The sequence below is a fragment of the Oryctolagus cuniculus genome, chromosome 2 (assembly GCF_964237555.1).
Source record: "Oryctolagus cuniculus chromosome 2, mOryCun1.1, whole genome shotgun sequence".
NCBI classification, from domain to species: Eukaryota; Metazoa; Chordata; class Mammalia; order Lagomorpha; family Leporidae; genus Oryctolagus; species Oryctolagus cuniculus.
The window spans coordinates 158,889,285-159,124,803 of record NC_091433.1 but is presented as its reverse complement, the minus strand read 5'-3'; the positions used below and the strand labels follow the sequence as shown (position 1 = coordinate 159,124,803).

The 235,519-nt window shown below is 43.8% G+C and overlaps 4 protein-coding genes across 6 annotated transcripts; 3 read left to right on the top strand and 1 right to left on the bottom strand.

The window, feature by feature from the left end:
* The first annotated feature begins 22,776 nt into the window (after window positions 1-22,776).
* On the top strand, window positions 22,777-133,974 carry PLEKHH2 (pleckstrin homology, MyTH4 and FERM domain containing H2). Its single transcript, XM_002709902.5, has 30 exons — window positions 22,777-23,715; window positions 30,340-30,469; window positions 41,525-41,587; window positions 55,522-55,671; window positions 57,079-57,162; window positions 57,758-57,839; window positions 58,929-59,114; window positions 62,002-62,963; window positions 65,688-65,763; window positions 67,435-67,529; window positions 68,086-68,230; window positions 72,426-72,562; window positions 72,667-72,777; window positions 72,937-73,023; window positions 76,157-76,315; window positions 85,793-85,873; window positions 93,041-93,220; window positions 97,262-97,370; window positions 99,046-99,158; window positions 102,995-103,174; window positions 105,421-105,518; window positions 107,216-107,393; window positions 108,629-108,784; window positions 110,220-110,317; window positions 115,651-115,792; window positions 121,014-121,159; window positions 122,764-122,893; window positions 126,329-126,415; window positions 130,751-130,888; window positions 131,894-133,974. Exons 2-30 carry the CDS (start codon window positions 30,347-30,349, stop codon window positions 132,077-132,079), a joined length of 4,482 nt encoding a protein of 1,493 aa, XP_002709948.1. The 5' UTR covers window positions 22,777-23,715; window positions 30,340-30,346; the 3' UTR covers window positions 132,080-133,974.
* Window positions 133,975-140,276: 6,302 nt separating this feature from the next.
* On the top strand, window positions 140,277-182,107 carry DYNC2LI1 (dynein cytoplasmic 2 light intermediate chain 1). The gene is made up of 13 exons (XM_002709901.5): window positions 140,277-140,612; window positions 142,829-142,946; window positions 151,607-151,641; window positions 154,774-154,843; window positions 157,708-157,796; window positions 162,081-162,267; window positions 163,501-163,569; window positions 164,172-164,249; window positions 168,644-168,720; window positions 169,217-169,287; window positions 173,162-173,259; window positions 174,314-174,406; window positions 181,922-182,107. The coding sequence occupies exons 1-13, from the start codon at window positions 140,404-140,406 to the stop codon at window positions 181,982-181,984; spliced, it is 1,257 nt and encodes a 418-aa protein (XP_002709947.4). The 5' UTR covers window positions 140,277-140,403; the 3' UTR covers window positions 181,985-182,107.
* A 2,701-nt stretch (window positions 182,108-184,808) lies between these two features.
* On the bottom strand, window positions 184,809-208,473 carry ABCG5 (ATP binding cassette subfamily G member 5). The gene is made up of 13 exons (XM_051842960.2): window positions 208,132-208,473; window positions 207,451-207,572; window positions 205,765-205,901; window positions 205,591-205,689; window positions 201,898-202,030; window positions 200,305-200,444; window positions 199,026-199,155; window positions 198,512-198,725; window positions 198,209-198,414; window positions 197,185-197,323; window positions 191,237-191,422; window positions 186,152-186,264; window positions 184,809-185,351 (listed from the first exon to the last, which is right to left on the bottom strand). Exons 1-13 carry the CDS (start codon window positions 208,416-208,418, stop codon window positions 185,158-185,160), a joined length of 2,100 nt encoding a protein of 699 aa, XP_051698920.2. The 5' UTR covers window positions 208,419-208,473; the 3' UTR covers window positions 184,809-185,157.
* On the top strand, window positions 207,777-229,174 carry ABCG8 (ATP binding cassette subfamily G member 8). 3 transcript variants are annotated; one of them, XM_070069192.1, is made up of 14 exons: window positions 207,777-208,103; window positions 208,500-208,692; window positions 213,312-213,413; window positions 214,501-214,657; window positions 218,222-218,460; window positions 218,971-219,103; window positions 219,197-219,466; window positions 222,574-222,736; window positions 222,820-222,903; window positions 225,187-225,386; window positions 226,488-226,564; window positions 227,044-227,311; window positions 227,815-227,942; window positions 228,029-229,174. In XM_070069192.1, the coding sequence occupies exons 2-14, from the start codon at window positions 208,612-208,614 to the stop codon at window positions 228,164-228,166; spliced, it is 2,040 nt and encodes a 679-aa protein (XP_069925293.1). In that variant the 5' UTR covers window positions 207,777-208,103; window positions 208,500-208,611; the 3' UTR covers window positions 228,167-229,174. The 3 variants fall into 3 exon arrangements, with proteins under 3 accessions (XP_069925293.1, XP_069925292.1, XP_017196292.2); XM_070069191.1 differs by having other exon boundaries at window positions 207,778-208,103; window positions 213,309-213,413; XM_017340803.3 differs by lacking the exon at window positions 207,777-208,103 and having other exon boundaries at window positions 208,456-208,692; window positions 213,309-213,413.
* The last annotated feature ends 6,345 nt before the right edge of the window (window positions 229,175-235,519 follow it).

Genomic DNA, 235,519 nt, shown 5'->3' with positions numbered 1-235,519 from the left:
TCAAGTCCCAGCTCCTCTACTCAGATCGCCTTTCCTACTGCTGCACACCCAGGAGGCAGGAGTGATGGTTTGAGTGCTTAGATCCCTGCTGCCTGTGCTGGAGACCAAATCAAATTCCCAGCTGCAGGCTGTGATGGACATTTGGGAGTGAACCAGTGAGTTCTCTCTTTCTCTCTATGCCCCTCTGCCTTTCAAATTAAAAAAAAAAAAAAATGAAAAGATAGACAAGAAAGAAAAGAATGACCGGTGAGAAGGCAATTGCTGTGCACTGGGCAGGTGCTGCTGGCTTAGACAAGGAGCATAGCAGTGGAGGGTGAGAAGTGCACAGATTGTAGATATTCGGTAATTTGGAAGTAAAACTAGTAGGATTTTAGGAAGGATAAGAAATAAGGGAAAGAAGTCAAAAATATGATTCTGAGGTGTCTAGCCTGAGCAGCTGAAAGGATGAAGTTGCCATTCATGGAGTGGTGGGGAGAAGAGAAGTTTACATGAAACCGATTTGAATGGGTTTTAAAGAGACTCTAGAGAGAAACTGTCAAGATCAAGTAAAGTACTCTAGTACTCTAGTACTCCTACTCTAGTACTCCAGGACTGGATACTTGGAGTGGTTGCTCCTGGGGGAAGTAGAGACAAGAGAAAGTTTGCTTGTAAAGGCTGAGCAGTAGCACAATTGAATAAGATATCCTTTTGGTTTTGTTAGCTACCTGGCAGCATTTCTAACTTGAGACTGCTTCAACTTTTCTGCTTCAGTTTTTTTTTTTCTTTTAAGACAGTAGCACTGCGTTGAACCAAAAACTTTTTAAAAGTAACTGTATAATTTATTCATAAAAATGATCCCATGGGCAAGAGTTAGTCATCCTGACTCTATAAAAGTATTAATGAAAACACAGTTAAATGACATGGTAAAAGTAAACTAAATAAAATCATGAAAAGTAATCCCTCAGGGCAGGCACTGTGGCACAGGGGGTAAAGCCATGACCTGCAGTGCCAGCATCCCATATGGGCGCCAGTTCAGGTCCTGGCTGTTCCGCTTCTAATCCAGCTCTGCTATGGCCTGGAAAAGCAGTAGAAGATGGCCCAAGTCCTTGGGCCCCTGCACCTGCGTGGGGGACCCAGAAGAAGCTGCTGGCTCCTGGCTACAGATTGGCGCAGCTCAGGCTGTTGCAGCCAATTGGGGAGTCAACCAGCAAATGGAGGACCTCTCTCTCTCTCTCGCTCTCTCTTTCTCCATTTCTTCTCTCTCTTTATAACTCTGACTTTCAAATAAATAAATAAATCTTTGAAAAAAAAAAAAGTAATCCCTGTACATATATTTTGTGCAATGTAGTATTGCATTTGTCGCAGGTTCTCGCCAAGGGTCTGTATGCCACAGCCACCCATCCCACCCTGTGGCTGCCTGATCACAGGGCCAGGCCATTTGGAGCCTTCGCCTTTCTTGGCTTCCAAGGCTACAAGCAAAACTTTGTGGCCTCTTCGTCAAGATCATCAACAGGATTGCCGGAGTTCCCCAGATCCCTCCAAGATATTTACTTGAAGCCGGGATCTCTGAATCTACACCCCCACTCATCTCCTAAAATCCCAGTTAGTTCTGGAGGTGACTGATGTCTTAACGAGATTTCTGAGTCCAAGCAAGGGAGCAAGAGAGATCCAAGGACACATAGACCACCAAGCTCCACTGCCCCTGAGGCTTTCGTGGACACTGGCTGATGGCCCATGATACATTACCTCGCTTCTTCAGTTCTGCCTCTCCCCTCTGCCAAGATCATCTTGATTTTTGTTGCCTTCATTGTTGGAGATTACTTCCTTTGCACTGAGCCCCAGAGCCTCAGGGTTTGTGGTTTCAGTTGGATTTCTGTTCACTTCTAATTGTCATTCGCTTAGAAATAGAAATGCTTCTTTGGGCTACTAACTTTTGTATCAGGGAACTGTCTTAAATAGTAACAAAGTTGTGGAGCTGGTACCATGACACAGCTTATAAAGCCACCGTCTGCAGTTCCAGCATCCCACATAGGCACAGGTTTGGGACCCGGCTGCTCCACTTCCAATCCAGCTCTCTGCTGTGGCCTGGGAAAGCAGTGGAAGATGGCCCAAGTCCTTAGGCCACTGGAGACCTGGAAGAAGCTCATGGCTTTGGATCAGCCCAGCTCTGACTGTTGTGGCCATTCAAGAAGTGACCCACCAGATAAATCTTTTTTAAGAATACTGGAATAATACCTACTGTGCCACCTTGATGTGAGAATTCAATGAGCTATCACATGTAAGGAGTCAGTCACCGTTTCTGGCACACAATGTGCTTGACAGGTGGCCTTCTGTTGTATTTTTCTCATTCACCTTTGATCCCAGACCTCAGACCCTCTGGGTAAACTGAGCTAAATCTCCCCAGACACGTCCACGTGGCCAGCCTGAGAGCTGTAAATGTATTACCTTCCTTGGGAAAAAGGACTTTGCAGGTGAGATTAACATGCATTTTTAAAAGATTATGTTTTTGAAAGGCAGAGTTAGAATTGGGGTGGGGGGGAGAGAGATCTTCCATCTGCTTGTTTACTCCCCCAAAATGGCCACAATGACTGGAGCTGGGCCAGACCTTAGCCAGGAGCCAGGAGCTTCTTCCAGGTCTCCCACGTGGGTAGCAGGGGCCCAGGGACTTGGGCCATCTTCTGTTGCTTTCCCAGGAGCATTAGCAGGGAGTTGGCTCAGAAGTGGAGCAGCCAGGACTCGAACTGGTGCCCATATGGAATGTCAGCACTACAGATTGTAGCTTAATCTTACTGTGCTATATCGCCGGCCCCTATATCACACATTTGAAAATGAGGTTATTCTGGGTCAGACAGATGGGCCCGATATAATCACAAGGAGCCCTTACAAAAGGGAGGCAGGAGGATCAGAGGTGGAGAAAGGAGATGTGATGACGACATAAGCAGGGATTGAGAGATGTGCTCAGAAGGAAGAGGTCACCAGCCAAAGAATGCAAGCAGCCCCTAAACTGGGAAAGGCACTAAAATCTCCCCTGGAGTCTCCCGAGGAAACATAGCCCAGCTGACACCCTCACTTTAACCTTGGGAGACCCATTTTGGGGCTGCAGGATAATAAATGTATGTGTTAAATTACTAAACGTGTGGGATGACACCACCAATAGGATGTTGACCCGCTCCCCAAGTGGAAAAAAGGGGGGAGGGTAGACACTGAGACTCCTCACTCCCCGATCTCAGTCTGGTGGTCTGCCTCCGGCCCACCAGCTGAGTGCCTCAGGGCTGATGGAAGCAAACCTGTGCCAGACTCCGTGGGGTACCCCTGTGCTCCCTCGGGCAGGGAGGAATGCAGGCGGGGAGGGTGAGGACCCTCTAGCTTCAGCATGAAAAACTCCCTGACAGCCAGTGGTGATCTCATTGCACGCCGTGCAGCAATGGCACAGACTGTGTCCTCTTGGAAGAAAGCAACAATACTGCCTGCCCACATCCCAGCAGGCAGAAACCTCTGTGCTGTTCTGAAAGGGGGAACACACTTCAGAGGGCCTGGCAAGGGAGGGGTATTGCCAGGCCCACGAGGCTGGCATAGGCTGGCACGCAGGTGTCAGGAGCCAGGGCTGCCTTCGAGAACATTCCCTAACCCAGCACCCAGCTCTAGGAGCTGGGAAAGAGGCCTAAGGACCACAGGGACCTGACCCCACCCTCCATATCCAAGCTCACCTGGGCTGGAGAGGACTCCAGCAAGCCCTCCCCTCTACCCCAGTCATCTTCATCTATTTCTCACAACAGACCTGGAATTCTTATTTATTATTTACTTATTTTTTAACTGATAAAGCAGCTTGTTCAAAAAGCGGCAGTGGCTGTACAGTTTCCATTATATTCCAAACTCTCCTTTTAATATGCAAACAAGGCCAATGTGGCAGTGACACTTCCCTACAAAATGAAACAATGCCATGATTACAAGGGCTTGGGAATTAATGGTACGAAATGGGTAATTTGGGTTTAGTGTTAAATCTTGGGAGTGGATGACCCAGGGTCAACAAGGGAGGTTTTCCAAGTATCACCTCTGCCATCTGGTGGTCAAATGGCAGCACAACCACAACAACTGGACATTGATACTATCATCACCAAGAAGTCCGGCATGACCCCGGGGCTGGGTAAACTTTCAGGACTTGAGATGACAAAATAAAATGTTAAATGTACAAATAAAGGTCAGAGGTTTTTCACAACATCTCTGCTTGTGAGTGAGGATCCACATAGTTTACAGTGGAAAAGCTCATGCATCATTTACTGAACAAATATTTGTTGAACACTGTCTTAGACTGATTCCCCAGGAAACCGAGTGGAGGCAGAGATTTGCATGGGAGAGGGTTACTGGGGAGTCCTGAGGACCACCCTTGTAAGGAACAGGAGGACACAGCCGGTCAGAAAGAGTTGAATTGGATTGAATGTGCAGCTGAGGCCGCAGCCGGTTCTACCGGGAGCTCTGCAGTTTGCACGCAAGGGGACTGAGCCACTGTACTTCTGCACCCACTGGTTATTGGGCATGCTGTGGGCTGCAGCAAGTGACATCAGTCAGCCACAGTCAGGAAAAGAGTGCCTTGGTCTGTGCCTCTTCTCCCTAGACTATTATTTATAGCATGACATTGAACTCCACACTCTGAGTTCTTCAGGACTTAAATGTTTAAAATGAACAAAGCCATGTCTCCATTGTGAGTTTCAGAACAATCATGTGGGTCTTGAAAAGCCAAAAAATAGCCTTGCTTGTCTCCTGGTTTAGCTATGACATCCATTCTCCCAGGCAAGGGGGTGGAATTGTCCAGGGTTCTTGACAGGGGATGGAGGGCCATGATGGCAGTACTTATTGACAATTCTAATATTTCTATGTTCAAAATTTCAGGTGCTTGCCTTCAAATAAGCATCTCCACTTGGATATCCTACTTCAACTTTTTACCTCTGCCTCAGTTCTACCTAACTCGCTCCTCCTCCTGAATTTTCTATGCTAATTTGTTCCCCAAGCAAGCAAAACTTCTGGGAATCTTTCTTTCTGTCAAAAAGCCTCGGTCTGGGGCCAGCACAATGGCATAGCGGGTAAAGCCGCCACCTGCAATGCCAGAATTCCATGTGGGCATCAGTTCAAGTCCTGGTTGCTCCACTTCCAAACCAGCTCTCTGCTGTGGCCTGGGAAAGCAGGGGAAGATGGCCCAAGTGCTTGGGTCCCTGCACCCATGTGGGAGATCTGGAAGAAGCTCCCCGCTCCTGGCTTCAGATCGGCCCAGCTCCAGCCATTGCGGCCGCTTGGGGAGTGAACCAGCGGATGGAAGACCTCTCTCTCTCTCTCTCTCTCTCTCTCTCTCTCTTTCTCTCCTTCTCTCTCTGTGTAACTCTGACTTTCAAATAAATAAATCTTTTTTAAAAAATCCACTGTCTCCCAGTTGATTAATCATCAAGTTCTTTGTAGCTCCATATTTTCTAATATTGTCCAAATTCCAGACGTTGTTAAAAACCTCCTCATCAGCACTATTGACATTTTGAACCAAACAGTTCGCTGTCATGGGGCTGGACTTTCCATGTAGGACATTTAGCAGCATCTCTGGCACTACCCCCTAGAAGCCAGTAACATCCCCCAGCCATGACAATCAAAAAATGTTTCCAGACCTGAACTGTGCTAAACAAAAGGAGAAACATGTGTGCCCTAACATACTTGCCAAAATGTGCTCTCGTATTTTGAACCCAATGGAAAAAGTTAATTAAAGTGCTACAATGACAAAAACAACAAAAGACTGAATTCACTCTATGCTAATGTAACATTTGCAAGGAAAAAAAAGAGACATCCAGAAGTAATTTTAGAGAAACTTTGAGGGTCCAGTGTAAAATGAAAATGCAGAGCCCCTTCTTAAAAATTAGTATAATTTCAAAACAGAACAGAGCATTAAGCCAAGTCTGGCACCTTTCTGAGCTTGGGGCTCTTTGGAATATGGGTCTCACAAGTTAGTCCTGAACCCCAACTTACTCAATCTGCTCACTTAGCCTTTGTCATACTCGTGAATCTGCCTGATGTAAAATGTGAAAGCCATGTAGACCTGGGGAATCCCAAGCTGATTGGAAAGAGCTGTCCCATTGCACAAGCACACAGGGGCCTGAAACCACCACCCACCTGTCTTTATTCAAAATTTTGTTCATCATGGATTTTGCGTTAATATGATTTTTAGAAAATACTACTTACCTTAATTACTGAGGATTGCGGTACCCTAATACACCATAGTGCCAGCCCCCCCCTCCCCAGTACTGTTTTTAATGTTGAAACCAACATGAATTCCTTGCTTACTTTCCCCTAATCCAAGCTCAGGCCCCAGGCATTGCCGAATGTTCCCTGCTGGTTCAGAGCAGAGTCCGCTGGGAGGCGTGCTGAAACACTGACTGCCTGGCCCGGCTCCCAGAACTTCAGAGCTAACGGGTCCGCAGTGGGGCCGGAGAATGTTCATTTCTGACAAGTTCCCAAGTGCTGCTGACTCTGCCTGTCCAGGGCACACTGAGAACCACGACTCCGCTGGTCCTGTGGAAATGATTTTTCCAAAATACAGGGCTCTCTCTGCTTGAAAGTCTTACGTGGGTCCTTCTGGCCCTCAGAAGACAGCAGATGTGGCTTGTCAAGATCTAGGATACCTCCATGGGGTGCCTTTTCAGCTCCCCTTTGTGGCCTGCACATATTAACAAGAGGGCTTCAAAAAGTTCACGGGAAATAGAATTAAAAGATAGGTTTATTTGGGTGCCCAAAATGAAAATGTGTGCGTAGCTCTTGCAGAATACATAATTGAAGACCTCTTGCACTGCAGTAATATGAGACTGGCTGACTCTTACACACCTCCTAAGAGGCTGCCATTGCCTGGAGAGCCCTGGAGAGCAGGCTGATGTCCTGTTGTTTGTCCTCCCATAGCTCTTTTTTTTTTCTTTTTAAGATTTATCTATTTACTTGAAAGTAAGAGTTACACACACACACACAGAAACAGAGAGAGGTCTTTCATCCTCTGGTTTACTCCCTAACCGACCACAACAGCCAGAGCTGCTCCGATACGAAGCCAGGAGCTTCTTCTGGGTCTCCCACATGAGTGCAGGGGCCCAAGGATTTGGGTCATGCTCTGTGGCTTTCCCAGGCACATTGGTAAGGAGCTGGATTGAAAGTGGAGCAGCCAGGACTCGAACCCATGCCTGTATGGGATTCTGACACTGCAGGCAGTGGCTTTACCCGCAATGTCACAGAGCCGGCCCCCTCCCATAGCTCTTTGGGCCTAATTGCTATGTTCCATGTGCGATTTCCTACTGAAATGTTCTACGTGAATTTGTACCCCATCAGATGCCAGAATCCCAAAGGGTTGATACTACCCTTACTCCTCTAGTCCTTGTTATAGAAGCTGGCCAAGACGTGCTCCAATAACATTTAGCAAACTATGCTGTCCTAACCTGGATGCTGTTATAATCTAACAAAAATACAAAGAAAAAGGACACAACATCAAGTGACAACTGGAGATATAAGTGCCTAGAACCATAAGCCAAAAGTTGAGACTTAAGAGCCTAGCAGACTATTTGTCTACTGTTTATAAGTGTTTTATGCAGAAGTAACCCTTAGGGTGTTCTGGGTGACCTCTAGACCCTGCTGATAACAATATCCATGTCAACTGTGAAAGAAAAGAGCCAAGAAAGAAAAACTTTAAATAATGTAGCCAGAAAGAAAAAAGCAATGGTGGAATAGAATGATCCAGAAGAAACAGAGAACAAAAATCTTGGTTTTTTGTTTTTTTGTTTTGTTTTTACAAAATAAAAGATAAAAATAAAATTCTCAGTGAAATCTATTAGAAAAATTTCAAGAAATCAATTGGGCTCATTGTTTTAACATTGTTTTCAAGAATCGTTTTGTAACATAAAGGATAACATTAAAGAATAAGACCACCATCTGAATCCATTTAAGTAAAATTTGGATAGTCGGCTCCTGATGTCATGGAAAAGTGATGGAAAAAATGAAATTCATAGGAGAGAGAGATCTGCAATCTGCCATGGAAAATATTAGATAGCTTATGGGATTAAAAAGAACCCCAAAGCTCTGGCATAAAAGCCTTGCCCATCAAACTTAAGGAAAGTGCATATCAGTAGCTTCATATTCCAATAATATCTCCGGGAAAAGTGCACTTGCAGTGTTTTTCCAATGTGCTGATTTCCAGCAGGCCTCGTTGAAGTTTTCCATATATTTTTAAATATGCACACTCTGGTTAGAGAAATGTGAACAGAGCCTACTCTAATTGAAAGGAGATTGTGTGACTATGGAAAATACTGCCATGGAGCCAGAGATCCTGCTTCCAAGAAGGACTTGTTGCCCTAGCTTCTGGGGGTGCTGTGGCCATGCCTGAACACACACTTTTCCTGGGAGGCCTACATCCAACCACTGGTGTGCCAATGGACCTGGCTATTTCCCATCATTGTGGGGCTTATGTGTGCTTGAGGACTTCAAGACAGTGGCTGAAGCTTTTGGGGAGCCTGTGTATTGGCATCCTCACCAATTCTACATCTTCCCACCCCTGCACCAGAGGCAATCCCCCAGTATCCTGTGTGTAAGGCCCCATCTCAGCTTCAGAACTAACAGGAGACAAGAATTAACACATTCATAGAGGAAGGCTCATTTGTGGTTCCTTTCCTCCTTGACTAGTCAGGCAAGAGCTAGAACAAGGATGGATTGACATAGATACACCTACATCCACAGCTATACCCCTATCTGCTTATATCCAGATCCATGTTAGTTTTGACTATTCAGATGCATAGCATGGTCACCCTTGTCTCGATGCAAGAAAGCCCTGGGATTTTCCAGTTTTCTCCAAACAAAAGAACCAGGGGAAAAAAAAAAAAAAGAACCAGGAAATGACATTCAGAAGCAGAATTAATAATTCACTCGTTCATTCTGCATTTAGAGAGTGTCCACTTCTATATCAGCCCCTTTGGGGTCCTAAGGACACAAAGGATAGAAGTCCTACCTTCTGTTCTTTAAGGAATTCCATCCAATGTTGAATAAAGCCATTGCTAAGGCTATCATAGAAGAAAACACTGATCATAATGAGGATCAAAGAAGGAAGTGATTCCTTTGGCTCTTGTGAGTTAGGAAAATCTACTTAGCAAAGAGTTTTTCAATATGTAGGAATTAGTGGCCAGATGACCAAGTGGTCAACAGAGTGGCATTCCAGCCATTCTCAGTAGAAGGAGCCACCCGCGCAGACCTGGCAGGCAATGGATGTTTGGGGAGAGACAGGTCTTTGGGTCTGGCCGCATCCTCTCACCACTTGGTCTTTCCGTAGGTGGTTCTCTTTGTGTGAACACTCCTCACACTCTCCTAATTCTTCCCCTGGAGTAACTCCTTGTCCCTCGTGGCTTTGGGAGGATTCCACCTCGATTCCTTCAAGGTGCAGCTGGATGAGCCTGCTGTCTGGTTCTGCAGAGCGGCATTTGTGCTTTCATCACTAAGTTCCTCTCCAGTGTTTCCCTTGACCAAACCCATAACCTCCTTAAAGACAGGGGTTAAGCCACTGCTGATCATCACATGTCAACGGTATGTTTGAAAGGTAAAAGACACTGTTTACTTAATGAATAATGAATGCTTCCAAGTGCAATGGAGTTAGGAAAGCATATCCTATTTATCTAATAAGTGTTTATTCCATACTATTGTGTGCTAGACATTTCAAGGCACGGAAAATAACAAAGAACCACTGGAGAAAGACAGATGATAGATGAACTGGAAAAAAAAAAAAAAAAAGCAGGAGAGGAGAGGAGGGGAGAAGCTTCTTGTTTTATGTAGGGTGGGCAGGGGAGAGCGCATTATAAAGTCCTATCTGAACAAAGACCTGGAGGAAATGAGAGACCAAGCTGCAAATATCTGGCGAGTAGGATATATTTGGAAATATGATCAGCAATCCTTAAGAATGCCCCATCAGTGTTGATTCCATATCACGGCTAATTTCTCTTTGCTCTTGGGGGAAGTTGTCATGAAGGGTTTTGTTGCTGTTAAACTCTCACTTTTATTTCTATCTCTCTAGATAGCAGAAAAGCATCTCGAGGTCCTTTCACCCGCTGTTCATCTTTGAAGGGTTCATGTGCTAGTCAGGAGAGCTCTTTGTCCTTAAGTATTTTGAAATCATCAACTAACCCAAATAACACCTATCAGTATAAGTCTTTTTTTTTAAAAAAAAAAGATTTATTTATTTCTGGAAAGGCAGAGTTACAGAGAGAGAGAGAGAGAGAGAGAGAGAGAGATCTTCCATACACTAGTTCACTTCCCAAACGGCCGTAATGGACAGGGTTGGGCCAGATCAAAGACAGGAAACAGGAGCTTCTTCCAGGTTTATCATGTGAGTACAAGGATCCAAGCACTTGGGCCACCTTCCACTGCTTTCCCAGGCGCATTAGCTGGAAGCTGGATCAGAAGTGGTACAGCTGGGACCCGAATTGGTGCCCGTGTGGGATGCTGGTATTGCAGGCAGCAGATTTACCTGCTATACCACAGCATAAGCCCTGTCTTTTATCTATTGTTAGCCTGCAGGCCTTGGCAAGAGGAAGTAAGACAGCCATCTGAAATGATTTAATTTCTGTTAAGAAGCTTAAATTTCAAGAATAAATTCAAGTCTGTGATAGTCTAGCCTGCTTGACAATACTTATTTCTTTTTAAGTATGAATCATCATAAAATTAAATCAAGGGTAATCAAGGGAGTCTTTTTATGTTTATTTTAAAAATTTAGTTATTTGTTTTGAAAGTCAGAGTTACAGAGAGGGTGGGGTGGGAGAGATGTTCCATCTGTTGGTTCACTCCCCAGATGGCTGCAACAGCCAGGGCTGGGCCAGGCTGAAGCCAGGGGCCTGGAACTGGGTCTCGCACATGGATGTCAGGGGCCCAAGCACTTGGGCTGACTTCCGCTGCTTTCCAGGTACATTAGCAGAAGTGGAGCAGCCGGGATTCAAGGTGGTACGCATATAGGATGTTGACATTGCAGGCAGTGGTGGCTTAACCCATTACACCACAATGCTAGCCCATGACATTTCTACAAATGTAAACAATTATTTATTTGAGTGGCAAACAGAAAGAGAGAGAGAGACAGAGAGACCTCCCGACTGCTGGTTCCCTGCCCAAATGCCTGCAACACCTGGCCTGGCCCAGGCTGAAGCCAGGACCTGGGATGTCAATCCAGGCCTCCTCCATGGCTGGCAGAACACAGCTACTGGAGCCATCACCACTGCCTCACAGGGTGTGCATTAACAGGAGGCTGGAGTCAGGAGCTGGAGCCAGGAATTGAACCCAGGCACTCAGATATGGCATGCAGGTGTCCTAGCTGCTAGGCCAAATGCCCTCCCCATTATGATTTTGTTGCTGCTGTTGTTTTAGTTTTAGACAAAGTAGCTGCTTATAGAAATTCTAAAATCAACAATAGGACTCTGAAGATGGCTATATACATGAGCCACTTCCACCAATGTTTCCTGAGACTTGTCAGGAACAAAAAGGGAAATATAGATTGCAAAGGTAGAATCCTGGAAAAAATATTTTGGGAGACTGTTGATACATTTGTTTTTGTGTTTGCATGTGAGAATGTCTTTTTTTGTTTGTTTGTTTGTTTTTAATTTTTTGACAGGCAGAGTGGACAGTGAGAGAGACAGAGAGAAAGGTCTTCCTTTTGCCATTGGTTCACCCTCCAATGGCCGCCGCGGCCAGCGCGCTGCAGCCGGTGCACCACGCTGATCCGATGGCAGGAGCCAGGTACTTATCCTGGTCTCCCATGGGGTGCAGGGCCCAAGGACTTGGGCCATCCTCCACTGCACTCCCTGGCCACAGCAGAGAGCTGGCCTGGAAGAGGGGCAACCGGGACAGAATCCGGTGCCCCAACCGGGACTAGAACCCGGTGTGCCGGCGCCGCAAGGTGGAGGATTAGCCTAGTGAGCCGCGGCGCCGGCGAGAATGTCTTTTTTAAACTTAGAAAGTATACCATTATAGGGAGATATTTGTATTAACTTGTTTCACTTAAGTATAGCTTGAGTAAGGAGATAATTTTTTTTTTACTGTCTGGTTTTTTTGTTTTTGTTTTTTAACCCTAAGTTTGGTAAACAAAAGAATTTTCAGGCTGGCACCATGGCTCACTTGGTTAATCCTCTGCCTGTGGCGCTGGCATCCCATATATCTCAGTTCTAGTCCCGGTTGCTCCTCTTCCAGTCCAGCTCTCTGCTGTGGCCCGGGAAGGCAGTGGAAGATGGCCCAAGTGCTTGGGCCCCTGCACCCACATGGGAGACCTGGAGGAAGCACCTGGCTCCTGGCTTTAGCTTGGCGCAGCTCCAGCCGTTGTGGCCATTTGGGGAGTGAACCAACAGATGGAAGACCTCTCTCTCTCTCAAAAAAAAAAAAACAAAAAAAAGTATGTATATGTTAAATTTACTACCTGAATAAACTATAACTTTCTTAGTAAACAAACAAAAAATCATATCTGGGGCCAAAGTACAAAAACAAAGGAGGGGTTGTTTCCCAGGTTAACAGGATTTTCTTTCTTTTAAGAAATTTCTGTGGAGCCGCATAGCAGATAAAACTGCCCCCTGCAGCGCCGGCATCCCATGTGGGCATCAGTTCAAGTCCCTTCTGCTGCATTTCCAATCCAGTTCTCTGCTGAGGCCTGGGAAAGCAGTAGAAGATGGCCCAAGTCCTTGGACCCCTGCACCTATGTGGGAGACCTGGAGGAAGCTCCAGGCTTCAGATCACCCCAGCTCCGGCCGTTGCAACCATTTAGAGAGTGAACCAGCAGGTGAAAGATCTCTCTCGCTCGCCCGCTCTCTCTCACTGCCTCTGCCTCTGCCTCTCTATAACTCTGCCTTTCAAATAAATAATAAATCTTTAAAAAATAATGAAGAAATCTCTGTGTGAGGATTTCTGCATGCTTTTGTACTCAGATTCATCTCAAATGAACAAACTTGCTCGTGTCACAATTCCCCCCAAACTGCCTACTGCATTTCGAGTTTTCCGTGGTAAAACTGTGCCAGGTTAGGAAATTCAGCATCTGTGTTATCAAAGATAAAACAAGAAGGAGGCAGGTGCTGGGCTAGAAGCGGCACAGTTTTATATTCAGAAAAGCCCAGAGAACAGAACGGTCTATAAGGATGGTGCTTGCCTTTGTGTCTCTTGGGCTTGGCTGCAGCCCATGTGTTACTGATTCAGAGCTGGACGGAATCTTGATGAAATTGAATGGAGAAACAAAGGCAGAGACTGAGGGAGACGTCCTTATAAGGTTCGTAAAGGTGTCCCCAGGGAAACTCTCCAAGCTCGTCTGTGGAGATGGTTGAGCTCTTAGCACCAAGGCGGACTTGTCGCTCCTCCGCGGGCTCGCGGGAGAACGACACCGGACCAGATGCTGTTGTTTAAGCGAATGACTCTGTGTTGTGCGCTCAAATTTGCTCCTTTGCTAACCGCATTCTAACCGCATTCCACTTGGTGTGTCCGCATTCTTGTGAGATGTCTGCTGCGCATAAGCGAATTCCCCCGCGCCCCGCTTCTATCTCGCTTTTATAGTCCACTCCCACCAATCCGTGCTCTGCTGCCCACATGCTGAGCACGCTGTTCTCCTCCAATCACAGGTTGAGTCAGGAATCAGCTAATTGACGAAGCAGCTGTGTAAGATTTGTTTGCTCCCTCTCAGCACCATATGGTGGGAGATCAGGCGCATAGAGTTAGTCTCAATAGTATCAGTAGTCTAGTCTAGTCTCGATAGTCTCAGTACTTATTTCGCCATGTTGCTCTCCACAGGGCCCTGCTCCCCACAGGACTCAAAGACAAACTTACTAGGTTGATGCCGTCTCCTCTCTGTGGTTTTCCTCCTGTAGGCAAAAAAAAAAAAACAAAAAATGGGGGTTGAGCAAAAGCAGCCATTAGACAGCTCAAAATCAGTACTGCCAAAACGCTATACGAATCTGGTCAGCTTTTTTTTTTTTTTTCCTCCTAAATCCCAAAGGACCTTATTCCTATGAAAATGAAATAAACCCAACACTGAAAGGCTCCAGTGATTTATTGGAGCTTGATTTCACAAGCACGGATAGAGACACGAAGGGTCCCTGATGTGCACACCACTGTTGAGTTGAGGATCCTGCTCAGAGGCCACACAGGGTGCAGCTGAACCTTATTGGAACACCCATGCAGGGTCTTCAGAAAGTTCTGGGGAGATGCCTATTATTAAAAATTTATGCAAGTCTTTCAAAATTTTGAGACCTAAATAATATATTTTCATTTGATTTACCATGAACTTTCAGAATGCCTTTGGGTTTCTGTTAATTCCCTCCAGCCAAAGACCACCTGAAACACACTTGTGGTTGAACAAGCTGAGGTTTTTACTCATTGAATTACAACTAAGAGAAGCACACACTGTGAGGAACCATCCTCTCAATAAGAGGATGTAAAAGGGACTGATTAGAGGATGGAGGCTTTAACAAAGCAAATGAGGCACAATGAAACATAGGCAGTCTACACAGGTTTTCTATATACTATTCTTATACATGCAAATTTTCTTTAAGTTTGGACCTACTTCCAAAATAAACATGTGGAGATGGGCCTTTGGCCTAATGTTTAAGATGCCTTCGTACCATGTCAGAGTTCCTGGGATCGACTCCCAGCTCTGGCTCCTGATTCTAGCCTCCAGCTAATGCACACTCTGGGAGGCAGTAGTTGGGTTCCTGCCACCCAACTGGGAGGCCTGGATTGAGTTCCCAGCTCTTAACTTTGGCTAGCCAAGTCCTGGCGGCGGTGAACGTATGGGAAGTGGCCCAGCAGAAGGGAGTGCCTTCTGTCTCTCTCTCTCTCTCTCTGCTTCTTGAGTTAAAAAAAAAAAGTCATTTAAAAAATATGAAAAAACACATACTCCAAAAGTTAACTTTATCCCGATTTGCAGTGGAAAAGAGTTCAAGGAAGTGGACTTTTTCTTGAACTGGATCTGAGTATTGTAAGGATGGAAGCCTAAGTGAGAATAAAGCAACTAAGTGGTAAAGAGGCGGCTGTCACTGATAATAGCCTGGGGCAGGAGGTGCTCTGGGCATTGTTTGTGGTTCCATCATGGTGACCTTGCTCTTGTCAGTGCTTAGTCAACGTTGTGAAGTGCTGTTTTCTCGCTACGTTTCATCCTGGTGACAGAGCGACTGTTCTGATGTTGGTGTTCTGTGAAACTGTTGAAGCCCAGTGGGACGCCGTGGCTGACCTGTGGCACTCACTGCCTCTCCTCATCCTGAGGCTGAGCTGCTACGCCAGCTGGTGCTCAGATTTTAAGGGTGCTTTTCCTTTCCTCAGTTAGGAATGGCCAGCCGTAGCGAAGGCCGCTGCTCCGTCAGCATCTGTAAGAACCCAGGATCAGCCGCTGCAATTCAACAACGTGGCAGTCACATTAGATGGGATTCTCTCCTCCTAAAGTAAGAGGAAGCTTGCTTTTCTTTTTTAATTTTTAAAAATTCCTTTATTTGAGAGACAGGGAGAGCTCATACTTTCTGGTTCCTCCCTCACATGTCCACAAGAGCTGGGACTGGGAACTCAGCGCAGCTGTTCCATTTTCCTGGCAGGAACCCACAGTGTGAGTCATCACCGGCTGCCTCTCGGGGTCCTCAGTTAGCAAGAGGCTGGAGCCAGGTTGTTGTTGTTGTTGTGTGTGTGTGTGTGTGTGTGTTTAAGGTTTATTTATTGCCGGCACTGCGGCTCACTAGGCTAATCCTCCGCCTTGCAGCGGCACACCGGTTTCTAGTCCCGGTCAGGGCACTGGATTCTGTCCCAGTTGCCCCTCTTCCAGGCCAGCTCTCTGCTGTGGCCCGGGAGTGCAGTGGAGGATGGCCCAAGTCCTTGGGCCCTGCACCCCATGGGAGACCAGGAGAAGCACCTGGCTCCTGCCTTCGGTTCAGCGCGGTGCGGCGGCCATTGGAGAGTGAACCAACGGCAAAGGAAGACCTTTCTCTCTGTCTCTCTCTCTCTCTCTCTCACTCTACCTGTCAAAAAATAAAAAATAAAAAATAAATTTTTATTTATTAATTTGAAAAACAGAGTTATAGAGAGGCAGAGGCAAAGAGAGAGAGAGAGAGAAAGTCTTCCATCAGTTGGTTCACTTCCCAAGTGGGGAGTCATCTTCCACTGCTTTCCCAGGCCGTAACAGAGAGCTGGATCGGAAGTGGAGCAGCTGGGACCCGAACCAGCGCCCATATGGGATGCTGGCACTGCAGGTGGTGGCTTTACCTGCTACGCCACAGCACTGGCTCCTGCTGTTGTGTTTTAAAAGGTGAGAAGAGGACAGTATTTTTAATGCCATCGATCTAAAAGAAATTCCCGGTTAAAGGTGTTTTAAGGGACATAAAAAATAAACATATTATCTAATTTTATTTTGGATTGGATTGACCTGGGGATGAGGGTGACGGGATTGCTATGAGACATTATTGAATCAATTAAGAAAACTGGAATATGTACTTTGGGATGACTCTGTAACCAGATGAAGCCAATAATATATTAGAGGTACCAACTGTGAGAAAGTATGTGAAAAAGCAATTCAAATCAATTGGTAATTTATAAACAGAAGTTAAATTTTTAAAAAAAATTATTAAAACTGCTATATTGGTCTAGTATGTTATGTTATATGTGCATACATACTGTATGTCTACATGGGAAAATTACTAAAAATTTTATTTTAATTGGCTTATAGATAAGATTGTCCATAAATTTAAACAGCTAAAATAATTCAAAGATATACTTTAATTCATGTGACCTGAATCTCTGTATCATATGTTTTAAACTTGTTAATAAAAACTGAAAACATTTAAAAAAAAAAAAACTGGAATATGAGTGATAGGTTAAATAAAAGTGTTGGATGAATGCAAATTTTATCAAAGTTGACAACCCTTATGTGCAGGTGAGAGAATGTGCGGGTGTTTAGGGATAAAACGCTTTGGTGCATGCAGCTTACTAGCAAATGGGCCAGGGAAAATATAAATAAGAAGAGAGTAAGAGGTAAGCCAATGAGGCAAAGTGAATGCAGTCTGTACAGGCACTCCATGTACTATTCTTAATTTCACAACTTTTATTTACATTTGCAACTATTTTTCTAATAACCAAGTAAAGAAAATAATGTTCATTCTAATTAGGCTTCAATCACACTTACCCTGGAAGTGAAATGTAATAGACATCAAGGGGCCTCCTCAGCCCCTTGAGATCTAGGTTAGTTTGGCACAGTCTTATCTCCCCGTGGCCCAGCCCCCTCCTCCACCCAATTCCTTAACAGTGGAAGAACTAAGGCACCCTAGAGTCTTCCGTGATTTCTTGAAGCTAATGTCCTTACGGTCACCTCTGCCTCTGGGTTGTTGTTTTTCTGTTTTGTTTCTGCCCTAAGTGCTAACTCAGAGAGGAAATCTGATCCCCTTCTCTTGCACAACGCATTTATGAAGGCTGCAGATTTTACAGAAGACCTGGGGGTCACCCAGGAGTCACATCAGGCACCGTAGAGCAAATAACCTAAGGTCACACTTTAGATTTCCTGCTCTTAAAAGCCTTTTGGCCAGATCACCTCTTGGGGCTTCTCATTACTGCTCACCCTGTGCCATGCTAGCTCTGTGCCAGCTTGCTGGATCCCTCTGCCTTCTGCGTCCCTCTGCTCTCCTCTCTCTCAGAAGCAAAACCAAATTCCTCTCATTTTCCTTGGCTTGGCAACTTAGTCATTCTTTTATCCCTTGGGCTCCTGCTAACACCAACAGCATCTCTCAAATGAATTTTTTAAAGATTTACTTATTTATTTGCATTTTGTTTGAGAAAGAGAGAGGGAGACTTTTCATTTCCAAATGCAGCAGCCAGGGCTGGACTAGGTGGCAGCCAGGAGCCTGGAACCCAATCCAGGTCTCCCATGTGGCTGGCAGGGACCTGAGTCCTTGAGCTGACACTTGCTGCCTCCCAGGGTGCACCTTAGCTGGAAGCAGATGACCCTGGACTCGAACCAGACTTGAATATGGGATGCAGGTGTCCCAAGCTGCCATTTAACTGCCGCCCCAAAAAACAGTCCCCCTTAAGTCTAAGATAATACAAATTCCACCTTGTTACATAAACAGAGGAAGAGTTGGCATAGTGGAGCTGAAGATGTGCCCCCGAGACTGCCCTCCACAGAAGGGCAGGTGCTCAGCTGAGAGGAGATGGCCAGGAGGCAGCCTTCAGGTGCCACTTCCTCCAGAGGCTGCTCCAGTCGCAGAGAAGCCCCTGCTCAAGGTCAAGTCGAGTCCTCTGCCGAAGGCTACAGTAGGAGCATAAGGCCAGCCACTTGGACTTGCTGTGAGTCCACTCCAGTGGGCAGGATTTGCTCGGGTACTTCCTGCCGGCTTGACTGAGTTTTGTCAAGTTCATTGCAGTTCCACTTTCCCTCTGCTCAATTTCCTTTCTGTTACAGGTGTGGATTTCTCAATGACAATGTGCACTCCAGATTTTATCTTAGCATTTTCTTCTGGGGAATCTGTCCTGTGACAAGCAACAATGAAATTAAGCCATTCAAAGGATTTTGTGTGTGTGAGAAAAGTCGAGATGTATAACAAGAACCCAAGAAACTCAGGGTTATATTACTCAACACTCTTCATTATTAAAAAAGTCTTTTTTCTTTGTTTTGATGATTGATTTTTTATTTATTAATATACAGAGAACAGATTTCATGAACTTCATAGATCTAATTCCAAGAATACAACAATGCTTTCCTCCCTTCCTCCATTCCTTCCTTTCTTACCTTTTTCTTTCAATTTTTTGCAATAACAAACTTTTTTTAAGATTTATTTTTATTTATTTGAAAGAGTTACAGAGAGAGAGAGAGAGAGAGAGAGAGAGAGAGAGAGAGAGATCTTCCATCCACTGGTTCACTCCTGAAATGGCCACAACTGCCGGAGCTGAGCCCATCTGAAGTCAGGAGTCAGGAGCTTCTTCTGGGTCTCCCACGTGGGTGCAGGGGCCCAAGCACTTGGACCATCTTCTAGTGCTTTCCCAGGCCATAGCAGAGAGCTGGATCAGAAAAAGAGCAGCTGGGACTTGAACCGGTGCCTGTATGGGATGCTGGCACTGAAGGCAGTGGCTTTACCCTCTACCCCACAGCACCTGCCTCACAAGAACATACTTTCTTTTTTTTTTATTTATAAAGATTTTTTATTTATTTGAAAGTCAGAGCTACACAGAGAGAAAAGGAGAGGCAGAGAGAGAAAGAGGTCTTCCATCTTCTGGTTCACTCCCCAATTGGCCACACTGGCCAGAGCTGCGCCAATCTGAAACCAGGAACCAGGAGCCAGGAGCTTCATCCAGGTCTACCCACATGGGTACAGGGGCCCAAGGCCTTGAGCCATCTTCTACTGCTTTCCCAGGGCATAGGAGAGAGCTGGATTGGAAATGGAGCAGCCGGGACTTGAACCGGTGGCCATATGGGATGGCAGCACTGCAAGCGGTGGTTTTTACCACTACACTGCAGCTCTGGCCATTGCAGCCAATTGGGGAGTGAACCAGGGGAAGGAAGACCTCTTTCTTGCGCGTGCTTTCTCTCTCTCTCTGCCTCTCCTTCTCTCTCCATGTAACTCTGACTTTCAAATAAATAAATAAATCTTTAAAAGAAAATACCATATCTGATAAGGAACTCATATCTAGAATCTAAAAGAACCCTTATCACTCAACAGTGAAAAAAAAAAAAACTACAACAACAAAAAAGCACAAACTCAAATGAAAATGAGCAAAAGACTGGAATAGGTTTTCTCCAAGGAAGATATAGAAGTGACCAAGAAGCACATGAAAAGATGCTTAACATTGCTAGTCATTAGGGAAATGCAGATGAAAAAGACAAGGAGATAATCCTTCACAACTCTCAGGCTGGCTGTAATAAAAAGAAAGACATATAATTACAGGTTTTGGTGAGGATGTAATGAATGTGGACTCTGGTCCACTGGTGATGGGATTGTGAAGTAGTGCAGTCCCTTTGAAAAATAGTCTGGCAACTGTTTAAAATGCTAAGAATAAAGTTGCCATATGGCCTAGTAGTACCATTCCTAGGATACAACCAATAAAACGTTATGTCTTCATGAAAATTTGTACACAAATATTCACAGGAGCATTATCCATCATAACTATACACTGGAAAGAACTCAAATGTCCTTTATCGAGGAATGAATAAATCAATGGTGTTATATCTACAACGTGGAATATTATTTAGCCATAAAAGGAATGAATTACTGATAAATGCTCAATATGGATATACTTTAAAAACATTATCCTAAATGAAAAAGCCAGTCACAAAAGACACATATTGTATGGTGCCATTTATATGAAATACCCAGAACTGGCAAATCTATTGGAGCGACAAGTGAAGTAGTGGTTGCCCAGTGGTGAGGGGGATAGGAGATCTGGAAAGTGAGGAGTACAGTGTCAAGTTTTTTGTTTTTTGCTTTTTTTTTGTTGTTGTTAGCAGGGGACAGGGAGTGGTTGGTAAAAATATTCTGGAATTGATTGTGGTGATGGTTGTACAACTCTGTTAATACACTAAAAACCATTGCTTTAAATAGGCAAAACATAAAGAATCTGATTTATATTCCAATAAAGCTGTTATAAAAATACCATCTAAAACGCTATTATATTAGGAAAATATAAAACTATTGAAAAAGCTGTGTTTATACTAGTGAAAAATTAAAAATAACCTATATAATAAGATAATGATTAAACAAATTGGGCTAGAACTCTATGGTAGAATATTAACCAGCCATTAAAAATACTTTAAATAAAACTTAATGATGAAGAAAATGCTCATAATAACATGTTAGCTGTAAAAGCAAGATAAAAAAATAAATTCAGCATAATCCTATGTATTAAGGGAAAACAGTATACATATAGAAAAAAAGACTGAATGACAACAAAATGTCAAAGTGTTTAGGAATGATGAGTTGTGGATGATTTTAGCTTTTCTCTTTGTTCTATCTTTAAATATTTTCCAATGAAAATAGGTTTTGATTGCTTCTATATGTAGGAAACAAAATATCATAAAACTTAAGTAGCTATGGGCACTTTTTTTTTTTTAGAAAAAATATTTATTTACTTATTTTGAAAGTCACAGTTATAGAGGGAAAGAAAGAGAGAGAGAGTTCTTCCAACTGCTGGGTCCCTCCCCAGTTGGCTGTAATGGGCAGGGCTGGGCCAGGCTGAAGCTGGGAGCCAGGCACCCCATCCAAGCCTCCCACATGGGTGGCAGAGGCCCAAGTTTTTACGCCATCTTTTGCTGCCTTCCCAGGTGCAATAGCAAGAAGCTAGATCAGAAGCTTTGAATTGAACTGGCATTCGGATGTGGGATGCTTGCGTTAGAAACGTCAGCTTAATCTGCTGTGTGACAAAGCCAGCCCCTGGCAGAAATGTCAGTTTTGTTGATCTTTGTATTCCTTGTAACACAGTGTGGTGCCTGTCTATTTATCTATCATAAACACTGATAACATGTATCCCTTGCCACCTTTGTTCATTCATTCATTCAATAAATATTTATTGTGCATCTACTCTGTGCCAAGTATGTGCTGGGTGCTGCACAAACATTAAAGAGCAAAATGAGACAGCATCTCAGCCTAGTGAAGGGAAACAGATGATCACATCTCCACAGATGAACACAGTATCCCAAAGGAGGTAAGTATGAAACACAGGTCCGTGTTGCTATGAACACTGATGAAGGCAGGTCAGAGATATTTTCTGTCTGCTGCTACCTAATATAAAAACATAAATTTTAATATAAACGTTTCCCTTAAACAGCTTTGCACTATAATTCACGCAGCGTACAATCCATCCATTTAAATTGTTCTTGGTCATAGCTTTTAGTACATTCACAGGGTTATACAACCATCGCTACAAATTTTAGAAAGTTTTCATGACCCCAGAGAGAAACCTCACCCCTCTTGAGCGTCACCCCCATTCTTGCCAGGCCCGAGCAGCTTGATCATCCATTTTCTTTCTCTGCACATTTGCTGGTCCTGCACATTTCAAGTGAGTGGGAACACGCAGCCTGCTCTTGCCACTGGCTTCTTCCATTCAGCATGGTGTTTTCAGTGCCTGTCCATGTTGTAGCCTGTGTCATTACCTCGTTTCTTTTTATTGCCAAATAATATTCCATTGTAACATGTATTTTTCTTAGTGCAGCCGGAGACAGGATGTTGTTCCTCTGGATTCTCCACAGCCAAACAAATTCAGTTTGCCCTATTTCCAGAAAAGGGTGACAGTGAGTAAATGTTGGCGGAGCTTCGGAGGGCGGCGGCGGGCTCAGAAAGCCGCCTTTCATGAGTGACTGTGTTCACTGAGCGCTCTTAGGCTGTATTTCTGACTCACAGACGGAAGTGATTCTATTTTGGCATTCTTTCTCTCTTTCTCCTGCTTGGTCTCTACCGACTTGCCGTGTTAAATTATGCAAGTGACTTAAACTCTGTTTATGTAACTCCTGCATCTCTGTAAAATAAACCCCGTCCAGCTTGCTTGTTTGCCAGGGCTGTTTGGAGACAATTTTTCATATGCTATGCATCATCAGCTCCCACAGAAGGCAAAAGGAATTTGATGTGTGGGGGTAGTCTGGGATCCAGTCCAAAATTAGTGCTCATCTGGAAGAAATATGGACGCCTGATACTTACTTGCTGGTCTTTTAGTGGTATCCACAGATGGCCTTTCCTAAAAGGGGCTTTGTAAATCTTTATCTCTTGTGCTTTTTTCTATAGAAGATAAACTTAAACACACACACACATACACACACACTCCTGCAGTGAGAAAGTCTTCTGATACTCTTTATTTACTGTGAATCCAAGAAAGCAATCGGACCTAGTTCTGTGACCTGGGGAAGGAGTCCCTATGCCATCAGGATTCTCTTTCCCGTTTCAACCCAAGACTGGCCTCTCAGACCTCAGCTCGGGCTGTGAATTCCAGTCGGACTGAAACGGCTCCCCAGCTCCTCACGCAGTTGGCTCTGTGCGGGGCGCTTAGGAGGAGGCACAAAGAAAGGACGCGGATCCTTGCTCTCCCAGCGGTCCAGCAGGAGTCGGGGCCCGAGGGGAAAACGGGACCGGGTTTCTGCCGGGCAGGAGACAAGCGTCGTCACGTGCCGAAGACGACTTGGAACTCTGTCTCAGAGGACAGTGAGGGCTTTCGCAGGTGGGGCTGGGAAACAGCCGGGAGACCCCCGCAAGGCGACTTGCTCTCGGCCGGGAGCTGAACAGCTGCAGCCGCAGCGTGGGACGCGGGCGGCTGTGAGAACTGGACCTGAGACGGTGGGCTGCGGAAGGCCACCCACTGGAGGTCTTGGGCGGAGCGAACATCAAAACTTTTCTGCAGGACAGTTAGCCTGGCAGGAGGATGAAAGATGCACGGGGAATTGGCGTCCAGGCAGCGAGACACAGCAGGAGGGCGCTCCCGCACTCCGCGCCTGCACCGAGCCAGAGCAAACGCAGCCGGCGAAGGCCACGGGGGAGACCCCTTGCAGGACAGAACCCCGTCTCCGGTAGAGACTGACTGGGTAGAGCCAAAGTTATAGCCACGCCCTCCAGTGACGCCAAGTGCCCGGCCTCGACTTCCTATTGGCTACTCTGGCAGCCAGTCCTTGGAGGAGGCGGTGCCCTGCTCCCGCCGGCTCCGGGCCCCGAGTGAGCGGGCGCAGGCTGAAATCCCAGGAGCTCCACGATCCAGGACGTCGTGCGCTGCCGTCGGGGGTCCGCTGCAGAGGTAGGCAGGTGGAGAGGGCTTCGAGCCCACGGGAGAGCCCAGCGCCTCCGCCACTCCGGGGGGGGGGTCCCTGCCCCTTGAGGGCGCGCCGTCCCGGCGGGCTCGCTGAGCAGAGGGGGCTGCGGGCCGAGCTGGCCCGCCGGGACGAAGGGGGCGGGACGGGCTGGCGCTGGACTCGGCCCGGCTGGGCCCCCGGGCTGCTGTGACATCTGGCTTGAAACCCGGGGGCCCGGCCTGGGGGCGCGGCCGGCGCCGTTAGGGATGCTGAGGCTCGGCTTCGGCCCTGCGGGAGCCCCGCGGTACTCTCCGGGCCACCCCTCTCCGAACCTGAAGGGACCGCTTTCCACAAACCCGAGTTGCCGGGGCGTCGAAACCGCGCCGTCCCTGAAGTTGTGGACCACCTGGAAAAGACGAAGCTGTGCAGCGCGCCGCGCCGCGCCGCGCCGCGCGGAGGGAGGCAGATCCCGAGCGCGGGGCTACCTGCGTGCGGGTCTCGGCTGTGGCCGTGGAAGTGCGGGCTGCCAGCCAGCGCGGACCCCGGCTGCGTGCGGCCGGAGCGCGGCCAGGGTGCTGGCGCTGGCCAGGTGGGGCTCGGTGAGCACCGACGTCGTGGGTGCTGACCAACCCTGAGCCTCCTCAGGGCGAGCCTGAGAGGATGGATTCTTTCATTTCTTTTTCTTTCCTTTTTGGGATTCGTTCAGAGAAACAGGAAGTGAGAGATTCAGAGAGGAGAGTCTTCACTTCATTGTAAACAGTTTATTTTGTGTCAGTAAATGTTTCCAAAAGGCACGGGATTTGGAAAATCGGTGCTTTTTGCAGGGAAGACATAACACTTTCAACGTGACAATCTACCTAGATATTTATTTAGTAATTGGCTACAGCGCCTGAGGCTGTGCCGTTCTGTAACGCCAGTGGGAGCGGACGGGGTGGTGAATAGTGTTCAGAATTAGAATTCGCAACTATTCGGGATGGGAGTCTGTCACAACAGTTGTTTTATACTTGTTCACGCACTAGGATTACAGAGCGAAACGAGCACCTCAGGTGTCTGGTCCTCAGCGCAGACCGTTAGCCAAGCGATCTTCGGTCTTGGATTTTGTAAATTATGACTCAATTAGTAAGGAATGCAGATGTTAAATGCCAATTTAACAATACTCCTGAGGCATTGCTACTTCACTATAACATAAATAATTTGGGCAACTAAAGAAATGAATAGGTATGTTTAACTTTGGGTTTATTTATTGTCTTTTTTGTAACAGTACTCTAGGTAAGGTATATGTGTGATAATTCTCATATTTGAGGTTAACAGTTATCTCTCGATTGAGTTAATGATGAAATTCTTGGCAGGGATAACCACAAATAATGGATCATTAAATTGTAATTGTGGTCCTAGCATACACCCTTTTAAACTGCCACTTTTTCCTTGTTCATTGTACATATCTGCGCTTTTTACTGAGGTGTAATTCACAAGCCATAAGACGTACCCTTTTAGGGTGTAGACTTCCGTGGTTGCTATGGTTTGAACATGATTTGACTCCTGAACCAAGAGTCAAAATACATCTCTTAAGTAACTTGCCTCAGGTGTTTCCTTGTAGTCACAAAGTGCTGGCTAGTGCAGTGGTGTATAGTATATTTACAGGGTTGTGTAATTCTAATTCTAGAGCATGTTCACACCCAGAAAAGAAACCCCCTACCTATCTACGGCCAGTCCCCATCGCTGTTTCCTCGCAGACCTTGGCTGCCACTGACCCACTTTCTGTCTCTTTGGATTTCCCTATTCTGGATATATCGTGTAAATAGAATCATATAATATGTGGCCTCTTGTGTCTGGTTGCTTTCACTTAACATGTTTTCAAAGTTTGTGCATTGTTATAGTATGTTAGAACTGCATTCCTTTTATTATGGCTCGATATTATTCCATTGTATAGATACATTGCATTTTATTTACCTAGCTGATGGTTGATATTTGCACTGTTTCCACTTTTTTTGGCTACTATGGGTAATGATAACTGTGAACATTTGGGTACAAGTTTTGTTGTGGACATATGTATTCAGTTCCCTTGGGTATATACTGAGCATTGGTATTGCTGGGTCATGTGGTAACTTTATGTTTGCACTTTTAAGGAACTGGTAAATTATTTACAAAGCAGCTCTACCATTTTTACATTCCCACCAGCAATGCTAAGAATCCCGACTTTCCCACAGCATCACCAACACTTGTTCTTATATTGCATATTGTTTTCATTTCACTATAGCCATCCTTTCCAGTGTGAAATGGAATGTCATGACTTTGATTTGTATTTTTCCTTATGACTAATGACGCAAGCATCTTTTCATGTGCTTATTGGATATTTGTGTCTTCTTTGGAGAACTGTCTATTTGGATACTTTGTCCACTTTTCAGTTGGGTGATCTTTTTATTGTCGACTTATAAGAGACCCTTTAGTATTCTGGACACATTCCTTATCAGACATCTGATTTGCCATTTTTTCCCCCATGCTGTGGGTTTTTTTTTCCACTTTCTTGATAATGTTCTTTAAAGTTCTTTGTGCTTTAGCAAAGAAACTATTGCCCCATGCAAAATCAAAGAATTTTAGAGCATTGGTTCTTATTAATCCATTGTGTATTAATGTTATGAAATATGAGTCTAAATTCATTTTTCTGCATGTGAATGTCCTAGTGCCCCAGAAGCATTTGTTGAATACTATTCTTTCCTCATTGAAAGGTCTCGGTACCTTTGCCAAAAATCAGTTGACTCTATGACATAATTGTTTATCTCTGGACTCAACTTTATTCCGTTGATCTATACTTGAATGTCTGTCTTTTTCCAAGTACCACACAGCCTTGATTCCTATGGCTTTGTAATAAGTTTTAAATTGGAACATTTGAATTTGCCTTCTTTTCAAGATTATTTTGGCTACTCTGGGTCCTTCGATTTCCAGGTGTATTTTAGGATCAACTTGTCAATTTCTGCAAAAAATGCTGTGGAATTTTGATAAGGATTGTATTGAATGTGCATATCCATTTGCAAATATTGTCTTCTTCACAATACTAAGTCTTTCAGTTCGTGAGCTTGCAATTTCTCTCATTTATTTAAGTCTTCTTTAAAGTGTTTCAATGATGCTTCATAGTTGTCAGAGTACAGATTTTCTGATTCTTTTGTTAAAGTCTTGTTCATTTCAATGCTATTGTAAATGGACTATTAATTTCATTTTTGAATTGTTCGTTGCTGGTGTATAGAAAGACATATTTTTTTGGAATATTTATCTAATTTCCTGAGACATTGCCAAATCCAATAGTTATAATAGTTTTTATGTGGATTCCTTAGAATTTTCTGTATACATGATGTGTATCATCTGCAAATAAATATGGTTTTATTTCTAACTTATTTTATTTTCGTATGCTAGAATCTCTAGTAATGTTGGATATACGTGGTGAGAGCAGACATCCTTGTCTTGTTCTTGATTTTTTAAAAAATATTTACTTATCTATTTTTTGAGAGGCCCAGTGTGTGTGTGTGTCTGTGTGTGTGTGGGTGGGAAGACTTGGGGGAAGAGAGAAATTGCTTCTATTGGCTGGTTCACTCTTCAATAGCCGGGGCTGGTCCTGGCCAAAACCAGGAGCCAAGAACTTCATTTGAGTCTCCCACTTGGATAGCAGGATCTCAAGTACTTGGACCATCATCCGCTGCCTCCCAGGCACATAAGCGGGAAACTAGATTGGAATTGAAGTAGCCTGGATTCAAACCAGGCACTCCAGTATGAGATGTGATGTCCCAAGTGTTAGCTTAACCTGCTGTGCCACAGTGCTCACGACATTGTTCTTGACTTTAAGGGGAAAAGTTTCAGTTACTTATCAATAAATATGATGCTAGTTGTTAGCTTTTTGTAAATATCCTTTATTAGGTTGAGGAAGTTCCCTTCTGTTGCTAATTTGTTGAATGATTTTATCATGAAGGGGTGTTGGATTTTGTTGAAGGGTTTTTGTGTCTTTTGAAATCATCATGTGGATTTTGCCCTTTATTTTACTCATTCATTTCACTACATTGATTGATTTTCATTTGTTTAAAAATATGTACTCTTATTTTTAACACTGTAGACATTTTATAGAATATAAGCAAGTTTTCTTGTTTACTTTTGTTTACTTAAAAGACAGAGAAACATACATACACACACTCACACTATATATATATATATATAGAGAGAGAGAGAGAGAGAGAGAGAGAGAGAGAGAGCGCTAAATCCTCTACCTACTGGTTCACACCAAAAATGCCTACAACAGTTGGGGCTAGGCCAGGCTGAAGCCAGGAACCTGGAACTTCATCCAGGTTTCCCATATTGAGTTTCCCACATCAGCCCAAGCACTTGGGCCATCATCTGCTGCCTCCCCAGGTGTGCGTTAACAGGAAACTGGGTGGGAAACTTAATAGCCAGGAACCAGTTTCTCTAGTATGGGATGCAGACATCCCAAGCAGCAACCTAACCTGCTGTGTCACAATGCTTGCCCTTTAAGTTATTTTAAATGTAAACCAAAAATTAACCAACAAGAAATAGATTCCTTTTGTTCCTTACAGTAGAATAGTGTCCCTACATTTCTATGCAAGGATATGAACAGTTCAAGACTTAAGGATGTCCATTTAGTCCTTTTCATTTTTATTCTTTCATTCATATATTATTTCCCTGTCCACTCTAAAGCTAGTAAGGTGAGAAATGAAGTGGCAGTAGAATTGAGAAAAAGTTAGTGATTGACAGACTGTGTTATCTACTCCTGAATCACGGATGGTAAAGGCTAACATGGTTAAAGAAAACAAAGATAGTACCAACAAGGCTAACAGACTTGGAGAAAGACTCAGAAACAATGAGCTGAGGATTCATAAAACAAGGAAAGGAGAAGAGAATGATTTCCAGTTCTACAGTGATCAATTTCTCTTAAGTAACGGCTAGAATTTGAGGTCTCTGGAGCTGGAGACAGTTGGGGTACTTTTAATACAAGTTGTAGATTTCGCTTAAATTCTGGTTATAATTCTTATTAAATTATTGAGTGATAATATCATTGTTAATGTGAAACTAGCATAAACACAAAACAGTAATTATGCTAGGAAAATAACATTTTAATGGGTTTTTAACAGTGCGAAGTTTTGAAATATTGGTGTAAACTTAGGGATGGGGTTATATGACACCAAACACTGGGAAAATAAATGTGCTTATATTTTTATAAAACGAAAGAATAATACACTTAAACTGAAGCACCGTCCTGGGGCTCTCAGAGTTTTGCTGTCACATGTTCTCCATAACTGAGGCATGGCTCTTACAGGAGTTTAACTCCGTGTGCAGATTTGATCAGTTCTTAGTGAGGGCAATTCAGACACACATATTAGACCATTGGTTACAATAGCCTGATGAGGGGCCAGTGCTGTGGCGCAGCAAGTTAAAGCCCCGCCTGCAGTGCCAGCATCCCATATGGGCTCTGGTTTGGTACCGGCTGCTCCGCTTCCAATCCAGTTGCCGGCTAATGTGCCTGGGAAAGCAACAGAGAATGGCCCAACTCCCTGGGCCCCTGCATCCACATGAGAGATCTGGAAGAAGCGCCTAGCTTCTGGCTTCGGAACAGCTCAGCTCTGGCCATTTCGGCCATTTAGGGAGTGAACCAGTGGATGGAAGATTTCTCTCTCTCTGTCTCTACCTCTCTCTGTAACTCTTTCAAATAAATAAATCTTTTTAAAAAATGTCCTGATGAAACATTAACAGTCACTAAAACCACTTGTATGAATCCCAGAGCCAGAATTAATTATGCTCCCCACGTAGAGTAACCCTTGAGAATTTCAAAGCCAGTTTTCTTGCCTCTTCTTCCTTACAGTGTTTCTCTCTAGAATTAGTTTCTTCTAAAAGGAAAGTAAATACTACAGAAATCACTGATTCCAGAATTACTTAATGGTGGTGATCTCAAATTTCATATTTATGTTTTTTCTCTTCTGACACCAAATAAAAATTATAGAAACTTGTCAGATCATAATAACTCACCAGTTATAAATGCCAGAGGACTTGAGGGACTTAGCCTGCACCTGGACCAATGTAGATTGGCAGTGATACTTACACAAATCTAAACCATAGTTGCAGTACTGCTAATGTAGTTTCTTTAGGTTATTTTGTCATGCTACCAACTGAATCAAACTGTGATATTTCTGTAAATTTAAGAGTATGATAAAATTGTGAGTGAGTAGGTTTTCAAACTTTTCTGTTGGGAGAGCTAAAATAATAAGAGTACTGTGTGTGCTATTGTCTGAAATTCTGTTGAAGATGGCAATGTTTCATCTGATCCTCACCACATACCCATGTGGAAGAATGATCACCATGCAGAATTTTTCTAGACCGAGTAAACTGAGGCATGAGCAGGTTAAGTGGCAGTTGGGCCTCCAAACCTGCCCTTCTGTCTGTCACCAAATTTGTCCCATTAACTCTAACCAGTTCTAGAACTTACCTTAGAATTAGCACTTGTATCTGGATACCAGTAGATGCTGACTAGAATGCGTTCATTGGGTGATTTAATGAGTTATCTTCATGCTAATTCTGTTGTCCTGTTTGAATGCTTCCTTTTTTTCTTTCTTTCTTTCTTTTTTTTTTTTTTTTAGGACAAATATGGCCGAGCTTTCTGAACCAGAAGCACCAGTAGATTGGAAAGAGCGATGCGTGGCTCTGGAGTCCCAGCTCATGAAATTTAGAGTTCAAGCAAGCAAGATCCGAGAGCTCCTAGCAGAGAAGGTCAGCTGTTTTCCTAAACCTTTGTTATTCAGTGTCAGCTGCTTGGGGCCTCTTTCATTTATATTAGATAATCTCAGTACTATTGGGGTTAAGCATTTTTATAATAATGAATGTGATTTAACCTTTACCAAATGTTTGGAGCTATATTTGGCATATTCTTTTGCTAGTATTAGGAAGGGTTAGACATGAAGACAAAACACATTTATTTGTAAATGCTAGTAGAATATGTGGGAATTGTATATGTTTGATGAATGTGGAGTTTATTCATTCCAAAGAGAAAAGCTATAATTTATTTGATTTACTAGAGAAATGTGACAACATTTTGATCTACTAAATGTTTATGAAAACCGTGTTAAAATGACTAAAGAAGAAAATGTCCTGTTGACAGTAAAATGTGTTTATATTGTACTTGAACATATGCACCTGCTAAAGAATTTGTATTGACTATTTATTATTAAACTATCATTTGGCTAGCGTTAAGCTTAATATAATTATATGCTTCTTTCAATAGTGCTAATCATGTAATTAGAATTTCATTTATGTCTTAAGAATTCTGTTTTGGCAAATACGTGTAAAAAATGAGTAGATCCATTCATTCATTCATTCACTCAACAAATATCCATTGAGGAATAATTACCTGCCAGACAGGGTTACCACAGCTACATACATGAGCAAGACAACCCATGTTCCTGTTTCCAGAAACCTGGATTTTAGATCTGTGTTGTTCAGTATGATAGCTACTAGCCACATGGGCTATTGAACATACCAAATGATGCTAGTTCAAAACCAGATGTAATGCAAATGTAAAACACACCAAATCTGAAAAATTTAGTATGAAAGAAAAAAGTATGTTAGAAAAAGTGTTTACATTAATTATATGTGAAATATTTTGGGTATTGGATTAAGTAAACAATATTAAATTAATTTTACCTGTTTTATTTTAGTTTTAATATGCATTTTAGAAGATTTAAAATTATACATGTGGCACCTAGTGTATTTCTGTTGAACAGCACTAGATGGATGAATGATTGGTATTAATAGTCATTCAGAACTGACTGGAAGAATTTATGGGTGGTTTTTAAAACCCTAGTCTGCATAATTCTTTTGGAATAGAAACTGGTTTAGGTATCACATTCCCAAAGAAAGTCTCAAATCTTCCTTTTATTGCTAGCCAAGAATCTGTTTAGCACTGAAGTATTCTAATAAGATCCAATGAAATAGCTCAGTTTAAATCATCATGTAGATCATCTTAAATTTTTGTGGCCTCACATCTTTTAAGAGGAAAGACTAAAGTTATCCCACTCACTCTGGGTCAAGGATGACCTAGTAATTGGTTTGCAGAATAAATTCCCAACATCAGTGTGCTTTATTTGTTGATATTACAATGAAATTATAACTTTAAAAAATCCCAGTTTAAATATTTTCACATTGGGGAAGCTAATTCTAGCTCAAAATGAATGATTCAACATTTGTCTTTTGCTCTTCTGTCTATAAAAATAATTTCCTATATTTAACTGTGATTTATCTAATGTCTTCCACAACCCTGACCATGCCATACATTGACCTTATTTTCTGGTGGTTGTATCTGTGGACACTTCCCAGCTCTGAAGCAGCATCTCAGCAGCTGACACTGCTAACCACAATCTCTTCACAGATTTCTGACTTCCACACTCTGTTTTCATAATTATGGACAAGATCAACGTTAGCGTATTTGGGTTCCAATTAGATGATCTTTAAATTCTCAATTTTATGGCAACATTGGTTCTGTTGTTCAGAAAGCATGTTGCAGCATGGTTTTATTATTTGCATGCCTGTTTATAAATCTTACAGAGCTTTCTCTGTAAGTAAAATTGTAAATAACCTTTTGATCATTAATCTGTATGCTGTTAGATTTCATGTTTTCTATGTCAGCAATGAGTATTGAGAGGCATATTATTTCAAAATTGCTGTTTTGGTTGTGGTTCCTTCCTTCTTTCCTTCTTTGCTTCTTTCCTTCCTCCCCTCCCCTCCCCTCCCCTCCCCTTCCCTCTCCTCCCCTCCCCTCCCCTCCCCTCCTCTCCTCTCCTCTCCTCTCCTCTCCTCTCCTCTCCTTTCTTTGGCCTGTATTTTATATCTGTAACTTAAATCTTTGGACAGATCTAAAAGATAGAATGACTCAGATGTGTTTTGTGCATTGGAAAATGGATAAGCATGCCAAGTCACTCATGGTTGCCCAGTAAATGTATTCAACACCAAAATGGGAATAAGGATTTTCACATTTTCTGTTATGGTCTATTATGAAATATTTTTTCAGGTTTGAAAGTTCTTTTTGTGGCCGGCACCACGGCTCACTAGGCTAATCCTCCACCTGCGGCACTGGCACCCAGGGTTCTAGTCCTGGTTGGGCGCCGGATTCTGTCCCGGTTGCTCTTCTTCCAGTCCAGCTCTCTGCTGTGGCCCGGGAAGGCAGTGGAGGATGGCCCAAATGCTTGGGCCCTGCACCTGCATGGGAGACCAGGAAGAAGCACCTGGCTCCTGGCTTCAGATCGGCACAGCACACGGGCCGTAGCAGCCATTTGGGGGGTGAACCAATGGAAGGAAGACTTTTCTCTCTGTCTCGCTCTCTCACTGTCTAACTCTGCCTGTCAAAAAAAAAAAAAAAAAAAAGAACTTTTTGTTACTAACCCATGTTTTCATGAACATATCTAATATTTATTGATTTATAATCTGTTAAACACTTTTTAGGTATACTTTATTTAATCTTGTAATGACCTGTGAAACAACAAATTTTATTGTTTTCACTTTATATATTAGGAAACTGATGTTTACTCTGCACCAGAAGCTCTTCTAAGTGCTTTACAAATATATATGTATATATATATTATATGTATATACATATATAGTATATATATAAACTTCATAACCCTTACAATAATCTTGTAAGGTAGGAGCTAATATTATCCATATTTACACAAGAGGAAATTTAAGCACAGAGAAGTTATTCAACTTGTCTGAGTTTGCACCAGAAACTAAGTGATGGAGTCAAGATTGGAACTCAGACATTCTGTCTTTCAAGCCTCGGTGCTTAGCTGTCACCCTAAATGGCCTTGCTGATCGAGTTTTATTACCACCTCCTTGCTTTCTCTGACTTACCACCCACTCATCTGTTCTGTCTTCTCTTCACCAGTGAAACATGTAAATCCATCTCTGCTTGGGCTCAGTTCCCTGTATAACTCTGTGTATGTGTGTAGTAATAATAATTTACATAACATTACATATTTTTGAAAGCAAACCCTATGGCATTGCTTCTGAGTGCCAATTCAAGTCAAATGTTGCATTCCAGAAGCTAGTCTGGTCTCATCTACAATCTTTGATTTTGTGTTAGGACCAGTCTTCCCCAGGGCTTCTCCCTAATAATCCTTCATACCTTCCCCCAGATGGAAGCAGGCCCAAGGTTGAAGATTCTTGAGAGAATACGAACTTGGTTCCTCAGCTCTTTGCCAGGAATTTTGGCCAGCTTCTCTTTCCTTGTTCCTAGTTCCGTTTTATTGGATCTGGTTATCGGCAGCTAATGCTGGGTGCCAGCTATGGTTGAATGCCTTTACAATCATTAGCTAGCTTAAATTCCATAATAACCCTAATATGTAATCATTATCTCCAATCTAAAGATATTAATATTAAGGCTGAGAGTAATAGAGTAGTATGCTCAATATCACACAGCTAACAAGTAGCAGAGCTGTCAACATACCTTACATCATTCAGATTTGTTGTGATATAGACACTAGAGTTCCCAGTGCATACAAGTAACTCATCATCATTTTTCCTGTATCTTTCTTTTTTTTTAAGATTTATTTTATTTACTTGAAAGTCAGAGTTACACAGAGAGAGGAGGAAAGGCAGAGAGAGAGAGAGAGAGGTCTTCCATCCTCTAGTTCACTCCCCAACTGGCTGCAATGGCTGGAGCTGTGCCAATCTGAAGCCAGAAGCCAGGAACTTATTCCTGGTCTCCCACGAGGGTGCAAGGGGCCCAAGGACTTGGGCCATCATCTACTGCTTTCCCAGGCCATAGCTGAGGGCTGGATCGGAAGTGGAGCAGCCAGGTCCCGAACCGGTGCCCATATGGGATGCTGGCACAGCAGGCAGCAGCCCTACCTGCTATACCACAGTGCCAGCCCCTCCTGTATCTTTCTGATACGGGACACATTGTGTATGCCCACAAGGAGATGAGTTAAATCTAATTACACATAGATAGAAGGTATATTTTTAAATATTTTAGGAAAAATGTGTGAGATGATTGTGGAATGTTTTCATAAATAAAAATGGATTTCAGTTACTTATACCTTATGTTTTCTGGATATAGAGTCAGAGAATACACAAATGTTTTTAAAAAACTGTTTTTGCACTTTTTTTTTTTTTTTTTTTTTTTTTTGCCATCTACTTTCCAAGCAACTTAGAGTACTGAAGCTTGTGAAGAAAAGGGCCTTATTGAAGTCCTGGGCAAGTGCTGCTGCAAGTGGGAGAGGTCTTTAGAGGAATTTAAGGAATGGTGTTGGAAATATCCTTAGCATGCCAAATATAAACTCTTCAGGGAAGCCGAGATTTAAGTAGTTTTTCTGCTTTACAGTATTGCTAGGCTAGTTTCTGAGTCAGGAAGGAAGAAGGGAAAGTTTCTTTTTAAGTTTAACTGAAATGTTATTTCCTATGGGTTAGATTTTTCAGTGAGGAGGAAAATATGAAAACTTTTCCCTTTGGGCAGCAGCATGTCCCCCATCACCTAATGCTGCCTTTACCTGGTGCAGCGTTGCTGTCTGGGGTTTCCTGCTACTTGGCCTTTCTTTCATGCATATGATTCTCTTGAGGCAGTGCAGGATTGACTTACAGGACTCAGGAGTCCCTGGACAGCATAGCCTGAGCTGCTCTCACACATTAGGCCAGTATTAGCCTCATTAAATTTTACATCCACTCCCCAAGTTACTCTGTTGGTAATAGGTATTTCACAGTGCTTAATGGGAATGCTACATATACTAACAGATTTTCCAGGCTAACTTAAATGTCATTTTTTGGGTTATTGGTTTGATACATTTTTTAAATTTTATTTATTTATTTATTTATTTATTTTGACAGACAGAGTGGACAGTGAGAGAGAGAGACAGAGAGAAAGGTCTTCCTTTGCTGTTGGTTCACCCTCCAATGGCTGCCGCGGCCGGCGCGCTGCGGACAGCGCAATGCGCTGATCCAAAGCCAAGAGCCAGGTACTTCTCCTGGTCTCCCATGGTGGGCAGGGCCCAAGCACTTGGGCCATCCTCCTCTGCACTTTTGGGCCACAGCAGAGAGCTGGCCTGGAAGAGGGGCAACCAGGACAGAATCCGGCGCCCCGACCAGGACTAGAACCCAGTGTGCCGGCGCCGCAAGGCAGAGGATTAGGCTATTGAACTGCAGCGCTGGCTGGTTTAATATATTATTTATTGTAACAAAATTTTAAAAAATGCCTGTTGGTAGAATCTTTCATGGGATTTATAGAAGAGATTGCTGAGTGTGAAGGCTGTAAGTATTCTAAGTTAACAAATCAGTTAAACAAGGATACGATGCCTATAATAATGAGAAAAATCACTGGGTATTATGGACATTGGTATTATAATCCGGGTCATTGGCATTTGGCACTGCTATTTACAGAGCACACTTTGCAGTATAAGTAAAGCATTAAATGAGGGTTTGCTGCTTCATTTTGGTACTGTGTAAGTGGCCATGGGGCAGTTGAACATTATAAGTTTCATTTTCGTATGGATTGATTATGGAATTGACTCAAAATTTACATAATAGTTCACACTGTAAAAGTAAAAACTTACACGAATATGTCCTGCATTGCTTTTCTGAGTATTTTATATAATGATTTTCCAGCTTAAATGCCTATAAAAATAATCATTTAAGATCATTGTACTACTTTCAGACTATTCTTATGTTTAAGCTGGCTTTAAAGTATTCTGAGACTTTATTGGGTATGCTAATGTGTATTTTTATCAATGTGAAGTGGTCTGTATTTATGATCTGTTATATACATTGTGCAAATGTAGTGTGGTTTCTCTTTAGTTTATCCTTACTTTAAAATAATTTTTGGGAAAGAGTTAAAGCCTTGATTTATTCATTTTGCTCTTTCATTCATTTGTTCAAATGCATTTATTGAATTTCTGTTACATAGTATTCATTATGCCTGCTTCAATCATTTTTGTGTGAGCAAATAATACACCTAACACCTGGAGAGTGAGTACATACCTTCTTCCTATCCGGTGGGAGAATTTTGTTAGAATTTAGCCTTGTCTGGTTATCTCTCCATCTCTCTGTTTCTTTCTGTGATAGGTTTACTGAAAACATGCAACTTAAAATTCTTCCTATAAGGAATGTCAATATGATTTTTCAGTTAACAGTAAGATTCCTAGGCTGAAAGAATAGCAGACTGAAGACAGAAATAAAGACAAATGCTTTCCAGCTAAGAATTCTGTGGTTCTGTATTTTGGGACTGATTTTTATATGGTTCTGTGTAACTATAACTGTATGTGTAGTTTATAATAGTAGAGCAGCTATGGTTCAATGAAAAGAGTACTAGAGAATTTGAATCTGAAGACCGACTTCCCAGTTGTGCCACTGTCTAGGAGCACAAATCTGCACCAGGCATACTCATTCTTAATGTTAATTTCCTAATCTTTAGGTTGGGAATAACAATTTCTGTCTCATGGTAGGACTGTGAAATAATGTATTTGAAAGTTCCTGGTTCCTAAACATTAGTTTGAATTTTTTTCAAAGTTTCCTTCTGTTCCCTGAATTATCTTTTTTTCCTTTGTGATTATTTTTCCATTTTAATTAATTATTGCAGGTCCTGAGCTTTTCTCAAATGTCTGATGATCTTTGGTGGTCTATTTGTGCTCGTGTTTAAGAATGGGACATCTATAAAGTTGACTGGCAATTGTGTATAATTAGCCAGGGCTGGTCAACTGTTCACTTTTGCTTCAGGGTGAGCGGGTGGGAGACTGTCGTTTAGGTGGTGAGCTCATAAAACCCACAGTTGTTAAAGTAGTCCAAAAATGTATTCCATTTGGAAAGTGAAGAGTTTTTCGATTTTATAGCAGAAAGTAAACACTTTGCTGCTAGACAGTTGGCATGGGATAAAAAAGGTTTCAGGGAATTGGTTCACAGTAAGAGCTACATATTTTCCATTAATACCCACTATTTTCAGCTCAATACATTACTCTCCACTAGGTCTTTAATTTTATTTATTTATTTATTTGCTGTTATAATTTTATTTACTTACTATTTTCTTACTTATTGAGAGGCAGAGACAGACGGATAGATGGACAAACAGAGCTCTTTCATCCATTGGTTCACTTTCCTAATACCACTATAATCCAAACTTTATAGAAGGACAAATCAGATATTTGGAGAGTCCTCTTAAGAAAACCATTTTGTGGGGCTGGCAATGTGGTACAGAGAGTTAAAGCCCCAGCCTGCAGTGCCAGCATCCAATATGGGCACTTTTTTGAGTACCGCCTGCTTTACTTCTGTTCCAACTCCCTGCTGATGCTCCTGGGAAAGCAGAGGAAAATGGCCCAAGTGCCTGGACCCCTGCACCCATGTGCGAGACCCAGAAGAAACTTCTGGATCCTGGCTCTGGCTGGCCCAGTCCCGGCCATTTTGGCCATTTGAGGAGTGAACCAGCAGATGAAAGATCTCTCTCTTTCTCTCTGCCTCTCCCTCTCTCTGTAACTTTGCCTTTCAAATAAATAAAAATAAATTAAAACAAAATTGAAGGGGGGCCGGAGCCATGGCTCACTTGGTTAATCTTCCACCTGTGGTGTCGGCATCCCATATGGGCACTGGTTCTAGTTCTGGTTGCTCCTCTTCCAGTCCAGCTCTCTGCTGTGGCTTGGAGGGCAGTGAAGGATGGCCCAGGTGCTCGGGCCCCTGTACCGGCATAGGAGACCAGGAAAAAGCACTTGGATCCTCGCTTAGGATGAGCGCAGCGCTGGCCATGGCGGCCGTTTGGGGAATGAACCAATGGAAGGAAGACTTTTCTCTCTGTCTCTCCCTCTCACTGTCTATAACTCTACCTGTCAAATAAAAAAAAAAAAAAAATTGAAGAGGCTGGTGATGTGGCATAGCGGGTAAAGCCGTCAACTGTAGTGCTGGCATCCCATATGGGTGCCGGTTCGAGTCCTGGCTGCCCCACTTCTGATCCAGATCTCTGCTATGGCCTGGGAAAGCAGTGGAAGGTGGCCCAATTCCTTGGCCCCCTTCACCCACGTGGGAGACCCAGAAGAAGCTCCTGGCTCCTGGCGTCAGATCAGCGCAGCTCTGGCCATTGCGGCCAACTGGAGAGTGAACCAGCGGATGGAAGACCTCTCTGTCTCTCTCTGCCTCTCCTCTCTCTGTGTAACTCTGACTTTCAAATAAATAAATAAATATTTAAAAAAATTGAAAGCTGACAGCAAAAAAGATGAATAAAAAGCTATTTTTTCAGTGACAATTTTTTTTAAGCAAAATTGTTTCTCCTGGCAATCTCAATAATATGCAAAAGGGTAGGGCTCCAGAAGTGCAAAAATTCCCCTGAAAATAGAATCTAGTTATGTTACAGGGGTGACAGCTGTCAGGGTATTGCCAGCAGTGGAAGAATGTGATATTACCACATGTCTGCCAGCTGGCTTTTGGGTTTAAGAAATATCCTAGAGACACCCAAGAGACATAATACTTGTCCAGTTGCTTCTATATGGTGACATAGTCTAAACACGAACTCAACAAAATGCTTTCCAATAACAATTACCTGCTCATTTAAACATTTGAAGTATTTTTCACAAAAATTAAAGATGATATAAAGTTCAGAGAATGCACTTGAGAAACAGCTATTTACATATCCGAGCTTGTGAGCCCTCTTCTAGATCCTAGATTCCTGCAATAAATGATATTTGTAGAAATGCTCTCCTGCGCTGGCGTTGTGGCATAGCAGGTGAAGTCAACGTCTGTGATGCAGCATCCCATATGGGTGCCGGTTCATGTCCCAGCTGCTCCATTTCCAGCCCCCTACTACTGGCCTGGGAAAGCAGTAGCAGATGGCCCAAGAGCTTGGGCTCCTGCCTCCATATGGGAGACCCAGATGAAGCTCTGGCTTTTGGCTTCTGCTTGGCCCAGCCAGCCCTGGCTGTTGCAGCCATCTGGGGAGTGAATCAGTGGATGGGAGATCTCTCTGTCTCTTCCTCTCTCTGTGTAACTCTTTCAAATAAATTAATAAATCTTTTAAAAAAAATGCTTTTCTGTGGACAGGCAGTTGAATTGCCATAGGTGGTAACAGTGGATGTTCTGTGCTTTTATCCAATATAAATATGTGAGCCACATATATAATTAAAATTTTCTAATAGACATGTTCATAAAATGAGTAAGAAGTAGGTGAAACTAATTTTTAATAATATAGTTAAGGCAACTTTTTTTCATTATCATTTCAAGTGTCAATATGAAAAGTTACAGAGATTTTTGTGTTTTTGTACTGTTTTATGATAATATCTGTATTGAGCGACGTGTGACTTTTACACTAGCTTGATTTGCACTAGCTGCATTCCAAGTGCCCTTTGACAGCCCAATTCTAGTATTTGTCAACCCCCAGGCCGTTTCTGAATCACCTGGAGGTGAGAAAACCATGTATCAGTGAAACGATGTGCAAAATCTGTTAGCCAGCACAGGCCATTCTTCAAAGCTTCCATCTTTTTGGGGAGTTAGTCCTTTAAAATTCTTATAACCATATCTGCACAGCAGCCTTTTACTACTTGCCAAGGGTTACTAGGCATTGCTTCCTGAATAAGCTATATGATTGGCTTTGTATTACTGAGATCTCTTTCCTTCTTAATCCTCTGCATTTTCTGCAAAAATGCATGTGTATTTCAGACAGTTTGAGGGTAACTTCAGGATCACACTCTGATCTGCAGCATAGTATTTAGAGCCATGGAGAAGTCTGTTAAGGCTTCTCATCCCCTCCATACTTAAGACAATTCCTCCCTGCACAGCCACATATTTCAGGTCTCCGGATGTAACAGTGTGGCCCTGGAGAAAAGTGCATGAAAATTTCAGTGGCCCCAAGTGTAGTAGGAAGTGCAAGGAAGAACCCGTCTTTTCAAAGAGGTAGCCATAAACTTTCCTCATCTGTCATTTCCTCACTTGTCATTTCTTTCCTTATCCAACAGCCTTCAGTACTGGAGAGCCGTGCTTGGTCCCAGTGTCTGGTCCAAGTCTCTTTCAGTGCAATCCCACAGCGTTCAGGTTCTGTTTCCCCGAGGATGATATGGGCAACAGGAGCCCTTTTCCTGAGCTCCATGCTTGCCTCTTCTGGAATGTGAGCTGGGCCAAGGGGCTGGTGCTTGTGGTCTTGAGTTTGAGCTCTGTGTCCTCTGTCAATCTGGCCAAACACGGCTGTCAAAACCCAGGACATAACCCCAGGCAAAACTGAGTTGCACCTCATGGATTGTGTATCCAACACCTGTATACATCCTTTATGTTAAAGCATTGGCTGCATTTTAGAGCTCACACGTTTTACTTATATTATTCATTTTAATGTTTGTGTGTGTGTTTAATCAAAGCCTCTTTTGTACTCTTTCCATCCATAAGAATATAAAGTGGCCCAGTTTTGATTTAAACATACTTGTGGAATTTATGAGAATACCCGATTTCTCTGATACCTTTGTGGCTTTTTTATCGATATGTCAAATATGACCCTTGAATTTTACAATTCTCTTAGATTTAATTTATTGTTGTTAATATGGGTTGATCAGTAATTGCTAGCTTCCAATCCAATGAAGACAAAACCTATGGATGAATATTCCTCTGTAATATATGATTACATTGTATTAAAATATCACAACTTTGGTGTTCTGCTTGATCAATTTTTATATATGCAAAGAGTCTTTAATGTGATGATTGCATGTTACTTGTATCTGACAGACTGCTTTAGGTATTCTTAAAGAAATAGATGACATTGTGAGATTTAAGTTTTGTCCAAAAGAGAAATATGAATTTTTACACTTTTTATGTTTCCTAACTTTACAGATGCAACAGCTTGAGAGACAAGTTATTGATGCTGAACGTCAAGCAGAAAAAGCTTTTCAACAGGTAGAGTATATTTTTATTTCTGCCTCTATCCATTTAAAGATTATTTTGTCCAAAATAGTCATCAGTCCAACTCTACATCATTTTGGTTGTTCTTGAACTTCATCCACAGAGAAGATGGAGAGTCTCACTTTTCTTTGCCCATCAGCAAATTTTCAAGGAGAAAAGGAGGCTTCCAGTTAGGAAGTTTTATCTTCTGAGGAAATCGAATGATTTATGATAATCCTAATCATAATTGATATATGTAAAACTATGTTCATAGCAGCTTTATTTATAGTAATAAAGAGTTGGAAAAAATATGAATGCCATTTTATAGTGGAATGAATAAAGAAAATATATCAACTCCGTGAAATATCAAACAACCATTAAAGGTCTTTTTTCCAAGGATATATAATTAATATGCAAAAATTCTTAGTTATGTTAGAAAAAATATGTAAAGTTTTATACTTCATATGTTAACAGTTATGGGTGAGAAAAATTGAACATTAAAAAGTTAAAAAACAATGGGGCTGGTGCTGTGACGCAGCAGGTTAAAGCCCCAGCCTGCAGCACAGGCATCCCATTATAGATGCTGGTTTGAGTCCCAGCTGTTCCACTTCCAATCCAGCTCTCTGCTATGGCCTGCGAAAGCAGTGGAAGATGGCCCAAGTGCTTGGGACCCTGCACCCACATGGGAGACCCAGAAGCTCCTCACTCCTGGCTCCAGATCAGCTCAGCTCTGGCCGTTGCAGTGATTTGGGGAGTGAACCAGTGGATGGAAGACCTTTCTCTCTTTCTGGCTGTATCTCTATCTGTAACTCTGCCTTTCAAATAAATAAAATAAATCTTAAAAAAAAAAGAAGTTAAAAAACAAAAGATAAAGCTGAGAGAAAACACCCCCAAATTGTAATTCAAATTTGTTTGAATTGTAGAATAAGGAATCTTTTTATCCTCTGTCTTTTTTTCATACTGTCTGGGTTTTTAAAAGTATGTATTTAGCCGGCGCCGTGGCTCAATAGGCTAATCCTCCACCTTGCGGCGCCGGCACACCGGGTTCTAGTCCCGGTTGGGGCGCCGGATTCTGTCCCGGTTGCCCCTCTTCCAGGCCAGCTCTCTGCTATGGCCAGGGAGTGCAGTGGAGGATGGCCCAGGTGCTTGGGCCCTGCACCCCATGGGAGACCAGGAAAAGCACCTGGATCCTGGCTCCTGCCAGGATCAGCGCGGTGCGCCGGCTGCAGCGGCGGCCATTGGAGGGTGAACCAGCGGCAAAAAGGAAGACCTTTCTCTCTCTGTCTCTCTCTCTGTCCACTCTGCCTGTCAAAAAAAAAAAAAAAAAAAAAAAAAAAGTATGTATTTATTTATATTTGAAAGGCAGAGCGACAGAGAGAGCTGCCATCCACTGGTTCAGTCCCCAAAGCCTGCAACAGCCTGGACTGTTTGAAGCCGTGAGGATGGAACTCAGTCCTAGTTTCCCTTGTGTGTGGCAGGGACCCAATTACTCAGGCCATCACCTGCTGCCTCCCAAGGTGGGCATTAGCAGGAAGTTAGAAGTTAGAAGTGGAGCTGAGAGTGAGACCCAGGCACTCCTACGTGGGATGCAGTTGTCACAAGTAGCATCGTAACTGCTATACCAAACATCTGCTTTTATTTTTATTTTAATTTTTAAAGATTTATTTATTTGAAAGGCAGAGTTACAGAGAGAGAGGGATGTCCATCTGCTGGTTCATTCTTCAAATGGCTACCATGGCCAAGGCCGAGCCAGGCTGAAGCAAGGAGCCTGGAACTCCATCCTGGTCTCCTATGTGGGTGCAAGGGCTCAACCACTTGGGCCATCTTCCACTGCTTTCCCAGGTGCATTAGCAAGGAGTGGGATTGGAAGTAGAACAGCCAGGACTTGACGTGTGGCTCATATGAGATACCAGTGTCACAGGTGGCAGCTTAACCCATTATCCCAAAACACCAGCCTGGTTTGTTTATAAATGATATTTTGGTAAATCACTTAACCCTTGCTGAGTCTTTTCAGCAGTAAACTTAATTCTTTAGATGGGTCCACCCAGCCTTGGAGTAATGATCCAAAAATCCATAGCTTCTCCTTTTGTAAAAAGATCTGTCATGGGGCCGGTGCTGTGGCATAGTGAGTGAGGCTGCCTCCTGCAGTGCTGGCATCCCAGATGAATACCGGTTTCAGTCCTGGCTGCTCCACTTCCAATCCAGCTCTCTGCTATGGCCTGGGAAGGCAGTGGAAAATGGCCCATGTCCTTGGGCCCCTGCACCTGTGTGAGAGACCCAGAAGAAGCTCCTGGCTCCTGGCTTCAGATCGGTGCAGCTGTGGCCATTGTAGCCATCTGGGGAGTGAACCAGCCTCTGCCTCTCTGTAATCCTGCCTTTCAATAAATAGGTAAATCTTAAAAAAAAAAAAAAAAAAAAGATATGTCACATTCAGTTGAATCAAGAATTCCAAAAGCCTTACATAAAAAATTATTTCTTCCAAGAAGTGTGTATTAAATTTCTCCTACTTCCTCTAAATTTGTCATGTTTCTTCCTTTAAACTGAGTACTAGCATGGAATTTGGCTTAGCAGTTAAGCTGCCAGTTGGGACACCCTCACCCCGTATTAGAGTTCCTGTGTTAGAGTCTTCGCTCCACCTGTGATTCCAGCTTCCGCTAATGCACACTCTGGAGGCAGCAGGTAATGACTCAAGAAGCTGGGTCCCTGCCAACCACGTGGGAGACCTGGACTGGATTTCTAGCTCCTGACTTCAGTCTGGTCCAGCCCCAGTTGTTTCAGGCATTTGGGAAGTGAATCAACAGATGGGAAATCTCTGTCTGCCTCCTTCTTGCTGCCTCTCAAACAAATAAAAATAAACATTGACTTGAGTACTACCAAATCTTTTTTCTTCCCTGAAAGATTTTACAGTAGATTGTTTGGATGGCTAAATAATTTGAGATAAGCCCAGTGTAGCATAATTCTTGATTTTCATAATTATAATTGAAAAAGAAATATTAAATCTTATTATGCAAAACTTCAACTACCTATGAGTAGAAAAAATAGTACACATGGACCTCCATCACCAACCTCAGCAATTAGTCAAGTTAGGTCATAGTCAAGGTCTTATTCAACATGTCTATACCTCCACCCACTTTTTCTCCCCAGTACTCCTCACACTAAATTATTTTGAAACAAATCCAGACATATAATTTTGCTCATGAATGAAATTGATGAATGAAATTACAGCAAGAAGTCTAAACATAAACTCTTTAAAAATCATAACAGCAACATCATCACACGAAAAATTACTAAAAATTCTTCAATATATCAAAAATCTAGCCAAACTTCCCCAAATAGCTCATAATTGCCTCCGGTTTTTGTTTTTTACTTGAAGTGAAATTCACATGAGATGAAATTAACCATTTTAGAGTGAACAGCTCGCAGTGCTGTGCAGTCGCCACCTCTGTCTAGTTCTAGAGTTTCCATCAGCTCCGTAAGGAAACCGTAACTCTATTTAAGCATTTAGTTCCCTTCCTCCCCGCAGCCCCGGGCAACCACTAATCTACTTTTTGTCCCTGTGGATTTGCCTGTTCTGGGCATTTCATACAAATGGCTTCATACAATGTATGATCTTTTTGTGTCTGAATTATTTCATTTATCAGAAAGTTTTTAAAGTTCACCCATGGTGTAGTGTGTATACCCACAGTATGTTTATCCATTCATCTATTGATGGGCGTTTGAATTGCTTCTGCTTTTGGGCTGTTGTGACTAGTGCTTCTATGAACATGCATGTACATGTATTTGAGTGCCTGTATTAAATTTTTATTTTTATGTATAATTATGTATTTATAATACAAATATACTCATATTTATTTATATATGGATTTGTATCAGTATATTTTATATAATGTATGTTTATATTATGATACATTTATATTTGTGTTTAAGTTAGGATCCAAACTAAATCAACATACTTCATTTGATTCTTAAACTTTTTTAATATTATATGGTCCCTTTCCATTTTTTTTTTCAATTTATTTATAGAACAAGTTGTGGTAACTTGTGCTCTAAAGCTGTCCATGTTCTGGATTTGTTGATTGCACCCCTATGGTTATTTAACATATTTGTCTGCCTATATATTTCCTGTGCAATATAGTTAGAGCCTGAAATTTGGCATTTTCCCCTTTTCTCTCACTGTTTCTCTTTCTCTTTTGTTTTTTAAGGTGACTTCTTATATGGTATTGTGCAGTTCCGTCAGGTGGCATACAACATCTGGATACCTCTTTTGTTGTGTTGTTAGTAGTCATTCATGATCCTGCTTAGACCAGTTATTTCACCAGGGAATTCATTCCTTTTGTTAAAAAACAGACTTTTGGGGCTGTCATTGTGGTGTGTTGGATGAAGCTTCCACCTGCAATGCTGGCGACCCATATGGGCACCTGTTTATGTCCCACCTGCTCTATTTCTGATCTAGTTCCCTGCTAATGGCCTGGAAAAAGCAGTGGAAGATGACCCAAGTGTTTGGGTCCCTGCCACTCACATGGGAGACCTAGATGAAGCTCCTGGCTCCTGGCTTTGGCAAAATTGTACAGAAAGTGCAGGGTTCTCATATACCTTATCTCACCACGCACACACTTAGACCTTCTCCGCTGTCAACATTCCACAGCAGGGTGGTGCATTTATTACAACTGGTGAGCCAAGATGGATGCATCAGATTACGTTGTTGTTCGCTCTTGGTGTTTTGTATTCTGTGGGTTTTGAAAAATGTATAATGACATAATAGTGATTACTACAGTATCATATAAAGTAGTTTTACTACTAAACATCTCTCTGGGGATCGGCGATGTGACACTGTAGGTTAATCCTCTGTCTGCAGTGCCAGCAACGTATATGGGCACTGGTTCTAGTCCTGGCTGTTCCTCTTCCGATCCAGCTTTCTGCTATGGCCTGGGAAAGCAGTGGAGGATGGCCCAAGTGGTTGGACCCCTGCACCTGTGTGGGAGACCTAGAGGAGGCTCTTGGCTCCTGGCTTTGGATTGGCCCAGCTCCAGCCATTGTGGTCATCTGGGGAGTAAACCAGCAGATGGAAGACCTTTTCCTGTCTCTCCCTCTCACTATCTGCACCTCTACCTGTCAAATAAATAAATTTTTAAAAAATTTAAGAAATAAAAGTCTCTCTCACCCAAAGTCCCTAGGAACAATTGATATTTTTACTGTCTCCATAGCTTTACCTTTTTCTGAATACCATATTGTTAGAATCATACAGTTTGTAGCCTTTTCAGATTGACTTTTTCTCTTCCTAGTAATATGCATTAAGATTCCTCTAAGATTTTTCATGGCTTGATAGTTCATTTTTCAGTACTGAGCAAAACTTCATTGTATAAATGTACCATAGTATGTTTAAGGTTAATACTTTTGAAAAAAGACTTATTTATTTATTTATTTAAAGAGTTATAAAGACAGAGAGGGAGACATAGAGAGAGAAAGATCTTCTATCTGCTGGTTTACTCCCCAAATGGCCGCAATAGCCAGCACTGGGCCAAGCCAAAGCCAGGAGCCAGAAGCTTCTTCCAGGTCTCCCACATGGGTGGCAGCGGCCCAAGCACTTGGGCCATCGTCCACTGCTTTCCAGTAGCAGGAAGCTAGATCAGAAGTGGAGCAGCTGGAACTCAAACTGGCACCTGTATGGGATGCTGGTGTTATAGGCAGTGGCTTTACCCACTATGCCACAATGCTGGCTTCTACCTTTTAAAAATCAAGATATAATGTAAATAATAGTAAAGTGTAGTGAACTTAGAAATCTTAGTATAAGTGTTTATAACTGACCCTGGAGTGAGATATAGAGAGCCATTTCATCCCCCTGAAGATTCCCCAATTCTTCCCTATTCCTCAGTACCTCTGTCTTTGCCAATAGGAACCAGTATCCTCACATCTTCTTGATGCATGAAGGTACTTCAACAGGTTTGTGGGAAATTAAATTAAAAGATAAGTTTATTTTGGTGAAAAAAATTGAAATCTGTGCATAGTTTTTTCTTTTTTCTTTTTTTTTTTTTAAAGATTTATTTATTTATTTGAAAGGCAGAGTTACACAGAGGGAGAGGTCTTCCATCCTATAGTTCACTCCCCGGTTGACCACAACAGCTTTAGCTGTGCCGATCCGAAGCTAGGAGCCAGGAGCTTCTTCTGGGTCTCCCACACAGGCGCAGGGGTCCAAGGTCTTGCGCCACCTTCTACTGTGTTCCCAGGCTATAGCAGAGAGCTGGATTGGAAGCAGAGCAGCCGAGACTAGAACCGTCGGCCATATGGGAAGCCGGCACTGCAGGCGACGGCTTTACCCGCTACGCTACAGCGCTGGCCCCAGTTTTTTCATAGCTACATTTTCATTAGCTTCTTGGAGACCCCATGTATGAGGTTTCTCTGTATTCTGGCTCTTTTTTTCAATATCAGATCTATGAAATTCATCCATGTTATGTGTATGTATCACTAGTTGGTTCCTTTCTATTGCTGAGTAGTTTTTTTTTTTTTTTCTTTTTTTTTGACAGGCAGAGTGGACAGTGAGAGAGAGAGACAGAGAGAAAGGTCTTCTTTTTGCCGTTGGTTCACTCTCCAATGGCCGCCGTGGCTGGCGCGCTGCGGCCGGCCCACTGCACTGATCCAATGGCAGGAGCCAGGTGCTTCTCCTGGTCTCCCATGGGGTGCATGGCCCAAGTACTTGGGCCATCCTCCACTGCACTCCTGGGCCACAGCAGAGAGCTGGCCTGGAAGAGGGGCAACCGGGACAGAATCTGGCGCCCCGACCGGGACTAGAACCCGGTGTGCCGGCGCCGCAAGGCAGAGGATTAGCCTAGTGAGCTGCGGCGCCGGCCCTGCTGAGTAGTATTTAATTAAGAATATAATATGATTTTTATCCATTTACCTGTTGATGGATACATGATTAAATTTCAATTGTAGGCTTTTAGGAATAAATTGCTACAAACATCCATGTAGTTATAGTTTGGTACCTATGTATTCTTATTTTTCTCAGGTATACACCAAAGAGTGGAATTATTGAGTCACAGGTTGGAAAATGTGTAATTTAGCAGATGTCGTCAAGAGATTTTCCAGAGTAAATGTACTGAGTTGCATTACTACTGGCAGTCTGTGAGAATTCTAGTTGCTCCTGTACTTCGCCAATGCTTGGTATTATTCTTTTTCATTTTTCATTCTGGCTAAGTTAATGTGGAAAAGAACACTAATCTAAATTCTCATAATTGGCTTAATGGAGAAGTGTACACAAAACATACCATTTCTAGTTCGAATTTATCTTAGTAAGAGCTTCTTTTGACATTTTTCAGTGATCCCTGCCTATAAAAAATAAGCAAGTTTATTATTATTATTATTATTATTATTGTAAAATGTTACCAATGGGTCTACTAAGACAGGAGAAGATGCATGTAGGGTATAACATAAGAGAAGGCCAATCCAAGATAATTGTGGAAGTTGTACAGAAAACTGTGGACAAGGCAGATATCAAGGTGAATTCTAACCTGCCTCTTCTCCAGGGCTCCTAGAGTGTAGTTATTCCAATTAGCGTTACCAGTGTTCTCAACATAGAATTATAATCCAGAATTTAAGATGAACTGTTCATTTTCCTTCAATTCCCACTCTTTCTCCTCCTTTTTTCCCTTCTCCCTCTTCCTTTATTCTTTGAGGAGGAGGAGGAGTAGAGATAAGAGAGTTATGGGACCAAAGGTTGTTAAGATAAGTACTTTGTATACTGAAAGAGAAATAAAAATGAATTTCTCTGCTTAAAATTTTAACCAGATTTAAATTCAAAGTCTACCACTTATTTAACTGGAAAAGTTTCTTAACCTGAGACTCGATTTTGTTGTTTATGAGAAATCTTAATATTTGCAGAGCTGATTGCCTCTGTGTTATGTAGAGGCTTGTGACACAGGAATTAAGAACAGGCCAAAAGGCCCAGTTCAAAGAAAATCTGCCTCCATCTCTTAGCACGTCTTTGACTTGGTCCTCAGCTCTCTATCTGTAAAATATAGTACGAGCTAATGCCTATCTCGTAGGATTTTCAGCATATTAATAGGTTACTTTGAGGGAAGTGCTTGGACTGCTTGTATTCCCTGGCACATACACGTGCTCTGTAAGTGTTAGCTGCTAGGAGGATTGACTCCAGCGCAGGCCAAGTGCCTGGCGTACAGGCAGCCTCACTAAGTTGTGGTGGTGGAGAACTACCATTAGGAATTGTAAGATCTATGCCTGTTTTTTAATATTCTTTGGCTGAAAGTACCAGGTAGTGCTATCCCAACTTAAAGCCGTGACAGGGCAGTCATTACCAGTAAATCATGAACAGACTGGTATGCTTGTGTTGCTCTCTGTCATTCTATGCCAAGCGCCTCTCTTTCTGTCGTGATATAAAGAGCTGTCTGCATGCTCCGCACTGTGCAGCACGCGTTTTGTTGTCTGCAAGTTTTAGAAGCAACCCAGTCTACTTGTGATGGCTCTTGTGAGGCAGAAAAACAGCAAATAGTGCCTTTAAGAAATGCTGACCTGCAAGTGTCTGAGTAGGTGACTACCACAATTTATTGTACTTAATCTATACTAACTGAAGAGGGAGCGGTAATTTCCATTGTGGAAGGGTATATTTTCTTTCTGACCTGCAGGGCTTGTTCACTTGCCTATGTTTGATTTGGACATGGTTGGAGCTGAATTTAAAGTCCCCTCTGGGGGCCGGTTCTATGGCACAGTGGGTTAAAGCCCTGGCCTGCATTGCCAGCATCCCATATGGGCGCTGGTTCGAGTCCCGGCTGCTCCACTTCCAAATCCAGTTCCCTGCCAATGCACCTGGGAAAGCAGTGGAGGCTGGTCCAAGTCCTTGGGTCCTTGCACCCATGTAAGAGACCTGGAAGAAACTCCTGGCTCCTGGCTTTGGATCAGCTCAGCTCTGGCCATTGTGGCCATTTGGGGAGTAAACCAGTGGATGGAAGACCCCACCACCACCACCACCATCTCTACCTCTCTCTGTAACTCTGTCTTTCGAATAAATAAAATAAATCTTTAAAAAAAAATAAAGTTCTCTCTGCCCATACTAATATGTGGACTAGTCTTCCTTTCTGTATTTCTGTAAAGTTGGTTGTTAGTATTGAAGTCAGTTTTGATTCCTAATAAATTGTTACTGCTCATCATCCTAATTCCAGGCTTTGTAATGATTTTCTATATGAAGCCTGCCTTCATTACATGGAAAGCAAATTTACTTAGAGATTTTATATTTTTGCCTTCACCAAGAAGGATCCTACTTCATACACAAAATATTTGTGTTAAAATGTGATTAGAGTGATTAACTGATTTGCAATAAATTTCAAGTAACTGGAAAGTAGTTTGGGATTCAAAATATTCCTAATTATTCATTTCTTCATTTTAGTTGGGAGCAATCAGGAATCTTAGTCATGCCATTGCAACTTATATAGAAAAACAGAAACTTTCAACCCTCACTCAAAAATAAGCGTGTCTTGGTTACTTCTAGTAACCAAGGGAGGGAGGGATGAGGTTAGAAGTGGGAGGAAGGAAATAGCAATATGGATAATTACCATGGCAGTAATATTTGCAGTTCCTGCTTTCTCCAGTTTGGGCAGGATCATGAAAAATAGCACTGGAAGCGGTGTCTGGAGCCTGGAGACCATGACTTGCTGAAAGGACTCACAGGCCATAGAAAAGCTTCTATCTTCTTGGTTGTGGTTGATTACAGTGAAAAGGCACATTAACATCAGCAAAGGCAAGAGGTACATAGGACAGTATCCAGGAGAAATCAGGAAGGAGCCTCCAGTTGTCTTCTTGCAGAAGAGTTGTAGGAGGCTCTGCTTACTCCTCCCATCAATGATGTGTGACAACACGTAGGACGTATTGCCAAGCATGGATGCGCACCTGGGCCCTGGGATCCAGGATTTTTATTGGGGGCCAGAAATATAGGCCTGGAGTACCCACAAGGCTGACCTTAGTTACTCAGTCCCCAGACCCCCAGCAGTCAAACTGATCCAGCATGGCCCAGGGCCTCAGGTGAACAGAAACAAGCGTTCACCGTAATCACTTTGTCAGTGTTAACTTTCTGCGTGACTCAACACCTCAGGTGTCCATCTGATATTCTGGTGGCTCAGTGGCGGTCTCTCAGGAGCAGTTCAAGATCCAGTCCTTTCTTTGGAAATGTGCAGGATGCAAGCACCTCAAGACTGCTGAGTTAACCTTTTGCTGAATAGGATCTTGGGAACCTCTGGATCAAAAAGGTTTTTGGGAAATGGCTGAGGAGTTTGCTGAGTGTGCAGGTGTAACGAGAAGGGCTCTCCCAGAAGTAAAGGGGAAAAGGAGGTGCAAAACATGAAGCTTCCTCCCTGGAGGGGATCCGTGTATAGATAATTGCAAAAGTTTATTTAAGTCAATTTGAATTCACAGATGTTTGTTATTGGCCCATCTCTCAGGAGTTAAAATTCTTACATGGCGCAGGTTAAATGAATGGAAAAGGAACTGGGCTATTTTCCAAGTGGTTGTGGTGAGATATTTAAAAGGCTACTGGCTTTTCTGTAGGCCTCCCAGCTTTTCTGTAGACCTCTTATTCTTGCTAATTACCAAGGAAAACTGGTGAATCCTGTGGAACTTGGTCCTACCAGGAACAGTTAGTAAGTAGGTTGCCTGTGGCTACTTTCCCTAAGAGATTTTGTCACTTTCCCCAAATAGTTTGGGATTCAAAATATTCTTTTTTAAAAGATTTATTAATTTATTTGAAAGTTGGAGTTACATAGAGAGAGGAGAGAGAGGTCTTCCATCTGCTGGTTCACTCCCCAAATGGCTGCAATGGCCGGAGCTGCGCCGATCCGAAGCCAGGAGTCAGGAGCTTCTTCCAGGTCTCCCACGTCGGTGCAGGGGCCCAAGGACTTGGATCATCCTCCACTGCTTTCCCAGGCCATAGCGGAGAGCTGGATCCGAAGTGGAGCAGCCAGGTCTCGAACCGTCACCTGTAACGTGCTTCAGGCCAGGGCGTTATTGCACTGTGCCACAGCGCCTGCCCCAAAATATTCTTAACTCCTTTCTTCCTTTCAGTTGGGGACAATCAGGAATCTTTGTCATGCTATTGTAACTTATTTTTAGAAATAGAAACCTTTAACCGGCACTCAAAACACAGAGTCCCATCTGGATTACCTGCAGTGGGGAGGGAGGGATGAGGTTAGAAATATTTTTCTTGCCTGGGAAATTCGTTTGTGCAAAAGTCATGGTCAAATGGAAAAAGGGTCAGATGGTAAAAATGCATTCAAAGAGCTCTATAGCATTCATTCAGAGAGGGAGAACAACTTTCCAATTAAACACGTTTTTCAGGGAAAAAAGAATAGTTCCAAATCATAGTTTTCTAGGATTATAGGCCTTTCCCAAAAAGTAACAGGACAGTTTTATATGGTAACCCAGTAGGGTGGCTTGCGGTGACTTCATAACAGGAGACTGCAGGTGTAGGTCTGGTAATATTTATTTCTGCTCTTATTCAGCTACATCTGTTTTCCTGAGGTTTATGTTCTGTTACTGTGTCCCCAAAGGAGAATGACTAAGTGGGACTTGGGCTTTGTTCTCTGCTAGCTTCCCCAGCTTCAGATGCCCTGTGTGCATCAGCTGACTCCAACTTCAGACGGCCTTTGCTACTTGTTCTCCAGCTGTCTGTCCTGCTTGGGTTGTTTTCCATGACAGTATCTTTGATGCAGATCTATGTCCATGAGCTAATGCAAAATGGATAGTGGAATACATTTGTCCTTTTTTTGGGGGGGAGGGGGAATTTGCTTTTATTTTAGTAGTTTCCAGCTGTGTGAGTGGTATTTAAATAGAACCAATTTGGCTTCTGAGTTGAATTTGCATTTGTACAGTGAACCCACAGATGAAACCTGGTATTCATGGTAAAAAAAAAGAAGTATAACCAAACTCACCTTTACAGCTTCCTTCTGAAAGCCCCCTCATTAGTCAAATATTTTGAACTATAAGGGATTATTTGAATTTTTCAGAGGTATTTTTAATAGTTTAAATTTTTTTCATCTTTAATTTCTCAAATGCTTTCATATTTTTTTCTTTGCCCCATAACCTAAACCATTACTAAAATTATATTCTTCCTATTTAGAGTATTTGGAATAAAAGTCTCACTTTTTTTTTTTTTTAAGATTTGTTTATTTATTTGAAAGTCAGTGTTGCAGAGAGAGAGAGACCTTCCATCCACTGGTTCACTCCCCAGGTAGTTGCAATGGCAAGGCTGGGCCAGGCCAAAGCCAGAAGCTTCATCTGGGTCTCTCATGTGGATGGCAGGGGCCCAGACACTTGGGCCATCTTTTTCTGCTTTTCCCAGGCTGTTAGCAAGGAATTGGTTTGGAAGTGCAGCAGCTAGGACTGAACCAGCACCCGTATGGGATGCTGGTGTTGCAGGCAGCAGCTTTACCTGCCATGCCACAGTGCTGGCCCCAAAGCCTAGTAGTACACAGACTCCATATTTTCTTACTGACATCGACATCTCATGCCTTCCTAATTTGGTTCTTCTCATGAAGTCTCTGCTGAGGCTTCCAGTCCACTAGACCAATTATAACCAAGGATCAGGTTTGCGATTTGAAGAAAGGTGAGAGAAAAATGAGAACTGAAAAATGGTAACAATATAATCTAAATTTCACTATGAATTGAGTGGACTTATAAGTCCACTTATAAGAAGTCCCTTCCAAGATTTTATATGCTCCAATGTGCTTTGCAGAAGCTCCAAGCAGAGCTGCTCCATCCTGGATATTAAAATTGAGACATCCCTCCACCTCCAGCCACACACCTGAGCTCTTTTACCCTGCTCTACTTTTTCCCATTACTCTCTCTCTTTTTTTTTTTTTTTTTTTTTTTTTTTTTTTTTTTTTTTTTTTTTTTTTTGACAGGCAGAGTGGACAGTGAGAGAGAGACAGAGAGAAAGGTCTTCCTTTGCTCCAATGGCCGCCGCGGTCGGCACACTGTGGCTGGCGCACCGCGCTGATCTGATGGCAGGAGCCAGGTACTTATCCTGGTCTCCCATGGGGTGCAGGGCCCAAGCACTTGGGCCATCCTCCACTGCACCCCCTGGCCACAGCAGAGAGCTGGCCTGGAAGAGGGGCAACCGGGACAGAATCTGGCGCCCCGACCGGGACTAGAACCCGGTGTGCCGGCGCTGCAAGGCGGAGGATTAGCCTAGTGAGCTGCGGCGCCGGCCCTCATTACTCTTATCACCTGTGTAATGTCCTGTAGCATTTTTACATGTTTATTATATTTGTAATCTCTTTCACACGCTGGAATGTAATTTCTATGTGAGCAGAGATTATTGGGTTTGTTATTCATTGGTGCCTCCTTAAGGCCTGGAATTGGGCTGGCAATTGGCAAGTAGTCAGTGAATATTTGTTAATTGAATGAATCAATGAGGGCTCATAGCACACACTGTCTTACTGCATCTAGACTCTCATTCTTCTTATTTTTTTATGAGTCTTATCCTTTGGGGCTTTCAGGTTCTTTTGTTTTCTTTTTCCTTTCCATTGGGTATGTGATTCTCTTCATTCCCTCCTGAAATGTGTTATTGTACCAGGTCATCTATTATAAGTCTTATGTCATCACCCATCTTCTCTACTTTATATTCCTACTTTGTTTAAAATATGAAAAAAATAAAGACCTAAAGATTTCTGTTTCTATACTTGTAGAAACATCTTGCATATTATTGTTGCTCTAATAAACATGTCCATTACTTTATATGATGCCAATTTTCTGAGAACCTCTTATGTACCCCATATGTTGCAAAGGTAAGACCATTTGGAGAAACAATCTTATTTGATCATTCTTAAATGCATTTTGCATCTTGTTGTACTTTCCTTCTATTTTGATACCTTTTAGGAATCTGTATAAAGTTAAAGTAAAATTCTAAATTTAATTCTATGATGTTAAATACTTTTATCCTCTGAACTTAGGTACAAGTTATGGAAGAGAAATTAAAAGCAGCTAATATTCAAACCAGTGAATCAGAGACAAGGTTATATAAAAAGTGTCAAGATCTGGAGTCTGTAATACAGGAAAAAGATGACATCATTCAAAACTTGGAACTGCAACTCGATGAGCAGGTTGGGAAGAATTTGATCATGAAAGAGTTCTGTGTGTACTCCTTTGTGCATAAACACAAAGATTAAAAAGAGAGAGCATAAATTTCTAAATTTATAGGAGAAATTCTTACTTATTTGGTCAACCCGTAGAATTGTATCATGCTAGTAAAATGGCATTTACTTGAAGTCTGGGGTGATTCCAAGGTAAAATGTGACAGTGCTCCTTAACATTCAAATTAGGTTTATGTTAGAAACTTCTGGTTATCAGCAAGCGTCTATGTCCATAAAATGTTTATGGCTGAATTTGCTTTAGATTGTGAGGGTGTTGGAGATGTTTATAGAACATTGTATTTTCAATATTTATGTTTGATGCTAATTCTTTTGCTGAGAAATGTGTACTCAGTTTTTAAGCTATTTGGGATCAAGTGTAGAATTTAGTTTATTTTACAGTTTAATTTGGAAGAAGTTGCATTGGGGTTATTAACGTAAATAGTTAACATAATTTAATTATGACCACTATAAAATTGATTTGTTAAATAAGTTAAATAGTTTATTTTCAACGATTTTTTTTTTTTCATTTTCCTGGAAGGGGAATGTCAGTGTTTCTTTAGGTCAGTGTATTTCAGTTCTCTACCACCTCCAGTACTTCCTGCATTGTGATGTATATGGTAGTCACAATCTTAGTAGTTTTATGCTTATAACCAGATTTTAAGATGGTTAAATGTGAGCTAGTTTTTCATTTTTATTTTTGTCTGTATCTTTTTTAAAAAATTTATTTATTTGAAAGAGTAACAGAGAGAGAGAGAAAGAGGGAGAGATAGAGACAGAGAGATCTTCTGTCCACTGGCTCAATCCCAAAATGGTTGCAACAGCCAGATAAGGGCCATGCAGAAGCCAGGAGCCAGTTCCCATGCACATTAGCAGGAAGCTGGATTAGAATAGAGCAGCTAAAACTCAAACCAGCACTGCCATATAGGATGTTGGTGTCTCAGATGGCAACTTGACCTGCTGTGCTACAACATTGGCCCCTCCTGGATGTTTAAAGACCAGTATTTAAGGGGTCAAAAGTCATGCTCCTGAGGCGATTCTCAGTCTCCTCTCCCTAACCTGGCTACCCCTATTCAACTGTTCTGAACCCTAGACCATTTCTAGAAATGGTTTATTTTCTTGGTAAATTCAGTAGATTGATTTCAATGTCTGACCTTTAAGAGAAGGAGAATAGTAGTTGTTAAAACTAGCAATTCTTGCATATGCCTGTATTATTTATACTGTATCTGCTGGATAATTTTTTCTCTCTTTAAAATCCATTTGGTGGATTAAATCTATTAACTCGGGAACATTATAAGTGGATTTGCCTTATATACTTTTGATTTAACATTTCCAGACCACTGAATTTCTGTTTGAATTAAATTGCTAATGTTATTTCAGAAACAAATAAGAATACAAGAAGCTAAAATAATAGAAGAGAAAGCAGCTAAGATCAAAGAATGGGTAACAGTTAAGTTAAATGAGGTATTTATTGCTATCTTTTTCTTTACCTTTCATTTCTTTTGTGAAATCATCAGACTATGTGGTAGTTCTGACTGAAACACAAAATTCTGATTTGTTAGTGGTTCTGCTATCATTTTGTATACTTGGGATAGATAGCTTTCCTTTTAACACCTAGTGCATTTGAAAAATTAAAAATCCTGGTATACTCATGATGATCAGTATAAATAGCCTTTCTCAAATTACTTTTAGTACTAATTAGTTTTAAGTGATTACAGACTATATGTATAGTTCTTAATTAATTTATCTGATATCTGAGGAGCTATTTTACTATTAATTTTTATTAAATATAAACATTATATAGTAGATTAATTATTGGGATAGTTTGTTTAAATGTAATTTTAAAATGAGAAAGGCATTTGGAACTCTTAGTTATAAAAAATTAAATATTGATGTCAGTTATCTAAGTTGATCACCTATGCTGATAAGTTCATCTGATATTTGCATATCATTTTATTTTTGTTTTGCTTATGTATAGAAGAATTAGGATGGACATTATAATGTATTACATTTTAGAAATTCTGTCCCTGTGTAAAAGAATACCATTATGTTCTTTTAGCTGGAATTAGAGAATCAGAATCTTCGTTTGATCAACCAAAACCAAACTGAAGAGATAAGAACAATGCAGTTAAAACTACAAGGTACGAATATTTTGACTAAAATAGCTTGGGTTTATTTGGCTATATGAGATTTTACTATTTATTTTTGGTATCTTCAAGATACAATTATGGATATATTACTATATTATTGTTATCTTCCAGCTGCTGGTTCACTTCCCAAATGGTTGCAATGGCCTAGGCAGAGCCAGGAAATCCATCTGTGTCTCCCATGTGGGTGGCAGGGGCCTAACTACTTGGGCCATCTCTGCTGCTTTCCCAGGTGCATTTATAAGGAGTGGATCAGAAGCAGAGCAGCTGGGACTTTTACCAGAGTTCCAGAATGGAATACTGGCATTGCAGGCAATGACTTAACCCCCTGCACCACTATGCTGGCCCCCATGCTTTTGATTTTATAAGAAGCAATGTTGAAAGTCTTAGAAATAAATTAAACCATTCATTAGGTGCTGTTCTAATTACTCCACTAGAAATCTAATTTCTGTATCTGCACGTTTTTCCCTCTAAAGAAGTAACTAAAGTGGTCTACATTGTGGTCACCATAGACTGATCCCCTTCATGGGCCTTTTCACTACTGAAAACCAGTATAGACAAAAGTCATCACAGCGATCGTATGATATTGGCCCCAATGACAATCTAAATTTCCTCGGGTTGTTTTGGTAATCTAGACCTCAGTCCCATGTTTCTCACAGTTAGCGATATTACTGCATACATCTTATCAGTCTCCATGGATACTTACCAATATATGACTTTTCAAAAAACTAACTCTAGCTATTTACAAACTGTTTTTGTATTTTTTGTTTTCATTTGAGAGCTAATTACTGTTAAAGGGATTCAATATTTTTCTCTCTTCAGTTAAAAATATTTTGAACACTAAAACTATATGAAATATTTTAAATGTAGACATATGATGCTTGACATTGAAGGGGCCCTATTACTTTACATAAATAGACATGATCTTTAGGCTTTTTTCTGGCATAATGAGTGATATGATTTTACCATCAGTTTTTGTTTGCTTTGGTTCTGTGTTTAAAAGACTGCTTTTTGTCAAATACATAAAAAAAGACTGCTTTTATGAGTTGAAAGAAATATTAATTTTGAGTAATGGCCTTGCAGAAATTCAAGGGAAGAAGTCATCCACTGCCTCCACAACAAAACTTTCGGAAGGCCAACGCCTGAGCAGTTTGACCTTTGGGTGCTTTTCGTCCCGAGCAAGGAGTCCTCCTCAAGTCGTAAAATCTGAGGAAATGAGCAAGATATCATCTAAAGAACCTGAGTTCATTGACGGAAAGGAGGTAGAAGGTACTTGTGGACTATAGGAATGTTTTGAAATGTAGCATGCTTTTAAAAAGGAAAAAATCATTTGCTATGGTTAAACCAAATATAGCTTAAATTTCCTTTTTCCCAACAATGTGATGTTCTATGAGAATATTTTCTGAACAGTAATATAGCATTTAACTTTGTCTGCTACCTTTGTGTTTTCTGAGAGTCTTTGCCACTGATGCATAGGAGAAACTGATTTTTCTCGTCTTCATATGTTTTCCTGCAATAGGTGAAAGTGGTATTTTTTTAAAGATTTATTTATTTATTTATTTGAAAGTCAGACTCACACAGAGAGAGAAGGAGAGGCAGAGAGAGAGAGAGAGAGCGAGAGAGAGAGAGATCGTCCATCTGCTGGTTCATTCCCCAGATGCTGCGACGGCCAGAGCTGAGCCAATCTGAAGCCAGGAGCCAGGAGCTTTTTCCAGGTCTCCCATGTGGGTTCAGGCACCCAAGGAGTTGGGCCATCTTCCACTGCTTTCCTAGGCCATAGCAGAGAGCTGGATCAGAAGTGGAGCAGCCAGGACTCAAAACGGTGCCCTATGGGATGCCGGCACTGCAGGCAGTGGCTTTACCAGCTACGCCACAGTGCCGGCCCTGAAAGTGATATTTTAAATTAAAATGTTTATGGTTCTACCTACAAGATACATGCCATAGCTGAGTTTCAGAACAAAACTGTGAATCATCTATCTATTATTTATTTAGAATATAAAAGTTTACCTAATATTAAACATAAAATTGAATATGGCATAGAAACTTTTTGCTTAGTCATGTAAGCTCTGGTCCTGTGTGCATATTTCTATTCTTTTAGTTTCAAATGCTGTTTTTACCTTCCTTCTTTTAGTCTTAACTGGCTCTAAATTTTGATTTGTGGTGTAGCTCTGACTTTACCACCTCCAATGCAATCTCTTTTGTTGACTTTTCCCAAATGTTTTAGAGGCTCTTGAGTTTTCCTTTTCTCTATTTTCAGTTCCAGCTTCCTTCCTCCCAAGGAGAAAAATTATAGCCCTCAAAGCTTGCTTTCTGTTATGTAGTTTTCTGAAAACGACATAACATTTCTCCAGTCAGAAGATTCCTTTGCTATTTGCTTTCATGCTATTCTTGCTTTTTCTTTTCTTTTTTGAGAAGCCATTTTCATTGCCTTCACACTTTCTTTTTTTTTTTAAACTTTTATTTAGTAAATATAAATTTCCAAAGTACAGTTTATGGATTACAATGGCTTCCCCCCCCCCATATTTCCCTCCCACCCGCACCCCTCCCATCTCCCACTCCCTCTCCCATTCCATTCACATCAAGATTCATTTTCAAATATCTTTATATACAGAAGATCAATTTAGTATATATTAAGTAAAGATTTCATCAGTTTGCACCCACACAGAACATAAATTGTAAAATACTGTTTCAGTACTAGTTATAGCATTACTTCACATTGGACAACACACTAAGGACAGAGATCCCACATGAGGAGTAAGTACACAGTGACTCCTGTTGCTGACTTAACAATTTGACTCTCTTGTTTATGGCGTCAGAAATCTCCCTAGGCTCTAGTCATGAGTTTCCAAGGCTATGGAAGCCTTTTGAGTTCGCCAACTTCAATCTTATTTAGACAAGGCCATAGTCAAAGTGGAAGTTCTCTCTTCCCTTCAGAGAAAGGTACCTCCTTCTTTGATGGCCCATTCTTTCTACTGGGATCTCACTTGCAGAGATCTTTCATTTAGGTCCTCTTTTTTTTTTTTTTTTTCCAGAGTGTCTTGGCTTTCCGTGGCTAAAATACTCTCATGCTTCACACTTTCTGATAAGCAGTTGAGTGCAGCTAAAGTTGCCTGAACTGAAGCGTTTGCTCACTTGCATGTATTTGGTTTTCTTAACTATGAAAATAATATCTATGTTTTCATAGTTTCTTTACTTTTTTTTTTTAAAGTTTTCTTGATTTATTCAAAAGGCAGAGAGAAAAAGAGGGAGAGAGAGGGAGAGAGAGAGATCTTCCATCCTCTGGTTCACTTCTCAGATGGCTGCAATGACCAGAATGGGGCCAGGCAGAAGCCAGGAGCCCGGAGCTTCATCTGAGTCTCCCATGTGGGTGGCAAGGGCCCAGGTGCTTGATGCGTTTTCTGCTGCCTTCCTGGGCACATTAGCAGGGAACTGTATTGGAAGTGAAGTGGCCGGGACACAAAGTGGTTTAACTTGCTATGCCACAATGCCAGCCCCTCACAGTTTCTTTTCTACTTTTTCAGTCTAAAGTTTTAAATAGTTGTTTATGAAGCCATTCTATTAATTATTTTAAAAACAAGCTATATCTAAAGATAATGTTATTCTTATTTTGAAACACATTTTGTAGCTGTGATTAAACCAAAAGTACAGCAAAAAAAAAGCTTTTCTCTGTTTTCTTCATGAATTTGCAAGATTCATATATTGAAGTTTGGGAAATTTGTTTCTTAAATTTTAGCTTTGTATTTATTGTGCTTCAATTTACTTTATGAATGTCATTTTCTTTGCTTCTAAAATAGAATTAGTGGTTTGTTGTTGTTGTTGTTGTTGTTGGCTGCTTTCTCCAACAGTCAAAGTTGTCCTGTTTCACATTTTGCTTTCATTTTATCTGATTATATTGTCAGGTTTTTTACCGTTTCTTTTTTGTAAAAAGCAATTGAATTTTGATACTATTCTTATATTGAAGTGCTAAAGCACTGTGTTTTTCATAAAGCTTATTGTATTCTGTCTTAAAAAGACTTAAAACTTAGAAAGGGTAATGTGAAGTTGAGTTTATTTCTATGAAGTTGTCAGTTTCTACAACACAGTTATCTAACGCTGAATGTACAGAAAAATTATATGATGAAAGACAACAAGCTGAAATGATATATCCTTTTCCTAGAAATGGAAATCCCAGAAAAGCCTATTGATAATCAAGTTCCAGAAAGCAACAGAGGCCAGAGAACACTGCATCAAACCCCGTGTGGTTCAGAGCAGAATCGGAAAACAAGGACAAGCTTTGCTGCTGATGGTGGCCTGTCCCAGAATTCGGGGCCTCACGTGAGCGACTGGAGTTCTGATGAGGAAGACGGAAGCAAGGGGAGGTCCAAGTCCAGGTGCGCGTCGACCCTGTCCAGTCACACGTCAGAGGAAGGGGCCCAGTGCAGCAGGATGGGGAGTGAGACGTACCTGACAGCGTCTGACGAGAGCAGTTCCATATTTGAAGAGGAGACTTTCGGCATCAAGAGGCCAGAACACAGGAAGCTGTATTCTTGGCAACAGGAGGCCCAGTGGAAAGCTCAGAATAGTCATCTGGGAAAGAGAAATTCTGAATCAAGTAAAAGGGAGCAAGACAGCTCCTCAGATGAACTGAATAAAAAATTTCAATCTCAGAGACTGGATTATTCATCTTCGTCCAGTGAGGCCAACACCCCAAGCCCTATTTTGACTCCAGCTTTAACTCCAAAGCATCCTAACTCACTCCCTGGAAAAGGAACACAGTTGGTACCTTCATCCCACCTGCCACCCCCGCGGTTAAGGCTTCCTAATGTTTTCAGTATAAGTGTAGCGCTAGCCAAAAGGCACTTAAGCCAGCCTCAGTTAAGTTCCGACAGGATGTTTGGTACCAACAGAAATGCTATAAGCATGATACGTCCGCTGAAACCTCAGGAAACTGATCTCGATCTAGTTGATGGTGACAGCACAGAAGTTTTAGAGCAAATGGATACCAGTTGTGATGATGGGTTATTTTCCAACGACTCTCTGGAATCTCCGTGTTCAGATGATCAGGAAACTTGTGACTCAACCAAGAAAGCTGCAGGCAGCAAACCTCCGACTCCTCCCCTGCACCGCTTCCCCTCCTGGGTAATTATGTCATTGTGGGTAACACATGCACAGGAGTCTTCCCCCAGAACTATTCATTTTCACGTTTCATCCTATTTTTCCCGTTTCTTTCCAAATCTAGCTTTGTTCTGACGATTTCCAGTTTTCAAATACAATCTCCTTATCCCACTGAGTTCTGAATCAATAGAAAAACACATGGATGGGAGATCACAATATTACCTTATTTACTGCTAACTCATTTTAGAGAATTGGTGGACAGATGAGCTTTCCAGCACTGAACTTCGGAATTAGCTAGATTTGTTCATGCAGGCCCAGGCAGCACTGGACTACCCGTGGCCTCTTCCAGGGAGGTGGGGCCCCTCTAAGACTTAACTACTTGGAGAAATAGAACAGGTGCTTGTTGAAGGCAGACACCTCTCAAGAAAGAGAGAGGAAGGTACGGGGCTCTGCATACCCAGATCCACCTGCTAAACTTACCAGTCACAGTTTGCTACTGTCTTGGAGAGGAACAAGTGAATGGGTGGAGAAAAACTGGAGTGTTCAGTTACTGGAGCTCCCTTTATTTGGAAAGAAACATCAGGGGTGGAGAAGAAGATCCGTTGCCTTAACAAAAGTTTTTTCCTATGGATCTAGCATAAATTGAACCTTCTTCCATGGAAACACTGACCATTATGACAGTAATTAATCTATCAGTTGTGTGATTCTTAGGAATATTTGCATCACTGGAATGAAAAGATTCTTCCTATATTGGACAAAGTAGAATGAACTGTTTTATAAATCAATTTTCCTTTTCCTAGTGGCATAATTTAACCTTTGGCCTCCAGAGAAACATCTGGATTACTGGACTTTTTAGTTTGTAGATTCATGTTCTTTTTTACTAATTTTTTTTTAATTTAGTGACCAAAGAAATTTTAAATTAATTAGGGCAGCTATATTTTCCTAATATAAATTCAGGCCCTAGAGATTTATCTGCACTTAATTGCTTTCAAGAAAACATTTTATTTCTGTATCCACATGAAACTACCTATAGTATATTGCTAAATTCTTGGATGGCACAAAAAAATGGAAGTTAACGACATGTGAAGTCTCTGAAATCCCAAACATGTTACCCTTTAGGCAGTGGGATGTTGAAATTTTGCTTCTTCTATTATGCTGGCATTTCTCAGAGCTTTAGGTTAGGCTTTCAAGTTCATTTTATTTGTTAAACCATTTTCCTACATTTTTTTCCTCCTTTCTCACATCTCTCTTGAAGCTATTCAGTCCTGAAAAAGCAGAACAAGGATTGCTTTTCAAAATCCTTCCAGGATTAACCAAGTTTGAGGTCTTATTTCTGTGTGTGTTAGGTCATTTCTGCTTTCAAGGAAGAGATATGTTCTAGTTACTTTAATGAATTATTTTAAGAATTTTTTTTAAGTTTTTTTTCTATTGATTTGAAAGGCAGAGTGACAGAGATAAAGAGAGAGATCTTCCATCTCTGGTTCACTCACCAAATAGCCATATTCAATAGGCTGAGCCAGACCAAAGCCAGGAGCCATGAACTCCATCCAGGTCTCCTATGTGGATGTCAGGGGCCCAAGTACTCAGGAAATATTCTATTGCTTTCCCAGGTGCATTAGTAGGGAGCTGGATAGGAAGCAGAGCAGCTGGGACTCAAACCTGCACTCTGACATAGGGTGCCAGTCTGGCTTAACTCGCTATTCCACAATGCCAATTCCCTATTTTAAGGATTATTAAGAGTTTAAAGCATTACCTATCCTTATTGAACTGGAATATCATTCAAAATATTGTAGTTACTCGTATGGGACAGCAATGATGATTCAGCGGCACCTCTGATAGTCAACTCCTTAGAAACAAGTGACACCCACCGCCCATGCTCCAGGGCTCTGCTTGTCATCTGTCAGTGGTTCTCTGTCTACTACTCCCACCATGAACTACCATCCCCCACCTTCTCATGGCTTCTCACTGCCTCACATCACCTGCTGACTGCCTTATTTGAGTATATCTTTCTGTTCTGCCCACTCTGCTGTTTTTCTGTGTGTATGTGTGTGTGTGTATCTCACAATCATATGCTCAAAGAAACTGCATCTAATCCATGAAGTCAGCCACTCCTCAATCTATAGATTTTGTGCCAGTTACCTCTCAGGCCATTGGCTAGCCTGAACAGCACAGCCTCAGTTGTCCCCTATGCGCTGTACCATCACCTGAGCCCATGTTCCACCCATTACAAAATTCAAGACAGAATGATCATGCATCCAGGGGCCTTGGGGACAGGGCTAACAGCCTTTCTGGTACCTTGATTTAGAAGAGAATAGGAAACAAAACAATCTACATTTGGAACAAGAATAATATTATAAATTCCAGTATAATTCTCAAATTCATTTATTATTTGGCATTGAATAATACTCCTTCTATGATTGCTGACTTCAGATATTTTTTCTTGAACCAAATTCTAAAATGGTAGAATATTAGAGTGATGTTTAAGTATAGTCCGTGATTGTGAATAAGCTTCCTTTTACTTTTTGCCTGTCTCTCCAAAATAATGTAAAACACCAAGCAAAAAATTTGTGAACAAAGATAAATAACAGAATATGGCTCTGCAGTACCTTTTAGTTGGCGCTGATGACAGTTTTATTATAATGCTATCCTCTAGTGAATAGTAAATGAAGAACAAATGGAAAACATGTGTATGGAAACTAATCATGTCTTTCCTTTAAATACCCTGTTCAACTCTCTCTTTTACATTAGGAAAGCAGAATTTATGCTGTAGCTAAATCAGGCATTCGAATGTCAGAGGCCTTCAACATGGAGAACGTTAATAAAAGTAAGTGCTTTTGCATTTTGTAACATAGATGAAACGACATAATGCTGGGTGATAACATAATACAAATACGTGATATGGTCACGAAGACAAATTCTATATGTTTCCATTTAAACAAGGTATCTGAAGTGGTCAGATTCATAGGAACAGAAAGGAGCACGGGGCCTGGGGGAAGGCTGAGAAGAGAATTTGTTATTTGATGGGCTTTAGAGTTTCAGATTTGCAAACTGAAAATGTTCTAGAGTCTGCTTGCAGCAGTGTGAATATAGCAGACACTACTGAACTGACAATTACAAATGGTGAAAATGCTAAATTTGACTTTATATGTTCTTTAACCACAATAAAAAAATTCTAAAAACAGTAAATGATTTTGTATTGCTATTTTGCTACCCAAGAACTTACTAAATGTTAAAAGTCATTGGTAATTATTTTTACATTGCTTCAATTTTAACATTTAATTTCATCTTACTTAGTATAGGGGCACAAATACATTCAGAGTAGAGTACTTCATGATTTTTTTTACTGTAAATAAGATTAAGTAGAAAAACTGTGGTGTTTTAGCTAGTTGAAATAATATAAATATTGAGATTTATGTCTTTTTTCCCCAGAGTTTAGAGCATATTTCCCTTTCTTCCAAAAAAATCATTATAGAAGCAATGTGTATCTGTAATTTTTTTTTTTTTTTTTGACAGGCAGAGTAGACAGTGAGAGAGAGAGACAGAGAGAAAGGTCTTCCTTTTGCCGTTGGTTCACCCTCCAACGGCCGCCGCAGCCGGCGCACTGCGGGCCTGCACATCGCACTGATCCGAAGCCAGGAGCCAGGTGCTTCTCCTGGTCTCCCATGTGGGTGCAGGGCCCAAGGACTTGGGCCATCCTCCACTGCACTCCCGGGCCATAGCAGAGAGCTGGACTGGAAGAGGGGCAACCGGGACAGAATCCGGTGCCCCGACCGGGACTAGAACCCGGTGTGCCGGCACCACAAGGCAGAGGATTAGCCTTTTGAGCCACGGCGCCAACCAGTGTATCTGTAATTAAAAAGAAAAAAAAAACTATCTGGAATAAAAAGATAAATTTTTCATTTCTTTCACTAGCCCTCTCCCTGTTCAATTTATTCATATCTTAGAGGTAGCCATTGATGTTCTATTCCTTTCCAATGTTCTGCTATTCTTATGACTCAGACAGTCATATTCTAACCATTTAAGCTCAGATGTCAAATCATTAATACAGCCAAGAATAGAGAACATGAGGGAGCTTCAGGAAGTTAATGAAAAATTCACATTATCTTTTCACTCCATTTCCATGAACGTTTTGAAGCCCCTCCTGTCATCTTCCATCATTACTGCTCATTGAATCTGGTGGTAATGATTGTTTTAGCCTTAGTTCTGCCCAGTCTGAGCAAGTGTGCATGGAGATATCAAACAAGTAAGAGCTCTGATTTGTGCTCTCAGAGAGCTTACAGTCTAGTTGAGGAACTAGCACCCAAGAGGAAATAATGAACCATGAAAAAAAGTACGTAAATAGGGCTCTAAGTGCCATAACTCATAGACTTTATATCTAGCAACCCCATGTGTTGACCCAGTTTCCCTGTAATTGGAAATTTCCCCCATTCATATTTATAAGAAGTAGACCAAAGTACTAGTTTGATGACTTTTCTAAAAATTTTTTCTGTTTCAGATTCTGTTGCAGTGCCTTCCTATACCATATCGGGACTTTATACATCTCTGATATACAAGAATATGACAACCCCAGTGTACACAACTTTGAAGGGGGTAACTCACCATTGTTACTGCTAAACATGTGGTTCTCTTTATCATAGATCAAAAAGCCTGTTTATTCCAATGCCAGATTCCGTTCTGGATGCTTTACACAAGAGTCTCCCTTTGCAGAGAGTTTTAGAAGCTCACATAAATACATCATAAAAAAGAAGGAATGGAAAGATCTGGAGAAGATACATATTCCTATCAGAGTATTCGCAGTCTGGGTCTGTTTTTGTTGTGTCTCATGCTCTCACGGCTGTTAATTGTTTAAAGGAAGCATGTTGCTAATGGTGGAATGAGAGCGTCTAAGTTAGCAAGATCTTTGTATTGGTGTCAGGCTTCCTTGGATTGTCAAATGTTAACTATCTTATGTCTTCAGGAATCTCTGATAATTGACAAATGCCCTAATTAGAACTGGGAGTTTAGCCACATGACTTTGATAAGGGCAAATTATTATGTTGTTGTATTCCTTTGAAAACGTCAAATGCCGTAACTTAAAACATTCTGCATCCAAAGAGAGAGGTAACTATAGAGATGGATACAGAGCTGTTGTTCTGTCTTTCTTTAGAAGGCGACCCAAATCAGTAGCAGTCCTTTCCTGGATGACTCCTCTGGCTCAGAGGAAGAAGACAGCTCCAGATCCAGCTCCCGGACATCGGAGTCCGACACACGCAGTAGGTGTGGGCCGGGAAGCCCCAGAGCCATGAAACGAGGTGAGGGAAAATCACAGGCAAGCGAGACGACTCCTTAACATTCGGAATATGATTTATTTATTTATTTATTTATTTGACAGGCAGAGTGGACAGTGAGAGAGAGAGACAGAGAGAAAGGTCTTCCTTTGCCGTTGGTTCACCCTCCAATGGCCACCGCGGCCAGCGCTGCGGCTGGCGCACCACGCTGATCCGATGGCAGGAGCCAGGTACTTTTCTTGGTCTCCCATGGGGTGCGGGGCCCAAGCACTTGGGCCATCCTCCACTACACTCGCTGGCCACAGCAGAGAGCTGGCCTGGAAGAGGGGCAACCGGGACAGAATCCGGCACCCCGACCAGGACTAGAACCCGGTGTGCCGGCGCCGCAAGGCGGAGGATTAGCCTAGTGAGCCGCGGCGCCAGCTGACCATTCAGAATATGTACTGGGAATTTCGTCCCGGTGATAGCTTTTAGTATTGTCATCGAAGAGGAAAGAACACCAGTGTCTCTGCTACCCATATGGGAGACCAGGATTGAGTTCTAGTTCCTGGCTTCCCCTAGTTCAACTCTGGCTGTTGCACACTTAGGGAGTGAACCAGTGAATGGAAGATCTCTCTCTCTCTCTCTCTCTCTCTCTCTGATATAAGATGAAAATAAATAAATAAATAAAAATATTGGAACAACATGTTTTTTTTAAAAAAGGACAAGCACTTTCCTAGGATTGAGATGTTTATATTTCAGTCCTAATTCTCTTCTTAATTCTCTGTGATTCCTGATAAACCACATACTCTTTTTTTTTTTTTAAGACTTATCTGTCAGAGAGAGATCACTTTGTTGTGGGAATGTAGTGAAATAATTGACTAAGGTGAGGAGTTTTCTTTTATAGCTTCTTTGTGGCATTTTGAATTATTTATGGGATAGAGTGACTTATCCAACAAAGTCATGGAAATTATGTCTTACAGAAAGTTATGCATGGATTTTAAAATATTTTTACACCAAAATGTAGTTATCTTTTATTTTTCCATGACCCATTTGAAATAGCATATTTAAACTAAATTTGTTATACTGTAAAATGGCAGAAAATACACCTATAAATATGTTGGTTAATATGAGAGTAAAGTGAAAAGTGACCCAAACTTTACTTTGGGCATTCCTATGAGTTTAAGTGTATTTTGAAGGAATTCTGTGCATAGATAGAGGTTACAGAGAAATCTAATCCCAATAAGTCTATGGTTTATAAAAGCTTTTGTTACAGCAAAAGTATATCTGGTATATCTGTTGATTTTCAAACTATGTTCCACAGAACACTTAGGTACTTCCAAACCCCTCCGCTTAAACTGTACTATTCCGCTTTCATTAATTTTACATTGTTGACTTCCACTGGTCCCCTTACTCTCCCCTTGCCCACCTACAATCAGAATCAGGTCATGTCACTTCTCTCGACACACTGCAGTGGCTCCTCACAGACGCCATAAGGAGCTTCATGGTTTTTTGGTCTTTGACTTCACCACCTCCTTCCTCTTCCTTTACTCGGCTCTGACTCATTGGATCCTTGCTGTTCCTCAAACTTGCCAGGCATTCTTTTTCTTTAAGATTGTGCTTTTGCTTCCTTTACTTGGTTATCTTCCCCTGGGTATCTGTACTACTCCTAGAGTACTTTGTTCCAACAATGCTTTCTCTAAAGATCCACCAAGACTACATCATTCAAATGGAAGTCCTTGGCCCTTCTGTTGTCGGTTCTTTTTATCCCCTTTCTGTTTTATCTTTCCCTAGAACTTACTGCCTGTGTCAACCATATCCCTCCATTAAAATCTATGTTCTAAGAGGGCTGAGATTTTTATGCTGTTGACTCTATGCCTAGTACCTAAGAGTGAGTGATACACTGGCCCTGGGGCTGGGAGCCCAGGGTTTGCACTCCAACATTGTGCTTTCCTGACTATTTGTATTAGGATAGATCTTTTCATCGCTAGGCCTTAGTCACCCTGGAGAATGAGAACATTAGTGAGGATGATCTCTAAGGTCCCTTGGAAATCTAAACTTGTGTTATTCTATGAAGAATAAAGATATTATCACAATCACTACTTATCTGAGTCAACTAAAAAATAGGATGACAAGAGTGCGATTGCCCTAGTAGGTACTCTAAATATTAAAAAACACTTTTTAAAAATCGCTGGGGCTCACTAGGCTAATTCTCCGCCTTGCAGCGCCGGCACACGGGGGTCTAGTCCCGGTCGGGGCGCTGGATTCTGTCCGGGTTGCCCCTCTTCCAGGCCAGCTCTCTGCTGTGGCCCGGGAGTGCAGTGGAGGATGGCCCAAGTGCTTGGGCCCTGCACCCCATGGGAGACCAGGATAAGTACCTGGCTCCTGCCAACAGATCAGTGTGGTGCGCCGGAGGGTGAACCAACGGCAAAGGAAGACCTTTCTCTCTGTCTCTCTCTCTCTCACTGTCCACTCTGCCTGTCAAAAAAAAAAAAAAAAAAAAATCGCTGGAAGGCCCGGCACTGTGGTGTCGCAGATAAAGCCAGCCAGCACTTGCAGTTCTAGCATCCTTTATGGGTGCCAGTTCTAGTCCGGGATGCTCTGCTTCTGATCCAGCTCTCTGCTATGGCCTGAGAAAGCAGTAGAAGATGGCCCAAGTCCTTGGGCCCCTGCATGCCTGTGGGAGACCTGGAAGAAGCTCCAGGCTCCTGGCATTGGATTGGCTCAGCTGCTGCTGTTGTGGCAGCCATTTGGGGAGTGAGCCAGAGGATGGAAGACCTCTCTCTCTCTCTCTCTCTCTCTGCCTCTGCCTCTCTGTAACTCTGCCTTTCAAATAAATAAATATTTTTTTAAAAATTGCTGGATACTGTAATGAATAATGGCCTAAGTCCTTAATTTTATTGAGTATCTTCAAATATATTAAATAATGCTCCAAAAGTGGCTTGCAACTTGTAAGTAGTTTTCTGTAAAGGTGAGTGCATTATTGAGAGCAATCCACTGAATCTTACTTTATAGTTACTGGCAAACGAAATAGGTTGTTTATCTCTTGAAATCTTGTTACTGCCCCTCCTTTTTTAAAAGATTATATTTATTTATTTGAGAGGCAGAGTTGCAGAGAGAGAGAGAGAGGGAGAGACAGAGAGAAAAGTCCCCCATCTGCTGGATCGCTCCCCAAATGGCTGCAACAGCCGGAGCTGAGCCTATCTGAAGCTAGAAGCCAGGAGCTGCCTCTGGGTCTCCCATGTGGGTGCAGGGGCCCAAGCACTCAGGCTATCTTCTACTGCCTTCCCAGGTCGTAACAGAGCTGGATCGGGAGAGGAGCGTCAGGGACATGAACCAGTGCCCATATGGGATGCCAGTGCCACAGGTGGAGGCCCACTACACCACAGAGCTGGCCTCTTATTGCTTGCTTTTATGAGAGATTTTTACCATCTATAAACCATTTAGTAGTATATTGGATGTACATGAAAAATACTGAAATCATGTGAAGTTTTTTGGTGAGGTTACTTTAGAAGTGATTAATGGCGTGCATTCGCTATAACAGTTAAGACGCCATTGGGACACCCACATCCCAGCTCAGAGTGCCTGAGTTTGAGTTCTGGTGCTGCTTCCCATTCCAGTTCCCTGCTAATATGCACCCTGTAGCAGATGATTGCCCAAGTACTTCAGTCCCTGCTGCCCACGTGGGAGACCCAGATTGAGTTCCAGTTTAGCCTGGCCTCACCCAGGCTGTTGTGGGCATTTGGGTAGTGAGTCAGCACATGAAAGATTTCTGTCTCTGTGTCTGTCTCTCTGCCTTTTAAATAACATAAAAAATAATTTAGAAAATTTTAAGTGATTATAAAAATTAAGCTATTTAAAATGTGATTGTGAAAATCTTGATAAATTACCATTCAACATTTGTTTTTCCTGTATATCAGCATGTAAAAACACATTTTTAATTCTTTACAAAAGATATAGTGGTAGACTATTACATGTATTTTATATGTGTAAAAATAGCTGAGGTTGCAATCACACCAAAATACTTTTTTGTGTTCCTTTGACTTCCTTGGAGAGTTGCTTCTTCTGCTTAGTTTTTCTTTCTACTTTAAAAGTTCTTCAAGGCCAAGGGAATGTGATAAAGTCTGGTCTAAGGAGGCTTGTGCTCTAGGAGTAGCTGGGTTTCCTAGGAGAACTCAGAGCCGGCGTGTGGACCAGCCCTGGGCAAAACGCTGACTTGACGTGTTCTCTGTTCCTGTAGGTGTGTCTCTGTCCTCTGTGGCTTCAGAAAGCGATTACGCTATTCCTCCTGACGCTTACTCCCCCGACACGGAGTGCTCACAGCCTGAGCAGAAGCTCCCCAAAACCTGCTCAGCCTCCAGTGATAATGGGAAAAATGTAAACACTGAATCGGGTTTTTAAAAAGTTAATGAATTCATTAGTTTGAGCCTCCAAAAGGCAACATAAGATATATTTTTTTAATCATCTTTTCTTTCCCTTAGGAACCACTGGAAAAATCTGGCTATTTATTAAAAATGAGTGGTAAAGTCAAGACTTGGAAGCGGAGATGGTTTGTTCTTAAAGGCGGTGAATTACTTTACTACAAATCTCCGGTGAGCAGAAAGTGCTTGCAATTTAGCACTGAATTACTGAAGCTAAATCAATCTCCTGATTGCTTTTCTTCCCTGTAATGCAGTTAATGATACAAAACATTTCTTAGTATTGCTGTTACACTAAGTCACTATTCTCTTGGTTGTCTTCTTTTCATACAGAGTGATGTAATAAGAAAACCGCAGGGCCATATTGAACTTAGTGCATCCTGCAGTATTTTAAGAGGAGATAACAAACAAACAGTTCAGGTACTTATTTTTTTCTTAATTTTCTTTGTATCATGCAAAACTATTCTTATTAGCCAACCTAATGGGAATGAGATCAGTGATTCGAATTTCTTTATTCACTTTGGGATCAAGTTCATGTCTCAAAAGTATGTAAGACTTTTTAGTTAAAACTATAATATAAACTAAATTTGTTTTGGGTAACTCCCACTACATTTTCTTTACCTTTCCCCATTTATTCTCATCTTTCAGAATATTTAACCTCCCAGGTATTTTCAGCTTTCAGACTGTCAAGCTATTTTAGGGAAGGGTTAGCTGATAAATGGATCCCCAATAAAATGCTAGTGATATAATGTACCACTGAATTCAAGAGTGTTTATATGTTAATGTGGAATCAGAAAAAGCCAGTTCTTACATGAGCTTCAGATGCTATAACACCTAAATGGAAACAACACTGGTGAGCACAGGAGCTGATCTGCCAAGTCACACCATAGGGCACTTGCTGCCAGTTTCACCTACACATAAAGCCAGTTTCCATTACATCTAAAAAGTAGGTTGTGGGGCCAGTGCTATGGCACAGCGAATTAAGCCATGGCCTGCAGTGCCAACATCCCATATGGGTGCCTATTCAAGTCCTGGCTGCTTCACTTCCAATCCAGCCCCCTGCTAATGTGCCTGGGAAAGCAGCAGATGATGGCCAAGTCCCTGGGTCCCTGCACCTATGTCAGAGACCCAGAAAAAGCTCCTGACTTCTGGCTTTGGCCTGGCCCAGATCCAGCTGATGTGACCATCTGGGGCAGTGAATCAGCAAATGTCTCTCTGTAACTCTGCTTTTTGAATAAAATAAATAAATCTTTTTTTTTCTTAAAAAAAAAAAAAAAAAAGGCTGTTGCCTTTGGGCCAGAGCCACCATCTTCTAGTATTTCATCAACATGGTAACACAAAGGGAAAGAGGAGAGGTGCCCTGGGCATGTGCTCCAAGCCTTCCAGAAACATGGAGTTTGTCCTTTGGCCACATACAAGTCCACCTACAAAAAGGTACTATTGTAGACAGCAAGGCAAGGGGTACTGTTCAAAAAGGAATGCCCCGGCTGGCGCCGCGGCTCACTAGGCTAATCCTCCGCCTAGTGGCGCCGGCACACTGGGTTCTAGTCCGGGTCGGGGCGCCGGATTCTGTCCCGGTTGCCCCTCTTCCAGGCCAGCTCTCTGCTGTGGCCAGGGAGTGCAGTGGAGGATGGCCCAGGTGCTTGGGCCCTGCACCCCATGGGAGACCAGGAAAAGCACCTGGCTCCTGGCTCCTGCCATTGGATCAGCGCGGTGCGCCGGCCGCAGCGCGCCAGCCATGCCGGCCATTGGAGGGTGAACCAACGGCAAAGGAAGACCTTTCTCTCTGTCTCTCTCTCTCACTGTCCACTCTGCCTGTCAAAAAACAAACAAACAAACAAACAAACAAAAAAAAACAAAAAGGAATGCCCCATAGATGTTACCCAGCATGCTGTTGGCATTGTTGTAAATAAATAAGGGCGATTCTTGCCAAGAGAATTAATGTGCATGATAAGCATATTAAGTGCTCTAAGACCCAGGATAGCTTCCTGAAATATGTGAAGGAAAATGATAAAACAGGAAGGAAACCAAAAACAAGGTCCCCGAGTTCCTACTGAAGTGCTAGCCTGATCCACCAGAGAAGCCCGTCTTGTCAGGATGCTGGAAAGGAGCCCGAGCTGCTGGAACCCATGCCCTGTGACGTCATGGCTCAATAAGTGTAATAAAAACTAAAAGGCCTCGGGACTGTAATATTAAAAAAAAAAAGAAGTGGCATATTGAGACAGTCTGATGTATGTAATTAAATTCAGACGCTATTTATGAAATGTTTTCAATAACCGTTGTTTTCTTATCTTGCGCCTTTGGAAGCTGGAAGACAACTTTTGCCAGAAAGGTACATTATCAGTGTTCCCAACGGATTGTATCTGGGGCACCTCGGAAACGTAGAAAGGACAATCAGGGAACGCTTTCCTCGGAGCACGGCAGTTGAAAACCATTTATAAGCTTCTGAAATATTTGGGGAACTTGCAGTGTGGTTGATTTGAGACTGGAAAATTGCAAATTCATTATATACAATGCCATGTTCTTTTCAAGAATTTCTCTTCTTACACAAGGATACTTCAAAAGGTTCATGGAAAGTAAAATTTCAAAATAAGTTTATTTTGGTGCAGAACAATGTTGAATTCTATATATATAAGAGATCTTCCAAAGGTTCTTGAGAAATGGCATATTATGAAAGAGTTCTGGGGCCAGCGCTGTGGCATAGTGGGTAAAGCTGCCACCTGCAGTGCTGGCATCCCACATGGATGCCGGTTTGAGTCATGGCTGCTCCACTTCCGATCCAGCTCTCTGCTATGGCCTGGGAAAGCAGTGGAAGATGGCCCAAGTCCTTGGGCCCCTGCACCTGCTTGGGAGACCTGGAAGAAACTCCTGGCTCCTGGCATCAGAGTGGCCCTTTGCAGCCATTTGGGGAGTGAACCAGCAAATGGAAGACACCTCTCTCTCTCTCTGCTTCTCCTTCTCTCTCTGTGTAACTCTGACTTTCAAATAAATAAATAAAATTTTAAAAAAAAGAAAAGAAAAAGTTCTACATGGATTTCAAAAAATTTTGCACCAAGTAAACTGATCTTTTAATTTCACTTTTATACAAACTTTTTGAAGTACCTTCATATGTAAGATCTTCTCATTTATAGTAGAGTTCTTCATTACTAAATTTAAAAAACTCTTCTTTTTAATTGCTAAAAGTATGTTCTTTATTATAGTCTCCAGTTATTCTGCTTCTCATTTCAAAAATCTGGAGCCTATAACACATTTAAGAAAGAAAAGGGAAATTTGACAAGTAAATAAAATATAAAATATAAACTACCAAGTTTAATGCTATGAAAAGTTTTAAAGTAAAACTTTATTTATCTTAACTGAAGCTTAGTTATTGAAATTCTCAAGAAATGGTTAAAATACTCTCAATTATTATGGAATCATTTATTCAGAACCCAGATTCAAGCTTTATCCTGTTTGTTTCCATGTTAAGTAATGATGTCTAAAGAATGGACAGGAAATGATGATAATCCTAAATCTTTATAATTTCCATTCCTATTCCTTTCTAACCCTATTCCAGTTGACCACTGAAAAGCACACATACTATCTGACTGCCGATTCTCCCAATATATTGGAGGAATGGATTAAAGTGTTACAGAATGTTCTTCGAGTACAAGCTGCCAACCCACTTTTCCTGCAGCCTGAAGGCAAACCAACTATGAAGGGACTGCTCACTAAGGTAGGAAGCTGTGTGTGTAGCAGCGTCCGAGGCAACTATGAGAAGTAGCCCCAGTGATCATGAAAGTGGGTGTCAGAAAGTATGCATGTTGAATAGTTATGTCATCTTCGGGTAGGGAAGGATGTTTTAAAGTACAGTGCCTAAAATAAAACCCATGAAGATAAAAAATAACTTTGACCACAAAACATAATAATGTGAATGTTCTGTCAAAAATTCTATCAGCAGACTTTTAAAAAGACAAATGAAAAAACTTTGAAAAGATATTTGCATTGTGTGTAAATTGGTTAGTATCTTTAATATTTAATAAGTTTTTCTAATAACTAAATAGAGGATGAATAAAAAATGGGGAGAAAAGGAAGTGAGGACATGATGGGAGAGAAGTCGAGAGAAGAAACACAAGTGATCAATAAGCATGTGGGAAAATATTTTACCACCACTAATAATTTTAGGGATCATTTGTAAAACTCTGATTAAAGGGAATACATTTTTGAGATTTTTGAAACCCAGTATTCACACAGATTAAGGAATTGCTGGTGAGAGTATTACCCTGGAAGGCAGTTACCAAAGTACTAGTGAATATTTTTGAATGAACAAGTGAATGAATAACTAGCATATTCCATATATACATATCTTTGATCCAGCGGTCTTACTTCAAAAAGTTTATTCTTAGAAATGGTCTTAGGAGCCAGTGCTGTGGCACAATAGGTTAATCCTCCGCTTGGGGCACCAGCATCCCATATGGGCGCTGGTTCTAGTCCTGGCTGCCTCTCTTCTGATCCAGCTCTCTGCTATGCCCTGGGAAAGCAGAGAAGATGGCCCAAGTTCTTGGGCCTCTGCACCCACATGGGAGACCAGGAAGAAGCACCTGGCTCCTGGCTTCGGGTTGGCACAGCTCTGGCCGTTGTGGCCATCTGGAGAGTGAACCAACGGAAGGAAGACCTTTCTTTCTGTCTCTCCCTCTCACTGTTTGTAACTCTGCCTCTCAAATAAATAAATAAAATATTTAAAAAGAAAAAAAGGAATGGTTTTAATTTGCAGAAGCCTTTTTTTTTAAGATTTATTTGTTTAGGGGCCAGTGCTGTGGCATTGCAGGTAAAGCCGTCACCTGCAGTGCCAGCATCCCATAGAGGTGCCAGTTCAAGTTCTGGCTGCTCCACTTCCAATCTAGCTCTCTGCTATGGCTTGGGAAAGCAGTAGAAGATGGCCCAAGCTCTTGGGCCCCTGCTCCTGCATGGAAGACCTGGAGGAAGCTCCTGGCTCCTGGCTTCGGATCGGCCCAGCTCTGGCCGTTGTGGCCATCTGGGAAGTGAACCAGGGGATGGAAGACTTCTCTCTCTGCCTCTCCTCCTCTCTGTAACTCTGACTTTCAAGCAAAATAAATAAATCTTTTTTTTAATTATTTTTTTATTTTTTTGACAGGCAGAGTGGACAGTGAGAGAGAGAGACAGAGAGAAAGGTCCTCCCTTGCCGCCGGTTCACCCTCCAATGGCTGCCGCGACCGGCGCACTGCGGCCGGCGCACCGCACTGATCCGATGGCAGGAGCCAGGTACTTATCCTGGTCTCCCATGGGGTGCAGGGCCCAAGCACTTGGGCCATCCTCCACTGCACTCCCTGGCCACAGCAGAGAGCTGGCCTGGAAGAGGGGCAACCGGGACAGAATCCAGTGCCCCGACCGGGACTAGAACCTGGTGTGCCGGTGCCGCAAGGCAGAGGATTAGCCTAGTGAGCCGCGGCGCCAGCCAATAAATCTTTTTTAAGAAAGATTTTTAAAAGATTTTTTTAAAAAAGATGTATTTATTTGAAAGGCAGAGATACAGAGAAGGAGAGAGAGAGAGATCTTCCATCTGCTGATTCACTCCCCAAGTGGCCTCAGCAGTGGCTGACAGGTCTTCCTTCTTCCAGGTCTCCCATGTGGGTACAGGGGCCTAAACACTTGGGCCACCTTATGCTGCTTGCCCAGGTACATCAACAGGGAGCTGGATCAGAAGTGGAGCAGCCAGGTTTCAAATCAGTGCCTATATGAAATGCTGGCACTTTAGGTGGAGTTTTAACCTTCTACAATGCAGTTCTGGCCCCAATTTGTAGAGGATCTAAGAATAAGGATGTCTGGCAGCTGGTGCTGTGATGCAGCATGTTAGGTCACCATCTGCAGCACCAGCATCCCATATGGGCTCTGGTTCATGTCCTGGCTGCTCCTCTTCCAATCCAGCTCCCTGCTCATGTTCCTAGGAGGGCAGTGGAGGATGGCCCAAGTGCCAGGGTCCCTGCCACCCACATGAGAGACCCAGATGAAGGTCTTGGCTCCTGGTTTCAGCCTGGCCCAGCCACTTCGGGAATGAACCAGCAGATGGAAGATCCTCTCCCCTCCCCTCCTCTCCCCTCCCCTCCCCTCCTCTCCTCTCCCCTCCTCTCCCCTCCCCTTCCCTCCCCTCCCCTCCTCTCCCCTCCCCTCCCCTCCCCTCCTCTCCCCTCCCCTCCTCTCCCCTCCCCTTCCCTCCCCTCCCCTCTCCTCTCCTCTCTCTCTCTCTCTCCCTCTCTTGCTGTAGCTCTAATTTTCAAATAAATAAATAAATCTTTAAAAAAAAGAATGAGAATTTCTAGCACATCCTGCTTTGTTTTTCCCTATTTTACAAAATGAAGTATAATTAACATATTCTGCCATATGCAGATCTTCCTTATAGAATTTGATGAATTTTGAAATAATTAGTGTCATTCTATTAAGATATAGAAAATTTCCATTACCTCAGGAAGATTCTTTGCAGAGCATGTTTATTATAAAGAAAATTTGGACTCAATTTAGATTTAAAATAGGGAACAGTTTAAATAAATGTTTGTACAATCATATCATGTGCAGCCTTTAAAATATTGTGAAAGAATAATACTATAGAAATATGTTTTATATATATATTGCTAGGTGAAAGAGTACATGGTTACATTTTTATTCCATTGTTATTATATATAGTCATAAAAATGTCAGAATAGAAAATACCAAGGTATATTAGTTATTTCTATTTTATTTTATTTTTGCCTAATTTTGTTTTCTGCCATTTTTTAGAATAAGTATTGATTTATACTTAATATTATTTTTAAAATTTAAAAAGTTCCCTTGATTGCTTTTAGAAGAATGCAATAAAATGTTTACACATACACACTCATCACTCATGTGCCCTGGCAATAGAAGAGGTGACTATTTAGAAGTAAAGGAGCTAGGCTACCCTGTAATTTGTACTTCATGACTGTGTGGGAATGGAAGTGAGTGCTATTCAAATGGGTTTACAAAGACTGACCAACCGCAGTGAAAGGAAGAAAGAATTCACCAGTGTATTCAATAAAGAGAAGTAGTGTGTTTTTTCCAAAATATTACATTCCTGTGAAATGTTTTCTCAGTCACTGGTGGGTTAGAAGACTCACTGGTATTGTGCAACTGTATTTTTTTTCAGTGAACACAGTGCTACATGAAATCACAGTCTTACTGTGATTCATAATGAATTTTCCTCTTCTTTCAAGGACCATGTGTATCAAACCTTAAGAATTTAAAATAATCACGTCTAAGGGTTTGTTACTCCCCCACATTTAGTTTGGTTTTTTATTTGTTTTCATCTTTTTTACTTTATCAACATAGCACTGTCAGTTTCTGCTCATATTCCATTTCTGCAAGTCTCTGCTTGCCATTTCACACTTAGATTGTAAATGAGCTGGTGTGGTTATGAGATGACTAATCCATTAGGGTTGGTAGGATGCTTGCTAGGTTTTCTTCCTACTGTTTCTGAAGGCTTATCCCTCCATATTTTCATCATCAGAATTTATAAGAGAAAACTTCCCTTGGTTATTCTGTGTGTCTTATTTCAAGCTTGCATATAGGCTAAAATTTGAGATAAAGTAGAAGGTGGATTTTTTTCAAGTTGTTGTATTATTAGGTACAGAAATAGATAGGTATATGTTAAGAACTTGACTAATTTGTCTCTGGATACTCACTCTTGCAGTTTTTATGTTAATACTTAAGAAGAAGTTTTTTTTTAACATAAGAATTCATTTCTTTAAAAAAGTTTATTGGAGTTGGTGTGGCTCAGTGGGTTAAGCCACTTGAAATGCACACATCCCATAACAGAAAGCCTGGGGTCAAGTCCCATTTTTACTTCCAATCAAGCTTCCTGCTAATGTACCTGGGAAACAGCAGATGTTGGCCCAAGTACTTGGGTCTTTGCCACCGATGTGGGAGAAGCAGATGGAGTTCCTGGCTCCTGGCTTCAGCCTGGCCCAGCCCCAGTTGTGGGCATTTGGGGAATGAAGGGAATGAGCCAATGGAAGATTGATCTCTCTCTCTCTCTCTCTCTCTCCCTCCCTCATTCCCTCTCCTCACCCTCTTTCCTCCCCCTCCTGCTTCCTCACCCTCTCTCCCTCTTTTTGTCCTGTGTCTTTGTGCCTCTCCCCCATCTCTCTGTCACTGTATTTCAAATAAATAAAAGTAAACATTTAAAAATCTATTCAAAATGTATTGAGCAGTTACCAAGTGTGACACATCGGCTGGAGATATTAAGATGGATTGACCACTCTCTCATTCCTCAGAGAGCCTCCAAATCCATTGTGAGAGAGAGACATCAGCTTGTTTATAATAATATGTGAAAAATGCAGTAATTGAGATATAGCATTAGGTCCAAGAGAAGCCATTTTAGCTGTGGGATCAGAAACCATGTCTCAGAGAAGCTTCCTTGTGCCAAGTCTTCAAGAAAGAGTAGGAGTTAGGTTTCTAAATGGGAAGAGGCAGAGAAGGTGCCCCAGACTAGGAACCAGTATGAATACAGGCATGGAGTCTTGAGACAGTGCCACCTACACTGGGAACAAGTCTTGGGAGAAAAATCTGGAAGAATGTGATCATGGAGAACTAATTTTGTATTCCTCAGGACTTTGGTTTTCATTGTGGCAGATACAGGACCCCTTTAGGCCCACAAAGGTGGGGAATATGTGACCCAGGAAATAAATCATTTGGTGTGGCTCTGCCAGGGCAACTGCAGGTGTGCCTTGAAATTCAATACATCTATAACAGGCTGATTTTTAAGTTGACAGCTTTGTATGGCCCACAAATAATGTTATAAATACCCAAATGGTCCTTGGCAGAAAAAAGGTTCTGCCCAGGTTTATAACAGGAGCATGGACATGCTTATTTTGTTTATTGCTTTCTCTGCTGAGGGGAAGATGAAGTTGTTCAGGGCAAGGTAAAGGTTCATGTGAAGAGCATGAGCCTGGGGTGGGGAAGTAGAAGAAGTAGATTTCCCGAGTGAAGAATGATGCCAGATAAGGGAGAGCTTAGAAGAGTTTAGGATGATTAACATTATTGTCAAATATGTCTTTTTTGTTTTTTTTTGAGCTTCCTAGGGCATCTTCATCAAAAGAAGTCCAGCATCAGAGGGGCTGGGCTGTGGAGAAGCAAATGGTAATTGTCAGCATAGACATCTCAGTTAAAACCAAGCAATTGAGAGAAATCACCCAGAAAATGTGTTAGGTGGGAATAGCAGGGGACCATTAATGGAACACTTGGGTTTCCAAAACTGGAGGGAACATAAAGGGGTGTGTGAAGATCCCCTAGGGTGATGCCATGGGAGGGGAATGTTCCTTCTGGAGGGGTGATCTCAGTGTTATATTATTTCCTAAAAACCCCCATAACTGTCTCTGTATTTCCATATTCTGTACTGGATTATTTTAAAGCAACTAATGAGATTGTGTTGAGTGGGTTTGTTAAGTAGTGTAGTAATGTAAGGGTCTTGGAGCAAGAGTTGTTTTCTGATCAAACATGAGTTTTCAGGCAATTGGAGAAGGACCAGAAGCTAGGAGGGAACTGATACACTAATAAAATGGGAGGATCAGGGACTTAATGTTTTGAATGAAGTCAAAGAATATCACTGGTGTGAGTAAGAGAGAGGGAGCTGGAAGGAGCCTGTGATCTGAGAATACACTGTAAAGTGAAAAAGTGGAGCAGTTCTCAGTGAAGAAGAGTTAAGTGTGACCCTAAGACAGGTGGCAAAATGGAGGGATCTGGGCTGGCATTGTGCTACAGCAGGTTAAGTCCATGCTTGTGATGCTGGCATCCCATATCAGAGGGCCAGTTTGAGCCAATCTGGCTTCCTGCCAATGCATCGTGGAAGGCAGCAGAAGATGGCCCAACTACCTGGGCCCCTGCCACCCATATGGGAGACGAGGATGAAGCTCCTGGCTCCTGTCTTCAGCCTGGCCCAGACATTTCTGTTGTGGCCATTTGGGGAATGAACCAGCAGATGGAAAATCTCACTCTGTCTCTCTCTTTTTCGGTGTCACTCTGCCTTTCAAACAAACAGAAAAAATAAATGTGGTTTTTTTTTTTTAAATGGAGGAATGACAAGGGTTATTGGACATGAAGTGAATGAGAATGTAGAGAGCGTTTGGCAGAGAAGCTAGGACAGGGGCTTGGGAGCCAGAATGCCTGGGCACAAGTCCTGTCACTACCCCTCACCACAGGCTCTGTGCCCTGGTCAAAGGGAGATAATAACAGTGCCAATCTCACAGAGCGTTGGCAGGATTGAACAAATTATTTAAGCATGTAAAGTGCATTAGAACAGTGCCCAACACATAATAAATACTCAAAACCAGCAGCTACTAGTATCATGAGAGTTTTTCTTAGATACTCAAGTCAGCAAGGTTGGTGGCAGGACTTGTAGAGAATGCTACAAGGATGAGAATGCAGGCAAGGTGGGGAATTGTGGGAGCTGATGTTTCATGTGGCCTCAAAGGCTGACTGGGGTATCACACACTATTTGTTTCCAAGGTTTCCAGCAGGCTGATGTGATACACCTTTGCTGTGGGTGTAAGGTTAAAAAAAACTCTTTCAACTATTTAGTTTGCCAAAAACTTGTGATTGCCTTTAAATCCTCATAAGAATTCTTCTAGCATAATTCGTGTTGTTACAATGTTTTTAGAGTAAGTCGGCATTTTAAGAAATCCTAATATAATAAGATTTACATACAAAGATAGACTATTTTTAAAACACAGCTTTCACAGTGAGTTGGCAAAATTCTTCATTAATTTGCAGTTCTTCAAAGGTAACCATGGTTGTTTCTCACAGATAAATAGTTTCAAAAGTACACGGTCTGTAGCCAGATGCATTATAATGCAGTTTTGATGAGACTTGTTTTTGGAGTTTGTTCAAAGAAGAAGAATTAAAAAAAAAAAATCCTGCATAACTCTATTTAAAACTGCCAGGATATTTGCCTATAAATATAAGTTTCCAAATTTAATTAAACTGAAACATGTCTTGCCAAATGAAACATTTTTTGTTTTTTTGTTTTCTCCAGCAGCATTCTAAATCCATCAAACTGCTGATGGTGGAGTTACTTGTTTGCTTAAACTACAGCTTGAAAGCCCAAAGTCTGGCTGGGTTTGTGGGTTTAAAAGAAAACATGTGTTTTACTTCTTATTATTCATAGTGAGGAAGGCAGCATTTATTGTGTAACTACTATTGTCCTTTACTTACACTTTCACAATTGGCCATCACAACAGCCCCGTGGGGTGTACAGCAATGTTACTGATGAGGGGACAAAGGCTCAGTCAGTTGCCTCGGGACATCTTCTATGGAATTCAAGCCTTCGTCCATGAGACCTCAAAGTCCAGACCGTTTCTTCTTTAGTGACTTGCCTACTGTAAAGTCCATTGTGACAATAATTTGTAGTCTTCTCAATGTGTTACTGTCAGAATAGTCCATTTAAATGTAAGTCATAGGGCGGGCATTGTGGTGTAGTGGATTAAGCTACCACTTAGGGTGCCTATATCCCATAAGAGTCTGGTTTGATTCCTGGCAACTCTCTGCATCAAACCCAAGGCCCTGCTAGTGCACACTCTAGGAGGCCGCTGAGGATGACCTGAGTACTTGGCTTCTTGCCAGCCACCCATGTGGGAAACTCAGATGGAATTTCTGGCTCCTGGCTCAGCTCTGGCTGTAGTGGGCATTTGGGGAGTGAACCAGCAGACAGAAGGTCCACCTCTGTGTGTGTGTGTGTGTGCTCATCTTTTTTTGTCATTCTGCTCTTCAAAAAAATAAGTAAACCTTTTTGAAACATAAATAAATATGAGTTATTACAAGGGCCTGGAATATCCTCTGTCCAATCTGCATCCCTCTCCACCCTCTCCCTATCTACCCTCTCCCTCTCCACCCTCTCCCTAACCACCCTCTCCCTATCCTTTCCCCCATCTCCTCTCCCCTCGCTTGCTGAGCCTCAGAAACTCAGGCTTCCTGCTGTTCCTCAGACTCTGTCTGCCCGTGGCTCAGTAGATGCACCTGCTCTTCCCCCAGATGACCACACAGCTTCTGCACCTCCTTCAGGGCCTCACTTGATGTCAGCAAGGCCTTCCTGACCAGCTCCCCCTTCTCCAAGCACTTCTTTTCTACTCCTCCTTCATTTTTCTCTTCATAGCAACTGAATCTGGGGCTGTGGCTAGACTTGGTTGCCAGGCGGTAGAGCCTCAAGGCTAAAGATGGCAGGGTGGCTGCCAGGTGAATGGGAACAAATAGGGCAAGCTCATCTTGGCATACCACGTTCTAAGTTTGGGGTCATAGGACTTGTTTTCAACCTCACCCACTGGTAGGGATGCTTTTCTTTGTGTTTCCCAAGGCTTGAGGATGTTGAGGGGTTGTCTGGTGAAGATCTTCAGAGCCTCTACCTGGGCAAGACTGGCACAGGGAGAATCTCATGAAGCACCAATTGATAATAAATCTACAATACCCAATAAATATTTTGGTAAAATGTCTTCCACAAGAATGCATACCAATGTAAGCTCTTGTGTTCTTGATGTAGTTATGTAGCACACTACTAATTTGGTCGTCTGTCTACAAGGCTGTGAACTCCTTGCAGAAGGAAACTGTATCTGGTTCAAATCTGTTGCCCCAGGACCTTGGCCAGTCTCTAACTGTTCAAAGTCAAGAGCTAGATTCAAATTCTCTCCCAGTCACTTAACATAGGGCCTGACATAGAGGTACTTGATATATAGTACTAGATTTTAATCACTATTTTGTTATTTTGTATGATTACTTCTGGAGGTGGCATCAAACACTTTTGAGTGAATGAATCATTTCCATTTGGGAAGTTGCTAGACTTCTTCGGGATTTAATCTCCTGACTTCTGACGTTAGGTTGTTAGAGAGCCATTGGGCTGTTAGAAGACTATGAAATACACTTGTGAAATTAGCACCTTTTTCTTTGACTCCTCAGTCCTAAGCATTGTATTTGACACCTAGTCATCACTCATTGAATATTCATTGGTGAGCAACAAAGCAAAGCATGCTGTGCTACTACTGTAACAGGTAAGTCTTACACAGCATTTGGACAGTCTAGTTGGAATATCACTTATGTCCTGGGCAAACTGTATACTTAGAGATTCAAATAGAGTATATAAGCTATTACTTAAAGGGTCAAAGTTCTGAGCTACATTTATCTCGTTGAAATGTGATTCCAGGTAAAACATGGCTACTCCAAAAGAGTGTGGTGTACTCTTATAGGAAAGACACTGTATTATTTTCGTAACCAAGAAGATAAGGTATGTATATATTCTCCCCCCCCATAAGTTCTTTTTTTTTTTATTTAATAAATGTGAATTTACAAAGTGCAACTTTTGTATTGTTGTGGCTCCCCCCCCCAACCTCCCTCCCTTCCGCGGCCCTCCCCTCTCCCACTCCCTCTCCCATCCCGCCCTTCATCTAGTTTCATTTTCAATCACCTTCATATACAGAAGATCAGCTTAGTACACACTAAGCAAGGATTTCAACAGGCTGCACTCACACAACCGCACAAGGTATAGGGCATTGTTCGACTAGTAGTGTTGTTTTTAAGTTTCATAGTAAAACACATTAAGGACAGAGATCCTACATGGGGAGCCTGTACTCAGTGACTCCCGTTGTTGATTTAACAATTGGCACGCTTATTTATGACATCAGCAATCACCCGAGACTCTTGCTATGAGCTGTCTAGTGTCGCTCCCCCTCTTCGCAGAGGAACGACACAGGACCCTGTGCTGTTCTTTTGTCTGCTCGGCCCTTCCCGGGTTGGCTACCGACCCTTCCACCTCCGTGGAAGGGCGGCTCCCCCTGCCACTTTCCCCACTTCCGCGGGGGAGCGGCACACCGCCAGCCGGCTCTCTCGGGGGCTGCTCAGGTGTTCCTTCAGGTGTTCCCTTTAGATATAGATGTTCCTGGTGCATGTTGTCTCTCTCCTCCTTTATAGTCCTCTTCCACCAATCCCAACTCTGCTACCCACACGCCGAGTACGCTGCTCTCCTCCAATCAGGAGCAGGATCAGCTCCTGCAGGTCATCACTCAAGTTGGCGAGAGGCAGCTGCGTAGAAGTTGTTACTCCCTTCTCGGCGCCATATTGTGGGAGAGCAGATGCATAGAATAAGTCTTAATTCGAGTAACAGTCTAGTCCGAGTTGCTCCCCACAGTCTAGGCTATGGAAGCCCCTTGAGTTCACCAACTCTGAACTTGTTTAGTTAAGGCCGTATCACAGTGGAGGTTCCTTCCTCCCTTCAAAGAAAGGTGCCTCTCTCCTTGATGGCCTGTTCCTTCTGCTGGGGTCTTGTTCACCAGGATCTTTCATTTAGATTGTTTTTTGCCACCGTGTCATGGCTTCCCATGCCTGTGAGACTCTCATGGACCTTTTAGCCAGATCCGAATGTCCCAAGGGTTGATTCTGAGGCAGGAGTGCTGTTTTGGGCATTTGCCATTCTATGAGTCTGCTGTGTGTCCTGCTTCTCCTGCAGGATCATACTCTCCCTTTTAATTCTATCCTTCATTGTTTGCTTACACTGGTCTTATTTGTGAAATCTCTTCGACACTTACTGTATATATTCTTAATAAGCTAATTAGAGTAATTTTTGTTTGCTGTGGTTTAAAGTTTTTTCTTTCATTCCTCTGTTGCAAGATAAAAACTTTAGAATCTTGAATAAGGCTGGATTTGATATTAAAAATTATTACTATGGTAATAACATTCCTATCACCTACAGAGGTCTTGATCGTTAATTACAATCCTTAACAACTTTTAATTAATGCATCTCCTCAGACCTAGAAAAGAAAAGGTTCTTCTATCGCCAATTCCACCATCCTCTTCTCTTTTTTTTTTTTTAATTTTTTGACAGGTAGACTTATAGACAGTGAGAGAGAGACAGAGAGAGAGAGAGACAGAGAGAAAGTTCTTCCTTCTGTTGGTTCACACACCACCCCCCCAAATGGCCACTACGGCTGACGTGCTGCGCTGACGGAAACCATGAGCCAGGTGCTTTTTCCTGGTCTCCCATGCGGGTGCGGGGGCCCAAGGACTTGGGCCATCCTCCACTGCCCTCCCCGGGCCACAGCAGAGAGCTGGCCTGGAAGAGGAGCAACCGGGACTAGAACCCGGCACCCATATGGGATGCCAGCGCCGCAGGCGAGGATTAACCAAGTGAGCCACAGCACTGGCCCCCCATCCTCTTCTCTTATTTCCTACATTTTGACAAACTTGATAAGGTTGGGAGAAGGGAATAGCAAGCTAGGAAGGAAAACCTGGGAAGGAACAAGAACCCCGTCCTGTCCCAAGGAGTTCATAAGCCTCTCTAACCAGTTGCCTGTTTAGATCCTGCTTTTTTGTTTTTAAACTAATCTCCTAGCCCAAAGAACTTGAATTATTATCACTTTCAGAGTAAAAAGGTGAAATATCTTTCAAAGTGAAATGTCTGCCCAGCCGTCATGATGGGCACTCTGTGTTACTTTCATATTACTGAAGCTACAAAAGTTGAGCCAGCACAGGCCGTGAGTACTTTCATAAAACAATGATGTCTGCCGAGTGGAATGGCAGCCCCGTAACTGATGACTGTGTGAATGAGATTGAACTTGGTCCTGTCACCTTGTGGGTCAGTTAGTATCTCTCCGTTCCCTCTTCACAGACCCTTCTCACTCTCTGGTCTGACCAACTGTATTTTAAAATGTATGTCAGTGTTCCCGGTATTGGCTGATGGGATGGGAGTGAACATAGTGCAGCCATTACAAACACTCCATCGGAAGGAAATGTGAGGGAACATCCATGTACAAATGCAACCTGAATAAGCACAGTAGACAACTGTATGTTCAGTCTAATCCTGATTTACCAGTTGGGAGAACAGAAGCAACTCTACGTGACCCAGGTGTAAAAGTTTTACTATAGAATTAGGACCGTAGATAGCTTTTGGAAAAGTTCTGTAAGTTACGTAACTTTTAGGGAAGTTGAGAGCAAGATCAACACTGACGGCAGGTGGTCCTCAAGAGACCCTGGGAAGCCTCGGTGGATCTGGCATCAGCCCAGGCTTCTCTTTGCAACTGTCTGAGGAGGACCATGACTTTTCTTTCACCCATAACTTCCAGATCTCATGCAGATCTTCCCATAGGCAAACTCTAAATTGAGCCGTGTACACGGAAGGAAGTTCTGGCAAACATAGTTCCCAGCTTCTCTTCTGCAACTGCAGAAGGCTTTAGAAGAGAGTGGTTGGGAGATGCGTTTATAACTCTTAGGCTGACACATGGATGTGAAGGTACGCACAGAAGATTGAAAAGAACCACACAAATTTTCCATGGTTATCTATGGTGATACAAGTTCAGTATCCCTTATCCGAAATACTTGGGATCAGAAGTGTTTCAGATTTTAGAGTTATTCAGATTTTTGAATATTTGCATAGCCTTTACGGGTTGAGCATCCCTAATTAAAAATCTGAAATCTGAGATGCTGCAAAATCCAAAACTTTCGAGTGTCAATACAACACTGAAAATATTTCAGGTTTCAAAGCATTTTGGGTTTCAGATTTTCAGATTGGGTGCTCAACCAGTAGGATTATTGATGAATTTTTCCTTCTTTTTAATATCTTTCTGTATTTACTAATATTGAAACATAATTTAGTAAAAATGAATAGCATTGGCCACGAAAAAACAAATCAGAAGTGTAGATAAATGCTAAAATTCATTCTAATGACTAGAAAGTACTGAGAAACTATGTGAATCAGGATAGACCTACTTACTTGTGCTATACTTGTTTCCAAAACAACTTGTTCTTAAACTGGATCAATATCTTTTTTATTAAATCAAAATATTAAAAGACTATATATATTTGCTGTTTCTAGAGCCATGGTGAATCTTTAGGTCAAATGAATAACTACCATCATTAAATATTGGGATGAAACTTAGATTTTGCTAGGTTCCCTAAGTTCTGTGCCTAAAGCATACATTTAGGATAGTATTGTCATGAATTATCATAAGTAGAATTGGTTTTCTTCATCCTCATGTTTTTAAAAGCTTGTTTTTTATTTGTGTGCCCTTTCTGCTATTCATTTGCTTTTGTTTTATCACCTTTTTTTTTTTTACAAAAGTGTAGATCAGTTAATTCTGCATTTTCCCTGAGAAGTAAATATTCTACCTTTAGTGCCAGCATATTGCTCTGCACATAGTAACACTTATTAAGAAATTGTTATTAATGTAATGGGGAAAATCCATGTTTCCCATGAAAGGCAATACATTTAAGTGAATTAATTTTCGGTATTAACTAGCTATCAGACAGATAATTCTGCATTTTATAAAGACCTCACCAAGAAGCTGACACTGTAATTCAGTTCTGAGGAAAGAGGTCACAGGACAGAAGCATACAGACTTCTCTAGTATGTTTGACATGCTATAGGAGCCTTCATAAGGAAATGAAGACAGACATAGTTGAACACTTACACCCTAGACTGGGCAAAGAGAAGTAAATGGTGAAAATGTGACCAGGCAAAGGGACTTAAGCTAGGGTAGTTAATTGGGCAGTGAAGTGACCAGGTAGATAGGGATTAGTTTAGCAAGGCTTGTTTGTACAAGTTTCCCTTGGCCTCAACTTCCTGTCCTTGTTGATAGGAAGCTTATTTTCTTTCTGGCACAGGAGAACATCTTGCCTGTAGGGTTTTATCTCTGGCTTTAGAAAGAAAAAGGGGAGGGTCAGAATAACCTTTTTGCACCTGGTTTTTAAAAAGTTTTTCCAGTGCCTTTAGCTCAAAATAATCCTTATGCTAAAATGATGTCTTTGGGGGGATGGGACATGGCGGCATGTTCAGCTACTCTTCAGGCTTTTTTCCCTTAACAGTGACAGCTTTTTTTTTTTTTTTTTTTTTTTTTTTTTTTTTTTTTTTTTACTGTTTTGTATTTATTTGAGAGGCAGAAAGAGAAACAGATAGCTCCCAGCTGCTGGTGCATTCCTCAAATGCCTGGACTAGGAATTCAATCCAAGTCTGTCACATAGATGACAAAAATCCAATTAGTTGAGCCATCACCACTGCCTCCCAGGGTCTGCACTGGTCAGGAATGGAACTGGGTATGGGACCCAGGTACTCTGATATGGAATTCAGGTGTCTTAACTGCTAAGCCAAATACTCCCCTGCCCCTAGGTTTTATTCTGAATGAGATGAGAAAGCCATTGGTAGGTTTAGAGCTGAGCAGGGACATGATCTTACCTATGTCTAATAAGAATGTTCTGGTTTCTATTTAAGAATAGACTGAAGATGAAGTGAGCATTTGATTTAGCAGCTGACACTTGGGATATCCATTTCCCATATCTGAGTGCCTGGGTTCAAGTCCCAGCTCTTCTCCAGAGTCCCGGCTTCCTGCTAATGCACACCCTGGGAGGCGGGTGAGGGCTCAAGTACTTGGGACCCTGTCACAAGGGAGCATAGGATGGAGTTCTTGGCTCCTGGCTTTGGCCTGACCTAGCCCTGGCTGTTGTGGACATTTAGGAAGTGAGTTAACAGATCAAAGATCTCTCTCTGTCTCTGTCTCTGTGCTTCTCCAATAAAATAAATAATAAATAATTTTTAAAATGAATAGACAGATGAGAATAAGGCAGAGACTGGTTATGAGGCTCTTAGAACAATACAGGCAAGAGATGATTGTGTAGTTTAGTAGTGGCAGTGACTTATGGGAAGGAGAATATTGTAGACATATTCTGTAAGTGTTGCTGACAAGATTTGTTGACTGAGAAAGTGTGAGATATGAGAGAAGGAAAAGGACCCATGATGATGCCAAAGTTTTTAACCTAAACAGCTGGAAAGCTGAAGTCACCAACAAACTGAGATGGGAAAGACTGGGAGGAGCGGGTGGTCAAGGAGACTTGCCAAGTTTGAGTTCCTAGTAGACCTCTCAGTAGAGGTAGTGAGTCTGGAACTGTAACTCTGAGAATAGCTAACACCTGCTGCATGAAAGCCAGGCGCTTAGATGAGATCACCCAGGAAGTGAATACAGATGGAAAAGGAGTCCAAGCCCTGGTCCCTGGAACTGAGCTTGACAGTATAGGAGGGTGGGGCTGGTGCTGTGGCACGGGGGTTAAGCCACCACCTACACCACTGGCATCCCCTCTGGGTGCCGGTTCAAGTCCCAGCTGCTCCACTTCCAATCCAGCTCCCTGCTAATGTGCCTGGGAAAGCAATGGAGGATGCCTCAGTGTTTGGACCTCTGCACCCATGTGGGAGACCCACATTCCTGGTATTGGCCTGGCCCAGCCCCAGGTGTTGTGGTCATTTGGGGAGTGAACCAGAAGATGGAAGCCCCCCCCCTCTAGTTCTGACTTTTAGATAAATAAATTAATCTTTGAAAAAAAGAAAGTGTATGTGGGTAAATGTCTTTGGAGATAGAACACTTTCTCAGAACTGTAGTTGCCAACCTGGCCAAAAATCTGAGGCACACTGTATTTTCCTGGAATAAATGTGCTTCGTTAAAACAGAAGTTTTGGAGGAGATATGTTAAATATTCAATACAGCAGATACAGTTGTTATTGTCAATAATAGATTAGGTAAAATTTGATGTAAATTAACTTTAGGAAGTTTTTTCTACCTTTAAATTAAGATAGAGGAAATCATGACATTGTTTTGTGATACATTACACTTGTTAATAGCCTCAGAACACCCATTTACTGGAATTTGAAGTGATAGTTTATCTTTGTACCATCTAATTATGTTGTTTCTCCCTCTGAACAAAGTTGAGACTATGTCTACCCTTGTCCACATTTGACTTTTTTTCCCTATGGAATTGATCAGTGATTTGATTATTTTGATTGCATTACTGCTAATACTTGACTGGGTAATAGGTCATTTTAGTTCAGCTGAATAATCTGACCTAGTGTACAGAAGTAGCTTCTTGCTTTTTTTTTTTTTTCAGAAGTTAAATCCAGTGTTCCTATTATTCTTTAACATTACAATCAGGCTTTTTCAGTTGTTATTTCTGCTTTTGCAACAATGTGGATAACCAAATTGCCTCCAAACATTGATTTTTTTAAAATAAAGTATACTTTATAAAAATGAACATGAAAAATGTTGGTAGGGGGAGGAGCTGGCACAATGGTTAAACTGCTGCTTGGGATGCCTGTATGACCTGTTGGAGTGCTGTGGTTAGAGTCCAGGCTCTGTCCTCCGTACCAGCCTCCTGTCAGTGTGCACGCTGTGGGCAGCAGGTGATGCCTTAAGTAGCTGGGTCCCTGCCACTCACTTGGGATACCCAGATTGGATTCCTGGCCCCTGGCTGTAGTCTTGCTTCTTCCTAGTTGTAGGCATTTGGAAAGTGAACCAGCAGATGAGAGATCTCTCTCTCTCTTTCTCTCTGCCTTTTAAATAAGTAAAATAAATGAATTCTTTACAAATGTTCATAGGAAAAGATTTATAAAGTGTCTATCTTATAATTACTAACATTTGCTTCAGTTTCCTTTAGGTCAGATCAAACTCTGGGAGGCTAAAGTGGAAGAGGTTGACAGATCCTGCGATTCTGATGAAGATTACGAGGCCAGTGGGCGCAGTCTGTTATCCACACATCACACCATTGTAATCCACCCCAAAGATCAAGGTCCCACTTACCTCCTAATTGGATCCAAGCATGAAAAGGTATTTCCAGACTTCTTGGTTGATTCAGAATGACTTTTTAGACTAATATTACTCAGATATTGCTAGAACATTTTTGAATTGATTTTATAAAAATGAAGATGAACATTTTGCTAAAGACTTTCATCTCTGTTTTCAGAGATTCTTTTTTTTTTTTTTAAGATTTATTTATTTGAAAATCAGAGTTACACAGAGATAAAGAGACAGAGTGAGAGAAAGATGTTGCATTCACTGGTTCACTCCCCCAAATGGTCACAACAGCTGGGGCTGGGCCAGACCAAAGCCAGGAGTTAGGAGCTTCTTCCAGGTCTCCCAGCTGGGTGCAGGGGTCCTAGAACTTGGCCGTCTTCCACACTGCTTTCCCAGGCACATTAGCAAGGAGCTGGAATGGAAATGAAGCAGCCTGGTCTTGAACTAGAGCCCATATGGAATTTCGGCGTCATAGGCAGTGGCTTTACCAGCTGCGTCATAGCATTGGCATCCAGTGATTCTTCACCTCCCTGGGAAAGGGTCTTGTCACTTTTCAATCCTGTTGGGAAAGTGGTCTCAAGGCTGGAATTAGTATGTATAGTAATAAATGATAAAGGAGGCATCACAAATTGATGGGGAGTAGCAGATTATTCAAACATAGTATTGTGTGTTTATTATGTATTGAATATTAGCTACTTAGGAAGACATTAATTTTTCATCTCACACACATAGAAAAATAATTTCCAAGTGACTTTAAAGAGCTAAAAAGTTCAATGAAATTATTTTTTAAGAAGATCTTTATGTGATATATAAGTAGGAAGTATTTTCTGAGGAAGAGAAGGCATTGTAAGAAATGCCACTTGCGAGGCCCACATCTCATATTGGAGTGTATGGGTTTGAGTCACAGCTCTGCTCTTGATTCTAACATCCTGTTATGTGCACTCTGGGAGGCAGCAGGTCATGGTTCAAGTACTTGGATCCCTGCTGCCTGCATGGGAGACTCACATGGAGTTTGCAGCTCCCAGCTTTGGCTTGGCCCAGCCCTGGCTGTTGCAGGCATTTGGGGTAAACTGTATATCTTGGAGCTGACATTGTGGCGCAGGGAGTTAACACCCTGGCCAAAAGCGCCGGCATCCCATATGGGCACTGGTTCAAGACCTGGCTGCTCCACTTCCGATCCAGCTCTCTGCTATGGCCTGGGAGGGCAGTGGAAGATGGCCCAGGTCCTTGGGCTCCTGCACCTGAGTGGGAGACCCAGAGGAAGCTCCTGGCTCCTGACTTCAGATCGGTGCAGCTCTGGCCATTGTGGCTGGTTGGGGAGTGAGCCAGCAGATGGAAGACCTCTCTCTCTCTCTCTCTCTCTCTTTCTCTCTCTCTGCCTCTCCTCATTCTGTGTAACTCTGACTTTCAAATAAATAAATCTTTACAAAAAAACTGTATATCTCTCTCTGTCACTCTGTTTTCCAAATAAGACAAAAATAAATAAATAGGGGCTGGTATTGTGGCATAGTGAGTAAAGCCACTGCCTGTGACACCAGCATATGGGCTCTGGTTCGAGTCCCATCTGCCCACTTCCAATCCAGCTCTCTGCTAATGTACCTGGGCAAGTAGTGTAGTATGGCCTGAGTACTTGGACCCCTATCTGCATGTAGGAGACCCAGAAAAAGCTCCTGGCTTCTGGCTTTGTCTTGGTCTAGCCCTGGCCTTTGCAGCCATCTGGGAAGCGATCCAGTGGATGGAAGATAACTCTCTCTCTCTCTCTCTCTCTCTGTCTCTCTCTGTGTGTAACTCTGACTTTCAAATAAATAAATAAATCTAAAAAAAAAAGAATAGAAGATGTTTTAAAAGAAAGAAATCACATGGAAATGATTGGTATATTTGAGTATAACATATTGAAATACTCCTTTATAGAAAATTAAATCCTAAACATAATTAGAAACTACAAAATACAAAATTTCATTGGATAGATATTATATCTTTAACAGACAAACAACTTATAAATTATTACAGTTAGTAATGATCCTTGTGTTTAATCATGTATATCAGGCGCAAAGTGCTCAGTCTATTTATTCTTCTTCCTCATGAATACTCCCTGGGGGAAATGGTTTTACTCCCATTTACAGACGGAAAAACAGAAGCACATTCCTGTGTTCACACATCTCACAAGAGGCGGAGCTGGTGTGTAGACTCATAGCTTTTATTCTGGAACCCATGTTCCCAAGCACTTCCTCTGCTGCCTCCTCCTGATGTGAAAAGAACTGAGTCTTCACTGGGAAAATGGGAGTTGTACCCAGGGAACAACTTACTGAGGAGATTTGATTACAGATAGTCTAACTAATGGTTAATTAATGCTTAATTAGACTCATTTGTAACAAAGAAATGCTAAGTCTCATTGGTAAAACTTGTATTGTCTCTCAACTCATCAAAGATTAAATTAAAAAATGTTAGTAAGACTTGATAAAGGAAATTCGCTCATCCTTGGTAGAAATATAAGGTGGTATAAGTGCTCTGGAAAACACTTTGAATGTATGTTTCAAGAGTCCTAAAAGTGTTCATTTCCCAGTAATGACTCATAATTCTATTCCAAAGAATATATATATCCCAAGTAAACGATCATAAATGCAGCCAAAGATTTATGTATAAATTTGTTGAACATAATATTCTTTTAAAACTGATTTCAGGGCTGGCATCATGGTGTAGAGGGTTAAGCCTCCACCTGCAACACCAGCATCTCATATGGGCTCTGGTTCAAATCCCAGCTACTCTGCTTATGATCCAGCTCCCTGCTAATGGCCTGGGAAAAGCAGTGAAAGATGACCCAAGTGTTTGGGCCCCACTACCCATGTGGGAGACCTGGAAGAAGCTCCTGGCTGTTGGCTTCGGCTTGGGCCCAACCCCAGCCATTGTGGCCATCTGTGGAGTATACCAGCAGATGAAAGATCACTCTCTCTCTCTCTCTGTCTCTTCCTCTCTCTGTGTAACTCTGACTTTCAGATAAATAAATAAATATTTTTAAGAAAGTAATTTCATTTCTGAACTATTTCAAACATAAAATACAGTGAGTATCCTCTAATTAATCCCATATTAGTTGTGACAGTATTTTTATTTATTTGAGAGACACTCAGAGAGAAAGACGGTTCACAATCATTGGTTTACTCCTCAAATGCCTATGACAGCTAGGACATGATGAGCCAAAGCCAGGAGCTGGGAACTCAACCCAGGTCTCCCATGTGGGTGGCAAGAACCCACTTACTTCAGCCACCACTGCTGCTTCCTGAGGTCTGCATTAGCAGGGAGCTGGGGTCAGGAGCTGCAGGTGTGTTTCAGACTCTGATGTGGGACACAAGCATCTCAATCTCATCTTCCTAAGTTAAGTGTCCACCTGTGATAATGTTATTTTTGTCAGTGAGAAATTAGTAACCATTACTTGTTCAACAATAGGAAATTGATTAAATAAATGTGGTATGTCCATATAGTAGAATATCCTATAGCCATTAAAACTTGTTTATAAGGAATTTCTACCAACAAAGTAGTACTTACTCTGTATTAGTAAAATCCAGAAATTTTCATCTATTTTTAGAATAATGCCAAATATATGAAATTTTAATTACATATATATTTTCATATAGAAAATAAAAAGCCAGGAATTACTTTTGGGAAGCAGGGAAATTTGGGTATTATTATCTTCTTTAAATTTTCCACATTTTCTAAATATTCTGTATGTTATACTTTGGGAGTGAGATTTTAAAGTTGATAGAATTTCTTAAAAGAACATTGACTGGTTAAATTTATTCCAGTCCCTTATCATATTACTCTGCTTATTTTGTCATGCTTTTCTAAGAAACATGTATAGTAAATCATAAAATTGTGAACAATGGGAAAAGTAATATGAATGCCATTTGAGAGAACCTGCCTTAGAAACCTTTGACTGAATGGCTTTTAGTTATTATTTAAAAATTAAAATAAGTAGTTTTCTCTCAGACTCACATATTTTCTATTACTTATACAGTTTTTCCTTAATTAATCAAATCCGTATCTTGAGTAACTTTTCTATTCCTTTGTTCTGATTTTAAGGATACTTGGCTTTATCATCTGACTGTAGCAGCTGGAAGGAATAATGTGAACGTTGGATCAGAATTTGAACAACTTGTTTGCAAATTGCTGAATATAGAAGGGGAACCTTGTAAGTTCATACACCTGGAAGGATTTATGGTTTGTGAAATGGATCCCAACCCCCTTAGCCCAACAGAGTTTTCACTTTGTGGGTTCCTGTTTCCCTATAGTGTACCTCCTGGTCACTGGCTTTACCTGCAGTGACCAGAATTCTCACTGCAGGGCCACCACCGTTATCCCCCAGTGAGCTGTGCCCTGGCACACCCTCCTGCCTTTGTTCACCTTGCTCCCTCTGTTCAGAATGCCTCCCTTCCTTCACGGTCCGCACCAACAGGACGAAATCCTACCTAGGCACGGGAGATTCCCCAGCCAGCCCACTTCAGCTCAGCATCTGCCTTGATTAAAGGTGCTTGATCAATATTAAAATTATATCCCAACATACTTTGCCATTTGATTTTTTAAAATTTTCTTTGTCCCAGCCGGCGCCGTGGCTCAATAGGCTAATCCTCCACCTTGCGGCGCCGGCACACCGGGTTCTAGTCCCGGTTGGGGCGCCGGATTCTGTCCCAGTTGCCCCTCTTCCAGGCCAGCTCTCTGCTATGGCCAGGGAGTGCAGTGGAGGATGGCCCAGGTGCTTGGGCCCTGCACCCCATGGGAGACCAGGAAAAAGCACCTGGCTCCTGGCTCCTGCCAGGATCAGCGCGGTGCGCCGGCTGCAGCGGCGGCCATTGGAGGGTGAACCAGCGGCAAAAGGAAGACCTTTCTCTCTCTGTCTCTCTCTCTCACTGTCCACTCTGCCTGTCAAAAAAAAAAAAAAAAAAAAAAAAAAAAAAAAAAAAAAAAAAAAATTTTCTTTGTCCCCAGAAATGATATAAGTCAAGATAGTATTCCTATTTGTTTTATTTTATTTTATTTGAAAGGTAGAAAGAGAGAGAGATATCTCCTATTTGCTGGTTCAGTCTGCAGATGCCTGCAATGGCCAGGACTCAGCTGGGCCAAAGCCAGGAGTCAGGAACTCAATCTAGGTACTCAATCCAGATCTCCTATATGGGAAGCAGGAACCTGATTGCCTGAGCCATCACCACTACCTCCCAGGGTCTGCATTACTAGGAAGCTGGAGTCAGGAGCTGGAGCCAGGTATCGAACCCAGGCATTCCAGTGTGGGAATGCGGTCATCTACTCTGGACAGAACACCTGTCCCCTCCCGCTGCTCCTTTAACTCTTTTAGGGCATTTGTAGCTTTGCATGTGAGTTAATTTTTAAGGGTTCCCTACTGAGAGTCTGAGTCCTATAATATACATTGCATACTAACAGAGATGTCATTTCATTTGCAGTGTCCACATAAGCACTTAGTAACTGTTAATTTTAGGAATGATTTCAAGTTCTTCTTTTACTTCGGATCTCCTTTTTTGATCTCTCTTGTATACCTTCCTTTAGCTTATCTCATGTCCACTCATCTCCCTACCCAACTCTTTAGCACGTTAAACACTACAACAGTGTCCTGTGGACTTGTTGCAGCCGAGTGTGTTAGGTACCAGCATTTTAGTGAACGTGATCCACAGCAGAACATGAGAATCCCAGTGGCTCGGCACCTGGAATAAAGTGATGTTGTGAAAGTTGTCTCCTGACCTTTGTGACGCAAACGTTGAGAGCCAGGCTGTTAGGAGCTCATTTCTACAGGATTAATGGAATGCCAAAATAAGTGATTTGTTCAGTTTTCTGTTCATATCTTCTTTTGTGCTTAGCCTCTCAGATATGGAGACACCCCACTTTGTGTCACAGCAAAGAAGGAATCATTTCCCCTCTGACAACACTGCCTTCTGAAGCTCTGCAAACAGAAGCTATTAAATTATTTAAGGTGAGGTAGTTATGTGTTGTTAGATAGTCAATTGAAAAACAAGAAAAAATAATACTTTGGCCTATAAAGTTTCACTGAATATGTGATGATGATGATATTGATTAAGAAATGTATTGAAATAAAATTCGATAAATCCGGTATGTTTTCTGAGTGAGGATTTGCGATGTACTGAAATAAGCCATGTGTGGTTTGGGCAATCTGAAACCCTGGGTAGCTGAAGAATGCTTTCCCCTTTAGCTCTCAGATGGGAAGATGTTTCACATCACACCAGCTTCAGCTCTCTCCTGTCTCTCCAGTGCCACTCTCATACTTACTACCTCAATCACCATTAGAAATTCCTCACCACTTGAAGTTACCATTCAGCTATACCACTCTTCATTCTCCCAACTCCGTCATCCGTCACCTTGTGATGACACCTTAAATTCCATTAAGGATTTTGGTTCCCATTCACACTCTTTCTCTCTACCTGAAATCTTGCAAATGACTTTTATTATCATGTAACTCACCAATAACATGGCTTTAAGATTCCTGATCTTCTTAACTCTAGTGAGCTTCACCTCTGGTCCATTTCATTTTCCTGTTCTCTGTGTACATACCTTGACCTCACCATTCTTTCGAGGACAATACCTCTGAAAGCTTAAGTCCTAATATCTCTTTCTTTAAGCATAATCTCAGCCTACAAGCTCTCTTATTTTCTTACTCTTTCATTTTTTGCCAATTCTAAGACCTTTGTTTTGTACCACTTACTTTTTCTGAGATCATAATAATTTCCTTTTGCTTTTCTTCTTCCTTATCCAGTCTGGATTCCTGTACTCATTAATCCTCATTGTTCCTTGGGACCATACTTCCATGCACTTTTTTTTATTTTAATTAATTAATTATTTGTTTATTTGCATGCATTTCATAAATATAACTTTAGGAACATAGTAATTCTTCCCACTGTACTGGCCCTCCCACCCATCTTCCTCTTCCCTCTCCATGCACTCTTTTTTTTTTTTTTTTTTTTTTTTAAGATTTATTTTATTTATTTGAAAGAGTTACAGAGATAGGTAGAGCCAGAGAGAGAGAGGTCTTCCATCTGTAGGTTTACTTCCCAAATAACCGCAACAGCCAGAGCTGAGCTGCTCTGAAGCCAGGAGCCAGGAGCCAGGAGCTTCTTCCAGGTCTCCCATGTGGGTACAGGGGCCCAAGGACTTGGGCCATTTTACACTGCTTTCCCAGGCCACAATAGAGAGCTGGATCGAAAGTGGAGCAGCCAGAACTTGAACCGGCGCCCATATGGGATGCCAGCACCACCAGCCGGGGCCTTAACCTGCTGCGCCACAGAGCCATGCACTCTTATGCCAAGCCCTAGATCAATGCTGTGTTGTCTGCTCCACACTAATCTAGGGGGCCATTGCCAGACAGCATCAAACAGCCCGTATAGCCTGGAACCAATGTATATCCGTGGACCTGATCCCTCTACATCCTCCTCGCTCCCTACTCAGTAGCACCCCTCACAACAGAGACCCTCAGAGCATGTTAGACACTATGACCCCAAATCCCTTCTCCAACATTCTTTCCTTTGTTTTCTCCTGCATTCCTCCAATCTCAGAATGTCGTGCACCTTGTTGTCTGGGTTGTAGTCTACAAGAACTTATAGTTCCCCCTGGTCTCTAAGAGCCTCAGTTTCTTTAGGTTGCTTCTTATCTACATTCTTCCCATCTCAAAAAAATCATTTATTTTTTAGATATCTGTTAATATGGAATTATTCATTTAGGGAGATGAAATAATGACATGATGTTTATATAAAAAACGTTTTATCAATTAGTTATCCATGCTGAAGTGTTTATTGATAAAGTACTTGATATACATTAAAATACTCCAAGAGACAAAAGTAGGGCAAGTGGGTGGTAGTGAAAGAAACAAATTTGACAAAATGCTAATAATTATTGATTGGGAAATGCATCTGTATATACATGATCATTATACTAGACTCTCTACTTTTTTTTTTTTAAGATTTATTTGTTTGTTTGAAGGTCAGAGTTACAGAGAGAGAGAGGGAGAGACAGAAAGAGATCTTCCATCCTCTGGTTCACTCCCCAAATGGCCACAACAGCCAGAGCTAGGCTAGTCTAAAGCCAGGAGCCAGGAGCTTCTTCCACTTCTCCCATGTGGGTGGCAGGAGCCCAAGGACTTCCACTTCCATTTTCCAGGATTGGAAGTGGAGCAGCTGAAACTCAAACCAGCACTGATATGGGATGCCAGTGTCACAGGCGGCTGCTTTACCTGCTACGCCGTGACACTAGCCCCTAGTCTCTACTTTTGTACATATTTAAAATTTTCTATTAAAAAATCATGTGGAATACACAGTACCCAAAGACAAAAATCTGGATGAGTTAATCAACTTTAAATATTTATTTTTTATCATTTTATTTGAAAAACAGAGAGGGAGATATCTTCCATCCACTGGTTCATTCTCCAAATGTCATCAATAGCTGGGACTGGGCCAGGCTGAAACCAGGAGCCAGGAACTTCATCTGGGTCTCCCATGGGGTTGCAGAGACTCAAGTACTTGAGCCATCATCTGCTGTCTTCCTGGGTGTGCATCAGCAGGGAGCTGAATTGAAAGTGGAGCTGCATCTTGAATCAGGCTCTCCATTATGGGATGCAGGTGTCCCAGGTGCCAAATGGCTGCCCTTCAGTTGATCAATTTTATAAGAAAACAAATTACCAAAATTGATTCCATAAGAAAAGAAAAATCTTGAGAGGAACTGACCAAATTTTATGTGTAGATAGTTTCAGTGTTGTGTAAGTTGTTGTAATGCATCAAAATAGAAGTAAATTGTCCATATTTTGTTTGATTTTGGGAAATTGTAAATATGTACATGAGTAAGGGTGGAGCAAACACTTGTATTAATGAGGTCTCAGATAGTCATTACTCATGTCCACAGCCATTAGCACATCACTTATTTTGTTTTATTTTCCCATCCCCGCCTCTCTTTGGTGTTGGATTATGTTGATGAAAATCTCAGTCTTCCTACCATCATATTTTCTTTGTGAAGTAAATATTACTTTGATATCAAATCCCAACAAATATTATATAAAACAGAGTACATATGCAAAAACAAAATATTAGCAATCATAATCCAGCATCATATTAAAAGGGTACTAAATCATGACAAGGATGAATTTATTTTAGAAAATAAAGGATGATTAAATATTAGGAGACTTATTAATATTGTTTATTAATAGATAATCATCTGTTGATATTGAAAAAGCATTTGATAAATTCAATGTTCATGAAATAGCAGTGAACAGATACTTCCTTAAAATGGTAAAATGTGTGTATCTAAGCTAAAAGCAAACATCGTATTTCTAGAGAAAGCATATGTGTTATCAGGAGGTGGAGATCCCAGGGAGCCATCCTGGAGACTGGCTACCACACTTCATACGTTCCAGAAGCATGAGCATTGTAAGGAGAGTAATGGGAAGTACCGAGAAGACCCACACTGAACTTTTAGAGATGAAAAGTACGATGACTTTTTAAATTGGATGTAACTAATATGCATTTTGAAGCTCTATTATGAACTACTTAAATGTTGAGAATTGATATGTCTGAACGTGACCTAGTCCCATTTTCATTATAAAATGAGCGTATTTATCTCTGGAAGAATTTCTTGCTTTAAAACATACTTAGTTGACTATTATTGTAGCCACTCCAGATTTCTTTTGATTAATATTATATCTTTTTCCATTGTAAACAGAAACTTACTAAGCGAGAGTCAGTAGAATTCATGCAGGATAAATGCAATGGTTTCTTACCTTGAGTATGTCTTTATGTGTGTTTAATTCAGACCTGCCAGCTTTTTATCAATGCAGCGGTTGACTCTCCTGCCATTGATTACCACATATCTCTAGCCCAGAGTGCTTTACAAATCTGCCTGACACATCCTGAGTTGCAGAATGAAATTTGCTGTCAGCTTATCAAACAGACAAGACGAAGACAGCCGCAGAATCAGCCAGGACCACTGCAGGTATATATTGATGCATAGCCGTGCACTTTTAAATGATGTTGTTTTCCTGATTATAAGGATGATATAACATTCATACATTCAAAACAGACATTTAGAAAATACAAAAGTATGAAAGGAAAAACAGCTATTAATATTTTGATCTATATCCTTTTGCTTATACGATTATATATAAATGAAGATGTGTGTATAGCTGTATGCACACTCTCAGTTTTTTATATCACTGCAGTGCATATCACTCTTTATAAATTATATAAATATTCATTTCCCCTATATCCTTAAACATTCTTCTAAGCATTAATGATCTTATGAATATCAATTATTATACATTTATTTTTTACAGTTATATTTCCTATAATATTACCTCTATAATAGATATCTTTCAATCAAAATCTCATGTACAGATACAAAATCTCATGTACAGTAAATCCCTTTGAATACACTTCTAGAATTTTTCTGTATTTCTTCAACAATATTCAGTTCTAAATTCTCTCTAGGGGAAAGGTGGTAGTTTGTTATTGATTTGGGATACATTTCTTCAATTATTTATAAAACTGAGTATATTTTTCAGGTGTTCTGTAGTCATTTGTGTTCCCTCTCTTATGAATGCCTGTTTTCATCTTTGCAAATTGATCCCTGTTAACCTCCGAATAAAACATAAATCTCTTACCCTAGCACACAGGAATTGGGATTGAATCCAACTTTTGAGGGACTTGGAAACTCTTTTAAGAAAGAAAGTTCAAGTTATATTGCTTTTGCACACTTTTGCCATGTTTATAATATGAATACAGTCAATAGGGCCCTTCCTTCCCAGGGCCTGATGGGGGCCTGTGCATAAGAGGGGTTCTGAAACCCTTGCTTTGTGTCAAGAGCCCTTCCTACTCTGACTCTACTGGGCTCCCCTTTCTCTACTTCCTGCCTCCAGCGCACAGTGAATGAATAACCTCTCCCTGTTCAGTCACATCCTGCCTTTGCAATTTGTCTACCTTGTACCTGTCAGTATTTCTGTTACCTGGATGGCTCTTCTTCCTTCCCACCTGTAGAATTTACCATCCAGTCCAAGCAACATCTTCTGTGTGGCTCCTTTCCTGACTTCTCCAGCATTCCCTCCGTTGGTTATACTTTTGAAAAATTAACACATGATATCACTATACTGTATTCTAATTTACTGTTTATTTGTTTTTTAAAGATTTATTTTATTTATTTGAAAGAGTTACAGAGAGAGGTAGAGACAGAGAGAGAGGTCTTCCATCCACTGGTTCAATCCCCAGATGGCTGCAACGGCCAGAGCTGCACCGATCCAAAGCCAGGAGCCAGGAGCTTCTTCCGAGTCTCCCACCTGGGTACAAGGGCTCAAGGATTTGGGCCATCTTCCACTGCTTTCCCAGGTCATGGCAGAGAGCTGGATCGGAAGAGGAGCAGCTGAGACTTGAACCGGCATCCATATGGGATGCTGGTGCTTCAGGCCAGGACTTCAACCTGCTATGCCACAGAGCCAGCCCCCTAATTTACTGTTTAAATGCATAACTGTCTTCTACTATACTGGAGGCTCCTCAAGGTCAGGGACTGTGCCCATTCACCTCTCCATTTCTATATAGTTGTACTCACTTACTGAAAAAAATATAGAAAAGAGAACATAGAACCGAGCAATGAAAAAATAAAAATCACATGTAATCCTGTTACTTAAATATAACTTCTGTTAGTATTTTTTATACTTGCCCTTCATGTGTGTCTATCTGTCTATATGTACGCATGTGTGGGTAGGTGAGTCTTGGTTAGGGTATATGGTTTTCTATTATTTTGCAACCAACCTGCCTTTCTCAAAGCTTTTAAATTTCCATGAATAAGTATGTAAATGAACAAAAAAAGGAATGCTGTCTTAGTCTTTGAGTGTGATGTCAAGAGATCTACATGTCCACTTAGCTTTTGTGTCTCAGTTGCAGACAACCATATCCACTACTAGATGGATCCATGGATCTGATCTAATAATTGTTTATGTTTTTAATATGTGATGAGTATTCTCAACAAATATATATTTATATAAATGTCTTGCTCCTTCCATATATATATATGTGTGTATGTGTATATATATTTATATACATACACACACACACACACATATATATATGGAAGGAGCAAGACATTTTTGGTGAAGGGAGACCATCATCCACCGGTGCTCTCCCAGCCTCCTCCAGCCACACCTCTGACCATCATGGGAGATCTAACTTGTGGTCCCTCTCTTTGCCCAGGGCTGGCAGCTCTTGGCGCTCTGTGTTGGGCTCTTCCTCCCCCATCATCCTTTCCTGTGGCTCCTCAGGCTCCATCTAAAGAGGAATGCAGATTCCAGGTGTGCAGAAAACTAGCCCGCTGAACCGTTTCTGTGGCCTCTGAAAATCTACAATAAATCATAAGTATTTAATATCCTGCCAGGTACACTTTCAGAAGAATGTGTGACACAAATATGGATACAGGAAGCCTTTGGTTATCATTTTAGGTAGAGCTTGGAATAGGTTTCCCTTGTGTTGTTAATCTTTTGGACGATTATAATAAAAGCTAGAAAAACTGACAAAGAATATTTTTAAGTGAAAAGTCTGTGTGTGTTTCCGGTATGAATGACTTAACATTAGTTGGTGTTCATTCAGTCAAAGCAACTATTTTGTTTCCTTAGTTTTCCCGTTTACTATTTTCCTCCCCTTGAATTCTTTGATGTGGAAAACTTTCCCAAATGGTCTTCCCTTCTTCTATAATTGGATGTATTTGAATTACATTCAGCATTTGTATTCCCTTGAAAAATCCACCTTTCTGAATGGCTTTCTTGCAATGGGACTCAGGAGCATTCAGCCAAGGCTTATCCAGAATCATTTTGTCCTACCCGAGGCTAGTGTTGGGCTGCTTAAATAGATCCTGTGACTCAAACACACACACACACACACACAGTAAAACAAAAACAACTTGGAAGCAATAGGAAAACAGCCTGCAGCTCATTCTACATTTTGGGGCACTGTGATCAAGGTCATGTGCTTTCAGTTGCTGTCACTGAGGGTGACCCTTTAGGTCTGCCTTGAAGGCACTTGAATACAAATATATTTAGCATATTATCAATTTGACTTTATAAACAGAATAAAAATTATATAGAATAAATGAGGTCAAATAAGACCTTTATCCAACTTTTACATTTCTTTATCTGGTGGTTTTAACATTCAATATTTTTTAACAAGTGTGTGTATATGGGTTAAAGAAGGAAAATACATTTTCATTTTTGTTTTAAAACATTTTCTCAGCTTGTTAGGCAGTCGGGAATTAACCTGCATGTTCTTTAAAAGAGAACTCTGTTGCATCCTGTGCTTTTATTTATTTATTTATTTATTTTTGACAGGCAGAGTGGACAGTGAGAGAGAGAGAGAGAGAAAGGTCTTCCTTTGCCGTTGGTTCACCCTCCAATGGCCGCTGCGGCCAGCATGCTGTGGCTGGCGCACCACACTGATCCGATGGCAGGGGCCAGGTGCTTCTCCTGGTCTCCCATGGGGTGCAGGGCCCAAGTACTTGGGCCATCCTCCACTGCACTCCCTGGCCACAGCAGAGAGCTGGCCTGAAAGAGGGGCAACTGGGACAGAATCCGGTGCCCCGACCGGGACTAGAACCCGGTGTGCCGGCGCCGCTAGGCGGAGGATTAGCCTAGTGAGCCACGGCGCCGGCCTGCATCCTGTTTTAAAGACATCCTTTACCAGTCTCCATACAAGTATTTTCTGTTTCTTAATGGCATCACTATGTATTGACTGTATAATGACTGGTAATGCGACTCTAATACAATAAAGATGAAGAACACTTCATAGGGATGTTTCAGTCACTCAGTTGCTAAAGCAGACATTAAATTTGAGAAAAGTTACAGCAGTTTGGAATCATTCAGAAAGGAAAATTACTGCCAACATTAGCATCATTCATTGTAACAGTGTACCTCAAGGGGCCCTTTATTAATGGTTGCATATTTTAGATTGTCTCAATTAAATTTATTCTTCAAGTTTTATTTTAAGTTTTGTATTACAGGACTGAATTTGGAAAATATGCCATTTACTGCCAGCGATGTGTGGAAAGAACCCAGCAAAATGGTGATCGGGAAGCACGACCCTCAAGAATGGAAATTCTTTCAACCCTTCTTCGAAACCCTTATCATCATTCTTTGCCCTTCAGTATACCAGTGCACTTCATGAATGGGATATATCAGGTAGGCTACCATTTGTACTGAAATAAAAACTTGCTCAGCCAAGAACCGTACGTGTAGGCTCCATGGAACAGGCCGGTGAGACTGTCCGCCTCCCTTTGGCAGCAGCTAGCAGTGATAAACCTGCACCAGATCTATCAGATCATCTATTAGAACAGCTGAGTTTGAAGCAGTTTTGCTAAAAAAAAAAAAAAAAAAAAAAAAAAAAAAAAAATTCACACTAAAAACAAATTCATATTGAACCAATTAAGGGATAGATTTCACTGCCATTATGATTCTGATGGAATAAACAAAAAACACTTTGGTCAAGGTTTTCACCATCAATGCAACTACTAAGTGAGTAAAATAGTTACTAACATCTGTGTGTACAATTTTATGATCATTTATAAATTTTTATTTATCTTTGTTTTATTTGGAAGGCAGAGAGAGATCTTCTGTCCACGAGTTCACTTCTGAAATGCCTGTAACAAGCAAGGTTTGGCCAGGCTTTAGCCAGCAGCTCAGAAACCATCCATGTCTTCTTTGTAGGTGCCAGGCACCCAAGTACTTGAGCAATCACTTGCTACCTCCCATGGTGTACATTAGCAGGAAGCTAGAATTGGAAGAACAGCCAGAGCCGGAACCCAGGCTCCTTTGTGGGATGCGGGCGTCCCTAGCCACATCCTAACTGCTATGCCAAACTCCGACCCCTACTACCTTTTTAAATCTCCAAAGTGCAGAAATTATTTGGAAAAACTTTCCTGGACCCTCCCAACTCTCAGATCCAGGTGCTTACTTCTTAACTGTTCCAAAGCTAGTAATTAGTCTTTGGAGCCAGCAGCCTTTTATCACAGAATTCAGCTAAGTAAGGACACAGGCGTTAAATACATATTCCTTTATTTTAAATGCATTTCCTGTTTGTTTCCTTTCATTTGCTTAAACATTGCATACTGAATGATAGTTCTTGGCTTGTTTCTAATGGGTAAGATAATGTTTCTGCAAGTTGTCTGTAGCTGTCAAATGGTCTATTTTAAATTCTTGTCTGTTGGCTGAAGCTGAGATTTTTGAATTTTTACAGCAAGCTGTAAGTAACCTTGTCAATGTTCTCCAGTGAAGCTTTAGGGAAAAAAGCTAAAGCACCTAGAAAAATAAATGTTATCATTAATTATGCTTCAAATGTGCCCTGTCTCCTTACTGCAAACTCAGTTTGAAATTTGTACACTTTATATTAAGAGAACTGCTTTGTTATTTCTGTCTAGGTAGTTGGGTTTGATGCATCTACCACAGTGGAAGAATTTCTGAATACATTGAACCAGGACACAGGAATGAGGAAGCCAGCCCAGTCTGGGTTTGCTTTGTTCACAGATGACCCTTCTGGCCGAGATTTAGAGCACTGTCTTCAAGGAAACATCAAGGTACAAGCAAGACCTAGAAGGAACCAAAGCCAGCCACCAGCAAAAAACCTGCTCTTTACTCTTTGCAAGAAGCTTAGTTTAGGAATTTTTCAAAACAGAACAAAACAGAATGTTATTTTGAACCTAACCTTTAAAATTGTTTAAAAAATTTTCAGACTTTGGCCAAACAGTAAAATTCAGAGTTTTTGTTTGTTTGTTTTGTTTTGTTTTAAGATTTGTTTGTTTATTTGAGAGGCAGAGTTACAGAGAAAAGGAGAGAGAGAGGTCTTCTATCTGTTGGTTCACTCCCCAGAAGGCCACAATGGCTAGAGCTGGGCCAGGCTGAAGCCAGGAGCTTCATCTGGATCTCCCATGTAGGTACAGGGGCCCAAGCACTGGGGCCATCTTCTGCTGCTTTCCCAGGCCATTAGTAGGGTTCTGGATTAGAAGTGGAACAACCGGGACTCAAACCTGTGCCCATATGGGATGCCAGCACCACAGTCAGAGGCTTAACCTACTTCATCACAGCACTGGCCCCAACAAGAAAATACTCAGTGCATAGTCTACACACACACATCTCCATGTGAAAGAGAGGAAAAAGATTGATAACCTCTGAATGCTAGAGTAATAAGAGTAAAAGTGTAAAACCACTGATAAAATGATTTTCCATTTCTTTCATTTATTCAACTGTTGTGTCCCAGGGTCTGGGCTGAACCCCATGGGGAATACAAGAAGGGTGAAAAATAGGTTTCTGTCCATGGAGAACTTATAATTTGCCTAGGAAAGAGCAGATTTACACAATGATAATCTTAAACTAGGGTGATAAATATTTTAATAGTGTTGTGAACTTTGTACAGAGGGAGAGATTAAGTTCCACACTGTAAGTTTGGGAAGACCTGAGCTGGAATTTGAAGGATGAGTAAAAAGACCTGTGGAACAAGGTTTTTTTAAAGTTTAGAAATACAGAATTATAGAAACACTAGGCACCTCAGACAACAGTCGACTTTTCTTGCAAATGAGGAGATTGCCCAAAATCAGACAACTATTTCTGGCCCTAGGCCCTTTCTTTGTATTTCAGATTTCTTTGGTATAACTTGTTATTCCAATCTTTGTAAACTTAGAAGGTGGAAAAGTTAGTTCTTCAGTGATCAAATCATGAAAAAATCCTTGGAATCTTCTAGTTTCCAGTTTCATCCAGTCCTTCATTAAGATTCCTTTTTGACTAAAAAATTCAAGGCCACAGTCCAAAGTTAATGTGTATTCAAAAGGGTAAGTTGGCCAAAGAGCAATGCATAATTAAATCCTAAACTCAGAATTGCACAGAGGCTGGAAGCAAAGAGCTTGAGCAGATTTGACCTGATCACAGTAATTGAAAACGTCCAGTCTACAAATACACTTTTCAGAAAATCTTGATCTGAAATGTCCCATAAATCTCAGTTTTCCATTTCCCTTCTAGATTTGTGACATTATCTCTAAATGGGAACAAGCTTCCAAAGAACAGCACCCTGGGAAATGTGAAGGTACAAGAACTGTGCGGCTGACTTACAAAAACAGGTGTGTAAGATCCAGTGGCAGAGTGGGAGGCCATAGCCAGGTTCAAATCATGTAACTACAATTTGGTTTCCTACTGAATAACCTTGGAAATTATAATACTCACTTATACTTCGTATTTATATAAATGATAACTCTTTCTCTAGGGAGAAACTATCACATAAAATTTTGTTCCCAACTCTAGTCTCTGAATGTCATGAAAAATTATATTTTATAAAAATGTATCTGCACAGAGCCGGCGCCGTGGCTCAATAGGCTAATCCTCCACCTTGCGGCGCCGGCACACCGGGTTCTAGTCCCGGTTGGGGCGCCGGATTCTGTCCCGGTTGCCCCTCTTCCAGGCCAGCTCTCTGCTATGGCCAGGGAGTGCAGTGGAGGATGGCCCAGGTGCTTGGGCCCTGCACCCCATGGGAGACCAGGAAAAGCACCTGGCTCCTGGCTCCTGCCAGGATCAGCGCGGTGCGCCGGCTGCAGCGGCGGCCATTGGAGGGTGAACCAACGGCAAAAGGAAGACCTTTCTCTCTCTGTCTCTCTCTCTCACTGTCCACTCTGCCTGTCAAAAAAAAAAAAAAAAAAAAAAAAATGTATCTGCACAAAGATTAGAAAAAATAGCTGCTCTCTTAAGTTGGTTGATACAAGGATGAATTTTTCACTTTCAAAAGTCCATTTAACACTATTATTACATTTTTATAAGGACTGAATATGCAAATACTGTACTGTAGATCTGTAGTAAGAAGAAATAACCGTTTGCCCAAGTCTTTTAGACATGATGTATTCGTATGCATTCATTCTTATTCCTTCACATTCTCTTTTCCTTTTTTTTTTTAAGTTTTATTTATTTATTTGAAAGAGTTAACAATGAGAGAGGAAGAGGTGGAGAGAGAGAGATCTTCCATCTGCTGGTCCACTCCCCAGATGGCCACAATGACCAGGACTGGGCCAGGCCAAAAGCCAGGAGGCTGGAACTTCTTTCAGGTCTCCCATGTGTCAGGGACCCAAGCACTTGAGCCACCTTCTGTTGCTTTCCCAGGCCATTAGCAGGGAGCTGCATCAGAAGCAGAGCAGCAGGTACACGTCCCAGTGCCCATAAGGGATGGTCGCATATCAGGCCGCCTTACCTGCTACGTCACAACATCGGCCCCTCTTTCTTTTTTGTTTTCTCTCAGTTTTAGGCAGCCTCTTTGCTAGATGTTCTGGGAAAAATGGCAATAAACATACAGGTAGAGCCAATGCATGACGTTTCAGATTTACAGTTCGTGAGGAAGGCAGTTGTTAATCATGTGCTTGCTCTAATGAACATGCGCTTACACATTAACTTCGCCAGAGGAAGGGTGTGAGCTCACCTACCCTGCAGACTTCAGAGGCTTCTATGAGGAATTGATGCTTCCCCAAGGTCAAGGCGGGCCTGGTGTTCAGAGGCCTGCAGAGGGAGGCCGCACAGCTTTTTAGGAAGTGAGAAGGTGCCAGGAGAACTGGAGACCATTCCTGTGCTTGGCAGATAAAATGTCAATGCACATTGGCTTATGGTCAGAAACCAGATTTTCTTTCCTTCTTTTTAAACTTACTTTTTTTTGTTCATTTGTTGGTAGGTGACGGTACTTAGTAAACACTGGTAACTGACCAGTTCACAGTCACTATACCAAAATGATGGTATTTTGTGGATTTGATTTGAGTTTTATACCTTATAAATTAAGAAATCTATAAAATGTGAGAATCAGGGGATGGCGCTACAGCATAGTGGGCTAAGTTTCCATATGGGCACCATATCCAGGCTGCTCCTCTTCAGGTCCAGCTCTCTGCCATGGCCTGCAAAAGCAGTAGAGGATGGTCCAAATGCTTGGACCCCTGTACCTGTGTGGGAAACCTGGAAGAAGCTCCTGGCTCCTGGCTTCAGATCAGCCCAGCTCTGGCCATTGAGGCCATATGGGAAATGAACCATTGGATGGAGGACATTTCTCTCTGTCTCTCTCTCTCTCTGTCCATAACTTTACCGCTCAAATAATAAGTAAATAAATTTTAAAAATAAATAAATAAATAAAATGTCAGCATCAGAACCTAGTGGAATTTCAGAGGCCTACTTTTGTAAGATGTTCATGGACTTAAAATTGGAATGTAAGAAGTGAAACTGGGCCGGCGCCGCGGCTCACTAGGCTAATCCTCCGCCTTGCGGCGCCGGCACACCGGGTTCTAGTCCCGGTCGGGGCGCCGGATTCTGTCTTGGTTGCCCCTCTTCCAGGCCAGCCCTCTGCTGTGGCCAGGGAGTGCAGTGGAGGATGGCCCAGGTGCTTGGGCCCTGCACCCCATGGGAGACCAGGGAAGCACCTGGCTCCTGGCTCCTGCCATCGGATCAGTGCAGTGCGCCGGCTGCAGCGCGCCAGCCACGGCGGCCATTGGAGGGTGAACCAACAACAAAAGAAGACCTTTCTCTCTGTCTCTCTCTCTCACTGTCCACTCTGCCTGTCAAAAAAATAAAAAAATAAAAAAAATAAAAAATAAAGAAGTGAAACTGCTCTAGTACCTACAGAATGTTACAGACTTTGATCCAGTTCAGTTATTTTCCTGATCATCTATTCACAGAAAAACCCACAAAAGTGGGCAGACTGTCTCAATATGTTTTAATATCTTCTTTACCACATTTTTAATAATAGTGAAAAGGTGGGAGGAAATTTACATGTTTATTTAAAGAGAATGGAGGAGGGTCGGCATTGTGGCATAGTGGATAAAGCTGCTGCCTGCAATGCTGACATTCCTTGTGGGTGCCAGTTCAAGTCCTGGCTGCTCCACTTCAGATCCAGCTCCTGGCTAATGTGCCTGGGAAAGCAGCAGAAGAAAGTCCAAGTCCCTGGGCCCCTGTACTCAGGTGGGATCCCTGGCTTCTGGCTCCTGGCTCCCAGCTCCTGGCTTTGCCCTGGCCTAGCCTTGGCTGTTGCAGCCATTTGAGGAGGGAACAAGTGGATGGACAATTCTGTCTCTCTCTCTCTCTCTCTCTCTCTCTAACTCTGCCTTTCAAATAAATAATCTTTTAAAAAAATAAAAGGGAATGGGTAAATAATTATGGTACATTCTTCTTCCTCTCATATAGTCAGCAATTAAAGGGTCACCTACTAAATCCTTTGTTCTGAATCAATGGTGGTTGTGAAAAATTGGAGTTTCTTTGTTCAAGGGTTCATGAGTTGTGATGATTTGCCAGAGTTCTAAGTAATAAGAAGGTGACCATGAACCTTTGGTTGCTAGGATTTTAAAAATCATACATTTCCAAGACAGACATGTGACATAGTAAAGATGCCGGGTTGAGATGTCAAAATCCCAAATCAGAGTGCCTGGGTTCAAATCCCACCTCCACTCCTGATTCCAGCTTCCTGCTAATGCACACCCTGAGAGGCAGCAGGTGATGGCTCAAGAAGTTGGCTCACTGCCACCCACCTGGCCCAGTCCCAGCAATTGAAAGCATTTGGGGAGTGAACCAGCAGATGAGAGCTCTGTCTATCTTCTTTCTCCCTCCTCCTCTCTCTGCCTGTGAAATAAATAAACAACACATTTTAAATTACAAATTTCTAAAGATCAGCAAGATTGTATAGACATCCATGCATGGACATCTAGTAGAGTACTCCTGGAATAACTGTTTCCATTGTTGGCAGTCTTCCCCTGGGGCCATTAGTGACTGCAAGAACAGGAGGCTAAAGCCTTGAATCTTTCAAATGGTTGTTGATCCGAAGCCAAGAGCAAGGAGCTTCTTCTGGGTCTCCCATATGGGTGCAGGGGCCCAAGCACTTGGGCCATCTTCTACTGCTTTCCCAGGTCATAGCAGAGAGCTGGATTGAAAGTGGAGCAGCCAGGACTCAAACTGGTGCCCATATGGGATGCCGGCACTGGGGTGACAGCTTTACCTGCTACATCATAGTGCTAGCCCCCAGATAATTCTTTTTAAAAATATTTATGTATGTATTTATTTGAGAGACAGAAAGAGAGCTCCCATCCACTAGTTCATTCCCCAATGCCTCCCACAGTCAGGGCTGGGCTGAGGCCCAAGCCAGGAATGGAGGTATTTCCTGTCAAGAGGGATATAAAAAGTAAATTTGGAGGGGGCTGATGTTGTGGCCTAAGCGGGTTAAGATGCCATTTGCTACACTGGAATCCTATCTGGGCATCAGTTCATGGCCTGGCTCTCCACTTCTGATCTAGCTCCCTGCTAATGTGCCAGGGAAAGCAGTGGAAGACAGCCCAAGTGCTTGGGCCCCTGCATCCATGTGGTAGCCCCAGAAGAAGTTCCTGACTCCTGACTTCAGCCTGGCCCAGCCCTGGCCAATGCCTCATTTGGGGAGTGAACCAACCAGTGGATGGTAGATCTCTCTGTCTCTGTCTCTCCTGCTCTTTCTGTAACTCTGTCTTTCTTTTTTTTTTTTTTTTTTTTTTTTTTTTTTTTTTTTTTTTATTTTTGACAGGCAGAGTGGACAGTGAGAGAGAGAGACAGAGAGAAAGGTCTTCCTTTGCCGTTGGTTCACCCTCCAATGGCCGCCGCTGCAGCAGGCGCACCGTGCTGATCCGATGGCAGGAGCCAGGATCCAGGTGCTTTTCCTGGTCTCCCATGGGGTGCAGGGCCCAAGCACCTGGGCCATCCTCCACTGCACTCCCTGTCCATAGCAGAGAGCTGGCCTGGAAGAGGGGCAACCGGGACAGAATCCGGCGCCCTGACCGGGACTAGAACCCGGTGTGCCGGCGCCGCATGGTGGAGGATTAGCCTATTGAGCCACGGCGCCGGCTCAACTCTGTCTTTCAAATTCAAATAAATGAATAAATCTTTAAAAATAATGATAAAATAATTTAAAAACCATAAAATAACTAAAAGAGATCTTCAGCCTCAACTCAAAACCAGTTCTTCCTCATTTTGCTGAGCAGATGACAGAGAACAGTTCTCTGGGTTTATCTTTACTTTCTTCCTTCATAAAAATTTCCCATATAACAGCCGGCGCCGTGGCTCAATAGGCTAATCCTCCACCTTGCGGCGCCAGCACACCGGGTTCTAGTCCCGGTCGGGGCGCCGGATTCTGTCCCGGTTGCCCCTCTTCCAGGCCAGCTCTCTGCTATGGCCAGGGAGTGCAGTGGAGGATGGCCCAGGTGCTTGGGCCCTGCACCCCATGGGAGACCAGGAAAAGCACCTGGATCCTGGCTCCTGCCATCGGATCAGCGCGGTGCGCCGGCTGCAGCGGCGGCCATTGGAGGGTGAACCAACGGCAAAGGAAGACCTTTCTCTCTCTGTCTCTCTCTCTCACTGTCCACTCTGCCTATCAAAAAAAAAAAAAAATTTCCCATATAACAAAAAATTTCATTTTTTACAGACTATATTTCTCAATGCAAGCTCGTGGAGAGACTGACAGAGAAAAGCTGCTGTTAATGTATCAGACAAATGATCAAATAGTAAATGGACTTTTTCCTCTGAACAAGGATCTTGCGTTGGAAATGGCAGCTCTTTTAGCTCAGGTAACTTCCATGTTCTGTAGAAGAGTATAATGAATTGATAAGATGCTAATTCCACACTGAATTAAATGTAGCAAAAACAATATACTGCCAGTAATTCTTTAAATTCACTTTGCTATGACCAGCACCTTAAAACTGAGATACTGTGGTTACAGTGTGGCTGTGAGTTGCTGACCATTGCAGTGGGGCGGGATGAGATAGAAGTCCCGGAAGAGAACCTCGCTGAACATGTACCACTAGGTGTTACAGCTGGTAAAGGAATCCCAGCTGTGGCCTGAGGATGCGTGCTGAAAGTGCTCAGTAATCTAACAGGGCTCGATCTTTGGGAAGATTAGAGTACTTTCTTTGATTTATCTATCGTATCCACTAGGGTTAAGTTCAGCCTTCTATAAACATATACATATACAGTAAATAATGACTTAATCAAAATAGAAGTATACTTCTCTCTTTCACCCTTTCCCACCAGTCACCACGTCCTACCAGTTGTTAACTCCATATTCTTTACTCTGTTCACTGCCCTCCAAACTGACTATCATTGCCATGGTCAGACCAATGTCACATCCTTCCAGGTCTCCTTTAGTTGGCTTCTAACCAGCATGCCCTTCTCTGGTCTGATCTCCCACAAATTTATTCTTCACAAAGACACTAGTGCAGTTTTTCTAGTTATTTGCTACTGCATAACAAATGACCCCACATCTCAGTCTCTTAAAACAGTGACTGAGGCCTGAATGTGAAAGGACAGCTCGTCTCTGCCTCCCATGGCATCAGCTGGCATAGCTTGAGGGCTGGAATCATTTGAAGGCTGTCTCTCACATGTCTGCTGGGTGATGTTGACTGTTAGTTGGAAATTCTGCTGGGACTCTCAGTTGGAACACCTACACATGCTCTCTTTATATCACTGCTTGTGCTTTCTCCCAGAATGGGGGCAAGAGCAACATCTCAAGGGCGAGACAAGAAGTGCGCTTGAACTGCTGGCATTTGACCTAGCAGTTAAGACACTGCTTATGACTTTATCTGAGGGGCCAGCGCTGTGGCACAGTGGGTAAAGCCACCACCTGTAGTGCTGGCGTCCCATATGGGCGCCGGTTCCAGTCCTGGCTGCTCCATTTCTGATCCAGCTCTCTGCAATGGCCTGGGAAAGCAGTAGAAGATGGCCCAAGTACTTGGGTCTCTGCACCCACGAGGGAGACCCAGATGAAGCTCCTGGATCCTGGCTTTGGATCGTCGCAGCTCCAGTTGTTGCAGCCACCTCAGGAGTAAACCAGCAGATGGAAAGATGAAAGACTAATTCTCTTTCTCTCTCTCTCTCTCTCTCTCTCTCTCTTTCTCTCTCTTTCTCTCTCTTTGCCTTTGCCTCTCTGTAGCTCTGCCTTTTACATAAATAAATAAATCTTTAAAAAAAAAAAAAGACTTTATCTGAGTGCCTGGATTGGAGTCCTGGCTCTTGATTTCAGCTCTTGCTAATGCAGACTGTGGGAGGCTGCTGTGATGGTTCAAGCAACTGGCTCAAGCTGCCACCCATGTGGGAAACCTGATTGAGTTCCCAGCTCCTGGCTTCCTTGTGGCAATTTAGAGAGTGAACTAGATGATGGGGGAGCACTCTCTCTCTCTCTCTCTCTCTCTCTCTCTAATAGATAAATAAGTAAAATTTTTTTAAAAAGAAGTATCATTTTTGCATGGAGATTTGTTACAGTACCAGTAAGTGACATGTAGCAAAATTGTGAATGAGGCTATGTCAGAGCACTTTATGAATTGAACTCCACCTGCTTTTCCTGCCTCAACACTCCCTACCCTGAAGTTGTGCTTCAATAAAGTCTCAAGTATGGCTGTGTGCACAATTCCTTGACTCGCGTATGGTTCACTTTGTCTTGCCTCTTATACTCTACTAGTTTATTTCTATTCTTTAAAACAAACAAACAAAAAAGTATTTATTTATTTATTTATTTGGAAGGCAGAATGACAGAGGTGAAGAGAGGGGTGGCGAATTTCTGTTCACTGGTTCCCTCTCCAGATGGCCACAATGGCCAGGGCTAGTCCAGGCTGGAGGCAGCAGCCCAGAACTTCATCTGGGGCTCCTCGTGGGTGGCAGGGCCGAAGTACTTGAGCCGTCTTCCACTGCTTTCCCAAGAACATTAGCAGGAAGCTGGGGTGGCTTAACCCGCTGTGCCACAACTGTGCGCTAGTATATCTCCATTGCTTGAAACATCTCGGCTGGCGCCGCAGCTCAATAGGCTAATCCTCCACCTTGCGGCGCTGGCACACCGGGTTCTAGTCCCAGTCAGGGCGCCGGATTCTGTCCCGGTTGCCCCTCTTCCAGGCCAGCTCTCTGCTATGGCCAGGGAGTACAGTGGAGGATGGCCCAAGTGCTTGGGCCCTGCACCCCATGGGAGACCAGGAGAAGCACCTGGCTCCTGGCTTCGGATCAGTGCAATGTGCTGGCCGCAGCACAGCGGTCACAGCAGCCATTGGAGGGTGAACCAACGGCAAAGGAAGACCTTTCTCTCTGTCTTTCTCTCTCACTGTCCACTCTGCCTGTCAAACAAACAAACAACAACAACAAAAAAGAAACATCTCTAACCCCATCCCTTCAACTGTTAGCTTCATTTTATCCTTTAATTTTACTCATGAGTTTGCTGATTCCAGGAAGGCTTCCTGAATCCTGCCTCTTAGGGTTTCTGTAATGACCTACATGTATCTATTGCTGGCCTCACCTCAATGGTTCATAATTATCTATTCCTGTTCCCCCTTTGCCCTGCTGACTGTGGCCTTTTGGAAGGTAAAGACTTGTTCTTTATTTATAGGACAGCCTTATAAATAGTTCATTTCCCATTAGTGTTCTTGGAGGAATTGTAGTTTAGTTCACTTTTACAATAATTTTATGTCACCTAAGGAAACTCTGAGTGCAGGAAGCTGGGGCAGACGTTTGGCCTGATGGTTCAGAAACCAGTTAAGATGCCTGCATCCCTTCTCAGAGCACCTGAGTTTGAATCCCCACTCAAGGGTCAAGTGATGGCTCAGGTGTTTGGGTCCCTGCTAACCATGTGGGAGACCTGGATTGGGTTCTAGGCTCTTGGCGTTGGCCGCAGTCCAGTCCTAGCTGCTGCAGGCATTTGGAGAGTGAACCAGTAAATAGTGTTTTCAATTTTTCTATCAATAAAAGGGAAATTAAGTAACTTCTTTGATGTCTTTTCCTTAGAATAGCTTTTGTGAAGGTAAATGAAATATACTAAAGGAACCTAAGCTTTGAAGAATTATAATTTCTATTGTGGCATGTTTCATAAAATATGTTGGGAATTATCTGAGTTGATTTTCAGTTAGTCTGTGCACATTGATTGTGTTCATTCTATGCCATGTGGTTTGTCGGACACTGAGAAGGGAGATACTGAACTTGGACATACCATTAAAGACTTCCCTATGAAACAAGTTTGCCATGAGTAGTCTACAGCTTTTTTAACCATTATTTGGCCAACTGCCACATCCCTGGAGGTTAAGTCTTGATCTCAGATTTCACAGACAGCTGTGGGAGTGCTACCTCTGAGGGGAAGGATTTCAGTATATTTGAAGAGACAGTGGATGGGCTTTATTTGGTGCGAGGAAATTAAAAAGGGTAGTTGACTAGGTAGGGGATGGGTACTGACAGATACAAGGGAAAATGAAGCATGGGAACTAAATAGCAAAGCCAAGAAAAGCAGCCAAGAAACTGGATCAAAGAACCCAAGCAGTCCTAAGAATAGACTGTAAGCGCAAAGCTGGCTGAAGACTTACATAGTAACTGATCAGGTTATGAACTGGAAAAGAGGAACTCTGCGGATCAGCATCACAGTTGCCAGCTGGCTAATAGCTTACCTGGAGGCAGAGGCTGGAGATACCGGGGCCCTCTGTGAGACCATTCCAGACTTGGTAGAATCTTCCTTCTGTTTGTTGGAGAGTACAATAGGAATGACGTGAATGTTCAGAAAGACATTCACCTGAGTGTCCCCCAAAGTTTCCTCTTCCTTAAACCCTTTATGGTACCCTGTACAAGATACTTAGCTCAGTTTATCACAAATATTTGTCTGTGTCTCAGTCTCCCTTACTTGACGGCAAACTCCGTGAAAGTAGGGACTATTCTTCAACTATTTCCTTTCTCACACAATGCCTGACTTATAATGTGGACTCAGTATTATTTTGAATGAATAGATGGACAGGTGAGTTGATAGTTGGTGGGTAGGTAATTGAATGTTCTGGTAGAGGATGGTCTCTGTGTGGTTTGTTTGTAGAAATAACAGTTGAACATTCTTGGGGCCTGCGTTGTGGCGTAGCGAGGTAAGCTGTCGCCTGTAGCACTGGCATCCCATATGAGTGCCGGTTTGCGTTCCTGCTGCTCCACTTTGATCCAGCTCCCTGATGAAGGCCTAGGAAAAGCAGTGGAAGATGGCCCTGCCACCCACATGGGAGACCCAGAAGAAGCTCCTGGCTCTTGGCTTCAGCCAGGGCCAGACTGTTGTGGCCATTTGGGGAGTGAACCAGCTGATGGAAGCTCTCTCTCTGTCTCTTCCTCTCTCTGTGTAACTCTGTCTCTCAAGTAAATAAAATAAATCTTAAAAAAAAGAGTTGAACATTCTTGTATCAAAAGAGAGAGAGGATTGAAGGAACTGAAAGAGTCAATACAATAGCATTTATGGAGAAAATCTAGGAAAAAAGTAATGAGAATATAGTTATTGCATCTGTTACATTCCATAGAAACCATTAAAAAGTACAATTTTTCTGCCTTTTATTTGAAACTTCAAATTCACTTTATTATTAGCAATTAAAACGGTACCTTAAAATGAAAAATTGTCTTATGTTATAGACAATAGTAGAGTAGCGCTTTCAATTAATGCTGCTAGATAGCATCAGTGACTTAGGAAGGTTAGAGTAGAAATGGAACAGAAATATTTCTAGACTTTTTAAGAATTGGAATTCTTCTTTCTCTCTCTCTCTCTCTCCTCTCTCTCTCTCTATCTCTGTCTCTGCCTCACTGAAACTCTGCCTTTCATGTAAATAAATAAATCTTAAAAAAAGAATTACAATTTAAATGAAATTTAGATTGCATATTAGTCCTTGTGTGTGAGTTTAAACTCCATAATCACGCAGGTTTAGGTATTAGATGATTATAAAGAATGTTTAGAAAAAATAAAACTGATTTGCTTTTTAAAAACTCTCATTGGCGTTAATATTTTCTCTTTTTTGGATTTCCAATTAGGTAGAGATTGGAGATTTTGAAAGGCCTTTCTCAACTCCAGCAGGACATGTTACTAACCAGTGCAAAACAAATCAAACCCTAAAACAAGTCATAGAGAAATTTTATCCTAAAAGATATAGGGATGGCTGCTCTGAAGAACAGTTAAGGTAAGGGAATATTTGTAACTCTGTAGAGTGTGGTGTCACATTAATGTTTTTAGTAATATTTTTCTTTTCAAATTTCTAAGGTGCAAAAATTGCAATTATTTTCTCAAGATTTTTAAATACTATTGAGCACCAAGAAGTTATAAATATTCTTATTTAAGACATATCCAAAAGCTTTAGAATCTATCTTTTGAAATTTTAATGAAAATAGTCTACCTTAATTTAGGTCTACTTTTCATTTTAATCTACTTTTATTTTATTCTTGTCCAAATTAATCCAAATAATAAATGAGGGGGTAGAATTGGACAGTAATGTTTATTATAAAGTATTTACCAAAATTTTTTTATCTCATGATATTCCATTGTCCACAAATTGAAAAAAAAAAACCTCTCCTCTTACTCTAGACTTTTAATGTAGTTTTAATAAAACTCAGCTGGAGTGGGCATTTGGTCTAGTGGTTAAGCTACTGGTTCGGATGCCACTGTTCCGTAGTGCCTAGGTTCAATTCCTGGCTCTACTTTTACTCCACCAACAATGGTGTTTCAAGTTCCTGTCACTCATGTGGGAAACTGGGATTGTGGTCTAGGTAGGCTCCCAGCTTCAGCCGCGACCCAGCCCTGACTAGTTCAGGCAGCTGGGGAGTGCACCAGTGGATGGAAGCCTGCTCTCTGTGTCTCAGAGTAATTAATTAATTCAATTTTTATTAATATTTATTTATTTGTTTATTTGAAATGCAGAACAAGAGAGAGAGAGAGAGAGAGAGAGACCCACCTTCCATCTGCTGGTTCACTTCCCAATGGCTGCAACAGCCAGGTCCAGCCAAGCTGAAGCCAGCACCCAGGAACTCCATCCTGGTCTCTCCATGGGTAGCAGAGGCCTGAGTACTTGAACCATTTTGTGCTGCCTTCCAGGAAGCTGAATCTGAAGGAGAGTGGCCACCACCCCAACATGGGATGCTGTTGTCACAAGCAGCAGCTTAACCTGCTGTGCCACAACACCAGCCCCAGTTAACTCTGTTCTTTGGAGTTTCAATTCTAAAGTGCTATAAAGAAAAGCTGGTTAGTTTAAAAAAATAGAGGCAACTCCAATCTACCATGAGCTTTTCAAAACAGAAACACTAAACAACAGCCTTTTGCCATGTAGAATAATTGGTTGCCTTTGTGATTTGAAGTTTCTCCCTGCATCCGACATCTCTTCAAGCCAGGAGTGGTGGTACTTAGAATTCTGCCATTAAGGATTCATCAAGGGCTCTACTATTGTACTTTTCTTCAAAAATGAAAATAATACCTTGAGAAATTACCTTCTAAATAATTTACACTAAGGCTTGATGTCAGCTATTCAGATTGTTTAAATTTACCAGGAGGTGGGAGATGGAGGTGTAATGAATAGTCCCTAGGTCATGCTGAGAGCACTGATGGTCTGAGAATCTGGTGGAAGGAAGGCTCCAGAAAGGACAAACAGTAGTCAAGGTTGAGATGAGAGTCACATCTGGGCTACGCCTGCCCTTCAACAGTTGTGTCAGAACTGGCTCAAGGAGAATTCCATCTTGGGAGGATAATGTACTGTGTATGTTTTTGCTTTTGTTCCTTTCTTTCTTTTGTTTTTAGGCAACTTTGCCAGCGACTGTCCACTAGATGGGTGGCCCTCCGGGGACACAGTGCGGCTGACTGTGTGCGCATTTATTTGACCGTAGCCAGGAAATGGCCGTTCTTTGGTGCCAAGTTGTTTCTTGCAAAAGTAAGAATGAATGGGAGGGAGATGCAAAATAAGAACTTTGGTTTACATAATTGACCAGATTTGCCCCAAGATTTAGTGTATTTTGCTTTTTTAAAAACAAAGAGAAATTCTCAGGAATTTGAAGAAAACAGTAGAGGGACACTAGGGAAAGGGCAGGAAAGCATCTCCATCTTTTCCCCTCTGCTCACCTTTCCCCAAACCCTAAACCATTGCTTAGACTCCTTGGGCTGATCACGGGTCTGTAACCACTCGAGTCCTGCTTTCTTCTCTTCATGCACTCATTCATTTACTAACTCACTCATTTGCTCATTTTCTTAAGACTGAGTTCTGTCTGCCGTTGAGCTAAGCTTGGGGAATCCATAAACCCACAGTTTCAGATAGGTTGTACTGGTACTTGTGGGACTGCTTCACTTACTATAGTCCAGAGTTGCAGCAGATCTGTAAACGAGCCGCTGTGTGGTAAACATGGTTAAGAGTGACACAAACAGAGTGCTGCAGACACACCTGCTAAGGAGGGCCAGCTCTTTCCCAGGGGAGAAACCACACTTTCTAATTCTTCTGTGTCTGTTCCACCAGGTCACTTTTTACTCTGTCAGAGTCTTCGTGCACATCCTGTCTTGTGCTATATTTTTCTGTGTTTTATCCTCACTATGAAGTTGTATACTCCTTGAGAGTATAGACCCATTGACCCTAAAATCCTCCTCTGGTGCCCGTTATAATGCTTTGCACATAATTATTATTGCATTAAATGTTTGCTGATAGTTGTGCAGCCTTGGACAAGTTGGTGAACCTCTCTGGATCTCGGATTCCTCATCTGTTATGAACAGAGATGGACCAAATAAAATCTAACATATCTTCTAACTCTGATTCTGAGTGACCCTTTCATTAAGCAAGAAATTATTTCTGCTATAGAACTGGAAGCTGTATGCTAAGTTAACAGAAAGATGGTAAAGTTAGTATTTTTAAACATGTGTAAAATCAATGTTATATTCAGGGAGCTGACATTAACTGTAGTTGACCAAAGTACATTTTTTTTTTTCAGGTATCTATCCTTCCTGTATATCTCTCTGTATTCGCAGGAAACTGAACACACCCCTAGTTGAATACAAGTCCCAGCCAATCAAGAAAATCCAATTCCAATTCCTTTTCCTTTTATTGGTCTGTGGATACCTAGTTTGTTAATGGTGATAAGGAATAGCCTTTTTAAAGGTTTCATTAATTTAAAGAGAACAGATTTCATAGATACAAACGGAGAAGATTTTCTCATATAACTGGTGTCCTTGGATGCAGAAAACTGACTATTTTACTCTGCTCATGGCAAAAACCAGTGCAAAATGTTGTCTGTTGACTAGGGCCAGATGACATTTGTGGTATTTGTGTAATTTTGCTGGTTGACAGATTTTCTATTATTACTGCCAGGTAAATTATTCCCATCATAAGAAGTAGTATGCAAGGTTGTAGGATACTGTTTCTCCACTGACGCCAAGAAGGCTGCTCCTTTGAACTGGTCCAGAAGTATACAACTGGCATACTGGGAAGAAGCCTTGAAAAGCTTGTAGTGACTTTCTGATAACAGTCAAAATTTAATTCTCATGATAGCAGAGATTGAATGTAATTCAACTTATATAGTCAGTTTCTGTCTTTCTCTACTCTGATAATATATTCTGTGCTTGCTGACATAACATGCTATTATTAAATAATGACTATTGGGTTTCATGTTTCACAACAGGTATTTTTCTTCCTTTATAACCCGTGGAGGTCAGGAGTTACCTCCTTTGTTTGCTTAAGGTGTCCCTCTCTGTGTGTGTTAAAATGGACACAACATAAAATTTACCACTTTAGCCATCTTTTTTTTTTTTTAAGGTTTTTTTGTTGTTGTTGTTGTTGTTGTTTATTTTTTGACAGGCAGAGTGGACAGTGAGAGAGAGAGAGAGAGAGAGACAGAGAGAAAGGTCTTCCTTTTGCTGTTAGTTCACCCTCCAATGGCCGCCGCGGCCAGCGCACCGCACTGATCCGAAGGCAGGAGCCAGGTGCTTCTCCTGGTCTCCCATGGGGTGCAGGGCCCAAGCACTTGGGCCATCCTCCACTGCACTCCCTGGCACAGCAGAGAGCTGGCCTGGAAGAGGGGCAACCGGGACAGAATCCGGCGCCCCAGCCGGGACTAGAACCCGGTGTGCTGACGCCGCAAGGCGGAGGATTAGCCTATTGAGCCACGGTGCCGGCCCCCACTTTAGCCATCTTAAAGTAGCCAGCTGTGTGGCATTAAGTACATTCACATTGTTGTGCTACTGTCATCACCAGCATCTTCTGTACGCATTAAATGCTAACTCTCCATTCTTTCCTATGCTCTAGCTCCTTGCAATCATCATGCCACCCTCTGCGCCTCTGTAAATTTGACTACTCTCAGTGCCACATAGACTAGGAATCATACAATATTTGTTCTTGTGCTACTGGATTCTTTCACTTAGTATAATGGCTTCAAAGTTTATTCATGTTGTAGCAGGTGTCAAAATTACTTTCCTTTTTAAGGCTGAATATTTCATTGTATCTATGTCACATTTTGTTCATCCATTTATCTGCTCATGGGCACTTGAGTTGAATGCTTAATATTTGCCTATTCTTTGTAAACAACCCTCAGTAGATAAATTGTAACCTAGTTTGTAATTTTGGGGATTCTGATAAGTTTTACTGTATAAAGATAGTACAAGGTCCATCCTAGTTCCATTGTAGTCTTGACATTGTTTTATAAGATTTAATTAAGAGAAATATTTTTTGTTAGAATTTTAGTTGTTAACAACAAAACAATCATTATGGAATGCTCAAAGATATTCATAGGTTTTCATTGGGTTTTAGCAGTGGGAGATCTTTAATATAATTTCATTGCTTTTGCAGTAAAAATTTGGTAGAAATTATAGTATTTGTCATTACTACTGATCACATAGTTTTATATTTTCTTTTTATTCTATCTTTATACTAGACATTGAACTTCAGCTCTAATAAACTTTCAGGCAAAGTATACAATTGCAATAATCCTTTACACATCTTAAGGTTATCAATATATTTTTGTTTCATTAGGATTGTGGTCATCATAGAAACCCTGAAAGCTTTGTCGACTATTCACCTCATGAAACAAAAGCAAAATAACATATTAACATTATCATTCTCACATTGTAGAGGAGGAAATTGAGCCTGAAGAGAGACTTAGTAGCTTGTGCAATGCGCACATAACCGAATGGCAGATTTGGGTCTCCAACCCAGCTCTCCCAATATTAAACTCACTATATTTTCATTATACCACACAACCTTGTCCTTGAGAGAGATTTTTAATGATAAACTGTTGTTGTATAATGGAAAATGTTACTTGGAACGTAGACTAAAATATTTCTGTAATTTTGCTTAACATTTGTAATCGAGTGTATTTTTTACCTGTCATAGCCCATAACTCCGTCATCACTAGGAAGTACTTTCCTTTGGCTGGCTATACATGAAGATGGTTTAAGCATCTTGGAATACACCTCCATGGTAAGAGTCAACCCTAAACTTTTGTGTTGAGTCAGTTGTTTCCATTGATCGTTATATGGTAAACAGGAAGTAATGATATCTTTTTTTTTAAGATTTATTTATTTATTTTAAAGGCAGAGTCACAGAGAGAGGGAGAAGCAGAGAGAGAGAGGTCTTCCACTGGCTGGTTCACTCCCGAAGTGGCTGCAATGGCCAGAGCTGGGCTGATCATTACCAGCCCCGGTAATGATATCTCGATCTAATTTTCTCATACACATTTTTCCTAACATTACCAAATGAATAGTCATTTTACAAATACAACTGTGATTATAGCTTAATCTTTTAAAACAAGAAAAGGTGGATCATCTATTGTGTATAAGAAAAATATTGGGGTAGGCACTGTGGCGTAGAAGGTAAAGCCACTGCCTATGATACCAGCATCTCATGTGGGTGCCAGTTCATATCCTGGCTGCTCCACTTTGTGATCCAGCTCCCTGCTAATGGCCTGGGAAAAGCAGTGGAAGATGGCCCAAGTTCTTGGGCCTCTGCTACCTACATGGCAGACCCAGATGAAGTTCCTGGCTCCTGGCTTCTGACTGGCCCAGCTCCAGTCATACAGCCATCTGGGGAGTGAACCAGCAGATGGAAGATCTCTCTCTCTCTCCTTATCTCTCTGTAACTCTAACTTCCACATAAAAAACTAAATCTTTTTTTAAAAAAATTGTAATTATAGTTTTTTTTTCCTGAGATGGCTGAGACAACCATTTTTTAGGTGTTAGGAAGATTGTTTCCAATATAAAGTAACAATTATTTATTTATTTATTTGACAGGTAGAGTTATAGACAGTGAGAGAGAGAGAGACAGAGAGAAAGGTCTTCCTTCCGCTGGTTCACTCCCCAAATGGCCACTATGGCTGGCGCTGTGCCAATCCAAAGCCAGGAGCCAGGTGCTTTTTCCTGGTCTCCCATGTGGGTGCAGGGGCCCCAGCACTTGGGCCATCCTCCACTGCCCTCCCAGGCCACAGCAGAGAGCTGGACTGGAAGAGGAGCAACTGGGACTGGAACCCGGCACCCATATGGGATGCCAGTGCCATAGGCAGAGGATTAACCAAGTGAGCCATGGCGCCGACCCCTAAAGTAACAATATTTAATGTATCATTAAAATAGACTTTAGTTTCACTAAGACTTCTGTGACATAATTTCTATAATTTCCCATAATGCCACCAGTTCACTTTAACATATTTAATATCTTACCACATAATTAAAAGTACAATCAAGCTATGGTTTCTATGTGTTCATTTGTCTGAAACAGTATTTTCCAACTTATTTCATGTATGGGTTATATAGTAAAAATTTTTTATTATTATTATTATTATTAATCTGCTGGGCAGGAATTGTTAAATTCAGATGTATAATGTGCTCCTCTTATCTGTAGCTATAGACAGAGATGAGTAAAATTTTTTGGAAACAAAGCTATCCTTTGGTGTGTAGTTATTCTTTCCTCTTAGAATTGCTAAAAATACTTTTTCAAAAGACTTTATTTTTTTATTATTTTTATTTTTTGACAGACAGAGTGGACAGTGAGAGAGAGAGACAGAGAGAAAGGTCTTCCTTTGCCGTTGGTTCACCCTCCAATGGCCACCGCAGCCAGCGTGCTGCAGCTGGTGCACCGCGCTGATCCGAAGCCAGGAGCCAGGTGCTTCTCCTGGTCTCCCATGCGGGTGCAGGGCCCAAGCACTTGGGCCATCCTCCACTGCACTCCCGGGCCACAGCAGAGAGCTTGCCTGGAAGAGGGACAACCGGGACAGAATCCGGTGCCCCGACCGGGACTAGAACCTGGAATGCTGGCACCACAGGCAGAGGATTAGCCTAGTGAGCCGCGACGCCGGCCAAGACTTTATGTTTTCTAAGTAGCTTTCTTGAATAGGTAACTTGTAGATAGATTATAAAACCGATGACTTCAAGTCCTCGAGTCGCCTTAGTTAGAGACTCTTCCCCCTGGCCCCAGGAGGCGACCATGCAGGCTGGGAAGCAGACGCTGAGGCACTTGGTGCTGGAATGATCTGCTCGGTCTTCATTAGATGTACAGATTTCTTTCCTTTTAGGCTATACGTTTCTTAGTCATATCTTAAAAATTGTTTTATAGACACAGTGGGAAAAATATTTGTTGCATATATGACAAAACGTTGGTATTCTTAATATACACTGATTCTTATACAGCACCAAGAAAGTTATGAGCCTATCAGTACACAAATTAGCCAAGGCAATTCACAGGAGAAATAAAATAGTCAATAAATGTATTTGAAAATGTTAATCTCACTAGTAATTAATTAGTAAACTTAGAACAGCAAGATTAGATTTTTCTCGAGTCAGGCTGCGGTGATTTAAAAGAATGAAGTGATTCCAGGTTAGCAAGGCTGCAGTGCTGGGAAGGTAGATAGGTATAATCTTGCAGAGGAGAATTTGAAAACTTTTTCAAAAATTGCCCTAGGGTGGGCATTTGGTGCAGTGGTTAAGACTGCTTAGGAGGCCCACATCCCATACTGGAGTGCTTGGATTGTAGTCCTCACTCCACTCCTGAGTGGACTTCCTGCTGATGCACACTCTGGGAGACTGCAGTTGATAGCTTAAGCGCTTAGGTCTCTCCTCTACCACCCATGTGGGAGTCCAGGATGGAGTCCCAGCTTTTGGCTTTAGCCTATCCCAGCCCTGGCTAAAGCAGGAATTGGGGAAGGAGACCAGTGGATGAGAGATCTCTCTCTCTCTCTTTGTCTCCCTCCCTCGCTCTCTGCCAGCCTTTTTCTTTTTCTTTTTTTTTTTTCCTTAAGATTTTTATTTATTTATTTATTTGAAAGAGTTACATAAAAGGAGAGGCAGAGAGAGAGAGTGAGAGGTCTTCCATCCACTGGTTTACTCCCCATTTGGCTGCAATGGCTAGAGCTGTGCTGATCTGAAGCCAGAAGCCAGGAGCTTCTTCTAGGTCTCCTGCGCGGGTGCAGGGGCCCAGGGACTTGGGCCATCTTCCACTGCTTTCCCAGGCCATAGCAGAGAGCTGGATCAGAAGTGGAGCAGCTGGGACTCGAACTGGTGCCCATATGGGATGCCGCACTGCAGGCAGCAACTCCACCCACTGCACCACAGGGCTGGCCCCAATCTGCCTGCCTTTCAAGTAATTTTTTTTTAATTTTAAGTACTTAATAATCGTCCTTATTCTTTGAACTAGCAATTCCTGTTGTTTGATTTTATAACCAAAACAATAATTAGGTATACGCCTTATGAAATATCTCTAGAAGCAATCACTGGAGTATTGCTAAAGTTAGTGAAAAATAAAAAATGATTTAAATATACTGTAATAGGAGATTGACTAAATAAGGAATTGCCTATAAAATAATTTAAAATGATATTATACAAGTACTTTAGTAAAAGATGAAAGATTTATATGATCTGAAGAGAAACCAGAGAATATACAAGTACTTTATTTTATTTTATTTTTTTGACAGGCAGTTAGACAGTGAGAGAGAGAGACAGAGAGAAAGGTCTTCCTTCTGTTGGTTCACCCCCAAAGTGGCTGCTATGGCCAGTGCACTGCGTCAATCCGAAGCCAGAAGCCAGGAGCCAGGTGCTTCCTCCTGGTCTCCCATGCGGGTGCAGGGCCCAAGGACCTGGGCCATCCTCCACTGCACTCCTGGGCCACAGCAGAGCTGGACTGGAAGAGGAGCAAGCAGGACAGAATCCGGCGCCCCAAACGGGACTAGAACCCGGGTGCTGGCGCCGCAGGTGGAGGATTAGCCTAGTGAGCCTTGGCCAAGTACTTTAGTTGTCATGGAAAGATGTCCACATTATGCTGTTAAGTTTAAAAAAAAAAAAAAAGGAGAAGGTGAAACAGTGTGCATGATACTGTAATTATATACATCATAATTAATCTCTCAGAGTGAAACAAAACAGATTTGCTAATAGTTAACCATTTTGACCATAAAAAGTGTCATTTTCATATGATTCAACCTAATGCATTTAAGAGAGATTTCTAAAATGGCATATCAAAAAATATTAACTGTTATTTGCTCCTGGATAGTGGAATATAAGTACTTTGTAGTTTCTTCTATTTTCTAATTTTTGTGGCAGTGAGTTATATTTGCTTCAGAATCAAAATGTACTTTAATTGTGAAGGTAGAGAATGCCTAAATAAAATTTGTAACACTACTATCTATTTGAATCATAGATTTCATTTTAGAAAATAATTTTTGTGTTATACCACAATTAATATCAGCATTTTAATGGAATATATGTTATTAACAGTTTCCTGTTTTCTTTGAAAATAAAGGGTATATAACATATTTACTTTTTCTTCTCTTTGAAGAGGTTAATAGTCAGCTATGTGTACAAGAGTCTAATGACCTTTGGAGGCTATCAGGATGATTTCATGGTAGTCATCAACAATACGCATTCAAAGGACAAACCAACAGAGAAGTTACTTTTTTCCATGGCAAAGCCCAAGGTGAGTGGAAGCCTTTGTGCCAAATGTTTTATGCTAAATTTTTCTCATTGAAACATTTATGGAGCAAAGACTATGCTCCAGGTGGGAGAAAGACAGTATTTGATATATAATCAAACACCCATGAACGTGAACACTGGCTTACCTCATCTTTCGAAGCCTTGATTTCTTCAACTAAGAATGTGATACCACCTATTTTTTTTTTGTCTTAAGAGTTCAGTGAAGGACGTTTGTAAAGTATTTAGCATGGTGCCTGGCATACAGAAGGTTAAAAACAAATGGTCATGGTGTAAGTTAGATTGTCAGGTACTTTATACAAATTAACTTATTTATCTGGGGTTATTCACTTTATGGACTCACTACAGGAAGTAGCAGGATTTTATAATTAAAGCATACCAGTTCTTTTACTATCTTTAATAAACTATATAGTTGTAATGTCTGTAAGTAAAGACAATAAATAAAAAGGTGACATTCTAATATGTGATTATAAGTTTAGCATAAAGAATGGAAAATCAATTTTCCTAAAACTTTAAACTGTTTTAAAATTGTCAACTAAAAGAGACTATACTTCTTCAGAATCTGAAGCTTTTTTGAAAAAATGGCAGACAGCTTTCTTAATGAAGTCTGGACTTAAGTAAAGACCATCAGCCACTAATGCAGATCATGGCACATTTAGTACTTTAGCTTAAATAAAGAGTGGAAATGATATGCTGAATTGCTTACACATGGCTTTGATATCATTGATAGAGTTTTGCCAATGACTGTCACATTTCCTAGTGTTGCCACTAAATTTCTATATTTTTGAGTTCCCCTCTACGGGCTTATGGAGAACGTGTTGGTGCTGTGATGGGGTGGCACGTGTAGCACTTTGCTGTCTGGGATAAAGAGAAATGAGTGCTGGGAACCCCGGGCACTTGCAAGGCAGGCTCGCCCATGGCCAACCCTTCACTGTCTTTCTGAAGTGATGAGAACTTCTCAGGAGCATAACGATTGTTTTTCTTGTTTTAGATTCTTGAAATCACTCTTTTGATTGCCAGTTATATAAACAACTTTCATCAGCAAAAGGCAGCATTCCACCACCTCTCTGCTCCAGCTCTCCTCTCAGCCCGGACTGGGGGACCGCAAGCCAGGGCCATGGGAAGCCAGCCGCCTCTGACAAGCAGTAGACCAACCAAAGGCCCCACCTTGCTCTGAAAGCGAAGATCCGGAATGTTCTCCTCTCGTGCACTGTGTGGTGGCTGTGTCGGCTGCACACTAGGACAGCATGGTGCCCCGTCCTGGTATTCCTGACTATAACAGTATTGGGGGTTACTCACTTTTATTTGATTCTTAAATATGCAAATGAGTACTAGGCATGAAACAAACGTAAGATTTGCCAACATGGTAATTTTCTTAGAGCAAATGGGTTACAGTACATCTGTCCTTCTCCCTTCGACCTCCCATCAGAAGTGTTGTGCACTACGGTTGTTCTTTCTTTTCTTTTGAATGTTCGGTAAATCTTCAGAAAGGAAGATACAAAACTCCAACTTGATAAACTAGTTGACTGGAAATGCTGACTGCCAAAAATTAAGTACTGTAATTAAATGTGCTTTTACTGAGTAGTATGGAGTTTGGAAAAAGTGGCATACGCAGCGTAAGAAACAGCTGCAGGGTGGTGTGCAGGGGTAAATTTCTAGAGCAAGTGCAATAAATATTTTGGCTCCGTGAATTATTATGTGAGAAAACAGGAGTTAGGTAACCAGAACCTCCTATGTGGTATTAAAAGTATCCCCTGTCACCTTTGCAGATCACTGGGGTGTAAATTTTAAAATGAGGCAGCGATTCCTGACGTTTCTTGGCTGTCAGCGTAGCCCATGCGCTCTGGAATATTGCCCACTTTCATTGCATTTGCCACTGGGTCATTTTGACCTTGCTGTGTGAAATCCTATCTTTGAAAACAAAGATAATCCCTAAAGCCTTGCCATTCATACCATCCTTCCTAATTATAGCTTGAAGATACATTTCCAAAAGTATTTTTAAAGCTAAAATAATTCTTTTGTCCAAAAAGAATTTTTTACTGCCAAGGAGGTAAAATTTTAGTTGAGAGAACCTTGAAAAGTATTACTTTACTGAGTTTTATAAGTGGTCTGTGTATCCTAGGATGTGTCAAAACCGCGTCATTAGTATTCCTACTAAACATGAAACTGTGATAAGACATGAAAATTATATCATAAAAATGTTTAATTTTAATAGCAATCATGAATACACTTAATTTTATTTATGTGTAGAATATTTGTATTTATTTTTGAATATATATTTATCACTTTGTGTGTCTTTTTTTTAAAACCAACCTGAGAAAAGTGTTAGCTGCTGAGTGACTGTGTCGGCAGAGCCTTCCTGCTTCTCTCTCTGCCTTCTCCCTGCGGCAGTGTACTGTTCTCACATGAAGCCTTTTTAACCGTTCCGTCCTGTTTGAGTATCCTTAGAAGGGACAGAGCCAAGAAATACATTGCATAAGTAATATTGTGCTTTATTGGTAATAATTAAAAGAGGATTTTAAAGAGCTCCATAAAATACACGTCTATTGCCCATTTCCCCTACATGTTTTGAGCCATAACCGCTCACTGAGTAAGCAAATTAGTTTTTGAGAATAAACCATTTAGCAATTTGGGAAAACTCTCAGCAGCTTTTTGCCTAGCATACAGTACAGTTTCTAAATTCCCTGAAAAGCATTTAATCACCCATGGTTGGTGAGCCAGAGGCTTGGCAGAGCTGTGACATATGTGTGAGGATTTCCTTCGCCAGCAATAGTTCATTCACTATTTGGTAAGCCCCCACCCCCACCCCCAACCTTCTAATTTAAACAAGTACTGAGGCTTAAACTGTAGTGCCATAGACTTGGCATTTATTTTTGATAGAGCAGAGATAAAATATTTTGATGGAAAGAAATCAATTTTCTGTAACTGATGATGTGAAAATTTTATTTTAAAATATTCAAAGTATGTTATTATGATTGGTTACAAGAGAATAATGTTAACATGTTTAATTGTCATATTTGTCTCCTATCATTTTCTTTCCTTTCAATCATAATAAATGATTTACAAAACCCATTTTGAGCGTTTTCTTTTGAATAATCTTCAAGAAACACGTAATGTCTTCATTGTCAAAGCTGAGGTGTATGACTAGGGAGAATGGTGGTTATTACCTCCTTCAAGGCATTCATGCTTTGTCTTCAGTGTTACTTTGTTTTATCTGCATAAAAGAAAGCTATTTTGACAAATTGTAACTTTAATACATATCTATGTATATATAGATATATAATATGTAAATACATAGATAGAAATTCTGGTTCTCTTACTATTTCATCGTAAGTCCCTTAAGGGAACTTGTTTCATATAGGAGAATTGAAAGGATGACGTTCTAAAAATTTATTTTGAATGTTCTGGATGGTGTGTGTGTGTGTGTGTGTGTGTGTTGCATGTGTGTGCAGCCTTAAAGTCAAAGTCCATAGCTTGGAAATGAACTTAACTCTGAATTTAAAGAAGTTAGTCACAATGTAAAAAGAGTCTTTGTTTTAAAAATATGTCTAATAGTTGGTTGTTTGGCATTTTTTCCATAGAAATAAAATGCATGGCAGCCAGTTTCCTAGAACAATACATTTAGCCCCAGCTGGCATCCTGAAGGAATGACCACCGTAAAACGGCTGTTTTTAGAAGAAAGCTTTGTGTCCCTGTGATGCCGGAACACTTTCTCCCGTCCCCCACACCCAGCTGCTGGGGAACTTGGCGCCCTCACGGCTTGAGGGGGTTTGGGCTGTTCTGCCCAGGAGAGGCTCCAGCAGTGTGTGTGTTGGGGGCGGAGGGGGGAGGCAGCAGCTGGAGGAAGTGGGCGGGCAGGGGTCTCCCCAGCTTCAGGCAGAAATTACATCCCCTCCACATTCGCCCCATGCCCTTTCCCTCAGAGAAGAAAGGGATGCCGCTGCCACAAGAGGACCTTTTTTTTCCTTTTAAACTTCAAGTTAAGATAAATCCATACATAATTATTTAGGGCACTGTAAGATTTGTCCACCTATCAGTGGGACCAAGACTCAGGCTTTTCCTGGACATTGATGTGGGAAAGTGGACCTGTAAGGAGGAGTTGATGGCCTGGGAAGGAGGCTGAGGAGAGGAGACAGATACTTGCTGTATACTGTGATTTTATTTGTTGAATTTAATTTTACCTAAATTAAACATGGTCACAATGATTCAGGAGATAACAATTACAATCAGCATCAACCCCAAACCTTCCTTGTGTGCTTTATAATTATTTTGCAGTCCACTAATGGACAAAGAACAAAACTTCATTAAGGAAACATCTATTAAGAAGTAAAACCAACATAAGACACAAATTTCTTTTTTAAAATTTTTGTATTCGAAGATTATTTATTTGAGAGGCAGAGTTACAGTCAGAGGGAGAGACAGAGAGACGTCTAAAATGGCCAAAACAGCTGGAGCTGGACCAATCAGGAGCCAGGAACTTCCTCTGGATCTCCCATATAGGTGCAGGGGCCCAAGCATTTGGGCCATCCTCCACTGCCTTCCCAGGCCATTAGCAGGGGCAACGGGATCAGAAGTAGAACAGCTGGGACTCAAACCCGCGCCCATATGGAATGGAGGCACTGCAGGCAGAAGCTACAGGACACAGTACCACAGCGCCAGTCCCAAGACACAAATTTCACAGCAGCACTTGAATACAGGGTACCTTCTAGCATTTTGCTAACATAATCTAATAAACAGTGTGTGTGTGTGTGTGTGTGTGTGCATGTGTGTTGAGGGGTGGGGATGAATCTCTGAAAGTGCTGCTGGGTTATAGTATGGTCTTATTAAAACCAGCTGGGTCACTGGGAGCCACATGAGAAACCTGGATTGAGTTCTTGGTTCCTGACTCTGGCCTGGCCAGCCCTGGCCACTGTGAGCACCTGGAGGGTGAGCCAGTGCATGAGACATTCTCTCTCTCTCTCTCCCTCTCTCCCTTTCAAATAAATTCATCAATTTTTTTTTTATTTTTATGTATTTATTTTTTGACAGGCAGAGTGGACAGTGAGAGAGGATTAGCCTAGTGAGCCGCGGCGCCAGCCAAATTCATCAATTTCTAAAACAGATGATGCTTCCTTAGCAGCTGCCATGACAAAAGAAGGCCAAGTCCCTCTCTCCCTATGTGGCTCCAGTGAATTCCCAGGAAAAGTCCATAACAACTGAAGGTTGGGTAACACCAGAGGAGATGGCTTAGTCTGGAGTTCCTGAGAGGTCAAGTTTATAGAAGGTGTGTATCCTTAGAAAAACTTTCTAGTTAGCTTTTGGATTACCTGCAGATTATAGGATGTGCCCTCCCTTGCTTCTCTCCATCCCTGTCTGGGGATGAGTGAGTATTGTCCATAATGATGCCATGCCTGCATTGTTCTAGTGAAACATCTTTCCATAAGGTTATCATTGACCTCTAACTGCCAACTCCAAGGACTCCAGATGGTCTAACTCTCTGCTGGATAATATCTCAAAGTCATCATGACTTCTGTTTGTCAAAAGTTTACAGAACATCAGGAGAGAGAGAGAGATCTTCCATCTGCTGGTTTGTTCCCCAAGTGGCCACAACAGCCCTGGGGCTGGGCCAGGCCAAACCAGGAGCCTGGAACTCCATCTGGGTCTATCACATGGGCAGCAGGGACCCAAGCACTTGGGCTACCCTCTGCTGATTTTCCCAGGCCATTAGCAGGGAGCTGGATGGAAGAGGAGCAGCTGAGACTCACCCTGTGCCCATGTGGGATGCTGGCGTCCCAGGCAGCAGCCCTGCCGCTGTGCCACAATGCTGGCCTCTCCATGACTTCTGAGCCTGGATCTCCTACTCTGTGCCCCCGACAATGTGTTCATAGGATTATCAATTCACCAGTCAGCCAAGAGAGAAACATTGACTTGTCTCCCTTTCCCCAAGGCCTCCCTCTCCACTGTCTAAGAGCTGCATCAGACAGAACTCTTTCTGTTGTAAATTTCAAATTTCAACTTAAACTAACCTGGCTGAAAATGAGTAAGCTTACTACAAGGATACTGAGATGTCTCCTCTACTCAAAGGAGGAGCTGGGCAGTGAAGCCACAGGAGAGGAAGACACACAGGAGCCTCAGGGACAGCCTGAGCTGTAAGACCTGTGCCAGGGCTTTCTCTTCAGATCAGTGCGGGTTTGCCTCATGTTCTCCAACTACAGGAGAGCTGCTTCAGTTAGCAGAAAACATGCGAATTTCCTCCAGGGGGGTGGTGACGTGCTTTCCTGAATCCTAGTTTGAAGAATTCCAGGAAAGGATTCTTTTATTATTATTATTATTTAATAACTGTGAATTTACAGAGTGCAACTTTTGTATTCTTGTGGCTTCCCCCCGACACCTCCCTCCCTCCCTCGGCCCTCCCCTCTCCCACTCCCTCTCCCATCCCTCCTTTCATAGAGTTTCATTTTCAATTACCTCCAGGAGAGGATTCTTATTTCGCCAGATCGTGTCAGGTGTTTAGTCAACCACCAGACTCACTCAACATTAGGAAAATGCCTCAATAAATTACGGAAAGTCTTTATAATGGAATGTTGTGCTTCCATGAATGTTCATAATGCATTTTTTTCGACAGAGTGGACAGTGAGAGAGAGAGAGACAGAGAGAAAGGTCTTCCTTTGCCGTTGGTTCACCCTCCAATGGTTGCCGTGGCTGGCGCGCTGCAGCCGGCGCACCACGCTGATCCGAAGCCAGGAGCCAGGTGCTTCCCCTGGTCTCCCATGGGGTGCAGGGCCCAAGGACTTGGGCCACCCTCCACTGCACTCCCAGGCTACAGCAGAGAGCTGGCCCGGAAGAGGAGCAACCGGGACAGAATCCAGCACCCCAACCGGGACTAGAACCCGATGTGCTGGTGCTGCAGGCTGAGGATTAGCCTATTGAGCCGCGGCGCCAGCCTCATAATGCATTTTTAAAAATTGATGGGGGAGATGAATGTTAAATCAGGATATTAACTTCACAGTGCAATCTCAACTCTATAAGGCAAACAATGAGAACGAAACACAGCTAAATGTGTAAATAGTCTACTTCTGGGGTATTCTGATTTTGCCCTCTTCTTTTTTTCTGCATATCTTTTTTCTGTGATAAGCTTATGTAACTTGGAAAAGCAAGAGGAAAAAATGTCAAAACTCTATCACTTTCACAGCTGTTAATAATAAACCCCATGTGGTCTTCTAGACGCCAAAACATCCTCCACACAGCTGCAAAAAATTACCTCACTGACATTCAGGTCTGGCCATGGCATACTCCTATTTTTTAATTTTAATTGGCCTTTCATATTTAACCCAGTGAAGTCAAACTGCAGGGTCTTTCTTTCATGATAGTCCAATCTTTCTGTCCAGTTTGCTCTCCCATCTTAGCTTCATTGTGTACATCATGTGTTCCCACCCCAAACTATTATATTTCCCAAATACATCTTGCAGGCATCTTTGCGCTTCTGCACTGTAGCTCCTCCCATTCAACAAAAAGCATAAAAGTACCTCCTCCATCACCAGCTATTGAGTCTTCTGGGTAATCCAGTGTGGAAGCTCAAATCTTTAACCTTGTGAACAGTTTTCATCTTCCAGGGAAGGTCATTTTCTTTGCTCAAGTGGGCAGTCTCAGGAAGAAAAGAGAACTCACTCACTCAGTGCAATCAATTGAATCAACCCTGAATCGATACTGGCAATCAAGACCCAGCCAGATGACAACCTTCCTTGTTAGTGTGCTCCATCCTTTAGCTACCATCCCAGTTATCCAGACAGTTATAAAGATGTTCCCTATTGATTATCACCAATATTAATGGGGCTTCCTAACTCACATGCAAAGGGATTCCGAAGCTCCAGAACCCTAATCATTAGTCTTACATCAATCTATAGGCTGGCTAACACCAGGGTATACATGCTGATTCAATGACGAATGCATCAACTCCCTTTGAAATCGTTCTTTCTCCATTGAATTACATACCTGTTACACCCCTGCCTATGGACTACAGCCTTCACTCTCCACAATGCACCTATGTGTTGTGGGATTTGTTACCAAAGACTTTATCCAAAGTGAATGCCTTTTCCTCTAATCAACATATGCTTCATTTCCAGGAATGTGCTCCTTCTGTCTGTTTCTTTTTTTGAAGCTGTGTACCAGTGAAAATTAAAATTTAATAAATTAAAATTTGATAATCGCAAGTATTCAGTGCTTACAATGTGTTAAATACATGTATTATATATGTGTGCATATATATAATTTAAAACTCATAATCTCTCCATGCTTTACAGGATCAGAAAAATTTAGTCATTTACTCAATTTGAAAGATGGCAACTTAGCCTGTGTGATTGAGGCAGGATTTGAGTCTATGTCTATTTTATTTCAAAGCCCCTGTTCTTGAACATTACACCATAGAAACTGGAAGAGGGTTGTAGAGAAAGAATCTCCTTCAAATATTCAGGGCATCTTGGCTTAGAAAGCCTGGGTCTATTCGACATTCAAAACAAATCTGCGTGGGGTGGGTGCTGTGGCATAGTAGACCAAACTACGCCTGCAGCACTGGTACCCCATATGGGTGCCGTTCAAGTCCCAGCCACTTCTCTTCCAATCCAGCTCTCTGCTGTGGCCTGGGAAAGCAGTAGAAGATGGCCCAAGTGCTTGGGCCCCTGCACCCATGTAGGAAACCTGGAAGAAGCTCCTGGCTCCTTGGCATTGGATTGGCCCTGCTCCAGCCATTGGAGCCATATGGGGAATGAACGGGAGAATGGAAGACCTTTCTCTCTGTCTTCCTCTCTGTCTGCAACTCTGCCTCTCAAATAAATAAATAAAATCTTAAAAAAAAAAAAAACAACCTTCTATCACTTACCATGAATGTTTCACCATCTCCTCAGGCATAATTAGTCACTTGTTCTTATGTAATTTTTTGTGCCTCTCTGCAATTTCTTATTCATTTACTTCTTTGAGTGGTTGTAATTAGCTGTGTATGTCTTTTTTGAGGACAAGGACTTCATCATACTCATCTCTTGATTCCTTACTGTGTGGCCCAGTGTCTTGCTTGTAGTAACAACTCAATGTTTGTGGAGGCTTTGGGATCTATAAAAACACCACAAAGTTCAAGCAAAAGTAATCTATACTCATAAGATAAGTGAAGTAAGACATGCACTAGCTCCATCGACTTACTAATAAATAATGTGCTACTGCATAAAACCTAAACACTCACAAAGTTGGGAAACGTTAAAATCGCTGTCTTATTTTCAGTTTAAAGATATGTTCATGTCTTCCAGTAAATTACTGGATAACAGCTCAAGGGATTGTTTCACGCTCTATTCCCAAACCTTGGCTACTGGGGAGAGAAAAATAAAAGATGTGTGAGAACAGAGATTCCTGGCATATCGGCACTCAGTAAAGTACTTATTTTAATAAGAGAACAACAACTCCCAACTCAGAAACGATTGCTCCTCGGTCCCAGGGTTGTAACCACTGTCCCCTGGTTCTTTCACGTCCTGGTGATGGATGCTGAAGGAAGACGAGAAAAGGAAGACTGAAAACTACATTTCCCAAGATGCCAATCTTCTGCACGCAGCCGCGGCGCGACGTTGCTCCCATGGCAACGCCGGAGGTCTGCGTTCCCCTGCTGGTCCCGCGACTCGCCGCCAGCCTGATTCTAGGTTGGGCCCGAAGCCCGTCTCACGACGTATAGGCAGCCCAGCCACGATGCCCAGGTAGTCCCCGAGCGCCATCTGCGCCAGGCCCGCGCTCCCTCGGAACCTGGAAGGGGCAGAGGAGGGAGAGGCCGCTGAGGGTGCCCCTGAGGAGAGGACCTGTGGTGGAAGAAGATTGTGCGTCGGGTCCTAGCAGCCCGGGTCGGGATGGTCGGGGAGGTGGGAGATCTCTCCTCTGACATCAGGACTCTGCTGCAAACAGGTAGAAAAGTGCCCGAAGCAGAAGAAAGAGGGATTTTGAGACATCCTCAGCCCCACCCATTCCCAGATTTCCGTGAAGGTTTCTTGCGAGCCAGGGGCTGTTCCAAGCGCAGGGGATGCGCGGTGAACCGGACCAAAGCGACCTCCCCAGGGCCTTCCCTCCTGGTGCGGGGCTCGCAGGTGCGGGGCTCGCAGGGGCTGCGAATGAGAGGAAACTTGGAAAGCCGAGGCCAGGGGAGGAGGCCTTGAGGGCCTGCTAATTACACCAGAGCTCTTCCGTGCCCAGATGTTCATTTTCATGACCTGTTCTCGAGATACCAGCTGAACCTCGGAACAGAAGAAAGTTGTTTCTCACGTCGTGGACCACAGTGTGATTGCTGTTAGGTTTAAGAACATCAGTGTGAAAAGTTGTAAGCTTTCTTCTTTGGTCCCACTGGATACGGATATGCACGATGGCGGCCTCCCTCCGTCCGCTGGGTGCTTAGGAAGATCTCTTGAAGGAATGCGTGTGAATGAAGAGCCCAGGCCCAAACTGAGTTCTTGGAGGCTCATCCGCGAAACAGATGCATACGTTTCAGCACAAACATGTTTTTGTTTTTTTGTTCCTCTGTTGGCCTTTTATTATTCCTGGTTCTTGAATAGAGATAACTATAAGCTCAGTAGTTTTTAAAATGAATTTATTTATTTGAAAGAGAAAGAGAGATCTTTCATCTATTGATTGACTCCCCAGACGGTGGCATCTGGGTCTCCCATGTGCGCGGGTGCAGGGGCCCAAGCACTTGGGCCATCCTCTGCTGCTTTCCCAGGCCATTAGCAGGGAGCTGGATCGGAACTGGAGCAGCTGGGACACACCGACATCCTTTGGGATGCCAGATGCACAGGCAGCAGTGTTACTCCTTATACCACATGCCTGCCCTGCCCCAGCTCTAAGTAATTTTTGTATTTTAATGGGGCAGGTCCTACAGGAAATGAATTGTGGCATTTAACAATCATAACGTGACACTGACATTCTTTTTTATTGGTATTTGAGGAATGAAGAAACAGCATTGAGTCTGAGAACTAGTACAGGGGCTTGCATGTATTTGATGCTAATAAATGTTTTATTATTAAATGACAATCAGATTAAGTCATTGGCTCAAGTTCATATGCATAGAAAGAGATTCAGGCTAGGAACCATCAGGTCTCATATTTTGTTTAGTTCAATACAGTACTCTGTTTTCCCTTTGCTTTGTACTTTTATATTTAAAAAAAAGATTTCTAGGGGCCAGCGCTGTGCTAAAGTAGGTTAAGCTTCCTCCTGCAGCCCCAACATCCCATATGGGCATCGGTTTGTGTCCCAGATGCTCCTCTTCCGATCCAGCTCTCTGCTATGGCCTGGGAAAGCAGTGGAAGATGGTCCAAGTCCTTGGGCCCCTGCACCCACATGCGAGACCTGGAAGAAGCTCCTGGCTCCTGGCTTCAGATCAGCCTAGCTCCGGCCAGTTGGGGCCATCTCCCTCTCTAACTCTTCCTTTCAAATAAATAAGAAATAAAAAAAATCTTTTAAGAAAACATTTCAGCCAAAGACATGATGTTAAAAACAAAAATACAAAGAAATATTTCAGAGAGCAGAGATGATTTGGGATGCTGCCTTTGCCTGTTTCCCATCTTCCTGGGTGATTGGAGCATTGGTAGTTTTCCAAGTTGTGTTTTTCCCAATGTCCTTGTATCTTCCTGTGTGGCCAAGAAGGTACTACATACAGCTATGAACCTTGCTTAGAAACTCCAGGATAACACAGCCCGAAATCCCGTTGGTAAATGCTCTGGCAATTTCAGTATTCTTCAAAGGAACTGGCTTAAAGAAAAAACTGTAAAATGACTAGTCCTTAGATGTTTTGCCAAGTTATTGTCCCCCAGGAAAAAATTACTAATTTGTTTTTAAATTTCACTTAAAGAAGGTTTCTGTGAACTTGAAACAAATATTTGAAAGGATTCTTCTTGTTTCTCTGAATTTTGTTTTTCTACCTCTCATATAGTGAAACTCTATGGGAAATTGCAAAAGCTGAAGTCGAAAAAAGAGGGACTAGTGGAAGTGAACACAATGGAGTTGAAATTGGAGAAAAATCTGTTTTCTTCATCGGCAGTAAAAATGGGGTAATGCTTTAAAAATTATTCTTCAATTGTGATGCTTTAACAACCTGTGGCAAAATTCACTTTGATACTTTGATATAGATTTAGTTACTTTAACTCTTTAACTACCTGGTCAATCTAGTTTAGAATGAATTAGAAAGTACTTAGGGGGCAAGTATTTGGCCTGGTGGTTAAGATGCTGGTTAGGATACCCTTGTCCCACATCAGAGTACCTGGGTTCAATTCCTGGCTGTGGCTGCTGACTTCAACTTCCTGCTAATGCAGATCCTGTGAGGCAGTAGTGATGGCTCAAGTAATTGAGTCCCTGCCACCTAGGTAGGAGACCTGGATTGAGTTTGCAGCTCCCAGCTTCACCCTGACCCAGCCGCAGACGTCTAGAGAGTAAACCAGTGGATGGAAGCTGACTTTCTTTAATGCTGTCTCTCCGCTGGTGCGGTGGTAAAGCAGCCGCCTGCAGTGGCGGCATCCCACATGGGTGCTGGTTGAAGTCTCAGATGCTCCACTTCTGATCTCACTCTCTGCTACGTCCTGGGAAAGCAGTAGAAGATGGCCCAGGTCCTTGGGCCCCTGCGCCCGCGTGGGAGACCTGGAAGAAGCTCCTGGCTCCTGGCTTTGGATTGGCCCAGCTCTGGCTGTTGTGGTCATTTTGGGAGTGACTCAGCAATGGGAGACCTCTATCTCTCTCTCTCTCCTTCTCTCTCTGTGTAACTCTGACTTTCAAGTAAATAAATAAATCTTTAAAAAAAAAAACCTCAGGATAATGCTGTCTCTCTCTCTTTCTCCCTCTCTTTCTCTCTCTTTGTCCTGCTACCTCCCTCCATCTCAAATAAATAAACTAAAAATTTTAAAAAGAAAGTACTTATTATTGATCTAGGAACAATTATAATGCTTGACAAAAATTTTTAAAATATTTTAACTATTGTGTTTTTATTTTGCTATTTGAGAATATTTAGGTCTTCTACCTCAATTGACAATAAAAGCTGTGATCCATTGAAATATACATATTTCTCAGCATCTAAATCAATAAATTAATATAATATATTTTAGACTCAGATGTCTCACTTTTAGGAATTTTATTACAGGAATAGTTGAAATATGTTAATGATGGTTGTCATAGGATTATTAATTGTTTTGAAAAATGTAGGGGAAATACAGCAGCAGTAATGGGCCACTGGTTGGTAGAAGAGATCCCTCCCCTCTCACTGTAATTTTAGGTTTTATTTAACCAAGCAGCCAGAAGGTTTTGGAAGTAGACACACAGAGCAGGAACAGATGCATCTCATTTTCACACAGCTTTGCTTGGCTGTTTCCTGCCAGGGATGCAGAACTGCTGGTGACACAGTCTATAAAACATTGAGGCTCGCCAGGTCTGACATGCTCAAAGTCATGTAGGATTGTAGCTCATTTCTATCAGGGGTTCTTATTACCATTCAATTTCTGTGCTTCATGCTTTAGCTTAAGGGCATTGGCATGTTTGAAGTGTTTTGGTTTTGGTTTTTGGTTTGCAATTTCTGTCCCTGAAGAGAGGACAAGCTAGGAAGAGGAGGGGGCCCAGTGTCTCCACCATAGCTTCTCCCTGAGTTGGCTCCAATTAGCAGTGCAATCAGTATTTCACAGTGTATTCTCCCTCCTCTTTTCTTAAACAGAATTTTAAAGAATGGGTTATATCTCTGAGCAGTTAGTAATAGGCTGTCCTACAAGGACTTTATTTTTTAAATTTTATTTACTTTATTTATTTGAAAGACAGATAGAGAGACAAAGAAAGATCATCCCTTTGCTGGTTCCCTTCCCAAATCCTTGTAGCTGCCAGGGTGGGGACAGGCCATATCAAGAACCTAGAACTCAATCTGAGTCTTCCACGTGGGTGGCGGGGACCCGAGTATTTGAGCCATCATCTGCTGCGGAAGCAGAAAGTAGGTTAAGCCTCCTCCTGCAGCCCCGACATGCATATGGGCGTCCATTCGTGTCCCAGACGCTCCTCTTCTGACCCCGCTCTCTGCTATGGCCTGGGAAAGCAGTAGAAGATGGTCCAAGTCCTTGGGCCCCTGCAGCCGCATGGGAGACCCAGAAGAAGCTCCTGGCTCCTGGCTTTGGATCAGCGCAGCTCTGGCCATTGAGGCCAATTGGGGAGTGAACCAGTGGGTGGAAGACCTCTCTCTCTCTCCCTCTCTCTTTCTCTCTCTCTCTCTCTCTGCCTCTCCTTCTCTCTGTGTGTAACTCTGACTTTCAAATAAATAAATCTTTACAAAAAAAATTTCTCACATTTGGCTCCAGCTTCCTGCTAATGCAGATCTTGGGAAGCAGTGGTGATGGCTCATGTAAATTGGGTTACTGTTACCCACATGGGAGACCTGAATTAGTTATAGGCTCCCAGCTCCAGCCCAGCCCATATGAATTTTAAAATTTTAACCCAAGTACAGTATATAAGCATTTCATTTCATGAATTTACTACTGGAAACAACCTATTTGTTTTGTATTATTTCATATTTTACTTGTTTATCCTTTTTCTCAGAGAAATATGTAGTTTATAAAAGCAGTTTTTAATTATTTTCACTAACATAGATTAAAATGGATTTTGTTTTTGAGGACTTGGGGACTCCCTTGAAATATCTACAACTTTTGAGGGTATAGTTCTTTAAAAAGCAACTGACGGTATACTTTTTGCAGAACATTATTTTGAAAGATGAGGAGAAATAAGCAACTAATGCTTCAGTTGTTCAACTAATAGAATACGTGAGTGACAGGAACCCAACTGCTTGAGCCATTACCCCTGCCTCCCAAGGTCTGCCTTCGCAGGAAGTTGGAGTCAGGAGCCAGAGGCAGGTATCGAACCCAGGCACTCAGTCACGGGTCATAGGCTTATTTACCGAAGAAACCAATACTTTGCTGTCTCCTCTCTCCACATGAATGCAAGCATGTAGAAGGTGATCGAGTTTCTCGGGGTTGGTTTTTGCTGTGTGGATGCAAAGTGAAGAAGCCTAAGAATAGATATTTGCAAGAGGTGATTGTAATGATAAACTGCGATCTCTAAGATAGGAAGGAGAGCAGTGAAAGTAGAAGGGGGCTTATGGAGGAGAAACTTTGGTGGGAAGGGGTCAATGGGTTTTGAAACTTTTCACTAAGACTTAAGAGTTTTGTGGGGATTCTTGAAGAAGTGATTGGAGAATGTGTTATGTGTGAGTATGATTTTGGAAGTGGTACAATTTCCATTGGAGAAATGATCCAAGATACAACCTTGGAAATGACAAGTGGCAGAAGTTGAGTGAGGTTGCCAGAGATGTCAGGGTATTGGGTGGGTTGTGCATGCCCACATGGTGTGAAATCAACAAGACTCATGACTGTAGCGGGGAGGGGAAGGTGGAGTGTGAGCCAAAAGGGGTGACACCCATGCTGATAGACAGGTATGTGCCTCCGAGGCTCAGAGACTCTGGTGGAGGAAGTAGAGTAGTTGTCTGCGCGTGGCACTGGGGAACAATGAGGGCCCTGAAGTCATGGGGTGGTGAGAATAATTAGCTTTTTTTAAAAGAGCTTCCTTAATCTGCAAATTCATCGACTAGAAGTGATCACTATTAGTATAGTGTTTTCTTGGATTTGTGTGTGCAGAGGAAGTAATTCTGGGACAGCCTTATTCTAGTTAAGGACTACAGGTGGAGAGAATGTTGTAAAGAAAAGACTGAGAAACTGAGGAGTTGGCCCGTCTCAGAACTAGAGTTTCAGAGGGGCAGGATTTTGGAGAAAGGGAGGACAGGAGGAGTTATTGGGTCACATTAAAGGATGTATAGAGGGTTATGGAACGCAGAGTTCTGAGGATAGTGGGCCACTGGACTTCTGGTATGACTGAGGTGTTGGAGGGAAGATGGGACTCACTTTGAGGGTCCTGAATGAACTTGCAGTAGATCAGTGTTTCTCGAATTAGGAAACCCTGGAATCTGTGGACACATTCTCTGGGGACCACAGCTTACTAGTAAATTTTAAAATTTTGGATTGTCATTTTAATAATAATTTAAAATTTGATTTCAGTTCCAAGTTGGGTTTATGTTTATTTGGAGTTGTAACCACATACCCATTTATATGAAATTTATAATGAAAATGATTTAAATTAACAATAGGGTCCTGAAGAATTTGAGGAATTTGCCAAGATATTGTCTAAAATTCCTTCTAATTATAAAATATATTAATTCTTATTTTATTCTTTCTGATGCAAAGTGGATATTAATTTTTAGATAATATAATCCTTATTTATTTAGACATTTAAAAAAATATGCTACATATGATATATGTTCAATGTAAGGAAGTTAGAAAATCCTGATTTTGCTCGCTTTAAATAGCACTCTTACTGAGAATCAGCCCTAAAGGCATTCTGGTCTGTCTGAAAAGCCCCAAGAGCATGTCAGGCATGGCAAGCCAAGACACTGTGGCTAAAGAAATGTCCTACATGAAGGAACCCTGTGGGAGAGACCCCAGTGGAAAGAAGTGGCCATCAAAGAAGGATGTACTTCTCTCTGAAGGGAGGAGAGAACTTCTACTTAGCTTATGGCCTTGTCTAAATACTGATGGAGGGGCTGACACCGTGGCTCACTTGGCTAATCCTCCGCCTGCGGCGCCAGCATCCCATATGGGTGCCGGGTTCTAGTCCCAGTTGCTCCTCTTCCGGTCCAGCTCTCTGCTGTGGCCCGGGAAGGCAGTGGAGGATGGCCCAAGTGCTTGGGCCCTGCACCTGCATGGGAGACCAGGAGGAAGCACCTGGCTCCTGGCTTCGGATCGGCGCAGCGCTAGCCGTAGCAGCCATTTGGGGAGTGAACCAACGGAAGGAAGACCTCTGTCTCTCTCTCTCACTGTCTATAACTCTACCTGTCAAAATAAAAAAAAAAGGCCGGCACCGCGGCTCACTAGGCTAATCCTCCACCTTGCAGCGCTGGCACACCAGGTTCTAGTCCCGGTCGGGGCGCCAGATTCTGTCCCGGTTGCCCCTCTTCCAGGCCAGCTCTCTGCTGTGGCCAGGGAGTGCAGTGGAGGATGGCCCAAGTGCTTGGGCCCTGCACCCCATGGGAGACCAGGATAAGTACCTGGCTCCTGCCAATGGATCAGCGCGGTGCGCTGGCCGCAGCGTGCCAGCCGCGGCAGCCATTGGAGGGTGAACCAACGGCAAAGGAAGACCTTTCTCTCTTTCTCTCTGTCTCTGTCTCTCTCACTGTCCACTCTGCCTGTCAAAAAAAAAAAAAAAAAAAAAAAAAAAAAAAAAAAAAAAGAAACCACTCAAAAATAAAAAAAAAATACTGATGGAGATTATGGATTCAAAAGTTTTCCATAGCCTTGGCAGCTCATGTCAAGAGCCTCGAGTGGTCACTGACATCATATATAAAAGTGTTAATTGTTAAATTAACAACAGAAGTCACTATGCACTTATTTTCCATGCAGAACTTCTGTCCTCAATGAGTTGTATTATGAGAATTAACTGTAAAATGTCTTCTCAGTTTTTTATATTTTGTGTATGTGTGTGTGCAAATTGTTGAAATCTTTACTTAGTATAGAGTTGGTCCTCTGTGTATAAAGTTAATTGAAAATGAATCTTAATGGAGAATGGGACTGGGAATGGGAGAGGGAGGAAGAGATGGGATGGGGGCGTGGGTGGGAGGGCAAGTATGGAGGAAAGAATCACTATATTCCTAAAATTGTACTTATGAAGTTTCTACTCATTAAATAAAAGACTTCTCTGGGAAAATAAAATCAGTAATCCCTAGTGCATTCATTTTATATTAGCAGTTGTTCTTTGATTTTCAATGAGGTATCCTTCCTCAGTTTTCAATGTGATTTATAACCACACGTGTATCTGTCTTTTTTAAACCTTATTCAATGTATGTACTCAGCAGAGTATAAAACCTGTAACCAAACTAGGCTTGTGGAACACCTGATTCAAGACAAATGCCTTGTTGTTTCTGAGGTTAAAGCCTCAGTTTGACTAGCTGAATAAACTAATTTTTTAACCAGACTATTTAGTCAACAGTATAAAAATGTTTAAGAAGTGGGCTTCAAGTAGCAACAGTGGAGGAGGAATCTTATTGGAAGAAATTAGGAGATAGATTGGATGCAGGAAAATCTAGGATCATTAAGATTAATAGCTTTTGGAAATTGGTACATAGTATAATTTTAGAGGTGGGGAGCACAGAAGAGTATAAAGTAAGGAGAAGTATAGATATGGATGAAATGTCTCATTTTGGGCACTTTGTGGTTACAGTGCCTGTGGAGTTAAGAAATATTCAGCAGGAACTGAAAAAATGGCAAGAATTTATAAATTTGAAAGTTATAAGCACTTAAGGGATTAATGGAAGAAATGGCTACAGAAGATGTGGCTCAGGTGAGCAAAACAGCCATGCATATACTCCTGGTTTTGGAGATGGGATATTTCTTTCCACTAATATAGCACTCCTCCTCTGCCACTGTGTCCACGTTGTTCAAGTCTAGTTATGCATAGCAGTATTCTCCGATATTAGCTTTATCACTAGTAAAGAGAATATTTTCATCTTAAAAAAAAAGAAAATCCTGATTTACTTTAAAAATTACCTGCAAATCCACCAGTCAGAGCAGTTGCTGTTAACATAGTTATGTCCCTCCGGATTTGTGTGTGTAGATACCTCAAGAAGGTATGAAAATATATTTTTATTTAGAAATAGCCATGCAAATCTATTATAAATGTCTTACCATGAAAGTATATTTCTATGTTATTATTTCTTTTTTTAAAAGACTTGTTTTTATTTACTTGAAAGGAGAGTGTCAGAGGGAGAGCTCTTCCATCCACTGGTTCATGCCCCAGGTGGCTGCAACAGTAGTGGCTGGTCCAGCCTGAAGCTAGGAGCCGGGAGCTTCCTCTGGGTCTACCACATGGGTAGCAGGGACCCAGGTACTCGGGCCATCTTCCACTGCTTTCCCAGGCACATTAGCAGGGAGCTGGATTGGAAGTGAAGCAGCCAGTACTCCAACCAGTGCTCATATGGGATGCCAGCATTGCAGGACGTGGCTTAACCAGCTACGCCATAACACCAGCCCCACATTGTCATTTCTAATATCTGCATATTTGATTAAATGGGTTACCATAATTTAGCCAGACTCCTGTTTTGGTACATTTAGGTGGTTTTTATTTTTCAGTTAGATAACACACCAGCCAATAAACATACTTCCATAATATATAATATTTATATCATTTTGGTGATTTCTTTATATATCTCATTACAAAGAAATTCATTCAGTGTGTTCGTATTATACAAATAATAGGTTTTTAAAGATTTATTTATTCATTTTGAAAGTCAGAGTTACAGAAAGAGAGGGACAAAGAGAGATCGATCTTCCATCTGCTGGTTCACTCCTAGGATGGCTTCAACAGCCATGGCTGGGCCAGGCTGAAGCCAGGAGCCAGGAGCTGGGATTTCTCAAACCAGAACCCATATGGAATGTTGCTGTCACAAGCAGCCTAACCCACTAAGCCACAACACCAGCCTCAAAAGTTGTGGGTGTTTTAGAGAAGAAAATAGAGTAAAATGATCTGTGTTTGGCAATTCAGAGTTTTCCAAATTAGTTTCCTTAAAATCCAAAGATTTCCTCAGTAGAGCTTTTCCTGCTGTTCCTGTTTTATCTGTTTGCAAAGGATCATTTTTTTTTTTCAAGAGATTTACTATTTAAATAATGATTTAAACCCTGAGCTGGTCTTTACTAGTGTGAGGTTGAGTTTCATGGTTACTAGCAGAGATGGTGCCAGAATTGGTATTTCTCAAATCCTAAAAAGAAACTTGTAGTAGGTACATCCTCCAGAATTAAAACAAACCTATTACTGGCCGGCGCCGCGGCTCACTAGGCTAATCCTCAGCCTGCGGCGCCGGCACACCGGGTTCTAGTCCCGGTGGTTCTAGTCCCGGTCGGAGCGCCGGATTCTGTCCCGGTTGCCCCTCTTCCAGGCCAGCTCTCTGCTGTGGCCAGGGAGTGCAGTGGAGGATGGCCCAAGTGCTTGGGCCCTGCACCCCATGGGAGACCAGGATAAAGTACCTGGCTCCTGCCATTAGATCAGCGCGGTGTGCCAGCCGCAGCGCACTAGCCACGGCGGCCATTGGAGGGTAACCAACGGCAAAAGGAAGACCTTTCTCTCTCTCTCTCTCTCTCTCTCACTGTCCACTCTGCCTGTCAAAAAAAAATATATAAATATATAAAACAAGCCTATTACTGCAACCCAGTATCTGAAAAGCCTACTTTGAACATATTTACAACATGTCCTTTATTTGTGTGTAATCTTTTTTCTTTATTTCCACCTCAACAATTGGAATGAAAACATCTTAGAAGACACTCATCATCAGCTTAACTAGTAATTAGCATTAATGAGTAGAGAAATTTTAAGACAGCTGCCAAGTTGACCATTACAGTGAGGTAGGATTTGCTAATATTTGTCATCTGTGGAACTTTATAATTATAATAATAGCAGTGTAGTTACACTGTGATGGAAAGTTGACAGTTAACTTTTCCCACTTATCAAACTTTAGAAGAATTCTGAAAGTTTCTAGTTTTCAGTTTCCAGGTAATTTATCATTCAAGTGATAAATTTTGAACCATAATTATGAACAATACTAAAATTTTACATATGGATGACATTAACACAGTATTCTTTCTTTCTGAATTTCCAGGGAAAGACTACTATTATTCTAAGGTGTCTTGACAGGTAAGTATTATGTTAACCTTTATTTTTTTTTTTTAATTTTCTGACAGGCAAAGTGGACAGTGAGAGAGAGAGACAGAGAGAAAGGTCTTCTTTTGCCGTTGGTTCACCCTCCAGTGGCCGCCGCAGCCAGCACGCTGCGGCTGGTGCACCGCGCTGATCCAATGGCAGGAGCCAGGTGCTTTTCCTGATCTCCCATGGGGTGCAGGGCCCAAGCACTTGGGCCATCCTCCACTGCACTCCCGGGCCACAGCAGAGAGCTGGCCTGGAAGAGGAGCAACCGGGACAGAATCCGGCGCTCCGACCGGGACTAGAACCACCGGGACTAGAACCCGGTGTGCCGGCACCGCAGGCTGAGGATTAGCCTAGTGAGCCACGGCGCCGGCTTATGTTAACCTTTAGACTGCATTTATGCTTACCCTAGTTGTTTTAGGGCAAGTTAGATTCTAAAAGACAGACAACAGGTGAACGATTCTGAGACTCAAACAAAATAGTTAATGAATATTAAATATTCCTTAGTGAATCTTTAGTGTAACCTTTAAGATTTCATTTAAAGGTAAAACTAACAAACCAAAAAATTATGAGATTAATGCTAGATTTTCCAGCCTACAGTAGTACTTCCCATCATATTGGCTGTGCTACTTTGCTATTTTAAATTCTTTTTATTCTACCTAATTCATGATTATTTGAACATCAATTATAATTTCTAAATTGTGCAGAGGTATGCAGGATTAGTCCTCGAACTGGACATTTTGCCATTTATTTTTCATATCTGCATACTTCTTGACTATAGAAGCATACCATCAGATTAAGATTTAGGATCATGACTGATACATGTTGCAGGAAGTTGTCAAGGAAGGTCTTTTATCAGTTTTGGAAGATAATTCTCTGTTCCCGTCATCCTAATGGACATTTCTTATAACTTCTCCAAAAACATCAAAAGAGGTGGGATTTGGTCTTAAGGTCAAAGAAACATTACTCATTTGAAAAATATTATTAGAGAATACAAATAATGGAATCTTGGATTTGTGTAATTCCTTTCACCTGTGAAATTGTCTCTGAGGAGACCTAACTATCCATAGTGACACCTATATTATCTCTCTGTCTCTCATAGCCACACTTAAATGTCTTTTTTTTTTTTTTTTAAGATTTTATTTATTTGAAAGAGCTACACATAGAGAGGAGAGGCAGAGAGAGAGAGAGAAAGAGAGAGAGAGAGAGAGGTCTTCCATCCGCTGGTCCATTCCCCAGTTGGCCAAAACGGCCGGAGCTGCACCGATCTGAAGCCAGGAGCCAGGAGCTTCTTCCGGGTCTTCCAAGTTTGTGCAGGGTCCCAAGGACTTGGGACATCTTCCACTGCTTTCCAAGGCCACAGCAGAGATCTGGATTGGAAGAGGAGCAGCCGGGACCAGAACCGGCGTCCATATGGGATGCCGGCGCTTCAGGCCAAGGCTTTAACCCACTGCACCACAACGCCGTTTCTTATTATAAACAGACTATCTAATACAATGTTAGCTTAGGATAAATACACAAAATACTACATTGATTCGAAAAATATTAATCTAATTCACTGATAGTCTACTCAGAAAAACTTTCCAAATTGTGGGTTAAATATCAGAGTTTCTAAATTTTGTCTCAAAAGAACAACATTTTGAGTCATAAAAGAAAATTTCCATCTTTTGGTAAATCTAACCAAATATTATATATGTATGAAAAAAGGCATATGCAAGAATGAAAGTCAAAAGATTTAATAAACATATGAATCACAGATTTAAAAATCATTTCATTTTGGGGCCAGTGCTGTGGCATAGCAGGTTAAGCTGCTGCCTGTGACACCAGTATCCTATGTGGGCACAGATTTTACTCCCAGCTGCTCCACTTCAGATTCAGTTCCCTGCTAATGCATGTGGGAAGGCAGTGAAGACGGCCCAAGTGCTTGAGACCCTGCACCCACATGAGAGACCTGGAAGAAGCTCCTGGCTCTTCGCTCCTGGCTCCTGGCTTCAGTCTGGCCAAGCTCTAGCCATTATGACCATTTTGGGGGTGAACCAGCAGATGGAAGATCTGTGTCTGTCTCTGTCTCTCTCTAACTTTGCCTTTCAAATAAAATAAACAAATCTTTTAAAAAATAATTTCTTTGTGTTCTCCAGTTTCAAAAGAGATATATACCATTATTATTATTCAGCCTTAAAAAGGAACAAAATCCTGACATAGATGCTACAACATGGATGAACCTTAAGGCCATTATGCCAAGTGAAATAAGCTAGACACAAAAAGATAAATACTGTATGATTCCACTTACACGAGGTCCTGGAGGAATTAAACTCGTAGAGAAAATACAATGATGGTTACCAGGGACTAGTGGAGAGGAAAAGAGGGAGTTGCTTAATAGGTATAGAGTTTCAGTTTTGCAAATGAAAGAGTTCTGGAGATTAGTTGTACAACAGTGTGAATATGCGTAGTACTATATTTGTACATTAAAAATTGTTGAAAATACATAGTTTATGTGTTTTACCATAAAAAATTAAAATATATACCATAAAACTGATTACCAAATAGCATAAGCTATAGTATAAGTAATTCATCTAATCATTTTAATATTTTCCAAATCATTTGTTGACTTTTTGCACTTGCTTATGTAATTTGTTTATAACTCTCAAAGCTAAATGATGCCCAAGTTTGAGCTATGATTTAAGATAGAGAACTGTATTGAAGTGTCCATTAATGTTCCCTCCCATTGACAGTCTTAAAGTTCCCAGATCCCCCATCAAGACTGGACATAAACCTGATTTCTGCACTTCCCATACGGTCTGCCTGTGGCAAACTTGTGCTGCTAGGGGCAGTACAATGCTAGCCCCATCACCTTCTCCACTGGCCCCCACAGGGCCTGTAGGGGCTACCGCATCATGCTATTATTCACCTCTGCAGCTGTCACTAAAAGCCACCATGATGGTGTTTTTGAAGGCTTGTTTTTTAATATGTAAAATCTTTTTCATGCTTACTTCAATGCTATTACACTGGTAACTTCCCAGCTAACAGGTTAAAATTATTAAGAGGAAGCAAAAATAATTTGGGTAAGGTAACATAAGAAACTAATACCATCCACCATGGTAAGACTATGCCTTTATTGAACAGGGATGAGCCACCAAAACCAACCTTGGCTTTGGAATATACCTATGGACGAAGAGCAAAGGGGCACAACACGGTAAGTGTCTTTTTAAGTGTTATTGCTCTGCCCATAGCTGGGAAAGTAATGATGCTGACTTTGTCTTACATTTTCTATCTTACTGGCCATCACTGAACATATCCAGTTATATTCTTCATAGTTCTATGCACTTAAACTTCAAATGTATTTCAGCAGATGTGAATCCAATCAACTGAAAATAGCTCAGCCTTCTCATTTGTTATGTCTAAAAATAAAAGAATAAGATTCCTTTGTAACTTTATCATAGAGTTCTTTTTTATTAAAAATTTATTTTATTTATTTGAAAGACAGAGTTACAGAGAGGTAGAGCCAGAGAGAGAGAGAGAGGTCTTCCATTTGCTTGTTCACTCCCCAGATGACCCCAACAACCAGAACTAAGCTGATCCGGAGTCAGGAACTTCTTCCAGGTCTCCCACATGAGTACAGGGGCCCAAGCACTTGGGCCATCTTCTACTGCTTTCCCAGGCCATAACAGAGAGCTGGATCAGAAGTAGAGCACCTAGGACTCGAACCGGCACCCATATGGGATACAGGCACTACAGGCCGGGGCTTTAACCTGCTGTGCCACAGCACCAGCCCCATCATACTGTTCTTTGGCCTACTTATTCTAATAGTGTTAATGTAACTTTTTTTTTCAACTGAGAACAATTTTGTTACTGTCTCTCTAAAAATCTGAGGAGAGTACCTGACTCTTGGCATTGGCCTGACCCAGCTCCCAGCCCTAGCTGTTATAGGCATTTGGGGAGTGAACCAGCTGATATAAGAGCTCACTCTCCCTCTTGTCTGTGTACCCTACCACCTAGTTCTCCCCCTCTGTCTTATATTTGTTGTGCTTCCCTTCAAGTAAATGAAAGTAAATATTTTAAAAATAAATAGGGGTGGAGGGGAGGTAGTAATGTGGCATAGTAGGTAAAGCTACCACCTAAAACGCTGGCATCCCACATGGCTGCAGATTTCATGTCTTGGCTTCTCTACATCCGAACCAGCTCCTTGCTAATGGCATGGGAAAAGCAATGGAAGATGGCCCAAGTGCTTGGGCCACTGCCACTCATGTAGGAGACCTGGATGAAGCTCCGGACTCCTAGCTTTGGCCTGGCCCGGCAGTGGCTGTTGGTGGCCATCTAGGTAGTGAACCAGTAGATGGAAGATTCTTTCTCTCTATGTCTCTCTCTCTCTCTCTCTCTGTAACTCTTTCAAGTAAATTTTAAAAAAAATAAAATAAAATTCACTGTAATGACTGTCACTTTCAGGCTTATAGTAGCAAATTTATAAAAATCCATGTGATCCTTTTCCACCTTTTTTTTCCTCTAGACTTTTTATTATCAAGTAAGACTTTGCCATATTGTTTCTGGAAACATCATGTCTTTCTCAGATGTTCCCTAAGAGTTCTAAATAAAAGCACTTTGCTGGCTCCTCAGTGTCTAGGGGAGAGCAGGGATGCTTTAACTAGCTGTCTGGGAAGTTCTCATGGAATAGTCTTATTTGCAGACTACTTGGCTTCCTGGCCCCGTCAATCCATTTTAAGAGTCCTATAAAAAGAGAAGCAGTCATTTAGTCTGCCTGGCAGCCTGTCTGGTAGCCTGTCAGGTTCCCCATGGGAATTAGGCATGGATGTTGCTCATACTTTGCCTCAAGTGATCTTCATCTACCACTGGGACTGCCACCGGTTCATCCCTGTCCTCATGCCTTTTCTGTATGTCTGATTCATTTTGTGAGTTTCTTTCATCTTAAGTCAGAATGCAAATTCAGCTGTTTTATCTCTAATTAGTACTATAAATGCTTTCAACCCCAAATTTGTTCAGCATGTTAATTTTATTTAAAATTTGTTTAAATGTATGCTAAATGTGATATTTATAAAATTAGGGGAACTGTTTATATCTTCTGTTAAGGTATTGGTAGAATTGATGTTTGTGCAAATATATAGACTATATTCTTTTTTTTTTTTTTTTTTTGACAGGCAGAGTGGACAGTGAGAGAGAGAGACAGAGAGAAAGGTCTTCCTTTTGCTGTTGGTTCACCCTCCAATGGCCGCCGCAGCCAGCACGCTGCGGCCAGCGCACTGCGCTGATCCGATGGCAGGAGCCAGGTGCTTCTCCTGGTCTCCCATGGGGTGCAGGGCCCAAGTACTTGGGCCATCCTCCACTGCACTCCCGGGCCACAGCAGAGAGCTGGTCTGGAAGAGGGGCAACCGGGACAGAATCCGGCGCCCCGACCGGGACTAGAACCCAGTGTGCCGGCGCCACAAGGCGGAGGATTAGCCTAGTGAGCCGCGGCGCCGGCCTAGACTATATATTCTTAATGTTTCCTCTTTGTTCTGGAATAGATGCATTGGTGCAGTTTGAAGAGTGGGCTAGAGAAAAGAAAGCTTTTTTAAGAATATGTATCTGTTCATTTACTTGAAGAAAGAGAGAGAAATAGACAGAGATCTCCCATTCACTGGTTCACTCCCCAAATGCCTGAAATAACTGGAACTGGGCCAGGCCAAAGCAAGGAGCCAGGAATTCAATCTGGGTGTTTGGCCTAGTGGCTAAGCTAATGGTTGGGGTGCCTGCATCCTGCATCAGAGAACCTGAGTTTGATACCTGGCTCCAGCTCCTGACTCCAACTTCCTACCAATGTAGACCCTGGGTGGCAGCGGTGATGGTGCAGATAGTTTAGTTCTTGCCACCTGCATGGAAGACTTGGATTGAATTCTCAGTTCCTGGCTTCAGCCCATACCATTTCTGGGCATTGCAGGCATTTGGGGAGTTTGCTGATGGGAGCTCTCTCTATCTCAGTCACTCTGACTCCCAAATAAATAACTTTAAAAAAGAAGTCCTTGGAATTCAGAACATTTATTATATATTTAAAAACCTGTTTTTCAGCCTAAAGATATTGCTCACTTTTGGGAACTGGGTGGAGGAACCTCTTTATTGGATTTAATCAGCATACCAATCACAAGTGACACCTTACGGTAAGTGATAAGCAAGCCAGCTCTGAGAAGGGCAGTAGGTACCCAGTAGTGTCCACAGGATGAATATGAGTGGGCTTTTGTGAGTCAGAATTTCAGGGGACAGTTTTATGTTGCTGAAGACCTCTATTCACTTCCTTCCTAAGTGTTAAAACTATAATGCTTTCAAAGAGATTTTGAAAAAAACTAAGTTGTAGCCTGTGCTGAAATAAGATAGCTGGCATTCCCACTAGTAACATATTTTGCAAGCCTGCAAACAAACAAATGTCAAATAGCACTTGGGCAGTGAATTCATTTGGCAACAATAAATTTGCGAAGCTTAGTTCTTTCCAATATCCATCGCAGTGTGAGATAATTCAGCTCTGAGCTTTTTCTTCAGCTGCATATTACATTTTTTAATTTTATACTAATAATACTGCCAAAGCTTCCTCCAAAGGAAGACTATCTGTTGGAGAAGAGAAAATGTCTCTATTTGATGACCTTAAAGAAACAGAACCTGGGGAAACCTCATAACCCTTTGGTGGTGTTTTCCTGAGAAGATTCCCACATATTGACCAAATTAGATGTGGAAAATTGTGACAGTTTTCACAATGCTGCTGGGTACTGGTCTTAGCCAAGAAAAAAGCAAAAATGTTAAATCTGAAATATCTTATTCTTGTCAAAGTTTAACACAAACTGTTGCTACTGCCTGGCCCAAATATACAAGCATTGGCCATTATTTGTTATTAAGATGCATAGAGGATAGAATTATTTATTGTTAACAGGACAATTATTTTTCTATAACTGACTGGATACATATAATGTTGACTTTATTCATCCAATAATTCTTTTTCTTTTCAGTAAAATATAATTTACTTTCTCTGATTAGAAAAGTAATGTGTACTCATTTAGAAAATTTTGGGAAATGCTGGAAGGTACAAAGAAAGTGAGAGCATCCAGAATCACATAAGAAATAACCACTGTTAATATGTCAGAGTGTTTCCATCTTTTCAGGGTTTGTGAATATACTTGGTATGGATTTTGGATATTTTATGTACACATTTATATCTTGCTTTCATACATGTAGCCACTGCCACCTTTTCCCATTATTTTTCGGAACATGGCATTTTATAGCTGTCTGGTTTTCCATTTGATTTCCTTAATGGAGACAAGCAGAGTTGCGTTGGAGTTAGGGTGGTTCATGGTGGCATGGCTGAGAAGAGACAGCACGGGCAGGCAACACCTGAAGGAACCGGAGCTGCTGTCTAGTGTGGGCAGAGGTGAGAGAGAGCAGGGGAACACCGAGGCCACTCTCACCTGAGTTTTGAGTTGGCTCTCGCTGTGGCCCTGACTTGCTGCCATCTCCCTTTCCTCTTCTCGAGACTTGGGACCAGCTGGGCCTTACAGGCTTGTAGAAAAGCTGGGTTCAGCAGAAAGCCAGCTCTTCCCCCGGCTTCCTTCATACCTCGCCTTGTGCGGTCTTGGCCTTCCTTTCTCTGGAGCTCTAGGACAGCTGCAGCCTGCTGTAGGAGAGGGGGTCAGGGTTGTGCTGAACATTGGAAAGGGAGCCATAGGCCTAGGTCCAAAATAGGTTGCTGAGTGGTAAAAGAATTCATGGAAAACATTGCACTGTTAGTATAGTTGCCAATCTCAGAGCATTTTTTAGTCAGAATTAGTTTGACACATAATTTCCTTGTGTTGTACAAAGCCCAGCAACTTGAAAGAATAATATTGGTAGATGCTGTTAGATATGTTTATCTTTGAAATAACTTCATAGACTTATACAAAGATACTTAAAAAACTTTGCAGAATATGGAATTGAAGGATAAATTTATTTTGGCAAAAAATGTTCAAATTCATGTATAGTTTTCTCGTAATGTGCATTTCCATGAACTTTTTGAAGACACAGAGTTGCATTGAACAATAGTGCAATAGAGCACTTGCTGTGGTCTGTTTCCCTGTTTTTAAGAGTTTATTTTTTTTAAATAAGGTTTTTAAGGTGTCACTTGCTATGAAAAAGTAACACGATAGGCCGGCGCCACGGCTCACTAGGCTAATCCTCCGCCTTGCGGCGCCGGCACACCGGGATCTAGTCCCAGTCGGGGCGCCGGATTCTGTCCCGGTTGCCCCTCTTCCAGGCCAGCTCTCTGCTGTGGCCAGGGAGTGCAGTGGAGGATGGCCCAAGTGCTTGGGCCCTGCACCCCATGGGAGACCAGGATAAGTACCTGGCTCCTGCCATTGGATCAGCGTGGTGCGCCGGCCGCGGCGGCCATTGGAGGGTGAACCAACGGCAAAGGAAGACCTTTCTCTCTCTCTCTCTCTCTCTCTCACTGTCCACTCTGCCTGTCAAAAAAAAAAAAAAAAAAAGTAACACAAGAATTTCCAATACACTGGAAACAAAAATTTTCATCTTGGAAAAACATTTGAATAATCTGATTCCCTTTTGCTTAAGATGCAAATATTTATCATTGGAAAAAATAAAATAATTTTATATTTATTTTGCCACAATAAAAAAAGTTAAACCATAATCATCCTTCTTTTCCCCTGAACATAACCATACTAAAATCCTCAGAATAAAATTTGTTCCCTTACTATTCAAAATGAATACATGGAGACAGGCATTATAGCACAGTATAAATCACTGCTTGCAACACTGGCTACCCATATCAGACTGCTGGTTTGGGTCCCAGCTGCTCTGCTTCTGATCCAGCTTCCTGCTAATGAGCCTAGGCAGGTAGCAGATGGAGGTCAAGTACTTGGGCTCCTCTTGCCCATGTGGGAGACCAGGATGGAATTTCTGACTCCTGCATTCAGCCTGGCCCAGACCTGGCTGTTGTGACCACTTGGGGAGTGAACCAACTGATGGCTTTGTCTCTCCCTTTCTCTCTGCCTTTGTAAGCGTGCAGTTCACTGGCATGAAGTATTCTCCCTTATTTGTACCATTGTCACCATCCACCTACAGAACTTTTTCATCTTCCTAAACCAAAACTCTGTCTAGAAAGCAGTGACCTCCTGGGTCCCTTTTCCCAGCTCCTGCCAAGCATCAGAATGCTTTCTGTCTATGAATTTGCCTCTAGTACCTCCTGTAAATGAAATCATACAGCATTTATCCTTTTGTTATTGGTCTATTGCACTAACCATTTTCAGATTTTTCTTTATTTACAAGACTGAACGTATGTATATACTACTGTATGCGCATGCCGTATTTTATTCACTCAGTTTATTCACTGCTGGATGTTTGGATTGTTTCGATCCTTTGACTGTTGTGAATAATGTTGCTGCAAGTATTGGTGTACAAACATATGTTCAAATTTCTGCTTTCCATTCTTTTGGGTATAGACCCAGAAGAATTGCTAGGCCATGTGGTAATTCTGTGATTAATTTTCTGAGAAATTGCCACAGTTTTCCATTGCCAGCTGTACCATTTTACATTCCCACCAGCAAAGTGCAAGTGTTCCAGTTGCTCTGTATTCTCTCTAACACTTTACATTTTCTAGGTTTTTTTTTAACAGTAGCTATCCAAATGGATGTGATATTTCATTATGGTTTTGTTTTACATTTCCCTATTAGTGATGTCATGTGCTTATTAGCCATCTATGTATCTTCTTTGGTGAACTGTCTATTGGGTGCTTTGTCCACTTTTTAAATAGGTTGTTTTTTGTGGCTGAGTTTATATTTATGTTTGATATGCATGAAGATATACAAATGCATGTGGTGATGGCAGTAGTGTATGTCTGGTGTTCGGGGGTGTATTTTCCAAGAGACAAAATGGTATAACATACAGACATGTCACTTTGGGACTGTAAGACTTTGCTCTTTATATAAATCTGTGCCTTGGATCCAAGCCATAAGATCATCGTCCTAACATCTTCTAGCAGTGTTGTTGTGAAGACTGAATAAAGTAAGTGGGGCTTCTCTTACAAAGTACACCAGTAAATCTGTTTCTTCCTCCTTCACTGTCTGTTGTGTTGTCACTGCTAGTCCTACTATTTTTGCTTTGGTTCTTTGGAGCAAACAGTTAAATTGGATCTAAATATGATGTTGCACCAACTGCTTGCACCTTTTCTGTTTGAACTGGATTATATTCAGTGCCAAAACCACTATGGATTATAACACTTAAATATCACTAGAGAAAAGCATTGGGATAAACAAGGTTATCACTTTGGTGTTTTTGTTGTTGTTATCTTAGAATAATGCTATTTTTTCTTAATGTATAATATTGATATTCTTATATAAGTTTCAGTAGACTCATATTTCAAAATGGTAATTATCCTGGGTGTTTTTTGAAAGATGTCTTTATTTCTTTAGGACATTTTCTATTGTTCTTGTTTTGGATCTTTCAAAACCAAATGACCTTTGGCCCACCATGGAAAACCTGTTGCAAGCCGCAAAAAGCCATGTAGATAAAGTGATAATGAAATTGGGAAAGGTAAATTCTAAAGCAGCTTCTGAAATGAGACAGAAGATTTGGAGCAACATGCAGAAGGACCATCCAGTGAGTGGCTGTTGGGACTATTCTTGGACTCCTTAGCCCCGTACATACTTCAGATAACATCACAAACAACTTTTGCAGATTTTTATGCATGACTTGGAATTCATTTGATGTAGATGAACCTGTTCACTGGAAAATTATAGCAATTTACTGAAACCTCAGTAAGAGCAAAACAAGAAAAAGGATGTCTTCTGTCTTCTTGTTAGACATCTGCTGTGCTTGTTTGGCACATCACACCCATCAAAAGAGTTTTAAAATAGTAGCTTGATATTGATTTTACAGTCTTTGTAAAACGAACATAAAAAAACAGACTGTACGAAAGTCACCTGGCAAGGACTAGATTAGGCCACACATTTAAGCAAGGAATAGAGGCTTTAAAAAAGAAAGATTTATTTATTTATTCGAAAGGCAGAGGTAGAGAGAGAGAGAGAGAGGTCTTCCATCCACTGCTTCACTCCCCAGATAGCCACAGATCGGGAGCCGTGCCGACCCAAAACCAGGAGCCAAGAGCTTCTTCTGGGTGTCCTACACAGGTGCTGGGGCCCAGTGACTTGGACCATCTTCTACTGCTTTCCCAGGCTGTGTCAGAGAATTGGATCAAAAGTTGAGCAGCTGGGACTCAAACCGGTGCCCATATGGGATGCTGGCCCTGCAGGCAGCGACTTTACCCACTATGCCACAGCATTGACCCCAGGAATAGAGTTTTAACAGCTTTCATCATAACTGTGTTTCACATTCATTTAGTGTCTCCCATACTCAGTATCTTTTGATCATCTGATGACTAATTAAATTACAAAGTTGCTGTGATAGTAATACAAGTTCTTTAAATACAATCATGAATATTTTCATCTAGAAAACAAAGAGCAGCATTTTAGATTGTCCTGAGTTTATATGAATGTGTTTTACACAGGTCAGGTTAGAACAAGACAAATCTATGTAGTTTAAATGCTATTGCAATAAGCAGTTAGAATAAAATAACAAACACATTGAAAAAATAGGAAGATTATATTGTGTAAGGAAATAAAAAACAAAAAAAGGAAAAAAATAAATATCACATTTAATTTGAGATTTGTCATTTCTAGTCTTAGACTTAACGATAGTAAGTGGAAATTAATACTGGAACAAATTCCATATCAAACAAAAGTCAACATTTAAGAAGCTACTAAAAATGGTGTAATTTTGGAAGTTGAAATTGCCAAGCAATAGTAATAAACAAAATATTACATTTGTTAACAGGATCGTGAATTAATTGACCCATTTCCAATACCTCTGGTCATAATTGGAAGTAAATATGATATTTTCCAGGTAAGCTCTTCTGCTTCTAGCTGAGTTAGTTGTACATGCATGAATATATTTTATGAGAGAGGTACCAAAATAATGATGAAATAAGAAAATAATTCTTGAGAGAGAGATTAAAGAATCGCACATCTTAAAGATTTTAGAAAAGAAGATAGAGTTGGGACAGAGAAAATAACTAAAGAAAGTAAATACGGTAGTTAGAATGAAGATAAGGTAGAAGATTTAGAAAATGAATCTTCAGCCTAGTCACTGAGGGATAGGACTTACTTCCCAACTTGTAAATTGAAGAAAGAAGAAAATTAGTTTCTTCTTATCTTTGCTTGTCAGAGAATCCTCAGGGTATTCCATACTATAAAGTGTGGGCTTATATCTAAACTCTGTTGAGCTAAGTGCTTAAAGAAAAAAAGATCTGATAGCTATAGCTGTAGGAGGCTGCAGCCGTTGCTCAACTCCCTATAGAAATAGATAGGAAGAAATAGAATCCCACTCCTCAGAGCTGGCCTTAAAAATAAGAAACAGTTTCTACTTTTAATAATTTGCATCTTCCTGCTATAGATTTCTTATTCTCTCAAATTGTTTTTCTTTCTTTTTAACAACATTTTCTACAGGATTTTGACTCTGAGAAGAGAAAAGTAATATGCAAGACACTTCGATTTGTTGCACATTATTACGGAGCATCATTAATGGTTTGTGTATTTCCTGTTCCTTGTACTTGAGTGAAGAGTATCAACATGGGCAACTCGGTGCACATTGATGAATTCTTCACTAGTGAACACTGCCCCCTTCTGGCCTTTCCCACTCCCAGAGATGTCTTAGCTGGATGGCCTCCCCTTTCTTTGGTCAAAAGCTTTAAATTGCTTATATCCATAAACCTCAATCAAGCTTAAAGAGATAAATTAGCTCTTTAAGAAAAAAGGTTTATTTATTTGAAAAGCAGAGATACAGAGAGGCAGAGAGGTGTGTGTGTGTGGGGGGGGGGGTGTCTTCCATCTGCTGGTTCACCCTCCAGATGGCTGCAACGGCCAGAGCTGCACAGATCTGAAGCCAGGAGCCAGAAGCTTCTTCCAGGTCTCCCACACGGATGCAAGGACCCAAGCGCTGGGGTCATCTTTCACTGCTTTCCCAGGGCATAGCAGAGAGCTGGATCAGAAGTGGAACAACCAGGACTTGAACTGGTGCCTAGATGGGATGCTGGCACTGCAGGCAGTGGCTTTACCTGCTACACTGCAGTGCTGGCCCCTCAATTAGCTCTTTATTTATTTATGATTTCCCCCTTAAGGATTAGAATTTATATTCTGTTAAAAGAAAAAAGGAAAAAAAAGATATCTTTTTTCTTTACTTGAAAAAGTGCTGCTTGTTGTTGGAGTTAAAAACATGAACTGTGAAGTTGTGCTGCCTTGGGTTCAAATCTCAGGGTGACTGTTAGACATGCAATTTTAGGTAGGTCACTTAATTTCACTTAAGCCTCATTCCCCTCCAGAGACCAATGAATAGAATTACTATCTTCTCCATGGAAATTTTGTGAAAATTGAAAAAAGGAGTTCATGTGAAATACTTAGCACAGGACCTGGAACAAATAATTACTCAATAAACATTAGTTATTATAAATTTTGTTATCATTATCTTCCATGGCAGGATGAAATTTTCCTGGATATCCTTTAATGCATTAAAATATGAAACATTTTTATTTAAAAAATACTCCTTCACATTTGAGTGATTATTTCATGGTCTGTCTTTTCCTCCAAATCACTATTTTCAGAGACACCACATCTAGCCCCTTGCCTTCATGGCTAGAACATTATGACGGAAAGCAATATATATAATATGTATTTAATTTTTAGACTTCTCAGAACATTCCAAATGCATTTTATTATGTATTTTCTTAAAAATAATGACCTTTTGGGTCAGGCATTGTGGTGCAGTAGGTTAATCCTCCGGCATGTGGCTCTGGCATCCCATATGGGCGCCGGTTCTAATCCCGGCTGTTCCTCTTCCAGTCCAGCTCTCTGCTGTGGCCTGGGAAGGTGGCCCAAGTCCACATGGGAGACCTGGAGGAAACTCTTGGCTCCTGGCTTCGGATCAGCGCAGCTCCCGCCGTTGCAGCTATTTGGAGAGTAAACCAATGGAAGGAAGACCTTTCTCTCTGTTTCTTCCTCTCACTGTCTGTAACTCTACCTCTCAAATAAATAAAATAAATATTTTTTAAAAAATCATGACCTTTTGTGTTTGAAATGTATTGAATTTCGTATTAGGTTGACAGAGTACTTTGGAAAATCTTCTTTACTATTTGGCAAAGACATACGGAATTTAAAGTGAATGACTCATCCAGAGTGCCGAGAGAGAGAGCTCTCAGTTGCTTATTTTTGCCACTAGATAAAACCTCACATTTAATTCTGGTTAAAGTTAGCAAAAGGAAATCCCTAGCTTTCTTTTTTTCAAGATTTGTTTTATTTACTTGAAAGGCAGAATGACAGTAAGAGAGGGAGAAACAGAGAAAGAAATCTTCCACCCACTGATTCCTTATGGTTGGGGCTATGGTTGGGGCTGGGCCAGATCAAAGCCAGAAGCCTGGAACTCCATCAGGGTCTCCCATGTGCTCATCAGGGGTCCAAGCACGTGAGCCATTTTCTGCTGCCTTCCCAGGCACATTAGCAGGGCGCTGGATCAGAAGCAGAGCAGCTGGGCCCTGAAGTGGGGTTCCTGTATGGCATGACAGTATTGCCAGCTGCAGCTTAACCTGCTGCACCACAATGCCGGTCTCCCTGTCTTTAGGAGCAGATCACACTTGATGGTTAGTCATGGTTCAGTGTCGTATACAGGCGATATACAGGTACACATTTAGATGAAATCAGATGAACCTACTCCACAGCCCAGAAGACCCTAGAAGATCGTGGGAAGCATTTAAGAGCTTCTCAGCTTGCGGTAAGCCCAAGGGAACAGGGGTTGAATTACTGGGGCAGTTTTGGACCACCATAAGGCCTTTCTTTATACCAAGAAGAGTATAGCCAAAGGTAACAAAACTCTATCTTTCAGTTTAACTTCCTCTGTTATTATACACATTCAAATAAAGTTGGGTACTGCTCTGCAAGATTCCATGATAGCAATTTTTTTTTTCAGTACCATTTTTTGTTTTCCTCAGTCAAGATAAAAGAATCAGCCAGCACTGTGGTGCTTTGGGTTAAGCTGCCGCCTGTGGTGCCAGCATCCCGTATGGGCACCAGTTCAAGACCCAGCTGCTCCACTTCCAATCCAGCTCCCTGCTAATGTGCCTGGGAAAGCAACAGAGGGTGACCCAGTTTCTTGGACCCCTGCACCCTTGGAAGAAGCTCCTGACTCCTAGCTTTGGCCTGGCCTAGACCTAGTCATTATAGCCATTTGGAGAGTGAATCAGCAGATAGAAGACCTGTCTCTCTGTCTTTCCCTCTCTTTCTGTAACTCTACCTTTCAAATAAATAAAATAAATCTCTAAAAAAGAAAAAGAATCAATAGGGAGTATTTACTCAAAATAAGATAACTTTTTAATATAATCCACACTGTATCAGTGGGTTCTATACCCATAATTCAATCACCATGGATCAAAAATACTTGGAAAAAATAATTGTGTCTGTATTAAGCACATAGACTTTTTTTTTCTTGTAATTATTCCCTAAATAATCTGGTATACAACTGTTTACATAGCATTTATGTTAGGTATGATGAATACTCTAGAGATGATGTAAAGTATACTGGAGGGTGTGTATATTGGTTATATGTAAATACTACACCATTTTATACAGGGACTTGAACATCAGCAGATTTGGTTATCTGCAGGGGATCCTGGAACTACCATTATCTGAAAATGGAATGAGTTACTCTGGGAGATAATGAGTTCCAGGCATTGAGTTTCTTTAAGCAGAAGGTCTATAGCTATTTGTGAGGATGCTTCAGAGGCAATTGATGTAGCTGACAGAAGAGTTGGGTTAGAAAACATCTTATGTTCTCAAGCCCTACATTATTGTATACTCATTTGCAGGTAGCTCTTTTCCTCTCCATAAAGGAAATATGATACAATTAAACAGAGGAGTTGTATTTTAAGAATTAGAGTTTCCTATGTATAGTTTTAAACACCCCAGTAGAAGCATTAAATTTATTTCAATATTTTATTTTAAATAAATGTGTCAGATCTTATATATTCACATCAGTGTTTTCCTTTGAATACTTTGCCTGGGAGTCTGTTCTTAATCCAGAATAAATCTTGTTTTGTGGAATTACCACAGGAACCAGAAAATTGATATCTTTGCTTCATAATTGCATTTCGTTACTCTTCAAGGATTTTTTTCCCACAATTTTCCTGTATTTTAGTCATTCTGATTTGGCTCTGAATGACTTTTGATATTTCTAAATATAAAATTTAGACTTAGGATATTTGTAGGGTAAGTCCTGATTTGTAAGATAAGTCCTGATGTCACAATTTAATTATTAATAGTACCCACCTCCTTTAAATGTTCTGATTATGGTAGTCCTAGTTATATATTACCACTGAGAGCATTCGATCTCCAAAAGCAATTTAAAAAAGAAGTTTAAAAAATCATTTTAAGTGAGTGTCAGTATTGTTGGATATGTCTCTAACTCTCACATTGATTGCTTTGAAGGCAGCACTATGCCCTTGGATGTAAAAGTTATTTTTGCTATATGCCTCTTGTTTTCTAAGCAACCCAATTGCATTTTGGAAATTTTTCTTTTAGACTATTATTAGAATATGTTTACACACATACATATGCATCATACACACATACACATATATAAATTCTTTGACAAGAATGATAAATTCTTTGATTGTGACCCCTTTGAGTAGCTGAAATGATTAGTACATAAATGCAAGCCCTTTTCCCATAAGGTACTCATGAAGTTTGAAGAAGAAGTTTAAGTTATAAAGATTTCTTTATTCAGGTTTTGTTTTGCCTTTTCAGGCATAAGTATTTGTTGGGCAAATAAATCGTAATTCTCTCTGCAGTCTACTCGTTTGAAACCATGTTTATTTCACCTGTTTCTGTGATTGGAAAACAGAACATATAATTTATTCTCTTTGATTTTTTTTAAGTTCACCAGTAAATCAGAAGCTCTGTTACTAAAAATACGTGGAGTTATCAACCAGTTGGCATTTGGCATTGACAAAAGGTAAAATACTTGTTTATCATTTTGTTTTCTTGCAGTGTTTGACTCAATCTGATTTTTGTTCTCACCAGGAAAATGCCATCAGATGACTGTTCTTAAAAGGAATAATTTTATATTATCTCCTGCTTCCGATATTGTTTGAATACTAGAACAAAATGATATTATTACATACATTTTCTAATTTCTTTTCCCCCCAGTTTGAGCAGCTTTTCCCTATTATTACTTTCTTAACATTGATTTGAAGTAGAATTAGAAATTTTAATATTTTTCTTTCTTAGCTTTGCTCTCTCTCAGTTTTGATTTAAAGTAATATGGGTCTGTCACTTTTTCTCCCTGTGAAACCTTTATTATAATATACTTTAATTTTTGGAATCACTTAAATTAATATTTACTCATTCTTTTGGGGCAATGCTTTATCAGTGGCTAGATGTTTACCAGAGAGTGTGGCAGCATATTCGACTGTTAAACTAAATTAGAATCTTTTTTCTTCTCCATGTAGCAAATCGATATGTGTGGATCAGAATAAACCACTGTTTATCACAGCAGGATTGGATTCTTTAAGTCAAATAGGTTGGTGAACTTATTAAGATTGTTCAATCTTTTTTTAATTGCTTATTGATTTTATCCTACTCTGTGTTCACTTCATCTCCAACATATTATCGTTTCTGGTTTCATTACCATTGCTGTTTCATTTGCATTTATGTGTATACCCAATATTCATGCAACATGCCTCACATTGACAGAAGAGACTTACTGCACTAAAAAATTGTGCGTGTTTTCTTTCTCTCACTAATTTCCAAGTGCTTTAAAATTTTTGTTCCTTGAGATTAAAAGAAACCAGGAGCATAGAGTGGTCAGGAAATTCAAAGTCACATTTTATAGGCAGTGATAAATAGGAGATTGGAGTAATAGAATAAACCAAAAAGAATAGGATTATGTCAGTTAGGTATGCCTTAATTTTTCATTATTAAAACAGCTTACTTCATCTATTGAAATATGTTTTCTAAACTCATAGTTTCTATAGGCTTCTGAATCACCAGGAACTTTAAAAGTTTATGTATCAATCCCCTTATTTTCCCACAGAAGCTATTCTCATTGTGAAGATCTTTGGGCCTAGCAAATCTTCATACTTTAGAAGTAGCATGGCTTATTTTAACATCGAATAGGCAGTTGCTCTCCTTTGTATTTCTCATCTTCCATTGCTACTATAAGCTGAAGGTGACTTTACTCCAAATGTAGAAATCTTTGTAATGAGATTATAAATTGAGTTGAAATAAAAGGAGCAAAGGTAGTTTTGCTTCATGAATGGCATGGAGCCTTATTTTTATTAGTGCTAACAATTTAAGTGAGAATCACTGTACTGATAGTAAAGATGATGGAATTTTTTTGCCTATGTGAACAGTTGAAGGTCAGAAAGGAGTTAATAATCACTAAATTTAAAAATCATGAAGCTTAAACCTCACCAAAGTGTAAAACTTTGCCCTCTGAAAGCCCATTTTGAAGAGGATGAAAAGAGATGCTACAGTCTAGGAGAAAATACTTTCAAACTACATATCTGACAAAGAACTAGTATTTAGACTATATAAAGAAATCAGCAGTAAAAGAAGCAACCCAACTACAAAATGGGCACAAGACCTGGACAGATATTTCCCTTAAAATGACATAAAAATGATAAGCACATGATAAGGTGTTTGATAGTATTAGCTACTGGTGAAATGCAAATTGAAACTATAATGATATATTACTACTCTTACAAAAATAGTTAAGATAATGGCACCACCAGATACTGGTGAGGATGCAGGGAAACCAGATCACTCCTCCAGTCCTACTGGGAATGTAAAATGGTACACCTGCTCTAGAAAAGTTTAACTATTTCTTCTCAAACTGAAAATGCAACTATCATATAACCTAGGAATTTTCACTACCAGGTATTTATGCCAGAGTAAAAACTTATATTTACACAAAATTATCTCTAGCAGGCTTATTTGTGATGGTACAAAACTAGAAGTAACCCAGAAGTTGTTCCACAGGAAAATGGCCAAACTATTGTACATCCACTCCATGGAATACTAATTAGCAATAAAAAAGAACAAACTATTGATACACGCACTTAGATTAATCTCCAGGAAATCATGCTAGCTGGAGGGAAAGCCAATCAGAAAAATTTACATACAATGTGATGCTACTCATACAAAATTTTAGAAATTTTAGAAACAGCAGGCCGATTAGTAATTGTCAGTGGGTCGGAAAGGACAATGGATGGGGAAGTCGGGGGAAGGGGCAGGAAAGTGGCCAACAGCACAGGAGATCCTAGTTCATGTCTGCAGTGACCATGGTGGTACATACACAGGGTCTTCAAAGAGTTCATGGAAAATGTGTATTATGAAAAAGCTATGCGTGATTTTCAAAACCAGATGTACTTGTCTATTAAACTTTTTTATTTATCTTTACTTATTTGAAAGGCAGGGAGAAAGAGAGAGAGAGAGAAATCTTCATCTGCTGATTCTCTCTACAAGTGTCTACAATGGCCAGGAGCCCAGGTCTCCCACTTGAGACAGAGACCCAGCTACTTTCCCCATCACTTTCTGCCTCCCAGGGAGCACATTAGCAGGGGCTGGACTCAGAAGCAGACCCAGTAGTCCAAACGAGGCACTCTGATATGGGATGAGAGCATCCCAAGAGTCATTTTTTATTTTTTTGATAGGCAGAGCTAGAGCTGGAGAGAGAGAGAGAGAGAGAGAGAGAGAGGTCTTCCTTTTTCCATTGGTTCAGCCCCCAAGTGGCCGCTATAGCTGTGCCGGCCAGCTTTTTTGGCGCTATAGCTGCGCCAATCCGAAGCCAGGAGCCAGGTGCTTCCTCCTGGTCTCCCATGGGGTGCAGGGCCCAAGCACTTGGGCCATCCTCCACTGCCTTCCCGGGCCACAGCAGAGAGCTGGACTGGAAGAGGGGCAGCCAGGACAGAACCGGTGCCCCAACTGGGACTAGAACCTGGGGTGCTGGCACCGCAGGCAGAGGATTAGCCAAGTGAGCCACGGTGCCAGCCCCAAGAGTCATTTTTACCTCTGAGCCAACACCACCTCAACTTACCTTTTGTTCCATTTATCCTATGAGCTTTTTTTTTTTTTTAAGATTTATTTATTTTACTTGAAAGTCACAGTTACACAGAGAGGGAGAGGCAGAGAGAGAGAGAGAGAGAGAGAGAGAGAGAGAGAGAGGTCTTCCATCCGCTGGCTCACTCCCCAAAAGGCCACAATGGCCGGAGCTGCGCCAATCCGAAGCCAGGAGCCAGGAGCCTCTTTCAGGTCTCCCACGTGGGTACAGGGGCCCAAAGACTTGGGCCATCTTCTACTGCTTTCCCAGGTCATAGCAGAGAGCTAGATCGGAAGTGGAGCAGCCAGGTCTCGAACCGGCGCCCATATGGGATGCCGGCACTGCAGGCGGCGGCTTTACCCTCTGTGCCACAGCGCTGGCCCTTCCTGTGAGCTCTTTGAAGTACCCTTGTCCATGAACCTGTGAAAGTGAAAACATTTTGTAGAACATATTATACACAAACACACACACACACACACACACACAAAGTAACTTGGCAAAGCTGAATAAGATCAATGGAGTGTACCAGTGCCTTCCAACTGAAGTAGTAAGGAGGCCCTGGAAGATTTAAAGTAAAACAGTTTTGGTGAACACAGATTTTAGAAATAGAAACCATGAAAAATCTCAGATTATCAATTGAAAATTGTCAAAAAATGGTGTCACATTTCCAAATTTTTCAAGTTGAATTGTTATAAAGCAATATGTAAATACTTTCTCTCTGTAAAAAGTTAAAATAGCACATGTAAGGAGCCAGGTTGGTATGTCTCTTAGCAGACAAATTTCTGTACATTTACATACAGATGTAAGTGATACAGATCAGGTTGTTTACTTTAACATAATTTTGTCAGTCTATACCAATTTTAAATTTGCCTTTTTAATTCAGTATTATTGATGCTACATATAAATTTTTTTATTTTAATTGTTGGGTAGAGTCCAAAGCATGGCTATGCATAGTAATCTAGTTCACTGTCTATTGAAATTATTATTGTGATAAATTTCACTAGTTTAAGTGATACTGCAGTATGAAATCTTTAACATATACGTGTGGGTGTTTCTAAGATGAACACCAGCAACTGAGATTGTTGTTCATGGGCTGTAGACCTAGGTATACTTGTGGCTGTAGGAATAGAGCATGGACAATGACGATTGCAGTTTACTCATTACCCCTTGCTCCCTCTTCTCCCCTACTGGCATCTGCCCCAGTGTCTTGCTAAGCTGCATAGGGATTAGTATTAGGGAGAGGGAAAATGAGTGATCTTAGATTTATACTTTTGTAAGTGTTATCTGTTACATTGATAGAGTTGGTAATGATTTAATCATTTCCATCATTTGAAGTAAAATTTCCAATTATTAGGGTCTCCTCCTGTTCCTGATAATGACATTGGCCAGTTTCATGCCCATTCACCAATGGAACTGTGGAAAAAAGTATATGAAAAGCTCTTTCCACCAAAGGTATGTATTTCAATTTTTTTTTTTTTTAGAATTTTATTATTTATTTGAAAGGCCAAGAGAGAGAGAGAGTGAGATCTTCCATCTGCTGGTTCACTCCCCTAATGTCCACAATAGCTAGAGATGGTCCAGGCCAAAGCCAGCCAGGAGCTCAGAACTCCATTTGGGTCTCCCAGTGGGTGGCAGGGGCCCAAGCACTTGGGCCATGTTCCGCTGCTTGCCTAGGTGCATTAGCAGGGAGCTGGATCAGAAGTGAAGCAATGGTGTTCAAACCAGTGCTCTGATATTAGATTCTCTAATTCTTTGAAGAAAGGATTCTGTAGCACTTTTCAACAGTATGGTAAATATTTCAAAAGGCCTGTTATGATAACCTTGTTTTTATCCCCCATGCTCAAAAATCAATTAAACATTTGCTTAAAAATCTATTTTTATAAATATGGCACTGTGGGTATTGAACAATGAGTACGGCATAGTTCCTGCTCCACTTTGAAGCAGAGTTCTCTGACTGTTTAGAGAAGGGAGAGACACTATCTGAAAAGGGAAGAGGTCCTATTGGAATTTGAAATGGCCACAACAGTGATGATAAAAGATCTTAGAGAGCAGCCTGCACTGTGGTACAGTAAGTTTGTGGCTCAGCAAGCTAAGCCATAGTCTGTGACACCAGCATTCCACATGAGTACAGGTTCAAGTCTTAGCTGCTCCACTTGTGATCCAGTTTCCTGCAAATGTGTTTGGGAAAGCAATGGATGGTGGCCTGAGCGCTTGGGCCCCTGCACCCATGTGGGAGACCTGTATGGAGTTCAGGCTCCTGGCTTCAGCTTGGCCCAGCCACAGCCCTTGTGGCCATTTAGGGAATGAACCACTGGATGGACAATCTCTCTCTGTCTTTCCCTCTCTCTCTGCAACTCTGCCTTTCAAAAAAATAAATTTTCAAACAAAAAATTCTTAGCCTTCAATAGCAGTGTGAGGAACGGGGAGCTTGGTTTGTTAAGCAGGTGGTAGCCATTGAAGGTTTTGGATTATGGGCATGAAATGATTTGATGAATTGTAATTTCAGAGTGTCAACACGCTGAAAGATATCAAGGACCCCGCACGAGATCCTCAGTATGCTGAAAGTGAAGTTGATGAGATGAGAATACAGAAAGATCAGGTATTATCCTAAGCATTTATTTAAGTCATCTCAAGTTTTCTTATAAAATCTGGAGTATCTAGGGAATTCTATATGTTTTTTCTCAATGTTTACTTGGTAGTTTTTATTTTAAGAATTATTTAAGTAGTATATCTACACAATAGAAAAAATACAGTTCTGATATGCATAAAGAAGAAACTTAATATAAAAGCACCTGTTATTCTACCGCTCAGAGATTAATGTTCCTTTTTCAATTCTCTGGTTCACTTTATGTTAGAGATGGATGGTGGGTCTTACCTTGCTGATGGGGAGACACTTTCATAATATTCTTTGGTTTGTGGGATTTATCTGAAAGGTTTGGCTTTCCATTAAGACATTCAGACATACCTATAGTGTTCTTATTCCAGAGAAATTATCTTGTCCAATTAGGGACTTTTTAGAAAAAAAGTACTCAAACATCCCAGGGTTTCTTAGAAAGTGCTTACATATAGAGATTGCCATTCCATAGTTTACTCAGGAGCCCCATTTGTTTTGTTTTGTTTTTAAAGATTGTATTTATTTATTTGAGAGGTAGAGTTATAGACAGAGAGAAGAGACAGAGAGACATTTCCCTCTGTCCACTGGTTCACTCCCCAATTGGCCGTAATGGCTGGAGCTGAGCCTATCCAAAGCCAGAAGCCAGGAGCTTCTTCCCGGTCTCGCATGTGGGTGCAGGGGCCCAAGCACTTGGACTGTCTTCTACTACTTTCCCAGGCTATAAGCAAAGAGCTGGATTGGAAGAGAAGAAGCCAGACTAGAAGGATGCCGGTGCTGCAGCGGGAGACATAGCCTACTACACCACAGCACCAGCCCCTCAGTGGCCCCATTTGAACACATGTATCTAATTTAAAAATGCAGGACCCTGGCGCGCGTCTCACTAGGCTAATCCTCCACCATGTGGCGCTGGCACACTGGGTTCTAGTCCCGGTCGGGGCGCCGGATTCTGTCCCGATTGCCCCTCTTCCAGGCCAGCTCTCTGCTGTGGCCAGGGAGTGCAGTGGAGGATGGCCCAAAGTCCTTGGGCCCTGCACCCCATGGGAGACCAGGAGAAGCACCTGGCTCCTGCCATCGGATCAGCGCGGTGCACTGGCCACAGCGCGCTGGCCGCGGCAGCCATTGGAGAGTGAACCAACGGCAAAGGAAGACCTTTCTCTCTGTCTCTCTCATTGTCCACTCTGCCCGTCAAAAAAAAAAAAAAAAAGAAAGAAAGAATGCAGGAGTTGGTAAATTCACCATGACTTGAATACTTGGATTTCTCTCAGATCTCCTTTTAGTTTGATAAAATGAGACGCTGTGCAGCATCTGCCCTTACAGGAATTAAGTTTATAAGCAAGTACAGGAAACACTATAAATTTAAAGCCCTGACAACCTCTTAGGGTGGGGGCAGTGCTTGAGCAGTCATGTTGTTCTAAGGGTGACCTGAAGATCGTGTTTATCAGCACTAAGCTTTCACCATCAGGAGGAGCCCTAGAATAAGTAAGCAAAACATTTTATTTAAAGAGTTCAGAAGACTATTGAAAAATATTCCAAGAACGTTTAGAGAGTTTTGTAGCTGTCGCAATGTGAGAGGCATGTTGCAACAACAGTAAAGTGACTTCAAGTAACCCTTGTTATATATGCATCTTGGCTATAGAGATTGGAAGTCATCCCTGGAGTGATATTTAGGGTGTCAATGATTAACTGCCATTGTTGATAAGACTATCTGTTTTTATTGCATAGTGACCACTTTTGTTTGGGTCACATGCTTAGGTATTATTAAAGGACAGGATGGATAGTCCTAGGCATCATGAATTTTCATCTGAAAATCTGTCTTCCCTAACTGACTCATAGGAATGCTGAGTGGAAATGGAAGACAACCCAACAGTGCCTCCCTCATTCTTCATTAACCTCTTAAACCCCCTGCTTGGCTAAGGAATGTTTTTTTTTAACCTACCTGAAAACTTATAATATGCTAATTTTACCTCTAACCCAGTTTCATCTATGTTGTTTTGGAAGATGAATTCCACTGATTTCAGAGTGTACACATCATATCATAACATAAACTTATTCTTGTGCTATAAAGAAACTATAATGATTACCAAGTGATGCTCAATTGTCTAGTTGATAATTGAGCCCACAATTTGACATTGTAAAATCCAAAATTTTAAATTCCAATATTATATCATGCTCTTTCAAAATACTCTCAAAGGCCTTAAGTTGTTTCCACTTACGTACATGCATACACAGAAGCTGACTTAGGTGTTAAGAAAGTTCGCTATACATTCATTTTGAAAGATTTTTGTTTTTTTTTGTTTTGTTTTTTGTTTTTTACAGGCAGAGTTAGACAGAGAGAGAGAGAAAGGTCTTCCTTTTTCCATTGGTTCAGCCCCCAAGTGGCCGCTACAGCCAGAGCATTGCAGCTGGCGTGCTGCGCTGTTCCGAAGCCAGGAGCCAGGTGCTTCTTCCTGGTCTCCCATGCGGGTGCAGGGCCCAAGGACCTGGGCCATCCTCCACTGCCTTCCTGGGCCACAGCAGAGAGTTGGACTGGAAGAGGGGCAACCGGGACAGAATCCGGCGCACCACAGGTGGAGGATTAGCCTAGTGAGCCGCAGCACCGGCCAGATTTCTGTTTTTTTAAAGATTTATTTATTTTATTCAGAAGACAGAGTTACAGAAAGAGAGGGAAAGACAGACTGAGAGATCTTCCATCCGCAATGGCCGGAGCTGGGCTGATCCAAAGCCAGGAGTAAGAACCTTCTTCTGGGTCTCCCACATGGGTACAGGGGCCCAAGGACTTGGGCCATCTTCTACTGCTTTCCCAGGCCATTAACAGGGAGCTGGATTGGAAGTGGAGCAGCTGGGTCTTGAACTGGTGCCCACATGGGATGCCGGCACTGCAGGTGGAGGCTTAACCTACTAAGCCACAGTGCTGGCCCCCATTTTCATTTTTATACAGGCAAGATAGTTACTGCCAGTTTTTTTGACAGCCTATAGAAGAATTCAACTGCATTAGGTGAAAATCTAGCCAGTTGTCTGCAGCTCTTTCTTCACATTGCCTATCTTTTTGATCTTTTAATGTGATTATTGCTATGTAACATTTTCCAGGAAAAATAGCATAATAATCTTTCGATTAGATTTATTTGACATTTAGAACAATAATAATATTCATTAAAGGGAAAGAATGATCTACCTACTTCTAAATTTTAAATTCTCACTTGCCGTGGCGTACTTGGTTGATCCTCCGCCTGCGGCACCGGCATCCCATATGGGCACCGGGTTCTAGTCCCGGTTGCTTCTCTTCCGGTCCAGCTCTCTGCTGTGCCCGGGAAGGCAGTGGAGGATGGCCCAAGTGCTTGGGCCCTACACCCGCATGGGAGACCAGGAAGAAGCACCTGGCTCCTGGCTTTGGATCGGCGCAGTGCTGGCCGTAGTGGCCATTTGGGGAGTGAACCAACGGAAGGAAGACCTTTCTCTCTGTCTCTCTCTCTCACTAACTCTACCTGTCAATAAAATAAAATAAAAGCAACCTGTAAGTGCTTAAAGAAGTCGAGGTTGTGTGCTGTGTGTCTGCATGCCTCTAACTCAAATAGTTACATCTGATTCTTGTACTTCTTGGGAGGAAAAATGGCATCTTGCTTCCTTAAAATATAAAACATTACAGATGACAGGAGGCAGATGTGACCCTCATCTTAACTCATTTCCCATCCCCAAGGTCCATTAATAGAGGCCTAAATAATTATCAGGGACAGGCAGTGTCCTAGTCCATTCTCTGCTGCTATTACTGAATTCCACAGACTGAGTGTTTTATAAAGAACAAAGTTAAGATCAAGGTGCCCGCACCTGGTGAGGGCCTTCTTGCTGGTGAGGCTCTCCACAGGGCCCAGAGGCAGCACAAGGCATCCTGTGGTGAGAGAGTCCGCTTGCTCTCGCATGTCTCTCTTCCTCATTTATAAAGCCACTAATGCGAGGGGTCTTCCAAAAGTTCATGGAAAGTGTGCATAATGAAAATTGATGCACAGATTTCAATTTTTTTCACACCAAAAGAAATGTATCTCTTAATTCCTTTTCCATGAACTATCTCAAGTAACTTTATGTCTTTGGAGATTTCCAACATGAGATTTGGAGGGGATGGGTACCCAGACCACAGCAAACAGAAAATGAGATTTAGGGCCTTTAAGCTTTTGCAGTGAAATCGTAGCGCATCACTTCTAGAATGGAGAGGCAAATTCAGGAGTAAACTCATGAGTTCTGTTTAGTTCTCTCAAACTCAAGCTTTCAGAAAAGCCCCAGTCCCATTGAATCATCAGGAAAGGAAAACGTGTGTGTCCCATGCCCCTGCAGAACTGCATTTGACCCACACTTCTATTAGATATCCTGCTGGTGCCACAATATTCCATAATTTTCTGTAAGTCTTTGTAGAAAAATGTTTATTTTATTATAGCTGTTCTGAATACAAATGCATGGCAATCCTTATGACCTGTGAAACCAGTCCTCGTGGATCTAAGAATTGGTAGAAAGATCCCTCTCACCTTTCCTGCAGACTAAGGATCTTTCCTGATGAACTCTTTCCTTAAGTTTGCTCTTTTGCCAGACTTCACCTGGGCACCAGAAAATACTTCATCCGTGCCCTCCCTCCCTTCTTTCCTTTCTTCCTTCCTTCCTTCCTTCCTTCCATTTCCACTTTCTTTCCTTCTTTCTTCCCTCTAGTTTTAAAGCATTCCTCATTTAAGGAAATGTTAATATGGAAGCACTTGCTGAGACTTTCTACTTCTTTACTACATTTTTGTTAAAGTAAAAAAAAAAAAAGGAAAGGTTTCAGTAAACATTTATTTGTAAGGTTTTCTTAGCCAACCACAAATATCTATTTCAAATCCCTGATTTTAAAGGTCAATTTACTTATAATTCCTAGGCCTATTATTCAATTAAACACACTAACTCGGACTTTTAGAGAAAAATGTTGTTACTCTCCTTTATTGAAAATGTTGGTTTAGGCCAGCGCCGTGGCTCACTAGGCTAATCCTCCGCCTAGCGGCGCCGGCACACCGGGTTCTAGTCCCGGTTGGGGCGCCGGATTCTGTCCCGGTTGCCCCTCTTCCAGGCCAGCCCTCTGCTGTGGCCAGGGAGTGCAGTGGAGGATGGCCCAGGTGCTTGGGCCCTGCACCCCATGGGAGACCAGGAAAAGCACCTGGCTCCTGGCTCCTGCCATCGGATCAGCGCGGTGCGCCGGCCGCAGCGCGCCGACCGCGGCGGCCATTGGAGGGTGAACCAACGGCAAAAGGAAGACCTTTCTCTCTGTCTCTCTCTCTCACTGTCCACTCTGCCTGTCAAAAAAAAAAAAAAAAAAAGAAAGAAAGAAAATGTTGGTTTAAACATTAGTAGACTGTCGTCCATTGTAAAACAAGGGCCTTTTCTATCTGAAAATGTTACAGGTTTTTAAGTCAAAGTAGAAAATTTCTTGATTTTACTTTCACTTTTAAAATGGATCTGTAAATCAGCCTTAAAGAGCCACAGTGTAAAGAAATTCTTACTTGCTGCCTCTTTAAAATACCGTCATACTATTTTGAGTTCACATGATAGCAGTATTGAAGATCAGGTGGACTTGGTGAGCTCTGTGTCACACCAGAACTTGTTCTGCCTCCGCCATGGGCTGCGTGACCAGCCCCATTCCTCTCTCAACTTTCTGTCTACAGAAGAGAAACTCAACTAGCAAAAATCTCAAAGCAAAGTCCTCACTTTTATCATTGGGAAAAAAAGACAACACTTTCAATAAAAGACAAACTTTCCAATACCGATTTGTGTATTCATTATCAGTTAACATTCTGAAATCACAAGTGGTAGATAACTGGTGAGCTGAATTCATTAGAAAAAACAAACCAAGTTGTCAAGACTACTAGTTATTACTATAGAAATTCTTCCAAAGTCGATATATAGTTTTGAAAGTTCTATAACATTAAAATTTAAGAGACAATCTAAATTTTTCTGAAAGTGAAAATCAGTTTTCCTTTCATATTTTCTTAGCAACTACAGACTTCGATTATGTTAGCCAAAGGGCAGCGACTGCTTTATCGAGCAGTGTAGCCACTTCTTGCAAATATGAAATCATAATACACTTGTATACCTACTTAGACATTAAACATCTTAAAGGAGGTCAGAAGGCAGTCTCCTTAAATGATTCCTTTTGCATTTTAATTGTCTCATGGAGGATTTCCACTTCTAATAAAATTTTTCTTTATTTTATGAAAATTAACATAACTCACTGTGAAAAATTAAAAAGATTTGGAAGTATAGAAAATGGAAGTTCCCTGCTTTCTTCCTGGTGACTTGCTTTCCCACGTAGCACATAAGACCACCATCATTTTTGCTTGCTGCCTAGGAAGCCTGTGTGAAGGAATGTTAATGCACTCAGGTGTTCCCCAGTAAGGACTGTTTCCTACTGTGTGCTGAGCTGCAAGTGCAATGAGTGTCCATCTATTCCTTGCTCACCTCTCTGTTATTCTCTGTAAGTTTCTAAGAGTAAAGGGAAATATACATTTTAAATTTTCTAAGATTCATTTATTTATTTGAAAGAGTTGAGGGGGAGGGAGAGGTCTTCCATCCACTGGTTCACTCCCCAAATGGCCACAACCACCAGCGGTGAACCAGGCCAAAGCCAGGTTTAGGAGCTTCATCTGGATCTCTCACATGGATGCAGGGGCCCAAGCACTTGGGCCATCTTCTGCTTTTCCCAGACATTAGCAGAAGTGGAGCAGCCAAGACTTGAACCAGTCACAGGCAGCAGCTTTAGCTGCACCACAACGCCAGCCCCAGTACATTTTAAATACTGATACTGCTAACTTCAACCAACTTCTTGACAAGCAAACAAAAATAAGATCATTTTTAAATCATTGAGGTATGACAAATGCTGTACTGGAAGAAAATTTGTATGTACCATGCAAATATCGTTTTGTCTGAAATTTTAATAGATTCCTCTGAGTGCTGTGTAAATTGCACAGAAACTTAAGACTATATTCTAGAAAATAAATCTTTAGTATAATGGTCAAGAAATTTAGGGAGTAAAAATATATGAAGAATACACTGTGGCCGGCGCCGCGGCTCACTAGGCTAATCCTCCACCTAGTGGTGCCGGCACACTGGGTTCTAGTCCCGGTTGGGGCACCAGATTCTTTCCCGGTTGCCCCTCTTCCAGGCCAGCTCTCTGCTGTGGCCCGGGAGTACAGTGGAGGATGGCCCAGGTGCTTGGGCCCTGCACCCCATGGGAGACCAGGATAAGCACCTGGCTCCTGCCTTCGGATCAGCGCGGTGCGCCGGCCACAGCACTCCAGCCGTGGCGGCCATTGGAGGGTGAACCAAAGGCAAAGGAAGACCTTTCTCTCTGTCTCTCTCTCTCACTATCCACTCTGCCTGTAAAAAAAAAAAAAAAATACACTGTCAATCCAAAAAGTGCTAAGACCACTTTAAGATGCCTGCTTGAGTTTGCAAAGTTGATTTTTCTTAAAGTAATACCTATTTTCGTTCTAGGAGCTGGAACAGTACAAAAAGAGTTCTTCCAAGTCTTGGAAACAAATTGATCTTGAGTCCTGAATCTAACTCAGCTGTTGTGTATCTACTTATTTCTCTTTTCCCAAACACAAGTAAGATTCTTTTGTTACCTATTGTGACAAAAATGTGAATAAAGCTGTGATACCTAATTTTTTTAAAGGAAAAGCCAAATTTCTTGTATTAATGCATCTTCCTGGATATTTGAAGTCTTTCAAAAGGGGGGAAATGTATAAGTATATATACTGTTTTTTAAAAAACATAAAAAAAACTTTCACAGCCCACCTGCAACATGTTTGAGAGGAATATACTCAGCTTTGCATGTATGATTTATGTTGTAAGAAATATGAATGCAAGAGTATTTGGTCTCAGCTTTAAATATGGGTTGAGCATGCATGTTGGATGTATTTCTTCTGCAAGTGTAAGGTGTGCTCAGCTGTAGCTGGTAGGAAACCAGCTCTGGGCTCACCAGTGTCATGATTTTACTGTTAACAGTGAGACAAAAGAAGCACCTGAAGTTGTTATTTAAATGAACATTCCTGGCACCCCACACCCAAAGATTCTTAACCAATTGTTTGTTAAGAACTCCCACACACAGTGAGAATGATACATGCATTTTAAATGTCACTTTTTGAAACACAGGCACATTTAAGGAGGTAGCCCATCAGTAAGCAGGCTGGAACTTGATGAGTTGGGGTAAGCGGGAGCATTTTCAAGGTGGGATAACCTATGAGAAGCCCTCCAGTTCTGCAAATTTATGCACCTGCTAGACAAGTTCCGTTCTAAGTACCTCATTAACCTGGCCATTCATTTATTCGCTGGTCTCCATTTCCATGTATCAAATGTTTACTCAAGTATACCACACACCCAGCTTCCCAAAAAGCATATTTACGAACCTCAAGAATACCAAAACTGGTGGGCAGTGTCTGAGAGACTAGAGAGCTCTCTGATGGCTGCAGTGAAATAGGACTTCATACACTGTTTGCATATGGTTTGGACACTCCAGAGAAGAGAATTGGCATGTTTCCAAGGAACCTTGGACTCCAGAACAGACAGATGCCTGTCTGAGCACTGTGGAGAAAGAGCTTCCTTTAAAGTCATAGTGAACTTCGCGATCTCAGAAGCATCACTGATTTGCTGGGAAGAGCGAGCCTATTCCACAATATAACAGGAATTTTCAGTTTATAATTTGATTTTCTTACACATCACTGTCCATTTTCATTTAAGACACCAACTGTCACATGTTGAAAGCTATAGTGTTTTCCTAAGGTGCTATCACTAACATTTAATAGCTTGAAGTCACGTGCAATGTCAATTTTCCAAATGTTTGAGCTAGAATGAAATTCATCTGCATATGAATAGAAAACGTTTCTACTTACATTGTACACCCATATCTTTAGTAAGTTGAAATCAGTGATTTCAAAAGAGGTTCCTGTGGGACTCTCTTTGAACTACTTTAATAGATTATCCTCCCCAGGATTGTCTATAACTGATGTGACATATATAATCTGTAAGGCATTATGTAACTATTATACCATAATCATCAGTGTCAAAGACCTTTTATAAAAATTGACAGTGCTATTCTGGTAATTTACCAATGTCTCCAGATCCTTAAATAGTGTTCTATGAAATAGAATTTTACTGTGGCTTCCTTAATGAAATGATCTTTCCTACTATCATGTGAGACATTTCAAGTGCTATAATTTATTATTCTTTACAACATAGGTCACAGTTACTGAACAAGTTCATATGCTGGCTTCTAGAGTCTCGTCAAAGTTACCATGGTAACCTTGAGACAGTTTCATTTCAGAGTTGAACTTGAGTTACACGAAGATTAATCAGAAAGATAATCAGTCATTTGGTGGAGAACCCATTTTTAATAACATATATATATATCATTTGAGCCCTGGAAATATGTAATATAGGTGTCTGTACTTGTATTTGTCAGGATTCTTCTCTTCACAAGTTCAAGAATGTGAATTCCTAGTGGGTAATCCTACTCTTCCTAGTGTAAATGTTGTGTCAGTTGAGAATTTTTTCTAAATGGACTTGAAATAACAGCTGCTCTAAAACCTTAAAGAAGTCATTTCTCAATGCATACATCTTGTCTAGTAATGTTTGTTTTTAATTTCATAAGTAAACTAATTGAAAGTGAAGAATAACAAACTAACCTTTAAAGGCATCACCAGAGGTTTGTTCACCACTCAGCCCATTCCTACAGTTTTTACTTCAACCTTCCATAAAATCACTGGGCGCTCAGTATCAGGGCTGTTCCTCATCAAACCTCTGTTCAAAAACTCCATGCAATCAGGTAACTTGGGGCCCTCCTGTGACTGTGTGCATGTGAAAAAATGGGTTTTAAATAATAACAAAAGCATTCTCACCCACTTCTGCATGATGCTTTGCTTCAGTTAAACTCACAACTCTTCATCTGTTACTTCTAGTCAGAATCATTGAAACCTGCTGCTGCTTTTATCGTCTATCAAATATAAGCCTAAGTTGTTAAACTGACCTATTTTTCTATGTCTAGAACAAGGAAAGAAAACAGGCACACTAGTCTTCTGTAGATTTATCAATTATTATTACTTATATTCTTGGACCAGCTCACTCATAATTTCCAAATGGCACATGTCCTTGCAGGTTGAGACAGCAAGGGACTATGAACCATTTCCATTGCATTCAAGGCCTATGTGGATCCAAGAGGCATAAATGGAGTCTTTTTTTTTTAAGATTTATTTACTTATTTGAAAGGCAGAGTTACAGAGAGGAAGAGGTAGAGGTAGAGGTAGAGAGAGAGAGAGAGAGAGAGAGAGAGAGACAGAGGTCTCCCATCCATTGATTCACTCCCCAAATGGCTGCAATGGCCAGAGCTGGGCTGATCCGAAGCCAGCAGCCTGGAACCTCCTCTTGATCTCCCACATGGATGCAGGTGCCCAAAGACTTGGGCCATCTTCCTCTGCTTTCCCAGGCACATTAGCAGGGAGCTGGATTGGAAGTGGAGCAGCTGGGACTCAAACCAGTGCCCATATGGGATGCCAACACTGCAGGCAGCAGCTTTACCTGCTACGCACAGTGCCAGCTTCACAAATGGAGTCTTAATGGTTAAAAGACTTAAAATATCCCATCAGGAAGGAAATACTTGGCGTCTTATTCCAGACATTCAAGGCAGTCACACACATCTAGCAGCTTCAGTTCCATCTTCCCAGGATTATTCGATACTATCTGCTAATGATGTAATCCCTTATTTTAAAAACAACTATTCCTAGGATGACGAGAACTGGGATAAATGCATACAAAACCAAAAAGTTTTTTGTGAATCTGGTTGTTGCTCCAGGACAGGTTTTCTCAATGAATTGAATTCCTTGAGTGAAGGTACACATTGGATGAGCCATCATAGAACCATTTGGGCCACCTGTCAAGGAAAATATTGACAATGCCAGTTATGGGGAATCATGGGTAATTTGATGAAGTATTTCCCAAATGCTAACTCAGTGACAAGAACCTTTGTTCATGAAAGACACATGACAGTTTAGAGCACCCAGAATTCACAATTAGATGAAGAGTGAGAATTCTGGGCCTTGGCTTAATTTGAAGATGGAGATGGGTGTGTTTGTATTTTGGGTATAAATTTATTATCATATTCCTGACTGCAAAAAAAAATCATTATTTCTTAGCATTAAATATCCTAAAGTTACTGACATGATCACCAAAAAATATTTAAATCATTAAATTCTACCATGTTTTTTAGTTGTTTCCAGAATGGCTCTGGGATCTCCGATGGCCATGAGGACCTTGTCATGTGGATTAGGTACCCTTTTATGGGATTGGGGAATAGACTTTTGCCAAAAATGATTTTCTTAGCTGTATACTATGCATATTTGAGGGGACAAGAAGCCTCTTGTCTGCATTCAGTAGCTATAGGGACCCTGTCCATATTCCAGAATATACTAGAGTTTACCTCAGCATACAAAAGTCCTGTCACTTTCTGATAATATCAAAGTGGTCATAAGCTATTGACTTTTGTCAGAAGAATAATTTGTTCACTGCTTATTTTATTTTAAAAATCAGAGCAAATGTTGGACTTTATTTCAAAACAAAATTTTACATTGACTTATTATAAAATACAGCTTGCATTTCAAAAATATATTTCCCTCAGGAAATTGATTCCTCAGAGTAATTCATAAAAATAATATTCCAAAACAAAATACTCACCACAAGTGAAATTCAATCCATAGAATTCATTGACTACAAGAATCTCACAGCAATATTTTTGGAATGTAAAATAACTGAAGATTTTAAAGGGAATGGGCATTTCTTCTATGTTTCTTAAGAAAAAGAAAAAAAATTAAATTCAGTAGGTTCTGGTAAGTTTTACCAAATGAAAAGAAAGGCAATCCCTATATCACACTTTCTAATATGAATATAATTTTCCATTTCTTATAAAAGTTATGGTCACCCCAAAAAACTTCAAATAATACCAAAAAATAAAGAAATACCATTGCCTAGAAATAACTGTCATTAAAATTCTGGGATATGTATATGCTTAGGAACCTTTACAGAACTAAACTCTTCATTCATGCCCTTCACTAATCTGCTATGTTCCCCTTTCAAACATGTTTCAAACAACCTGCCAAGTCAGTAAGCAGAGCAGTTCAGCATTTTTCACCACTGCTTGGTAGTCCGTTGTAGCAGAGACCTGAATGTAACAGTCCCCTCATGATTTATTGGTATGTAATTATTTTGGTAAGCACTAGCGATATAAACACACACCTACCACATATTGCATTAGAGGCGAGGATGTTTGTGATGAAACGGATTGGAAGGAGCAGGCGTACAAAGTGAAAACATTAAATGACAGTGAGAGTAAAAGAGGAGGCAGGGAGAGAGCAAGTGGACAGTCCCAGTGAGACGAAACGCCCTCTTCTCCATCCATGGCAGGAGAAACTGCATGCTGACCCTGTGGCCTTCTGGATCTGCTGTACGGTTCTAGCAATCAAAAACCTGTATTAAATCCTTTCTGTTTGTATGGCAAAGGTGACTGAGGAATTCCAAGAAAAGTATTCTTTCTCTAAAGAACTCACAGTGTAGTTGGAGACATAAAATATACATTATTAAGACTGTAAAAACACATAGTAGTGAGCTACTTATACCAAGAAAATATTAAAACCAGTATCATGTGTCCATAACATTCTTACATTCAGCGCATATTTATGGTTTCACCTATTCCCAAGTGACTCCCAAACTCCACGACTTTCAGTTACTGGAAACTTTCTAAGGCACCAAGTGAATTAACCACACTGAGAAGCTGCTGTTTGAAAAGGGTAAATGGGAGTTGGGAAGGAATTAGAGGAAGAGGGAGGATATTCCAAGAATGCAGAAATGGCATGCACACAGGCATGGCACTGGTTGCTGATGGAGCTGAATGGACCAGAACAGCTGGAGCATAGGATTTGAAGTGGGAGCAGTGGGAAGTGAGTTTGGAACAACATTTGGAAACAGGGCCTCGAAGTGAGTTGATATTGAATGACCACAAATAAATTTATGTTGCAGCCACTGTACTAAGAAAGTTAATGGGGGCGGGGGGGCACATTGTGGCATAGTGCCACCTGCAGTGCCAGCATCCCATATGGGTGCTGGTTCGAGTCCTGGCTGCTCCACTTCTGATCCATCTCTCTGCCATGGCCTGGGAAAGCAGTAGAAGATGACCAGGTCCTTGGGCCCCTGCACCCACGTGGGAGACCCTGAAGAAGCTCCTGACACCTGGCTTCGGATCGGCACAGCTCCAGCCATTGTGGCCAACTGGGGAGTGAACCAGCGGATGGAAGACCTTTCTCTCTCTCTCTCTCTCTCTGCCTCTCCTTCCCTCTCTATGTAACTCTGCCTTTCAAATAAACAAATAAGTCTTAAAAAAAAAAAAAGTTAATGTGACACCAACAAGTAGGATGGACCAGAATAAGATTAAGAACAGCCAACAAAGGAAGCAAACAACAGCAAAAATTCAAGTCTGAGATGATGAAGACCAGGACTAACATGATGGCCACAGAGGATGGCTGCCCAGCTGGCTGGAGCTAGCTCCCTGAGGCAGGATCTGTGCCTTCGTTTCTCCCTGTGTCACACAAGGCTAAACACAAAATGCTCCATGGACATTTTCGGATATTATGGGTATCAGAAAATATCAACACAATTTGGTGTCTGATCTAGTGGTAGGCAGTATAAGAGGAGAGTCATTCATTTATTCAGTTCAACATGTAATTTTTGCAAACTTAATTGGCTCAAGGCCATGAGCTGGCCACTGAGAAAGACTATCATGATAAGTGAGACAGCTGCTGCCCCCAAGAGGTTGACAGCCTATTAAAAGAAGTAGGAAGTGGCATGTGAGAAAGCAAAGGGGGCTTTCAGAGAGAGCCCCTGTAGCCACGGGAACAATAGGCAAACTTTGTGCAGGTGGCAGAGGGAGACGAATCCTCAGTAAAAAGCACACAAGAGCCAGGCTATGTCATAGAAACCCTTGGAGAAATTTCAAGAGGAGGAACTGTAGATCTAAATTCATTGACATGGGACTGTCCACATTTTGTTGTTAAAAGGGAAGAAAGGATGTACACTTTACATCTTATACAATAGCATTATCTCATTTTACTAAAAAATTTATAAAAGTCTAGCAAGATATACAACAAAATTTCCATAGCCTTGGAAACTCATGACTGGAGCATAGGGAGATTACTGATGCCATAGACAAGAGTGTCAATTGGTAAAGTCAACAACAGGAGTCACTGTGCACTTACTCCTCATGTAGGATCTCTGTCCTTAATGTGCTGTGCATTGAGATTTAATGCTATAACGAGTACTCAAACAATATATTTCACTTTGTGTTTCTATGGGGGTGCAAACTGTTGAAATCTTTACTTAATGCATACTAAACTGATCTTCTGTAAAAAAAAAAAAAAAAAAAAAAGAAATTATCAATTCCCAACTTGACTCTCACTGGGATTAAACATGACAATAGGTCTGATCTGATTTCATCATCATTTAAAAAAATCATCTATTATTTTTCACTTTATGTTTCTGTGTGGGAGCAAACTGTTGAAATCCTTACTTAATGTATGCTAAGCTGATCTTCTGTATATTAAGATAATCGAAAATGAATCTTGATGTGAATGGAAGGGGAGAGGGAGTGGGAAAGGGGAGGGTTGTGGGTGGGAGGGACGGTATGGGGGGGAAGCCATTGTAATCCATAAGTCGTACTTTGGAAATTTATATTCATTAAATAAAAGTTAAAAAAAAAAGATATACAACAAAATTGAACTCTGTTGTGATACTTCAAATAACTTTTGCCATATTCCTCATAACAGACAGTTCTATAGTATGTGCATTTGTTTCCCAAACAATTTGCATCATTTCACAAGCAGAAAGAACAGCAAAGCTATTTCCATTTGTGTTTAAAAGAAGAAGGATTCCATAATACAAATGCTGTCGGCAATTCAGCTTAGGAAAGATGATGAGTTGAGGGGAAACTATCAACATAATGATTAGGAAATTGGAGTGGCCTTCAAGGGTGGCATTTCAATTCAGAGATAGGAGTGGACTCCAAGTCAAACTTTGAGTTGTTAAAATTTTGCAAAGAACCCAAGAGTATTTGATGATGTTCACAACTGCCTCCCCTTTAAGAGTAATCCCTTTTTCCTCCAAACCAAATATATGAAATAGTGCCACACTGACAGGAACATGTAATTATTCAAATAATAAAAAACAGGAGATACTACCCAAGGTTGGTTCTATACCGTGCCAGTTTGATTCTGTGTCATTGAAAGTGGTTTGATTTGATTTCTATATCCTTGGGGGTGATATGATTTTCATAAATGCTAACAATTCACTAAAGTAACACAGACAAATACAGTATAATGATGTCGCTGTAAGAATATCCTTCTTGAATGACCAGTGTAGTTCACTTTGCTCTATAATCTCTCACCTTTATAACGCTCAATAGAGTTGATACTGTGTCTTGATGTTTTCTCATTTGTTCTCTGTGATCTTTTGAGGTCTGTGAGCTCAAGAAGACTACCTTCCTTTTATGAATGAGGAAAGCAATTTAGATAGAACAGTGACTTGCTGATGCTCATGTGGCAGCTAAGTGGTAGAGGAAGTTCCTGACTCCTAAATCAGCCCTCTCTAGGGAACACACATATCATGGGAGAGTCCTCATGGTGGTGGGACTTAAGCAAGATCAAGTCTGAACTTGGTTTTCTTACCTGAAAATGGACTGCTCTTAGAGCTAAGTAATTAAACATATAATCATGTTTGGTAGCTGCTCAGTAGTTTTCTCGTTTGTCATCTGATTATGTTTCTAATGAATTAATTTATTTGAAAGGCAGAAAGAAAAAAGAGAGAGGGAGACAGATGTTCCATCTGCTGTTTCACTCCCCAAATGCCCACAACAGCCAGGGCTGAGCCAGACCAAAACTAGGAGCCTGGAACCCGTCTGGACTTTCTTATATGGGTAGCAGGGACCTCAGAACTCGAGCCATCACCTGCTGGTTCCCAAAGTGTTCATTAGCAAGAAGCTGGAATCCAAAGTGGAACTAGGACTTGAACCCAGGCACTCCAACATGGGATGCAGGCATCCCAAGCAGTGTCTTAACTGCTGCACCAAATGCCCACTCCTCCACAAACTATTGGAAGCGCTCGGTGTGTGTATGTGTGTGTGTGTGTGTGTGTGTATTCAGTTAACAAAATGATGTTTGTCCATTATAGAAAATGTATGAAGTATGGGAAAAGAAAGAAAAAATTAAAATATCACCCAAAGAGAATTACTGTCAATATTTAGTGTATTTCCTTTAAGCCCTGTGACTTTCTTGATGAGTCTTTTATCTTGCAGGCTCTTTTTTATCTGACTAGTCTTAATTCCTAAAAATAACTTAAAATTGGGAACTGGAATAGAGACTCAATAGTGCCAGTTCAGAGAGGAACTAAAAACAGGGATGCTATTTAACCTGCAATATGGACTGTGAGTTTTTCTGCAACACCCAGAATGCCTTTCCTCCTCTTGCTATAATGGCTTATAATAGATGAATCTTATCAATAATATGCTTACCTTGTCATTCTCAGATTCCCAATCAAAAGACAGTTTATTGAACAAATGGTAAACAGTTCAAAGTCTGGGGCAATAATAATTAGCAAGCAGTGTACTTATGCCAGACGCTGAGGTGAAATCTGTAACCACTACCACTTCGCTCTCTGCAGTTCCTCGTAAACGGTCATTGTCACGTGACGTTAGTAATAAATCAGAGCATTATATCTTACCTGAGAAATCCAGATCCAACCAGCACCCCGGCAATGCACAGCAGAGCCACCACGCTGTTCACTATGTTTGGGTTTTGGATGAAGCCAAGTAGCACAAGAGTTAGAAATTCACCAATTAGATGGGGGGCCAAGAGAGCAGCAGAGAAATATCCAAATCTGGCAACCCCCGGGTATAAGCCCAGAGTCCTAGAAAAACATAAGGTCTTTAGTTTTTTCTCCAAGAGTTACCACTAAGCAAAGCACTGTGCTTGCCTTCTATGAATAACTCCACGGTCGTGGTGGTGGTCGGGGCGGTGTGCAGGGCAAGCCCAGCTCCCCTTCATCAGGCCTTGTCTGAAAGAGCCAGCATTCGAAACCTAGGCCCATGGTTCTTTCCGTTGGCACCAACTCAGTGGGAGCCACCTTCTCCCTTTTACAGCTCCTGCAGCTCTCATGGGAAACAGGGAATTACACAGACAACGGCCCTAACTGCCAGCAGGAAGTCGAGTGGCTGGTCTCCAGGCTGCCTGCGTGACCACATGCTGCCTGGCAAGCACCACTCCTGCCTGATGCTAGGGGCTCACCCAACCTGCTGCCCAGCTCCGCCTCCCACAAACCTATCCCTGCGTGATGTGGGGTCACTGCTGGCATGAAAACCCCTCACAGCTTTTGTCGTTGTTATTCCCAAAGTAGTCCTAAAAGTGCTTTTTTTTTTCCCCATATTTTTTAAATCCAAACTCCCTCTCCCGCTCTCGACCTCCATGAGATTAGCCCTCTGCAGGCCTCTCCTCCTTTCCATTATTATCTTCATGACCAACTCCTTCCAGAGATCTGCCTTTTGTCTCCTTACAAACAAACGACCCTATCTCCATGCGCTTTTCTCTTACATTGCTTTCACCAGATTCCTTTTCCCTGGTAGTAGCAGGTCTTAAACGGCGCCCATTAGACGATGTGGTCCTTACTGCATTTGTAGAGGGAGGAAAAGAAGTCGGCGTGTTTGGCACCCACTCCTCCCTACCATGCTTCAAGGCTGTTCACCTTTCCTCGTGTACAAATCATGTGTTCTCATATTATCAATTTCCATCCCCATGGTAGTCTGTGGACTTTCAAAACACTCTGGATCATCTAGATAAGGGTCATTCTTTCTGCTCCTCTTGCTATCGTTTCCCTAGTCTTTAACCTTCTTGATGAGCCATCATCATCTATGTCTCCTAATTATCTAATCTCCTCCATCTACCTAATCTTGATCACTTGCCACCATGTCTCACACTCCCACGCAAAACTATTCCACTTGCAAGGTTTCAGGTTCTGAAAACAAGCTCTCTGGTCATGGCCTCCTGTCTCCCATTTCCCCAGTGCCCTCCTACTTCAGATCCTCACCCCCACTTCTGGAAACTCCACTCTCTCATGGAAGCAGTCGAGGGTGTGTTGAATACCACACACCGTTGTACTGATTGAATCCGCTCTGCCAATTTGCTTCACCTGGCCTCTGGGCCCCTAAAGTGTCCTCATTGCATCTTGGGTTCTAATGGCACATCCCACCTTGGCTGATAGAACCTCTATTTTAAATCACCAACCTCAGTCTCTCATGTGCTCAGCACATAAACTCACCTCCCATTCCATGAATTTCTGTCGTCCTAGTCTGTTCTCTGTCCCCATCCTCTCCCTGCCCTGCACCCTCCCCCCACTCCCCTATCTCTGCCATGCGTGACCCTCTCTATTTGCATCAATGAACCCAGGTTGTTCTGATTCCACCTACCTGTACTTTGGTCTGCTCTGAAACCTTGATCTGTGGCTTTCCCAATGCTGGCTGTATTTTCATCTGTTCTCAATCCGATGTTTTTAGAACAACCATTCTTGAGCCTGATAACCATTTAAGCAACTTCTCCCTCCTCATCCTACCCTGTATCAACAAGCCCCTCCCCCACCTCGCTCCTTTTTCCCTCATAAACCTGACTTGTACCCCCACCACTCTACGGAAGCTCTTTTGTGAACAGTGACAATGACCTCCTTATCTTGGCCTCACCTCCTTAAACCTCTGCCATGTCAAATGGTTTACCACACCTCCTCAAAGCTCTGATGCTGCCCAGTCCTGTTCCTCCTCCTGTCTCGCTGGCCACCCTTTGCTTCCTTCATTGGCGTGCTGTCCTCTTCCTGATCTCAGTGTCCCTGGTGTAGGTGTTACCCTCAGCCTGCTTCCTCCCTCTTCCTCCACTCTCCCTGCAGCATCTATTCCCAGAGCTGTTACTCTTACCCTTCCTTTTCTTATCACACAAACCTCAGACGGACAGCTCCAGTTGCTTGTCCTTTAGCATCCCTGATGCTGTGTATTCCAAACAAAACCCACTCTCTTTCCTGGAAAGCTTGTAAGGATGCTGCCGCCCTCCCGTTCCCTGAGGTTGAAGACTCAGACATCATGGGCGACTTTGTTTGCTCCAGTAAATCCATTCAGTTTGAGTCCACTTGACTCTATATGTCAGCATCTCAGGACAATTTCCCCTCTCTGTTGCCACTACTACTCTCTTCATTGAGGGTCTTCTGCCTTCCAGTATTCTGTTGCAAAGGCCCCTCACTGAACCATCCGACTTCTGTGTCCTAACTCCAGTCTGCTGCCAAAGGGATGCCAGACTCACCACTCAGGACTCAACACAGAGGAGCCGTTCCATGGCTTAGAACCGTCTCCTGTGCCCCATTATCCAATACGTGTGGGCCTGTGGACCGGGCAGTCAGTGCCTCCCTTACCAAGCCCCAGTTTCCAGTCTTGATGTCTACTGTTCCTGCCAATCCTTCATTCCCCATGGTGCAGATGAACCTTTCCTCCGGGAAGGGCTTACCTTTCTGCTTCTGAACCTGCACCCTTGCTCCTCCTTTACTGGCAATGCCTTTGCTCCCTTTGCGGTTCATTGAGATGTTGCTCATGTCCCAAGTTCTCCTCCAAAGACCCCCAAGAGTTCCTTCCCCTCAGAACCCCTCTCTTCACCCAGCCAAATGTTCTGCCGGTCTGGTCTTCCTTGGAATTACTAACATCAAGGACGTGAGATGGGAAACGCTCCTCTGTGCCTTAGTTTCCCCACTTACCAACGAGGATACCAGTAGTAACATTTTCTAGAATGGTTCCAAGCATTGCATGAATTAACTCGTTTAAAGCCTTTGGTGCCCGCTATAAAGCAAGTGCTCACTGTGTGTTAGCGCCAACTCCTATTCCATCTCTCAGCACAGCATCTGTGCTTCTTATAATAGCAATCTGATGCTTTTTGCAAGAAAAGTCATCTGGAAATCTGTTTATGTCTGCAATCATGATCTGAAATACCTTAAAGCTGGATGTCATTCTGAACGTGAACGTGCACTGATGTGGAAAGGTTTTGCACCATGTGCCATAGTGGGATCCAAGAAGCTAGCCATACTCCAGCACCTGAATATTACTGCCACAGAGTGTTCATGCCAGACAAGAACCGAGAACCTGAGGTCAGGTCCAGTCAGGTGTTGCCACTGAGTTCAGGCCAGATGGCCTGCTAACAGAGTTACAAATACACTCCGGGCTATCCAAGCTTGAGGATAGCACTTGGAGTGAAGTCTTCTTGAAACAACCTGTAGCACAAACTGCGCCTGGCACTTAGTAGGCATTCAACAGAGATTTCTATCATTTCTTAAAGTATTTGCTACACGACTAATAGCTGTGCTGCCTCTGGAAATGATTCTGCATTTCATTTATTTATTTATAAGGCAGAGTAACAGACAGGTGAGACAGAGTAAGAGATCATCCATCATCTACTGGTTCACTCCCCAGATAGCCTCAATGGCCTGGGCTGAGCCAGGCCGAAGCCAGGAGCCTGGAACACATCTGGACCTCCCACACTGGCGACAGGGGCCTGAGTACTTGGGCACCTTCCACTGTCTTCCCAGGTGCATAGCAAGAAGCTGAATCAGAAGCAGAGGAGCTCAAGCCAGCACTCCCATATGGGATGCCAGTGCTGCAGGTGGCAACTTGACCCACTGAACCATAATGCTGGCCCCATGATCCTGCATTTTCATGCCTGACTTATCAAAAACAGCAAAGACCTGATGTTTCCACTGACGTTGGTTTAAATTTGCAGTTTTCTCAAGTCCTACAGAACAAAATGGTTCTCATGGTCAGTCACAAATACTGTATTGTCTTCAAAATCAGTGCTTTACATATTGCAAGGTGCATGCAAATCACTCGGGGGATCTTGTTAAATGAAAAATATAGTTCTGCAGAATTCCACCCTCAGATGCCAATTCTGCGAATTCAAGGGCTGGACCTGAGATTCTGCAAGTGGAACAAGCCCCAAAGTAACATGCACGCGGTAGTCCGTGGGCCACAATGAACAGTGAGGTTCTAAATGAACGAGGTCTTCAATTTTCACTTTACCTTGTTTTACTCAAAACTGGTCACATTTTTGAGTAGTTATTTGACTCAGTGGTGAAGACGCTGCTTGGGATGCCCCAATCCCATATTAGAATTAGAGTGCCTGGGTGTGAGACCCTACTTCGCTTCCAATCCACCTCCCTGCCAGTGTGCACCCTGAGAGGCAGCAGGCGCTGACTCAAGTACCTGGGTCCCTGCCACCCTCGTAGGAGGCCTGGATTGAGTTCCAAGCTCCTGGCTTCAGCCTGGCCCAACTCCAGCTGTTGTGGGCCTTTGGGGAGTGAGCCAGCTGACAGAAGATCTCTCTCTGTCTATGTCTCTCGTTCTTTTCTCCTCATTCTCCTCCTCTCCCTATTTCTCTGGTCTTCAAATAACTAATTATTTTTTTTTTAAAGGAGGGGAACCATTTTTAGAATTTGCTCTTGGCTCTTTCAGCCTGAACCAGATAGGCCTGGGGTTATATCACAGCTTAGAGATTTAGCATGCTCCTGAGTGTCAGAGAGTGAGGGAACTTCATGAGAGCCAGCAGGCAGGGTTGTGCTGTGTGGTCCTGGCCATTGCCCTCAGTTGGCAATCCACCCTCCTGCTGACATGAAACAAATGGCGTTGTCCCTGTCACTCTCCAAGGTAACACCTACTTCTGAAAGCTTGCACGAAGACTGTCAAACTTAATCTTGGAGCTCACACTAAGCCCTCATTTACCCTGTACTTAGATCCTTTAATTTACAATATTATTCATATTGGTGTTATGGGTCTTTCTCCTGGCTCTGGCTGGGAGCACCTACACGTGACTCCAGGTGATGAAGGACAGTGGGTCAAGAACTGCTCAGGTTCTCCCTCCAGATAGCAAGCAGAGTGCCCTTACACTAATGGAGCCAGAGGGTACTGGGTAACTTCCTGCAGTGTTTCTTAAGGGAAAGCCACTTTGATGAAGGAGGCTCCATCACCCTATGACAACACATCACGCAGATACTTAAACTCCACACGTACTGGGATTCAGATCTTTACCAACTTCTCAGAAATAAAAAGCACTGTTGATACGTTATCAGAAAACCCAACAGCATCAGGAATATTCTAGTGCTTCTGGTGCCCTCTGCCCCTGGTGATCTGTTCCTAAGCCCCCTCACCCATCCGACCGCGATATCCTAAGTCCCATCAGGAAGAAGCGCTGCTCCGCCCCGGCCTCCAGAGGCTTGGGGGCGCCACGCTCAGTCGCTAGTGGGCAATTCCTCAGCCCCTGCACCTGGGCCCTGCATGTGGCTGAGTGCCAACTACCTCAGAGCCCCGTGCTCTGGCCCAGGGTCTGCAGTGAATGTGGGACATGACATTGCCTAGGCTTCCTTGCCTTGTTGGTTTGCTCTCAGGTCCCATGCAGCCTACAGTGGGATTAACATATTCATAATACACGGTCTGAAAATAGAATCTTGCATTGGACGCATGGATGGGCAAAATGCAGGTCCTCCAGGGCAGAGAACATGGTGTTGGCCACCCTGGAGCTCTCCCTCCACAGATCCCAGTGGTCCTCTGAGAGCCACAGGAGGCCTGGCCCTGGGAGAACTGCCTGTCCCACATGCCCCCTTACCAGTAGCTCACACTGCTGAAAACCAGGGTGGCGACGATGCTGAAGGGAAGCGCGTGCAACACATAGGCCAGGAGCATCTGCCACTTCTGGTACAGGCCGTCCTGACTCTCCTGGTCGCTGACAGCTCGCAGCACAGGAACTGGACACACAAGGCAGGTGGCAGAACACTGGTCAGCACAGAGCTGAGGGAGGGCGGGCTAGCCCTGGCTGAGCTTGAGGTCTCTCTGTCAGGGATGAATGGTGAAGACCAGCTGGGCAGCTCCCTTAGTCATGGAAGGAAGGGACCTCCCATCCATAGGACAGTAACTCCCCCACCCCCACCCAGAAGTCTACACCCTCCTTGAATTGCAATAGATACCATGCATTTCCTTCCCTCTAAATGAGAGGTTGTCGCCCATTCCAGAAAAGCACATGCAAAGGGGGCCCAAATGAGTGATTTGAGGCGCTTTGTTCCCTTTTAGTTCCGGCTCTGGGCGCCCCAGCAGCCTCCATTTTACCTGGCAGACCTGGGACGTAACAGCGCCCCGGTGCTGCCTCCAGGACTCGCTTTGCAGAAGTGTGGTTCTGCCCTTTTACCGAGTCTCATTTTGGGAATCCCTCTCACATCTATTTTCCTGAATAAACCGTGCTGCCAGGCAACCAGGTGTTGCTTCTGGGTTCCCACTGAGTTTGAAAATCAGATGCTGTCTGTCCTAAAATAGGCTCCAAGAAGAAACTAGTGATGCGAAGTTGGCAGGGTTACTCCCCGGGGCCAGCAGGAGCCGCCCAGGACCTGTTTTGAACGGACTCTCCCCTCACTCTCCGGCCAACACCTAGGCACTGCCTGTTTCCTGCAGGAATCTACTGGGGAGCTAGTTCACACTAAGGTGTCAGTAGCTGCCCTTCCCCAGCGGGAGCACCTGGAGAGGGCCAGGTTCAGCTCGGAAAAAGACCGTGATAATGGTGGGCTCGCGCCACGGGAACGCTGGAGAAGGGAGAGGCCGCGGGGAGAGTGGCGCCCGCCGCGCCGCGTGCCGACACTTACACAGATTCAGGGCGTTGAGCATGCCTGTGTACGGTGTGGCGCCCACAAACTGGTACAGGAGGCCCACGCGGTCCTGGATCGCACCCTTGAGCACCTCGTTCTGGACCCGCAGAAGGTAGAAAATGACGAACAAACCCATGATCAGATTCTGAACAAGGCGCATCGTCACCGCCTGCTTATTCCTCAGTAAGTTTCTCGTCACTCTCCTGAAAGCAAACGGCCTTCCTGTAGTTCCTTTTCCCGTGTTACTGGTGAGCGTCTAAAGTCCCGACGCGGGGCCTTCTCGCCACTCCTGGCTCTTACCTCAAAAGAACGCCCAGCTTCGAGAGCGCTCCCAGACGATCTTTGGTTTTGAAAGGAATCATTGGTAACGTCTTCAAATGCTTGGTTTGTTTGATATTCTCCAAGGTTCTGTGATGAATCGCTGATTCCTTGTAGGCGCACTCAATCTGCTGGACTCTCCTGTAGGTCTCTATTTCCCTTTCCTTGCTTTGGGTGTCCACCGATGTCAAGTCCACTAAAATTTTTTCCCAAAAGATAGTGACCCAGGTGTTTTTTTTTTTTTTAATTCAAAGATACGTACAGTGGATAGCAATGTCATCATGGATTCAGAAATACTTGCCATAAAAACCCCATGCCATCAGAATAAAACCTGTTGCTAATGCACACCTATAAACTGGAATGTCTTAAAGCTATCCAGTGGGGAGAATTCAGAACCCGTGTTAAAGCCCACCAGGGCTACTGTCATCCAGGCAGAACACTGGGAGGAGAAATTCTGCACCATGTGCACGGAGGGCAGTGTGCAAGGAAAACTTACTATAGAAGTCAAAAGGGTTTGAATGTTCTGGACACGGGTAACCACAGCTGTCGAAGAAATCCAGCATTTCCGTCGGCGTGCCGCAGAACACCAGCTCCCCGTAGGTCAGGATGGCGATTTTGTCAAAGAGCTGCTCAGACAACAGGCGGTGGTTAGCGTGTGATCCGGTTATCATGTCCTTCCGGGACACACACATCTCCCAGCAGTCAGCCCTTTGATGACCTTGGCCCTGCATCGGTTTTCTTAATGAATGCCCTGGAGGTCACTGTCCTTGTCAGCCTGGGTCACCCCTGCCAATCCTGCTGTCCCCGAGCTGAGCCCCAGCAGCACAGCTGGGGGGGAGAAGAGCTACCAACCACACCTGGGTTTCAGTCCCAGCCTCGCCAACAAGTGAGTGTCCTTGGGCAACCTAGGCTGTGTTTTGTTTGGGTGATGCTTCTATTTGAAATCTCAGATCATCATCTATAAAAAGCAAATAATAAATAACCCAAAGGATACTGGGAGGGTAAAATGAGATTTTTGGGGGGGAAGGAAATCTGTATATTTATTAGAAAAACACAGCCTTTGAAGCCAACGTGGCCATGACTGGCAATTCCAGCTTCTTAATAACTGTGTTCAGCTCTTTTCCTCTATCAAGTGGATAAACTAATTCTACCTCAAAAGATTGCATGCATTAAATGAAGCAGCAGATAAAAGTCTAAAAGGAATGGGCATTGTGGTGCAGCAGACTAAGCTCTCGCTAGGGACGCCTGGATCCCATAGCAGCTTCCTGAGAAGCAACAGGTGATGGCTCAAGCTCTTGGGTCCCTGCCACCCACATGGGAAACCTGGATGGAGTTCCTGACTCCTGGCTTCTGCCTAGTTAGTCCATCCCCAGTTGTTGCAGGCACTGGGGGAGTGATGCAGGGGATGGAAGATTCTCTCTCTCTCTCTCTCTCTCTCTCTCTCTCTGTTGCTCTGCCTTTCAAATAAAAATAAATACATACATTTTAACAAAAGAAAGTATGAGGGTACTTCAACAAATTCATGGAAAATGGAAGCTTATTTGATGTGAAAAAATTTTTGAAATCCATGCATAGTCTTTTCACAATACGCATGTTCCAGGGTTGGTACGTGGTCGGTGCTGTAGGAAGCGAGTCTCCACCCCTTGCCCTTCCTGAGTCAGGAGTGTTGGCACCGATGACTCTAGATTTCATCACACCCTGCACACTGTGATTCCCAGCTCCACACACCGTACACCCACCTCGAGGAGCTGAGCAGAACGAGAGACACCGCTTACCTGGAAGAGCTCGGAGCGGGGCTGGTGGATGGTGAGGATCACGATGCGGTCTCTGCGTGCCAGCTCGGCCAGGAGGACCACGATCTGATTGGCAGTCATGCAATCCAGGCCTGTGGTCGGCTCATCAAACAGCATGACCTCTGCCCACAAAGAAGGGGCAGGCTTCTCAGCCACTGCCCAGCCCAGGCTCTAGGCTTGGAACTCGGAATGTTACGCAGTTTCCTTACCAAGCCGCCATGCCGCACTCAAACGGTATGTGACAAGAAGTACCTGCCTGCCAACTGGCTTCCAGCCTGGGCCCAGGAGACACAGCTTCACCTGGGACGACCCGACTCAGCCACAGAGTCCAATCAAGTGGAGCTTAAACCTCAAGGGGGACTAGATCAGGCCTCTTACATGGGGTAGGGACTGCTGTGCTCTGTCCAGGGGCCCCTGGCAGGGAACAAGGGCAGGTGGGCACCCATTTATTTTGAAAGGGCTGAGAAAGAACCTGCTTAGAAAGGCACAAGCCTAGTTCATGTCGGTAGCACTTCCCAGTACTTAACAGGGTCCCTGTACTGCAAAGGAATCTCCCCTGTGAATCAGGTCTGAGGGGAGACAGGCATTTGGGTTCCTTAGAGGTTGTTACTGTAGCTTCCTTCTACCCCCGAAGTGACAGGAGCTCCTAGGAGCATCTCTGACTCTTGTAGGAGCACTGACTGTCTAGTGACCAAGCACCATTTGAAGAACTGGCAGGCTAGGGCTACCCAGGGCAGTGGACGTATCCAGGCACCATATATCCTCTTTCAGGTGCACGTATGAGGTGAGATTTCCCCAGGTCAAGGGAGCAACCAAACCAGGCAAGGGCCTCGCTCCCCACTGTGACAGCCCCTGACCCACCACACGCGCACTTGGGTGTGCCACTTTCCTGCTTTAATTCCTGCCGTGGCATAAGACCCTTCTAGGCAGACCAAAACTCATTGTGTTCCTCCGGCAGACACAGTGGTACTGCTCTAATAAGAAATAAGGATGGACACAGGGCAGGGCTCCCTATGCATCGAGGACACTCAGGGAGTGCAAAAACGCAATGCAGTGCTTCTGAGAGCTGTTTTGTAGGGGTGCACCTCCACTTATGATGGAGTTACACCCAGGTAAATCCACGGTAAGTCAAAAACAGTATGCACTGCAAATGCACAGAATCCACCTAAACTTGACAACACAGCACGCTCCAGGGCATTGTCTGCTTCCCCTCGGGGTGGTCGAGCTGACTGGGACCTGTGCTCCATGCTGCTGCCACTGCATCGAGAGAGAGAGTATCGCACACATCGCCAGGAAAAGATCCAGATTCCAAGTACAGCTTCTACTGAACGCCCCTCACTTTCCCACCAGCACAAAGTCCAGCAGTTTCAACCTGAGCCATCGTAAGTTGAGAACCGTATGTGGATGACGGCAACGAGTCAGGAAATGACTATGTGGTATTCCCCAAAACACCAAGTACCCAGGGATTCCAGCCTACACACGCTCCCCTTTCCATATGAGGACTGTGAAGAAACGGCCTCAGATGAATGTAGATGACAGAAGAGGCAGGAAGTAGCCGGCCTGGGTCCCACTTACTGGGGTCCTGGATAAGCTGGGCTGCGATGGACACCCGGCGCCGCTCGCCACTGGAGATGCCCCCGAAGCTGTAGCTGCCGATCAGTGTGTCGGCCACGTGGCTCAGGCTCAGCTCTGCCATGACCGCCTCCACCTGCAGGAGACGCAAAGCCCAGGAAGGATGGCCGTTGCTGCGGCTGGTATTTCAGCTCACGGCTGGGGTGGGCACGGGGGAGGTGGCCCACCTCCCTGGAGTGTACGGGTCACTTTCAGACTCACCACTCCCTGGGGAAATCAAGCCTCTTATAACCAAATCCAGGTTGGCTTAAAAATCACAACATATGGGGCTGGCGCTGTGACGTAGTGGACAAAGCCACTGTCATGGCGCCAGCATCCCATAAGGGCACCAGTTTGAGTCCTTGCTGCTCCACTTCCTATCAAGTTCCCTGCTAATGCGCACCTGTACCCACATGAGACCCAGAAGAAGCTCCAACCTCCTGGCTCCTGGCTTCAGATCAGCCCAGCTCCAACCACTGCTGCCAGCAGATGGAAGATATGCCTGTCGCTCTCTCTAACTTTGATTTTCGAACAAATAAATATTTTTTAAAATCACAACATATTACACGTGTCAGAGTTCAGTAAATAATATGAACTTTTTAAAAGTCCCCATGACAATGAAAACTGCTTATACTTGAGGCAAGTCTTTGTGGCAGCAGATAAGATGCCACTTGGGATGCCCATATCCCTGACCAGAGTGCCCAGATTCCGTTTTGGAGTAACTAGTTCAAGTCCCCACCATTCTGTGCTTCTCATCCAGCTCCCTGCTAATGTGCCTGCAAAGGCAGCAGAAGACAGCCCAAGTCCTTGGGTTCCTGCTACCCATGTGGGAGACCCAGATGATGTTTCTGGCTCCTGGCTTCATCCTGGCCTTGCCCTGGCTTGTTGTGGCCATTTGGAGAGTGAACCAGAGGACCTCTCTCTCCCTTTCCTCTCCCCTCTCTTTCAAATAAATAAGTCATGTTTACTTTTTTTTTTTTTTAACTTTTACAAATTGCTTATCTGCACTTCAGGGAATGCACTAGAAAACGATGGATGCTTCATTAACTCCTATTTTCTGATGCCACCATCAGTCCAGCCCACCTACAAAAAACCTCCAAAGGCATAGCTAAAATATAGCTTATTTTCATGAGTTTTAAAACTTGATTATAATAAATATTTTATATGTTTTAAGGAGTCCAATTTGATTTCAACTAAGCCCATTTTTCCCCTGTGTAACCCAAAAAAGCCTAGAGTCTCATGTGGTCCAATCTCAGCAGGATTTTGCATCAAAAGATTATAATCCAGCAGCCCAAAGTAATTAAAAGTAATTCCAATCTTTACTGGGATCTTTTTAAAGGACTTTAAAGGGAGCCCCAAATTATAGCCCCCAGCCACACTCCTGAAAATCCCCTGTCCCCAGCTGCCCTCACTCTACTTACCCTGCGGCTCCCCAAAGCCCTCCCCTTGCTCCTCCTCCTCTAACTCCCTGTAACAATCACAACTGAAGAGAAACATTTGTAGCGACTTTCTAATCAAGAAGCTTAGCTGCTTTCCTCCCTCTCCCCTCTTTCTCTCCTCAGTGTATCCCCTCACCCTGGAGCCATTCAAAATTCTGTGTATCCACGCCCGCCCTTTGCTGATTGCCCCTGTGTGCTTCCCGCCCTGGTGGAGATCCGACAGGAAGAGATGGAGAAGCAGCAGCGTGGCTTTGGGGCAATGAGTGCTGTTCTCATACACCCCTACGGAGACTCTGTGACCTTGACATTGAGAAAGGAAACAAAAGCACTGCACTAAGCAAGGGCAAGCTAGGTTGGAGTAGAAGAGAGAGTGATTTGTGGAATGAAATTCGGAGCAGACAGGGAGTAGGGTCAGGAGCACTGAGGAAGCTTTGATGAAGAAGGCACACATCTGAAATAGACAGGAAGGAATAATGAGAGACATAAACTAGTGCTGCCTGATTTGGAAAAAATAAAAATAAACAAAGAAGGGTCTCCTGTTGCCATCGGAGCAGAAGGAATTGAGCTCTGCTCCACAGGGCCAGGCTGATGCGCGAACCCACGGGGCAGTTCACTGAGCTTCCTCCTCTTCTCTCAAACCTCAGGGCAGACAGAGGAGACACTGATTTACTCTGCCCCGGGGGGTTTCCTGCCTGGAGGCCACCCCCATGTATTGCAGGTGGAATTCACAGAGCCTTTGAAGAGGCGGAGGGGAACAGCAGGTCCAATCTGTACGCCCTGTGCTTTCGCGTAATCTGATGGCATCCTCGCTGTAACCCAGGAGCGATGCCCCGTGGTTCCCTGGTCACAGAAGAGACAGCAGATTCTCAGAGAGCTACATAACTTGCCCGAGGACCTGCCGCCACCAAAGGGCAGAGCAGGACCGGCTGCGCTCGCTCAGGTGGCCCACAAGGCACAAGGCTTAGCCAACAACCTGCTCACAGCAGCCATGCTTGTGTTGAGGTGCCTTGGAAAACAGAAGCAGATCTGCCTAGGGTCTCCTCTGTTGCCCCGAGCGCTTCCTTCTCAGTAAGGACTCCATCAGGATTTTACTCCTCGGACTGCGTCCGATCAGAAAGACCCCTCCAGCAGGAACAGCCCTGTGCTTCCTGCCCCAGCTCTGCCACTCCCAGGTGTCCGATCTTAACCTCCTTGGGTGTCAGTGTCTTGGTCTGTGAGATAGAGAGAAGTCCTCCCTCACAGAGCTGATGACAGAATGAAAGGGAGATAGTGGGGTGCCAACAAGCCCTGCCTAGTGCCAGCCAGATAGGAGAGCTCAGAGTACAACCTGTGAAACAGCAAGAACCTTGCAACGCCTTCCGAGTGATCTAAGGTAACCCCGGGGGAGGACCCAAGGTCAGGCCCTGCTCCGTGAGCGTGAGGGTCCTTAGGGGCGCCAGACCCCTCCCAGGCTCCCCCACAGTCAGAGCTACACCTAGCATCGCCCAGCACTCTCAAGCGAAGAATGCTGTTTGCTCACCCAGGGCATCATAATAAGCAAGCGTGCGCCCTGGGGAGCTGGCCTGGCTCCTGTCATCCGTTCCCTGGCTGCTCCAGGCCTCCACAGCCCCAGCAGAAATGAAGCAGTGTTTCCAAGGGAGGTCCTGGTGGGATTACCTGCAGCTACTTCCAAACTGGGGACTTTTAAAGAAACACGCTGGAACTCCGAAAGAGCCGACAACTCAGTGGTTTCTCCCTTCATTAACTTAATCCAGTTTGGATTCAACGTGCCACAAAGCAAGTTGAGGAAGAAAAAAAACGGCCCAGCAAATAATCCTATCTGTTCCAACAGAGAGCTGGGAGAACCGGCCTGTCCCATAGAAATAATGCCAGCCGCACACATGTGTGCAAGATTTTCGTAGCCATATTTTGAAAAGTAAAAAGAAACAAGTGAAATTCATGGTAACAGCATCATTGCAAACCTGTAATCAATAAATTAAAAATTTCTTGAGCGATTTCACCTTTTACTTGTTGAGAGGAAGCACCTGAAATCAAGGATGTGTTTTTCCAAGATGTGGAGCATGCACATCCCAGAGCTCATAGGGCTGTGGGGCGGCGCAGGTGCAGCGAGTGCCAGGGGCAAGCGGGGATGGGTGGGGGTGGGGGGGCAACAGGCAGAGCAAAGTGGGGGCTGTCTCCATTGGGCTTGTCCCCAGCGCCGGCCCGAGGCCGCACCCACCTTCTTGTGCACGGCGTCGCGGGAGCCGCGGCTCACAGCCAGCAGCGCGGTGTAGTGCAGCGTCTCGCGCACGGTGAGGCTGCTCAGCAGGGTGTCGCTCTGCGGGAGAGGGGGCGGTCAGAGCGGCTGAGCCCCGCGGGCGGCCGGGTTGGGGGCCGGGCGGGGCGCGCGCACCTGCTGCACGTAGGAGAAGCAGTCCTGGAACTGGTTCCGGCGCAGCGCCCGCCCATTCACGCACACCTCCCCGAGGAAGGTCCCCTTGCGCCACAGCCGCCCGGCCATGGCGTCCAGCAGCGTGGTCTTCCCTGAGCCTGGAGGGGCGACAAGAGAAGGTCTTGGGGGAGTCCTTGTGCCTCCCGATGCGGAAGCCGCCCTGCCCTGCGCTCTCCTGGCTTCGTGGGTTGAAGTCTCATGACACAACTGAAGCTCTCTGGTTTGCGCCTATCATTCGGGTCAGGACTGACACTGCTTTGTCTGCCCACTGAAGCAGAGGTGGAGCTGTTGGACCACCCTGGGGTGGTCCCGTTATACCTGGACCTAGAGGCCACTGCGTAGAGCCTTGATGACCACGTGTGGGTCCTGGCCAGCGTCAACAGCAGCAGCTTGAGAGAAATGCACACTCAGACTACAACCCGGACCTACTGAGTCCAGTTCTCAGACCCCCTCCAACCCCGGGGATTTCCCTTGCGGAGGAGGGTTCCAGAAGCTCAGGCTTAGTGAGTCCTTTGCCAGAACCCAGGGGGCACAGCCTAGGCGGCTGTCACCGAGAACACTCCCGAAGAGGGGCTGTGCTGAGCGCATGGCCGGTGCATGTGGTCACTGCCGGCGGACACGCTTCCCCTTGGTTTGCTTTCCTCTGGGGTTAGCACTCAGGGGGTGCCTCTAGGATAAGAAGCCAGCCGTCCCCTCTTTGTCACATTGGACAGACCGTTAACATGGACCCTGAGAGTTCAGGGAGACAGAACAGACTTCATTAGCCCTTAGCTATCCAAGGCTGTTAAGAATTGCTAACATGGGGCAGGTGCTGTCGTGTTAAGCGCCACTTACACCTGCATCCCACATCCAAGCTACTTCACTTCTGATCCTGCTTCCTGCCATGCACCTGGGAGGCAGCAGGTCCTGGCTCAAGTACTTGGGCCCCAGCCACCCATGCAGGGGACGGGGGTGGAGTTCCAAGCTCCTGACTTCCTTTTTTTTTTTTTTTTTTTTTTTTCCTGACTTCCTTTTAAAAAAAAAAAAGGCCGGCGCACCGCGCTGATCAGAAGCCAGGAGCCAGGTGCTTCTCCTGGTCTCCCATGCGGGTGCAGGGCCCAAGCACTTGGGCCATCCTCCACTGCGCTCCCGGGCCACAGCAGAGAGCTGGCCTGGAAAGAGGGGCAACTGGGACAGAATCCGGCGCCCCAACCGGGACTAGAACCCGGTGTGCCAGCGCCGCAGGTGGAGGATTAGCCAAGTGAGCCACGGTGCTGGCCTAAATAAGTAAATCTTAAAAAAAAAAAAAAAATTACTCTGTGTTCTTGTCTGTGTAGAAGTGCATCATTAAAAAATGACAAGTGGAGTTAAATGTGGGGGTTCAATGGGCATGTTGGTGCCTATGGACTCCTTTTCCTGTTTCTGAGCAGGGGAGACCCGTGTCGGGGGCCTGGCGTCACACACACAGGACGCAGTGCTCTCTCAAGGGCCTTTCTAAAGATTCCATGTTGGTCCCAGGTTCCATGCAATCAGGCAAGCCACTAGGTTTCATCCTGATACCAAACTTGGGGCCTCCTTGCCACAACTTCAACCTGTTGCTTTGATGTGGTGTTTAAGGCAAGCCAGAGCCTTTCCTGGAGACGCCGAGAACCCCCCCACCCCGCTTACCTGAGCTCCCTAAGATGCACAAGATCTGCCCGCTCTCCACATACAGCGACACATCTTTGAGGATCTGCCTGTTCCATCGCTGCTGGCGAGATGTGATGTCCCACCACGGCCCGACGTGATTGCTTTAAAGGAAATCCGGCGGGGGCAAAGGCAGCGTGGGGTCCTGGAAGGGGCCAGACCCCTGTCCCCAGCACTGATCCCAGCTCCACCCTACCCCGGCCGTCCCTGGGCAGGTTCCTGCCTGTGCTTCCTCTGGGGAAGTGACTGCAAGCTGCCTGCCCTCCGTGCAGAGTGTGTGGTCTCTGTGGCTCCCTCAGGTGGCCCGCGTGCATTCCCGCCCTGGTGTTCCCAGCTGCCTTACCCCACAAGTTCCCTCCATCCACTTAGGGCATGCCGGAGACCCCCCAGGCAGAGAGGGGGCAACAGGAAGGGGTGAAAGACAGAGGCACAAGAGGCACAAGGCAGGCTTTTTTTTTTTAATCCCTGGCTCTGCCCTGGGCAGGAGGAGGGGCCACTCACTCTTGTTCCTGGTTTCCCGGCGGCAGCCCACCCTCCTCCTGATCCACTAGAAGGAGCCCGAAGCCCCCAGGCAGCGCCCCCACTGGCGAGGACAGGCAGCCCAAGGGCAAGAGCGGAGTGGCAAGGCTCAACAGGTGGGGAGAGGGCCCCGATCTGCTTTACCTGACGCTGTAGGAGACGTGGAACACGCCCAGGCTGTGCCGGGACCCGGGGGTGGCTGCAGGCACCTCCTCCAGGCAGCCCTGGGAGCTCCCGTTTACCTGGAGCGCCGAGGACCCCCTTGGGGTTTCCCATGGGAATTCACTCATGGCCGGCAGGCAGCAAAGACCGGCGAGCTGTGTGGTGGCCCGACCCACCCTGAGCGCTGCGGCTGAGGAGCCAGTGGCAGGTCGCCCGGTCTGCTCCCTGCCCGGCCCCAGAGTGCCTCGTGAGGCCTGGGATTTGGCCATCCACGGATGCCATTATCTGATGTACCTTTAGCCAGACCGTCCTTATCTTGACAGTGGGCAGAACACACGGTGTGTTTGCAGGACGCTTTGCCAAGACGGACGTTGGGAGAGAGACCAGCACAGAGAAGGAAGCCGCGGCCGCTCAGCTCCAGGAAACTGAGAGAGAGCAGCTGCCCGGCAGCCAGCCCTGGCTATGGAGCTTGTGGGCCCCATGGCGGAGAAGACTGCAGAGGGGAAAGGACTACAGGGGGGCACCGCCCCCCGGGACAACTCGGTGAGTGACTCAGCTCCTGGACAAGAGCAGGGGAGGTCTGGCAGAGGGGCTCCTTCTGGGGGTCCAAGGGCTGAGGGGCAGGACCCCCCCCACACACACCGCGAAGGTGAACTCCTGTCTGGTTTGTGATGAGGGCCCAGGTAGCTTCTTCGAAATGAGCCTGTGTCCTAGAGCAGCGTTCCCGCACCCTGGGGACTCTGTTGGCATCTCTGGCATCCACGCTGCTGTCAGCCCGCGAATCCCAGGGCAGCAAGGGATGGACGTGAGAGGATGGCCCCGGCTCCCCTGGGAACAAGGGAATGTCAGGGCCGCAGCGGGCAGGCCCTGGGCCTGGGAGAGAGCTAGAGAGGGACCAAGAAGCAGGGCTGCAAGGAGTCCTCCCTCAGTTTACCTGGGAAACTCCGATGGAAATTGGAGTGTGGGCGGGATCAGAAGCAGGAGGCTAAGTTGATTGACAGAGGTGGCCGATCTCCAGGCTAGTGTTCTGTGCTTGCCCGTGCTGGAGAGGAGGGAGGGAAGGGGCAGCTAAGGACTGCACACTCAACAGGGGAGCCCTCAGCCTGGCCTTGAGCTGCTGGGGCGTGGCCCAGCCAGGTCCGAGGAGCCCACAGTTTGTAGGCAGTTCTGCATGCAGCCAAGACAAATGGCAGCTCTGCTCCCTGCAAAGCCTGTGGGCCAGCCCCTGCAGGCAACAACTCTGGCAAGCCCAGCTGGGGCCACAGCGCTCATGGCCTGAGCACGGCACAGTCAGTGGTGTCCTGCACCTGTTGATTCAGCCGCCTTAACCCGGGAGGCAAAGAACTGCCCACCCCGATATCCACAAATGCACGTGGACCTGGCCATTTGCAGTCTCCATCTCTCCGCTCCTGCCCCTCCAGGTGCCCCTAGCATGTCTGGGCCTTGGAGCAAGAGGGTGAGGCTCACGTAGCCCGCGTCTGGATATCTGGAAGTCGCTAAGGAAGCTAAAAGCTGTTCTACACAACAGGTCCTGTCCTCTGACCTTGCCACACCTTCCTCACATCCTAGAAGTCTGGCTGGAAATTTAGAAATTCCAGTGCTTCTTGGAACAGCAGCCGGAATGGGAAGGCACAGGACATCAGGCATCCAGCCCATGCAACAGCCCGCCCCTCAGCTCTGCCCCACTCTCCAAGGCTCCTGCGCTCAGCTGGTCCACCCTCCATGGAGACAAATGCCCAGCTCGTGTAGTGTCAGGGCTCAAGGGGCCGGGCCTGGGAGAAGGTGCACACAAGCCCTGGGAGGGCAGCTGGGGCTGTTTGCACTGGGAACACTCGGGTCCTGGGTACCCAGAGAGGCAGTTGTTGGCCTACAAGATCCTCGCTCCCTGGGCAGGAGCAGGGCCCCGGCCCCAGGGCAGAGCTGCGTGAGAGCCAGGCTGAATGTTTTAACAAGGGGCCACGAGGGCCCCCGGAGCACCTGCCTCTGTGGGCAAGGCTCCCCATCTCAGCACCAGAACGCGGGCTCTGTGCACACTCGCTTCTCATCTACGCTTCCGACTCAGGAATCGAATCAGAAGTTAATACAAGGAGAAATTACAGTGTAAGCCAGCAGGAGCCGAGCTGGTTACCTACAAATAAACCTGCTTTTGCTTTTTTGGGTGTCACCTGTCAGAAATTCAAGTGATGTTCTGACAGTCATACTGATTAAGATGTCAGCCGAATAGATATTTAAGTAGTTGAAAAATACCGAGGGTTTGTCAAAACCTCAGGAAGAGTCTAACACATCCTTCCTGGGAGCCAAGGAAAATATTTTAAAAGGGAACAGAGGTCGTTCCCAACCCAGGCACAGGTTTTCTTCTTCCAAAATTTGAAGCTCCCAGAAGGCACAGTCTCTTGGTGGGTCCCAGGCTGGCTCCCACCTGCCACCTGCTCAGCAAGCCCAGGGCTAAGGGAACCTCTGTCCTCCCTCCTGCTGCCTCACTCCCCCTGGGCCCTAGTGCCCTCCATCTTCTCAGCACAGCCCAGTGGCCCTGAGATGACCTGCCCCTGACACCTTGCTCCAGGCTCCAAATGTCTAGCCTTCCTTTTTCAGTAGCTCTTCTCTTCCTCAACCCAACCCTAGGACAGTTGTAGCCAGCAGAAGTATTCTAATTCCCATCTGATGCCCATGGACTCAGATCCCTCCTACAGGTTTTTGCTTGAAAAAACGATGACAGCAGGGTACAGGTTAGCCTCTCAGTGGCAGAATTTCTGGCAGCTTAGCACAATGAAATGGAAAAGCTAGATGGTGTGCATGTGTGGGAGAGGTGGAGGGAGGGTGGGGGCCACAGAGCAGGCTGCCTTCTTCCCTCCTCCAACTCCCCCTCCCCCCCTCCCCTGCTTTGGGGAGTTGGCAGCTGGGAGTCAAGAGGGGACCTGGACTTCCAGCCATGGCTTGCTCTCTCTATTTGAAAACATTTGTGAGCTATTTCAGATGGTTTAAATAGTAGTGAAGTCCCATCCGCTATTTACCGATAGCCTTAAGGTCTCTCTCTCCCCAGCTCCACACATCCTTCTCCCTTCTCTCTCTCCCTGTTCCCAGAGATAACCCCTCTCCTGAACTATGTGTTTCCCTTCCCCACGATTTCACTGTGTCATCAGGGGTCTTTATGGTGATAGTTCAAATGCTAAACACCACAGTAGCTTTGGGCTGCTCATACTCATATCCTCCTGGAACTTGGGTGGGGGGCTCCTGCACAGACCATCACCTGTATTCATTTCCCGCCACCCTCCCAGGGACAGAGGCTGCTGGATGTTATTTTCACATCAATCACTAGGCATGGGCTTTTCACCTAAGGCACACGTGTGCATTGGGTACACAGCAAAAACAAACTCTGATTAGATGCTCCAGGTCAGCCTGTGTCTCTGCCTGGCCTGCCTTGCTTCCTGCTCACCACCTGTCTGGCTCACTGAAGTCCAAGCTTCTCAGAGGTGATCTGTTTCACTGTCACATCCCCAGGTGTGTTGTGGGCTCCCGGTGTTTGGACGCTTGATTGACTGAAGGAGCACATCAGTGTGAGAATGACAGGGGTCCGTGGGAGCTTGTTAATGAACCCATACTTGTTCCTGCGTTATAGAAGCAGAAAAAAAAAAGTAGAATGCATTAAAAACCAAAAACCTTACTACTTAGGTTCTGCCTTTGCCTGGGCTTCAATGATTTTTTTTTAATAGTTATTTATTTGAAAGACAGAGTTACAGAGAGGCAGAGGCAGATAGAGAGAAAGGTCTTCCATCTGCTGGTTCACTCCCCAGATGGCTGCAAATGGCTGGAGCTGGGCAGATCTGAAGCCAGGAGCCAGGAGCGTCTTCCAGGCCTCCCATGCAGGTGCAGGGGCCCAAGGACTTGGGCCATCTTCTAATGCTTTCCCAGGCCATAGCAGAGAGCTGAATCAGAGGTAGGGCAACCAGGACTCGAACCAGCATCCATGTGGGATGCCAGCACTGCAGATGTGGCTTTACCAGCTACGCCACAGCACTGGCCCCTCAATGATTTCAATGATTGAATTGATGAAATAGGGAGAGTTCAGAGCTGCAGATGGCTAGCACCATCCAGGGTGCCAGCTGATACCATGAAACATTGATTTGTTTGATGTACATTCAGATAGAAGGTCACTTCCATAATCATGATGACGGTGGGAATGGTGATGACGAGGATGATGGTGATGATGGTGAAAATGATGATGGCAATGACGATGCTGATGGTGGTGGTGGTGATAATGATGATGATGGTAGGGACTTCCTCTGAAATTTCCCAGTGGCATTTTCAATGGCATTGTTTAACAAAACTCATCAAAATAAGATGCAGTTTTTCTTGGGATGGAATATTCACAAATATAGAGTGTTAACATGTTGACAGACAGGGCCAGCAATGTGGTATAGTAGGCTGTCTCTACCTGCAGTGCCAGCATCCCATATGGGCACCGCTTCATGTCCTGGCTGCTCCTCTTCCAATCCAGCTCCCTGCTAACAACCTGGGAAAGCAATGAAAGTTGGGCTTCTGCACCCGTGTGGGGGACCCGGAGGAAGCTCCTGGCTCCTGGCTTCAGATTGGCTCTGCTCCAGCCTTTTTGGGGCTTGAACCAGTGGATGGAAGACCTTTTTCTTGGTCTCTCCTCTCTCTCTGTAACTCTGCCTCTCAAATAAATAAATGCAATCTTTTAAAAAAAAATACATGCTGACAGTTGTTTTCCTCTTACCTGCTACGTTAGTGAGGTCTATTTTGCATAATGAGATATTAAGCCACATGAAGGGGAGACAAAGTTCAAGGCCAAACGTTTGCAAGCTCCCAGCTCAGGTCTTCCTTGAGTGCAGAGGTCACGGCTCTGTCCAGCCCGGGACCTCCTCCATACACTGCTTGCGTTGACGTTCTGTTGGCCTGCGGTTCAAGTTCTCTAGGGCAGGAGCTCTCCAGGAAGAAGCCTCAGAGCTCTCTCTGAAGCTGGGAGGAACTGTGCCCCCAGCGCTGCTCCTGTTTTCTCAAGACCCCGGGACTCCATGCGCACAAGCCCCTCTGATGCTGATCTGGGACGTCTGCCACATCTCACTGCTGCTCTCGCCTCCCGGGTCCGATCTCTGTCTTCCCCTGTGTCCTCAGCAGCCCCTCCCCTGTCTTGTCTCCAGCAGGGCCTCCAGGACAGTTTGTTCTCCTCTGAAACTGACAGCAGCCTGTACTTCACCTACAGTGGCCACTCCAACACCCTGGAGGTCAGAGACCTCAGCTACCAGGTACAGGTGCACCTGTGTGGAGCGGAAAGGCGTGGGCAGGGAAAGGAAGGGAGATTCCGTCGTGCAGGTCTCCTGCCCTCAAGGACAGAGTCCAGTCCACCTTGATGCCAGCACCATGGAAATTTCCCTCACTCCCTCGACAACGATGTGTGTGGTAGCTGCTGGCTGAGCCATGAGAAGATAATGACACCCTTGAGAAAGCGTAAAAAGCAAACGCCATGGATCCATGGGGGAAAAAAAATCTCTCAATTTTTTTAACTTTATATTTTGAAATAATTTTCTACTTTTGAAAAAGTTGTAGAAAAGTAGTGCTCCTATTATGCCCGCTGTCCACCTTCTCCCCCTGTAGACATCGTGCATGAATGCAGTATAATTACCAAATCCAACGATTGACGGGGGCAATGCTGTAACGAAACCATAGACTTTATTCACATGTCATCAGTGCTTGTGGATTTTTGTTTTAGTAACATGTACTTTCCTGGAGCTAGGAAGCATCAAGAGTGAGGAACAAGTACCAGAGCCTACCAGAGGTCTCAGGAGCCCCCTACCCCATCAGAGTTGAGTCTCTCTCCCCTGTCTCCCCAGGGGAGACTGCGTGTTGCCCGAATGGGTGGTGAACCCTGGAGGCCTGAGCCTGGTTTCCTGCAGGTGTGAGCTAGGACACACTGATGAGCCACACATACTCTTTCTCTGCTCTGCCACTTCCCAGCTGTGACTTTGAGCAAGTTACTTCTCTACTCTGAGCCTCATCTGCAGAGCGGGGATTGTAACAGAGCTTCCACAGGTTTGCAACTAGGATTGAACAATGGCCATCAAGTGTCCCTATGTTTTGCACATAGGAAACCATGTATGAATTTAGTAAATTACCATTCTGTCGAGACATTTTTTCAGGCTTCCTGTTTTGCCCTTCCACGTGCAGCCCAGCCCCTTATCTTCAAGCTTGGAAACAGCAGCCTTCTGTTCTCAGAATAGTGGGGTCCAGCCCGAACCCCAGGTTCCATTGTCATCAGCAGGGGGCTGTCCCCGTGGAAAAGGCTCTACTGGGCACATTAGGCTCACAGGGGAACTTTCCAATGTCTCCCCGCAGGTGGACATGTCCTCCCAGGTGCCTTGGTTTGAGCAGCTGGCTCAGTTCAAGATTCCCTGGATATCTCACAACAGCCAAGACTCTCGCGAGCTGGGCATCCAGAACTTGAACTTCAGAGTGAAAAGTGGGCAGATGCTGGCCATCATTGGGAGCTCAGGTACCACTCAGGGCAAAGAGGCAGGTGGGACCTCTCTCTCTCTCTCTCTCTCTCTCTCTATCTCTATCTCTATATCTCTCCCCTAGCATGCAGAATGGGGCACCGGAAACAGGGATGCTTCTTGCACAACTCTGCTGCCTGATAGAACCATACAGCAGAATGGTTGAGAGCACAGGTTCTGGGTTAGACTGACCTGGGCTCAAATCCCAGGTCATCCACTGACCGGCTCTCAGGTGGTCGCTGTTGTGAACCGTGAGTGGTCTCTTGTCCACCAGAAGCTGTAGCCAGCACATCCCTCTCAGGGTAAGAGCACAGAAAGTGTCCTTCTTCCCAGGGACTAGGGGCCCTCGGCTCCAGGCTCTTCCCTCCACAGTCGGACAGCAACTGGGCACAGCTCCACTGCTCAACAGCCCTTCCAGGTCATAGTTCAACCTCCGACCACCAGTGAAGAGCCAGATTCTGAGTGCCTCAATGGGCCACTTGCTCAGGCTGGATTTAAACTTACAGAACATCAGAGCTGACAAGGGATCTCCTGTCCTACCTTTCCTTCTCTCTAACAGTTGGGAAGCATTTTTAGAGGAACACTTTCAAATTATCTAGCCCTCAGTGTTTCTAGAGTGTTCTCCTGCCCCTACACACACATACACGCACACACACGAGGACACTAATCCAGGGCATTTGAGTGATTCTCCTTGAACACACACATTCAATGCAGACCTAGAACTTGAACTTGCTCTCTTGATTCTTGGACCCAGGTGTTTCTCCCTGGAACACTCTTACACAGTGTCAGAGAGCACTTTCTACCTTTTAATTAATCATTGCCAAAGGCAAGTTTTTGACCGTCTGCTCCAAACTTTTACACTCTTGATAGAGAAGTTCTGTTTATTGTCTAACCAAAGATCAAAGGAAGCATGATATGTAAATGCACTTTGTAACGGAATCAACCTGCACAATCACACGTCCCTCCCACCCTGGCCCTGGCCTTTTGATTCCAATATAAACAAGAAAAAGGAAGATCCCCCATAGCCAACGATTTCATTTGTATCTGTAACTCCTGGTAGCTTTGCTTGTTGTACCTGCCTTTTATGGCTGAACTGAGCATTTTGGAGGTGCAGGGCCCTTATTGGAGTCGCCATGGTGAGCGCTGAGTGCATACAACCCCCCCCCCCCACGGTGCCCCGTTAGTATCACTGGTTTGGTTGAGGGCAATGAAATTCAGAGGTTGGACAGGAAAGGTATTGACTGCTTTCCAGGCCTCCTGACTGCGTTCGGCAGTCCTTGGCTTTAGGTTTTCTCAGCTGAAATCATCAAAGGGATTTCATAGAAAGATTTATGAATAACGTTTCCTGTGCCTTGTACGATACGACACACATGTACACAGGCGCACACGCCAAGAATGCTGATTCTAACTTCTCAAAAAAACAAATAAAAAACAGTCCCAGGCATTTTTATCTTCTTCTATAGAACCAGCAATGCCGAAAGGTTGTTAATTCCAAGTAATGAATTTACTGATGTGGACATTTGGGTCATTTTACAAGGATCCTGAATGCCCACGAGTGTTTCCTCCTGGTGTTTAGAGGGTCTCCCTCAAGGCACCAGACATCCTCCTGGGCCTCTTGGCAGGCTTGGCTCAGGAAAGGCAGCCTCCTGATTCTTGCCGGGAATCCTCTGGTCCCTGCGAGTGCTGGCAAACTCCCCTGAAGTCCCCGGGCCTGCATCTGCTGGCTGAGACTGAACAGGGTGCAGGCTGGAAGTCCCACTCCCAGTTTCTTCCCTGGATATTTTGTTCCACCTACGTTCTCAGGGACCTTAAACGAGGTGCACCCAGGAAGCAGCGCCCACCCCAGGAGCCTCAGGGCAGTAAACGTGGGGTCACATGGGGGACCTTCTTCGTTTTTGAGTTTGCACGGGGTGCTGTGGGGCTGTTGGCACAGGACAGTGGCAAGGAGGACTTGTCACATGTTGTGTCCTGGCACTTTCATAGTTTGAAAACAACTGTGAAAAATTGGAAATCAAAACTCTACCTGGGGGGTATTGGGCAAAACTTGGTACCAGTCCAGGGGCAGGAAGCTGTCCTCCCAGCCTGAGTCAGCTGGCATTCACAGCTTACAGGGCTCTCAGAAAAAGGGCCCTGGTGCCTGCTTTTGGAACCCAGATCCAATCTGGGCCTTACTCCCCCAAATCAACAGTAATAAATATGCCATTCAAAAGTGGGTAGCATTAACCTGGGTGCAATGGGTATTTTTTTGTCTTTTTCTAAAAAAGAGAGTAAAAAGTACCACTGGTATAGATAAGACAGAGAAGGGTATAGAGATAATATTCAGAACGGGTGTGTACCTTGTGCTATAATTTTTAAATCATTTTCACACTTTTACATCTCTGCTTTTTTCTCATTTCTCAAAATATGTTCTGGTTTTGCATTTTTTAAAGATTTTATTTATTTATTTGAAAGAGTTACAGAGAGAGAGAGAGAGAGAGAGAGCGAGCTTTCATTCACTGGTTCACTCCCCAAATGGTGGCAACAGCGGGGGTGTGGGGGGGGTGGAGTGGGGAGGAGCAGGCAGAAGCCAGGAGCCCGAGCTTCTTTCAGGTCTCCCATACGGGTGCAGGGTCCAGGCACTTGGGCCATCCTCCACTGTTTTTCCATTTGCAGGGAGCTGGATGGGAAGTGGAGCACCTGGGACAAGAACTGGTACCCATAAGGGATGCTGGCATCACAGGCAGTGGCTTAACCCACTAAACCTCAGGGCTGGCCCCTGGTTTTGCATTTTTAAAAGCCATCCTTTTAATAGAGGCGGAGTTTGCAGCAGGCATTTGAGCCAGCAGCCAGGACAACCACTTGGATGCTCGCATCCCATGTCGGGGTGCCTGGGTTCAAGTTCCAGCTCTGCTCTCGATTCCAGCTTCCTGCTAATGTGAACCCTGGGAGGCTGCAGGTGATGGCTCAAGTAGTTGGGTTCCTGCCACTCACACGGGAGACCTGAATTGAGTTCCCTGTTCCCAGCTTCAGCCTGGCCCAACCCAGCCGTTGCAGGCATTTGAGGAGTGAAATGAGCAGGTGGGAAACCTTGGTCTTGCCTTTCTCTATTTTTAAAGGCGTTCTAGGAATGCTCCGAATTATTCTCACAAAGTCAGCTCCTGAGCTAAACAAGGTCGATGCTGGCATGTTCACCAGCCAGAAGCAGTTTCGCTTTGCAATGCAATTAACACCAGGCTTACTTGGGGAGAAAGGCGCTGGTTAGCAGTGGGAGGGGCAGGCGCTCCCAGCAGAGGCACACCTGAGGCAGCCAACACTCCTTCTCCATCCTGTGGCCGCTGGCGGGCCCTGGCCTGACCCCCGGCATCCATGTGCCTGCCATGGGTGCTCACGTTGCCTGTATCTGAGAGGCCTTGGGGCTGTGTGTGCTGGGGCCGCCCGCTACAGGTGCAGGATCTGTGCCACCTTCCCTGGGCACCAATTCCTTCCACAAGCACAGAGCAGTCCCTGGTGCTGGGGGCTGGGAGTGGGGGAGCAGTGGCCCCCAGGCTGGCCCTGCGGAAGCTCTCTCTCTAATGGCTTTGCAGGCTGCGGGAGAGCCTCATTGCTGGATGTCATCACCAGCCGCGACCATGGAGGCAAGATCAAGTCGGGGCAAATCTGGATCAACGGGCAGCCGAGCACGCCTCAGCTGGTGAGGAAGTGCGTGGCCCACGTGCGCCCACACGACCAGCTGCTCCCCAACCTGACCGTGCGAGAGACCCTGACCTTCGTTGCCCAAATGCGTCTGCCCAGAACCTTCTCCCAGGCCCAGCGGAACAAAAGGGTAACTACCTGACCCCAGCCATGACCTTGGGGTCTGAGAAGCCATGCTACCCTCCCCTCCCCATCCCTTCCCTGGCTCGCATCAGTGCCCAGCCACAGGCGGAGTCTGAGCAGGCCGGCCCAGCATCCACCTGCACACTAACCCCAGTCCCTCGTCCTCACCTCAGCCCCAGGATGTCCCCTTTGCAGCGCCTGTCCTGGGATTGGGGTGAGTTTGTTGACAAGCTTCCTGGTCATCTACGTGGGCAGGGAGCCCAATCATCTAGTCCCCAGGTCATGGCCACAGTCCCCAAAACACAGCCCAATGCCCTCGGAAGCCTGCCCGGCTGTGGAAAGAATTAGGAGAGCAAGGGTGGTGGCTGGAGCTGGGGGCCCTTTCGCTTAAAAACTCAGGGGGCAGCCACAGGTGGTTTTAGACTTTGGCTCTGCACCTGCCCAGGTGCAAGGGAGGACCGTGGTGGCGGCAGCCATGGCAGTGGCCTTGAGCCGTCTCTCGTCTGGCCGCTCCCAGGTGGAGGACGTGATCGCCGAGCTGCGGCTGCGGCAGTGTGCCGACACACGCGTGGGCAATATGTACGTGCGCGGGGTGTCAGGAGGCGAGCGCAGGAGGGTGAGCATTGGGGTGCAGCTCCTGTGGAACCCAGGTGAGGCCTGTGAGCCCCAGGGGTGGTGGGCGCGCGTCCCACCCAGCTGGAGTCCTGCTGACTCACTCGTCTGCCCTGCTGTCTGTCGGGAAGGCATCCTCATTCTGGACGAGCCCACCTCCGGGCTGGACAGCTTCACGGCGCACAACCTGGTGAAGACCTTGTCCCGGCTGGCCAAGGGCAACCGGCTGGTGCTCATCTCCCTACACCAGCCCCGGTCGGACATCTTCAGGCTGTTTGACCTGGTGCTGCTCATGTCATCGGGCACCACCATCTACCTGGGGGCGGCCCAGCACATGGTCCAGTACTTCACGTCCATCGGCCACCCCTGTCCCCGCTACAGAAACCCTGCGGACTTCTATGGTGAGCTGGCAAGGCCAGCGGCCTGCGCCCTGGCACCCAGGCACCCACACCCCAAACTCTCTTCCCGGGGAAAAACTCTCTGAGCTGCAGGAGAGGAGAAGCGAGGATGTGGGTGATGATCCGAGTGGGTGGAGAATAGGGGGTCAGTCATCCAAGGATGAAATGCTGGCCGTGAGGACCCTAAGCAAGTGGCTTCTGAAGCAAAGCCATTCTTCTATGCAGAAATTTCCAGGAGCTCCAAAGATCAGGGGATGTGGAATCCAGGGCAGTTTGCATCAATGTCTGCAACTGTGCTCTTTGGTCAGATTCTGTAGACAAACTTAGGATATTCCAGGTTAGGCAGGGAGACTGCAGGTGCATGGTGGTGGTGGGGGCCCAAGCCTGGACCAGCATGGGACATTTTTGGCGATCTTTTTTTTTTAATTATTTATTTATTTATTGACAGGCAGAGTGGACAGTGAGAGAGAGAGACAGAGAGAAAGGTCTTCCTTTGCCGTTGGTTCACCCTCCAATGGCCGCTGCGGCTGGCATGCTGCGTCCGGCGCACTGCGCTGATCCGATGGCAGGAGCCAGGTACTTATCCTGGTCTCCCATGGGGTGCAGGGCCCAAGCACTTGGGCCATCCTCCACTGCACTCCCTGGCCACAGCAGAGAGCTGGCCTGGAAGAGGGGCAACCGGGACAGAATCCGGCGCCCCGACCGGGACTAGAACCCGGTGTGCCGGCGCCGCTAGGCGGAGGATTAGCCTGTTGAGCCACGGCGCCGGCCTTAAAGATTTATTTATCTATTTGAAAGGCAGAGTTACAGAGAGGCAGAGGCAAAGAGAGAGGTCTTCCATCTGCTGGTTCACTCCCCAAATGGCCATAATGGCTGGAGCTGGGCTGATCTGAAGCCAGGAGCCTGGAGCTTCTCCCAGGTCTCCGACACAGGTGCAGGGGCCCAAGGACTTGGGCCATCTTCCACTGCTTTCCCAGGCCATAGCAGAGAGCTGGATTTGAAGTGGAGCAGCTGGGACTTGAACCCACGCCCATGTGGGGGGCTGGCACTGCATCCCTTTTTGGCAATCTTAGCTGATGACTCTCTAGATATGCAAATGGCTCTTTTCTGCCCCAGACTTGACTTCTCTTGGCTCCTGAGCTCTCAGCATATTACACTCAGGAGTGTGTGAGCCAGTTCCTTCCAGCCACCTGCACTGAAAACACCAGCCTGGATCTGAACTGCTGAGCAAGGCGTGGCTCCTCACAGGTGGCTCCGTTGCACCATGGCCAGGGGAAGCAGCAGTCATGGCTCGTCCTCTAGGTGCCCTGGAGACTCAGCTTCCTCCCAGGATGGCAGGAGTTACAAGGACCTCACCCATAAATAGGATGCCAGGGACCGTTCCCTCGAAGGCGTGCACCAGGGCCCAAAGTGCCAGCTCCACAGGGTCACCTGTTTGAGACTCACATCTCCGTCAGGCCAAGGGCATCAGCATCTCTGCAGATGGCAAGACCAGAGCCTGCAGAGCTGAACACCTTGCCTGCCATGGCACAGCTGCCAGGCACAGACCTGGGGCGCCCAGCTGGTGTGCCCAGCCCCTGACCCTGCCCTTCTCCCACTGCTTGTGCCACTCTTGCCACCTCCCACCCTCATCCTGTGTACTCACATGGCAGTCACGCTGCTCCCTGTGCCCAGGGGACAGCCGGGCTCCTGCTGGGGTGTTACCCATGCTTGGGCCGGGCATCCAGAGATGAGGGGGCCGAGGGCCCCTGCCCACCTGATCACCAGGAGACATGGGAAGAGTCCCAGAGAAGAGCTGGTCATAGGCGGATGCTACGGCAGACTCGGGAACACTTTTTCTTTACTTTAAGTGATCTCAGAAGGGTCGGGGGGAGGCGCTCTTGTCTGCAAGCCCTGGGGTGCCTGGTGAATTTGGTGTTTTGAGCCACAGCCCTGCACCAGGGATAATCAAGGTTTATATCATCCTCCCAGACATTAGCCTGCCTACAGACATGCTATGAGGTGAGAGGAGGGAAGAGGTGGCACCCAGCCAGCTCCAAGGAAGGAATGGAGGGCGGGCAGGCGGTGCGTGCTGGTCCTGGGCCCAGCTGGTTGGAGGGAGGCCCGGCAGTGCCTGAGGTGGGGTGCTTTGCCTTTTTAGGCATTGCAGGGGCCCCGTGCGAGGAGGGCTGCACTGCAGGCTGCCAGATACTCCCCCTCCCTCCACCTGGCCCCCTGCAGGAGGCACCCCCAGGAGATGGCTGCCCCGTTCTTGTTGGCTCAGCTCAGTACCTCTGCAGAGCAGCTGACCAAAGGGCATGGATGGCCGGCGCCACGGCTCACTAGGCTAATCCTCCGCCTGCGGCGCCAGCACACCGGGTTCTAGTCCTGGTTGGGGCACCGGATTCTGTCCCGGTTGCCCCTCTTCCAGTCCAGCTCTCTGCTGTGGCCCAGGAAGGCAGTGGAGGATGGCCCAAGTGCTTGGGCCCTGCACCCCATGGGAGACCAGGAGAAGCACCTGGCTCCTGCCATCGGATCAGCGTGGTGCGCCGGCCGCAGCAGCCATTGGAGGGTGAACCAACGGCAAAGGAAGACCTTTCTCTCTGTCTCTCTCTCTCTCTCACTGTCCACTCTGCCTGTTAAAAAAAAAAAAAAAGGGCACGGAGTCCTCTGCCACAGTTGCCTGGTCTTTGGCTCCCTCCATCCCCATGTAATCCCTCTGTGGGCAGCTGCTGGGGAAGCCAAGGGATTAGTGGACGGTGAGGGGCAGAACAGCAGGAGCCCAACCTGACCAGTCCACCTCCTCCCCACGAGCAGGCGCAGCTGGGAGGCTGGAGCTGGAGCCTGGGCATTGGGCTTTGATGCTGAAGGCTCACACTCAGGCCTGGGATGTTCCCACGATGAGCCTGGTGGGGGCTGGGAGTGAGGAGGGGGCCCGGGGCCAGGGCCTCTGCTGCTGACCCATCACCTTCCCCTGAGGCTTCTGCAGAAGTGGTGGGGCCTGGCAGGGCACGCTGGCCATCACGGCATGGCTCCCCCTCTCAGAGGGGCAGGAGCATGTCCCAGAGACCCCGAGGGCTGACACAGGCCAGGCCCCGGGTGGCCCATGACCCTGCACTCTCTGCTCACAGTGGACCTGACCAGCATCGACAGACGCAGCAAAGAGCAGGAGATGGCCACCAGGGAGAAGGTCCGGTCACTTGCGGCCGTGTTTCTGGAGAAAGTGCGGGACTGTGATGACTTTCTGTGGAAAGCAGAGGCCAGGGACCTGGATGTGGGCACCTGTGTGGAGAGGTGAGGCTGGGCGACTCTAGGGAGGCAGCTCCCAGCAGCAGGTGCCACCGCCTGACCTGGCCACGTACTCTGCCTCCCAACAGCCCGACCCTCACACAGGACGGCGACACCCTCCAGAGCCCCAGCAAGCTGCCCGGGGCACTGCAGCAGTTCACCACGCTGATCCGGTAATTGTCACTTCATCCCCGTCCCACCTCGGCCTGTACAGCACTAAGCCCTCGCCATCTAAAAGGAACATGGGGCAGGCGTTCGGTGAAGCGGTTGAGGCGCCACCTAGGGGTGGGCATTGAGGCGCAACAGGTTAAGCTGAGCCTTGCAATGCCAGCACCCCATGTGGAAGTGCGAGTTCCGGTCCCGGCTTCTCTTCTCATCCAGTTTCCTGGGCTCTTGCCACCCGTGTGGGAGACAAGGAAGGAATTCTTGGCTCCTGACTTCAGCCTGGCCCAGACTTGGCTTTTGTGGCCATGTGGGGAGTGAACTAGTGGGTGGGATACTTCTGTGTCTCTTTTCTCTGTCTCTGCCTCTGCCTTTCAGATCAATTAATAATAGATGCCCCTTAGAATGCCACATCCCACGTCGAAGTGCCTGAGTTGGCGTCCTAGCTCAGTGTCTGATTCCAGCATTCTCGCTAATGCACACTCCGGGTGGCAGCAGGTGGTGGCCCAAGTACTTGGCTTCCTGCAGTATTACATGGGAGACCTAGATTGGGCTCTGAGCTCCTGGCTATGGCTTGGCTCAGCACAAGCTGTTGCAGGCATCTGAGGAGTTGAAACAGCAGATGAAAGATCTCTTTCTCTTTCTTTCTGCCTTTCAAATAAACACAAATTAAAAGGGAAGGGGAGACTTTGTGGTGTAGCCGGTAAAGCCGTGCCTAAGACGCTCGCATCCCATAAGGGCCGTGGCTGCCCCACTTCTGACCCAGCTCACTGCTAATGTGCCTAGAAAAGCAGCAAAGGATGGTCCAAGTGCTTGGGCTGCTGCACCTGCGTGGGAGACCCAGAAGAAGCTCCTGGCTCCTGGCTTTGGCCTGGCCTAGCCCAGCCATTGTGGCCATTGTGGCCATTGGGGAGTGAACCATGGATAGAAGATTCTCTTTCCCTCCCTCTCTCTCTCTCTCTCTCTCTCTCTCTCTCTCTGTCCCTTTCTCTGTGTGACTCTGACTTTCAAATACATAAATAAATCTTTAAGAACAAAAAGCCAGGAAGGTCAGCGTGAACGTGGCAGTGAGTGGAATGATTGGGGAAAACAGGATCCCTGGACCCCACCCCCGCCCTCAGCGTGCTGAAACGTCTTCTCCAGCCAGGGGACCACAGAAAGAGCGGGGGTCACTGTGAGAAATTCAGCGGTCCCCGAGTCCCCCAGGTGGGAAGGGCAAGGCCCCTCCACACCAGCCCCAGAGGGAAAGCAAGTCCCTCCGCGTGGTGAGTGTTTCCCGGGTGCTCACGTTCTGATCCAGGGCAGGGGCCACGGGCCACAGACCGCTCTGCCCTGCATTGTTTTGCTTTAATGCGCCCCACCTCAGCGAGATTTCTTCAAGGAAGGTTGTCAGGCTGCTGATTGGGAGGCGGAGTCATAATCACGTATCTGAGTGCCCACTGCCTGCGGACAATTTTCTTAGTGTCTCCTGACATCCTCGTAGCAACTCGGTGAGATGTGTTACTATCCCCATTTCACAGATGAGAAAAATGAGACTGACAGAGATTAAAGGACAGCCCCCAAGGTCATAGGGTGAGGGGGTGTGGTTGACACCTCTTTCTTTTGTTTTTCTTTTAAAGATTTATTTAATTATTTATTTGAAAGCCAGAGTGACAAGGAGAGAGAGAAGGAGAGACTGAGACATCTTCCTTCTGTTGATTCCCTCCCCAAATGGCCACAATGGCCAGATCTGGCCCAGGTAGAAGGCAGGAGCCCAGAACTCCATCCAGGTCCCCTACATGGACAGCAGGGACTCAAGCACTTGGCTCATCTGCTGCCCTTCCAGGCACGTTGGTAGGAAGCTGAGCGGGAAGCAGAGCAGCCATGAGCAGCACCGGCACTCTGGTGTGGAATGCGGCGTGTTAAGTGGCAGCTTAACTTACTGCACCACGCCTGCTCCCTTTCTCTTGGTTTTTGTTTTTAAGATTTATTTTATTTATTTGAAAGAGTTACAGAGAGAGGTAGAGCCAGAGAGAGAAAGAGGTCTTTCATTCCGCTGGTTCACTCCCCAAATGATTGCAATGGCCAGAGCTGAGCTGATCTGAAGCCAGGAGCCAGGAGCCAGGAGCCTCTTCCAGGCGGGTGCAGGGGCCCAAGGACTTGGGCCATCTTCTACTGCTTTCCCAGGCCACAGCAGAGAGCTGGATCAGAAGAGCTGGAACCCAAACTGGCACCCACATGGGATGCCGGTGTTGCAGGTTGGGGCTTCATCCCGCCGTGCCACAGCGCCGGCCCCATTTTCTCTTGTTTTTAAGCCGTCAGATTTCCAATGACTTCCGAGACCTGCCCACCCTCCTCATCCACGGGGCAGAGGCCTGCCTGATGTCCCTCGTCATCGGGTTCCTCTACTACGGCCACGGAGACATCCAGCTCCCCTTGATGGACACCACAGCCCTCTTGTTCATGATCGGAGCTCTCATTCCTTTCAACGTGATTCTGGATGTCACCTCCAAATGTGAGTGCCACCTGTTCTTGTGACCGGAATGTGCAGCGGCCGGCCCAGGCTGCAGCTACCGCCCTCTAAGCTGGTCCACGGCTGGCCTCTGTCTTCCTCTGAGCTCCTGGGGAAAATGGGCTTGCCAGAGAATTGCATAGCGATTGTGAAATAAAAGACAGTCATTGGGGAGCAGGAATTTGATGCATGATCTAAGACACCACTTGGGACACCCATCCTATACTGGAGTGCCTGGGTTCACATCTCAGCTCTGCCCTCAATTCCAGCTTCTTTCTAACGTGCACCCTGGGAGGCAGCAGGAGACAGCTCAGGTTCTTGGGCCCCTGCCATCCACAAGGGAGACCCAGGTGGAATCGAGGCTCCTGGCTTCAGCCTGGCCCAGCTCCGGCTGTTGGGGGCATTCGGCGAGTGAACCAACAGATATGAGTATTCTCTCTCTCTCTTTTTGTCACTCTGCTTTTCAAAGAATAATTTTAAGACAATATTTTTTAAAGTACTCACATGAATATGAATATGCAAATGAAAGCAAATTCCAATCCTGTCCCAACAGGATTTAGACCTGCCAGCAGTGCACAGCCAGTCTTGTACACCCTCACCAAACACCTCAGTTAGGATGGCTTGACTGTGCCCATTTTTAAAAATCACAAGAAACTTGAGCCATATAGCTACTTTTTTCTTTTCTTTTAAAAAGATTTATTTATTTATTTGACAGGCAGATTTACAGAGAGAGAGATAGAGAGATATCTTCCTCCTGGTGGTTCACTCCTCAAATGGCCTCAACAGCCAGAGTTGGCCCAGGCCCAAGACAGGAGCCAGGAGCTTTTGCCAGGTCTCCCACCTGGGTGCAGGGACCCAAGCACTTGGGCCATGTTCCACTGCTTTCCCAGGCCACAAGCACTCTGCTGGATGGGAAGTGGAGCAGCCAGGACACAAACCAGGGCCCATATGGGATGCTGGCGCCTCAGGCAGAACCTGAACCTACTACACCAGAGTGCGGGCCCCATGTAACTACTTTCAATTGTGTTAGGAGAGACCCAGAATCAGAAACACTGCAGATCCCTTTCCCTCCCTCATTCTCTCCTCCCTGCCCCGCCTTCACAGGCCACTCGGAGAGAGCCATGCTCTACTACGAACTGGAAGATGGGCTGTACATGGCGGCTCCCTATTTCTTTGCCAAGGTGAAGGGTCAGGGCTGAGGGTGAGAAGGCCCCCAGGCTGGGGGTAGGGGGAGAGGCCGCACGGGGTGGGCAACATCTGTGCCAGCAGGTGCCTTGTTCCCAAGGGGTTGTCAGATCCAGAATGCCAGGACTGTGGGCCAGGCGTGCTAAAAAGGAGGTGGGAAACACCTGGCAGACTCCGTGGCCCCAGAGTACGCCAGGCAGGTGTGAGCAGCTGTATGTGGCTCCCTCTCAAGGCCACACAGCCACAGGGCAGGGCATGAGGAGAGCAGGTGTTAGGAGAGCAGAGACGCATCCACCGTCTCCCTGGAGTGAGTTTCGGCTTCTGGGTGTGGCGCAGCAGCAACCAGGGTACCCCTGAGGCGGCCTGGAGGGGGAGGGGCTGGCACCTTTGCAAGGTGAGGGGCGCGACCTTGAAGCCTAAAACAAGGGCACAGGAAGGAGCCTGAGTCACGTGCTAGTCAGGGCATCCTTTGCAGGTCCTCGGGGAGCTGCCGGAGCACTGCGCCTACATTGTCATCTACGGGATGCCCACCTACTGGCTGGCCAACCTGCGGCCGGGCCCGCTGCCCTTCCTGCTGCACTTCCTGCTGGTGTGGCTGGTGGTTTTCTGCTGCAGGGCCATGGCCATGGCTGCCGCCGCCCTGCTGCCCACCTTCCACATGTCCTCCTTCTTCTGTAACGCCCTCTACAACTCCTTCTACCTCACTGGCGGCTTCATGATAAGCCTGGACAACCTGTGGGCAGGTGAGACCTGGCCAGGCCTTTGAAGAAGCCGCCCACATGCAGAAAGGGAATGGCATAGCGGTCAGCCCGGGGCTGCAGTTCTGGAAGCCGGGGCTTGGCCCGCCCGGCAGCCCGTGCAGGGCACTCGTCCATCCGAGGAGACGCATGGCTGCTCCTCGCAGGCCACCTGACCCCCTCTCCTCTCTGCAGTCTCCCGAGGGCCGGGTCGATTGTGAAATGTCCCCTCGGCTCTCCAGCCCAGCCCTGGCCCCGCCACTGGGCCCTGGGCCACTGCACCGTCTGGTCTCCGCTGGTCCAGAGCTCTCAGGCTTGCAGAGTGAGCTTCCTAGGGTGCAGATTCAATCACTGCTTTGTCAGAAACCTCCCAGGGCCTCAGCCATCTCTGGGTGTGCCTTGCTTCCGTGGGACCAGGGCCCTCACAGCCTCTGGCCAGTGGTGCTACCCACCAGAGACAGGAGTGAGTTCCAAGGCCGGGGGCACTAACGGGCTCTCGTCGTCCTCAGTGCCGGCGTGGATTTCCAAGGTGTCTTTCCTGCGGTGGTGTTTCGAGGGGCTGATGCAGATCCAGTTTAACAGGCGCCAGTACAACACGCAGGTCGGCAACCTGACCTTGTCCATCCCAGGAGATGTAGTAAGTAGCCGAGGCCCGGCGTGTGCGCGAGCCCACAGCCGGTCCAGCAGCGTCTTAATGCGCGGCCTGCTCATGTGTGTCCCCAGATCGTCAGTTCCATGGACCTGAACTCGCACCCGTTGTACGCCATCTACCTCATCCTCATCGGCATCAGCGGTGGCTTTCTGCTCCTCTACTATGTGTCCTTACGGTTCATCAAGCAGAAATCGAGGCTGGACTGGTGATTCGCGGCAGGATCCCTGGCTGGCGGCAGACCCCGCCACCGCACTCCCTTCCCCGCAAAGCGCCCCTTCCCGGGGAGCCGATGGCCCGGGATGCTCTTCTCCATCCGGCCCCGGGGCTGCAGTGGTACAGGTCGGCCACAGGATGGCAGTAGAATAAAGACAGTTGAGAGGGCTATCTGCTCATGGCCGGAGCCTGTGATTTCTGGGAGCGAGAAAACCTGTACTCGGTGGCACGTACACTATCGCTAATTCATTTCCTTTTGACGATGTCTTTATATAGACAGCTCAATATAGGACGGGAGAAAATTAGGTCTGAATTGAGCTGGTAGGCTCTGTAGAAGTTTGTTGGACTCCAGACGGAACAATAATAAAATAGCTAGCAACATGTCTGCCTTCCAGGGTCCCCAGACTCTGTGCTGAGCCACTCTCCATACACAAAGCGACATAAAACACACCAGAAAGCTGCCAAGCCTTCTCTTTGTGTGGGACCTTGGGCTCCAGAAGTCAAAGTAACCAATGAAAAAATCTACCACGCATCTACGCCATGGTGGGTGCAGTGCTGAACGTGGAACATGGATGCCACAATTGCTATCAAAATAGCCCTATGAAGCAAACAGTGTTCCATTTTATAGGTGATGAAACCGAGGTACAAACTCGTTTGCTAATAGATAAGTTTTTAAAAAGGTTAGGGGCTGGTGTCATGGAACAATGGGCTAAGCCACTGCCTGCGATGCTGGCATCCAAATGAGCACCGGTTTCAGTCCCAGCTGCTCCACTTCCAATCCAGCTTCCTGCTGATGTGCCTGGGAAAGCAACAGAAAATGGCCCAGATGCTTGGGCCCCTGACACCCATGTGGGAGACCCAGATGGGAGCTCCAATCTCCTGACTTCGGCCTGGCTCAGCCCTGGCCATTGTGGTTGTTTGGGGAATGGACCAGCAGATGAAAGAGTTCTCTGTCTCTCTCTCCATCTCTGTAACTCTGCCTTTCAAATAAATAAATCTTTAAAAGGAAACGTGTTTGCTGAGATCGCGCTACTCGCCGAGTATGCGTCAGGGGCAGCAGGCGACACTGGAGGCAGCACCAGGCCTGCAGGCCCAGGAAGACTCCACGAGACCAACAGGTTGATAGAGGCTGCGTCAATTCAGTCGACCTCAGCGCATCTCACTGGCCCTGACTGGGTCCCAGGAGCGACCTTGAACTTCAACAGCGGCCAGGGGCTAGCGCGGTGCAGGCCCAGGGCACATGCTTCATGCCCCGTGTTGAGTGTGGCAGAAGAGATCTGACCCTCAGCAGTTGTTCCCAACAACAACTTGGGTCTGCAACCTGAAGCAGTGGAAAGTCCAGGGCTTGGGAGGCGAACGGAAATGTTCTCCCCAGGACTCCCGGGCACCCCTGCAGCAAGGGCCTCCCCTGGGAGCAGCTAGGTGGACAGCCTTCCACCCCCCCAACACACACACCCCACTGAATCAGAGTGGCCCACACTGGAGGTGGGGATCCAACCCTGGGCATTCGGATGTTCACGGGGTCTGCTGTTTAAAATGCTCACGGGGCATGGGAGACGTGGGGGGCCAGGGAAGAGCAGCAGCCCTGCCCTGCTTTGCAAAGGGGTAGAGATGAGCTTATTTGTCAGAACCAAGAGCAGGGGTTGCTATTAAGGATCAGACGGCAATGGCTTTCAGTTTTCCGGGCCATACAGTCTCTGTCGTGATTATTTCACTCAGATGAGTAAGCTATGGATGGGCGTCCTTGTGCCAATAAAGTAGTATTTACCAAAACAGGCAGCCTGCTGGACTTGCCCGGGGCTTGATCAAAAGGTAGAGGTGGAAATTTGCACCGTTAAGCCCCTCAATTCCAAATTTCGCTATTGAAGGGGGAATTTTAATTAAGCCAAAAAGAAGTCCGTGTATCGACTGCAGCATTTCCTGGTGTGGTTTCTTTGAACTGCTCTCGTTCTTGTAAAGATCACGTAATCTTGCCCCGGGTTAAGCCTGTCCACAGAGGTAGAACTCACATTTGTTTCGTTTCGCTTCTCTCCCACTTTCCTTCAATTCTTGTCTTGATCCCAGATGAAACAGCTAGCAGCAGAGATATTTAAGCCTATGTCAAACTTGGGTGTTCACAGACAGGGGGTCCTGCCGAAATGCAAATTAGCCCCTTGGCAGAAGAGCTGAGGGAGCCTTCTGGAACCACTTTCCTTGGGTCTGACGCGCCCATCAGCTCCCACGAAGTTTGCAGGGCGCAGGTCATGAGGCATTTAACTGGTTGGCCTGCACTTGTTGGGAAAAGAGAACCAATGCTCGTGCCTGAGACAAGGCATCTTTCTTACTCGCAAACAGCCTGAACTCAGCTGATCCAAATCTCAGCTCACCTGTCGTCCGAATCTCAATTCAACTGTCATCTGTATTTGATAAACGGATGGGCTCTCAATGAAGAGGTGGCCCGCGCTCTTGCGTGTCCACCTCTCATGGCCTGTCGTGAGGCAGCTCCAGCAGGGGCAGTGGGTGGATTTCAGGCCATTTCTTGCCGTGCCTCTGGGGTTAGCAGGTAACGATTACAACAGTGTTTATGCCTGGGGTGAGATTTTTAGGCACATACCAGCTCATTCACTGGAATAGAACTGCCATGTATCTTGTATATGACTGTCTTTATGTAAAATCCGAAGTACTCTCACTTCCCAAATTGCTGAAAAGCTCCACTCTCCTATGCTAAAAAGAAAGCTCTCTTCATTCTCTCACTAGTGCACAGAAAATTTGCCCCGTGCTGGGGCTCAGCCTGACGCTGTCTGACCTCACCTATGCAAGAGGCCTCCTTCTTTTCTTCCCGACAATGAACTTGGAAATGTTCTCATCTGGACCCTTAGGGATTTTTTTTTTCTAAATTTTTAAAATTTAGTTTGACAGGCACACAGAGAGATTAAGAGAGAGGTAGAGATAGCGTCAGTTCTCATCCACACACCAAATGTCCACAGCTGAAGCTGGGAACCTGGAACTCATCTGGGTGGCAGGGACCCAAGCACTTGAGCCATCACCTGCTGCCTGCTAGGGTGCACACGGGCAGGAAGCTGGGACCCAGGCACTCTGATATGGGCCACAGTTGTCTTAACCATTAGACCAAACACCTGCCAGGAGCTCTCGGGGTTTGAACTCTTTGGGCTTCAATCCCCAGCGTCCTGTTCTGAGCTACAGATGAATGACTAGGAAGTGGCATCTCTGAATCCCTTATGGAAGCGAGCATGCACACACACCACACACGCAGCCCAGACAAGGGGAAAGGCAGCCATGTGCCCATCAACTCCTTCAAGGATGCCTGATGGGTGCCGCCCGGTGCCAGGCTCTGTTCTAACTGGGAGGGCGGCAGGGCACTAGGAAAGGTCCCTTCCTGGGGGAGCAAGCAGAAAACAAAGATATAATGCCGAGACTTTCAGCAACTGCACCCCTGCGCCTACCCCCATGGGGCCAGAGCGGGGAAGGCACTGGCTTGCAGAACTCCAGGATGCATCTCAACAGCCAATCGTTGTCCGCACAGACGCGTGGGGGCAGCATATCTGGGGCCGATTCAATGCTTTCACGCTACCCGGACCTGATGATGTTTTCTTCATGCAAAAAAGGGAAAAAAGAGAAGTGCCTATTTTGGATTTGCTAATGCAGACATTTCTTTTATTTGCAAGAAGCCTGCATAATGCATGCTTTGTAAAGCCCCCACGTCTGAAAGCAGGATACATTTCTAATGGAAGCACTCCCTCACAGGATTGTACAACAGCAAAGCGATAAATTACCGTGATTTCGTGCCCCCCGCAGCTACTAGTCCCACCGTACTTCAGGAATGTTGAGAATTTCTACAAATATTGGTTTGTCAAAAAGACAAATAGTCAGTGAAAATTGTGTTTAAAGACGAGAAAAGTGTGCAGGTACACACATTTCAAGTCTGAGAAATAAATTGTACCAGGAAGAACAATTTGCAATATAAAGCTTGCTCAGTAATTTACTGGAACCATGAACTTGCTGATTGTGCCAGGCACCGGGGATTTGATTAAACAGAAGAAAATATCCTTATGGTGTAATGTGTCCAGAAACCAAAGCACGTGTAGAATGGGAAAGGGTTTTTGGGTTTTTTAAAAAACATATTCTTCAATTCCAATTTGACTGCTGCTTGGGATTTTAACTGACATCAAAATGGATTGTTTCAGTCCTAACCACGTGACTCACAGGATTCTGGCTGCAGACTCCCCTCTGAAAGCCCATTTTCTTGTGTGGTGCTGGACAGGAGGATGCGACACACGGCAGCCACAAAACCCACGGGAGCTGCTTCTCACAGTCACTGAGCCTGAGCACAGGCGGGAGCGAGAGCCGGTCCTGAGAGCTCGCTCTGCTCAAGTGGCTGTGGGAGCCCGGAAGGGGCAGACAAGTCATCAGATGGTGGCTTTGGTGAGCACTCAGAAACATGGATGAAGAGACCCAGGACCCTCTGTGCAGACAGCAACCCACAGAGACCTAAAACGCGAAGCTGACGTCACACGACACCCATGATGGACTCGCAGTCACTCAGGGGTCAACTTATCACATGCCATGACATGGGAATGTTACCAACCTCGTCCCTCAGGGACCTCAACACCTGCTCGTCCTTAAGACAGGTAAGCAGTGACTTCACGGGTTCCCCATAAGCCTCATATAAACTTAAGACACTTAAGAAGGGAATTCTGGCCACACCAGAGGTCACCACGTACTTTAAAATCCTAACACTGAGGGCCGGCACCGTGGCTCAATAGGCTAATCCTCCGCCTAGCGGCGCCGGCACACTGGGTTCTAGTCCCGGTCGGGGTGCCGGATTCTGTCCCAGTTGCTCCTCTTCCAGGCCAGCTCTCTGCTGTGGCCAGGGAGTGCAGTGGAGGATGGCCCAGGTGCTTGGGCCCTGCACCCCATGGGAGACCAGGAGAAGCACCTGGCTCCTGCCTTTGGATCACTGTGGCGGCCATTGGAGGGTGAACCAATGGCAAAAAGGAAGACCTTTCTCTGTCTCTCTGTCCACTCTGCCTGTAAAAAAAAAAAAGACTTCCTAAAAAAAAAAAATCCTAACACTGAAACACAGGTGTTGCACTGTGGGTTACACTGCTGCTTACAACGCTGGCATCCCATATCGGACCACTGGTTCCTGCTGTCTCTGATCCAGCTTCCTGCTAATGTGCCCAGGCCACCCACATGGGAGACACAGGTGGAGTTCCTTGTTTCATGGCTTCGGCCTGGCTCATCTAGGGGAATAAGCCAGAAGATGGAAGAATGAGATTTCTCTCTGCCTCTCCCTTTCCCAAATAAAGTTTTAAAAAAATAAATGACATTATAAGAGCAGGGCAAGCATTTGGTGCAGGGGCTGACTGCCCCTTGGGACGCCCACATTCTGTACTGCGGTCCCTGTGTGTGAATCCTGATTCTGCTTCTCAGCCAGTCCAGCTTCCTGTTAACACGCATCCACAGCATCACACAAGTACTTGGGTCTTGGCTTTGGTCTGGCCCAGCCCTGGCTGTTGTGGGCATCTGGGGAGTAACCAGCATATGGAGGACGCGCCTGTTGCTCTTTCTCAGCCTTTCAAATAAAATGAAAATTAAAAACAAAAATTTAAATATGGACTCCACTGTTGAGTCCTAGCTGCCCCACTGCCAATCCAGCTCTCTGATAATGTACATGCCTGGGAAAGCAGCAGGGGATGGCCCAAGTGCGTGGGCTCCTGCACCCACATCGAGACCTGGATGAAGCTCATGGCTCAGCCCTGGCTGTTGTGGCCACTTTGGAGAGGTGGAGTGGGGTGAAGCGGATAAAAGCTCTGTCTCTCCCTGTTTCTGTAACTCTTTCAGAAAACAACAACAAAAAAGGCAGCCCAGTTAACTGAGGTATACTTTATTCAAAGCATTTCACATTTGTATTAGGTTCAAATGTATTAGCATACAATTACATATAAAATACTACACCTTCCAGAAGTTTACAGTGACAGTTTTACTCTGAAGAATTAGTTTTATGCTTATAATTTGAGTCTAGTAAATTGAGCTGCATTATTTTGTTTATATTGCTAATGTTTTCAATTTAGCTATTACCTATTTAGAAAGCATTTAAACTCACAACATACACTTTCACTTTAAACATTTACATTCAAAAGGGGAACCCATACAGTGCTAAGGATATTTGACCAGTCAGTCCCTTGTGAACAATTTGCTTCGTGCCCCATCTGCAGTTCGGATCGCTAGATGGGGGTTTTGAACAATTTCTTCACTGCAGTCACCTTTCTCAGAGTCATAAGCAAGCAGTCACTTCATGCAAATCAGATTTTTTACTTTCTGCTTTCCCTAAATTGACTGGCAAATTCAGGTTATGCCCCAAGGTTATGCCTCACTTCAAGGGTTGATTTTAATGAACATCAATAAAACTTAGCTCAACTAATTTGTGGTTAGCATGACTGCAAAAAATAAGGCTGGCTTCAGTGCAATCACTAGTGACAGGTGAACGGGAGGGAGGCTCCCCGTGAGTCAGACAGTAGTGAAACCTGTACAGGTGTGGGGCTGGGTTATGTCCCCTAGAGACTCAGCACTGGCCAAGGCACCTGCCTCCTCAGGTCGAACTCTGAAACAGTGGAAGTAAAGGCATGGCTAGAGCCATGACGACATGCACTTGTCTTCTGCCAGCGAGCCTCCCCTCGCCCTCTCTCTGAGGCAGGCACTGGATGGAGGAGGGCTGGTCCTTAACACAAGGTCAAAAGCACAGAGGAAAAGGTCCACCTACCTGCCCAAGGCAAAGTCGTCCCTTAACTTAGGAGCCAAGTCCATACTGAACCACAGAAGCTGGTCACCAGATTCAAATTGACAAGGAACACCCACAGTGGGGGGGTAATCCTCAAATAAAATACCTTCAATATTTTTCAAAATTAACTATCTCACCCCACCTTTATAAACTGCCTTGATTTCCCATCCTAAACCTTATTAATGTACTTATGCTATAGATATTAAAAGGCACAAGAGCCAGCATGAAGGTAAATTTTAATCTATAAAAGTGAACACAAACCAGCAGCTCACACCCTTTCATACATGGAATCACATATTTACAGGATACAAGCATAATGTCCCAAGCCTGGGGTAGGTGTACCTTGTGCTAACAGAGTCCTGGAAACAAATGAGGACCTGGGTTGGTGCTGTGGTGCAGCCAGTAAAGCTGCCACCTGTGACAGCAGCGCCCGGTGTCGGAGTCCTAGTTTGAGTCTCTTACTCTGCTTCTGATCCAGCTCCCTGCTAATGGCATCTGGAGAGGCAGTGGAAGGTGGCTCAAGTGTTTGGGTCTCTGGCACCCATGTGGAAGAACAGGATGGAGTTCC

Excerpts from the sequence above, each read along its gene's own strand:
- PLEKHH2 (XM_002709902.5), top strand. The coding sequence starts at position 30,347 with ATGGCCGAGCTTTCTGAACCAGAAGCACCAGTAGATTGGAAAGAGCGA. Across the intron at positions 72,563-72,666 it reads CCAGTGATAATGGGAAAAAT|GAACCACTGGAAAAATCTGG; the intron begins GTAAACACTGAA and ends TCTTTCCCTTAG. Across the intron at positions 72,778-72,936 it reads TACTTTACTACAAATCTCCG|AGTGATGTAATAAGAAAACC; the intron begins GTGAGCAGAAAG and ends CTTTTCATACAG.
- DYNC2LI1 (XM_002709901.5), top strand. The coding sequence starts at position 140,404 with ATGCTGAAGGAAGACGAGAAAAGGAAGACTGAAAACTACATTTCCCAA. Across the intron at positions 162,268-163,500 it reads ACATGCAGAAGGACCATCCA|GATCGTGAATTAATTGACCC; the intron begins GTGAGTGGCTGT and ends ATTTGTTAACAG. Across the intron at positions 164,250-168,643 it reads ATTACGGAGCATCATTAATG|TTCACCAGTAAATCAGAAGC; the intron begins GTTTGTGTATTT and ends ATTTTTTTTAAG.
- ABCG8 (XM_070069191.1), top strand. The coding sequence starts at position 208,612 with ATGGAGCTTGTGGGCCCCATGGCGGAGAAGACTGCAGAGGGGAAAGGA. Across the intron at positions 218,461-218,970 it reads AGGCCCAGCGGAACAAAAGG|GTGGAGGACGTGATCGCCGA; the intron begins GTAACTACCTGA and ends GGCCGCTCCCAG. Across the intron at positions 226,565-227,043 it reads CTCCCTATTTCTTTGCCAAG|GTCCTCGGGGAGCTGCCGGA; the intron begins GTGAAGGGTCAG and ends CATCCTTTGCAG.
- ABCG5 (XM_051842960.2), bottom strand. The coding sequence starts at position 208,418 with ATGGCCAAATCCCAGGCCTCACGAGGCACTCTGGGGCCGGGCAGGGAG. Across the intron at positions 205,690-205,764 it reads GCTTCTCCTACGTGCAGCAG|AGCGACACCCTGCTGAGCAG; the intron begins GTGCGCGCGCCC and ends CCTCTCCCGCAG. Across the intron at positions 200,445-201,897 it reads CCAGCTTATCCAGGACCCCA|AGGTCATGCTGTTTGATGAG; the intron begins GTAAGTGGGACC and ends CTTTGTGGGCAG.